This window comes from Maylandia zebra, linkage group LG15 (assembly GCF_041146795.1).
Source record: "Maylandia zebra isolate NMK-2024a linkage group LG15, Mzebra_GT3a, whole genome shotgun sequence".
Classification (NCBI taxonomy): Eukaryota; Metazoa; Chordata; class Actinopteri; order Cichliformes; family Cichlidae; genus Maylandia; species Maylandia zebra.
In genome coordinates this window covers 10664521-10908313 of record NC_135181.1, presented here as the reverse complement: position 1 = coordinate 10908313, position 243793 = coordinate 10664521, and the positions used below count along the sequence as shown (strand labels likewise).

Below are 243793 nucleotides of genomic sequence, written 5' to 3'. Positions count from 1 at the left end.
TGAGATGACCATGTTACTATGTTAAGGATATCTGCTCTCACTGATAGCAGCCGACAACATTAAAAACAGCCCGAAGCCAAGAATTCTCGGCACACAAGGATTACTTGCACATACACTCCTCATTATTTGAAACATTAGCCATGTTTAATACAGGCGTCCACTATATTAACAGTAAGTATATGAGAGAAGATAAGAGAAAAAGCCTAATATTTCACCCTTCAACACGAGAGCTTATCAAAGCAAAGCCTAATGCAGAGATGGTAGAGTTGTTAAATCTATACCAAAGCATCACGTTTTATTAGACAATGATGTTTTACATGCAAATTATTTCCAAAGCTCAAATGCACATCTGTGCCCAATTCAACTTCAAGTGGGCTGGGCAAAAACAAACACCCCCGTTTATTTATTTATTTATTTCAGTGTAAAAATGTAAAAGTATTCAAAAAACTGATTATTAAATAGATTATGAACAACCTGAGATATCTTAATTAAAAAATAAAGGTGATTTGAACAATTTGAAGCAGTGCGTCTAGATTCAGTCACTCTTCTGTCCAAAAATTGAGGCCTTCTTCTCACTCTGCTCCTCCTGCAGTTTTTCTCACTTTACAACACATCTACTTGGAGACTCAGCAGGGAGCCAGTTCTTGCACTCCTGACTTAATTAATGTTACAAATGCCATTTTTTTACACTTTCTTCTGAGATTTGATGACATTACAAATCAAACTGCATTGAATTACTGGATGGATTGATATATTAAACAAGTCCTGAATGATGCATAAAAGCATCCAAAGCATATTTCTTGTAAATTGCCATCCTTAAAAGCAGCTAATCATTACGGGTTGAGTCATCATGTCTGGAAAAGACTATGTCTTATTCCTGAAATCTACATCTGCATGGCTAAATAAATCCCCTCCATACTTATTTTCTCTGTTAGTCATCATTGCTGTGCTCATAGTGGTGACATATCACCTAATTAGTAATTAGTTCATGCTGAAAAAGAAGATGAGACCTGAGGCAGGTAAATATTAAAGTCAGGACGATGACGGGCGTAATCGTGTCGTGCTGGGGAGGTAGCGTGTGTCACAACAGTGTCTTTGAAGCGTTAAGCTGTAAGGCTGTGATGGTTACTCTGGGGTAGGAGGGTTCACTCGGTGTGAGGAAGAGGACATGAGCATCATACACGGTGAGTTGATGGGATGTAATGGGTCAGGATGAAAGGTGTGAGTAAATGAGAGCTGGATCCAAAGACAGAAGTGCCTGCAGTGTCACCACATCCAAAAACCACACAATCATCCGTAGAAGTGTGAGCTACCTCATTATTTGGCTTTATATCTTGAGGACAAGTTGACCTGCAGCGCATTAAAGACTTTCCCCCGCATTATACTTCCTCACCTTGCTTGAACCACTGTAATGAATTGTAAAATTACCTATTTATACCATACATATCCAGTTCAGAACATAGCTGAGCCCCTGGCATTTTTACATAATTGATCAAAATCACTGAGATAATGTTTCGGTCAATTTGATCTGGCTGCGGAAATGAAGCTTTAGTGGGAATTGAGTTATAGCCATAAGGTGTTTGATTTTTTATTAGTTGCTTCATGCACACAAACACACTCCCCTCCTTCTGTTTTTCCTCCTCAACAGTAAATTACAAACATATACAGCGCCTCAGCTTACACGATGATCTCCTCCAAGAAACTGGCACTGACCATGTGGAATTATTAACACTGCCATGTCTGTATTGTACAGTAGATCTTATACCACACGCGATCCAATCTGAATACTTCATCTTTTCTTTCGACTGCTTCCTTTAGACATCACCATAAAGTACCATCTTCCTGCATCTCACCCTATCCATAGCATGCCCCTCTCTCACCCCTTTGTCCTCCTCCACTAAATCTATGAACCTCCTCTGTGGTTTCCCTCTTCTCCCCCTGCCTGACAGCTCCATCTTCCTGCCGTCACAAGTTGGACAGCACTGGCTTGCTACCAGCAGTATCAGTGCCTGCAAGCACACAGAAATTGCTGCACAGCTGCAGTCACCGGATCATTAACTGCAACACTTCCTCTTGTTACTTTATTTTAAGGAACTATTTTAAGAATTTAAATGTTTTCTTAACTCCTTTCTACAGAAAAGCTAAAGAAAGGCTGATGGCTCAACTAATCAGTCTTCAGTGTTTTCAAATACTTCAAAGACATCTACTATAATTCTCCAAATACTCAAGCAGTAGCTTGTTATCAAGGTTATGGAGAACCAGCAAAATTATCCATCATGGAAAACCAGTAGAGCCTGAAAATGTTAATTATTCGATGGTTTATTATTTTTCTGTTACAGTAATCGAGTTAGATAATACGCTAAGAATGTTTCCGCATTTAATGGACACATTAAAAATGGCTGTTTTTTGCTGAAGTTAAGCAAAGATTGTTCATCCGTATGCAAAAGCGTTTCCTGGAATTGAAACCAAATTGATAACGCAGTGATTTGTTTACTGTGCGCTCTTGCAGCCGTGTAACGCATATCACTTTAGAGGCAGCACACTGATATACAGAGAAATCTGCACGTTGTTGTTTATGTGCTTCAGACAGCTGCTGTATATGCAGTAACAGTCAACTCTGCAAAAAGCTGTGATCAAACTTTAAAACCAATCACATGATCATACTTCAATCAGGCGAAAAACATTCGACTCTCTAAAATGGGATCTACTCTATCTATAAATATTGCAAGGATCATCTATTCATAGGGGACATTCGGTCCTTTTTATGTGTTTAACTTCTAGAGCAAACATTGTTAGGCGCCGCAGGTACAAAGCTTAAATGTCAAACAGTTGCTGAGTGTCCACAACACTTACTACTGAGCTCATTGTACCTTGAAAAATGTCCCTTAGTTACACTCAACACGTCACGTAGTGTTATTCTGAGAAGGAAGAGCTTTAGGGCTGGCGTCTCTTTCCTGAACGCACTCTCATCCATTTATAATCCTTCATCGAACACGCATGGACAATCTACAGCAGAGACTACAGACAGCATACATACTGCACATGTACAGTCGCCCACAGGCAATCTGGTAATTTAGCCATGACAATTGCGTTCACAAAAACACAAGTGGCGTGTACTTTATTTTAAAGAAAACTTTCATCTAGCTGGGATGGGATTGTCTTTGCTTACCCAGGTAACATGTTTGCACGTGCGTCTAACAATCACCATTATTGGATTATCACCAAGCTCACATTGGAGAATAAGATAACATGTTACTGACACTTTTTGCTGTCTGTCAACCATTCTTACAGCATCACTTTCATCTAAATATGAAAAGACAACCCTGAGAGAAGAAAGGTGGAAAAGTTTGCGTGATTACACAATCAATAGTACTAAAGCATTTTCCATCAAGCTAATGGCTAACTCAGTAACGGTGGTGTTTCTGTGGAGAGCATTTGCTACACTGCTGTAATTAATGTTATGGAATGGAATCATTCAACTGTGGACTTGTGCGCAGGTCTGCACGGATCAAGCATTACATAATTCAAGCACTTCTGCTATCCTGTATTGGGTCTAATGGATGTAATATTTAAGTGAAGGGCCGTGGGTGAATTTCAGTGCACTTTCACGGTGTTGTGCAGAAGTCTTGAGTCACAACTCATTTCTTTAGATTTTGCTTTTAAGGAGCCAATCAGGATTTGGTCCACGATACAATACCAACTGGAACATGTCTGATTGAGAAAGGTGGCCGACATCCAAAGTAGACCTCAAGGAATCTGGAGAAGTATTTCTGAATTTAAAGAAATTGCAAGGAAGCTTGCCAAAGAGAGTTCATGCTGTGTTGAAGAATAAAGGTGGTTATACCAAGTATTGATTGACTTTTAATTAATAAAAATATGGTTGTTTTTTTTCACACTGCATGATCTGCCCGTTGTAATGACAAGCACTACAGTTAGGTCCGTAAACACACCAACACAGTGTATTTTAAATCTAACAATTTTTATGTGATTGAAGTGCAGAAGTTAAATTCAGTACATTTTACAGCAACTTTGGGGGTAACAGACCTTTACGTCACCTATGTTCAGCAGATCAAAATCAATTGGAGAAATGACCGAGCAGCAGTTTCATGGCAGTGAGAGTTATCCATTTCTTCAATCATTCCAAATGAAGCAGACATAATATATGTAGTTAATTGTGTTGAATTTGTATGCTTTTTAATGTAATTTTAAACATGAAGCTCAAAGAGATGTCAGTGTAAGAGCAGGACGTCATCATTAGTCACATAAACCTATGAAAGACATCAAAAGCTTTAGAAGACAAAATCCATTGCATTTAAAAAAAACTGAACTTGACAGAAGACAAGTAAAGTGCACGATGACAGAATGATTTCTTTGGTTAAAATAAACACAAGAAAGTGAAATCCACCAGTTTATCCACAGGTTTGAAGGAGTGATCTGAATGTGCCGTGTTAAATGTGATTGATACCAGTAGGTTGTTGCAAGTGGAACATTAAAAATTACATTTAAGAAAATAACTTGATAAACACATATTCTTTGCACCATGACAGGAAGAATAAATCTATATAACAACTAATGCAAACTACCCGTCCAAAACACACTGGAATCACTTCACGGTTTTTACAAAAATGAACCCCCCCCCCAAAAAAAAGAAAGAAGAAAGAGAAGAAACAGTGGAGAAATCCGAATCTCTTTCCAAGAGATTTAATGTAGCCTGTGAGCTGGATCTTAGAAATGTAACATTTTAGAAATCGAAGGCCTAAAAAGTACATGAGCACTTTTAGACTGTTGCCACAGGTTTACTTTCTAAGCCCTGCGAACAAACAGGTGGTTGCCTGATTTGGTGAGTGACCGAAAGCAACATCTGTTAAGGCAGAAAAAAAAACAAGTTGAACAAACATCTCCTGCTCTCAAAGCGGCCAGTCTTCTTCATGCAGCGCATTAGCGGCCCTCAGCATCCTTCACCTTTACCCCACTTTGTGATCAGCCCTAAACTGACTGAAGGCTCCACTGCTTTCAGAGTGGTGACTGATAAAGTTGATAGCTTTTACGAGGAGCAAACACACTGACCTTTGTGGTGTTGTTGTGTAAGAGCTATTATTGGGACAAAGTAAGAGGCAGGAACAGTAGCACACATACAGTACTTGTGAATGCCAGCAGAAATGGCAAGCAAGTCTAAGTCTGTGTCGAAATTTAGCTTGCAAGAAAATACTCTGTAAAAGCAACTACTTGTTCCATGCAGAGCTGTTTTTTCTCTTAAACAAGTATAAAGAATAGGCTGCGTATGCACCAATCAGACTGCTATCAGCGAATCAAGAGCAGAAAAGATGGAGGGAAGGATAGAAACCTAAAAACAAGAAAAAACGAAGATGGATTTAGTTGGAATTTCCTCGGATACTATCGTGTCCTTTGGGAGAAATCCAAAGCTCATGATGATCACAGATCTCTCAGAAACTGTTAAGGTTGTCATCAACTGAAACTAAACTGATGAATAAAAGTGGGAGTGAAAAAAACACTTTTCACTTGGCTGAAATTAAAACTGGACGAGAAAAACAACTGTGTGCTATTTGCTTAAAAGAATTAATTAAAAATGAAAGAACAGTACAGAGAATGTTTCTACTCCCGACCTTTGCCAGTGTAGTCTAAAATATGCAACTAAATTCAAAGTTCACGCATAATTTGACGACTAAATTATGTATTATCTGGTGCAGACATTTAAAAACACAACAACGAGAACAAAAAAAAGTCAAACAAATTCTGTCTGGAAAAAAATTAACTGAATTAATGACTTCCTGTTGCAAAGGTGGGCAGTGGTTATCACTCTTTGCCTCACAACAAGTAGTTCCTGGGTTCAGATCCACCATCTGGAGTTTGCATGTTCTCCCTGTGCCTGTGTGGGTTCTCTCTGGGTAATCTGGCTTCCTCCCACAGTCCAAAGACATGCAGTTAAAGTGCCAATAGGTGTGAATAGTTGTTTGTATTAGCCCTGTGAGACAATAGTGACCTGTCCAGGGCGTACCCTGCCTCTCACCCTATTGCAGGCTCTGAGCTCGCAATATCCTCAACACATTTCTGTTTTTTCTGCAGTTTTCGAGTACCATGATGGTTTAAAACTAGCTGCACGAGCTGCAGAATGACTGGTTTTTAGTTTCAATGAGGTATGAGAAGCGCTTCCCAAAGTGTGACCTGAATAGGCCCACCTGCTCAGTGGCCTTCTCGGACATGCTGGTTACCACGACTACTGCAGAACCGAATAATTAAACTGAGCTGATGCTGCAACGATTTATCTGCAATGTGGGTGTTTAAGTGTTTCATCACGAAACAGAATTTAGCTGCGGTGGGAACAGTGACTTTATTTAGTGGGCTGTATGTGGACTTCTTGGAGAAGATCAGCAAAAGCAGTAAATGGCTTCTATGAATGCCTCTGCCAACAACAGGAGACTCTAAAGCACAGAGGCCAACATCCATGAAGATGAAAGATATACTATACATTACTCACAGGGAGTTGTGTATATAAAGTATATCTTAGGAAAAGGCACTACCATTAGATTCTGCAGTTTCCAGAGGAGCAGGCTTAAGGGGCACACAGAGAAATGTTCACTTGGGATGACATGTGTTGAGGACAAACCCCTACTAAGAAAGGCTCCGTGCAGATTGCACAGATTAGATTGCACCTCAGTGCCACTGATGTGATAAAGTTGTCCGAGGTCTCTCGACAGGAGAGGCTCAGCCTGACATGAAGCTTTTGAGATTTCAAGCATCTTCTGCAGGTACAAGTTAGTTGCAAAGATACAGCGCTTACAATTATCGAGTCAGTTCTAGAGCTTCCAATCATTTCATTTTACTGGCATGCTGGTCAGCATCAATTAGAGCTTGTATTTTTGAATTTATTAAAGATTTAACTGTGCATGTAGGTTTGTTCTCAGTAATTAAATAGTGTTTCAATGCTCAGTAATTTCATTTTAAAGTACTAATGATGCAGTCATCAAAGTAGCTTTCAGCTAGGTTAAAGCTGGGTATTGCAAGCTGTATATGCTGTATTTTCAATTAAGAAAAAGTAAGGAATGTGAAGTATTGTGTAAAAGCAGGATGTGGAAGAAGAAGTTATTGAAGGAGAGGAGAAAAGCTTAAGTTTCCTGGTCTACAACGTTATCTTCATTCCTGCGAGGCTCTGAAAACCACGGCAGATAAACGGCTGCATCAGTCGCTCCGCAGGCTGCCGGGTTTACTTTGTGTTTAACAGGTGACACGGACCCATTATGATCATTCTTCTCACTTTGTCACACACCCGTACACGTGCATTCAGCTGCTCTACTCTTGAATCATAACTAGAGATGTCGATGGGATGAAGCAAGATAAGGTCCAGACAACCTTTCTCATTTCCTGCGCTACCAAGACAGAGTGCATCATATATTTTCAATGCGAACGCATACCAAGGCCAGCAGTGGCTGCGAATGTTACGTAGGGGTTAGTAAATTACGTGAAAGAAATGCTGATTTGACTTCCGCAGCCTTATGTCTCACCTGCTAAAGCTGGAGGGGAGGCAATCACAGCTAAGTAGCCAAGATCACGTGGCTCATGTTTTTACACGTTTGTGGTACCTCTGGGTTTTTCTTAACCACTCACAAGCACACATATACAGGGAGTGCAGAATTATTAGGCAAATGAGTATTTTGTCCACATCATCCTCTTCATGCATGTTGTCTTACTCCAAGCTGTATAGGCTCGAAAGCCTACTACCAATTAAGCATATTAGGTGATGTGCATCTCTGTAATGAGAAGGGGTGTGGTCTAATGACATCAACACCCTATATCAGGTGTGCATAATTATTAGGCAACGTCCTTTCCTTTGGCAAAATGGGTCAAAAGAAGGACTTGACAGGCTCAGAAAAGTCAAAAATAGTGAGATATCTTGCAGAGGGATGCAGCAGTCTCAAAATTGCAAAGCTTCTGAAGCGTGATCATCGAACAATCAAGCGTTTCATTCAAAATAGTCAACAGGGTCGCAAGAAGCGTGTGGAAAAACCAAGGTGCAAAATAACTGCCCATGAACTGAGAAAAGTCAAGCGTGCAGCTGCCAAGATGCCACTTGCCACCAGTTTGGCCATATTTCAGAGCTGCAACATCACAGGAGTGCCCAAAAGCACAAGGTGTGCAATACTCAGAGACATGGCCAAGGTAAGAAAGGCTGAAAGACGACCACCACTGAACAAGACACACAAGCTGAAACGTCAAGACTGGGCCAAGAAATATCTCAAGACTGATTTTTCTAAGGTTTTATGGACTGATGAAATGAGAGTGAGTCTTGATGGGCCAGATGGATGGGCCCGTGGCTGGATTGGTAAAGGGCAGAGAGCTCCAGTCCGACTCAGACGCCAGCAAGGTGGAGGTGGAGTACTGGTTTGGGCTGGTATCATCAAAGATGAGCTTGTGGGGCCTTTTCGGGTTGAGGATGGAGTCAAGCTCAACTCCCAGTCCTACTGCCAGTTTCTGGAAGACACCTTCTTCAAGCAGTGGTACAGGAAGAAGTCTGCATCCTTCAAGAAAAACATGATTTTCATGCAGGACAATGCTCCATCACACGCATCCAAGTACTCCACAGCGTGGCTGGCAAGAAAGGGTATAAAAGAAGAAAAACTAATGACACGGCCACCTTGTTCACCTGATCTGAACCCCATTGAGAACCTGTGGTCCATCATCAAATGTGAGATTTACAAGGAGGGAAAACAGTACACCTCTCTGAACAGTGTCTGGGAGGCTGTGGTTGCTGCTGCACGCAATGTTGATGGTGAACAGATCAAAACACTGACAGAATCCATGGATGGCAGGCTTTTGAGTGTCCTTGCAAAGAAAGGTGGCTATATTGGTCGCTGATTTGTTTTTGTTTTGTTTTTGAATGTCAGAAATGTATATTTGTGAATGTGGAGATGTTATATTGGTTTCACTGGTAAAAATAAATAATTGAAATGGGTATATATTTGTTTTTTGTTAAGTTGCCTAATAATTATGCACAGTAATAGTCACCTGCACACACAGATATCCCCCTAAAATAGCTAAAACTAAAAACAAACTAAAAACTACTTCCAAAAACATTCAGCTTTGATATTAATGAGTTTTTTGGGTTCATTGAGAACATGGTTGTTGTTCAATAATAAAATTATTCCTCAAAAATACAAGTTGCCTAATAATTCTGCACTCCCTGTATGACACGCAAAAACTGAGCAAGCAATCATATGTGTCTAGGTTTGAACTAGAACAAGGTACTTGGATGGTACTAGGATGTAAAAAACTAAAAGAAAAGAAAACATTGTGTGTAATACACACACACACACACACACACACACACACACACACACACACACACACACACACACACACACACACACAGAAAGTGCAGCAATATGGATCACATACTTGAGCCACCACTTGATTTTATCCCTTTATTCCTCTTGTACAAAATGGACATCAAAGACAGTACAATACAAAATAGAAAAATGGCACAAGGTTACTCACAGGTTCAAATGCTTAAACACATTAAGGGCTATACAATACTGCTTTGGCATTTGAAAAAAAACATTGAATAAAGTGCAAGATTTCCATTCCTATTTTTTCCACTTAAGTACATTCACAGGTTTGCTTTGTCTTTTTTAAAAAACAAAACAAAACAAAAAACAAAAAAAAACAAGTTTCTTGTTCACAGCATTTCCAAACTCTCCCCCTAACTTGTGTTGAGACATAGGCTAATAAAGTGCAGACACAGTATGCATGAGAGACACATTCCGAACATCACGCCTGCTTTGTTTTTTGTTTTTTAAAGCATTCACTGTCAACTGTAAGCAGATTGTCGATGATTACTGGGTTTGTCTTTTTGCTCGGCCATTAACGCACACACATGCATGCTCTCTCTCTTTCTCTCTCTCTCTCTCTCTCTCTCTCTCTCTCACACACACACACACACACACACACACACGTAGCAAGCTGTAGCACCTTTTTTAGACCTCACTTGGTGACCTGGACCGATAAGCTCCCTTGGCTTGAAAGCAGCCACAGAGAAGCATGTAGATGGAGCGCTGGATCTCGGCGTTTCTGTAGGCGTAGATGATGGGGTTGATCATGGAGTTGTAGGTGGCCGGCAGCAGTGTAGCATAGGTGTACACTGACGGATACTCCCTCTCACCCACGAGACAGTAGATGGCAAAGGGAAGCCAGCTGGCACCAAAAGTCCCCAAGATGATGGCCAAAGTGGACACCCCTTTCTTGGTGGCGACATAATGCGAAGTGGCAAAAAAGTGCTGTTGGAGGGCGATCTGGTGGGCGTGGTGGCACACGATCTTGCAGATCTTGAAGTAAAGGGTCAGCATAAGCACAAAGATGGCAAAGAAGGAGGTGGCCAAGAGCATGACGTTGCTCCGGGTCAGAGGGCGGACAATGCTGCAGGAGGCCGGCTCGCCCAGGCAGTTCCAGCCGAGCACCGGCAGCAAGCCCAGGAACAGAGACACCCCCCAGGTGCCCACTAACATCAAGTGAACGTACTGCAGTGTCTTCTCTGAGAAGTATGTCAGGGCATTGTAGAGGGAGAAGTAGCGGTCTACCGTAATGGCTAAGAGGCTGCTGATGGATGCAGTGAAGGAGGCCACTAAAAAGCCTACAGTGATAAGGCTGATAGTCTCAGAGGAGATCACATACTGAAACACGAAGTTCAGAATTAATCCCATGCCGGCCAGCAGGTCGGCTGTGGCCAGGCTCCCGATCAGCACAAACATGGGAGTCCTCAGCGTGGGCGTGTAGAAGATGATTGCTACCACTATGGCGTTCTCACAGGCGATCACGGTGCCTGACATACAGAGCATGATGTCCCATGGGTTGATAGGGAAATCTAATGCGGCGGTGGAGAATTCCAGGCTGCCGTTCCGGTCCGAAGACTCAGCCTCTATCCACGGGAGAGCTTCTCCTGATGCAGGAGTCGCAGAAGAGTCGTTCACCACCAGCGACTCATTCATAGCTCCACGATGCCGTCTCTCTGTCCTGTTGGCAGCAGGAGAACAAGAAGATTGCTTTGTTAATTAAAAAGGGTCTTTTTCAAGGTGAATGTGCCTTTTAGCTTGAATTATATGAGGAGACCAAAGGACAAGTCTTATTATGAGACAGCAAGGTGGAGTAGTAAGTTTTCAAGTAACTTTGAAAAATAACTTACAAAAAATTACTTACAAAGCTTAAACCTTCTCTAAGGGAAACAAGAACAATTCTTGCTGTCTTCTAGCATACAATTTCTATTTGTTTTCACATATCAAATGCATAATATAGACATAAAAATTAATATATAGAATCAGTAATAACTTTGAATGATCCAATGTCCAGTATTCAGAGATCTGTTAAAATCAAGTAGTAGTATAATATTAATTTATAAATGAATAGAAAATAGCTGTGGGCAGATTTTCCTTTTGAAAGTTCCACTAAAGGTGCCCTGAGAGCTCTCCGTGGTCCTGAAATCACAGCAGCTCTTACCACATAAAACTCTAAAGAGACAAACGCCGTTTATAAAATCAGTCTTATCAAATAAACAGTCTATAAACCTGTTTTTCTTTCGATACTACGATTTTTTTTTTCTAAAAGGTTAAGAATACTTACCACCGTGATAAAAACCAGAGATTCTCGCTAATATCAGGAGCCGCTTCCTCCGAAAAACTCAGCAATGAAAACTGATGAAACGATTCCCGCTTTTCCGTCGATCTCTTCTTTTCACCCACTCAAGTGAAGCCCTCGTTTTTGCTGTGCTTCCCACGCATGGGATAGACACGCAGGGTAGGAGTGCCGTGAAGCATTGGCTGATGTTGAGCTCGGTGAGGAAGGTGAATGCGAGACGGAGGAGGAGGACCGGAGGGGACGATCGAGGGTGGCTTTAAAACGGAGTAACGTCACGGGCGGGAGGGAGAGAGAGAGAGAGAGAGACTTTGCACGTCTCCGTCTCTCTCTCATCGAGCCTCCTGCAGGTTCTTGCGCGCTCTCCTTACCTGAGCCTATAGAAAGCAAATTCTAAAAAGCTCGACGAAAGGCCAGTTCAGCATCCAGACTCTTCTTTTATGAAGCTACAGTGTCATGATAGACGTAGTATACAGTTTATTATTGCCTTGCCGAAGCATGCAAGGCCTCCTTTGTGAAAACAAAACAAAAACGTAATCTGTATAAAAAACCTGAATATACCTTTCAGCATTGATGGTGCCTTTCCAGATGCGCAAGCTGCCAAGTCCATAAGCACTAATGTACGATCAGAGAGTGCTGATAACAAGCTGGATGATCCCTTTCCACTTTAATCTGGGGACATGGTGTCCGTGTTTGCCAAAAAGAATTTGAGATTTTGATTCATCTGACCACAGAACAATTTTCCACTTTACTTCAGTTCATTTTAAATAACCTTTCATCCTGAGAAGAAGGGCATTATTCCTGGATCGTGTGCACACGACAGTCTGCATTTGTAGTCTGCCTTCACAAACAGTGATATCTAAAAGTTTTCCCATGCAGTCATTTCCATGGCAGACTCATGCCTGTTTTTAATGCAGTGCCACCTGACAACAAGAAGCATCCAGCATTGATTAATATTAATTCTCTGGATATTTTTGATGATATTATGTACTGCAGATTATTACATTATTTAGAAAATGTTCCAAAATTTGAAGAAAGAGGCTGCTTTTGTAGATCTGTGAACCTCTAGCCATCTTTACTTCTGAGAAGCTCTGCCTGTCTAAGATGCTCTTTTTATACCCAGTCAGGTTACTGATTAGTTCCTCCTGCAATTTTCTTTTCAGAGCCTTCTTTTCAGAACCGTACACTGACTTTTGCTAACATTTTGTTGCTCCTGTCCCAACTTTTTTATCAATCGTTTTCCTGAAATGTTTAATTTTATCACTTCAAACGTTTGATTTGTTTTCTATGTTCTGTTGTGAGTAAAATATACGTTTATGAGATTATGTTTTTATTTACATTCACACAGCATTCCTTTTTTTGTTTTTTATCAGTAACTGTAGCATTTATTTTGAGAAGGTACAGTTCTTGGCAGAAGTAATGGGATTTCAGTAAGCAACACTAAGACTAAAACCACGTGATCCATCCATCCAGCCATTAAAAGCAATTTCATTTAATTTTAGTTAGCATTTACATACAGTAAATCCAAACATTATATTTCTTGTAATGTTTGACTTGGAAGATTATCAGCTTAAGCACATGAAGGCAATCAACTGCCTTATTTTAGTAGTTCTGCTAGTTTCTTGGGGTTTGCAGTGTGGGGACTGTAGATTTACCATCTCATTTCAGCACCTTATATGTGTTTGTGTTTACAGCAGAAACAGATCCTTCTTCGTTTTTTGTGAGCATCTGTGCGCTCTGCTTAAAAGTCACACCATTTTCCACAGTTTTTCATGTAATACTGTACTGTTATAGGTACCGAGAGTGCTGCTCTTACTCCTTTAATCATTTGGTGCAACCATCACCGTCACTTTGAATTCAGTCATTATTTTTCATACTTACCTCTGGCCGTCGTTTTTGTTTGTTACATGCTTCAGCAACCTGTTGAAAGTACTTAGAAATAACATCATTTTTTTCTGTTTTGAAACAGCAAAAACTAAAGAAAGAGTGACCATCACTCTTTCTTTAGTTTTTGAATGAAAAACTAGTCATTTGAATGAAACGTTCAAATGCTGAGCGACAAGGAAAAGTAGGGGGAGATTCATGGCAGCACAGCATAGCAATATGGTAACCAGTTTTGGTTTCCAGGCAACAGCTGTTTGGCCACCTTTTGTCAGTGGACTGGGGGCTGGGTGGGGGTGTTCTCATTCATAAGCTAAGCAGTCACATGAAGTGCCTAGTGACTCATGTCAAAGACCTAGGCAGATACCCAACAACACATGAGACCAGCAACAACAACAAAAAAAATCTCAAAATAATTTTGGATTATTTTCTTTGCCTCCAGAAAATAATTGAAATACCAAAGATGGAGGCATCAAGCAGCTGAACCTTTGGTCTATTTTGGGATAATTACCAGGAATATGCTTCTCAAAAAAATATCATGCTTTTATTTCCCCCCTATGAGTGCTGAGAGGTTTCAGTGTAATGAGACACCTGCTATTAGGGACGTAACAACATGGGGAAAAAACAGGGCTTTACATAAAAAGCCTTCAAACCAGCTCATTTCAGGAAACAAATGTTAACCGTAGGCAGCCCCCCACCCACTCCTCCAGCTCGAGGAGGCAAACAGCCGTGCTCTCGTTTTAAAAAGCACGCTCCTGATCGCACATGCTCGTACGTACACAAACGCACAGGCACACGCAGTGACTCAGACCTCAATGTAAGGCCGTTGTAATGATATTCACTTACATCATGTGAGGTGAGCTGAGGAGAGAAAAGAAAGAAGATGAGAAAAGTTCATTAACATTCATTTGTGGTTGAAAAGGCTGATAAGACATTTGGCTGGAGGGAGATAAGTGGAAGTAGAAGGTGAGGCGCTGATAGAAAACAGGGATAAAACTGTGACAGATGAAGGGAGGCACTGCAGGGACGTAACACCTCAATTTACTCATAAACTTGAACTAGTTCTGACAAGAAAAACAGATGCAACCTTTACCCACAGGCTCTAACTCAAAGAAAAAAAAAAATCACCCACATATCAGATAAAGATGGCTGACCTGCCGTTCTGTACCTGTTTCTCTGGAGATGTCAACATGACCTTCATGTTACGGTAATTACGTGTTGCTAATGGTCCTAATCAGATGAACTGTAAACACAGCATTAAACCATAAATCAGAGTGTTCCTGCTTTTAAAAAAAGGAATGAGCAGATTTATCGGTTGTTTTCTTACTGTTTCAAATAAGCATTTGGTTAACGTTTAATATTAATTTTAATAAAAAACAAAATATTCCTGAAGCATTTGTTTCAATAACATTTCTACCTCCCTTTGACTTCTTGGTACATAGTTTCAAATTAGCGGTACAAATCCAATCCTGTGATTTGGACTGGACCCTTCGACAATGTTCTGGGCTCCACGACATTGGTGAGACCGCTTTTCGTCTTTACAGATAATTTTGCCCAGACTAAAGAGGAGAGAGATTTGATTTGGCTCGCTATCAGCTCTTACTTACAAATCCTACATCTCTAATAGTGTCGGGTTGCATTTATGCCTATGGAATTGTCAGCTTGCACATCTGGAAAGGCACCATCAATACTAAAAGGTATATAGAGGTATTAGTGCAACATATCCTCCCATCTAGATGACATCTTTTTCAGAGAAGGCCTTGCATGCTTCAGCAAGAAAATGTTAAACCACATACTGTATTTGTTAGAATAGCATGGCTATGTAGGAGTAGAGTCTGGGTGCTGAACACGGCTGCCCCAACCCAGATCAAACAAAAATGGGACAACTTTCCTGTCTCAAAATTCCAGCAGGTGTTCTCCTCAGTTCCCAGATGTTTACAGAGTGTTGTTTAAAAAGAGATGATGTTACACGGCAGTAAGTGCTGAAACATTGCTGTTGTGAAATTCAAATTGCCTATATTAATTTATTTTGTTACTCCTGCTCTGCCTGCGGCCCCTATTTTTTCTAACGAGGACTGTGAAAATTTTATGTCTTTTCTGCTTGCAAAAATTCGTAACGTGAGAATGAGTTTTACACACTCACCTGTTATCTCAATCTCTACCCCATCCCGGCCCATTATCTTGGATACTTTCTCTCTGGTTTCACTACCTGAGCTAGTGAAATTAGTGAATTCTGTGAAAGCATCCTCCTGTTCACTTGACATTATACCTGCATCATTATTCAAAAATGTCTTCCAGTCTATTGGCCCATGTGTGCTCACTTTCATCAACTCTTCACTGGCATCTGGTATAGTTCCGGTTTATTTTAAAAACGCTGCTATTCTCCCACTTTTAAAAAAACCTCAGCTTGACTCCTCTCTTTGGAGCAGCTACAGACCTATCTCTAAGTTACTGTTAATCGCTAAGCTTCTAGAAAAGGTTGTGGCTAGGCAGCTTATGGCAGCTCTGGACAAACATGGCATTTATGATAAGTTTCAGTCCGGTTTTCGTCAATTTCACTCCACGGAGACAGCTCTTCTTAGGGTCTCAAGTGATATCTTGATGAATAATGATGCAGGAAAATGCTCTGTTCTACTCATGTTGGACCTCACATCAGCTTTCGACACAGTTGACCATCACATCCTCATTGAAAGGCTGAAAAAATGGGTTGGTGTATCTGGAACTTGTTAAGAAATCAGTTTTACCCCAGTTCTTTTATTCGTCGAGGCATCCAGAGACGGCACCGGAACTCAGTAGTCATTTCACAAAACCATCTTTATTCATCTTCATTTAAGCATGCACTTCTAGAAGGGAAGACGAGGCCGGTGTGTCCCTCTGCAAATCTTCACTCCTTTGTCTGTGTAACACAGTTTTGTAGGGGCGACCCTATCATAAAACCCCCACGGTGTGCTGCAAACTCTGTGTCTGTGTCTATGTGCACGAGCACATGAATGCCTACATGTGCGCGTTCCCACGTGTCTATGTGAGTGCTCGTGTGTGACTGTGTACGCATACCTGTGTGTATGTGTGTGCACATGAGTGAGTGTGCGTGTGGATGTGTGTGCGTGACAGTTAAAACACTGTGGGTGTAGGTGACTCCCTAGGTCATAAAACCCATCTCCCTTCCAGACCACAGTTATCCAGTTACAAATGTTGAGACCCCCACCCAAACATTCTCTGGGGAATTTCCACTCAGCATTAACTCCTCTCTGTTTTACTTTCACAGTTGAAGTGGGGGAGGGGTCTCCTACAATCTACTCCTAAGTTCACAACACAGTGAGGCCTTTATTATATTGAGGGCAGGGTCAGTATCTCTACTATAGTTCTACATTCTATGATAACACATTTCTAAACTCTAAAATAAGCTAAACATTCCTACAAACTGCATTAGAGTGGTTCTCTTATCTCCATCACTGATACTTTTCTGTGGCAGTCTCCGATTTTAGGTCATCCTCTACCTCCCTTACTTATGGTGTCCCTCAAGGGTCAGTTTTGGGGCCTTTATTGTTTTATTTATCTTCTCCCCCTCCAGCATATAATGGGCTCTTTTGAGGACATTTCTTATCACTGTTATGCTGATGACATTCAGTTGTACGTTTCTTTTATGCCTGAGGATTTATCTAAGCTTCAGCGTCTGAATGATTGCTTAGATTTGATCAAACGTTGGATGGCTGCAAATTTCCTCCAACTCAACGAGGGGAAAACCGAAGTCCTCGTATGCGCCCCTGATAGGTTTCTATCGCAGATAGTGAAAGCCATTGGTCCTCTCTCACTTTATGTTAAATCCTCTATCAGGAATTTAGGTGTCACCTTTGACTCGAGTCTCACATTGGATGGGCATGTGAAATCTCTGGTTCGGTCTTGTTTTTATCATTTGAGAAATGTGGCTAGGCTAAGCCCGGTTTTATCTCGCTCTGAACTCGAGATTGCTATACATGCATTTATTTCGTCACGCTTGGATTATTGTAATTCGCTGTTTATGTGTCTAAGCAAAGGTTCTCTGGATCGTCTGCAGGTTGTGCAAAACGCTGCAGCTAGACTTTTGACAAAATCCTCCAAGTACTCACATCTGACACCGTTATTATCTCAGTTACACTGGCTTCCTGTTAAATTTAGAGTTGATTTTAAGATCCTGGTCTTGACCTACAGAGCTGTGCACGGACTGGCACCTGCCTACATCTTTGATCTGCTACAGCCTTATGTCCCTAGCAGGTCTTTGAGGTCATCTGATCAGGGCTTACTTGCTATAAAAAATACTAAGAGGAGGACTAAGGGGCATAGAGCTTTTGCCACTGTGGCCCCTAGACTGTGGAATTCTCTCCCTCAAGCATTAAGAACTGTGGACTCAGTAGCTGTTTTTAAAAAACAACTCAAAACTCACCTTTTTAAAACTGCTTTTGGTTAATTTTTTGCCTGTTTTATTTTCTCTTTTTAAATCTTTTTATGACTTGTAAACTTATGTGCAGCACTTTGTGACTCTGTCTTGAAAGGTGCTATATAAATAAAAATTTATTTATTTATTTATTTTTTGGTAAAACTGTTCATTTCCTAAGTTTATCTGATGCGTTTTATGTTCTACTCTTAAACTATTGCAATGCAATTTGCAAATTATTTTAACTTTTGATTGGACTATGATTACATCATTTTCAGAACTGGCATTGTATAACTCAACCCCATAGGCTGTATTCAGATTTAAAGTTGTGCGTAAATAAAGTGGTTAAAAAATTAGGTGCGTGCTATTCTTCTTGTTTAGACTTCAGTAGACTGAGTCAGCTCTTCGTGTTGTTTCATTCCTGTTATTTTCCTAGTGAATGTTGCTAATTGCTAATAAAGCTATTTAGTCAGCACTAGCCTTAGTCATAGACTGTAATTAAAACAGCCACCGTGATGTCAGCCCACTATATTTTTAAGCCTCATCAATAGGTATCAGACACCGCCATGTTGGTTCTTTGCAGCCAGAAGATATTAAATTTAGAAAAGAGAGCACAATGCCAGTCTGTTGCAGGGCTAACACAGAGAGACAGGCAGCCATTCACACTCCCTCTCACACCTGTGGGCAATTTGAAATCACCAATTAACCTAACCCTACCTATTGCACGTTTTTAGACTGTGGGAGGAAGCCAGAGGACCCAAACACAAACACAGGGAGAACGTGCAAAGTAATGAAAAAAAAAGAACAGTGATTGCCTCCACAGTCACCTCATCTCAATCCAGAAGAGCACCTTTGGGATGTGGTGGAACAGGAAATTGGCATCGTGGATGTGCTGCAGTTCTGAAGGCAAAAGGTAAACTATCCACAGAGACTAAGGCCTGGCTTTTTAATGCTGTTGTGCATTTTAATATGGGAGCCTACGAGGATCAACTTTACGATCAAGCCTGTAGCTGCCATTTTCAGGTCTGGAAGTTGCTACTTGGCAATGGCTAACAACTTCCCATAGCCCTTTTGTCTAGATATTTGGTCATGCCTAATCTCACAGGGACCTAGATGGATATGGCTATCAACATTTTTTTTTTTTTTAAATATTACAGTCTATAGTTCATTTCTATAGTTGTCTAAGGACAACTGTCTCTTAGACTTGTGCAGATTTTGAACAATCAACAAGGCAAGAGGCAAGAATTCTGTTTTAAAGGCAAAACGTATTCACATCAAAGCATTTTTTAAAACTAACATGCCTGCACGAGATCTGTGAGGATTCACTGGCACGCATATAAAGCCTTCACATATCTGTTGGCCTTGAATTAAAAGTTTGTAAAACTAAAAAGTTCAGTGAATGTAGAATCTTTATAAAGCACATAATACTCGGGACAAGAAATGTTGAGTGTATAAAAAAAAAAAAAAACGAACAAAGCATGAACACTTTTTATAATAAACTTTCCACAGCTGTTATTCTTAGCAAAACCCAGTGACACTGTAGCATTGAAGGTAAGGACAAAGCCTCCCTCATGTCCCTCTTGTGGTCTTGTGAAGGCAACAATGTGAAAAGACTCCAAGAGTCTCCTGCAAGGTGGGATGTGTCATTATCGGACTGTATCATGGATATTTATAGCACATATTTAACAATTTCCAGTGTACCCGTGGAAGGTGTGCAGATACTGAAGATACGTCCTTCCTCTCGTTCTCCTCCTCGTCGTTTATTTCTTAAAATATAGAAGAAAACATTTTTCGCCTTTATTTCCTCTGCTTTCTTTGTCACATCACATGCTGAGACAGCCGGCACCTCCTCCCCTATTCACAGACTCACGAGGCAGTGATGCTGAGACCAGTGGCCAGTCAGTACATTTACTGAATGTGTATGTGCATTGCTGGGAAGCCGTCCTTCATCACGTTTGCCTTTTTTTTTTTGACACCCGCAGTCAAAGGCCAAGCGCTAAAAGAGTGAGCAGAGAGTGAAAACAAGCGTGAGACAGAAAAAAGGGCAAAGGCGGTGCAAGATGGGGGGGAAGAACCAAGAAGAAGTCACTACAGGAGAGTGGGAACACTTATAAAAGGCCACGTGAAAGCAGCAAGCGTTACAGTACTGTGCAAAAGTGTTGAGCCACCCATCATTTCTTTATCATATGCTCCAACACCACTGACTGAAATGCAACCCCAAACTGTTACAGAGCCCCCACTATGTTTTACAGATGGCACTCATGTTATACCTCTCCTGACACACGACCCATGGTTTGAACCAAAAGTTTAAAATCTGGATCTCTTTGAAATTTTTCATCACTCCATAAGACCTGTTGTTACAGTCCAGTTCTTGTGTAATTTGGCATACCTATATGCAAAGTCTTCATATAATAGTTCTTTGGGAATTGAAACCCAAACTGTTATCTTTGGTATTTGAATTATTTGATTTGAATGATGATGGCTTTAATGATGAAAGCAGTCAGGTGCATAGACTGACCTGAAAATGAGGGAATATGTAACCAAGGTCAAAAAGAGGACTTTAAAAGACCTTCTCAAAAAACTACTGTTCAAAACAACTTGTGGTACTGTCGTTTCTACCTGTACAAAGAGTGAAGTAAGATTGCAATAAAAGCTCTGGCAGCCAATAGAAAAAGTGGAAAACTAAAAAAAAACAAAAAAAACCAACCCAAAACTCAAATAACATTCTGTCACACTGTTACTTTGTTACTAAATACAATTTTATTGTAGAACTAATGTACACAATGATTATCTGATCTGAGCATTTATGCAACATAAATTAGTGTGTGACTTTGTAAACTGGTGGCAAGGTTTGAAAAAACAAAAACAAATCAAATATCAAGCTATCACTGCTACGTTTTTCTGTACAGATCGTTAACAACACAAGAAGACACAGTTTATTTAAATTAACCAGTGCACTCTTCAATACAGGACAAAACCCCCCTATTTTTAAATAATGCAAAAAAAAAATCTCAAAAGGCACTTTAAAAATGGTAAAGCTTAAACTGTTTAACAAAAGGAATGCAACACATCTGAGGAGGAGAAATTTCCAGGTTGCTGAAGAAATAAAAAAAAAAAAAAAAAAAAAACCCTCAAAAGGAAAGACAAGGACATGAACGTGTCCTGACCTCACAGACTATAACGACTGGCTTGTAAGTGCCCGACTCTTTCAAACCCCTGAACTCCAGTCTGTGATGCAGTTTAATGTGTGCACAGTTTTGAATGATAAATCTAACATTCAAAGTATTTCAATTTTGAATGACGCTTGTGGATCGCAAAAAATAAAAAGACTTCTATAAAAAAAAACCCACCTTTCTTCAGTTCAAGTAGAGGCCAAGCGGAGTTCTCATGCACTGTTATCTTTGTTTTTTTACAGCCTTTACCATAGAAAACCCCCCACATCAATTTCAAATAGAACATTTTATTTTGCATTTGTTTGTAGTAGCAAACATGATTAATGACGACGAAACATCTTCAGCAGCTGATCGTGCTTCCCATTCACACTGGTAACAGAGATCCAGTCTGTATTATCCGTGTCTCACATATATCTGTTTTTGATGTATTCCCTGTACATCAACATGTCCTCTCTGCACAACGCCCTCACCTGGCCCTGACCGGTCATCACATGGCACTCAAATACCTCCTGGCTGTTTTTGCCCACCTGTGGAGGTAAAACTGCATAGATGCTGTCCTCTGGGAAGCAGGACACTGGCTCTCTAAGAGATAAGGAAAAGAAAAATGGGAGAGAAGCATGTGTGATTGGTGTATCACCATATACATTAACTTTAGGCAAATCACGTGGCTTAAGACAAGGCAAAAACAAGAGGTGGAAAGGAGTTTGTTTGAGCCAACAAAAGACTGTAAACTGCTGCTGAGAGGTGGAAACAACACGAGGAGGGTGAAGATGAGTGCTTTCACAGCAGTATTACTCATATTTTCCAAAAACTAGATTTTAAAGCATGTCTTACCATCTTCTGGGTGAATTATCAACTGCGTGCTTGTCAAGTCATCTATTCAGTTAGGCTTCCAACAACAGCTGAGGCCTGAGTGAGAGGCTGTTTAGACACATGGCTGCATTTCAAATGGCACCTGCCTCATGATGGGCTGTTTTCAAAGGCACAGCGGAGGCTCTCGGAAGCCTTGAGATAAATTATGAGCTGTGGAGGATGTTGTAGCCATAGAGTATATGGCTACAACCCCCCCCAAGGCTGCTGTGTAAGAATCCTTAATTACACAGACTAGTCAGTAGTGCTGAAGGTAAAAAAATATCTCTAGGCCAAGTTGAGAAAACAAATAGCATTTTTGTTTTGGGGCTTTTTATTGCAAAATGTGGAAAATGAAAACTACTGACTGATGCATTCAGTCATCATAAACTGAGAAACCGCAATCCGTTACAATTCACTGTTTATTGCCCGTAAAATAACAAATATGACCGTGACCTTTAGGCGCAATCTGGGCGAAAAGCCCCGTGATGATTACTGTGTGTAAGTTTGATTAAAATCTGCCCAATGCAGCAGGAGGAGTGATTCCTGTGGCACAGATTCATCAGAACTTTGAGTGGATTTTACACACACACACCTGAGACTTGCTGGAGAGATCTGACTCTAACAAGTCTCACTTGTTTCACAGCCTGCTACACAAAGAAACCGGTGCTGTTAGATGAGGTTAGAGGACAATATGTTTGAAAATGAACTTCACAGTTTGCAGTGTGACTTAATACGACTATAAAGAGGTGGTGCTGGTGTTCAAATAAAGTTCTTATGAGATATTGATGTTGGCAGTTTAAATATTTGCATTTAATAATGAAAAGTGAAGCAATATTGATTACTGGTATATTTTTCAGATATATTTTCCTTTTAAATTTGAGGTTGTTTTTTTTTTTTTTAAATAAATTTGCCTCTTTTATCCTCTTAAATTTGCTATTATTTCCTTGTAAAACTATCATCTTGAAAATATTATTTTAAACTTTCACTAGCCCTAATACATTGTCACATGAATAGTGCTGATATTAGTTAAACAAGCAAGAAATTTGATAAGTTGCGTGTACAGAGCTGGAAACATGGGTCACAATTTGGCTATTTTCAAACTTATTCAAACAGTATTGACAAGATTTGTGAATTTTTATTAGAAGCAGACCTTTTTTTACCCATAAAAATAATTTTTATTTCTTACTTTCTTGTTCACATAATATAAAGCAGAAGTATAATGTGTCTACAAACTCCTACAAACCATGTGAGCAACACTGAAAACATTTCAAGTAAATATGTTTGTGTTTTCAAATATTTCAAACTTCATCTTCTGGCCTGTTGAGCTTACTATTACTGTATAAACTGTTTAATGTCTGTAATTTGTACATTACATTTGCCTTATTATAAGACAACTTATTTTAGAGCATAGAAAAGCCTCAATTATACCTTCCACATGAGTCTGCTACAGTCCAAGTGATATAAATTTCATCATCAGCATGAAGGTCCATACAGATATCCACGTGCCAGCCTATTGTTTGTTTACACCACGTGGATTTGTCTGTGGAGGATTTACAGCGCACCAACGATGCATACACCTCAGGCGGCGAACTTGAAAGTAGTGTAAAAGGAATGATTACTCGGCCATTGAGCCCCCAGCTGTCCGTGTTCGAATTTGCAACGGAGTACAGTCAGGTCTTAAGGTCAAGACCTTCCAATACTGAAGACAGAAATCAAACAATCTTCCCATGAGCAACACTTGCCCCGGTGGTGCCGAAAAGTTCTTTTTAATGGGTAGAAACCTTAGAAACCAGATTCATGGTGGGCGGCCATCTGTCCTAACCAGCTGGGGTGAGAGGAGAGCAGAGGAAGAAAAGAGGGCCATTAATCTCTACACCTCACTGATGTTTCTCAACAGGAATGGGCTACAGTATTCATTTCTTTTCCATTTTTATCTCCGTCACTTGAGTCATCTTTGGCTGAGCCTGATGGATCAATAGAGGAACATAGAGGGAGGTGACACTCTAAAAGGCTTCTAACAGTGACAACACGTTTGGGGTGCTGTAACATCTTAGAATAGCACTGTTGCACAACAACAGACACACCTGTAGCACCCTGCGGGCCTGACACGAGGATGACAACAATGGCTGGATGGACTACTGAAAGGCCAGAGAGAAAGACAACGTAGATGAAAAGGTTTGATTCCCTGCTGATGGAGATTTCCTAAAAGAAAATATTGATACTTCTGCCACTTTTGTAAGATAAATTACAAATTTTCTCCTGTTCTGTAAGAAGGGATACATACAAGAAACTTTCACATTTAAAAACGGTTCACACACCAAAGACATACTAGAAACACATCAGAGGCATGTCTTTCATCATCCTTGAATTTTCCTCCTCCAAGTTGATTACATGTCCCCACTGTGTCTTTGTCAGCCTCTGTCAGTCTTCCTCTAAGTGACCATTTCTTGTCCATATCCTCTTCAGTTCCACATGACCATCAAACTTAGTCGATCCGAATGACAATCGATCTGGTTTTCTAGGAAATTACTGGCAATGATAACGAGTCGCATTCATGGTCTTCTTAGAAAACTGAAAGTGAATACCTTCCTCACCTCTCACCCATGCATTCAAACATAACAAGGGAAAGAAAACTAATTCATGAAATTTCTATCCACTTTTGCACTTTTTCATTCTGTAAAAAGGTATCATTTCTATAATGTCTGTTGAACAATACAACCGCTACCAATTCCCTCTGATGCAGTCTCTAAGCCATTTTCCCTTCAGGAACATTTGCTTAATAATCAACGTGTCTCAAAGTGTTTTTTTATTTTCCTGAAGCGAGGTTTTACTACCTTTTTTTTGCTGTTTTTTTACTACAACTGCAAGGAGCTCCCTCCACCTCCCTCCCTAATCTCACTGCAAACATCACAGTCGACAGTGACTCCTGCCTGACCTCATCTGCCAGGCTGTCCATGACCACTGCCAAGAGGGGTTCAGTGTCCTGCACCACAATTAAATATTTCATCACATGCTTCCTCATACAGTACCATAGCTCTTCTCTTGGTATCCTATAAAATCCTTTCACATGCTTTCCAAAATGACACATTACAGCTCTTTCTGATCATCTCTGTACTTCTTCATCAAAACTTCTAAATATGTAAAATTTGAAATCTCTAAACTAAACCGTGTCTTAGAGCCAACTGCGAGTTAGTATGGACTCTGCCTGCCAATCGTCACAAATTAACAAGTCATATCTCGTTTGTATAATCCATAAAAACATGATTAAAAACATCAATCTGTGATTTCTGCTTTGGGAGGCTTTGGATGCTGAACTAATGGAGATTTGTTATAGGTAAATTGTCTTACTATAAACAGAAAGACAATTTTTTAAAAGAGAAAACAGCGGCTGAAAGATGGGAATTTTCCATGTACAACATATATGAAATTGGGAAGGCGAGTGCGGGAGTTATTTATAGTTACTCTTGCCAGGACAAAAAAAATTTGTATTTACTTGATTCAAAATGAGTAAGTAATTTTAGGGGGTTGTAAAGTAATTTTAGGGGGGTTGTAAAGCTGTAGCTTTTCCACATGATTTGATTTCTTTACACACAGGAAAAAATCCAAGTGAACTGCAAGCGAACCAAAATGTATCATTACAGAATATTCAGTCTGCTTATTGGGCATATATGTCTAGGGTGCGAGCAGTAAATACAGTAAGAAGGTGCTGTGTTCTGATCTACTGCATAAAATGAAGAATTCCTGCTCATGTCACAGATGGTTGCTAATAGATACAGACCCCAGCACATCGATTGTGCTTTGTTGCATCCCAGAACACAAAGCACATGTAGCTACAGGAAGTTTTTTTTAGCTCAAACTTGCAATGTATACCTGGTAGTAGGTTTGGAAAGGGGTCAAATCAAGTTCACAGAATCACAGACTGCTCTGGAGTTCATTTGGGACCACACAGGGGCCCCCTCCTCCAAAGGGTCTTAGTGTGGTTGTTTTGGCTCGCACTTACATGCGATTACAGTGTTCAAATCAGCACAAATGGACTGCGCCAGAGTTCGATTTAAACAGACTAAAAACTGGAGGTGCGCAAGGACCATCAATAAGTTTAAATGTTCAAACAAGTTTTTTGCACTTTCACAAGAAGACAAAACCTAGCAGGTATGAATGTTGATATATAAGAAGCCATCATGTAAGAAAATCACAAGTGCATGTAGAGGAGGAATTTGTTTCTAAACTGATTTATGTGTTTGCACAGGTGTGTGTGCATGCATGCCTTACAGCTCAAAAGACAGCTCGACAAAAACATCTTGTGCGTTTCCATGGCTGCACATTGCCATCACACGTGTGGTTGAACTTTGAATCTGGCTGAGGGATAAAAAAAAAGGGGGAAAAAAAAACCAAACAAACACCATCTACGGTAAAGAGTGGACTGTCTGGGAAATAGCGTGTATGCAAAGAAGTGAAGAAACATATGACAATTAAACAGTGCGCAGCTAGAAGCCTCGACTGAGACCACTTAGTAGTGCAATCCTTCTCCCAAGGCTAGTGAAAATGTTGAGTGCTTTATAAAAGGGGTCATTTATAACTGCAAACCAAGAATACAATACCATATATTACACGTGAGCCAGGTTTATTGAGTTTGAGTACATGTGGCTTTTTTCCCCTTTTTTCTATTAATATGTTTTACTCACAGACAGATGATGTTTGCCGGGTTTATGTGTTCAGTTTTCTCCACTCTGTGCTGGCTCTCACCCAAGTGAGCAAACCTGCAGGAAAATACAAAACATAATACAGAGAATGAATGATATTTCTGCAAAATAAGCCAGTAGTGTAGGTGTGCATTGCTTACAAATGCTTCTGCCCTCTTCATCGTGAGCGGAACAATCCAAATAACCCTAATCTGTAATAGGGTCGTTATGGCTCTACCGAATGCTTTCAATTTAAGGCTTCATACTGTCTTCAGTGTTCAACTTGTCTTCTGAGATCTCTAATATTTAGATCTCACCATCATCAAATCACAAATTTCCCTGTAGGTCATTTTTCTCTCACAAAGACTCAATAATATGCAACTGCTGAGTCCCCCTCTGGCTGTTGCTTATGATTTTTAATATTAATGCATTGATTAGCAGAGCACTGGCTGCAGCCACCATCTTTGGAGCAGTTTCAACTTCAATAATGAATGCAATTTCATTCTCATTATGTGCCACTGTAGTAGGAGAATATGAACAGCATTCTTCACTGCAATTTGAATTGTGTGTGTTTTTTAAGGTTTACTCCCTTGCTTTAGTCACCCAGTATAAATGTGACTGCCATCGAAGTGCGATGAGACAGAATACAGACCTAAGTCAGTGAAGATGTTAAAATAAATAAATGTTTTGGTAACAACTAAATGTCAGGACCATTTTATTTATTGTTACGTTAACTACCTAACTTATTAGAAATTGCTCATACATTCTCGACCAATGCCACATTTCTATGTAATGCACATGCTGTATTTTAAATGTATGCATCAGTTTCAGTGTTTTGGTGTGTGTGAGACTGATTCATGATGTTTATGACATTCAAATGTTTGATTTTTCCATGTCATTCTGATCTATTCAAGCTTTTTTTGTTTTCATTTCTACATTGCATTTCTCTATCCGGTCGTTAAGTCTGACGTCACTAGCCGTGTCTGGGCCTAAACGCCGCTGCAGGTCCATATATCAAACGATCACTATGGCATTACTGAGAGTTGAAAAACTGTCTGAAGTCTTTCATCTTTAATAAAATCATCAGCGTTCTGCTGTACCAGGTGTAACAATTGAGTTTAACATCCAGGCATCCATGAAAACGGAATTTATGAAATTTAACGGAGTTAGGAGCTAGCAGGAGGTTAGCTCGCTAGCTTCTATCTAAATACAATATAGCATGTTCTGACTGCGGGGCTTTGGAAACAAATTAAAACGTACAGCTCTGTTATCACTTCCAACATAAATGAAGACAGAAAACTAAACAGCAGTGACGTTTGTAAGGTTACTGAAGTTTGGCTAGCTGGTATATAATGATGTGCTACATGACCGCTAACGACACAGCTATGTTAGCATAATATAAACAAGCTAACTTTTTTTCCACTCTATAAAAGTTAACGTGAGTGTTCTCGGTGGTCAGGAACAAATGTAATCGCATGGCAGGATGCTGTAAAAGGACCAAACTTCAGCTAGGAGAACAACTGAGATAATCCATCCACAATATGAGGTTAGTCATTCATTGCTGCATGGGCTGGGCTGTAGTTACATCCTAAGGTTTTAAAAACTGAGCTTAAATAAATGATTAGCGGTAATAAAAGCCGAGGGAGGTCAACAGTGATCACTGACTGTTTTAGGAGCTTTTTGAGATTAAATAGAAGAAAATACATAACATTAAACATGTTAACAACACAAAAGCCATATTAAACGCAGACTACTTTAGGCCCGGAAGTAGGATTCGTCACGTCATCACTTAACGACCGGATAGAAGTGCTGAAAATTAAGTTAATCTGATTGGCAGTCAAGTCAAGTAAATTGTTTTTTTTGTGCTGCAAGTAGTTTCATCTACTTGGTGACAGAGTAAAAATAGGATGCCATGGGTTGTAGCTCAGAGGTCATCTACTGATTGCAAGGTTGGTTGTTTGTGAATGTTCAATAGAAAGCATTGAAAAAAGTGCTTGTATGAATGGCTGAATGAGGCATACAGTGTAAAGTGCTATATAAAAATCATTTACCATTCAACCTCTTTGCAACTAGAAAAAAATCGGTGATTGCATTTCATTTTTTTGCTTTTGCGACTGATTGCAAGACCAACTTGCAACTTGACCAACAATCACTCAGAAACATTTTGAAAGGTTCATAAACAACTGCTGCCTGATTTATAAATGCAAACAGGTCGCCAAAATGTTGCAATTAGTCAGAGTCAGTGTGTAGGAATGAGGGCACCTCTTTGAATCAGCAGACTCAATGAGCTGCCAACTGTTGTATTTTGATTACACTGCAATATGAAAGTAAGGTTGCTGAACACTTATATCATTTCGCAATTAAACGTCCATCTTACTTTAACATTTGTATAAGAATTTCAGTTATTGGTCAAGTTTCTGTTCAATCTGAATTTCTATGTACACAAACTGTAACAGTTGCAAATTTTGCAAAGTTACCACACTGTTATATCAGAACAAGATTGTGTTTAATTCCAAACTTGACTCCATTCAATCTGATAGCAAACTGACCATCTAATTGCCAGATAAAAAGATAAAATAAAATAGTGAGGCGTGGCTAAAAACTATTGCACAGCACAGTACATGAGAGGATGAAAGCTCATGTTACATATCTTCTGATATAATAAACACATAGCATGTATGGCCCCCATTGCTTTAATGACAGCTTGGATGTGAGCTCACATAAACTCAAGAAGTTTGTCTTATCTTAAATTGAGGTTTTGCACAATGTTCCAAAAATCTTCCATTTTTTATCCAATGGGTTCCAGGTCAGGTGTCAGGTGCCCATTGGTATTTTATGGTCTTCAGCAGTTCTTGCAATGCCTTGAAGTGTGTTTGAGGTCTGCAGTCACATGGTCTTTTCCAAACTATAATGTGCACTTACTCTATAAACAGCAAAGATTCTCTTAAAAGAATAACTATCCACCATCTACAGTTCTACTTCAGTCATCCTCTTTGGATTTAGGACAGCAGTGTGAGGGGGAAAAAGCTATCAAAGCTTCATCCAATGATCATTCTGTATAAAACGTGCTGTAAGCTTCCAAAGAACAGACAGACAGTTGTGTTCAGATTCAAAGCCTGCTGATGGCTATTCACTGTGTCCTAAATCAGTGTTGGCAGCAAACAGGGAGAAAGTACAAAATGAAATAGAAAGGACTTGCAGAAAAGAGAAGGAAGGGAAAGGTGGAGAAAGAATAGTGAGGTCAGAGGCGTGATAAACCCGCCTGGTTGATGCTTGTTTTCAGGATGACCCATATCACCCTGAGGGGGTGGCTGCCTGTTCTGCCCCTGTGTCTTGAACACTGCGTTGTTCTGACTGATAATATTAAGTGCCTCATTCAGGATAAAGTAGACTTCATAGATTTTACTACTTTTATTGAGCAGCATCCGCAGGTGAAAATATCAGATTGTCCAATACTTTGACATTTGACCTGAATGTCTGTCGTTGACGCTAAAATAGTAAATTAGGAAGCTAAACCTTTTCACTTTAACATTCCAGCAGTGCCTAGTCATCTTATGACTAGAATAAAATTAGGACAGCAACCTTCTTGCAACCAGAGCTGTTGAATGGAAGACTCCGTTCACTTCAATTGACCATTTTTTCATTTTTATAGCAATGGCGGATCATGGTCATTCTGAAAGGTAGCAAGAATTGCTAGCCGTGGCATAGAGCTATAAAAGAACAGAAGTTTGAGATGCATTTCTAAAAGGTAGGAAGTTAAAAAAGAAAAACTATTTGAAGGCCATATGACCCATGTGACGACCCCAAACCCTTCAATCGGGCACTGATTGTAGTATCAGTAACTAAAGTTTGAGGGTTTGAATCATGATTTTATGATTAAACACGTCCCCTAATGGGACACAATCTGTCTCCAAACAATCACAGCCCAGCTTAACTGACTGCAGTCGCTCTCAGATTATCAAAGATTTGCAAATAATTGTTGTTTAATATATACACACAGATTATCACCATGGTACAACCCATCTGAGGTAGTATGTGCTGATGTTGACTACTAGTCTCTTTGCAATGTGGGAACTGACTCAACTGCTTATATTCCTAAATGAAAGCAGGGCTGCCGAGCACTTAAGTCTTTTTACAGTTAAATCGCCATCCTACAGCAACTACATCACTATTTGTTGAGGAATTCAGTAACTCGCAGACTGCAGATGCAAACATGACCCCTTTCACTTGCAAACTGATAGCAGAATGACAGAATAGTCTCTCTGTCTTATTGGCATTTTATTGCTGTCTTGATGCACCAAAACTTTGAAGAAAAAAAAACATTTCAGAGGCAAAGAGACTCCAAATAGCAATAATTGTATCTCCAACCACAGTTTTTCTTAGTGTGACTGAAGCATTAATGGACTAATGGAAACATTTTCATTTCAATACGCAGTCCAGATTTGCAGCTCAATCTTTTAATATAAACATTAGCCTCCTAAGACCTGAACTCTTTCACAGCATGCATTTTAAATTTTTCTTGGCCATTTGAGTTGATTGGGACCTGATGAATGTAAAAACAAAGAATTACCAGATTTTTTTTAACCTAATTTTTGTTTCTGAGACAAATGAGATCCACGTATGGTTTTAACAGTGGCAGTATAATGTCCTCGTAAGTGGATATCAGGCCCTTGTAGAGAAAAATTAACTATTTTCGTCTAGACATCCCAAAATGTGATGTCCACACATGTGGACGCCAGGTCCTGGGAGGTTAAATGAAATTAACAGGTGGGCAGTAAACATTAGTGCCACAAAAATCAATTCACCCCCTCCCAAAAAAAATCTGAAATGTGGTCACAATTTCTTTCTTGAGAAACTGCAAGACAATTAATTTTGGCTTACTAGCTATGTGCAAAAGTTTTATTATAAATATTATTTCTAATATTTATCTTATAAATATACAATTTCTTTGGAAGTCACATATTTTGACCACCAAAATTGAATCTGTTCCCCTCAACTCTAAGTGACAATGTAATGTAATTTTCTCCTTGTATTCCTGTCATGTCCAGTTTACAAGACTGGCACTTCACAATAATATTCCTGACGCAATCTTTCCAGTTCGACGACACCACTACACTACAGTCCAAAAGGACACACTTGTTCAGTGTGAAAAAGTGCATTCTCATCAGCTCCAAATACTCAGCGCCTTGATGCACCTGCAGTGGGAGTATTTGGATGTGTGCTGGTGCCTTTGTCTTATTTTCATTTGCGTTGTTTTTTTGTTTTCACTGTCATTACGAGGTTAGGTTCAGGCAATGAGGATGTAAAGTTTTTCACTGGGAGTGACGGGATGGACGAGATCAGATATGAGTACGTCAGAGAGACAGTTCAGGTTGAGCAGTTTGGTAACAAAATTAGAGAGAAAAGGCTGAGATGGTCAGACATGTGCAGAGGAGGGATAGCAGATATAGTGTACAAAGGATGTTGAAGATGGAGCTGCCAAGCGGTAGAAAAAGAGGAAAACCTCAGATGTTGCAAAAGAGGACACACAGAGGGTGTGACAGAGGAGGATGCTAGAGATGGGGTGAGGATAAAGGAAGATGATCCACTGTGGCAACCGCTAAAGGAAGCAGTCAAAAGAAGGAAGAGGTGATTAAGTTCAGGCAACGAAGCTATTTTGTATAGCAAAAGGTCTTTGAGTGGGAAAAATAAAGATTACCCAGTTTGCTTAAATGTTATGTCAACAGATTCTTTGATGGATGGATGGCCATCTTTAAATTTAAAGTAATATTGCTGAGATTGCGTGAGTGAAATTGTGGGCCAGTATCTGTGATATGATGACTACTGAATATATGTTATTACATATTGTTATAGTTTTCATCCCTTGTATGTAATTAGTAGCTCAGATTTACCTTTGGTAAACGAGTAGGTCATCTTCAGAGGGAAACTCAGCCAGATTGAGTCCATAAGGCTCCTTTGCCATGTGCTGCTGATAAACCTCCTGAAAATGTGAAGAGAGACACAAAAACATACTTACGCATGTGGACAAGATAGAAAAAATATTTAAAAAACAGTTTTCATAAATGTTTAATCATGGCTTTTAAATGACCGCAAAAAAAAAAAAAAAAAAAAAAGTAAGCTAGTCGACTTATAACTATAAAACCATACAGACAAGGTCATCAGGTTCAGCTGCTTCTCCCCAACAGATTCAGTAATTAGGATGGCGCAAGGAGGTTAATCTTAGCAACTTCAAAAGTAATTTAATTGTTGGTGTCTGGTAAGGTGCTTTCATGTTCTTTCGTGCTTAGGGACATGCCCTCCTGGGGATCTGTCACACAGTGTTCAGTGTCTGTTGGGATATAATAATCATAATAAACAGGAGATCATAATAAAAAGGTCAAACTGGTTCAAGCTGACTGATCGGAATAGAATTAAACTGTGAGGCAACGGGGCATTTCAAATGTGACACTTCATTAAAAAAAAACTCAACAGAAACTTTAATTTAGAGAGAACTGTAATCCTTAAAATACAATTATAAACACTCATCATTAATTTATTGTAGTCTGTAGTCTTTTCTTTACAATATAACACATATTAAGATTATCATTGCTATCAAGTGGGGCTGTGTAAATATAAAAACAATAAAATTGTAACAGAGTACCCTCCATTAACAGGCAATGCTCGAGCTAATTTATTTTATTGAAGAAATTGAAAATTGCCAAAGGAATCAAAAGGAAGGTGAAACAGCTGAAATGGTAGATGCTGCAGAATTGTGCAACACGTTTTAATCTTGATAAATAAATGATTAAAAAGTGGAAAACACAAAACATATCCTGTAAAACATCTTTGTTCTCAAAATTTGAGTTCCAATCCAACATCTGCTAGTTTTAGACCAGATTAACATGTCAATATTTTAACAAGATTTAGCAGATATATCTGTATAACCTTCCTGATTATTCAAAATGTCCTATAAAAAAGCATTTTCTAGGCAAAATATGATTTGTGGGGGTGTTTTGTTACATTTTACTCTGCCTATAGTCTCTACGGAAAAGGTAAAAGCCTGTTATGTAACAGCATATACAGGATTTGCATGAACGCAGTCCGTTCTCTCACTTTTCTGACATTGCAGTAATATGTGCAACATAAAGCTTTCAATTTTCCCAGTAACTGTATTGATCTGAGCTGCAGGGAGGGGAGAATTACGCAGGGTGTTACCAGAACCATGTCCAGGAAAACAGCAGCTGTGAACACACACAAGATCACAATAATACACAGAGCCCTGTTCAAAGACTACACGGGGATTCGCAAAACACTAACCGCACCATACACACCTACGTGCAGCACACAGGCGAGGGTGTTGTGCAGGCGCATATCTGCTTGTACAGCAACACACAGCAAATCTACCGAGCACATGCACGCTCAAATCGAGGTGGAATACCAAATGAGCATGTGTAATTACATGGTAAACGTAGTAATGATCCGATGTTTAAATATTTCAACAGTTGTGTGTTGTGCTGGCACCCTGGCAATCCATTCTCGGGGACAGGCTTGCAGGCAGCGACACGAGATGCACGAGAGTGACTGTGTGCGCCCAACACGTGAGCAAGCTGTCCGGCCCAAAATATTCATGACCAGCTCATTGCTCATGGCCACGAGAAGACAGGCAGGAAACCCAAGGAAAATACATCATAAATCAGGAGGAGAAATAGATGGATGGAGAAAGAGGGAGTGCCTCTGCTTTCAACTCTGAAGACCAAATGCCTTCAAGATATTTCTCCTTCTCGGTGCCACTGCCCAGATAAATCAAGCAAAGGTGCTTTTTCTTTTTGTTGTTAGAACAATGTTGTAGATTCAAAGCTTTGTGCTGCACAAATAGGACAATTACATGAAAAAATGTAATGAGACTACCGATGAGACCTCAAGGACAGCTGGGACTTTCTACAAGAGCAGTCTAAGGTGCCAAGACCTTTAGTGAATTATAAAACAGGAGTAAGCCCAGGCTGAGAATAATGTGAAGATTTCCTAAATCAATAACTAATCTAAATGGCACCTAAAAGGTGGTGGATTAGCCAATTGGTTATGAACGGATGTATTGTAATTGGCTGGACCAATTACAATACATCCGTATTGAGGGGAAAAGGAACGCGATTAGTCCCGTACTTCAGCTAGAATGAAAAAAAGACACAAAGCTGGAGTTATTCTGTCTTTACGCTGTCAGCTGCCTCTTCTCCCCTCATTCTCTCTCCCTCCCTCCCTCCCTCTCCTGTTGCTACTTCAATCATGAAACTGATCAATGATCAGCTGATCGTCTCTCTTGTTTGTTTATCTCCCACTTTGCGCCAGAAACAGGAAACCAGCGGATGTTGCGCTAAACAACAACAGCAGCACGTTCAAGCTTGATAAGCTGTTGTTATAATTTATTTTAAATTAATTTCTAGTATCAGCTGATGTTTGCTGGAGCCACAGCTGTAAAAGCTGCTGCTCATGATATCGGTTTGGAAACATGAAGGTGATACAAATCATACATATATATATACCAACAAGACAGTGTACATCACTGTCACAACAGCGTTTGTTTTAGTTTTGTCTTTTTTTCATGTCATGTCATGATGACTGTGAGCAGCTTCGGTAGCAAAGGCAATATAATAACTCTGAAACCAACAGTTTACACATCACTGGGGGCTCCTTCATGCATGACAAAGGTAATTTCTTAGAAACTGAGACATTTTAAGAGGATGTAGTTATCTGGTGCATCAGTCCTGTTGACACACTGACCTACTCTACCTGTGCTCATTAATGTGCTTCTTGGTCTCACTGTGCTTATAGGGAATCTGGGTCAAAACGTGCATCCAGTCCCCCCGGGACATGAAACAGATACCAATATAGACAGGACATGACAAAGGTTCGTTACTAATATCTACACACATACGCAGATTTTACTGCATTTGATGAACTATACAGTGATGTGTCTGTTTAGAAAGTAGCAAAAGCATTTATCAGAATCGCATATTGAGAATTTTTTTCAATGAAAATATTCCTTTTAGGCCTAAAAAGGTCTTACATGCAATCTACAGCTCTGCCTAATTTGGTATGCATGGATCTTGCCCAGTGTCAGCCAGGAGAGGCTGTAGCTGCCATCAGTCTTAGTTGGATACATGGTTAAGAAAATGAATGGATGAATGCATCTCTAAGAATATCCACTGCAAGCTCTACTCACTCTCAAATTCTCTTGCTACATGGTAGGACGACGCAGTACTTACAGTGGGGCAAAAAAGTATTTAGTCAGCCACCGATTGTGCAAGTTCCCCCACCTAAAATGATGACAGAGGTCAGTAATTTGCACCAGAGGTACACTTCAACTGTGAGAGACAGAATGTGAAAAAAAAAAAAAATCCATGAATTCACATGGTAGGATTTGTAAAGAATTTATTCGTAAATTAGGGTGGAATATAAGTATTTGGTCACCTCAAACAAGGAAAATCTCTGGCTCTCACAGACCTGTAACGTCTTCTGTAAGAAGCTTTTCTGTTCCCCACTCGTTACCTGTATGAATGGCACCTGTTTGAACTCATCATCTGTGTAAAAGACACCTGTCCACAGCCTCAAACAGTCAGACTCCAAACTCCGCCATGGCCAAGACCAAAGAGCTTTCGAAGGACACCAGGAAAAGTATTGTAGACCTGCACCAGACTGGGAAGAGTGAATCTACAATAGGCAAGCAGCTTGGTGTGAAAAAATCAACTGTGGGAGCAATCATCAGAAAATGGAAGACATACTGATAATCTCCCTCGATCTGGGGCTCCACGCAAGATCTCATCCCGTGGGGTCAAAATGATCATGAGAACGGTGAGCAAAGATCCCAGAACCACACGGGGGGACCTGGTGAATGACCTGCAGAGAGCTGGGACCAAAGTAACAAAGGTCACCATCAGTAACACACTACAACGGCAGGGAATCAAATCCCGCAGTGCCAGACGTGTTCCGCTGCTGAAGCCAGTGCATGTCCAGGCCCGTCTGAAGTTTGCCAGAGAGCACATGGATGATACAGCAGAGGATTGGGAGAATGTCATGTGGTCAGATGAAACCAAAGTAGAACTTTTTGGTATCAACTCAAATCGTCGTGTTTGGAGGAAGAAGAATACTGAGTTGCATCCCAAGAACACCATACCTACTGTGAAGCATGGGGGTGGAAACATCATGCTATGGGGCTGTTTTTCTGCCAAGGGGACAGGACGACTGATCCGTGTTAAGGACAGAATGAATGGGGCCATGTATTGTGAGATTTTGAGCCAAAACCTCCTTCCATCAGTGAGAACTTTGAAGATGAAACGAGGCTGGGTCTTCCAACATGACAATGATCCAAAACACACCGCCCGGGCAACAAAGGAGTGGCTCCGTAAGAAGCATTTGAAAGTCCTGGAGTGGTCTAGCCAGTCTCCAGACCTCAACCCCATAGAAAATCTGTGGCGGGAGTTGAAAGTCCGTGTTGCTCGGCGACAGCCCCAAAACATCACTGCTCTCGAGAAGATCTGCATGGAGGAATGGGCCAAAATACCAGCTACTGTGTGTGCAAACCTGGTAAAGACCTATAGTAAACGTTTGACCTCTGTTATTGCCAACAAAGGTTATGTTACAAAGTATTGGGTTGTATTTTTGTTATTGACCAAATACTTATTTTCCACCCTGATTTACGAATAAATTCTTTACAAATCCTACCATGTGGATTCATGGATTTTTTTTTCACATTCTGTCTCTCACAGTTGAAGTGTACCTCTGGTGCAAATTACTGACCTCTGTCATCATTTTAGGTGGGGGAACTTGCACAATCGGTGGCTGACTAAATACTTTTTTGCCCCACTGTATCTGCAAGTGATTAATGTCCTTAAATTCATCAATGCTGTGGTCACACTAAGGAACAGTGGTTAGAGACGTCAGCACGACCACAGCTATTGCGACTGTGTGCACTGAATTTGGAGTTTCATCGACTTTGAAATGTTTTTTTCACTGACGGGGACCAGTCACTGAAACAGCCACAACTACCGTCTTCTCATAGATTTGAAAAGAGAAGAGAAATGCCTCCACAAATAATAATGCAGTTGCTTGATATAGGAATAAAACTAGAACACAACCTGTTGGCAACCAGCCGAGTCGAGTTCCATATTGCAAAGAGATGCGTTGAGCAGACGAGTTGCAATTGTGTTGTCTTTGTGTTTACAAATTCAAATCATTTTCAAACTGTTACCAATTTGCCTGAGAGTGATTGCAGTAAAACGAGTACTGACTGTCATGATATTGATATGGTAACGGTAAAGAGAGTAATTGATGGTATTGTAAAACCACTACAATATATTTTTAATTTGTCTTTCCAGGAAGGGGTTTTTCCACAAAAAATGAAAGTTGCAAAAATTATTCCTATTTATAAATCAGGTGAAAAGCATTGTTTTACAAATTATAGACCAGTGTCAGTACTCTCCCAGTTTTCTAAGATACTGGAAAAACTATTTCTAAAAAGATTTGATAGCTTTGTGGCTAAACATGATTTGTTGGCAAATTGCCAGTATGGGTTTAGAAATAATAGATCAACAGTTTTGGCATTGATGGATTTAATGGAAGAAATAACAGCATGTATGGATAACAAGAAGTACGCACTTGGAGTCTTTCTAGATCTAAAAAAAAGCATTTGATACTGTTGACCACGAAATTCTAAAAATCAAACTGGAAAAATATGGGTTCAGGGGTGTGGTACTGGATTGGATAAACAGCTATGTGATGAATCGACAGCAATATGTACAAATAAATGAGTTTAAATCTAAATTGATGGATATTGAATGTGGAGTACCTCAAGGATCAGTATTAGGTCCGAAAATGTTTATTACGTATATAAATGATATTTGTAAAGTATCGAAGATACTAAAGTTTGTAATTTTTGCAGATGATACCAATATACTTTGTTCAGGTGCGGAATTTCAACAGGTTTTGGAGGTGATCACACAGGAGTTAAAGATATTAAAGAAGTGGTTTGATAGAAACAAATTGTCCTTAAATTTAAATAAAACAAAATTTATGTTATTCGGAAACTATAAGAAAAACATTAACATTGAAATTTGTGTCGATATAATATATATCTAGAAAGGGTTAATGCCATAAAATTTCTTGGTGTGATCATTGATCAAAAGGCCTGTTGGAAATCACACATCACTTATGTGAGGGGAAAGTTAGCACGGGGCATTGCTGTCTTGGGGAAAGTAAAAAAATTTCTGGATAGGAAAATATTGTATATGTTATATTGTGCTTTGCTATTACCATACATGAGTTATTGTGTAGAGGTTTGGGGAAATACATATAAAAGTAATATTCAGACTATAATCATAATGCAGAAAAGGGCCATTAGACTAATAAATCAGGAGGGGTATAGGGCTCACACAAATGCACTCTTTATTAGGACGCAAGCTATAAAATTCCAGGATCTGGTGAAGTTTAAAACAGTGCAAATAATATATAAGGTAAGGAAAGGGATGCTCCCAATCAAAATAAGTAAATGGTTCTTAGAAAGAGAAGGGAGGTATAATTTTAGAGGGAAGTGGAATTTAAAATTACAAAGAGTAAGAACAACATTGAAAAGGATGTCTATTTCAATAGCGGGAGTTAAATTCTGGAATGAGTTAAAAGAAGAAATAAAGGTCAGTAGTGATATAAACCAGTTTAAAATAAAACTCAAAAAAGAAATATTAAATAAGTATAAGAATGAAGAAAATGCAATTAACCCAAGACAGCAGTCAAACTCATGTTTATTTTCTTCTGCAAATTAGCAAATCTAAATATAGTTTTAGTTGAACATGTGAAAATATTTTTTTGAGATGTTATGTTCTAAGTTGAAGGTATTGTATACGTTTTTGTGGTTCAAATTTAGATGATGAGGATGTAAACCTGAGGGGGTAGGGCTAAATAAGTATATACTTCTGCCTACTCCTTTTCAAACAACTGTATGGAATGATTTTATGAAATGTTGGTGAATGTATATGTTTGAAATAAAAAAAGAACTGAACTGAAACTGAGTCAGACTGACTTTTTGGAGACAGGTAGCCTCCCACCAGGTGACCCATGAAATCCATTTACAATCAAAAGTGCAACATACTCAACCTCTTGTTACTAGCCGGTTGCCACAACTACTTGCAGGCAAAAGAATTCAGTGCAATCATTGGGTAAACAAATTCTTCCTCACTGCCTCTCGTATTTTATTTTTTTTAACTCTAGTGTGATTTTAGGCTTTTAATGTGAGTGTTAGGGAGTTTCAAAGCTGATTTGGACCATAAAATCTACCTTGGCAAGAAACCAAAAAAGAGAACCGAATCAGTCATCAAAAAATTAAGGCAAGCCGGAAACCCGCTGGTGACCTCTCATCACCTGATGTTCTAAAAGCAGCCAAAAATCCCGAAGCACATGCCCCACATTCTCACCCAAAGGGACCATCAAGGACATCAAAAAGGTTTACACGCTATCACAATACACGTGCACAGAACCAGAAAAACCAAAATAACAACAAATGGAATTATGCAGGATTGATTTGTTTCCTTTGACAAGCAGAGTAGTAGCAGCAGTAGATTTGTAAGCAATAATACAAGAGAGGAAACTGTGCAACTATCTCAATTCATTTCTTCAATGCGTTAGAAGAAACAAACACTATTTAGAGCCTCAGCTCTATCACTGACACCGATTAAGGTGACGTCTGCTCTTCCGTCTGACGTAAACCAAAACAAAGAACTAATTTCTTCTGGGAGACTTAAGGGAGGTGGGCGAGAGAGAACACAACCAGGGTGACATACTCATACTGGAACGCAACATTCATTTGAGGCCTAAAATATAAGCAGTTAGCAACCCAGCATAAACTGAGAAGTGCTGGGAGGTCTTTAGACAACATAACATATCCTTGAATTATTAGAGGATATTAACTTGTTAAACAATTACACTCAGAAGTGAAATTATTTTTAATTTATTTAATAAGATCCACAAATTCAAATCTGATAGCTTCCTTTAATATATTTGGGGATTTGAATCTGCCTTGTTAGGACAGTGTTTGTGTGTTCATACCTCCTGGGTGCGACTACTCTCTCCAGACTCCGTTAGCAGTTTGATCGGTGTGGATCGTTGAGATACAGTCCCCTCATCCTCACGGTCCTCCTCGGAGTCATCCTCTGATGTGCTAGATATGGCCTCCTCACTCGGGGGAGGAGGTGCGCTAGCTGCAGTCTTCCTCTGGAGAATCGTCTCCTCTTTACTGCTCTTGCTGTTGCCAAGATCCACACGCATGCACACAGATCAACGTATGTACAGTATAAACACATACAACTATCGTTCATGTATTGTACATTTTACAGTTTAGTCAAGCAGCAGAATCCCGATTATTTTTATCATGTCTAATGAGTCATCAGATCAGAAATGGCACCATGTTCTTCCACAACATCTCCCAGCAGAAATGTGACTAAACATGTAACTGAAACAGACTTCATGGTTCCCAAAGGCTGTACGAGTTTGAGCCCATGATCTCTGTATACAGAGGATTCTGCAAATGTTATCCCTGACCGCAATATTAGGAGGAGAACCTTGCAAAGCAAGCAAGAAAAAGCAGATATGAAGGATAAGAGTAATGAAACACAATTCTTATTCTCAGAAAAATGGCAACAGGTACACAGAGCAGCTTTTGGGGATGTAGATTAGCTTGTACAGGGAAAGCTATCTGAAGCACAGAACACAAATGGACTTCAATTGCATGCTTAAACATGTAGATTCTAATTTCTATTTCTACAGCAAATCAAAAATAAGCATTTCATATGTAAGGGTCTTGCTAATGTAGGGACAATGAAAAGCACATGAGGAATTGCATTATCCTATTTTTTTCCTGTGTGCATACATATTTATTTGGAAAATATATTAAAATATAAATGTTTTTTGAAACCAAAAAATAGGGGAAAAGTGTAACATTGCTTGTGGTTAAACAAAGCTGTGTGCATGAGGGCACAGTGACATCGGGCTGATTTATTTTTCATGTAATAAATAAAAAGCTACAACACAAAGGTTGATGTGTACATGGTAGTACTACACTCACCCCAGCACTGATTTTCCCGTTTCCTCTGGCTTGCGCACTGTGAACGGGTTTGGATCCGCTCCCACTGTTTTGGGCATAAATTCCCTTTATGATCAGAAAATAGCTATTAGTCGACATCCTGCATAACAACAACAGCTAATAAATTCAGAACACACTGTTTATCAGAGACATGTTTCACTACCAAAATCATTGCTTTTGTATGTGTATATCCACCTTGCAGAGTTGGTCATGGCAATGCAGAACGTGTCATCAAAGGAGGTAAGTTCATACGGTTTGAAGAATTCCGTGTAAATGTCAATACTCTCGTCCAACTGGTTCATTCTCTTCACTTTGACCTTATTCATATTTTCCTCACAGGGAACTGCATCCAAACAGGAACAGAAATAATATTAATATTTATAACAATTACAACCGCTACACCCACACACTTTCAACACAAAAATACACTATATCGCCAAAAGGATTTGCTCATTTGCCATCATACGCCTGTGAATTGAATAACATCCTATTCTTAATCCACAGGGTTTAATATGATATGACATCAGCCCACCCTTCTTCCACAAGGTTTTGGAGTGTGTTTATGGGAATTTTTTGCCATTCTTCCAGAAGCACATTAGTGGGGTCAAACACTAGTGTTGGATTAGAAGGCTTGGCTCGGATTCTCCACTCTAATTTATTCCAAAGGTGTTCTATTGGGTTTAGGCGAGACACCTCGAGTTCTTCAACACCTATCTTGCTAGTCAGTGTTTTAATCGACCTTGCTTTGTACTGTGATACACAGCTATCTTTGAACAGGAAGGGGTCATCCCCAAACTGTTCTCACAAAGTTGAGAGCATCAAATTTTCCAAAATGTCTTGGTTTGAAGCATTAAGAGTTTCCTTTCACTGGAACTAAGGGACTGAGCCCAATTCCTAAAAAACACAACCCCACATCATAATCCCCCCTCCATCAAAATTTTAACTTTGCACAAGGGAGTCACGCAGATCACGTTCTTGTGGCAACCACCAAACCCAGACTCCTCCATCAGATTAAAGAAGATTCATCACCCCAACGAACTTGGGACTTTCTGCACACATTATCATATTACCACTGGAATTCGACAAGCTCATGAGACCAACCCATTCTTTCACAAGCATTTGTAGAAGCAGAATGCATGCCTAGGTGCTTGATTTTTACACCTGTGGCTAGGGTTGTGCGATATGACCAAAATTTCATATCCTGATATAAGATATCTATCGTCCCGATAACGATATAAATCACAAAAATTTAACATTTTCTGTAAATTCTGTGAATCTCGGGCAGCTCGACTTGCGTGAAGCGTTTCCAGCTGGGCGTCGTGTACCTGGGTCGAGTGTTTTAACTGATGTGTGAAACAATATATTTTTAGACATAAGTTGTAACGGCCGCCGTTTTCCTTGTATTTATTACACAGCGTGCTGTGGGGAAAAGCCTGCTCTAACGTTTGAGTCTAAGGTTTATTTTTTAGCACCTGACGGCTCTTTTTTGCTTCTCATCCGTAAATACTCTGCATAGTGTGATTCAGTTTATTTTGAAAAGTCTCAACAGGATCTTGAGCTTTATTGTGAAAGGTTTATGTGGAAAACAAACAAGCGGACACGCAATGGTTTTATTGTTGCTAACGACAACGCATAAATACAGACACTTGTCCGTCTGTAGTGCGGTTATATAAAATATAAGAGAAAGAGAGAACTTTAAGAAATTAATATGGCGACTACAGTGACCATCAAAACGATGAAAAAAATATTGCAGTAAACAGTTTATTTTGCGACACCACGAAACAAAATGAAACGATAGACATTTTTATATCGTCATCCGATATATATCGTTGTATCGAACAGCCCTACCTGTGGCCATGAAAGTGTTTGGAAGACCTGATCTCAATGATTTGGCAATATAGTGTATATTTAAACAAGTCAGTTACAACATCAGTATAAGGTTTGTTGAATCCCTAGATTGGTCTGCAGAGTTATTTTGCATTTATTTTTTACCAACAATAATTGCAACCAAATACACAGTTCCTGCTAGGCTAAGGAATATGGTAAGCAATGACAGACAAAGCCATTGATGGTTGGTCGTTCAAATCAGTTTCATAAATAGTTCTGTTTCTTACAATTAAAACCATTAAATTCATTGACAATACCTTCATCATAGGGGACAGGAAGGTAGGACAGGACTCCCTCTGACCACCAGAGTGTATAGCTACAAACAAATAAAATACACAGCATTAAAATATTAAAACTTTTGAGAAGGTGAACACAACCTAAAGTCTGAATTAGTCTCTTCTGGGACTTAACCTACATTTGGAAAATTGGCCTGTCTGGACCACCTAGACTTTTATTCAATGTGAGCAATTTGAGCGAACGCTCTTATGATGATCTGGTTTAGCGTGCGATTTGCTTCTTACTCCTCTTTGAGAGGAAAAGCGCAAAGTGTGGAAGCTGAATTGAATTTAGCTGCAGCCATGCTAATTTCTTGGAATAATGACTGAGCTACTTTGGCCCATTGTGGCTACACAAATTCGTGGCCTGAAAAAGAAAATTGGGTCTGCTTTTACGTAAGCATGAAGACAGTATGAAGCAACCAAAGTGAATACACTCTCACACTTACGCGCATAAATAACAAGCACAAAATCACTCTGGGTCAAAACATGAAGTGAATTGCAGTCATTACTGGATCATGACTAGGACAGACCAATTGATAAACTGACATTGTGAAATTTGTAGGACATCAGCTTGAACAGACAACACCTGCATGAACAAACAACAGGTGATAGAGACATGTGTCATACGGACATGCTTATGTACTGCATGGTGGTTCTAAGAAGACACAAAACAAACAATCAACCACATAAACAGAAATACAAGGAAAAAAGATTATTGATATTTTCTTAGTATGTAGCCCTGTCTTATCATATATTCAATTATATTTAACAATATCTCACATAAAAGGATTTCAGATTTCACCGAAGCGATCGTAGACTCCCCAATAAAACGCATAACCTAACATTACCTCGAGACAAACTGACAGCAACGACTGTTATATTCTATCTTAAAGATCAGATTTGATCTTACAATAGAAATTATATCATATCCAGATACTACAGACATCAGTGCCAGTGTTAAATTACCACTAGGATAATTACAAGGAGAGTAATTACTGTGTTAAGACTGTTCTCCATGAGATCAGTGAGCATGGTCGTGGAGCAGCCAGATCCTCACATCTCAAAATATGCATTAAAAAATGGCAACGTATTTAAAATCTAATGGATATTTTTTACACACACACACACACACACACACACACACACACACACACACACACACACACACACACACACACACACACACACACACACACACACACACACACACACACACACACACACTTTCTTCAAGTCATTGATAGGATAAGCAATAAAACAGCTTTCAATGTCTTTCTCTGTGCTGTTAATGAGTATTTATATCAAACTGATCACCCTCTTAGGATTATCTTACAGCATATATACATTTTCCTCTTTGTAGGGGTTTTGGATTTCTGAATTTTGAGCATACCTCATTTAATGTTTGGGTTGCATCTCTTATAGGTTATTTCTCATAAGAAAGTACTGTGTAAGAGCTTCACAGGTGAAAGCTACAAAAATAAATAAATACAATTGGTCACTTTTTTGACAGTCAAAGTCTGAAGTCTGAAGCAACTACAATCTAATAGTAAAGTGTGTAGTTGCAAAACTGTGTTGTTTTTTCTCACTTTGCACTGATTTTTGCACATATGCTGTGGAAACATTAAAAATTTGTTCTTAATTTGCCTGTGTTTCCTCTGGATCTCCTTCCCTAAGTTTAGCATTCCTGTACTTTCAGAACCCACGCATAAGATACCAATTTGCACATAGACACAGGTATAAAAGCATAAAGCTCAACCCAGTAGGAAACATATAGCTGCATATAATTAAACTTTCAGGATCAAATTTTTGAAAATCTTGTCCAGCTCAAGAAAAAGCTGGACGTTTTGCACACTTGGATGTGCAAAAAGTGTGCAATCCCAATCCTATAAAAATCCACCAACATTTAAATGAACAACTTCAATATTGAAGACAGAGAAATAAAGTCTGTGTTCATGCAAAGCAAGCACAGTAATCTTTTGGTTGGTGTATTTAGGGTTATCTGTTACCTCCGTCTGTCTTGGGGGATGGCCATGGTGCTTGTATGATGCAGATAGAAGTCTGTGGGAAGCTCCCAAAGGTGTGGCTTAAACTCTGATGGCTGGTAAACTTGGAGGAACAAGTTGATTGCATCTTGTCTGTCAGCATCTGAAAGAGAGAGATGGAAACACGAATAGCTAAAAAAAACAAAAAAACCCAAAAACTGTAAAACAAACTGTAAAGGTTATGATGATATAACTGGTTCATCAAGAGACGTGATTATACACGATCTGAACTCTCTTAGGCAAACTTTCCTGTCATTTCTTTAAGTAGTCTTCAGAAATATTTATCCAGGGTTCTTGAAAGACATTCAAAGCTCCTCTCTTGCCAGAAGAGTTGCCAGTCATTTCCAATCCAGTTCTTGGGTAATTTGACATAGCTGAGCCTTTTCTTCCAATTTCTCTTACCTAGAAATAGCTTCTTGACAGCCAAACTTCCATAAAGACCGTTTCTGATGACATTTCAGTGAACAGTAGATAGACAGACTGAACTCATCCTCAACTGGTCTAGGTAGCCATTGGTTGCTTTTTCAAAATGACTGAAAAAGCAGCCAATGGCAAAAGATAAACCTTGAAAGTCTTCGAAGCCTGGAAAACTACTGATGTAGATGACTTAAAAAAATATACTGCTTGAAAAAAAAAGTCTTGAAGTTACTAATGCCCAGAGATGCTCAGGAAGAGGAAAGCCAAATAATGTGCATACTTTAAATTGAATCTTTTTAATCATGTACCATTTTATATATTTAAACTTTTGAGTTTTGTGTCAACAGTGCCTTGTTTAAAAAAAAAACAAAAGAACAAGAAAAAAATGTTAGTTTATAAATTACTGTGGTTCCTAATGCAGGAGAGTACAGTTCAAAAGTGAATGTGAAGCAAACTTAAGCCTCCTTTACCATGATGGCAAACTACACCAGCTCTTCACTGTGAGCAGCATTGAAAAGATTTAAGTTAATGAATCAACATCTAAGTAACGCTGACTTGTACATACATCATAGCAGTAAAAACTCTTGTAACAACTGCACTACAGCATTTTGGCTATGAGTGTGTGCTTAGATAATCTCTGTGAGTGTTTGTGTGCTCAGCATGTGGCACGTGCTTTGTACATTTGTCTGGTTTAGTGCCATTTAATTCACCCTCCCTAACTACAGCACGAAGCCACGTGCATGCTGCCCCAACAGTCACGTTAGGTAATTAGAAACTAAACTGGGTTTTATTACAGCCCACCACCAAGACTGTTCTCCAATTACGTTTTTTTCTCTGAGATTTATCTCGTGTATCACACATGATACGAGTTACTGGTGATCTTTGAAAATAATATACACGTGCAACCATTATCAATGAAAGGAAGGAGGAATATAATTTGACATCATGTCTGTTAATTGTCTTAATAAGCATATGAGGTCACACTGCATCTACCAATTAAAAGGCTGCACAGGATATGGAAGCTTACACTACATGGTTCTGTGTATAAAATTGATCTGTGATTCAAGGGGAAGCTGTTACAGTGCTTGACTATGATATAAAATTATATGTCATTTACCTCATAGGAAGTAGCATTTTATAATTTTATTCTACTGTATTTATTTTAATTCCCCATATACATAATAAAAATATATACAACATACATATGCACATATGAGTGCCATTAATAGGAGAACTTATTATGGAAGGATTATGGTTTTAACATTTACCGGGTGTTCTTTTTTTAGAAATTACTGAGCAACACAAGGGTGGAATTACCCTTTTCCAATTTTGCAGAAACTAGTCTAAAAGGGCATGGAAAACATGACCACGGAAAACATGACCACGGGAAAATCTGTGAAAATGGTTGTGCCCTTGTAAAGGGTCAAGCTGACAGAACAAACCAGCCAGTGCTCAGACTACAAAGCATTTAGGCTAATTTGTCCTTATATAGTCTTCTTAAGTGGCAACAAGTAGTTAATCATATTACCTGATTCAGGTCATGGGATTGTTCAATTTGCAGTTCATGAATCCCGTTCGAGTGTGATGGTCTCTGGCTGTCTGTGCTGCTGGATTATATGGGCTTCTTTTTAAAAATTCTTAATACACGCTACTCTCAGCAACAAACTACTGATTGAATTTCTCAAAACTAAATCAAGAGCAAAGCACCACAAACAAGGTCGATGTTGTAGGTCAAGTAGTGCAGTTCTGTTAATCAAGGTTTAAGACACAGTACACAGTCTTCTTCTTCACTCCTGGAACACTCGCTGGTGTACTGTGAAAACACCTTTGTAAACCCATTAAGATTTCTAGATACACTGATTGTAACCACGCACTAGGGTGTCATTTAAAATGATTAAAAATCTAAATTGCGGACATTGCAAAGCCACTTTTATCAGTAACTGCTGGGTAATTATGTCATGTCTACAAATTGGCTGCAATCAAAAAAATATCTGCAATTAACAATATTAAAAATCTCATCTGCAGTCATGCGCAGAAAAAAGGGGTTTAGCAAAGGTAAATGTGAAGTAACTGCCTTTTTTTTTCCTGAGGAATTTTGACCCACCTCTCTTTACCATGTTCCCACAGTTCATTGAGCTTTGCAGGCATTTATTTGTGTGCAGGTCTCTCAAGGTCTTGTCCCAGCATTTCAGCAGCGCTGATGTTCTGGACTGACACCTTGTTGCTGCAGTCTTTTAGCTACTGAATTGTATATTTGAAGCTGATCATTATCCTGTTGCATGTCCCAATTTTAGCCAAGCTTTAGCTGTCAGACAGATGTCCTCATATATGACTCTAGAATAGCTTAGTATGCAAAGGAGTTCATGTTTGGCTCAATGACTGTAAGGTGCCTCGGTCCTGCTGCTGCAAAACAGACCCAAATCTTCTCGCATCCACCATTGTGCTGACAGTTGGTATGAGGTGTTTGGGGCGACCGTGGCTCAGGGGGTTGGGAATTGCATCTGTAACCGGAGGGTCGCCGGTTCGATCCCTGGGCTCTCTGTCCTAGTCATTGTGTCCTTGGGCAAGACACTTTACCCTACTTGCCTACTGGTGTTGGCCAGAGGGGCCGATGGCGCGATATGGCAGCCTCGCTTCTGTCAGTCTGCCCCAGGGCAGCTGTGGCTACAAACGGTAGCTTGCTTCCACCAGTGTATGAATGTGAGAGTGAATGAATAGTGGTATTGTAAAGCGCTTTGGGTGCCTTGAAAAGCGCTATATAAATCCAATCCATTATTATTATTATTATTATTTAGATTTTGCCAAACATGGCATTATGGTCTCGTCTGTCCAAAACACATTGTTCCAAAAGTCTTGTGATTGGTGCAGATGCAACTTTGCAAACATAAGCCATTTTTGTTTTTTAGAGAAACAATACTTTTCCCCGACAACCCTTTCAAACAAGCCATGCCTGTTCATTTTCTTTTGAATTGAGATGTCATGAACTTTGATATTTAACATGCTAACATATGGCTTTACAGTCACCAATTCTTTGACTTGGTGCAGTTTCTCTGAGTCACACAGTCGCACAGTCTGGCTTAAAAGTGAATTTGTTAAGTTGTCTGTTGCTGGGAAGATTGGCAACTATCTTGAGTGATTTTCACTTGTGACCAAACTTTCTCACAAAACGTTTTGTGAGCCGATTCACATTTGTCCTATGTTCTGTTCAAGTAAAGGCAGAAATGTTTGCTTATATGTAATTATAGAGTGTCGTTTTCTTCATACTTCACATGAGTGTAAACTATACATGCATGCACAGGTTGAGCCCATTTCTATGGAAACCTGGAACATAACTAAGGGTAGATTCTGTTTAATATGGAGCATAGCTGAGGATAGAAGGAACTAGCGTAGAACACACCTGAGAAAGCATTGCTGTAGTACCGTGACAGCGTTTGCATGATATCTTTGGAGTGCTGTGTCCAGGGTGCAATCTTGCGGTAAGTCTTGACCCTGTGCACGAGCTGAGAGCCCCCGTACTGCAGTGACAGAGTGTCTCCATGGTCTTCATACAACTCCTCAAACAACCTGAACAGCACAAAAGAAAAAATGTCATCAATTCGCAAGGGCAAATAAAACTGTGATTCATTTATTATTTTGGTGATGTGGACTTTTGGAGGATTATTTTTTGGGAAAAAAAAGGTGTTAAAAAAAAAAAGTAATTAAAAATACCTCAACTGATTGGGTCTGTATTTTGTGCTTGTTTCTTTGTATGTGTGCAACAGTGATTAACTACTAGAGAGTTATGAGTCATATTAAGTGGTGTTAATGTGCTGTTCTAACAGCTTTCACGTTGCTTGTAAGAACGCTTCAGTTCAAGCATGTGACAGATTCTTGTTCTCCTTGATGCACTGACTGTAGCTCATGCTGTGTTCAGATGGAAAAAACTGAGCTTTAAGTGGCAGTTTCAAGTAAAAGTAGACAGAGACACACACTACTGACTAATGTTTGCGAATACTGAATTTAGAGCAGCAAACTTTGGAATAAAAGGTTGGAATAACTGCGTCTGCCAAAAGGATTCCAAATAAATGAAAAAGATAAAGTTTAGCATGGATTAGATTTTCAGGCAATTATATGAACTTTACCTCACGCAGTCAGTATCAAACTGGAGCTTGGGCTTGTCAATCATTCCCAGTGCGTAAAGCTGATAAGCCAGAGCGCACTTGCCCACCATGAACTGGGCAGTATTGGTCCGGTCAAGACAATCCACACAGTTGGTCCGCAACACACCAGTCTACACATCAAGCAACAAGAGGAAAACAGCTGACTTTATAAACTACAGCCTATTAACTCAGTAGTAGTAATCATTATGATGATGACAAACAGGCAAGCCTTTTTAAAAAAGACTAAATTTTTACAATTGTGTGCAAAAAGCTGCAAAAGACCTACCTGCAGTCGCCCAGTGGATGTTATTTGTCCACCTACATCTCCCCACCTGTAAAAATGTTACTTAATTTACTGAAGTCAATAAGCAAACGGAAACAAACCGAACACATACATCACAATACTATTCTTCTGCAAGAACATTTTCTAATTTATTCCGGCTTCAGTATGATGAAACTGCGATGATAACTGTCATCACAGTGACTGTCACCATTACGAGAATGAACATAATGGAATGGGTGCAGACACAGCAAAGGCACCCTGACACAATGCACCCCCATCAGGAGTGCAAGTACAGAAGAAAATGTTCAGCAGACAAATTCTAATACCCAGAGATGAAAAGTGGAACTCATGTTCACATTTACACTGCTGTAGTACTTTCTGTGCAAAACCAAGCAAAGTTATACTGACCCCTAGAAAAAAAAAGTTACAGTATGTTTAAAATTTAGAAAAAAAGAGATTAATTCTTGGTTATTTTGTTAACGTGAAGTCAGAAAGAGGCAAACAACCAGAGTGCTAGTTGCTAATAGTTTTTTTTTTGTTACATGAATGTTAATAAACAGGACACCAATTTACTGATTAGTGAACTTGTTAGTAGGTACATATTGTGTTACTTGGGGCCAAGCTGAACCATCCAGTAGCTGGCCGTTGCTTTACACTTCACTGTGTAGACCTTGCTAGTACCAGTTTAGACCCTCTTTTGCTTTCAGAACTGCCTTAATTCTTCATGGTTTCATAGATTCAACAGGGTCATGGAAACATTCCTCAGAGATTTTGGTCAATATTGACACGATAGCATCACATTGCTGCAGATCTGTCTGGGGCATATCCATGATGCAAATCTCCCACCACCAGTGTTGGGAAGGTTACTTTTAAAATGTATTCCACTACAGATTACAGAATACAAGCCCCAAAATGTAACGTATGAGAGTAACGTATTCTGAATACAATGGATTACTTTATATATTATCAAGCTTTTTACAACTACATGAATGTACTATTGCTGTGTGATTTATTACTATTACTGAAGGCTACACGCCATACCAGTACCAACTAGATTTTTAAATCTTAATATAAAATGAGTAACCGTAGGGTGGACATTAGGTAAGGCTGCACTTTTTGCAGCGAAAACTATTCGGCGTGTATATAAAGCAGGTCTGTGTCTCCGAACCGTAGTAAATGGACCTCTGGCTAATACGTCAGGTTCCGCGTCAGGCTCGTAACCGATAACTAGTTTTACTTTGTTGTCTGGGTCAACTCTGCTAACGAGAGACAGAGAGAGGCGTTGAAAGGCTGCTCCAACAGAACGTCTTGTTTTGGAGGAAAACACGAACACAGTGTACAGTCGAGTCTTAATAGCTTACTTACAACTGGGCTACACTGCCCATGAGGCTACATTCTTTAGGGTTATGCCTGTAGCACTCTGCCTATTGCCTTCATATTAAATAATTTTTGAACAATAATTAAAAAAACATATTTTGTCACGTCATTATGTGGGCTGCAAGTAGAGGTGACATGGGCCGCGAGATTGAGACACAGGCATTAGAGCCTCTTAATGCGTTTTGTTTGGGTTTCCAGTGTTGTGCCAAAAAGTGATTTCCAATGTTTCCGTCTGTTTTTTATGTGTAATACCATTACGTATGTTGCTAAATAGACTTCGGTGAACAGGTATTGCAAAGGGGTTAAATACACAATTTAAAAAAAATTACCTGTTTCTCAATTATCTTTGTAGCTGTGTTATTGTACTTAATTATAATCAATCAGCTTCCTTTTGTCCACTTAAAATATGTTTTCAGAACTATTTTTGCATTTGTTGCAATTTCAGCTGTCCTCTTGGCCAGAATACTCTTAAAAGAGACATTTTTTAAAGCAAACAAGAATTTTTTTTAACTCCATAAATAAAGGACACATAAAAGTCACTGCCAAAAAGTGATTGCGGCTTCTACCTTCTTACAGGAATGTTGTTTGTTGGTCAAGATGACTGGATATAATTCATGAGGGATATATTTGACATATGTTTCACATATCGTAGATCAACAAGTTATTTATAGCAGTTTAAATACAACCAATCAGTTTTTGGCAAATGCCAGAAATCAGTTTTTGGCAGACAATCACTTTTTGGTACAAAACCGGCCATGCGTGGAATTACCAAAAATAGAGAGGGGACAGCCTAACATATGAAACAGGAAAAGACTGCCGTGTAATCCCTTTATTTTAACAAAGTAACTGTATTTTCCTTATTCCATTTAAATTCTCTACCACTCTCATTCAACACTTTCTTTTTAAAAGGGAAAAACAGCAAATAAAGAAAATCACCCTTTGACGAAAGGCAGACTAAATTGTACAAAAGCAAGCAGAAATCAATCAATGCAAAGAAACCCCAGTAATTCTGAATTTCTCCTTGTGAGCTGTGGATATTTAAGAGGAAGTTTTAAAACACATTTTATCATCTCTGAATAAACTCCGTGACCCACTTTAAAATCAATCAGCAGGTGTAGCTAAAGTATGCATCAAAGTACAAAGTCTGAATGCAGCGAGATGGAAACTTCAGACAAACGTGTAAATGATCAGAACAAGGCAGCGTTATCAAGACTTTGTAAATATCTTCATTATCCATGACCCAATTCCTGCATGTGATGAATGCTACAGGTGTCATACCTGATTGCACAAACAAACAAAACACCTACCAGTGTATGTGTGTGCGTGCATGTGTGTAGTTGGGAGCATGTGGCTGAGCGTATGAGTCCTTAAAGCAAAGAAAGTGTGATAGCTTACGTAATGCAAAAGAAAGGGTAATAAATATGTGCTCTGGCATGGTCGTTGTGTTATGTAACAGAATGCTAATGCTGAGTAAAAGCGATTAAATCATCCAGACAGTAGAAGAGCCAGGCACTATGTACATGGATGGCAATCTACTCAGCTCATTAGCAGAAATTTCAATGTAATACAACTGCCATCAGGCATAATTTCCATTAAGAATTCATATGTGGAAAGTTTCAAAATCAAGCAAGTGTCGATAAGTGTGATCATGAATATGGAAAATGACAAAACCTTAAATTTACAAAATTTGTGGAAAACATCCGATATATAAATCTAAAAAAAGACACTATTGCGGTTTAGTTTTCTGTAACCCGGTCATATTCAGATTCATTAAGCAGCTTCCATTTTACTTATTAGTTTGCTTCAAATAAAACTGAAACAGTAACAGATGTGTTTGTTTTGCACATGGGGCTGACTGAAAGTTTTAATTCTTGTCCAGCAGTGTGTGTTTCGGCCTTCTCTGTTTTAAAGGGGCAGAAAAAGAAGCAATCGAATGGGATTTAAAAAAAAAAAAAAAGAAAAAGTCTCACCTTTCATCTGGTCTGAGAGTGTGACAGTAGAAGTCAGAGCGATTAATGAAGAAACCCGTTCGCTTGACCACGTTCTCTGCTATCATACTCAGACGGTCGAGAACATTGCACAACTTGCTGGGACAGAAAGAGAAAGATTGGAAATGTCATTTTAACTCGCTGAAGAATAAATCATTTTAAAAAATGGATGTGCCTGTAGAAGCTCATTCATCAAATTTTATATCCAAGTCCCTAGACTTTAACATCTCTATTCTTTGCTCCCAAAAGGGCTCAGGTTAAAATGTCAAGATCTCATATGAGTGTATCAGAAACAATGAGAAGGTCTGGAAATGAATAATGTCAGTATTTTAATCCAGAGAAGTTTCAGAGTATCCCAGATAGCTGCTTTGAGCTCTCTTTAACACGTCTGTCCGGACCTTCCCAAAATTCCTCTACAACAATGTGAGAGGAATTTCAAGCAGTTCTAAGAGAATTATAAAGTCACATAGAAAATGTTTACTTCAAGTTATTGCTGCTAAATATTGGTTATACAAGCTACTAAAGCCCAGGATGTACTTAGTTTTTCACAGTGACTCTGATTTTCCTGATATACCACTTTCACAGGAATGAGGTGGACATGGGGGTCACAGTGATTTTGTTATTTGAGTGCTTACAGGCATACAAACTTGTCCAAAGGTTCAATTTTCTCTTTATGTAATGTGCTTACGTCACACCATGATATTTTTCCCCTCTTTCAAAGTGAGCTTCTTATTTTGATGGTAAAAACACAATAAACCTGCACCTTAAAGATATTCTGTGCACTAGTATTTGTCAATACCTCTTGGTGTATCGGGCCATGTCCCAAGCGATATAGTCTATGCAATGGGAGGGAGGGAGGAACTGATTCAAGTTGACCACAGCACGGAACAGCTCCTCACTCAGAATCTTCTCGTGTTTCCTTTTTTCACGCTTCTGTAGCACAACAAAGAGATGTACACATGTATGTGTGATTCTATCAAACGTCAACTTAAGTGTTACATTATGGGGAGCTTGATGTACAGTCACAACAGTATCTGAGTTCTTTGAAAGGTTTCCATTAGGGCTGTAGTCAGACATGTAACAGATTCTGTGTTTTCCTTTGAAGTATTAATCAACATCCGTTCATGTCTTTTACACAGTGACCTCAGAGAACACAAAGCTGCAAGATGCAATTTACAGGTATCGAGCAGAGTAGAATATATGTAATAGAAACCACATGATGCAGGCCAAGGACATCCCAGCCTACTAAAATCAACCTAAAAATGAAAATTAAATGTGAAAAAACATTTTAATTAAACAAAAACAAAAACACGACTTTCACAAGGAAAATAAATAATCAGAAAAAAAGGGGGGTTATGTTTTGTGTGTAAAATATTAAAACGAGCGGTCCACACACGCACACGGGTACTTAAATATAAATATAGGATATACCTCTGGCACTAATTGGTATCAATTTGAAAGTCCTAAATTGCTTTGTTCACGAATGATCCCATTCACAAACTTGGGTGTCCACGTCGCCTGACCTCTCACCTGCCTGGCGGGGTGATGATACCCCATGAGCCTTTTATGGCTGAGGGGCAAAAAAAAAAAAACAGTAAAACATTTAGAAATTTTGTCCAAAGTAATATTTAAAACATCTTTCTCCTGCCTTTTACTTCAGTTATGCCTGCACAAACTTACAAAACTTTGTGGCCTTAAGAACTGTTGGTCAACATCTAGCAACCAACCAGATTGGTTTCCAAGCTCACTAAGAAAAAAAATGATGGGCAACAACATCAAACTGCAAAATACAGCAAATTTGATGGTGTAAAATTTAAAAGTACCTTTGGCGAGCAAACATGGTGCAACAATATTACAGTGATTATAAATCTTGCCTCTAATTTTGTCGTAATCAGTAAGTGAAAAAAAAAAAAAAAAAACAGAAAAAAAAAATCGAAGGAATTATTCTTTGTCAACTAAAATGCATGAACTCATAATCCTTCTGTGTGATCTGCAGTCACACTATCCATTAAGCTATTTCCACATGAACTCCACTGTAGCTTTATGACTGATCACCCAGGGTGATAATCAGCTTGGACGCATCATTTAGCAGCTCACATCGCCATTCAAACATCCAGCAGTGGCACCACAGCAACCAGTCAAATTACCAGCACATTTCCTCGACCATTCAGCAGAGCGTGTCATACAGGCAGACACGTATACACGCTCGGTCACACTTTCTGAGCACAGATGAGATGCTACAAGTACAGTACACGTGAACAAACACTCAGAACAGCAGACTTGTATTGTTCACAGGTATAAACAAGCTTTAATAAAAGGCCACAATAATGTTGAGGTGCAAAAGTGCAGTCGCAGATCACGAATGATAACATAAAACAGTCACACATGCACACTGACGTATGGGAGTGGGCTTTTCAGTGACGTATTAGTGACGTTAATGAAAACTGTAATAATATGGGTGTATATTTTACCACAATGGTTTAATGGGTTTCATGTTTTTCTGTAAGGTTACAATCCAAATTATATATCTAAGGGTACAGCGTACAAGGTATCCTGAACAAGTCATTCACATGCTTTACCATGTGTGCCTTTACGCCTCCTTTCTTACATGCTGGGATGCATGCATTAGCCCTTGCCAAAATGATGCACATATAAAAGAGTTTGAAGGGCCAGCATGGCCCATGCCACCTCCATTAAGGGATAGATGGCAGTGGGTTTTATGGTTAAATGCCATTTCCTTCCTCTTTCTGTCTCTCTTGGATAATCTGGAGGGGGGTATTTTGTTAGCAGGGGATCCCCTGCTTTGCTCCCCGCAGTCTGCAAATTTCACATGGCTGTGGCTTGTGCACACCTCTGAGCTCTGTGATTCGTTCCTCATCTCACAGTTCCCCTTGTGAGTGACAACGTGAGCTGGAGACCCAATCTACGGAGTATATGGCCATGTGCCCAACATAAAGTAACTGTGATGCACACAAGGATACATCTGCAGCATGAAGCAAGATAAAGCATTTTATAATCTTCATAATTTATAATAAAACATAATAATCTTGCTTTTTTTTCTTTTTTTTTAAAACTGACAGCAGTTTAAATGAATTATGTTAATTTTTCAGCAGAATAATATGGAAGGCATAATGTGGTGAAAGCTAGGTGTGTCTTATCAAATGTGCTTGTGCGTGTTGGTATGCTTGTGTTTCCAGAACAATGCAGAAGCAGATCAATATTCAAGGCAGCTTTTCAACTGCTTGTAATCAGCAAGCACTCAGAAAGTCTCCTGTGACTAAACGGCTCCACAGCAACACCTAACGCACCAATATCAACAGAATGCTTGACAAATTACAGTCGTGCCCTGCACTATAATTTTAAATAGCTACCTCTTGAGTGATCACACAAGAAAGTTATATTTGATCTAAAGATATGCCTGATGCATATATAATCCTTAGCCATTTTTAACTCTTTCAGTTTTAATAAAAGTGCTGTACCGAGAGTATTGGCAGGGACTAGAAAGAGAGGCCACATTTCTCCCACGTTAGCTTCTCTTCATTGGCTTATCTAATTTAAAATCCTTCTCCTCACTTACAAGGTCTTCAATAACCAGGTGGCATTTTATCTTAAAGGCCTCCTAGTACCATATCACCACAATAGAGCACTTTGCTGTCAGACTGTGGGCTTGCTCATGGGGAGGGATTGTTAAGGTTTTCTCTGTATTATTTTAAGCTGTTTACCGTACAATATAACGTGCCTTGAATTGACTGTTTTTGTGAATTGGGCTTATGTAAATAAAACAGATTTTACTGACTTTATTGAACTGAAATTTGATATACAGAAAATAAAATGTAGATAAATTAGCAGAAGACAACATGAGCTGTGTATTTACGTATTTCCCTTTATTGCATTGTTTCTCTGAAAGCATTGTGTTGCAGATGTGCCCTAAAGTGCTAATTAACTGTAGCACTGGAAAAATTTAACCGTGAACTCTCTAGCCCTAGAATGGATTCACAGGTACATTCAAATCTGCTATTAATTTAATCACTAAGACGTTCGAAGTCTGCATACTTGCATAACTGTGTGGAGATGTGATTTTATTTATATCACAAGAATTTATGTAAATAGTAAATAGCTTGTAAGTGATTTTATTACTTAATGACTGTATTTTTGTGTCATTAAACACATTTTGGAATACTTATTTCAGCACCTCCCTACCTTGACCAAGTTGAGGATGATGATGGGTGAGCCAAACCGCTGTAGCATCTGGTCAAAATGGAGGCCAGCTACATAGGCGTATGGGTCAGCTTGGTCCACTGCAAAATTAGACAGAAAAAATATTTTAATGGTTAAATATTTAAGGGTCCTCACAAGAATATAACACAACTTTATTGACCTCAATATAAATTATTTTTCAAAACAATATTGCATATTGTCACAGCTGAGGTAAAAGTAGCAACAACACTGAGAGACCTACATCACCACCACCACCAAAGATCACTACAGTGGAACACTTGGTCTAGCTGCTATGAAAAAGAAGTTATCTGAGTCACTTGACTAAATGCTTAAATTCTTATCCATCACACATCACTATGATAGAGCCATCCGCTGTGTTGTGCCTGCATGACTGAGCATGCGTCAAGGCATGACATGACAAAGAGATCTGATAATAGAGATCTGATTAGGGCTGTGCGATATGAACAAAACACTCGACTTGCGTGAAGTGTTTCCAGCTGCGCGTCATGTACCTGGAGTCGAGTGTTTTAACAGATGCATGAAACTATACATTTTTAGACATAAGTTTTTAGCACCTGGCGGCTCTTTTTTACTTCTCATCCGTAAATAATCTGCTCTTTCACGTGACTCAGTTTATTTTGAAAAGTCTCAACAGGATCTTGAGCTTTATTGTGAAAGGTTTATGTGGAACATAAACAAGCGGACACGCGATGGTGTTACCATCGTTGTTGCTAACCACAACGCATAAAAACAGGCGCTTGTCCGTCTGTAGTGTGGTTATATTAAATATAAGAAAAAGAGAGAACTTTAAGAAATTAATATAGCCACTACAGTGACCATCAAAACGATGAAAAAATATTACCGTAAACAGTTTATTTTGCAACACCGCGAAACAAACGATAGCGTAAAATGAAACAATGGACGTTTTTATATCGTCATCCGATGTATATCGTTATATTGAGCAGCCCTAGATCTGATGATAACTTTAAAATAATTTTACTAAGACGTATTCCTGATATAGAGAGCAATACCTCTATCGAACCCTGGCATTACATCATGGAGTAAATCCAGGATTTACAAGAAGGGATACAAACAATTTAGACCAAGCCCAATTCATGTGTTTTTAAAAATATTTCTGCTACATAAAGGGCTTAAGAAATGTATTAGATCAGCACCCAATGTTTGTTTTATGTCACAACCATAAATTAACAGTACTGGTAGTTACCAAAATCATCTTTAATGTTTGTAACTGTTAATACACCTTTGTGTGAAAGCTCTTTAATTGAAATTATACTTTTCATGTCAAAATTTAAATATTGTTGTTATCCATTAATTTCCAAATTAACTGGTTTACAATTAAAAAACAGAAAACAATAAAGCACATAATTATTTTTTTGATTAAAATGTAAAAGTACTTGATTGGATTTCACTCCAATGTTTATGTAGTCTTATTTGTAATAAAACAAGTATTCTTAACATTTTTTGTATCTATACTTTTCTTTTTGAGTTTAAAACTTTTCCACGTGACTATTTTAACAGACGACCTTTAACACCGCACTGAACCTTTGCATTTTCATTTTTCTATTAAATGTTCCTTTTAAAAAGCACATTTACAGCTTCTACTTGCCACTAATGCTCAACCCCACACCTGCACACGTTGCCAAATTGGACTAGTGCGGCTGCCAGAAAGGAGACTTAAGAAAATAGGTCAGATCGTGCTGCAGTTCATCCCACAGAGCTGCTTGTGTGTCAGAACTGATAAATTAAATGTCACCTTTTTCAGCTTCTCCCCAAAACCATTTAATCGTCATGTTTTCCACTGCTCACACCTCAAAGGATGATAGTTTATGTAAAGCGCTTGTGCACCTTGGGAGGGGAGTTTGGATAATGACATTGGTGACTTTCCTTCAGCGGTCAACTAAGGTCATCTCCTAAAGGATTCAATTATGCAATAATGAGTCTTGACATATCAGAGATGGGGCAAGGAGAGATGCATTGTGTAATATAGACGCTCTCTACTCTGCATGCACTCAGTCCAGTATGTCTCTTAGCTACGTTGTTGACCTAGATTCAGCTACGACAATGGGCTTGGATATTTGTGATCCCTTTAAAATTTCAGCAGAAAAACAGAAAAAAATATCAACTGATTTCCACATAGGTCCTAAAAGTAAGTAAAAAGAACCCAACTAAACATATGTGACAAAAATGTCACATGTTGGTCATTTATTTATTAAGGAGATTGAGCCAATACCCAAAAGTGCATTTTAAGCTCTTCAGACCACTTCAAGTATTCCAAGATTTGTTCTGTTTTTGATTAGAGCCAAGTCAATTTGATGCCCTAGGTAAAATTTAGATTATGGTCCAATCAATAAATGTGTGTATCAGCCTACCACAGAGAACATATTTGTTTTGACCAACATAAGTGACCTGGAGACGGACAGTTATTTAATATGAAAGGTTCCACAATAATAATAACCTATATTATTAAATAGAAACAAATAAAACTGATTTTTGAGTTTCATTTGTTGTACCATCAATGAAAGCAAGCTATACTGGCACACCAATAATTTATTTAAATATAATTTTTCTATAAACATTTATGCACCAGTGAAGATGTCTTTCTCTCCAGTCAACAACAAAGCAACATTTTCCTCGTATTAAACATGGGCTAATGTGAGCAGGACAGCTTTTTAGTTTCACCTAACTCAAAATTAGGAAGGCTCAGGAAGCACAAAGATGTGAAATGTACAAAAATAAAGTCCAGCTGGAACGAATAATGAATAATTTAGTGATTTTAATTTTAAAATTGATCTTAAAGTGTTTTTAATTATTAAAAATGAAATCCCCAGTAATAGTAGACCTATTGGGAACAGGATTAAAGACTCAACAAACTAAACTACTAGTTTGCGTCAACCACTTAATTAGATGGCATATTACTTCTCCTCAGTGGAGGCAAAAATATGATGGAGGGGAAAAAGTATGCCATGCACTGAGAAAACTGTTAACACACGTAAACAGGTCAAATGTTAAACTGATGGTGGAAGGGTTGGGGAAACATTTAGGAAATGTCAGATAAGGACCGTTTTGAAGGATCAAAGTGGAAGCAGGACGATGAGGGAAGATGACACACGGAGAGATCTTAGGAACATGCTCAGTGTCTATCTTTCACAGGTAAATGTCACCTGAGGATGAATTAAAGGGCAAACCAAACGAAAAAAAGATTACAATCTAATACAGGCATTGTACACATGCAAACACCAGTCTATTCCTGTGTGTACACCCCCACACACAGTCTCGGTACCTAATCACCTCCCTCTGGCCACGGCTTTGTGTTTTTATCCTGCTTATAATGAAATAGGACGGATACAAAGCTGAAGCCAAAAGGGGCCATCCTGCCTTCACAGTCTTATTTTTTTTTTAATCTTTTGCCAATAGTTGAAAGGAATGGCCTCAGTATACTCTACATATATTCTCTTATTTTAATGTAGCTTTTCTTCGATGACTTATTTCTTCTGAAGTATCAAAAGACAAAAATAATACATATACAGTTCACCACATGTTACATATTTCAGCCTACAACAAAAGCTGCTGATGCTGAAGTGTAAAGAAGAAGTCTTACATCGAATTGGAGGTTTTGGCATCATGGTGGAAATGTCCTGGGACCAGTAGAGTGGGACGGAGCCTCGCACCTGGACATATGAGGAGTAACTCCCTGCTGTGAAAGACATAACTGAGGCATCATGGACGACCTGTTCAGTCTCTACCTCATTAGCCACATCCCCCTGAAAAAAAACAAAATAAAACAAAAAATGAGAAAAGCAAAAAAGAAATGATAAACTTTGGCATGATTGGGAAACCCAAGAACATGTCTTTAGAGAACATAAAACAATTATTATAATACAATTATATAAATCTAAATTCTTTATGTAGTCTACAGGAGTGGTTCTTCAGGCTTGTTGAAGAACATTCAGAGCTATTCTTTGGGTGTTCGCTGTTTTTTGCTCTGTAAGGATGATCTCACATTACTTCAGTAACGTTAAGGTCCGGGCACTGGGACTATCCGGGATGTTTTTCTGCCCAGGTATGTTTTCACTGCATTAGCAGTGTGTTTGGGATCATTGTCATGCTAGAAAAATGAAGCCGTTGCCAATCAGATACTTTCCAGATGGTATTGCATGATGGATCCAAATAACATAGCACTTTTCTGTGTTCATAATTCCATCAATTTTGACATGATGACTATAATGCAGCACTAAAACCACCTCTCCTGTGTTTTATAGATGGCTGTAGACAGTCACTGCTATACTGAAGAATGGACAGAAAAACTTTGCATGAACTTCAGAAAGCTTGAAGAGCTTTTGCTCAAGATAAATGTAAAAATTACGATGCCATCGCCTTGTGAACCAATGAGGGGAGGCTCAAAGCTTTACACAGTGCTGTAGTTTATCATAAGATATCAAAGTGTTTCTTCACCTTTCACATGGCAAACATTTCAAAACTGAACGTACAACTTACGTGTATATATTATATAAACACTCCCACTGCACTTTATGTATGTATATGTACATATGAAAAAAATAATTTGAGTTTATTTCCTGTGTATAACAACCATTTTACCAGTAACAGAAATTACTGGTGTACAGTTTTTTGGGCTTTTTAAAAAATAAAATTATTTTTCATTTCTATTGCTATTTTTTTTATAATATAGCTCTAATTCACTTCCTTTTTCACTGACTCTTGTGCTGCTGTATCCCCACTGAATTTCCTCACTGTGGGATTAATAAAGTCTATGTCTATGTTCTTCATCTAACATTCTAATATAAGACTTCTAACATTCGGTCTGCAATTACCTTCCTCATTCTCAGTTTTCCTACTACAGTCATGTGAACAGTAAATACTAGAAATTGTTGGGGGATTTTTTGTTACATATTTTGTTACATATCTGGGCAAGAAAACTCTTCATCTTCTTTACCTACAGAAAAAAAGGATATAACTGAACAACATCCCATCTCAAAGACACTCACTCCCATTCCAAAAAGAGAAAGTGTGTCCAATTAACCCCCTGTGATTAACCAGAGTCATCTCAATCTGTTTTGTGGCCCTGATGCCACCCTCTACTATCTGTTCCTCCGAGTTACCCTGGTAACTTCTGTACCTCACAGTTGGCTCCCCTTTTGAGGAAACGGGTGCCAGCAAATTTGCTGGAGCGCCTGGCAATCAGGGTGATGTGAACCGGTCGGCCGTAGATCAGAAGTTCTGTAGGTGGTCGGTAAAGGAAAAATAATAATAATACCAATATAGACCTAACAGCCTAACAATGACCTGTGGAAACAAACACATATTATTAGTAAAATGTAAAGAAAAATCCTTTTTAAAATTGTATTTCATTCATAGCAGTCATGCTTTGACATTAGCTCTTAATGATGACAGTTTCACTTGTAGTTAGAATATGAACCTGGGAAATATATTTATTTCCGATTCATCCCACCTCTACCAATATTAAGAAACCAATAAGAAACCTTACTTATAGCTCGTGATTGAACCATTCCACATCTTTTTTAGTGCATTTCTGTGTCTTCCCATCTGCTAAAAGGTTTTGCATATTTCCTATCTGGTGAGTCTCTTCTTGTTGCACCCAGTGGCCCTTTCATCCACTCAGAAAAGAGGACTGAATGCCAAACAATTTCCAGGAATTTGATAAACTCAAAACACCCACACACTGCCACAGCGGCAGCAGGCTGCCTAAAGAGGGAGACAACAACAACAGGCCTGATTGCATATTAAGTTATTGCACTTCTGTGTTTATCTGCAGAAGACTCACAGAACGTGGCTAAAGACAAAAAACAAGATAAATCTGGTTTGAAAGTATTTGTATATTGAACATCCATTAACGTTATTAATATTGGCTGAACAAAAATAAGGAAAGATTGCTTAACGAGACACAATGGTGAATGACTAAAACTTGAAAACTGAACCTGAGGCTGACTTTTACTCCCATAAATCAGAGGTAATCAAGTGCAAAGTCCCTCTGCGGCAGTTACCCATGCATCAATAACACAAAAAATAAATGAATAAAAAGAAATCCAGGAGAATTTATTCATGGAGAGAAAATTTGCTGGTGTGTACTCAAAACTTAAAAGAAAATGATACTAAAGGACTGAAGCTCATAAACAAACCAAAAAAAAGAAAAGTATTCATAATTCATACAAAACACAGGCACGTCTCCAGAAAGAAGCACGTGTAACTCATCTGTTTAATATGCACAGTGTTGTTTCTCCCTGCAGATAACAGCCCGAGCACTTCTGAAAGTGCCCGTGTATATACGCTCTGATATTTGCTTTGTTAAATCCCTAAAAACCAAATAATTGCTTGTGCAGTTCTGTGATGAATCACACAGTGTGATCCACGTGATCTGGTGGGGGCTGAGCACAGTTCAACAAGTGGTGCTGCGAATGAGAGATGAGAAGTATCGACAAAGGATAACAATGTGAGAGTCTTCTGTGGTGTTGGGTGTAGTTTCACACATGGAGTAATCAGTTATTCACTTAATTTTCAAATAAGCAATCCTTTACCGTTAAAAATAAATAAAAATAACAGCAGTTCCCTGTTCTTTTTGCTGTGACAAAAAGGGAAAAAAAGAAAATCAAAGACACAGACTCCCTGGCATGCAGCTGCATCTATGTGGTTGGTTAAAATGATCAGTGCTGACAGATGCATCCCAACAAAGTCTCAACATGGCACCAACTTTATTACTTAAAAGAATGCACTAGAGCTGCAGTCCCCAACCTTTTTTGCACCACGGACCAGTTCAATGTCAGACAATATTTTCACGGACCGACCTTTAAAGTGTCACGGATAAATACAACAAAATAAAATGATACGACCAAGACAAAAACGGTGGTATTTTGTAAATACAATAATAAGCACAAATTTACGGTGTAATTGTGTAACTTTATTAGCAGCGTCCTCTTGAAATGTGCCAACAACATTGAGTAACATCCTCCTCTCTGCCCCTTAATGCTCTCTGGTTACTATGGTAATGGTAATATAACGCAAAAATATTCCTTTCAAAATAAGACACACAACTACAACACGGGAAAAAACCCAGGGAAACCTAGTTAACAATAAAAGCCCTGAAAACCATAAATTTCACACCCGAGCCTCAACTGTCACGGCCCGGTACCAAATGACTCACGGACCGGTACGGGTCTATGGCCCGGGGGTTGGGGACCGCTGCACTAAAGGTACTAACCTTGAGGATATTCTTTTATGGTTTCCATAAAAAGCATAGCAAGTGTGTCATGGCAATTAAAAAGGAAACACTAAATAATTCTATAAACAGCTGATGCTCAAAGGATACTGGACTGGCCACAAAATCCATGGATTATATACATAAGCCAGTCATGATGCACTATGTCCTTGACTCGCTCCAGGAGCTTCCCGTTCCACACATATTTGTAGTAAGGCTCGTTGTAAAGGCCATAAACCACTGTAGAGAGAAAAAAAAAAAGAAGACTGAAGCATTTTTCTGGACTGGTATCAGTCACGCTCATCAGACCATAAAGATCATATTTAGTGATAGTTATATAACTGATTAATTTTATCTACTGGTATACTACAAAATATGTCATAAATGGCACGAATCCTGTGTCAAAGAATATAAAAGTATTTCCCAAATAGAGTATCTGTGACTTTAATGGTATGTTAGGTTTTAATGTAGCCACCTTAAGTTGCTGTGTCTCACTGCATTTGGACTTGTATTCAATAACTGGAAAGTATATTCTCTTGGGTTAAGATCAGCTGACTGATTTGTCCATTGAAGAATATCCTATTTCTTTGGCTTGAGAAACTCTCAGCAATATACTTTTTTGATCATTAACCATTTGCAGTCTGATCAGTTTTGCAGCATGTGTCTGAATCTGAGCAGAGAGTAAAACCCTGTACAATTCACAATTTATTCTCCCACTTCTATCAGCAGTCACACACTACCAATAAATAATAGTAATGCTGTTTCACTAGCAATCATATATGCAAATTCCATATATTTTGTGGTTTTACCTCTGTACACTACCACAGCATTTTTTGAATAAATAAATAACAAATTATGGACCCAACTGTATATACTTCAGGTACAACATGTATTCCCTCTCCAGATTGAAATCATAGTTTTGTGTCTCCCAATGAGCTCCTCCCCAGCCAATACAATGAAGAAAATAAATGAAAGGAATATAGATAAACTCCTCTCACCTTTTGTAGGCAAACCCTCATCTTCAAAGATGTCAAAGCTGTCCTGCTTGCTCTGTGTGTGTACCTCTTCCTCAGTAGAGGAAGCTGCTGAAGACCATTGTTCATAAGGTCTCTGCAGCAAAGTCAGGTTGTACTGCAGTGAGTGGCTCAGGTCATAGCTGTAACTAAAGAGCATAAAAGCAAAGTCATATGAATCAAGTACAACCTGTGCTGCACACCATTATTACACCAAGCAATACTTTATACACTCACAGAAATTCTTTTTTCCCCACATATTAGTAAAACCATAATGCAATGCAAATTTATAACATAAACACAATGTTTTACATATCTTTCAGCAGTTATGTTGGTGTTTTAAAATACTATATAATCAGATGAGTGATTAGCAAATCACTCATTTCAAACCTCTGAGATAATTTTCCTCACTGGAAAGGGTTTTTTTCCCCTCTTATCATCTTTAATACTGCAAAAACTGTTAGAAAATGATTCATATTATCAAATTAAATCTCCAGGCCATAGCCAGAGTTCCTTTCCCAACCAAGGCCACAAGGTCAAGAAATGCTTTTTAGTTGTTCCTAGCCTTCAAGCTGAGCAGGGCATCGGTACACGTGTTTAGTCTGGTGTGATGCGATATTGTAAAATTCAAAGGGCACTTGTACTAAATAAGCCTAGAGGGAGTGTGCTGAAAGCCCCCTTGATAACAGCATTTATAATCTGACGTAATTTGTGCATATACAAGTTACTGTATCCTTCTAATAGTGAGAGTTTGGAATAACAAACTGTCTTACCTGAAGTAGAAGTTGCTGGAAAGGTCCACATTCTGAAAGATCCTGAGATACCTGTCAGAAGAAATCTATTTTTAAAAACATTTTTAATTTGCACATCCAGTGTAACAGCTATCATTTCATCTACTGCATTCAGGTACTCCTGAACCGAAATGCACAGCAATAGCAAAAACAGTGGTTAACTTGGACAGAGCCTCAAAATAACAACCAAATAAATGTTTGGGTGTATTTCAAGATGGCTACTAAGCAACAAGACTTGCATTGCTGCACTAGAAAGTTAAACTAATGAATCAAAGCGAACAAATAGTTACAACTTGGCAAGTGGTGACCATACTAGCATATGATATATATAGTATATATAATAATGGGAATGCTATTATTATACTATATAACAATGCACTCATCAATATTTCTTCAGCTTTGAGAGATTCTTCCTCTTTTGTCAGACTTTCCACTGTTTTATACAATTTGGGGATTTTGGGTGGTTTAAAAATACCTGATACACCTTTTCCTCAGTCAAGTGGTCAAATAACGTTTTCACACTAAAATTGTGTACATGTGTGAAATCATGGGGTTTTTTTTTCAAGCCACTATTAGAAAAGCTTCAGTCCTTGTCCACTGGTAGTGGATGAGTCAGCCTTTGTGTTTTGTTTTGTGGGGTTTTTTGTTGTTTTTTTCCTATTTTGGCACATTCTGTATGACAACACTATTTTTGGCCAGACTACAATTGTGGGTGTGAGCAGAAGAGAGTAAGCGTTTTGTTGTTGTTGTTGTTGTTTTTTGCTACAAATGCATTTCAAGATATTTTATTATTTCTGAAAATTTCCATACTCAAAATTAATAAAATCATACAGTAATGTACTTAAATAGAGTGGCCTCAAGGTAATAAATGGGAGACAGAGTAACACAATACCTTGCTTCATCGGGGTGTGTAACTCTGACTGAGTCATTGGGAATGTAGATCATAGTGGTGTCTTCAATTTTGTAGATGGAGTGGCCCCCAATATCAGCCATCTTTCTGCGCTTCGTGATCAACACGATGTAGTACCCCTCTAGGAAACGCACAAATCCTGGCAAAAAGAAGACAAGTTTTAAATCTTTTACAACAATCTCATCAAATGGAATTTCCTTTCCAGCAACATGTAGTGTGGCTCAAAACAAGTTGATTTGTAGGTCAACTTGATTGTTGCCAGCAAATCTGCTACAGTTTTGACAGGACAAACAAGTGAATAGCTCCACTTGCGGAGGTGGATAGTGAATGTATGTGTGTCATATTTGACAATATTAACCATGTAATTTGCTCCATTTACGCTTTGAAATTTTGACCCAGAAAACATCATGCAAACACAGTCAATGATTTGCTTTCAGCATCATACAAGCTATTTTTCCATCTGTGACATTTAGAAAATAATGCAGACAATGTCTGTATGTTTTTAATAATATCTTACTTAGATAAACACAGTTTATGTAAGTGTGTCTGCTAGAAATATACCTCCCCTTCATTATAAAACTATTACTAGAACTAATTTGTTAATGGATGAATTGAGGATCACAATACAGACACACGGCCAAGAGTGCTACTCAGCCCTCAAGAACAGTTGTATAATGTCTCCTGCGGTTTCAGAAGGATTTTTCAAAAACAAGAGACACCATCTTCCACCTAACCTGGAGCTTTAAAGATACATTTTTAATATTTTTAGTAGCTTTATGTAGCTAGAACAGTGGCGAGAAGACAGGAAAGCTAAAAAATATTTTCAGGTATAAACAACACCGGCTGCTGCCCTGCTAAAATCGAACATCTTATACAAATTCCTACTCTTATTCCACATATTTACAAAGAGTAAAACTGATAAAGGAAAATATGGCACAATAGCACTGATAGCAGTCAAAGATATATATTTATTTGTATATGACATTGTGATGCATAAAGTCATAATTTCACTATGTAAATATTTTGATTAATTAGTGTTATTTAACTTAATTGGATATCAATTCATTTTTTTCAGTTTATACAGTTCTTACAGTGGCTTGCTAAAGTATTCGGGCCCCTTGAACTTTTCCACATTTTGTCACATTACAGCCACAAACATGAATCAATTTTATTGGAATTCCACGTGAAAGACCAACACAAAGTGGTGTACAGGTGAGAAGTGGAAAGAAAATCATACATGATTCCAAACATTTTTTTTTTTACAAATAAATAACTGAAATGTGGGGTGTGCGTAATTATTCAGCCCCCTGAGTCAATACTTTGTAGAACCACCTTTTGCTGCAATTACAGCTGCCAGTCTTTTAGGGTGTGTCTCTACCAGCTTTGCACATCTAGAGACTGAAATCCTTGCCCATTCTTCTTTGCAAAACAGCTCCAGCTCAGTCAGATTAGATGGACAGCGTTTGTGAACAGCAGTTTTCAGATCTTGCCACAGATTCTCGATTAGATTTAGACACCAGACAGGTCAGGGATAAAGTTATTGAGAAATTTAAAGCAGGCTTAGGCTACAAAAAGATTTCCCAAGCCTTGAACATCCCACGGAGCACTGTTCAAGCAATCATTCAGAAATGGAAGGAGTATGGCACAACTGTAAACCTACCAAGACAAGGTGGAATTCCAATAAAAGTGATTCATGTTTGTGGCTGTAATGTGACAAAATGTGGAAAAGTTCAAGGGGGCAAGCCACTGTATATTGAGAATCCCACTGAACAGTTTCCCACTTCACTTGTAGTGTAACAGATTTCTTCTCACTTGAAGACAAACACAACCTGAGCTAAAATCTAAAATAACTGATCAATGACAAATGATAACCAACAATGGCAAATGATGCTGCCTAAGTAGTGGTATGTAATTAGTTATATGATTAGTTAGTGAATTTGTCACAAGTTAATCAACATTAGCTAACTTTAATAATTTGTTACTTCAAACTAGAAAGTGGCCTGACATCCAAGTTGGGTGAAAAAAAAAATGTGTTGAATTGGTAAGTGCAACATACATACTACACATATACACACACACACACTAAGGACTCTTAAAGTTATACTTTGAAGTGGCTTGTACTTAATCTGCAAAACGCTGCAGTTGAAGTTAACCAAAAATATTCCGTTTCATAAACTAATCAGGTAAAACCTTTGAAATAAGAAGTTCTGTTTCACTCATGAACATTCACGTGACAAATTCAAAGTAATGGTGTGCTAGTGTGTCTACATTATCAAAGGTTTTTGTATTTTTTTCTGCATGATGACCGAGAAGCAATAACCCTGTGTAAGATTAAATAACACTTATGAGTTCCTGTATGAGTATACCGGTACTGTCCTTCTTCCTGGAGGAGATGGGTCAGACTGACAAAACCTGCGAATAAAAATATACTTACGCTAATCATATTCATTTTGTACTGTAATAAGAAAGCTACCGGGCAAAAGGCCTCTTAGAATACACCTTGTACCCTACATGGCTACATCACACTTTTATTACATAATAGCAAAATGATGGCTTGCGAACAAAGATGTCATTGGGGTTGGGGGTTGGCGGAGTATCTATATTATTCAAGCAGAGGACAAACATCTGTCTGTGTCAGGGTGACCGACTAACCTGCTGTGGAAATGTCCACAGAACTACTTTGTTGAAGTTGGCAGCAATTATACCCTCAAGTCTTTTTGAATATGATGCTACAAGTTTAGCACACTTATGTTTGGGTTGTTTCTCCCATTCTTCTTTGCAGAACCTCTCACGGTCCAGGTTGAGCATCAATGCACAGTCATTTTCAGATCTCTCGTTCATCTTTCCCTCCACCCTGACTGCAGCAAAACACCCCCACAGCACCACCATGGCTAACTGTAGGGATGGTATTGGGCAGGTGATGAGTGGTGCCTGGTTTCCTCCAGACATGACGCTCAATCTTTGTTTCATTGGACTACATAATTTTGTTTCTCACAGTCTGAGAGTTCTTCAAGTGCCTTTTGGCAAAATCCAGGTGGGCTGTCATGTGTCTTTCACTGAAGAGTGGCTTCTGTCTAGCCACTCAACCACACAGATCTGACTGGTCTGACTGTCTTTCTGGAAGGTTCTCCTCTCTCCACAGAGAAATGCAGGAGCTCTGTCAGAGTGACCACCAGGTTATTGATGACCTCTTTGAGTAAGGCCCTTTTACCCTGATCACTCAGACTGGCCGGGCAGTAAGCTCTAGGAAGAGTCCTCCAAACCTCTTCCATATATAATGATGGAGGGCACGGTGCTCACTGGGACCTTCAATGCTGCAGCAATGTTTCTGTACACTTCCCCAGGTCTGTGCCTCGATAAACTCTTGACTCAGATGTCAGACAATTTCTTGGACCTTGTGGCTTGTTTTGTGCTCTGACATTGTCAGCCATTTGGACCTTATATAGACAGGTGTGTGACTTTCTAAATAATGTCCAGTTAATTGAATTTAAGTGGACTCCAATCAAAATGTAGAAACATCTGACAGATGATCAGGGAAAACATGATGATTGTGATGGCAAAGAGTGAATATTTATATGCATTCTATATTTTTGCTTTTTGTTTTATTTTTATTTTTTTCCCCAATTGCAAGAGTTTCAAACAAACTTATTTTACTTTGTCATTATGGGTACAATGATATAATGGTATTTGAGGTGAAAAATGATAGCTCTAGTGAGCTAGCTATCATTTTTATTTGGAACAAAAATTAAAAATAAAAAACTGCTTATAAGGGGGAAAAAAAGTCAGTTTAGGATTGTAATCAGGTCTTTAGGGCAACGTACAAAACACAGATGTGCTTTTACTGTCTTAGATAGCTGAAGTAAAATATCCATCCAACCATCCATCCATTCGCTTCCGCTTATCCTTTCCAGGGTTGCGGGGGGTGCTGGAGCCTATCCCAGCTGTCATAGGGCGAGAGGCGGGGTACACCCTGGACAGGTCGCCAGTCTGTCGCAGGGCTAACACACAGGGACACAGACAACCATTCGCACTCACAGATTCACACCTATGGGCAATTTAGATTGACCAATTAACCTATCCCCACTACTGCATGTTTTTGCACTGTGGGAGGAAGCCAGAGTACCCGGGGAGAACCCACGCAAACACGGGGAGAACCCACGCAAACACGGGGAGAACATGCAAACTCCACACAGAAAGACCACGGCCTGATGGTGGAATTAAGCTCAGGACCTTCTTTCTGTGGTTTTTCATTTTTGTACCCAATTAAACATTCATAAAGGTGTTAAAGAGTTAGTAGTGGTCGGTAACACAATCAAGTGTTGCATAATTCTATTTTATCTTTTTAAACATAGCCACTATTGAAAAAATTGCAAATTAATAACATTTGGGGGCCGGATCTTTTTGTACAACGTGTTACACATGTTAAAAAACATAATGGCAGAAAACACATGAAAAAGCTGTGAACTATTACAGTGGTTTGCAAAAGACTCCCAGGTGTTCTTTTATTTTGCAGTAATAATGGAAAAACTAGGCCAACACACCCAACTGTAGACTTTGGAGATGAGGTAGATTCTCACATTATTCTGAACTGCAATGACTGTTGCTTTGTCATTGAGTGGAGGAAATGTACTCACCCACAATGCCAAAAGCTGAGACAGTCCTGGACAGGCCAGAGGAACCCTTCTGACTAATCTTAGTCCGGTTGCCCAGGTCCAGGCGGCCCAGCAACTCCCTTACCTCTTGCTGGTTATACACATGCTGGAAACACACACATGCACGCATGTACGGTATTAAATACACATTAGATGAAGTGTTTATAAAGTTTAGTTTATTAATTAGCCACATAATCCTATCTGATTTCCATCTAAAAATCAACACTAAAATATATAAAGCTGTGTTCTGACAAAAGTGACTTAAATGTGCTGCTTGCGGGTGACTAATGGCTTCAGTCAGAACTATTAAGACTTCTTTATTTTCTGTGCAATAGCAGGTAAATGAATAACAGTCCCTGTTTAATCAATGCCCAAAATTTCTACAAAAGGGATTAGATTGACTGCCATTGAGGCAATTAGTCTGAAAATAGATCGGCTGCTTTCTGCATTGGTTCTGAAATGTTAAATGACTAAAGAGTAGCTTTGCGTGCATTTCATCTACAAAAAAACCCCCATCTCATTTACATAATAAGCTTTACAATTGGCACAGACCCCAAAGAGAAACGTAGTAATGTACTGTGTGCTGTATGCTACTGCATTTGTTTTAAGTGCATGATTCTATAGATTGCAATAATTCTCATTCTGTTATCTTGTGGGGAAAAAATTAATTTAGGACTTCTATCAAAGTCTTTTATTCCACTGTCTTCACTTCTTATGTAAAAACTAAAAGACGAGGGAGTATTTCTAGCTTTAAAACCTCCCTAGCAACTCATTAAATTATCCATGCATCCAAGTACAATGCTACACAATGCCAATAAAATTGAAAACACACAGTTTTCTGATGTCATTTTAATATCTTTTGGAATGAGACTGTTGGGTGATGAATATTTATTAATGGATGCTTCATAATAATTGCATCAGAAGGATAATTACCCACAACACAAACAAACAAATCAAAAACCAGCTCATAGATCCTGGTAATAAGAAAAGGGTGTGAACGCAGCCAAACTCTCATCAGCAGCACACTTCACATCAGCTGAGTGATTGCACAATTTCCCCCTTAGGCATGTTTCTTGTGTATTACATAAGAATATACATTAAAATTTAACTCGTGGAAAGTCGTCACTTACCTTATCGTCAATTATAACGAGGTCCTTGGGTTCTGTGCGGTCAATCTTTAGGACTCGATGTTTGGTCTGTGCATGATTGCTCCCAACCAAAAAATACCTCTGAAAATAAAATGACAAGTCAAGTGAGTGCTGCAATGCATTTGGAGCCTATTATCAGAAGAGTCTTTGCAACCTTAACCTTTCACAGCTGCATGTGGTGATAAATGCATAGAGGGAATCTTGCATACAGTCTTCTAACTTTGTGGACTGCAGCTTTGTCCTGGATGATGTTGACTTGGGACCAATTCAGACTTCAACCAAGAGCAGATATGTATTTAATAGACATAGAATCAATCCAATGACAAGTCACATTCCTGCATTGCAGCACCACTGTTGAAGTCAAACTTGAATTTCTTTTTTTCCCTATAATAAAACATTTTATTTCCACAGTCCGAGTAAGAATCAGTGTGTCTGAAATTTGTGAAATTACACTCAAGTATGTATTCAACTAAAGGCGATATCTTAAAAACACAGATTGAAATAAGAGTGCATACAGTGCAGAGCACATGCAGGCACAGCACATATTTCATCACAAGATACATTTTTACAATGTTCTTTTTGTCAAGATGTGTGTCTTCCTTGCATCTTTCTTTCTTTCTTTTAGGTCATTACTCTTCTCATTCAGGGTTGCAAAATGGCCCAAAATTTTCAGTCCACTAAAGAGTGTTAAATTGGAACATCCTGTATCAGCACACTCAGCAACCATTAGAGCATTTTTTTTCCCTGTTCCACCTTTTCCAGTATCTAATTTAACCCTCTTTGTCTGTAACAGAAAGCCTGCACGTGCACTGTTCAGCAGAGGTTCAATAAGAAATTATAAATCAAATAAGACAAATGTTTACTTGCCTTAGTGTCTAAATATTTGTAGCAAATGGGAACAGCAAACCGAAACCCAGCTTAAGCACACATTTAAACCAAGCATGACCACAGCTGGTGAAATGCAGCGACAATTGAAAACATGATACTATTAGAATACGCAGCAAAGAAAGTAGCATAGACACTCTACCTCTCAAGGACATACATCTAATATTTAAAAAAAAAAAAAAAAAAAAAAAAAAAAAAGCTAAAGAAAACTCATTTTAACTGCCAAAATCTAATTCACCAATTAAATGTCCAGATAATTATCACACACATGCTCTTTACTGACCTCATGGATGTCAGGTCCTGAGGTTTCATATAGTCACCTGCAGCTTTTGCTGCCATCTAGTGTACATGTAGCGTGTACACTAGTGTCCCAAACATTTTCCCAGATCAACTATAGAACTCTTGAACCAAAGACTAGAGAGCACTTTAAAAAAAAAAAAAAAAAAAATAGGTAATAGGTTTTAGCTGTCTTAAATGAACAGTTGTGCCACAGTGTCGTTATCATGGTACTTCAAAGACAGTGATTGTCCTGAATATATATCAAGTTTGTGACATTTATGTATTAGGCACAAAAATTGAGCAATATCATTTTATGAACCTTTGAGCATTTCCCCATTAAGCACATATGTCTTAAGTATGGTCTTGTCTGAAAGCCTTCAGCCACCCCTTATTTGTTTTCCTTCTAAGCAGATGAAAACATGTAATTTTTAAAAATCTTCTTGAGCAATAGTTCTCCAGGTTTTAATGTACAAATTAAAGTTCTTCTCTAGACATCAGCTGCTTTTTCACTCATTTTCAGTCTATTTTCTGGAGATTTTTTTTGTCTGTTAAGCCACTTGACCTATGAATCATTCAAGCATAGAAAAAGCACCTAACTCAAGGAATGAATTATTTACATATAACAGACAACTTAGTAAAGAGCCCATTTTAAATTTTATCTTTAGGCACATCAATACTGTTGCATTCTGTCACAAAACACACAATTTATTTCAATTTCTTTAACCAAACCTTGAAAAAATGCAAAATATAAGATAGCTTGAATGGAATAAAATACTATTTTTGCACAAACAACATGATTGCTAAAGAGCTGTGCAGTGTGGCTTAAAATAATTGAGGAAACTGAACAAAAGAAGAACTGACAGACCTAAAAAAAAATATCTACAGCAGAAGACTATATCTGAAAGTCGCGTCCTTAAGAAACAGGGGGAAAAAAAATCCCACAAACACTCACTTGACCCTAGATAGAAAACACACACAACTGAACACCATCAGTCATAAATTGGCCTCGTCAAAAACACCGGACCTCAACACTACTGAAGCGGCGTGCACAGCACGACACAACAAAAGACAACCACCATCTAAAGAGTTTTGAATGTACTATTCCTGAAAACTCCTTAAGGAAGCTTAGCAAAATGGAGAAACAGCGCAGTTTAAAGAACTGTCATCGCGTGTAGTTGTAAACTGCCCAGGTGAATTGGACTTTATGGAGAAATGGTGACATTAAGGGCTCATGTAAAGACTTACTGCTCTGGTCTCGTACAGAACCAGTCGCTGGATCCCACCGATGATAGCTGCTGATTGAGGCATTTTCTATTCTTGAATTGTTCAACAGTCAGTCTGGAAGAGGCTACAGAGGAGCTACAAAGCGAAAGTGAAAAGAAATGAATGTTGTTACATTCATTTCTTCACATTATAAGACACAAAATGACGAGCCAGCATATTTAACAAATGTGTTCATGTATATAGCTTACTTTTTCCCTCAGTACTTCCTAGCTAGCATCACTCACCATTCATCCACTTAGCTTGTATGATTAACCACAAATGGTCTTCATTGATGACAATATACATCTCCCCATGCAGTCGCAACAAATACTGTAAACGCTTCACTTAACAACAGTTAAAATGCATCTGTACTCTGCCCAGTGTATCCCGTTAGCATGTTGGAGTTGAATTTGTTTTAGTCAGGTGACTGTCATGAATGACTTCGCTTGTCGGGTCGTACGGTGCCTCGCAAAGTCAAAAAGCTCGAAGGACTGAAAATGCGATTGATACATGGGTTTACTATCTTTGCATTTGAATTTGCAGCGGCTTTAAACGTTTATAACTGCTCTTGAGTATGATAAATAAATAATTCAATTAATTAATTTATAAACGCTATTTCAACCCTCAAACTCTAAAGGTAGCATTAACTAGGTATTAAGAAACCTTCAGCCAGCCCTTTAGTTTGCAAGTTGTCATGGTAACCGCATATGGATAGCTAGGTTATTGTAACGCTAGTGAACAACTGCGCTAAAAAGGGTATTAGCAGATAAAAGAAAATACAGACACTCGCAAAGGTAACTGTAAGTAACATTGAAGTAAAATATGATAATAATAATATTTTACATATTTGTCAGATTATGTAAACTACACATTCAAGCTATAAAACTGATTGCTTGAATGATTATTTGACTTTTATAATTTCTGTGTTCACAAAGTTTGAATGGCTACTTTAGTAGACAACTTAATTGAAGATGAAGCCGAAAGAGAGAGACTTCTTGCTAAGCCCACCTGCTTTATCATCGTTGGAAGACCGGTAATCTACACACACACACACACATATATATATATATATATATATATATATATATATATATATATATATATATATATATATATATATATATATATATATAAGTGAATATAAAGTGAAATTTAGCTAGGTTACGTATATACCTTTGTAGTTGTGTTTAAGTCCAAAAGACAGTATGCACAGTGAATCAGATATATATATATATGTATATATATATATATATATATATATATATATATATATATATATATATATATATATATATATATAAACAAAGAGGAAAGACCATGAATGCCATGCAGTTATAAAACACATTATGACGTTTAGTAGATCATCAAGTGTAAAATGTTTAGGCTATACTTAAAATTCCTGGACACAACTACTATAGAATTTTCCATGTCTTAAGCTGCACTCCACAATCACAAACATCATGCAGAGAGTCCCCACCAAAGCTCAACAAGTGCATACCCAAACACTAGCAAATATTTTTTTCTAATGCTTCAATTCCTCTATATTCCACTTCTTGGCAGGGTGTTGGCAAATCCACCTTGGCCAAAAAAATTGCAGAGTCCTGGAGGTGTATCCTTATTGATGGTGAGTACCCTTTTATGCCTTTATAAAAAAAAACTTTTTCATAAAAAAATTCTTTTTACCAATTCGAGATGTGTATGTAGATGAGTTTTCACATCTTTCAGATACCAGTCTTCTCAACACACACATAAAAAATGAAACAAAAGAGGGCCTGGAGGTAAGTAAAATTTTCTGTATCATTTGAAAGGAAGCCCTTTGTTCCTGTGATGTGTTTTCTTTATGCTTTTATAGTCATTAGAAACTCTGAGTTGCATTCTGTTGAATATAGCTTTTGGACATCTTATCTGAGGGAAGAAGTGTACCAGAGAATGTGGTGCTGAAGCTGATTCTTGCCAGGCTTAACTCGCCAGATGTGGAGCACTATGGTAATAAATAAGACGTCATTTAATTATGGCTATGCATGCAAAACAAACTTTTCAGTCACCAAATGTTCTTTGCAGATGAAAATAAGATGACTGATAGGTTAGACGATAAGCAATATGATAAGCTCTGCACTGTTTTGTAATTCACATGTTTTTGATACAGGTTATGTACTGAGCTGCCTGCCGTTCATGTCAGAAGAGCATCTGAAGATTAATGAGCAGATTGAACTGATCAAAAACCTCAAGCTAACGCCTGATATTATCATTAACATCAAGGTTACTGTCATTCTCTATTTGGAGTTGTCCATTGCATTTGATTTTTTTTCTTTTGCATAGTTTAATGTCGTAATTTTTTAATCTAATATCTCTTTAAGTTCATTTATGAAAAAGATCTGTCAGGATTTTACTGAATTGATTATAAATTAAATACTTTTACTTTTCACCAGTGTCCAGACAAGGACCTTGTCCAGAGGCTATCTGGTCTGAAGCAGGACCCAGAGACAGGGCAGTTTTACAACAGGGATCAGTGGCAGCGTGAAGAGGTGTATAACAAGGAGAAGAAGAGCAAGGAACAGGATGCAGAGGATGCAGAGGATGTGGAGGATGTGGAAGAGCAGGTATTACTTAAGGGAAAATAAGTGTTGTCACTTGATCATGTAATATGCATAATCATAGCTCTTTTAGTTCTCCCCCCTCGTTTTGTTTTGATGCTTGTAACAAATATAATCCAATGACTGCTGTTTTGCTGCTTTTCCTCTTATTTCATTGTATCAACCAAAACAAACTGACAGAAATCACTGCCTTTAAAATCCTCTGCCTCCCCAATCCCAGCTGGTCAGATTTGAATGACAGAGCCACTGCATTTCTTGAGTAAATAAGAGAAAATGACGTCAGTCTGCAGGTATAGGACTTGCTATCCTTGCTGTCATGATAGCGCTGAGCAAACTAGCCTAAAGTACCAGAAGCAATACCCAGAAGCAGTTGTACTCATGTCTTGGTGTAGGAGCATAAATATTATAAGCTTTGCCATGTTTACCTATGTATTTATTGCCTAGTGAAATAAAGCTATTGATCTAGTTTCAGTCTTAACTGTAAGATTTAAGGGTGTTGAATGCTAATCAGAATTTTATCCAGCAATTCTTAGACGATTAATATTTTTAGCACCTTCCTAGTTCCGTACATGTTTGGATTTCAGTTTTGCATTTTTAGGGGGCTGTTTTTATTTTAGCTAACCTTTTATTCCCCAGGTGATCAGTTGTTATCATAGCAAAGAAAAAACTGCCAAGCTTTGAGTTCCATACTAGTATTTTTTTTTCCTTAGGAAGAGGAACTCTCAAAGGATACCAATGACAGAATGGTGTGGACACCAGAGTATTTGGCTAAAAATGCTTTTGTTCGAATTAACATGTACAAGGATAACATGCTTAGACCACTGGAGGTGAGTTGCCCAGACCTAGACCTGTCATCAAAGTCACCCACTACTGACACACCAAAAATGTAGTTTGTTGTGTTATTTAAAAAAATCTTGAATAAAAATTCATAATTCCTTTAAACCTTGTATTTGAATTTACTTGGGAGATGCTGTTTTTGCTTAACCAGTATGTTTATATCATAAGGCAGTGAACATCCCAGATTTTTTTGACTCAAAAGGCAGTACTTAAGGGCTTTTGAAATTTAACTACAGACAAACTATATACTGTATTAATATTTATTGTTATTAAAAGAATAAATTACAAAAGAAAAACACAGAATGAAAAGTATATTAATTGATATTTTTTCAGGACTACATGGCAAACCACAACCCTCTCTACCTTTTGGAGTTGGATGGAAATAATTCAACAGAAGAGTGGCACTTGGTAAAGACTAAAAAAAACTTCAACAAATAGTATTGGTGTTTTCCAGAAGTGTTGTCTCTGTAAGGTGTGTTTTTTGACATTTTGTACTTCTAGTCTGTTATGTCGCGTCTCGAAACTTTGGCTATAAATCGCGTCCCCGTTCCAGTCCTCCTCCACCAGACTGAGGATGAGGAAATGCCAGAGGACGTTAGCACGGTCTGGAAGTCTTCACATTTTATTTCAAAACACAATCAGTGAATGGGAACATGTACAAAATACTTGTATTTTGAATAACATGTGTACTACAACCATCCCAATAATCCTGATCCTAAGAATTAAGACTGGACTTGCTTTAATATTGAAACCATATCTTTTTCAGGAGGACCTACTGAGAATTATGTCCTCTTACAGGATTATGGTCCCTGGCTTTAGGTGGAGAAGGAGCCGCTGGGGCAGAACTTGCCCTGTTGCTTTGAAAGAGGGCAAGGTCATTCCTGGCAAGCCACAATTTAGTGTGGGGTGAGCAGTCTTTTAAAAACTGTTTCCAGATGAGGATTCTATTGAGTAGCAATATGAAAATGTTAAACAACTCTCATTCATTGTACAGATTCCAGGACAAACTGTACATCCTTTCGTCAGCGGAGGCACACCATAAATTTGTCACAAACCCTCGCCCTTACCTGTTACCTCCAATGCCGAGGTTACCCTGCAAAGTTTCAATCATTGGGCCTTCCCTTGCAGGGAAGACCACCTTATGTAAACTTCTAGCTCAGCACTATAACACAGCGGTAATTGACATGGAGGAACTGTTGCAGCCAGTTTTGGTCAAGGCTAAAGAGGAGAGGATTAATAAAATTAAAGAGGAGACAACACAGGCTGCTATAGACAAAATCAAAATGAAGATGAAGGAAGATGGACAAAATTCAGGTAAGCTGAACTTTGTTGGTATTTTTTTTTCTATAATCACATGTAGAATTACATTTGATAAACTGTGACTGACAATAATATGTTTTTGCAATAACAGTAATGCCATGTACCATGGCATAATAACTTGTCTGAGCACTATATACTATTAAGAGTGTAGCTTCTATATATATGTATGTAATAGTCCTCCAACAAACTGTATGATATAAAGCAATATTTGTACCTATTGCTGAACAAGTGACTGATAATGTCATACACAGAATTAATGTGAAGGTAAGATGTGAAAATACTTTCTTATAAACCATATGTATCATAGATATGTGAAAAGGAAAGTGCACCCTCTTTCAGTTTCATGGTTTAACATATCAGGACATAATTAAACAATATTCTGGTTGTTGTTGTGTTATGTTGTTCTAACATTTTGAAGCATACTGAACAACAGTATATTTGTATGAAAGAGGATCTTATTTGTTCTGTTGTTTTTAAGTGACAGAGGATCATCCACTGGTGCAAGCCATGGTACTCAGTGCTGTGCAGCAAGCAAAGCAATCGAGTACTACTTATTTTGGCTTGTATGCTGAGATACTAGAGAAGCGTATAAAAGAGGTACGTTAAAGATTTAAACCCAGGTGGGAGATTTACACCGACTTCCCAGTCTTAAGCAGTTAGCATGCATACACGTTCATATATTTGAATGATTAATGACACACAACAGGATTTTTCTGCAACTTTGTTTGGCATTGTTAGATTTTTTTTATTTGTATAAAATCATTGACTTACATCGCACAACACCCAACACTAAATCACGCATACAGGGACACGACACTTAGACAGTCACATGCATAAAGTAAATTTAACTTACGTGATAAAAAGTTTGATGTTATAGATTGAAGAGGTGGAGGGCAAGACTGGGTGGGTGCTTGACAACTTTCCCAAGAACCTTTCCCAGATGGATGCCTTACAGCAAGCTGGACTTCTGCCAGAGGTCTTCTTCTGTCTCACAGACAGCGATGGACACCAGGGTATGAGGCACAAATAGAAAAGATTAAACATATAAATTTGCATTTATAATTTGCAACAATTTGGTTTGAAATGCCCTTCAGTGTTTACGCATACACTTTGGTGCTTTTTACATTTCCATTAATACATTTTTTCATTGAGCAGTTTTGAGAAGACTTTATGAGATGAATAAAGAAAGTGTAAAGAACACTGTAAAGAAGTTAGAGGATGAACAGTCTCAGGCGATAGAGCTCTCGTAAGTGCACATGAAATGATGTTGTGAATTTTTTTTCTTTGTATGTTTCTGAGTTAGATTTTTGTTGCAACTTTTGTTTTTGTGCCTTAATTCTCTCCATTTTAGAAACCAAGAGGAGCAAGAATCAGAGGGGCAATCAAATATGAAGACAGTTATGGGAGAAGCTCATGGTGCTGGTTTTGGGGTTTTTTTATATACTACACTTGAACATATACCATTCAATCAGTATAATTTTTATTGCATTCTTTTTTATTTTCAGAAGATCCTAAGGAATTGAACACCACCAGCTCTGCAAATCCAAATGCAGTACAAAAAGAAGGTAAAGTTACAACAAGAACATGCTGTTTTGTTTTGTTTGGTTTGTTTTTCTCAGATCAAAAATGCAAATTGACTAAAGAGAGAAACTAGTATAAGGTGCATATTCAGGTCAGTCAGTCATTGTCAGGATTTCCTGGGGTTTGACTCTCATGACTCTCTGAATTTGGACGTGCGCTGAAATGGCTATGCTGCCCAATAAAAACTCAAATTTTCAATCAAAATCACAGATACATTTTTGAATGTGCTAACTAATTTATATGTTGTATTTGTACTGTTTGTGAGCACCACTGAAGTATCATTAGCATTCTTTCTCTAACTCTCTCTCGTTCACACTCTCTTTGTGTGGTCCAAGCAGCAGTGGTAGTACATGATGATTCAGAGTTGGGCTATGCAGATAGCCCCGAGATGAACGAGTATAAACTGCAGTTACGACAGTTTGTGGGTGAATGGGAGAAAATGCAGTCTGGTTTAACGGTAACCCACTGTACCCTGGAGATTGGCAGGAAAAGCCCAGAGAACCTGCTTCAAGAGATGATCCAGCAGATGGACAGTGAGTGTAAAGCTATGCAGACCAAATCACTGTTGTCTTAGAAACAAATTTGCGCCAGACACACACAAAAAAATACTGAGACAAATATTATGTTATTTTACTGGTAATGGATTGGAATAAATAAATGGTGAACTAACGAGTGATATATCATGTGATATTCTGCTAAAAAGTTCCAATCTAATCTTTAGCTCTCATGTGTGATCTTCAGAACCCTTTCAGTATGTGTCCTGGGAGTTATCAGAGGAGGACATGGAAAAAGACGCAGAAGATATAGAGGCCTTAGCTCAGCTGGAGAGAACAGAGGAAGGCAGTGATGATGATTATTCCCTAGGGGAAAGAGATGAAGTCAGTAAACTAAGGAGTCTTTCAGCTTTAATATCCATATGTTTACAGCGCTATTTAAAATTGTAGAAAGAGAACAAAGAACTTACTGCTTTCTTGACAAATATTAGTAAGGCAAGCAATCCATTGAAGTATGTCTATCTTATCTTCTTAATGAATGCAGGGAGACACCACGACCAACAGATTCTTAGGTGACACCCAGCATTTCTGCCCTGTTGTCTTAAAAGACCATAATGTCCTGCGACCCTGTACCGATGAAATTGCAGCTAAGTATCGTGAGAAGACCTACTACTTCTCCAGCTTAGAAGCCAGGGAATCATTTCTTCAAAATCCTGATCAATTTGTTGCACACACTGAGCCTCTCAAGGTATAACCTTAACATGAAAAGAGAAAGTCATATGCTGTAGTTCTGAACAAAAGTGTCCTCACTGGCTCTTTGTCATGTTTTTCCATCCAAGCCTCCTGCTCTGCGGATCTTTTTGCTCGGCAGCGGAGGCTCAGGCAAGACGACTAATGGGAAGTGGCTTGCACAGCAGCTTGGACTCTTCCATATCCAGTTCAGAGAGCAGCTCCAAATGCTCATAATGGCCAAGACAAAGATGCGGATACCTGATGCTGATGAGTTAGTGCTCTTACAAGATGATTCTGAAGACTTGGATGCCAAAATAATGGAAGCCAGGGCGGAGGACAAGAAGGAGTCAGAGGATCCCTATGATAACATGAATGAGACGGAGGTCAGCTTCAACACAGTTTCATTCTAGCACAGTTTGTTATGATATTTCATTTCAGGTTTTGAATTTCTGTGTATGTGCTTTTCTGTAACTTTAGCAAGAAGAACTGACTGAGGATGAAATGGCCATCAAAGCCTACCTATCTGATGGAGATCCTCTCAATCCAAAGATTCTGGACATGACTATTGCACCATACTGGAAACATGAACCATACAAGTAGCTATTACAAAACTGGATGTTTCCTGCCTCTTCTTGTTTTCTGCCTATTTGCTGTCTTTTTCAGAGCAAATCGCGTTTAAAAAAAAAAAAAGCTAGCTTAGGGTAAACATCTAGTTTTTAGCTTTTTCTAAATGTAAATTTGCTGGAGTAGCTTTATACATAATGAAGTTTAGATTGGTAACTTCCCATCAAGGTCTCTTTGAGAGTTTTGGTCACCTTACAAGAGATATTGTTCTTTAACTTAAGATCATCTATGTTCTAGGTCTACAGGTTTTATTTTGGAGGGCTTTCCTATTGATCTGAATGAGGTGCAGTACATGTTTGAGCAAAAGTTTTTCCCTGACGTTGTGGTAATGATGGAAGTGGATGTTGAGGATGTCCAGAGTCGTCTGTTGCCACAGTACCTGGAGATTTGGCGTGAGCGTCGAAACAAACGTGAAGCACAGCTGAAACTCCTTCATGACCTGCGTAAAAAAAAACGGGTAAAAAAATAAGTGATACTTAGGTCCCAGTTTTAGTAACTGTTATTTTTCTGCCAGGAAACATTAGTCTTGCTGTCTGTCTTGACAAATTAGGATAAATTCATTTCTTGGATCTGAAACATTCATGGTAATTTTGTAATTCAGGAGGAGGATATTTCCAAGAGAAAAGCTGAACTCATGGCAGAGCAAGATTTAAAGGCAACTAAAAAAGAGGTAAGCAAAAGAGGTAACCCGAATGATCACATCTGCATTTGATTCAAACGTCTTCTTTCTTTCTGTATTTGCAAACAAAACAGCTCAGTTTTCAAGATGGCACAAAAGATGATGAAGAGCATGAAACTGCAGACATAGAGGAGATGATTGAGGCCCTGCTGGAGGAGGAATTTCCTGCAGAAGAGGATGAGGAAGACATCGAGAATGAGGAGACTGAGGAACTAGCTACCAACAGGCTGGAGATAGGAATAAAAGAGCGTTTTGTGACACAAGAGACCAACCTTAGTTCTGTGATGGTACATATACACAAAACAAAAATGAGCCCTGATCAATTCTACTTGTATTTCATATTCACAACAAGACTTTACTTTAAAATATTTGTATTTTACAATAAAACTAGTTGGATCTTATATATGGTGCTATATGTTGTTCTATTGTTAGGAACTCCTAGGTGAACACAATATACCCAGAATGGTCATCAATGCGTCTCGCAAACTACGCATTGTTCAGTGTCAGCTGCTCAAGAAAATCAAACCCTTGTTGACCAACAGGGAGTCACTCTTCCAAAAATGCCACCCCATCCCCTACAGCCTGGCATGCAAACTGCTGCTCTCCTCTTTTAAGTTCTTCAGTGCCTTTGGCTTCCTGGACCCCATCAAGGTAGGCAGGGTTTAGGAACGTCAGCTGTGCTTCCAATAGTTCCAAGAAATATTTTAATATAATTACTCCTTTGTTTTAAGCTGAAATGTTGACAGAAAAAACAAATATGTAAAATGTCCTTCATAAAGTATACTTTAACATTTTTTTCATCCATTTCCAACCTGTAGCTACACAAAGAAAGAGACCTGATCCAGCCTCTGAAGTGGCCTTTCAACACAACATACCTCCTGCTGTTCCATCAGTATATCTACTTCTTTGCATCTAAGGAGAACTGTAACACATTTATGCTCAACCCCTTAAAGTACCTGCGGCAGCCCAAGCCCACCACGTCACTTCCTATTAAAATAGCAGTGACTGGACCTCCAAAATCTGGAAAGACCACCGGTAAGATACAAGATAGTTAAAAATGAACTTTATTACATTTTTTACTATGTTCATTTCTTTTATTTTACTTTTTGTATTTCTGCTTCCTCAGTGGCACAAATTTTTTCTCAGAAATATGGCTTGGCTCAGCTGTCCATTGGTAGCGTTATGCGTATGGTGCTTGACACTCAGGGGAACACCGATCTGGCTATTCAGATGAAAGAGTATCTCTTACAGGGCCTTGTTGTGCCTGATGAACTGGCCATTCAGTGTCTGGAGGTGGCACTGATGAACTCAGTCTGTAGCATGCAAGGGTAAGACAAAGGGTTTATCACATGTATGTGTTAATACTTAGCAAAACTCAATGCTAGGTGCGATCCGAACTTAATCTTTGGCATGGATTTTGTTTTTTTTAAGTCAAGACTGTATAATTTACTCTATTTTTGTTGGTTTAGTGTGTATCTAATATACTATGATATTTCTGGTATTTCAGATATGTGCTTGATGGGTTTCCAATGACCCTTAAGCAGGCAGAACTGATGGGGTCTCAGAGCATCATCCCCATGATAGTAGTTGAGCTAGAGCTGGACATAGTGGAGGTGCTGAAGAGAGGTCTTGCAGACAAGATGAAGCCCAACAAGTCAGAGAACACAGAACTTATAAATATAATGACAGATTTTAGGTCTGACAGCTGATTATAATTGCAAAAATTATAATCTTCTTGTGTTTCCTTTGTTCTTACACTTTAGGCCTCACTTGACGCACGATAGCTCTGAGATCCTACACATTCGTAATTCCTGCTACAAGAAGGAGGTGGTGCATGTGAGGCATCACTTCCAACAACAATATCAAAACTGCTTGCTTCTCAATGGCCTCAAGAGCAAATGGTGGATCTGGGACAGAATGATAAAAGAGGTCAGCACCAGCATGAAATATATTCAAACTTACCTGGACAGGATACAGAAGGGTAAGTTCAAGAAGAGTTTAAGCTGGTTTATTTCACCAGAAATCCCCTCAAGATGCTGTCAAACTCATGGGCTAAATGTTTTACATGCGCCTAAATGTTGAACCTCTTAACTCCACGCATGATGATTTAACCAGGGCAAGCAGCCTGCATCAACAAGCTGTGCATCACACCCAAGGAGTTTGACTGCCGACTTGGAGAGTTTGGCCAGTACTGCCCTGTCTGCATGGCCCTACATTACCACCTGGTGGACATCTCAGAAACTGCAGCATTGACTCATGCGGCTGAGTACAGGGGACATTATTTCAAGATGTGTGATGAAAACCATTTAGAGGTCAGTTTCTTGGAAGTTCCCCCATAAATTAATTGCAAGATTCATAGGTAAATGCCCAAATGAGTATGGGAAGGCATTCAAACCTAAAAACTGGAACTGGAACTTGTTATCTTGCTCTCTCAATCACAGATGTTCCTGTCTACTCCTGATCAATTTGTCACACCTGGCTGCCCGCACACCCTCCCAAAACCCCACCTCCTGCCAAGGAAGCTGACTGAGATACACGTGAAGAACAGGTTTCCACAGCAAGTTGAGATGAAGGGCTACTGTCCTGTTACTTACCTGGATGGAAAGCAGAGGTACATTATCCACTGTGTCACTGAGAAATATGCTTCAAATTGCTAAAAAAAAAAAAAAAAGAAAAGAAAGAAAGAAAGAAAGAAAGTTGGCAAACATATTTCTTTGTGATTCTGACTTTGTGGTGTCAGATAGACATACATAAGATCCTAAGGATCTTCTCTTTTTTGTAGCATTTAAAATCTAAATACTTTATTCCATCACAGTATGTCAGAAATATTGAATATGTCTTCTGTGACATTTTTTTCACATGGAAGTCTTATTTGTTCTTAGGTACGAAGCTCTGGTTCGAGGAAAGATGGAATATGCTGTGGAGTACAGAGAACGAATTTATATTTTTGAGACCAAGGAGAAACGGGACAAGTTCATGAGGTGTTATTTCTTTGTATATTTGAAAAACGTGTGCCTTTTTTTAATGTTTTCTTTTTTCACTTCACTTTTTTACAAACTACTTTGAGCTACACTTATAAAGAAAGTGGGTGGTGTGTAAACCTTTGGTCTATTCATTGAAATGTGAAATTATTTATTTAAGGACTCCTGAAACCTACTGGGCCCAAAAGCTGCCCATTAAAGTTCCTCCCCTTTCTGAACCTGTACATCTCACCTCCCTTCCAACGCTGGGCTACCTGGAGCAGGTCAGAAACTCTGTATCACATGGAAAATATTGCAGTATCGTCCTGTCTGCTGAGATTTTTAAAAGTACATCCATCAACCACATTGTATTTTTTAGGGTGTGGCAGAAGCAGTGATCAAGGCAATGACAGCTGCCGGGTGTCTCAAACCAAAGCATCCTTATCTCAGTTTAAAGAGATCAGCTCTCAGTTATGTGGCCTTGTATTTGAAAGGTAGGAATGTTATATTTAAACCTTTATTTAATATATTATGAGAAATATTAGGATGATTAAAATGGTAAATGGTCTGTATTTGTATAGCGCTTTACTGGTCTCTAAGGACCCCAAAGTGCTTTACACATCCAGTCATCCACCCATTCACACACACATTCACATACTGGTGATGGCCAGGGACACAACGACCGAGACTGTCGGAGCTGGGGCTCGAACCGGCAACCTTCCGATTACAAGGCGAACTCTCAACTCTTGAGCCACGATCGCTCTTTACTTTAAGTTTAAAGTAAAGATTTTATGTGCTGCTTTACCTCATTCTGAAATGTTTTCCTATCAAAGTTTACTATGTACAATGTATCTCATTCACCTTTTAAGACTTGTTATATGCTTCCAGCACTGAACTTGTTCATGTGTTTTTTCCTACTTAAGTAATAATTCCAATTTTACATTGTTATAGCTTTCAACCACAGGAGTACAGACTCCATTCGCCAGATGTACAAAAAGAAGCTGGCCTCATTTGAAGAGAACTGCATGCTCATCCCCTACCTGAGCACTGTAATGAAGGGGAACTACAGGCCTCCCAGTGAACGCCCGATTGACTTTGAGTTCAAGCTGAACAGGTTTTTGGCCTTAAGCAACTTGCCCGGAGCTAATGGCGTACAGCTTGATTAGTACTTTTGACTACAGCATTGTCATTGTACTTAACGTGATGTGGTAATCTGAGTCTGCAATACAATTACATTAAAAAAAATTACATTGACTTCTTTCGTTTATGTTTCTAAAGACTGTATCTTTAATTATAAAAGCTCTTTTGTCTGTATCATTATTTACCAGTAACTTTCACCATACACATTTCATTCATTTCATAAGCATTTAATTTTCTTTTTCCTGGATTGAAATAAATTTAACATTCAACAACGATCGTGTATACTTTATTAAGGTTTTTTTCTTATCCAGTTTTAGTCAGAAATGGGTTTGACACACATATGAATATCTGTTTCACAGTCTTTAGTAATATTACACAGGGTGTTCCGAGTGGTGGTAGTGCACCTTGTCATGAGACAGAGTTCAGTACTTTGATACTTCCAGAATGCAACAGAGTGAACAGATGGTGGCTTGGATGAGAAGAGGCCTTGATGGTTTTGTAGACCTGAAGGTAGTGAAGGTAGCAGGGTGTTGGCGGTCTTCTGTGCTGATTAAATGAAAATGAAAATTGTGTGGCCGTGAATTGGATGATGGGTGGATAAATGCTGCACATGACTGCAGGTTCCTACCCCAAATAACAGCCTAAAGAGTGTTGTGATATTAACGTCTACAATGAGTGGAACCAGGCAAATACAAAGAACTGAAGAGACAAAAAAAGAGCTATATGCGAGTTCATTTGACAATAATATTTAATTAGAAAATGCTCGTTGCATTCAATTCTAGTAAATGTGTGTTTAAATACAGACATTTCCACCGGAGAATCATCCGAGTACAGTAAAATAATCATCTGACACACACACAAACAGCAGGAGCTTTCCGCGTGCTACGACTGCGAAAGGAAAGGGTACAACTAAAGCATTAGTACAATTAAAGCACAACTACAGCACTAATTCGTTGTTACTTAAAGAATTAATCTGGCAACTGTTTGTTTGTTTCATTTAATTTATTCTTACACGTTGCTTCTCTTTAACTCTCTTCTTCATTGTTAAAGTCTATAATATTTCATTTTCTTTATTTTTTACTTTTTTTTAAATAGCTGTTCAGATTTCTCGATCTCGCGTATTCCCGCGAGATTTCAAAGCGGATAGCGGGCGCGAATTCGATAGCCGGTCTGGTGGTCGTTCCCATCAGTTGCGTCGGAGAGTGTGAGGGTACCGCAAGGTAGGTCAGTTGTCACTCCGCAAAATACCATACCTGCGCTTCCAGTTACTTAAGGCGGCACAAAACTAACCCGCAGCAAACTCGACTCACGTTTGGATAGACAGTCGTTGACTTTCTTTTTAGCATGTAGCCTTAGTTAGCCAGCTAAGCTAGTCCTGTAACGTGTGTAACTTTTCCTAAACGTAATTAAGCTACTAATGTCGCGGTTTAAACTGCAGGCAATGCTTTAAAACTCATATCCGTTAACTAGCAGCCGACGTGACGGCAGAATTTAGATGGAGAGCTGATTCGACAGTTTAAATAGATGTCTGACTGTGCTAGTAGTTTTATATGTGTATCAGGTTTCTTTCACTCTGTCGCTTTCTATTATTATTACTTCTTCTTCTTCTTCTTTTCACCGTTAAAAGCAACACGGGGTGTCTACGATGTCTAAAAGGAAGGGCACCTCCGTCAATGAAAATCCCAACAAGAGATCCAGATCTGTGAATGAAAGTGAAAATGCTGCTGACAGTGACCAGGAAGATCCCATTCTGAGTAATGTACGTCTGCCGTGCAGTGAAGCACGCTAGTTTTGTTTGATTTCCAGTTTTTGTTTAATTTCACCCTCGTGTATTTACTTATTTCTTAAATAATTCTCTGAGAATGCAAAGGATAGAGGCTCACAGTGTGGATACTTGTTACTTTGTGTGCAGTTGCAGTGTGGTGCGGAGGTGGTGAGTGATGCTGGGATTGTAGAAAGTATCACTCTGAAGAATTTTATGTGCCACTCGCTCCTTGGCCCGTTTACCTTTGGTTCCAATGTCAACTTTGTTGTTGGCAACAACGGAAGTAAGTGCACTATCTTATCTGGCAGATCGGAGATGTAACGAGGCTTCTGAATCCCCCTCGTTTCATGCCAATGCAGGCTGCAACCCTATATTTACATTTTGGCCAAAATGTCTCTATTGTGTGCTGTAATTATCATGTAAAGGCTTCTATCATTGCTGAAAATAGTTGAAAAATTATTAACTAATAATTACTAGTTAATCACTTTGGTTTAGTGAGATCTTGTTGCTTTCTCAGTGCTGGTGCTTTCTGTTGCACATGTCTGCAAATGTCATTATTTATATGGTGTTATTAGTGGTTTGAAGTTGTTTCGGTGCATTTATAAAATGTGAAGTGGAAACTCAGTGGCTGTTATTATCGTCCATAAATCTTTGTTTATTACAGTGTCCTGTCTGTTCAATTTTTGTGTGCCAATTGTTTTGTGACAGGTGGAAAGAGCGCCGTTTTGACAGCTCTCATAGTTGCCTTAGGCGGGAATGCCCAGGCTACAAATAGAGGATCATCCCTCAGGGGTTTTGTGAAGGAAGGAGAAAGGTGATTTCACAATAATTTTTTTATCCGTCACGCACTATCTGTTATCTTATTTTGTGATGAGAGAGCACATCATAAATGTGAAAAGTAATTACAAATAACAAACGCAAGTATCTGACCCTTGATGTGCATTTCTGTCTCCTCAGTTCAGCTGATGTTTCCATCACATTGCGTAATAAAGGAAGGGATGCTTACAAACCAGAGGTGTATGGGTCGGCTATTATTCTAGATCTAAGGATAACTCGGGACGGACTGAGAACATATAAGCTGAGAAGTAAATCAGGTAAAAATGCGAAGGAGTTTGTAAATTTAGATATTGCAGCAAACTATTTGCAGTAAATTCTCCATAAGTATATTTATAATTGTCCATTGATTTAAAATAAGAACAGAAAGAACAAAGATGAGTCATTTAATGGAGTCTGGAAAATCGTCAGTGAGAGTAAAGTGAATGTTCACAATGTTTTTCTTTTTGTTTTTTCTCTCTCTTACAGGTCAGCTAATCTCAACCAAAAAGGAAGAACTTGTCTCTATTCTGGATAATTTCAATATTCAGGTATGAGAGATGCAGGTCTTCTTTCATGTAACTCAGAGATGCTCTACCGCCAACTTTCAGCCAACTCTGTTTTTGTCCTTCACACATTGATGTTCTGGTTAAACTGCACTTTTGACTATGCTGTGATTTTAGCTGTATTTATCTGTACAATTTCAACATTTGAGCTGAAACTTAAGCAACAAATTGTGGGGCCATGTCAGTTGTTAAAGGGTGTCACGTGAACCTGTGTTACTGTCATGCTTATTAATGTGTTTTCTCTCCCAAAGGTCAACAATCCTGTATCAGTTCTCACTCAGGAAATGAGCAAGTACTTCCTACATTCTAAAGGAGAGGGGGACAAGTACAAGGTTAGTTCAGAGTACTTGCATGTTTAAGCCACACAGCAGCATTGGGTGGACAGTTTGCTACACCGTGAAACGTGTTTCTTTATGGTACCTATGAAAATGATTGTCAGTCAAGGCAATTAAGTTTGTGCCTATTTGTAGTGCTTCTGGTGTGGCCAGTACATATAAAACCAACCGGCAGGCCAACACTCTGTTTCATCTGCCAGTCATTGTTTCCAAATGCAAATATTTGTTTGGAAATTGCGGGGGCGGGGGTGTGGACAAAATAGCTTTTCTATTTCACCTCTCTTATTCTCCACACAGACTCTTTACCTGCATGTAACAAAAGACTGCCCAAATGTGTTTGGTTAGTAGCTTCTAGCAACAAAAACCCTCTTCTTTGATTCGAATCTAATGCCAATAAGAGTTTAGATTTAGCATGGAAGAGATTTGGTATAGATGTTGTTCTGGTACATTTGGAATTTCTGATCACATATATACATATCTAATGATGCTGTCACCAGCCTCATCTGCAGTTTTGTTTTGATTGGTAAAATGGCAAACCATATACAAACTTCAGTTGCTTATGTATACAGGACCTTATATATTCCCCTTGCTATAAGAGCTGTGTAACACCCACATTTCTTATCCGTAGGATAATAAAGGTTTATTCTATTCTATACCAGCTTGATCATCTTGTTAGCCTGCTCCCTAACTTGCAGCACAATCTCCTTGTTTGAATTTGTTAACTGTTAACTATAAATAAGCCCCGGTTGTTTTTAATCTATTTTTCTCTCTGCAGTTTTTTATGAAAGCCACCCAGTTGGAGCAGATGAGAGAGGACTTTATCTACATCAAAACCACTAAGCATCTCACAGAGGATAAAGTTGAGCAACACAGTGAAGTATGTATTTGTGTCGCTGAAATGGGCAGTAGTGATATTATTACATTTCTTGAATTTAAACCCTTTTATTTGGATTGCACAGCTAAGTTTTGTTTTAAAGCATCTTTTAATATTCATTTGTGGTCATTCCTAGTGCTTGAAAGACCTAAAACGGAAGTACCTGGAGAAGGAGGACCGTTACAGGAGCCTGGCTTCACTTGATGAAATGAACACCAAACTGGAGGAGTTGCAGAAGCAGATGGCTTGGGCTTTGGTGAGATCATTTTCCTCCAACTTCCCGCAATTTTCCAGTATTTCCCTTTCCCTATTTAGTTAAGATCACTTGTTTAAATTTTAATTCCTGTACAAATATGTTAAATGTTGCAGGTGACTGAGATGGAGAAGGACTTAGAGCCAATGAAGGAGAAGCTGCAGGCAGACAGACGATCCACAGAGAAATATGACGACAAGGTGAACGAATGGAAGGTATGAAACTTCTTCGGTAGTAACCCTGAAATCAACATATAACACATCTCAAATGTTAATAATTCTTTTAGAATTAACACAAATTACTACTAATTAAGTAATTGCTACTTCAGTTTTATGGCTCAGACTTTTGGACTGTTCATTCTGTAACCTTTTAACCCTAAACCTTTTTGATCATGCAGAATAAGGTCGATGAAGCAGAGAAAAAGTACAAACAGGTCCAGGAACAGCTAGAGAGGATCACACAGCAAGTCCAGGAGCTTCAACCTAAATGTGCTGAGCTCAAGACTGAGTCGCAGAAACGCAACAACCTTTTAAAATCCAGCGAGGTGAGAGTTGAGTGCACTAACCGCAGCATATGGTGGATTTCTGACAGTCGGCTCGTTCACTTTTTACAAGTACTTAATGATTTTATGTAGCAAGTCTGAGGCTTAGTTTATAGTGCTGAGCAGTGTCTAAGTGCATTTGTGTTCCTCAGCAGATGCAGTGGCTTTCCATCATCTGATGTGTTTTTTTGTTTGTTTGTTTGTCGTCATCAGTATAGGAGCGCTGCATCACCATTCTGTCATATAATTAATTCAAAATTAGTTTTAAAAAATGACTGTTATCTTTGTGATGCTTGTACGTCAACTTGTGAATATTTAACTCTTCATTTACGTGTGCACATCAGGTCACAGTCCACAGATGCAAAGCCAACCTGAGAGACTTGGAAAAGGACAAAACTCAGCTGATGTCGAGGATAAAAGATCTCAAGCTGAGGTTTTGTGTCATCTTATTTAGTTGTCTTCTGCATTAAATTGAGGTTGAAAAGTTATTTATTCTGTTTTGGCTCGCCTGTGCTTTATTTCATCACACCCCTTTTCTTACCTCTAGCATCAGTCAGAAAACGGGAGCAGAGAGCAAAGCCAGAGCAGAAAGGATCGAGCAGATCCAGACTGAGCTGGAAAACCTGAAGCATCAGATCTCTACACTGGGCCAACAGATTGACCAGTATCAGCATGCCATCAGTCGCGCCAAAGAAGAACAAGGAAAAATGAGGTAAAACAATGCACCAAAGGAAAATCATTGTACATGCAATAACCAATAATTGCTGATTCTAGGGTAGCTTAAAGGAATGTATTTGCAGTTTCTAATTGAAGCTATTCTCTAGAAATGACTGTATTTTGCCCCCCTGTTTGTTTTCAGGAGAGAGCAGGAGGTTCTCCAGAGGTCCATTGAAGCCAACAGGAGGAATCTGCAGACAATGGAGAGCAGTCGGTCCAATCGGCTGCGGCGTTTTGGAGAGCAGATGCCTGCGCTGCTAAACGCCATTCAGGAATCTCACAGAAGAGGCCATTTCAAGCACAGACCTCGAGGACCGTTGGGTAAGACCTGGTTATGCACAGAAAGTGTAGCATGTGCCCCCCCCCCCCAAGTGCGCAACCACAGTGCAAAATGTGTGGCAACAAAAAAACACTTCTAACTTTCCTTCTCTTTTACAGGTTACCTAATTAGTCTGAAGGACCCAGAGCTCGCACTGGCCGTAGAAGTATGTCTTAAAGGCCAGCTGCTGGCCTTCACATGTGATAACTATGAAGATGAGAAGGTTCTGCAGGGCCTCATGGCCAAAATGTTTCAAGGAGGTCGCAGACCTGCTATCATAACTAGCAATTTCATCTCACAAGTTCATGATACAAGAAGAAAGTGAGTATAGAGGTTTAATTATATATATATAAAATAGTTGTGCAAAGTACAATTAATACAACAAGTATTCAGTTAGAAGGTATCCTTCTTCAGAGTGAGTGTTAGTGCATCTCAAATGTTGTAACTTTTTTCTTTTGGAAAATATTATGTAATGTAATGTAATGTGCATGTGTTAGTCCCCATAGGGAAATAGTTCCTCTGCATTTAACCCATTCACCCAGTGAAGCAGTGGGCAGCCACCAATGCAGCGCCCGGGGAGCAGTGTGTAGGGACGGTACCTCGCTCAGGGGTACCTCAGGGTAGCCGTTCAGTGGAGTCGAACCCCCGACCTTCCGATCATGGGGCCACCACTCTACCTACTGAGCTATCCCTGCCCAATTTATCATACATACATATATTATGTATGATAAAGATTTTCTTTATGTAGCTTATTACTTAATTATTACAAAATATCTGAAAAAATGAATCGAAATTAGTTTTGATGTGTTTTGTGTCAGGGCTGTCAGTCATCCGAACTACCCCTCCGTGCTTCAGGCTCTAGAAATTGAGGACCCAGTTGTGGCCAACTGTCTGATCGATCAGAAGGGCATAGAGAGCATTCTGCTCATTAAGGTAAAGCATAACTTTTTTTCAACACAAGATGCTTGATGGTAGCCATAGTTGCACATTGAGTGGTTAGACATGTCTTTTTTTTATATGATGCAATGTGTAAAGTAAGCCATATATTAGATAAAGTATACTGTAAATGAACTGAAGGGCCTTAAGCATGTGAACAAACCATAATGAATCAGCTGTTTAGGTCTATTAAGCTTATCCCTGATCTGATCTTCTCTACAACCTGAATGGCTATTACATCAAAGTTTTATACCTGCCAAAGTCAGCTTATTGTGTACACAGCTACCTGTACATTTGCCGAACAGTGCCTGAAAGTTTATTTGTTTATTTGCCTGACCGAGTCTCCTGAATGTTGCCTGAATTTTTGCTTTAATGAAAATGATCCAAGTCAAGGAATCTAATTCAATTCAATTCAATTTTATTTATATAGCACCAAATCACAACAAAAGTCGCCTCAAGGCGCTTCATAGGTACAGGAATAGGAATCTGACCTTTTGCACAGTGGAGTCAGTGTGGTTATGGTCACAAATCTGCCTAAACCTCAGCTGCTGGGTCAGAAATATGGCAGAGACCTATAATGTTTTTGAAAGCTTCTTAATATTTACTATATCTATTTTTTATTCAAATTTGTATAAGAATATTTGACAGATTCTTTATGTGGAGTCAGACTTTGGATACCATAGAAGAGATGTCTGCTCCTTACCTTCTGAACTCTGTGTTCAGACTTCATGTCATATTTACATGTTTTCCTTGTTGATAGAATCGAACAGAAGCTCGGAGAGTGATGCAGAGCAAAAATCCTCCTGCGAACTGCATCCATGCTTTCTCTAAGGATGGAGATCAGATCTTTACTAACCGGAGTTATGCTGCTGAGCAGACTAGAGCCAACTATCTCTCAGGAGATGTTGAGGAGGAGATCAGGTATATGTCTGACTTGTACACATGAAAACTCGTATTTTATTCTCTGTCTTTAGACTTTAAACTTGTGCTTTAAATGTTCTGTCCACGTCTCTCCATTTTCGCCTCTCCTTGTCTCTTTGATTCCTCTCAGACACTTACAGAGGGAGTTGGAAAACCAGAAAGGTCAAGCATCACGCTTCCAGCAGCAGATGAGAAAGTTGGATGACGACGTCAAGGAAAATGAAGGCCTACTAAGAAGAGCCCATCAAGAGCAAAAGACCATTAAAGTTAGTGGTATTTTCTGAAGGGCAGATAAGAATACTAATAGAATTTGTATTTTCAGTTTTAATATTTTAATATAATCATATTTGGGGTTTAAAGCATATTAGTCATTCATTTCACTTACTTTGATATACTTTATCCATTAGAAAGAGAACAAAGTGTTCTGATATCATATGAAATGAATTTGCTAACAAAGTCTGTGTGTTTGTTTTAGGACAAGGCCACAAAGTTGCAGCTAGAGCTCACAGATCTACAAAATGTTGAAGAGCCTCAGTCAGAGGACCTCAGGCCCCTGGTCTGTAAAGAACACCATGTATTTTTCCATCTGTATAAAAAGATGCACACTTGTACTGGACTTAGAGCTGGCTATATCCCACAAATTGGGATGCTGTGTAAAATTTAAAAGCAGAATGCAGTGGTTTGAAAATCCCATTAACCCATATTTTGTTCACAATAGAACATAGAAAATAAATTGTCCAGCTTTAATTCTGAGAACAAAATCATAGAAACCGAATTAATTTTATGTTTATCCATCTGTTTTGTAGTACCGCTTACTTTTCCAGCCATTTTTCCCCCATCCCAACTTGTTTTAAGACCTGTGTCTGCTTTCAAATTGAAAATGAGCTAATGTTTTTCCTGAAAAGTAGAATGTCTCTTTAAACATTCGATCTGTTTTCTGTGATTTTTATGAGATTTACAAATAGAAGAATTCTCTTTTTATTTACACTATAAGCATTGTCCCAGCTTATTTTGGTTTAGAGTTTTTAAATATTGTACATAATGTCAACCAGATCTACTCTTATGATACACCATTATCTCTAATTTTCAACAGGAGGAGGATCTTCATGAGATTGTTACCAAGATCAAGTCCAAGCGAGTGGAGTTAGATGAGGGACTGGCCCAAATGGCCGACCTCAAGGGTTCTTATGAAAAGGCAGAGCAGGAATACAAGCAGCACAAAGAGTGCATTAACACTATCGCAGAGGAGGCTGACTCAGTCAAGGTAATATTGAAAGAAAGACCCAGTGTGAGAACCTTTGTTTTTCAGTTGCTAAATTCTTGACTTATAAGGTATCAGGTCAATCAAATGAAGTAACTTTCAGTAGATATATGGGGGGGACAACTTTTTAATGTTGCAATCTTGTAGTGACACTATGTGCTATTCTTTTATTTGAGACAGTTGGCAGTAAAGTAGGGCTGAACGATTATGGAAAATAATCTAATTGCGATTTTTTGCCCCAATATTGCGATTGCGATGCGATATGCGATTATTTTTTAAGGTCTTTGTCTTCTGTATTATTAAACAAAGACAAGCAATACATCATATAGTATGGCCAATACTATATTACATTAATTTTAAACTGTTCTTTCCTGGAAGACAGACCTCTGTTATGATGACATGAGGTGATGCATGAATTGATGACTGACATTTTTATTTAACTTCTTCAATCACAACAGTATATTTGAACATACACAATAGTTTATTTTTAGCTTACAAACATCTGAGCATAAAGTGCTGACAAGGAACCCTGGTGTAAATATTAAAATGAAAGTCAGTACAATGTGCAGATTGCAGAAATATACATAAACAAAATCAGTGGCTTTACCACACTCAGTTTTTCGACATCTGTGAACTACTAGACAGTCATTCAATTAAAAAATAATATTAAATAAATAAAACTAATAAATAAAAAATACACACATCTTACTGATCTCTGCAGTCAGTAACATTACACATAAAGTGCAAACATAATAGCAATTGTATAAACACACACACAAACACGCCTTTAAAATTTAAAGGCGTGAAATTGGACGGTCTAGTTCTGATTAGCGTCACCGCTGTCTCGGTGGAGTTTAATAAACTCGGCCGTCTGCTTCTTGCTATCTAAAATATAACCAGACACTGGTGTAAATTCTCGACTGTCTCATACTTCTGTTTAATAAGTTTTCTGTTTGACGTTTAGTCAGCTGTGTGAAAACCAAGGAGGAACCCACCCGGGGGATTAATAGTTTTATTTTATCTAATCTAATAACTTTAATCTCAGCCAAACCGATTTACTCACGAACAAACAAAACACTGAAAAAAGCCCAACAATAACATTTTTAGGTTGTCTAAGTGACTTATATATTACGTTTAACCCGAGCAGCGAAACTCCGCGGTGATCTGAAAATGATGTGCCGGGAGTTGTGCCGTTCTCGGCCGCATCAGTAACCCTCGAGCTCCCGGCTAGCTGTCGAGCTGGTGGGTAGCAGACGCCTCTGAAAACGTCGAAGCACTTTTGCAAATATGGGATATCTTGATGAACCGAGCAGATATTTGATGTTTACACAACTACTTTCTCGCCTGAAAATATGTTAAAAGTTTATTTTGTGACCCAGAAAGATTAGTATGAGTAATTTTAAAACTTAGTAGCGGCCGCCATTGCTGGAAACTGGAGTTTGGCTGGGCCGCGCTATGAATTCTGGGATATGGTAGTAATTTGGACAGCCTTCGGCGCGTCGCTGTGACGTAATCGGTCTACAAAAGGAGGATGCAGCCCATGAATTTGGACATGTCCAGAGTATAATCGCAGCCTTTGCGGTTAGAAAATTGCACTTGATCATGTCGCGATATTATCGCAAATGCGATATATCGTTCAGCCCTACAGTAAAGTCAAGAAATAAGGTGAAAACAGGATATCAAATGTGATCTAAATGATTTTTTTCCTGTGTACGTACTGCTAAATGTGACTTGTAGTCTACAGTGCATTCAGTGATCAGTAAGATTGGTAAGGACATTGTGTCAATGCAACTACCTAACATTATATCAACCCTGATAATTTGTTGTGATTCTAACTCTTTGTGTGTTGGCCATGCCAGCCCACCGTGCTCTGTCTCCGAGTTGGTGTTTGTCTGTTTTTACCGAATTCTTTATTTGCTTTCTCTTAATACAGGAGGATCTCAGTAAAACTGACCAGGAGGTGATAAAATGCAAACATCACAAGAAACACTATGATGAGAAACGCAGTGCCCATCTCCACAACATTCAAACTCTTGAAGGCAACCTTAAAAGCAAAGAGAAGGAGTACGAGGTATGAGTATCAGAAAAGCACTTTGTATACAATGTATCTGCTTTAGTTTTAGGAGTTAAATAGCACTGTCTCTTGAAGTTTTGCCTGTATTTAGCAGCTAAAATATTGGTTTGTTTTGCTCTGTGACTCAGATGTCAGTGGCCAAAGCCAAAGAGATTTGTCTGGAACGTGTGGAGAGCCGTCGGTCAGCCAGGAGCCTGGACAGCGAGATCAGTCGTCTCAAGCTTAAGATCACTTCACAGAAGGAACAACAGGGAGACCGTGAGGAGATTGTGAGGTATTGGATCCTCACGGTGTATTACTGACATGATTTCAGTGATGTTTCTGTGAGGTGTTGAATGTACACGCATTTTAAACTGATGTCCTTCCTTGACGCCAAATGTGAATTGATTTCCTTTTCCACTTACAGGCAGTACCACGAGGCTCTGGAGAGCTACAAGAACATGACACAGCAAATGAAGAACCTCAACAGCTTCATCAAAAGCCTCGACAGTGTTATGAACCACAGACTTCAGGCTTATGCCGAGCTCAGGAGGTAAGTGGTGAATTCATAGTTTGCTGTTTGTATTTTGCAGTGATGTACTTACCTGTGCAATAAAGTAAAAGAGAGTAAATAGTTACATCTGTAATCCAGGTAATAATTATTAAATTATTAAGACTGTGGCTTCTGAATCGGAACTTTTTTTGTCTAGTTATAGACCGAGTGACTAGTCAGATTTTTAAAACAAATGTTAGCTTAACAGTCCAGACAGCACATGTGCAAATCTGTTCAAATGAAGGTATTTTGGCCTGATGCTTTTTTAAACCTCACTTTAAATTACATGAATATATAAACATAAAACACTGAATCTTTGAAATCAAATTCAAAGCATTGCCCACATATGTGTACTTAAAAGGAGCTCATGCTAATGACCCTCCAGTTAGCCCCTGCACTACAAAATGATAGAACAAGATATTAAAACAAAACAACAGCCTAGAGGTTTTTGGGGTCTTTTTCTGTGTAAAATATCTCACCCGTCTCATGCCCACCATGTAAGTTTTTCACTAATAAGCACAGATTTAAATATCAGTTCAACAGTCACAAACATCTTGCTGTTTCCTATCATTTGATGATGGGTCAGTATAGTTGCTCCACACAAACACTTGGATTTGGATGAGTGGAAGAAAAGAAATGGATGAATCCCGCACTAATGGACAACATTAATTTTAATGCATCAAAAAAGTCGCCTTGATTGGCGAGCTATCGCTATTGACTGTGACCATGACATCGTTGTTCATTGGCAGATAAGAACTCATCACACATATCACAAACTTTCCCCAAAAGGGTGCGCTGCTTCACACACAGGTTTAGCTAGTCACGAGCATTAGTTACTTTCAGGTTTCATCTTCTCTCCTAGCTTAATCACAGACACTGCATGTTTATTTGGATCGATCAAATTGAATTTTTAATTCTTCAAAACCTGGACTTGTAGTTCTAGTAGCTTTAGTACCATATTTGACAACAATTTGTTAAATACTCCTACAGGTCCCTCTGAAGTCTATACGTAAAGTTCTATTTTCTATATTTATATTTTTAAGATTGCGGTTATATGATTACTTTTCTCTCTCTCTCTCTTGGTATCATAGGTTCCTGTCAGCCCGCTGTAAATACTACTTTGATAGCATGTTAGCCCAGAGAGGCTACAGTGGAAGTATGATCTTTGATCACAAGAACGAAACCCTCTCCATTTCCGTAAGCCTTTTTTTCATTCATCAGTAAGAGGCCACTACAGCCTCAGATTTATATTAAAGTGCCTAAAGGTTTTTGATTATTATTATTTAAACAGAGACTCATTATTCTTATGATAACTTTGTAGGTGCAGCCAGGCCAAGGAAACAAGGCTGACTTGAGTGACATGCGCTTGCTGTCCGGAGGGGAGCGCTCTTTCTCCACTGTTTGTTTTGTCCTCTCTCTTTGGGCGATCACAGAGGCGCCTTTCCGCTGTCTTGATGAGTTTGATGTTTACATGGTAATACAATAGTTTTCGTTCGCATTATATTTATGTTTAGATTGCGGGTGCATGCATATTGCAAACTGAGATAATCATCAGTAAAAACAACAAACGATAAGGAGACAGAGAATATGCAACACTTCGTTACAGTTGCAAAACTGTCCCACTGGGTTTGGCCCCATTTAAAGATAACATTGGCTTTGGGTGTTCTCTTTAAATAGGACATGGTGAACAGAAGGATATCCATGGACATGATGCTGAAGGTGGCTGCCAGTCAGCGCTACAGACAGTTCATTTTCTTAACCCCACAGAACATGAGGTAACCACTGACACAACCTCTGTGTGTTTATATACAGCATTTGTGTGCTACAGCAGCTAGACCACCCAGATGTGATTTATTGACTTGGTCGTTGTAGACTAAGCCACTGTAGGGTAAAGGTCGTGTGACTTCAATGCGCTGCTTGGTTTCAGTATTCACATCATAATTTTTTATTTATTTTTATTTTATGTTAAGTTCCCTTCCAGAAAGCAAAATCATCCGCATCCTCCGCCTCAAAGATCCAGACCGGGGCCAGAGAAATACGCAGAGAAGTGAAGACGAGGACCAGTAATATTGCTAGCTCTGTTTAACATGATAAAACCTTAAAGTGCCTCTGAAACACTGATGCCAGCTTTTCGGAAATGTTTGTAATATTGAAGGCCTTCAGCCGCAAGTTAGTTACTTCTCAGCTAAACTTCGGTTTTGAGAAGCCTCAGCTTTGTTCATGTAAACAAAAATAACTGTTCAGTGTGCTGTTTGTCAAAGATTTTGTTCTCTAATACTGGATTCAGACAGTAATAAAAATGTTGTATGTTCAGATAAGTACAGTTACAGGGAAGGAGTGTTTTTATACCCACAAGAAAAAATAACCGTTAACGGACTTGAAAACGGGCACATTGGAGGAGTAAATGGGGTCATCGTAAGCGCGGGTTGAGTTTCTTTAAATTCAGTTCAAAATTGGTTTATTTTGTTTTAAGTGTAGCCTCATGGAGTCTTTTTCCACCTCAGGTTTGTCTAATGCAAGTAAGTGTATTAAGGTGCTGCTGAAGAAACCTAAAACACAGTTGTGACACCAAAATTTTGAGCATATTTTTGTTTTTTTTAAGTATAGTCTTTATAAAGGTTTCTTTGACTGTCTTACGTTATACTATCTCATTTACTGTGCTAGTGCTGTCCTGAAGGTTACAGGGGTTGTGTGGTAGTTTGGCTGTGGCACAAAGCAAGGGGTGATATAGGGCACCCGTTGGTTATTGTAATTGGCCTATGTTATGTATATTGTTATATTTATTAACTGATATGTTTCCCAGTACTTATTAAAATAATTTAAGGGTAATCCCTCATCCCCACTGACATTTCAACCTGTTGCTCACTGATAATTATAATTAAAGATAATTTTATAAATCTGTTTCAGAAAACGGCTTTTTTTTTTTTTTTTGTTCTTCATGATCATCTCATGAATGCAATATTTAGGGACACCTTGAATTTTGGGCAGAGGTAGTTGTCAGCAAAGGTTTAAGGTCACTGCAGTGGATCATCTGCCTTCACACCACGTGTCAGCATGTCCTCCGTGCCAAATTCCCGTCTCCGAACACATCTTCCTCTTCTATTCGTCCTTTGACTTCAGGCAGCTTACAGTTTAAAAAATAAATTATGGGTGAAGAAACATTAGTTGGTTATTGTGTGCAAAGTTCAATGAATCTTTCCCTCTGGGAGGATTGTTGTCATGGAGCAACAGACATCTTCCTGTTGTATTAACTCATTGGTCCTTCATGCCGGATGAGCTAAAACTTTTTCACATTATTCTGATTTTGGGTGGGGGGATGCAATGGTATTATGAGCATAGACGTTATAAAAGATGGATCTACATGGGTGAAATCATTGAGCTGAATGCTGTTGCTTTCTTCATCAGTTCATTCGCAAAAAAACTGATAATTACAATTCAGTCGATCCAAAATTGACTCTGTTAAATTGAGCGTTTCTGCAGGATATTGCTCCCTTATCCTGTGCCTATTAAAAATAATTCTGGTTTAAGTCACTTCTGCTGTGGCTTCACTTCTCATTCCATCTTTATGAGTGTGGACATAAATGCACGATGATGGCACATTTATGTTAGCTGGTTGTCCAGCAAAGGAGTAAAACTGAGAGGCAGTAACTAGTTTTTCCTTACTCTACCACAGTGCTATTTAAAACAGGGATCTGAACAGACATATCAGAAAGATTTTGAAACACATTTCTCTAACTTCTTGCTAAAAAATTTTTTCATGTTTATATTGACAGTTTAAGTTTGTAAAACTATACAGGCTCATCACCTTGTACATTTTGAACATACAGTATGAGGTCAAATTGCTTGTATTTATAAAAACATCCAACCATTTTCTATCGTTTCTCTAGTTCAGGGTTGAAGGAGCTTTTCCCGGCTACCATGAGGAAAAAGCCAGGATACAGCCTGAACAGATAACTATTGATGCTCACTTTCACACACACTTTCACAGTGTAAAACTGCCACTTAACCTAACCCATGCATGCAAACTACACGTCTGTGTTGGTTCTCTCTAGGTACTCCGGCTTCCTACCACAGACATGCATTTAGTGGGGTTAAGCTATTTTGATGAATCTAATGTGTCCATAGGTCTAAATTGTCTTATTGTCCATAGGTGTGAATTTGATTGCAAATGGTTGTCTGTCTGTTTTAGCCCTGCGTTAGATTGATGACCTGTTCAGGGTGTAGCCTGCCTCTTGCCTCTTATGTTAGCTGGGATAGGCTCCAGCGCCCCTGCAACCCTGACAAGGATAAGCAGAAGAGTATGAATGAATGGATGTTGCGCACATATAAACAGTACTGAGAGAAAACAGAAAAAAATGACTCTCTTTAAAATGCTATAAGCTATTTTTAAGACAGTCTAAAGAAACAGCTTAGAGATGCAATGCTCCAAGCTGGACTAGAGTGGGAAACCCTGTTACCCTTAGCTCTGAACTAAACCTAAACTAAGAAAAGTGCAGATAAAAGGTAGTTTATTGATTTGCACTTTGCTCTGCGGTAAACTATTCAGTGTACTTCATTAAAATATTCCAACTGAAACCTTGTGACCTATTGAGGTCAGCCTAATGAGGAGGAAGGATTTGCACCTTTAAGGGCTCTGAGCCAGATCCCAGCACACAAGGCGGTCCAGTGGAATGCACTTCCACTCATGCACATAACGTCTGCTGACAACAAACCTGACCTCCTGAGGAATCTGGTGCCTTTCTTCCCCCCTCCTTACATCTCAGAGAACTGCAACAATCGGGTAAACATGAAGCCCAAGTCTCTTCCATCCAGGCTGTTTCAGAGAGATTCACCTGCAACCGCATCAGGCAAGAGTCCCAGCAGAAGTGCAGCAAAGTATGAGCGGCATGTGGACTGCGTTGATCACCCAGAGCTGCTGGATCCATCTTTGTCCAACGACGGGCAGCAAACAGCTGACAGCAACAGGCAACACGACAAGTGCCACAGAGAAACACTTTTCGCCTTCCTGCCAGAGAGGTACGAGCCACTGGTGGATGATGAGGCGAAAGCCAAGGCAAAAGAAGAGAAGAAGAAAAAGAAGAAGGAAAACTACAAAAAAGTCAAGAAGGTTTGTGTATTTTTATTTTTACACATTTTTTTTCTAACAGTGCAATTTTCCAAATCCAAGTTTAAAGTTGCAAATTCATTGTGTGTATCCAGCCTAATGACAGTTTTTCTCCAAATTTTTTTTCTTCTTCATAGAGTCAGTGTGGGTAAGTTGAAATGCTTTCAGTATGAAATCAATCAGCTGCAATCAAATTATTTTAATTTATTTGATCAAGGTTTAAACAACTCTTAATAAAACAGTTCTCAGCATTACTGTGTAAAGTATCTTGAGATTAAGATGCTCCAACGTAAATAATCACAACAAGCTTTTTATCATAGGTAAGATTAAAGGCTGATATGATGACGCACATATTTTAGAGGCCTTTCCTTTGGCAAATAGGACTAACTTCTGGGTTATCAGAGATTATTCTCTCTAGAGATCTTTTATAGCTTCATATGTGTCAGCCGTGTGGCGAAACGTGCACCGAGGTGGACAACAGTTCAGGCTAACACAATAGAGCTCAGGACATGCTGTTCAAAGGAGTTTCCCACTTCCTGTATGAAGGCAGCCTGCACTCAAACTTCTCAGCGTTCGCATTCTCAGTTCAAGTGCATGTCTGTATTTAACCCTGTGCACATCTACAGTCAGTTTACTAAGCAGAGAGGTTTATAACCATACCACGTGAGTGATAGGAAAGCAACAATTTTACAACAACCTTATCTCATGACCTGAACATAACATGTGCACACGCACAAACAAACAAACTCAAAACATAAGAGTCCATGAATCAACTTCCAAAGAGCAAATTCCCAAATTCTTTATTAATGGGGAGTCATTTCTTCTTTTAAGTAACATTAAAATATAATGATGTGGTGAACTCAAGAGAAAACTTACACTGTTCAAACTTTTGTCTTTTCTTGTAGTTCTGGTTTGGGTAAGTTGAAAATAATCTCTGCCTCCATCTTTTTTTCACTTAAAAAAATATGTGATCAATGAGCCTTAAACTAATGATTCAGTCTGTCAGGGCTCTGTGCACGGGCAGGTGGAAATGTGGATCCAAATGCAGGACTCCGAGACGAAATGTAACTAAAACCACAGCTTTTATTGCTGGCATGAAACAAAAACCAAACCATGAAACCAAGCAGGAACACACAGGCAGGGTCTGAGGGTACGACGCGACACCGAGCATGGGAAAACACAGGGCTTAAATACACAGGGTAGTAATGGGGGAATGGGCCACAGAAGGGAGACACAGCTGGGGGAGATCAGGGCTAACGAGACGGGGGAAACAAAGCTGCACACACACTAACATAAGACAGACTTTCACAATAAAACAGGAAACATGAATCACAACTCAGAGACACGGACTCAACACAGAGAGACAGAAAAGGACACATGGAACTGAACTATACATGAAACCACAATTCCTAAAACATGGATAACAGAAACATGAAACTCTAATAATAATAATAATCATCACAACCACAAGAGAACAAGAAAACAATCCATGATGCAAAATTACACCAAAACATAATAAACTCAAATTACTGGGTCCAACGGACCCAGAACCGTGACACAGACATTCTGCTGTTTATTGAACAAAGGGCTAATAAATCTTTTGCAAGCTGGTGAAAAGATCGCTTCTATAAATTGTCCTGAAATTATTAAGTCTCTCATCCTCACAGCATGCGCCCCACTTTCTTCATTTGTTTTTTAATGTTTATCATTACTTTCTACAATTATTGAATTGTTTATCATAATCATTATCATAATTATTTCCCATAAAGATACTTCTGGCTACTTCCTTATTCACAAGGGGTCGCCACAGTGGGTAGATCCCCATGTTTGATTTGGAAGAGTTGTACACCGGATGTCCTTCCTCTATGGAAGCTTTTTTCACTACTGAAAAAATTGCCATCCATAAGTCAAATATTCGGGTTTATTATCTCAAAATTTCAATTTACTCAGAATTCTGTGTCAACAAGTTGAAATTTCAAGATGATAACTTGAATTTCTTCTTAGCTCTGCATGGCAAAAGGCCTAAAGAGATTTGTGTCTCCTCCCAGGAACAAACTGGGGACCTTTTGTTTGTTAGGCAAATGTATAAACCACTAGACCATGAGACAAAACAAACCCCAGCTGGAAATCTAGAGGCAGGAAACACAGCAAAGGCTTGTGGCTCCTTTTGGAAAGAACAAGTTGCTTTTTAACCAGTGCTCACGTGTGATTTATAAGGAAATGGAACGTGAGCTCTGTCTTTCTTGTAAACATTAATGTAGGCCAGGTAAATAAATCATAAATAAAAGGGTGCTCAGATTTTAGTGTGTTGTGGTTTTGTTACTGATTAATTTAAATTGCAGACTGTTGCATTCCCCAGTAAAACTTCTGACTTCCTGCATCCTCTGCAGCCAGTTATCTCTTTCCTGTCCAGAGAGTACAGAAGAGGATTGTGCTCACAGTGTGCCACTCTTCCTGCTGCGCCATTGTTCTAAAGCACGCACACTTAAATTATGTCCTAACTTCGATTTTCTGTTATTTTCACCTGCGTTTTGAAGAATCTCTGAGAACTGATGCAGCGTCTGAATACTGCGAAAGTAAAAATGATTATGACCTGTGTGGAAACAATCACATTTGTTACCGCTGCTTGTTTCTTTTCTTTCTTGCCTTCTCTGAATGAGTGGATTAGTCGATTTATAGATCATAAAAATGTGGTCAATGATAGGTGGATTTATTAAGTCATTTTTCCAATTTATCTTTCAGAATGTCGGCAAGGCGCTGCGTTCCACATGGAAATGTTTGATGCTTGGTCTCTACAGCTTTGCTCTCGGATACTCCACTCCCATCACGGTGGCTGCTACTTTTGTCCCTGACTTTCACCCGAGCAGGAACAGGACCTGATTCGAGCTCTGTCGATCTCCTCCACTTTGTTTTCATACTATATATACCAGTAACTCGCAGACTCTTACCAAAGACTTTAAAAATGTGAATAATGATTGTGCAATTCAGATTACATTTTCAAATTCCCTGCTTTTGCAGATCTTACAAGATCTACTGCATGGTCATATTTGCAGAAATATGCAAGATCATAAAATCTTATTAAGTATTAGGTTAAATACTGAAAACACTTGTTTTTAAATCAAGTGTCTGCATGTGTTCAAAGGGATTATGTGGGCATGTGGAAACTATAGCAGGGCAGCAATAACAGAAATATTCACCGTAGCTGCAGGTGAGGTGAGTCAAGCCAGAGACCTCTTTAAGGGATTTGCAAGCAGGAAAGACTCAACAAGGAGGTGATTATCAGTAATACTGGAAGAGCAAGTAAACAGAAAGGAACCGGCCCAGTCCTTTTCTGGGTGGCACAACTTAGGTGCTTTTTGGTGTACAAATTCTGCTGTGAAACTAAACTTAACAAACACAAAATGAAATAAGACTGAAACCAAAAATGAAAACTAACAAAATAAAAAAATTTTTTACTTTCAAAACTAGTAGTAATAGTTTTAATAGTTAAAATCTTTTTTGCAAATTTGAGAACACAAGTATGAGGAGGTTTTTCATTTTGGGTGTTTTGGTGGGTGGTGGGCGGCTACATGACTTTTACGGTCAAAAGCCTTTACAAAAACAGAAAGCTAACTAAATAAGATACAATTTTAAAAAAACAACAACAAATTAAATAAACTAATATAAATTAAAAAACAAAAATAGAACTTTGCTGTAAATACTGTAATGTGACGCCCAAGATTTGAAGAATTCTCTGCTTGGAACAAAATATTCTGACTTTTAAGATATTTTTAAAGATGTGTGTAGATTTGATCATTTGTAAATTATTAATTATTCATGATGTTTGTACTTTTGATTAAAATAAAGCATTACTAGGAATGCATCTGAAGAGAAATTGACGTTTTTATTATTATTACTACTATTATTAGAGTGAACTCATTTTAACAAACATAACACATTCACGTGTTGATTTAATAATTCATGAATAACAACTTTGGCAGTTTGGGAGTTCGCCTTGTAATCGGAAGTTTGCTGGTTCGAGCCCCGGCTTGGACAGTCTCGGTCGTTGTGTCCTTGGGCAAGACACTTCACCCGTTGCCTACTGGTGGTGGTCAGAGGGCCCGGTGGCGCCAGTGTCCGGCAGCCTCGCCTCTGTCAGTGCTCCCCAGGGTGGCTGTGGCTACTATGTAGCTTGCCATCACCAGTGTGTGAATGTGTGTGTGAATGGGTGGATGACTGGATGTGTAAAGCGCTTTGGGGTCCTTAGGGACTAGTAAAGCGCTATACAAATACAGGCCATTTACCATTTTACTAAAAAACAACTAGAATTAATTAATTATTAGAACATTTTCATAACAACTGTATGTTCTATTTTTAAAAAGACAAATTCTTAGAGACTTTACAGAAGAATCCACCATCAGCCCAGATACCGTTTTCTTCTCCACAAGTCTCATGGACTCAGGCGCTGCATTTCCCACAGCTACTCCACTCCTCAGTGGCCTCTGGGTCACTTTTGTCTCAATAGACTGCGTTACATGCTTTGAAGGACATGTCATTCTTCTTTGTGCCTTTGCTTCTTCTGGTCTTTTCTTTCTTTTTAGATTTCAGTGCCTTGGTGGAAATGTAGTCTACATGATGGAGGCTTAGCTCTCTTCCTGACAGTCCTGTCATTTTGGCAGGGAACACAGATCACTGAATGTAACACAAGTTGAGGTATGAACAGGTTAAAGACCATCTCTTCCTCAGGAACACATTCAAAGTTGACTGTTATTTCTTCAGATCCTACCGCCTCGGCATCCAAGAATGTAAAGATTAGGGGCACCTCGGATACCACTGCAGGGTGATGAATGGGGCTGATGGATTCTAGGGTCGGCTGGGCAGTGGCTAGTGTTGTCTGAGTTTTGCCTGGTGGTGCTTGTGATGTCTGGGGGTTTGCTGAAAGGGGAAGGGGAAGTAAGTGGAAGGGGTCTCTCGGTTGTTTTACTGGGAGCAAGAGCACTTTCTTGGAGGATGTGTTTGTTTAAGGGGAACATTCCTGTCCCTCTGAACCCTGCCTGTGCATTTTCAACAGTGGCAGCCTTTCTGCATGCTGGGCAGAAAACTGAGAAAAACTCAGACTTTAATAGCTTTTGTGCTGCCTGTCAGATTAGTAGCAAGATGGGTCTGGCGTCATCCTGAGGTAATGACTGAACAAACAACTGACCCCATTCCAAGAAGAGATCAGCATTTATCCTGCTATTAACTAAGACCTGAACAGTAACATTCTCGGGGCAATGTTGGAGCCACTCACATCGTAGTCGTTTCCCTTTGAAGATAATCATGTTTTAACTGAAAACACCTTCCGCGTTGAAGGCTGTTAAGAAAGCAAGTGGTAGTTTCACCTTTCTCACCTGCACAGACCTCCACACATGGTTGCCCAACCACTCCAAGCACCTTGGTTGAGGAGAACTGGTCATGGCTAGTTCATCTTTTCCTGTGTGTGTGTGTGTGCATCTAAGTGTGCATTGCTCACAATGCATACTACATCAAGGCTAAAGCACCCACAAACTTTAGATCTGCACAATTAGAAAGGAGATGTTAAAATGTATCTAGTATATGATTTGACATGTATTGATATATTTACTGTTTTTTTGATAAAAGGAACCATCAAATTTCAATGCAGAAGGAGGCTCATTTAAGCTGAAAAGGGTGACTCAATGTACCACAATTCATTAAGGTAAATTGAGCTGCCCATAAAAAATGTATTTTTATTTAAAAAAAGATAGCTAAAGAAAGAAGATGCTTGCTATCTGGTGGAAACGATCACAAAATGAAGTATTAGCCCGTTTTTTTAATCAATGTATATTTTCTTTCCTTTTTTTAAATCAACCGTATCATTTTCAAGAAAGATTTGTCAACCAGAACACTCACCCCTCAGTTCTTTTCACCAAGCTGGATGTGAAGCATTTCCCCACCCACAACAGCAACTATAGAGCAATCAAATCAATTGTTTTGTTTTGTTAAAGTACAGTTCTGCCAGCAATTTGAAAATTCTTTACGGCCATTGCCTGTAAAAAATTAAAGAGCTAGGAGACTTAAACCTTAAACGGCTCATTTTACCTGATGCCCCAATTTACCTGATGACACCCTATTTGTGCTGAGTACGCAGAACGAAAAAGTGTAACAAAGACAATCAATCAATAAAATTAAAATGAATGAAAAACAATCTTAGACCGAAAAAATATGCGATTTTGAGTATTTTAATGTTTCACATGTCATTATGTACCCATGGATTCTTTTCCCAACCTTTCTTCCTTTGGTAATACAACATTTCAGGTTGTAGCTCGAAATGTCGAATTCGGTAACTAAAAATCATGACGTTTCAACTTATTTTTCCCAGTCTTATTTTTTTTTGCCTAGCAATCTTATTCTAATTCAGTTTTTATTATATTTTACTACGACGACTGTTTTCTACAGTCATTGGTAGAAACTAATCGTCCTGTGACGTCAAACGGCTGCGACTTAACGTGTCACTTCCGCAGTGTGCTGGTGTTTACACACAGGAGAATTAATATTTTTAGAAGATGACGGTCAATAAAGCAGACAATATTAGCAGTATCCCCATCGACGGATTCAGCAATTTAAGAATAACGTCGTTATGGACTTTCTTCATGTCGGTAAGCTCAATTTTGTTTCCCCGATTCCAGCGGAGACTAGCAAACTACGCTTCAGCTATTACAGCTAACAGGAGTCTCTTTCAGTTTAATTCAAGTTTGGCAGCTCCATTAACGGTTGTGTATGTGTGTCTCTGTCTTGGTATGCAGGTGCAGTGGTCCGAGCCCTGGCTTATCGGTCTGCTGGTGTTTCATGCTGTGTGCTTGTTCCTGACTTTGCTCACCTGCAAGTATTACAGAGCTCAGATCTGCCACTTCCTGCTCGTAGGTACGTGTCACAAAACAAACTACACTGTTCAAAAAGAAGAAGGAAACTTGATAATCACGTTAAAAGTCTGTACTGGTATACGCTCTGTAATTTATTAAAAACAACTTTAGACAAGCGTCCATTATGCCATTATTGGTCCATCTTTATCGGTTTTTTTTTTACCCAGATCTATATGTACCCAGCTGTCTTATTATTTTAAATCCCAAACAAGCTTACTGCCTATTGTTAGCTGTAGCATCAGTCTCTCAATTAACATTAACAATGGGAAAATAGAGAATATTTGTATGACATTCATTCCCGTTTAGGCTTTCTTAGGCAAGTAAAATGTGCCTTTGATTTTATTATAATTTGGCGTCAGTAACATATGAGCTGCTTGGCCGAGAAATGTATGGTGTAAGATCAGATAAGTGGATCTCATGTTGTGTAGAAAGATGTCTCAGAATGTTGCTGGTGTTTCCACTCCCTACTTGAAATAATCATGTTAATCATGCAATAATCGATGCAGACATTAAAGCTAGCTGTTACTGTCAAATTAAGCAAGTCTTTGGACCGCTTCTCACCTCCCAAATCTCTCCCATGGCTCCCTTTTTATGGCAACACCAAATGTGCTTGTATGATGTTACTGATTTGCAGTCAGTTTGCATTTCCAGCACCTGCAAGCAATGATAAAGGAGTTGATAAACTCAGTGTTGTATGATTCTGATGAATTGGAAAAATTGGAACCAGCTCTCAAGTTCTCCGTTTCTCAATTTTTATTCCTAGTAAGTGGGAACTAAAACAATCCACTATTTGAGAGCGGAATTCTAAATCACACCAAATATGAAAGTTAAAAATTGAAATCAAAGGTTGATGCAACTTCCTTCATAATGTGCCTGAGTGGTGCTTCTGTGCATCCCTGACCATGCCTGGGCATGCTCCTGATGAGATTGGGAACTGTGCCTTTGGCTCCTGGACAATCTGTAGCATTATCTTACAGTAAATACAACAATTTGTAACATCCAGAGGTTCTCAGTTGTATTGTCTGGGAAACATGAAGGCCATTGAAAGGCATCGTCAAACAGGACAGCAATGACCCCATCCTATATGTGGTACGGCTCATATCATCGGCTGATATTTACATTGATTTTTATACATGTGTTTTCTGTTAATTGTTACTATTGACCTGCCATTAACTCATAAACCTAACTACCTGAATTACTGCTCAATTATTGATGTCATCAAGCACGATTTAAAACCACACATTTACACGGTCGCTAAAAGAGGGAAGGGTATGACTTTCAACATTTTGCTACAGGTCAGACACTTTAACCCGCACATTATTATCAATAATGGGAGCTTTTAATTCTAAGCATTGAAAATAAGATGTAAATGACTTAAAAGGCCTGGTTCTTTGTATCTACCATACAAATGTGTGGATAAAATAGAATAAAGTAGGATGAAAGTAACAGATAAACAGTGAAATTACAATAAGTTCCTGTTTTTTTAAACTATCTCAATTCAATTCAAATCTACGGAGCCCCTCTGATGACATGGCCCAAAAAAAAAAAAAAAATTGTGGCCACAAAATACTACTTCGTGCCCTCGAAATACTTATTTGTGGCCACGAAATACTATTTCAAGGGCACGAAATAGGTATAACGTGCGCACGAAATGCTAATTTGTGGGCACGAATTGGGTATAACGTGGCAACGAATTACGCATTTGTGGCAACAAAATAGATAACATGTGCACATCATATTGATACAATTCCTGGACAGCTGCGTAGAGACATAAGCATAGGAGTAGGCTAAACCTATACACCATGGACAGAGACAGTATGATTGAGTTTTATTTTAGGCTGCGAATGAGCTACAAATGCAAAGCCTGGCAATGCAACGAACCATTATTACGGAGAGACATTTAAACAGGATATTGAGAGCCCAGTTGATTTACGGACGTAAGTACGACCTGGACGCCGGGATAGATTTTATTGTCAACCAACTGCAAGGGCCTGGGAAGGATCACGGTTATCGGTCAAGTGTTTCGTGCCCACAAATTAGCATTTTGTGCGCACGTTATACCTATTTCATGCCCTCGAAACAGTATTTTGTGGTCACAATTTATTTATTTTTTGCACCATGTCATCAGAGGGACTCCGTACAAATCTGCTGATCTGCTTTATAATCACATCACAGTCAGCACAATGAGCTAACAGAACTCTTTCTGTTATTTTACACATTTATTTATTACAGTTTAAGCCCAAAACAGCATTTCTTTCTCAAGTAGAAAAAGTGAAATGCCTTACTAAAATTGCACTTCTCTTTTATATTAAATTATCTCCAAATGTCTTTACACTGACAGAAATAGGAGTTTCACTGGTCTGCCCCACTTACAACCAAAATGGGGTGTATTTGGCCCACAATTCGAAATGAATTTGACATCCCTGATGTATGTGGCATGATGATGATGATAGTATTAGAAACTGTTAACTGCTCTTTATATAGACTGACCTGGATTCATTACAAAATGCACTCATTAGCAGTAGTGCTAACATGTTAAGTAAAGCTTTAAGCACACAAAAAACCTACCAGTGTGTTGCTGAAACACTCTGAGAAGCGTAATTTTTTTCCATGTCAACCTAAAACACGTGAAAGCACCAAAGTCAGAAGAAGACCTCACAGTAGGGAAAATGGGACCATTTGATGCAGAGTAAGAATCCCTGCTGCGCACAAAACCAGCCAAGCAATGATGCAATCAGGAACCAGACTTTCCAACATTTCCAGTGTTTGTTATCTTAACTATCACCGTCTACAAATGCCTCTCAAAACTATGTCTGAAAAATGACATTTTTTGAACACTTTCTCATGGATAAACTGCAGAAACAAACCCCAACCCCTCATTTTTGACCTTGAAATCTCAGAAAACATATTTACTGGCTCATAGTGATGATGTAAAATAGTTACAGTTAAAAAGCGTAATGCTTCTTAACTTTAAGCCTAATTAATACTGATAAATCTCAAAGCTACCAGTTAACGTCATCATTATTAGTAAATCTGCTATACCTTTTACACGTTTTTTTCAGCTGTTTTTAAATGTAAATGACTTGATGTTTACATGTAGTACATGTAGTACCCGGCTTGGACAGTCTCGGTCGTTGTGTCCTTGGGCAAGACACTTCACCCGTTGCCTACTGGTGGTGGTCAGAGGGCCCGGTGGCGCCAGTGTCCGGCAGCCTCGCCTCTGTCAGTGCGCCCCAGGGTGGCTGTGGCTACAATGTAGCTTACCATCACCAGTGTGTGAATGGGTGGATGACTGGATATGTAAAGCGCTTTGGGGTCCTTAGGGACTAGTAAAAGTGCTATATAAATACAGGCCATTTACCATTTATTTACCATTTACATGTGTAACCTGTGACTGATATCCCCTCTCTTTACAGTTGGCCTGGTTTATAGTGCTGAATATCTAAATGAGCTGGCTGCCAGAAACTGGAGGTAACACCATTGATCACCCATATTTTCTTTTACTACTGTTGCGCTAAATATTACAGGCGATATGTCAAAGCCAAGAAAATGTTCTTAAGCTTCACTGTTTCTTGCAGGTCCTTTTCAAACTTCCAGTACTTTGATTCCAAGGGCATGTTCATATCTTTGGTTTTCTCGATTCCTCTTCTTCTTAATGCTGTCATCATCGTGGTATGTTTGGCACTTGTTCTCGGCATATATGATTTTTTTTTTTTTAAAGAAAAAAAAAAATCAAACTCTCCCTCTACAATATACTTTGACAGATGGTGTGGGTGTACAGGACCTTTTCCACTATGACTGAGCTGAAGACCCTTCAGCTGAAGAGAAAGGCCCGCAGAGAGAAGAGAGAGAAGAATGACTGATCCGTCTCTGCATGTCCATAAATGGGCTTCATTTGGAGGAATTTGGACACTCGGATTTGCTAATCCCGAATTTTGGAAATGGAAAGTCAGTTCCATCGTATGACTTAAAAAGGATTTTTTCATTGATGTCGGTTAATTTGAGGAATGGGTGTCTTTTTTGTTTTTTGGCTGTGACTGTTAAAAACCTGTGTACACTATGACATTTCTGAAGACCAAGGACACTTAGTGTTTTGTATTTAACGTGTGAAAGCATGTTAAAATGCACCCCCTCCCCTCAAAAAGACTATCGTTTTAATTGTCCAGGTGTCTGTTACCCTAAATGTTCATTTTGCTCATTTTTTGATTATCAATATATCAGTCATTTGCATCACTAGTTGCATGAAACTTGGCCAGGGTGTGTTTTTTAGGATTATTTTTAAAATTTAATGATCCCCTCTATAGTGTGGTGTGTAGCAGTGGTTCTCAAACTTTTCACAATGAGTACCACCTCATAAAATAAATGGCTCTTGAAGTACCACCCTTATGACCAACATTAAAGTACAGTAGTATAGGCCACATACAGTTTACACAGACAATTTTATTTCTTATATAAATGCTATTTATTTTAACTGTCATAAACAGGATGTGACAAGTGATAATAATAATAACAACTGTACTACATTAAAACATTCACAGCAGGTGGGATATCAAATCTTTAACTAATGACCTGATTGAAACCTGCTTCCGGGTCCAAACTACTCTGCATTTATTAAAGCTGTTGTGTTTTTAACATGTTGTAACACTTTGTATCTTGTTCTATTTAATCTGAACAAGCCCCTAAATAATTCAATGATCACTGTTGGCCTCTCACGGTTTTTATCATCACTATTCATTTTAAAGCTCAGTTTTTAAAACCTTACGATGTAACTACAACCCAGCCCATGCAGCAGTATATTAATGACTAACCTTATATTGCAGTTCTTCTCCTGACTGAAGTTCTGTCTGTTTAGCATGCGATTACATGGAAAATACACCGCTCTCAAGGCGCTGCTGCTGCGGTGCTACTCCCTTTACGGCCTGGGTGATGGTACCGCTCTCGAGCTCATGGAGAGCACACTCCTTGTTAGGAACAGATGAGAGCGGATTTCTCACGTCTTTCTCCGACAGCAGCAGGGAGCTGGTCTCACCAACTCCCTGCTGCTGGCCGCAAAGGGTTACCACTCACCCGCAGAAAAAGCAGATTGAATTCTCCTGACTACCAGGAGCTTCAGCATTCAGACAATAGTTCCCGACTCACCAGCAGCATCTCCCACGCCCCCACTGATTCTCCCAGGGGCCTCATCGATGGAGGCTAGGATCAGGGCACCGTGGAAAAGGGCTGTGTTTTTATCATCAGTGTGACTCGTGTCGCCTTTGCATACCTCCACAATGGTATATCATTTAATCTTAAGAAAGAAATTGGAGTATTAATGCCTTTCCCACCAGAAGAGCCCAAGCACCACAAGTGGTACGTGTACCACAGTTTGAGAAAGACTGGTGTATAGAAAAGGATATTGGCATATATGCCAACACTGTTTGCTCTCGTACCTTTTTTGTTCCCATTGAGTTCTATTATAATCATATATTTCAAATATACTGTGATCCTGACATGTTATAATGCTTTTCCCTTGAATACCTAATGGCATGAAAAATAGGTTTAGGATGAAATGAGCACTCTCATCACCGGATGTAGGCAAAACTCCAATGTGCAATAATTAATTAATTAATTACATGTGTCGTAAATATTTATGTAATTAATTATTTCCGATTTTAACTAATCATTGCCACATTTAATTAATTATTTAATGATGTATTTAATTAATTCATTATGGCAGTCCTGGCGTTTCATAGGAGTCAACTGTGCCAAAATGAATTAATTATATAATTATTTAAATGTGGCAATAATTAATTAAAATGTGGAATAAATAAATAAATAATGTGTCAATAATTAATTAAATATGTCAATGATTAATTAATTACATGTGTCGTAAATATTTATGTAATTGATTATTTCCGATTTTAATTAATTATTGCCACATTTAATTAATTATTTAATGGTGTATTTAATTAATTCATTATGGCAGTCCACAGGTCTAACCCTTTCACTCCTTTGATTTTTTTCCTCATACTTTTTTTTTTGCCTTTTTGTCAAGTCTGTCTTTGTCTTTGCCGTGTTCTCCTTCGTTTTGTACATAACTGTTTTGGGGGCAAATAAAATGCAAGTAGGGATTAAAACTTCAACTTTTGTTGCTACTCGTACCCACAATGCAATGCGCGAAAGTCACGTGGTCTGTCGATCTCCATTGTTCTTGTAAATGCAGTTGGAGAGAGAAAAAAGGACACCGATAGCGATTTTCCTTACTGAGGATTTTGCAACACTGGTCATTTCTGCACGATGAAGCCCACATCGAATTCAGACGAGGATGTTGCTGCAGTCTTGCAGTCTTCCGAAAGCAAAAAAGATAGCACTAGCAATGAAGAAGGGGAGGAATTTCTGCCAGGTAATGAGGAGCCTTGCAGCTCGTCTGAGGAGGAGAAGGAAGATCGAAAAAGTCAGTGGAGATCGAAAAATGGGGAAATCCTGTGGTGTCCCACACACGAGGAGACCCTGCCATATTTTCCTTCTTCCATTTTAACCCCAGGACCAACCCCTTACGCAATTGCTAGGATCAGCAGCCCCGTGAGTGCTTTTGATCTTTTATTTGCGGAGGACCTTATGCAGCTAATCCAGCATTTTACCAACCTGCAGGGGAAGAGGTCGATAAAAGATTGGAAGGACGTAGAAGAGGAGGAGCTGCGGGCTTACATGGGCCTGCTGATCCTGGCTGGTCTGTACAGGTCTCAACATGAATCTACAATAAGCCTGTGGGATGGGGTGACAGGACGTGTTTTTTTTTCTGCTACAATGGCACAAAAAAGATTCCAGCAAATTAATCAGGCCCTAAGATTTGACGATCGTCTTTCCCGTTCAGGTGGCAGGGAGAATAAATTGGGTCCTATAAAGGATTTATGGAGCAAGTGGAGTAGCCGCCTGCCCAAATTTTTTAATCCAGGGAGGGACATATGTGTGGATGAGCAGCTGGTCCCTTTTAGGGGCCGCTGTTCATTCAAACAATATATGCGCCTCAAACCTGCAAAATATGGGCTAAAGATCTGGGCCCTATGCGATGTGAAGACCGCCTATGCCTGGAGGCTGCAGTTGTACACTGGGAGGTCTGAATCAGCAAAGAGGCAGGTTAGTCAAGGAATGCAGGTGGTGCTTGATTTGACAGACGGACTGAAGGGCCACACAGTAACAATGGACAATTTTTTTACATCATTTCCTCTTGCAGAGGAATTGAGGAAAAGGAAGATGGCCCTGGTGGGCACTCTGAGGATTAACAAACCTGAGCTGCCCCCACAGCTGCTGAACATTCAACACAGAGAGTTAATGTCCTCTGTCTTTGCTTTTAGTCACAACGCTGCTTTGGTATCCTACGTGCCAAAGAAATCAAGAAATGTTCTCCTGTTGAGCACAAAGCACCGTGAGCCACAAGTCGAAAGCTCTGGCAAGAAAAAGCCCCAGATCATCCTGGACTATAACAAGTGCAAAGGGGCTGTGGATCATCTAGATCAGGTAAGCACAATTATACATCAATTATTTGCCAAATTATTTACTGTTACTCGTTGTTATAACTCTGAGAGTCCCATCAGTTATCTGATAACATAAATGTGATGATGATAGTTTGGATAGTTACAGTGGAGGTTGTATAAATCTATTCATGTCATCTGATCATTTCTCTTTATTTTGCAGGTTTGTGGCAACTACTCCTGCCGTCGGAGGACACGTAGGTGGCCCATGTGTCTGCTGTATCACATGCTTGATGTAAGCTGCTACAACGCTTTTGTCCTCTTCACTGCTGTGGACACAGAGTGGAACAGAGGAAAGGGACATGTCCGGCGTCTGTACATAGACCAGGTTGGCAGAGCCCTTATCACCCCGACCATGATGAAGAGAAACTACCTGCCTAGAACACCGTTCGCACTCAGCCTGGTCTTACAAGCCCAAGGCAAAGAGCAGCAGAAGCAGGTGAAAGAGGAAGAGCAGCAGGAAGAGGAGGAAGAGCAGCAGGAGGAGGAGTGGGAGTCGCCTTCCAAAAAGCGGATGCAGTGCGCATCGTGCAAACAGCGCAAAAGGGTCATAAACAACTGCAGCAGATGTGGTGCCCCTGTCTGCAAAATCCATTTGAAAACACTTTGTGCTTTATGTTATAAAAAGTAAATTACATCTTTGTTCAGTTTGTTGTTGAGTTTGTTCAGCTCAGTTCAGTTTGTTTTTGCAAAAAAGTGTCATTGATCCAAAAATAATAATGCATCTAAATCAATGTTGTTATCAATTACTGACCTATTACTGTAATAACCTCATCCCAAATATTTTGTTTTGCAACCAATTTTTGGAAAATATTGCAGATTATGTTTTTTTCCAATAAAAAAACAGGGGCCTATATGACAATAATGGTATAGAAATATACAAATATTAATAAAAAAGAATAAAAAACATTATACCTATGGTTAGGTCTAAGGTTGCTGAAAAGATTTGATGTTAATAAAGTGGGGGGGGAAATTTATATATGACATTGTTATAACACATTTGTGAACGGGATCATGTGGGGTCCCGAGGGCAAAAGTTATCTTTTTTTTTTTTAAACTCTCATTGCTCCAAAAATAATAATGCATCCAAATCAATGTTGTCAATTATTGACCTATTCAAGACTGCAATTACCTCATGCCAAATATTCTATTTTGCAACTAATTTTTTGAAAAATATTGCAGATTATAGGTTTTTCCAGTTAAAAAACAGGGGTCTTTATGACAATAAGGGCATAGAAATATACAAATATTAATTAAAAAAAAAAACTAATGAAAAACTGTATACCTATGGTTAGGTCTGAAGTTGTTGAAAAGATTTGATGTGAAAAAATTAATTCATTTATGATATTGCTATATCACCTGTTGCCTTGGGACCTTTCGGGGTCCCGAGGTTAAACTGTCTTTTAAAATTTTAAAGGTACTACAAGGGTTAAATTTAAGTCTTAATAAATTCCGTGTTCTTGCAGCTTTGTATCCCCAGATTGGTTCAACTTATCTGACATGTCAGTAGCTGTGGGAGGTTGGAGGGTCTCTGAAGTTCTATGAATTGTCAGTAGGGCCTCAGAGGGTGGAAACTGTGCAGGACACACTGTGTAATCAGATGTGCCAGTCCCCCAGTGCACAACAGGTTTCTTGCAAGCTTCAACTCTCCACACCTCTCGATCGTGCCAGGACTCTGCAGGACTTCAAAAAGCTCTGAGCACTGGCTCTTTTTCCTCAAGGGATGGGAAAGGCATAAATAGATGTGAATAATATTCACATTGTAGTTTCCTCTCTTTGCAAACAAAGTAACTGTACAAAGTTTTATTGTTTATTATTCCCACCTAGGAGCAAATGTAGCCCCCATTGCCACGAAGGAAGCTCAGGTTGAATCCTCAGCATTCGATGTGCCTGTATTGATGGATAAAGGTCAAATAGATTTAACATGTTTGCTGTTTTGTAGCATGAAAAATACAAAATTGTAAAAAAGGCAGAAACAACTAAAAAGTTTATGTGCAGGTTGGTGGTTTCAGTAAGTCTCTGGGAACGATGGTGCACCACTAGAAGGCAGTATTAGCTAAAATGACATGAGATGTGCAGCTGTCCATACTCGAGAGAATCATTCCTCTGTCCACACTACATTTTTATTCTTTTTTTTTTATCTCTGCAAAGATTTGACAGGGTGTTTATCTTGGCTACAATGTTGTTTTAAATTTTATTTATATCACTCATTTGTTTTTCCGGGCGGATGAATCTTAATATATAGATTGGCGTGCTTTGCCTACATTCATCTGTCAGCATCTATTAAGTTTTGGCAGTGAGCAGTTGGATCCATGGAAGTTATCTAAAAAGATGGGAAGGAAGAGGAACGGTGGTGTTGCACTGATAAAAGGTGGTGTTGTGAGTGTATGGGTGTGCACACGTGAATCGAGATTGATCAAGACTCCGTCCCTTGTGCTGAAGGCTCCTCCAGAACAGCTGGTGAAACATTACAAGTTTCTCTGTGAAAGCAGGTGTTAAACTCACGTATGTATCGCCTGTGAGACTGCTTATCACAAGACTGTGTTACTACATTTTGAGGTACACCACAACTGATGCAACCATCTCATCTTATCCAGACACATGAGTCACATACAACTGATTAAACATTAAGTACCCTCCCTAGTTTCAGAAGGCCTTTTTCTTCTGCAGCAGAAGGCTAGAGTGAATGCTTTCCCTTGTTTAAATCTGGCTTCAGTTGGTGCGAATTTTGATGCCAAATTCACCAGTTAATGAATCTCACATATGGCTGCTTTCTTTTTGTCGTGTAGAACCGTATATTGCACAACATCCAGTCAGCTGCAGTCCTGCGAGTAAAAACACTTTGGATAAAAGAAGAAACATGCATTAGAAGGAGATCTGAGGAGATTGTGCAGTGCACTGTAGGTCATGCAAGTTATTGGACATCGATGCTGATGAACTGCATGGTTAATATCAGTTTTGATGAATGACTTGTATTCTCCGCGGGTAATTAATCATGAAAATCTATGATTAAAGACAGGGAATACACACAAAAATCCCTGATTTCTATTGCAGATGAACATCGTGCCTTTGTCAAAGGTGCCCGCTAGCCAAAGACACATTGACCCTTGATAACCTTTTTATTGAATATTGTAGAATGTTCTGTACATTGTACACTGATGGATGTAAATTAAGACAAACAACTGGTACAATGTCTACCAAATGTAATGAGCCGTTTATAAGGAAAATGTTGAATATAGTGAGTTAAAAACAGTATAGACACTTTAATAAACAGTTTGGGATTACTGCCGGGAAAATGACATATCAAAGATGAATCATGTATATGGATTATGGCATTAGGGCTGATGCTGAAGCTCGCGCAGGATTTGAGGAATCAAAACTTTATGGCGAGAGCGTTGAAACATGAGTTATTCTAAATAGACTGATCAGCCACAACAGTAAAACTGCTGACAGGTGATGTGAATGTCACTGATCCCCTTGTTACTATGCAAAGTTCTGCTAGGAAAACTTGAGTCCTGCATTTATGTGAATGTACTGTGCTGTGCAAAAATCTTAAGCAATCCCTCTTTTCATTATTTTTGCCTGGAAAATGGCAAATAAATGCAACAACTTATTGTTGCAACTTATAAGTGAACAACTTATAAGTGAATAAACAGCATATATGGCGAAAATAAAGCCTGAAGATACTAATGAGGTTGCAATTTATTGACCACCTTTATTTTGAAATGTTCTTAGTCTTCAGAAATGGTTCTCCGGGCTATTTGAAGGACTTTCTAAGGTCTTCTTTGGATGTTTGCCACCTTATATGTTGTTCTCAGTCAAGATGATCAGTCAGGTTGCCAGTCAGACATCTTTCATATGATGCTTTATGTGGGATCAAACTCTGATGGTACCTTTCTGAATTTATAATTCCATCCATTTTGACAAGATCTCTAACACAACTGCCTGAAGTGCAGCCACAAACAATAACAGAGTCTGTGCTGTGTTTTACAGATGGCTGATGGCTCTTACTTTTGTACCTCTCTTCTGACATTCTCCATACATTGAATGATGATTTGAATTAAAAAAAATTTGGATTTATCTGTTCAGTACATTTCTTGTGTAACTTTTCATTCTTTTACTTCCTTAAGTTTGGTTTCTTGACAGCCACCGTTCCACCAAGACCCTTTATGATGAGGCTTCAGTAAACAGTAGATGATCAACTGAAGGGCCAGATGCATTTTGAGTTTTGCCGAATTCCTTCCTGTTTCTTAAGGATGTATCTTTTAGATTTAGATTGTTTTGTATTTTGTTTTGGGGTTTTCTCAGTAGTCATACTTTCTTTGTCTTCTGCTTGTCCAGGTACCTCAAATCTGAAGGACACAGTGCACATTGTGGTGAAATATGCCAATTATCCCGCTAATAGCTCTTTGGGATTCACCTTGTTTGTACACATATACTATTTTTTCCTGGCATCATTATCTTTAACATCATTTTTTGTAGATTTAACTAAAGAAATGGGAACAAATTATGTGTTTTTATGACAGGCTGCAAGTATCTGGAGTATACAGGTATAAAGATTTAAAGTTGGTTCTTTGCTAATTTGTCTTCTGGACACAACACTGGTGTCCCTTGAGTTGATGCTCAAGTGATTGATATGTCACTGTTAAATGAATTAACAAATAAAACATTCATCTGAAAATGGTCAAGTACAACAATGGACTGAAAATGAGTGAAAAACCAGCCAATGTCCAAAGCAAACCTTTGAAAGACCTTCAGAACACCTGGAGAACTATTGCTCAGGACCAATGGAAAAGTTACAACAAATTCTGGCTCCTCAGAGGCAAAATATAATGAACTGAGGGGTGACGCAAGACCTTTTCCACAATAATGTACTCTGTTGTTTACTATCCAACTAAACAATGTTGCAGAAGAAGCTTGTCACACATAGAAACAGCATTCCCTGATGGCAGTGGACTTAGGCAGGAACTTGGGCCTTCTACATTGCAGCAACTCTTCAAACATAATGATCAGTGAAAAGTGTTCAACCCTACTACAAGTTTTCCAGATCCCAATCCACTGCACAGAAGCCATTGTCTCAGCGTCGCACTGTTGACAGAACAATTCAGTGCAACAATGCCTCCATAACCTCCTATTCAAAATAAATGAATGGGCGGTCCTGGCACTTCTCAGCAGCTTCTTTTGTCATGGATAACATGACGGCATGTTTTGAGAGACTGAATACTGCTTCAAAAATAACTCAACAATATGTGCTCGAGACATGTGAGAGTCAAGGGTTAATTTACATTTTTGGGGAGAGGTTCCCGAGGCAGAAAGTTGCAATCGATGCCTCTGAACTAAATTTTAAAGTCCCTCTAAAAGCAAAGAGAATACACTGCACAGCTTGGCACATCGAGAATGAATACAAGTGTGGAAATGATCGGCTTTACTGTCACCATCATTCTTACGTCTACAGAATGAGGTTACATTGCAAGGGTGTGTCTGTGAAGGTTCTCAGTCATCCAGGTCATCGTAGTCAAAGGAGCTTGCAAAGAAAAGCGTCTGGACTTCTTTAAGTTACTTGAAGACGTTTCACCTCTCATCCGAGAAGCTTCTTCAGTTCTAAGGTCAAATAGTGGAGAGTCCCAGATATAGGGCTTTGGAGCGTGATGTCACGGGGGGTGGGCGTGGAAAGGATTTTGGCCCGATCTGCCATTTTGGGGGTCTAGCGCAAGTGAAAAGGGAGCGAAGTCACACACACCAGCCATGGTTCGTATTTGCTGTGTGGTCGGCTGCAATGTTCGATCACACGACCGGCAAGAGAATAAGGTTGAAAATGGTTTATCTTTTCATTCAGCAGCTCGTGTATTGATGTTACCAAACGAAGGCGTCTAGCCTGGATAGCAGCTGTGAGACGAGCTGACGTGCAGTTCTCTTCCATCTCCAAATATCTGTTGGTGCTCCAGACATTTTCATTCCGGTAAGTTCTAAATATGTTCATATCACTCTTTATAGCCTATTAGTTTTATTTTCTATGCGCTCTGAGGTCATAGCAAATTAGAACAAACATCCTACTGAGTGATTTTGCAGAACTACCTTCTATCTATAGAGATGCTAATTATTTGGCATTATTGCAGCAAACCAGCCTATGAAATGGATGAAACATTGTGACTGGGTTCCAGCGCTACACAAGGGACCTGCTGCAAACATACCACCATGCCAATCAGATTACTTCTTCCATGTGAGGGTGAAGAGGGGACCCTTCTGGATAAGATGGTGAAGGTTTGCTGCGTTTTGGTGAACAGTGTGATAATAAAACCAGGGAAGAATGAAACCTGCTCCTGTTAAATATTCTTAAGTCTTGTGCTGTTAAAATTGCTGTATTTTTTCAAAAGATACAGTAAATAATGTTAGTAGTGGGTGATGTCATGTAAACACTCATGATTTTGTGTAAACATTTTGTCATTTGTAAACTATAAATGACATGGATTCTACATTGTAACTGATGTGATGTTCTATAAGGTGGTTTCAATAAAAAAAAAAAAAGAGGCAAAAATTAGTTTGTTTCTTTATTCAACTTTTGAACAGTGGTACTCAGTCAGTATATATTCAGTAAATGCAAATTATTTACACGGCAGTGCACTACAGGCATAAATCTAGACCCCTAGATAAAACATTATGGGTCATTCCCACAACCCACAGCTTTACTGTGTTCCAGCAAAGTATCCAATAGCAGTGACAACTCCTCCAAAGTAGCAGGTGGGATTTTTCTGTTTTGAGGACAGCTCCTTTTACCTGTCACTACAGATGGTCTGTTTAGGTTTTGATCAAGAGCCTTTTTTTGGGCAGCTGAAGAGGAGAAGTCTATCTTATGGCCAACCTCTGGCTGTATCTTGGTCATATTACCCAGCAAAACCCAGTATGCAGGTTCATCTGTAACAGTCCTTGTGCCACGGATCAACACTGTTGCTTCTACATTAAACAGAAGAGCAGCGACATGGCTGCAGGTCTCTGCGACTCCGGCCTTACAGGTGCAGTGGGCGGCTTCAACCTTCCCTGTGATGCTCACAGTGACCCATGGCTGCAATGCTGGTTCATTCAGTCTTTGAGAGTGCAGCACCTGAAACACACACAGACAAAGTTCATTTAAAGACAAGAACTATGAGCCAAGGCCGACGTAAATGTTCAAATTCAAATTTTATTTGTCACGTACACAGTCATACACAGTACGATATGTAGTGAAATGCTTGGTGAAATGTGTCTACTTTATCATAAATGTAACAAAGTGTTTAGAAAGTTAGCACATACATGTAATTTTTCATTTCTTTATGTGTCCATCTATAGAACGCTGCATGTTATAGTGTAAATCTGCCTGCAGAAAATGAACCTAAAGTATGTACCGGTAATGCAAGGATGTCATCACTTTAGAGATGGAGAAAGCATAAAGTGACAATTATGAATCCCTTAATATGATAAGGAGATTCTGCAGGTCATTGATCAATATATAAAATTAAAATAAATTGTATTTTTAGTGACACAAGATACAAACATGGAAGCAAGATGTTTAATTAGGATTATTTATAATAAATATGAATAAATTAGTGCAATTTCTTTAACCATAAAGAATAACAATCCTTCAGGAGAATGTCACATCAATGCACTGAACTCGCTATGTTATCCACCTAACAGCCTCCACATGTTCTCACTGTAATTTCCCCTCATGAATGAATTTATGCTGCACTAATCTGAATGTTTGCAAGGAAATCAAACGCATTTCACTCGCAGTACTCGAGCTGACTTACCTTTGCTTGAATGACGACTTGTACGCGCTGATTCCACAGATAAGGTACGAAAATATGTCAGGCTACGTCAGTAGCGGTTGGTCTTCAGGGTTTCTACTCCACGGCCGTATTTCATACGGGTCCACATTTCCAATGCACGCTATTTTCTGCAAGTACCGCTGCTTCGCCTCTGAATGAAATTGGTCTCTATACAGTTCATTCTCTTTTGAGCTGCTTTTAAGCATCTTTCTTGTAGTCGTCGTTCCAACACAGTGTGTTTGGTTTGATTCGTAGACCCCGAAAATGGCGCTGCGCTCCCATAATGCATTGCGGCGTGACGTCAACTCCAAAGCCCTATAGGGCCTAGTGGGAGTATCCCCCCACAGGGGGACAAGAGGACCCCCTGATGATCCTCTAATCGCCTGAGCCAAGGTGTGAAACTGGGTGTGGGTCCCAATCAGCCAGTCAGACTCAGCAGTCCATCTGCATCTTAAGGATAAAGGACACTCTTTCGAGGATGCCAATGTTCACATTTTGGACAGAGAGGACAGATGGTTTGAAAGAGGAGTGAAAGAAGCCATCTATGTCCACTGTGAGCGACCATCTTTGAACAGAGGCGGTGGTTTACGACACCAACTGTCTGCCATCTATAATCCAGTTTTGAGATCCCTTCCCAGATGCCTTAACGCCCACTCACATCCTGGGCCATCTGATCTCAGGAATTCGCATGATAAGGTGGGACCAGGTTTCACAATGAACTCACCCGGAACTCTGGCTGATTGGGACCCACACCCAGTTTCACACCTTGGCTCAGGCGATTAGAGGATCATCAGGGGGTCCTTTTGTCCCTCTGTGGGGGGATACTCCCACTAGGTTTATATCTGGGACTCTCCACCATTTCACCTTAGAACTGAAGAAGCTTCTCGGATGAGAGGTGAAACGTCTTCAAGTAGCTGAAAGAAGTCCAGACGCTTTTCTTTGCAAGCTCCTTTGATTGCAAGGGTGTGTTGGACAGATTAGTCAAAAAATTTGAATGTATGTGTTTTTGTGTGGGTTGGTTTTTTTTTTTACTCTTTTTCTTGATGCTAAATTTTCAGCAGTGTCACATTCTCATGTTAAAAGGTGAAGAATTCATGTGTCTTATCTGTATGTGGTGTGATTGTTTTTTATTCCTACAGCAGTACATAAATCATACTGAGTTGAATGCCTTTAAAACTAAGTATACACAATTATACATTTTCTTTCCTTTTTTTCCTTTTTATTTCTTTGTTTATATTTTGCAGTATGCAAAGTTTTCCTTGGTAAACACTCTTTGGGTTTTTTGTAAAATGCGTGGCATGATAGGGAGTCAAATCCCCGACCTGTATTGTTATTTCAGTCTTTCACCACCACGGATAAGATCCACCTATTTGTAAGAGAAGTCTCTGAGTGAAGCTTCCCTGTCAGGATTGATTTTAAACCTGTAAAGAAAACTTCAGACTCAAAGACGTGACCTACAGTAGGTTTCATTTATTTTATGTTTTTGATTACGGAGCCAGCTGGCAGCAGACACAGAGAGACTTTTTTTATTATTTCATAAAAAATGGCAATAAACAGATGTTCTGTAGCACAAAATGGTTGCTTAAAGTTTATATCTGGAGAACAGAAAGGAAATGATCTCAAATGATGCCAGAGCTTTCTGTCGTCTGTCACAGTGTTCTCTCTCGTTCTTTCTATACAGTTTATGTTGGCCCCAGCTGCACTTCTCAACATCTGCAGTTGACTGGGTAAGATGTTTGGCACCTACTACGTTGTTACTACAGTGTTTTGCTCATTAGGGACAGTTCCAACCACTTTTACGTAAACCTTGCAAGTTCATCAATGTACATTCCTCAACTGCAGCTGAACATAAATATAGATTAAGCGAGACATCAAATAATTTAGTGTACAACCCCCCCGCCCCAACACAAACACACACGCGCACACACTTGTTTCTGCACAAGAGGATTTATGTCAGTTTCGACGACAAACCAGCAGTTTAGTCATAGCTCATAACATCATGAAATGATGTATACAATATGTTATTCAAAATGTCTTTAATAGATATGAACCAGTGTTTTATTGATCCTATGTGGCTTTACAGTTAATAAATAAAGACTGCATGAACATACTCAGGGGCTGGGGGATGTAACAGTTATTTTTTGCTGAAAACGTAGGTTGTATAAATGTCTTCAGAGTGTAGGGGAAGGTTTTTGATGACCAAATGGTATGTCTCCCTAGACCAGACCTTCCCAAAGTGCCCCCCCTAGGGGGGCGCAGAGCCTTGGCAGGGGGGCACAGGATGAAAAGGGGGGGAAAAAACAAAACGCTTGGACACTGCTAGCACGGGCGCCTACAGAAACGCAAAGCAGGAGATGAAGCATAGCTGAATATGTTTCCAAACCAACTTCATTCTAAGCCAAAGACTAGAAAATATGGTGAAGCATATCTTCCCTTTGGTTTCACCTGCACAAGTGCCGAGGTAGGTCTCCCCTGCAGAATTGGTTTTCCCTTCATCGGGAGCAGCGCTGGGCTGTTTAAATCACGGACAAACAGCATCCCACATTCGTGATTTTTAGTTCACAAACACTTCTTGTAATGACTAACTACTCCTGACATTTTGGAGATATACGAATATCAGGCTGATCCTGCCACGATTTGTTCCCCGGTTCAAATCACGGACAAACAGTATCCCACAGCTGTTTATGTGTTTAAATCCATTTTGCACAGAGAGGTATTTTTTTGAAAAATGTATTGACAGCAATGTTGAATATTATTACACAGGAAAAAAACAACTACACGTAAAATAATCACACCGTGAAGCCTCTGCCTTTGTAAATGGAGGGACATTAACTGCGTGTGTATGTAAGCGTGTAAAAACTGAAAAACTTTATATATTCTCTTAAAATGATCCAAAATACATAATATTGATTTTATACAGTTGGACAGATGCTGCAACATTTTGTCGATTGAGGCTATTCCAGGTCAAATTTGGCAAGGTGGATTTTAGATCAGAAAAAATTCCAATTCTGTGTCTATTGATGGGAGAGTGGATAGAGAGTTCACTGCCACTGCCACGAGAACTGTCTGCGTGTTCCTGCAGAGACAAGAACCTGCTGTTCTTTGAAGGTTTGTAGGGGAATTTTGTAATGATGAAATAGTAAAACAGCACAGGACTGGTCATATATGGTGCATGTAAGTAAGGAACAGAGGTCAAGCAGAGGTAAGAAGGTGCCTTGATGCTGATATGAGATCTGAACCTGCTCATAATTTAGACAAGATTCAGTATAGAGGTGCACTTTTTTCCCTTCTCATCTTTTCGGACAGTTTTTTCCACTAATGAGACTATACTCGGAGCCTATAGAGGTTCCACAGAAAGTCCAGGTTCTCCACATCAATATCTGCCATTGCCAGAAGGTTAGCTGTGTCTCCCAGCACAGTCTCAAGAGCATGGAGGAAATTCCAGGAGAGGCAGTTACTCTAGGGGAGCTGGGCAGGGCAGGTATCTGCTTCTTTGTGCAAGGAGGAATGGGATGAGCACTGCCACTGCCTGACCTCCAGCAGTCTACCGGTTATGAATGACTAGTTGCACCCTGCGCTTTACACAGATGAGGGCAGGTTCACCCTGAGTACAGTATAGATACTTTGCATGATTCATCCATCCATCCATTCATCTTCCGCTTATCCATTTCAGGGTCATTTTACATGATGTTTATTTTATTTTTTATTTTTTTGAGAGTGAGATCTCTTTTGAGCAGTGTATGATGCTGCATGGTTTGAATTACTCACTATGAAAAAGTCCCGATCCAAAACTTAATGTCCACACCGAATTTTGACTCAGCCCAAGAGGCACTCTTTTCTGAAATAGTCATATATGTGGTGTCTGGGACACTGTGAGCCCATGGGATGTAGTTGAAATGCATGAAATATGAAAGGTATGTAAAGGTTAAAGACACACAAGACAGTAAAGTCAGAATGCTTAACAGTGTACACGTGTTATGTAAAGTGACCATAATGAGCCACAGTTTGTTTTTACCCTGTTAAAATGAGCTATTTAATCTTTAAACATTTGAGTTATTCAGTTATTATTGCAAAATGAATAGCAGCTGTTCAGTAACATACAGTGAACCCCCTCTTACACAACTCAATAACTGTTTATAAGGTGGTTCAGATTTGGTCGTGTGATTTTATAAACAGACATACTAAGCATTATATTGATCCTATATGTAAGGAGAAGCTGACAAACACATTAATGAACTATTATGTTGAAATATGTTAAACACATATCTCAGTAGTAGTACTATAAACTGAAAATTAGGTTTGGGCCTTTAGCAACGAGTACTGGGAGCAGCGTACTCTGACCTGATGGTGGTGTCCTGTAACAGCAACATCTCTGCTGGTTGAGTCACGCTGTGACTGGGCATGCTCTGTAATGCAATAACGAGAGGAGAGAGTGTGATAGATGACTCACTCCGGGTGTTCTTATGAATATCTCAGTGTGATATACATGATTATATAGACATATTCTATTAAACCTTTCCAAGGTATGGGTGATGTCTAAAGCCTGCCACTCTATAATAGAAATTTAAATAAAATACCCAGTTATTACTGGAGGACATACTTTTATTTTGACAGAATTTAAAAATCAATATGACATTTACAGCATTTCGATTACATTAATCCTGTCTCCAGGATTAATACTAAAAGCCACCAGGGGCTTGAAATTAGTGACTCACTCTCTGGATTCAGTGAGTCATCAAACCGCCTGCACTTACTGCAATTTATGGCCCGCATAGAGGATGATCACCTTCTTTCATTATGGTTTGATTTTAGCGTAGCTAGTAAAAACAAAGTCATGATTAGCAATGTAATCTGCATAGCAGAAAAGATTGTACATTTTGATTGTCTTACCCTCACAGCCCTCAGATCTGAGTGACTTTTAAATACTCTAATCAATAAAATCGGTAGCATCTGGACTGTAAACACAGTAATAGCCACAATCAGATAAGCACAAAGACACACTGTTGCATTGGTTTGATATTGCATTGAGAGAGATATGGAAAAATAAATCATATGAGCATGCCAAATGCAGGAAGCTTTCTAAAAGTTCTAGTCTGTGTTTGTGAGAAAGTTTAAAATATATCAAGATAAGATAAGATAAGATAAGATAAGATAGAACTTTATTAATCCCTCGGGTGGGTTCCTCTGGGAAATTCGACTTCCAAAAAAAGCACAGCAACGACCAAAGTTACAGTTACAGAACTGTTATATATATATATATATATACACACACACACACACACACACACACATATATAAATACAGAGACAAATATAAATAAAATATACAAAGGGGATAAATAGAATAAATAGGAATAAAAAAATAAAAATACAAGTGAATTGCACATTTCAAGTATTGAGTCTATTGCACTGTTGACTATTTACAAAAAGTATTGCACAAGGTATTGTACAGTGAGGTGCAGAGGCACTACAGCTTAGTTGTTCCCCCCTCCTTTGTCCTCCTGTTTCCCCTCCCTCTCCCCTCCAGAGAGGAGTTAAACAGTCTGATGGCGTGTGGGACAAAGGAGTTTTTAAGTCTGTTAGTTCTTGTCTTGGGGAGAAGCAACCTGTCACTGAACAGACTCTTCTGGTTGTTTATGGCCGTGTGCAGAGGATGCCCAGCATTGTCCATAATGTCCATCAGTTTCTTTAATGTCCTTTTCTCTGCCACTGTCACCAGAGTGTCCAGCTTCATGCCGACCACAGAGCTAGCCCTCCTGATCAGTTTCTCCAGCCTGGATGAGTCCCTCTTTGCTGTGCTGCTCCCCCAGCACACCACAGCATAGAAAAGTACTCCAGCAACCACAAGATCACTTAATAAAATTCAAGAAATCTTGCACTGCCACTTTATACATCAAATGTTTCTCAAAACAGATGTGAGCACTTGGAAACAAAATCCAGATCACCAGATACTGTTTGACTTATGTTTAAGGTGAGATCTGCAAATATTTCTCAAAACAGATGTATGCACTTGGATGAAATATCCACATAACACATATGGTTGGATTTATGTTTCAGGTGAAATCTTTACCGACATCATCGTTCTCCGTACGGTCCCACCTCGCGTTATTCATGGTGAACAGTTTTCATACCCCTAGCATTTTTTCATACCTCTGAAACTGGCTCCTCTCGGTTACAGATATCCGATTGCATTGTGGGAAGCCACAGATGATATTGGGGTTCTTGTCAAAACTCTTAGGTCATTAAGACGGTAAGCACACACAGAAACACTGAGATGCTAAGGAGCAATGTCGTCATGCAGTAAGCCAAACTCCAGTTATTGGCATTAGTGTTTCAGACAAGTACACTCACTGGCCACTTCATTAGTTACACCTGTTTAACTGCTTGTTAATCCACATATCTAATCAATCACATGGCAGCATGTCCATTTAGGCATGTACACATGATCAAGGAGACCTGCTGAAATCAGAATGGGAAAGAAAGGGTGTTGGTACCACATGGACAAACTGCTGATCTACTGGGATTTTCCAGACAAACATCTCTAGAGTTAACAAAGCACATTCCCAAAAAGAAAAAAGATCCAGTGAACAGCAGCTGTGTGGACACAAATGCCTTGTTGATGTCAGATTCAGAGGTGAATGGCCAGACTGTTTTGAGCTGATAGGAAGGTATAAGGAACTCAAATAACCAACACATCGAATCTTGAAGAAGATGGGCTACAGCAGCAGAAGGCTACACTGGATTCCACTCTTGGCACACTGGTACCAGTTGAGCATTGCCTACCTGAGAGCTTCTTGCTGACCATGTCCATCTCTTCATGGCTGCTTACAGCAGGTAAAAACACCTCAAGAAAGCTCAGATCATCTCAAACTGGTTTCCCGATCATAACATTAAGTTCACTGTATTCAGATGCTCCCTACAGTCACCAGATCACTACTGACAAATCTGCAACCATGTGATGCTATCATGTCAATTTGGAAGAAAATTGACATGACAGGAATGTTTCCAGCACCCTATTGAATCTGTGCCATGAATAACTGAGGCAATTCTGAAGATAAAAGGGGGTCCAACCCAATACTACCAAGGTTTGCCTAATAAAGTGTCCGCTGTCCATACTGTATCATCAGTGAGAAAAATTTGTCAAGAAGGCTTATCAAGTCAGTGTTCTTGGTTATGTAACAAGGTGTTAGAACCACATTAAGCAAAAGTTATATAATGTATAAATAAGAAGACTGTATTCTATTTCCCTACAACTGCTCTGATTACAATTTTTGCATGAACATTTTTCTTTTGCTGTTGTACAATAAATGCATCAGCCAAAGATTCCTGTTTTTGACTTGCAATAGTCTGTTTGAAAAAGGATTTGGATCCCACAGACTGACCCAGAACTCTAAGCGCAAACCACTCATGCCAAAACACTGACCGCAGCAAAACATTTGGGGGGAGTAATTCAGGCCAGGCCGAAAAATAAACTGAGGTGATTGTGATGGGTTGACAAACTGGAAGATATGTTGAAATTCAAAAGACCACAGGTTTGTTTGTTTTTTAAATTCGACAGCTGGGGTCATGCGTGATCTGAAGCGTTTAAGAATTATTTAAAATGTTATATGTCAAGTCGAGAGAGAAAGACACTGAAGTCTTCCGCCTCCTAGTTCATCAAACAGGCGGTTTTCTGTTTTTTTCCAAAATCATAAATCTACGGGACGATTCACACAAACAGCCCCTCCATAAACAGACACAAATATCTGAGAGTGTTTGGTATTTATCAAAGGAAAACTGGAGAGAGTCAACTTTACACTCAATCCTGCAGTCCTGAAGGGAAATAATATCTGAATACATAAAAATAGAGCTGCGGATGGAGGATCTGCTGAATGAAATAAGCTCGTTAATGCCCATTCTCACACATATCCGTCTGTCTGGACAACGTGTTCACTCTAGGGACAGTGTCTCCATTGTCACTTATGCCAATTTGGTGCTCCTATCTGAAATGCATGAATCATAGCCCATTATTGTGCTGAATTATAGAACTTTGTCTCTTGGAGCGAGATGCCACATTTCTAATGTGCGTGCGTAGTTAGTCCCATCAGCGAGAAAGAAAATCCAACAGCTTAGTTTTTAGTCCATCTATGTTTAAAGAATCCTTAAAACTGAAGCATAAAAAACTCTCTGCTACACCATCACCAGCAGCCTGACCTGTAGATAGAAGACAGCATGAGTCCAGACACCATGTGACTCGCAGGTCATTGTAGAGACAGGCAGTAGGTTGGCAGTGTTATTCAATCACTGTTTGTTATTTAAACCCTTTACAACAGGGCAACATATAGATGGAGATATCACTGCAGACTACTCAGTAGAAAGGTTCACTGGCTCTGTGTGGCCACGTAGGACACTAACATGGTGTTCGTGTACGTGTGCTAACTGAATAAAGTGACTCCTCGTTTTCCTAGAATCATTTTTATTAGAAAATTGCATAATCTCATAACTTGAACTGATATTTTATTGTTGTTAATTTACATTCTGATGTGTTCCCATGTTTCATGTCAGCCTCTCCACTGTGAGTATCATGTCTACAAGGATTTACAATAATCAGATTTCCTGGGTCTCAGTACCAGGACACTGGTGACAAATCTGTTTTTTGGATTTTTTTTGTTTGGATTGTTAGTCCTGGGTTCTCAACATATAGAGACTGAACATTACACATCTCCTAAATCCAAGTGAAAATCTAGACTATGGGATAAAGCCAGATTACCTGCAGAGAACCCATCCAGGCGCAGGGCAAACATGCAAACTACACATAAAAAGGCCCCACATGGCTTTAGGTTCAAATCCTGAACTTAACCACTGATCTATCTACTGTTTCTTTGAAGAAGACCTAAGGCTTACATGTTAAGAATAGATTCATAACTCTCATGGTCGTCATTTAGTTTAATTTAGTACTATATAATGTTACAAAGAAGAAGTAGAGGGAAAAATATTATCGCTGATGTTTGAACTTTTTAAGCCTGGACACACGTGAATATGCCAAGAAGAAACCTCAATGCTTTGAACCCTCTCGCAAATAAAAAAATGACTCAATATAAATGTATTTGCTCTGATAAGGTCATTGTAAGTGCTCCAAGTTATGCTGCAATGTAATAAAATGACATACACAATATTTTACATCTCTATGTACAAGGAGAGGAGTGTGTAGCGCTCGCTACATTTTTAAAGAACCATTAACCTCCTAGGACCTGGCGTCCACATATGTGGACATCACATTTTGGGTTATTTAGACCAAAATACTCAATTTTGCTCTACAAGGGCCTGATATCCACTTACAAGGACATTATACTGCTGCTGTTCTATCAAAATTTTAAACAAATATTCTCATATGTGGCTCTTATTTTTCTTAAAAACAAAAATAAGGTAAAAAAAAAAAATCTGGCAATTCTTTGTTTTTACATTCATCGGGCCCCAATCAGCCCAAATATCAAAGAGAAATTAAAAATGCATGCCGTGGAAGAGTTCGGGTCTTAGGAGGTTAAGATGCATTTATCCAAAGCACAAACCAAAAAACGCCCAGTCCTTACTAATATTTTTTCAAAAATGTGAAGATAAAAATAAATAGTTTAAAGCCAACTGATAAAGAAAAAGGAGAAAGACAGGTGCAGAAAATGATGGGTAGATTGGAGCTTGGTGAGTGGAGGTGTGGGTGTGGACCAAAATGCATCTGTCTTTCCCCTCAAAAAGTATCATTTTATTCTTTACATTCGTCAATGTGAGATGCCTTCCGTATGTGTCGTGACCAGTGACTCATCATATTCATCTCTGCCACATATCCAGGATCCACATGTGTCACATTAGAGACTCCAAACAGCGAATTCTCACATCTCACAGCTCGGTGAATCAGTGCCGGTGTTCATCTTTGGTGAGATTTTTATATGACCTTTCCTCCCCTTTGTGTCATGTTGGGCATAGATGTTAATATTTGTGCTTCTTTCTTGTAACCACAAAGACTTTCCTATTTCTGCTCTTTTTTGTCTTGTACTTAAATCTAATTGTGACCACGAAGCAGACGGGATGCAGATAAAGGGTTTGGGGCTGGTTGTAGCCATCATCCAAGTCGCCAGATGCATGGCTGCTGTTCATTAAGTCACAATAATTTCATTTATCTAGCACCAAATCATAAGTTATGGTGGGAATGTATGTAACGTCAAGATCCTTTAATATTATTATAAAGAAAAAAACAGCAATTACCCTTTGAGCAAGTACATGGTGACAATAAAAACTTCAGATGGAATCAGACCCGGAGGTCGCTGCCTGCGTCAACCAAACAAGGTGAAGTAAACTCAGCAGTGAGAAGCGATAAACACTAGGCAGGCCAGTAACCACATGCGGCTTCAAACCCACTGCTAAACTATATTGCCAAAAGTGTTCGGTCACTCATCCAAATCATTGAATTCAGCGGTTCCAATCACTTTCATGGTGACAGCTGTTGAAATTCAGCACCTCGGCAGGCACACTGCTTCCACGAACATTTGTAAAAGAATGAGTCGCTCTCCGGAGCTCACTCACTTCCAGTGTGGTACTGTGAGAGGATCCCACCTGTGCAACAAGTCCTTTTGTGAAATTTCCTTGCTACTAAATATTCCACAGTCAACTGTTAGTGGTATTTTAACAAAGTGGAAGTAATTGGGAATGACAGCAACTAAGCTACAAAGTGGTAGGCCATGTAAAATCACAGACTTTCTGCAGAGTCACGAGTGACAGACCTCCAAACTTCATGTGGCCTTCAGATTAGCTCAAGAACAGTGTGTAGAGAGCTTGATGGAATAGGTTTCCATAGCTGAGCACCTGCATCCAAGCTTTATATGCAAGCTTTTGCAAAGCACTGGTGTAAAGAACAGCGGCACCGGACTCTGGAGGTATTCTCTGGAGTAATAAACCATGCTTCTCAATCTGGCAAACTGATAGATGCGTCTGGGTTTGATGGTTGCCAGGAGAACTGCACTTGCCGGACTGAGACTTATGATGTGAGGTTGTTTTTTAGTTGGGCTCAGCTAACTCAGTTCCAGTAAAAGGAACTCTTAATGGGTCTTTCTGTGTGGCTGGGTCTTTCTGTGTGGAGTTTGCATGTTCTCCCCGTGTTTGCGTGGGTTCTCTCCGGGTACTCCGGCTTCCTCCCACTGTCCAAAGATATGCAGTTTGTGGGGATAGGTTAATTGGATAATCCAAATTGCCACTAGGTGTGAATGTGCGAGTGAATGTGAGTGCGAATGGTTGTCTGTCCCTGTCCCTGCGACAGACTGGCGACCTTTCCAGGGTGTACCCCGCCTCTCGCCCTATGACAGCTGGGATAGGCTCCAGCGCCCCCCACGACCCTGAAAAGGATAAGCGGAAGCGAATGGATGGATGGATGGATGGATGGAACTCTTAATGCTTCAGCATACCAAGACATTTTGGATGATTTCATGCTCCCAACTTTGTGGTAACAGTTTGGGAAAGGGCCCTCTTTGTCATGGCCTGGGTCTAGGGACCCAGGGCTCATGTATTTTAGTGTATGTTTATATTTTCCGTGTGGTGTTTTGGTTTTCTCTCCTTTTTTTTCCTCCTGGTTTCTCCGTGTGAGCTTCCGGATGTTTTGGTTCGCTGAGGAGACTGCGAACCCAGAAGTGTTTCTGCACTAGAGACAGCCACACCTGCCGCTCGTCCTCCTCTGTAGTCGCAAAGGGTGGGCTGATATCATACTGGATTCCACTGGTATGGCTTGGAATGGGATGCCACTTAAGCATAACTGTGTGAAGGCAGACGAGCAAATACTTTTGGCAATATAGTGATAATGTGCCTGCAGAAAATTGCATGGAGGCAGTAGAAAGAAAAAGCAGAGTGGACAACAGTAAGAAGACAAACGTAATGACTTAAATGTAAATGTATGATGAGTTACAGAGTGAGGAGTAATTATCCAACACCCACAGACTGATAAATATTTAAAATGTGAATTTATAAAACAGGACCATTGTTCAGTTATGCTTTTCCAGACTTTTTTAAATCTTATTTTGTATCAAAACTCAAATAAAGAAAAAAAAAACCCCATAGAGACTCGTCGTGACATTACGTAACCTGCCATCTTTGAGCCACATCTATTGAGGTTGTGGTTGGATGCAGGAGATCAGCTTGACAAAGTGAAATGGCATGTCAAAGAAAGGTTAATGCGTTTAAGGATTTCAGGACTGAGAAATGAGCATTCTGTTCATCTGAGCAAACTGAGTATTTTACAGTGAAACAGAAGCCTTTGTGAAGAGCAGTATCAAAAACGCAGAAGGTTGGGAGCTCTACAAGATCATCACATCAGACTACGGTCTGTGAAATCAGTGAACTCTCCAAAGAAGAGACAAAATTAGATCACACTCAGCTGCTTCCATAAGTGTTTGAATGTAATAAATGTGGAAATGTGTGACACACTTCTTCTGCGGAGACCAAATACAACTTTCTCTTTCTCTCCATCTCGTTTTCTCTTCTGCCTTTATTTTCTGCTAAGAAATCATGACTGTGTTGTAAAAGGACCACTTGTCAAAAACACTTTATGTACACCGTCTTCACATGGCTGCGTGTATATAATAAAGGTTTTGTAAAGTTTTGAGCGCTAACATACAATATGATTGTGGAGAAACAAAAAAAAAATGCACACATTGGCACTTCGGCTGTGAAAATCCATGCTGTGGGAGGTCGAAGGGAGAATAAGGAGGTAAATGTTAGTAGAACATTGTACTGTTGCACCCAATGTGACCCCGTGTCCTATATAGTAAGATTCACAGCCAGCTAAACTCTCTCTTGTATCACTTCCTCCAATGAACAGGCACGTGTTGTATTTGGACAGGATTTAATGCAAAAAAGTGTGAAACTGAAATGATGCAAACTACAGAAATGTCACATTAACATGAGTTTGGATTGGATTTCCTTCTATTGACATATAAAACACAGCAAACATTTCCAAATAACTTCAATAATATCATATAAACTGTCTGATAATTGAATACAAGTAAGAAACGTACTAATATTGCCACTCAAAGAGATTTAACAGAGTGGATGGATTTAGATTGGAAGGAACACACCCAGTCTTGCGTAACTCATGAGGAAACAACTTCTTATCACACTTCTTCTAATAACTAATTGGCTCAACATAGCAAACTGTGCAAACCTGTGCCCCCTATAGGGATAGAGAGATAACATAAAAACAGTTCCAGTACAGACATCAAAATGAAATGCTCCTAATTCAAATCCATGTACAGTTACGTATAAACTTCAGTGTCAAAAAAAAGAATACTTCAGTAAAAGTAATTGTCTAAAGCTAGAAACAGAGGTGATATTCAGTATACTGGAAACACATTTGCATTAACTGCATCCAAATCATTTAAAATTGCCTTAAAGTCATTATATGAGACTAGTTCCTTAAGTTTTAGTTGATTCTGCACTGATTTCAGGAGGAAGGAGCTACAAATAACCTTTATTTTTCAGCTGAATAATTTCCCCATACTGCCATTGCAGTAAAAGCATGCTTGGATGGCAAAAGAAACACATAAAAGAGTCCTGACCTCAACAGTACTACAGTGTGGGATCTTGGCTGAGAACAGAATAAAAGACAGCCAACAGCCACAGAAGAACTTTGTCCTAATATCCTTTAAGAGATAGAGAGCCATTCTGGAAGTCTACCTAAAGAAATTACAAGAACTGAGTTGAAGATTAAAGGTAAAGGTACCAAAATATTGATTTTACAATTGCAAGCAAACTTAGATCTAATATAAAACATCACAAGTTATAATTTCAGCACATATTTGCTTCTGAATTTGATTTGTAGAAGCTGTATACACTGTGCTTGATTAGATCTTAAAGACAGGGGTCAGGCATCAAGTCTTGGCTCGAGAGGCTGCAAACTGCATAATGAGGCTATGCCTTGGATGAGTGCTTGCAATCATGCTTGAACTGCATTATCTTGGTATCTGTGTGCAGAGAGCCAAAGAAAAATCAAAAAGAAAAGAGGAGAAAAGTAGATTTTCTTCCATTTTTAAACAATGTTCAAGCCACTTTGGAGCAGCACATCTGTAAAAGCTCAAAATTTTAAAAAACAGACACAAAGTTCATTTAATTAGAGTCTAGTGGCTTAGACACTGACTTTACAGTAACTTTATATAAGTAGTACGATTAGAAAATATATATGACGTACTCATTCTACGCACATGCTGTTGCTTCCAGCTCTGTCCTGGTCATTGTTCTAACAGTCTGTCTGCTTTTTTGTGTTTACAGTAAATGCTCACATTAAACTTTTATCGTGAATGTTTAATTTGAGAAAACAACATTATAGCAGGATGCTCCCTGTCAGCACGGCTCCTTTGTCACAATGCAGGCAGGAGCTGCTGGATGCATGGTCTTTCACTAAAAGAGCAATGCACTGTGTTTTTTTCCTCACTTCTGTTTCAGTGTTATCCTGAGTCGGTTGAATTACAGCTGAATACTCCCCACTGATTCCTGAGAACAGCTAGCAGGAATTTGCCAGGATGTTTGATCTTTGCACAGAGATTAGGATGAGCTAATCAGAGCTGTTAAATACGACATTAATAGTATGGTGTGAAGTATTATGAGACATGACCTTGCATATGTGCAAAACCTAACTTAGCATGCTTCTAAAGACGTTTTAGTGTTGTGTCAGTTCACAGAGAATAACCTGAACCAGAAGTAAATTTTGTAAATGTGACTTGTGTGTGTGTGTGGTTTGGGGGGAAGGGCTGAATTAAATTGCTAAATATAAAAATATATACATTTATAAAAAAAAAAATTTAAGATTTAATATTTCCATTCTAGGATTTTTGTGTTTAACCTTAAATATTTGTAACAGAAAAATCCAAAGATATATCAAACTACCAGCAGAGGCGGCAAAAGTACAGACTTTCTTTTCTTGAGTATAACTGCAGGTGAAAAAGTACAGGCTCTGAAATGTACTCAAAGAAAGTAAAAAGTAGCTCCTTGAAGAACAAATCTACTAACCTTTTTTGTACAAAGTAACTGAACCTTTTGCTATATTAATGTAATAATAAAATAATATTAGCACACGAGAAAACAAAAATGATTCCAATCTAAATTCTAAATCTCATGAAAGCTTCAATCTGTTATGTACGACACATACAGTGGACGCAAAAGAATCACAACTCGCAGTCATTTCTAATATGAGCTTCAGTAGATTTTCTTAGTTCATGTGCTGCGGTCAGCTGACCTGCTGCTATTTGTGGATTTACACAACTGGATCTAACAGTATGTAAGCATTTTCACAAGCTAACTTTAATGATGTACATCCCCTACTGTTTATAATATCTTTATACTTGACAGGATAAAGTTGCAATTCAGTTAATTGATCTAACCATCATCAGCTTAAATGCAAATTCACCTCTGCTACATTTGATATAACCTAGCTCTGACCGTGAGCACACAGCCACTGTGCATCTGTCCAACACAGAACTTTAATGCAAACTAACCTGTTTATCCTGCAAAAAACTGCCCAGTATTTTCATGCAACATGCCACTGAGCAGTCCTTATCTTTCAATCTAACCTGTTTTCTTCCTTTCCTGTCTGTCTTCCTTCATCTTTCTCCATCTCTGAGTGAAGTTAGCTCTCTTTCTTTTTTCTCTGTGTGAATTACGGCAGCTGGACCTTTAGGTAGCAACACACTGTGCGATAAAATGCACACAAACAGTTTGTGTGTTTGCTGATGTTTGCTGAGCTGATACAAACACCAAATATGAAATTAATGTCACTCCCTTCAAGCTTACATCTCTTCTGAAGAGCTAGCTAGTTGCTGAAGTACAGCGAACACAACCTACTTTAAACCCCCCCCCCCCCCGAGTATCCTTCGAGCAGACTAACACTTGCTGGCTCCAGCTGTGAGGTTCACGAAACATCTTTTGCTTTTGCTAGCTTTTCTTTCTGTTTCCTGTTTTATTCTGGTGTATTCACGTCTCTTAGAGCCCCCACTTCCTTAGCTCCTTAGCATTTCATGGAGGTTTGATTGCCTGCCTCAAACATGTCACTAATTGCTTCTCTTCTCTTTGTTTAGCCTGTATCTCCTGGTCTTTTTTGAGCCAGACTGTCTTCATACATTGTTATGTTATGGCCACACTCATCTTTAAGTCTCCAAGTGTTTTTGGATCCCATCTTGTTTGCTTGGTTTCTGTCTCTTGTGTTCTCTTGTGTATTTGGTTGCCTGTTCTGACTGCACCTTGTCTACTGAAGAAATTTGGCCAGAAAACCTTTTTTTTGGAACTGTAACCTCATGAATCATACTTGTAAATTTGGGTTATGTGTCTGTTTGTACTGATTTCAACTTCTTACAAGAAAACTGTTCTAAAACTACATTCATGGTAAAAAAGAAAGCACATCCTCTTGCAATTCTCACATTTTACATACCAGGCCAACAAAATAATTATCCAGTCCTTACCAGGTTTTAAAGGTTTTTAAATACAACCTCAGATGAACAACAGCACAAGACATATTACACTGTCATTATTTGTTTACCCAACACTAAGCCAATCTGTAGAAGCAACCCCTGATTCATTAGCTTGTATAATCACCTTTAGCAGCAATAACTTGAAGTAATCATTTTCTGTTTGACTTTATCAGTCTCGCACATGGTTGTGGAGGAATTTTGTCCTAACCTTCATTACAATAATGTTTAATTTCATCGAGGTTTCACTGAGGCATTTGTTTGAGTCCCACCATAACATTTCAATTAGGTTGAATTCTGGACTTTGACTGAGCCATTGGAAGACATTGATTCGTTTCTTTTTCAAGAGATTTGTCTTGTTCTTTTTGTCCTTGGATCAGTTTCCTGTAACATGGGCCAATTTGGGCAAACCTTTAGCTGTCAGACAGATGACCTCTCATTTGGTATACACAGATGCTCATGGTCGACTCAAAGACTGCACTGTGTCCGGGTCCTGTGGGTGTAAAACAAGCAAAATCTTTACTCCACTGCCGTGGTTGACAGTTGGTATTAGGAGATTGTGCTGACATGGTGTGCTTGTTTTTTGCCAAATGTGGTGCTGTACATTTTGGTAGTACATCTCCACTTTGATCTTGTCTGTCCAAAGGACATTGTTCCAGAGTAATGTGGCTTGTCCAGTTCCAGCTTTGCAAACAAAAGCTGTACTGGCATGTTATTTTTTAAAAGGAGAGGCCTTCTTTTGGCAACCCTCAACAACAAGCAATACTTGTTCAGTCTTTTTCTAATTGTACTCTCATGAACTTGAATATTTAACATACTAACTGAGCCTGTAGAGTCTGAGATATAGCTCTTGGGTTTTTGGCATGGCCTGTATTTGTATAGCGCTTTACTGGTCCCTAAGGACCCCAAAGTGCTTTACACATCCAGTCATCCACCCATTCACATACACATTCACACACTGGTAATGGCAAGCTACATTGTAGCCACAGCCGCCCGGGGCGCACTGACAGAGGCAAGGCTGCCGGACACTGGCACCACCGGGCCCTCTGACCACCTACCAGTAGGCAACGGGTGAAGTGTCTTGCTCAAGGACACAACGACCGAGACTGTCCAAGCCGGGACTCGAAAAGGCAACCTTCCGATTACAAGACAAACTGCCAACTCTTGAGCCACGATTTTGTGATTTCTCTGACCATTCCCCATTTAACTTTGGGGTGGATTTGCTGGGACGTCCACTCCTGGGAAGATCTGCAAGTGACTTTAATGTTTTCCACTTGTGAATAATGACTCTCACTTGAGAATGATGGATTTCAAAAAGTTTGGAAATGACCTTATAACCCTTCACAGATTGATGGGTAGCAAAATTGTGTCTGTAAAAAGCAAGCAGCAGCAACCAAAACCTCTGCTTTGATGGAGGTGCTCACACTCACCGATGTTCAGTTAAGTAATACATACTGTTTCTTATTTTGGCTTATTATTTGTTAACTAAATAATGACACAGTGTAATATATTGTGTTTTGTTGTTCATCTGAGTTTGTATTTTTCTAATCTTAAGACCTGCTAAGAACCAGGTTAGTTTTATGTCCATATATGTGAAACCCTTACATTTAAAGAGGGTGTACTTTCTTTGAATAATGAATGTATTCCCAAACTATAGCTTTATGTTGTTTTAATTTCTTCTTTAAGCACTTCAAAGTGAAACTAAACTCTAAACTAAATAAATAGTCATGCTAAACATACATTTTTGGATCAGATTATTTTTTAAGTCAATACTATGCAATGTCAGTCTCTCCTAGTTGTTCACTTTGCTTCTTATCTGTCACAATCTCATTAATCTTGATTAAACATTAATCTCAGTTAGAGCAACCATCTTTAAGAACACTTTGCCACTCCATCAGCAGGAAAGAGACACATAGCTCACACACCCACATGTCTGTGGTATGTCTGGAGACAGGGAGAGCCATTGTTAAGAGATTAAACTGAGGCCACCCAGGGAGAGGGGGTTCTGGTACTAAAATAAAAAATATATAATCAAATTTTCAAGTAATGATAAAAAAAGATGAAACAATTGTATCAGCAATATTACATATTAGGAAGAGGCAGGGATCTGTAAAGGAAATTAACATCAAAGCACGAAAGACGTGATTCTTTCAAAGTTTGGTCTGAAAATAAGAGCAATGTCCTGTCTTCCCCTCTTGCGTCACTAGCCATGTTTGCCGAGGTTTCCGTCTGGGATGAGGAGACTTTCTCTTCCTGATGTCTCCCCTACAAAGACATTTCTGTCACCAGGTTAATTTCCCACTACAAGACGGACGGCAAACACCCATAACCTACAACACCTCCTATAAGCGGAAAAGGGTGTGCACCCTCTGGAGTAGGAGATGAAAAGAAAGATGAGAAAGGGATGCTGGGACCTCAAAGGTCAAACACAAAATACCAGATCCATTTTTCTTTTAAGGAGGACTTTATTCAATAATGAGTAAAGATGAGATGCTGTCTCCCTCCTCAAAAGATAAATTTAGCCATTTATAAGCCACACACATACACAGAATAGATCAGTGGTAATGTCAGCCCTTTCCTGGGGCTTGTATGTTGCACCTGATGTTCTTTGTCATCTAGTCAAAGAAAAATATTGGTTGTGTGCTTTACCCACTCTGCTACTATAATAGAATTTCAAAGATAATAGCATTTGTGGGAAAACAGAGACCTTAACTTTCTTTCCAAACTCAAATGAATGAACACAGCAGGAATGATGTCATTGCTAATATGATAAGCCGAAGCAGTTGTATGAATACTGTGAAACTTGTGACGTCATACGGTGACTCAGACACACAAAAGCTACAAGAGGTTATGATCACGGAGGAAGAAGCTCAATGACTAACACATGCATTATCCATATATTAAATATATATTGCAAATGCACTAATAATTAGCATATAAGTTATGCATGAAAAGGCCGATCTGCTTAATCTATCTGCCTGTCTGTCTGGCAAGTTACCATAGCATAGCTGCACTCTGGAATACTGCAAACAAATGGTCTGCACTGTTAAAGTTATTGGTGTGTAAGATGCCAATACAGCATTCTTCTTAACTATGTTAAGTCCATAAAAACTAATACTAGACAAAGCAGAAGAGATAAGAAGAGACATAATTACAGAAAAAGTAAAAATGATCAAATGTATTTAAGCTAATGTATACATTAGAATCAGGGTTCAGTAGGCAGAGAGTTCTGTGGTGTGAAATTTTTTGATAGGAAATGTAAAATCACTTTAACTAACTGTGGTCTGAGAATAACCAGGGCTTCACCTATAGATCTTAATGGTCCACGGGGCACATACCACGTCAATAAATCAGAGATCTGTCCAGGACCGAGGCTGTCCTGGCTTTGAAAAATTTGCTTTTTCTTTAAAAAAAAAAATTGTACAGACTGCAGATTGTAGCTATTTAGATAATTTGGCACTGCATAACCAAACTGGCAAAAGATCATTTTAGAGATTATCTTTGGCTGGAGTAAATGATAACAAACATAACATTTTTGACTTGATTATCAAGGCAAAGTCAAATATTATCCAAGTATTCCGAGGGGTCTCTTTACTCTGATGCTAATGGTATCTGGGGGACCAAACATTGTGCATTTTAAAAAGTCTTGGGACATCTCAGGTTTATTTTTTATTAAGGATCCAAGTTTTAAGATTTTCTAGTCTGTTAGGAGAGAGCTGTAGAAGAATAGAGTCACTCACAGAGGCATAAAAAGCTGTTGGAGAAGTATGAGAGTACAAAGTTTAGGGATCACTGAGTCGTTATTAAAAGACATTGGATCCAAATGAGGTTTCTTTGGCAATGAATAAATAATGGAATATTTAAAACAGTCTGATTAATAACCAGAACCAAACGTATTAAAAATGGAACTGGGGAAAATACGATCTTAAGCCAGTGAAAGACAATAATCTCCAGGATGTAGGAGAAGAGCAAACACTCTTATTTCTGCTCAATATAAGCTTTAGCCATAGGTTAGCATCAAAAATGGCAACAGATGAAAACAGATAGCAAATTTGGCACCCAGCACCCAGAAATCTTTTTTATTTTATCTGTAAAATAAATAAAGTTACTGAGGAAATTCTTCACATTTATCATCAAAGAGCTCATGCCCCATCAGCCCTGAAATAATACAGCCCTTAATAAAATATGGAGACAACACTGAGCAAAATTGATAACTGTCTAAATAAGACTTATATATATTTTACTTTCAGCCAATGACATTTTTTTTTACCCCTTTTTGTTGTTTGATTGCGTTATTTAGCTTCTCATAATAGTTTACCTTCTTAACTAACTTCCTGAAATGTTCCTTAATTTTTGAGTTGTCATCAATTCATCAATGAATAATTAGATAATTAGTGACATGACATGACATGACAGTGGAGCCAAAAACACATCACTCCTGACTGTTCATGTGAACAGCTAAAAAAAGATTTTATGTGAAATCATACCTGAACATTCAATGTGTACATAATAAGATCTGCACTTAAAGTATATTGTAAATGTAATAACAATCGTTCCACTTTTTTGACAGAAGACATAAAACCAAAAAGCCCAAAATTGAGAGGGATGAATGCTTTTGCCAGGAGCATTAGTTGTGCAAAATTACCATAGTTTCCCACAGAACTATGGCATTAGCATATACACTATGCTACACTACAAACTCTTAATACTAGCTGCGATGACAGGTTTGAAAGATCTGAATTCAGACTGAGCAATGTTCCTGCGTTACATTCATAACATGGCTGTCTCAAATTACCCAGCAGCACACAGTAGACAGCCAAGTTTATAAGCACAGTGCAAACAACTGTCATTTACAATTTTCTCAGAGTGTTAAAAACAAGTTTGAGTGTAACTCCCAGATTGCATTTCAGGACAGCAGAAACTTATGCCAGAACCAAGCATTGCAGTAACTGTTATTATAACATGCGAGCACACGATTTAAATATTGTAATTCTTATAGGATATGAGTAAGGATGCTGCTGTTTCAGAAGATAATTTCATATCACTTCCTTTGCAACCAAAGTATATAAACACAAAGATTCCTATTACTCCTTAAAATTCCTGCATGTCATTGGATATCTTCGGTGAACTCCCTTGTATCATCATTTTGTCTTAAATGTGTCTCAATTCAGTCTTTCAAGTGCAAAGTGAAACAACAAAATCTCAGTGATGTCTTTTTAAATTAATCAGCCTAAGAAGGGCTGCGAGACAGCAAAAATTTACGACATGACTTGTAACTCATGAATCTTCTTGAAAGAGAGGGAGAAGCCTCCCACTCTCTACACTCCGTGCACCTCTACATGCCTCTCTGAGAGACAACATTTATAACTACTAAGGATGGGCGTGCATGTGTGTGCTCTAGCTTTTGAATGAAGTGAAAGAGGATAGGTCAGAGAAGGCTGTGTATATCAATGCCAGATATCGACTCACTGCTTGCTTTACTTTACTCCTCTACTTGGAAGTCACCTGCAGGGCCTATGGTCTTTGGTGTATCGCAATTTAATGTAGGATACAAATGACCAGTGTTGGTCAAGTTACTTGAAAAAAGTAATCAGTAACTAATTACTGATTACTTCCCCCAAAAGGTAATCCTGTTACTTTACTGATTACTTATTTTCAAAAGTAATTAATTACTTAGTTACTTTTTAAAAACACGATTTACAACCTGAATAGGTGATAAAGTGATAGATCTTTCAGCCTAATTCTACTTTTTCTACATAATCCATCATACAAAATGTAATCAAATGGAAAAGTCCCTTTTTAAAACTAGTTTTATTAGTTTTAATCTTTTAACTTTACGCATCAGGCAAAACTTTAATTATATGCAACATTCTCTGACTGGAAGAAATTTGTTTAATATTTAAACCTATTTTCTACACATTCCAGCACATAAAATAATTTTTTTGTGTGTGTTTACACTCACTCTTTCAAATAGATGCAAGTAAAACACAGCAGAAAATAAATAAAGTCAAAGACTCAGCGGTCCTGTTGCTCTATTTTCACCTGTAAAGCAGGACTGCAGTAGGCGGAGGTTTACCCTGGTGCAGGTGTGCCGCAGTGGTCAGTGGAAGAATCCGTGAGTTTCTCTGTGAATTTCCCATTACGTTGTAGCGCACTCGGTGCTTGCTTGGAAGTTTAGGGGGTTTTTTCGCTGTAAAAAGAAGTTTTCTTCCCACGCACAACGGACACTAATGTTTTTGTCACTTTTTATGGAATCAAACTTAAAGTAAGGTCAGTACTTCCACGCTTTAAACGCTGCATGCTCATACTCTCTCCCACAATCGATATGTGATCCATTGTTGATCTGCACACAGCTGTTGTCACGAACGTTGCACTTGCTTATGTCACTGTCATGAGACATTCTCGCAAAAAAATCACGGTTTTAGTAACGCAGTAATGCAGCGTTCCCACGGGAAAGTAATGGTAATCTAATTACCGTTTTTGCAATAGTAATCCCTTACTTTACTCGTTACTTAAAAAAAGTAATCGGATTACAATAATGCGTACTGCCCATCTCTGCAAATGACTCACACAAAGTATATACATTTATAATATGTTGTTTAGCATTGACATGCAGTGTGCAGCCAGAAGTTAAAGTGATCTGGAACAATCTGGAATGATGTTCTGGCATCTTGAGTCAATGAGTAATTAAATGTGATAGAGAGGTTAATGCATTTTTTTCTTTGATGCAGCTTGGCTTTGCTTTCCATTACGGCCTGGAGATAGTTGCTGGGTAATAAAATGATGACATCCCATGGCCTGCTTGCACCTTCAACACCCATTTTCCCTTTTTATTCCTCTGATACGTTCATGGTGCAGCTCAATATCACCAAACACACAAAAGGTTTCTGCCTATTATCTGTGAGTGTAAATGTACAGTTTCCCGGGCAGAGAAAAAACATGAAGAAACTATATTCAAAGCTAAGGACTGCTCAGCAAGTGAAATTTACAAGGAATTTAATTCCTGCATGTGTTTCATTTTAGAGTTTTTACTCCTCAGCTGTAAAAAGCTGATGCGGTATTGTGGTCACCCCACCAGGCAGCTGGTGTGGACACCAAAGTTTGTGAATGGGATAACTCGAGTATGAGCCAACATAGGATTTTCAAATTGATACCATAAATGCCTCTACTGAAAATAACAGCTATGTTTGAATCTCAGTGACCCCAAGGCTGAGGTCAGAGGTCAAGTTTTTTAAAAATCTTGCTGACGCAATAACTTGAGAACAAGATAATGTAGGATTTTCAAATTGATACCATACGGCCATCTACGCGGAGGCTGAGGGGAAGCACTAACAACCGCTAGTATTTTTAAATCAGATATTGGACCTATATATAATGTGTTGCTAAGTTATGTTTTGTGAGGCCTTGAAGCTTCTTCAGTTCTGACCTGAACTGAAGAAGCTTCTCGGATGAGAGGTGAAACGTCTTCAAGCAACTTAAAGAAGTCCAGACGCTTTTCTTTCCAAGCTCCTTAGATTGCCCCCTTTCTGGTTTCATATTTTTTTGCATATTGACAAAACCAAAGTTTAACTTTTTGTGTAAAACTAATGCAGCATTTCATGCAAAGAACATTATACCAACAGTTAAATATAGTTCTAGTGCAATTGTCTGGTGGTGCTTGTGTGTGTGTGTGTGTGTGTGTGTGTGTGTGTGTGTGTGTGTGTGTGTGTGTATATATATATATATATATATATATATATATAATTTGTATTTATTTATTTTTTTCCTGAATATATTTGGTCAAATCGTAAAATAGAAATGAATATCCTCGTAGCAGCACGGATCAGCTGATTAATAAATAGATTACATCACAACCTACCAAGAGACTGGGTTCTATGGCTGCAATCAACATATTTCAAAATTTTACTTGGAAGGCAAACATTCTACATTTATGTTTTTTCACAGTTTCAGTAATGCTTGGCAAATCGTTTGCAAATGTTTGCTTAAAGTCAGTGTCTTCCATGCAAACTAATTGTCACTGTGGCCTCCTCCAGGTAGGACATGCTCAGAAAACCTGATCCAGAAGGCGCCGAGGAGGTATCCTAGTCAGATGGCTGAACCAATTCAACTGGCTCCTTGCGATGTGGAGGAGTAGCACCTCTACTCTGAGCCTCCCTCGGATGGCTGAACTCTTCACCCTACTTCTAAGAGAGAGCCGAGCCACCCTCGGACAAAGCTCATTTCCACCGGTTCTGTGTCAGCGATCTCGTTCTTTCAATCACTACCCAAAGTTTTTGACCATAGGTAAGAATATGAAATGTGTGTAACTCCAACAAGTATGTAAATTGTTGGCCAGAGTGTAGAGATTATGTCAGATCTTAGACATTTTAAGTAGGAGCAAATAAGAATGAATCATCTGACACCTCATAGGTTTTTTCCTGTTTGCCATTAGAAGATCAATCTCAAAACCTCTGGTGTGCATGTTATATAAAGTGATATAATGGTGAAGTGTGAGGTATTTGCAAATAAAATATAATACCAAAGTATCTAATATTTTATGAGTGAGGATAGGGACCTAGATCAGCCATTAAATCAACAGCCTTCACTTTCACTTTATCAGCTCGCTCTTCACCACGATAGACCAGTACAGTGTCTGGATCACTGCAGCTGTAGGCCCAATCCATCTGTCAATCTCCTGTTCGCCTCCTTTCCTCACTCATGATCCCGAGATACTTGAATCCTTTGATAAAGTATTACCTTTAGGTAAAATGGTTGGCACAAAATACATAATGTGTATTTAAAAAAAATCATTTGGGGGAAAAGTAAATCTTTTGATAACTCCAAAAGAGAGTTATCAGTCCTGCAAATGTGTGCATTGTCCAAGAATTTAAAGGACTGAATATGGAAGACTGTCTAACAGAAAGCCCATGGGAATGTCATAATACAGCTTTTAAAAGGCAATAAGATCTGAAAATCTATGTGAAAAGAAAATCCATCCAAACTTGTTCTCTTAAGGTCAGTGACATTTCCTGAACAATTCATTATGATGAATATCATAAACGGTCCACATATAGTTCTCAGGGGTAATAAAATCCAAATACAGAGATCCAGCTCTCAAAAGTCATTTGTTACAATGCAAACGCTTGTTTTAGTACTGTAGTGGGCTGGAGGCTGCAACACAACATCTGTACGCGGTAACTAAATATATTCAAAGTAAAAAGAAAATTAAATATATTTGCTTTTTAATTTTTATTACTTTATTTAATTTTTTCCAGCTTAATGTAATTTTTTAATATGTAAGTTCTAAGTTTAAATATCTCCAGGAACAAAAGGCAGTACACAGCTGTTTCACACCTTAAGGTTCACACTCCCTTGCTGCCTCCCAGAGTCCTCAAAGAGACAAAAGACTCTTCCTGTGGAGTTTTCTGCTTCCCCCAACTTCCTTACTACACCCCCACCATTTGTCTTACTGTATGAGTGTGAGACATGTTAAAATCCAGTGGCACCAAGGTATCATACAATAAAATAATGTGATTAATACATAAGTAAAAGAAATTCCTATACATGCCCCTTCCTGATTTCTTATGTTTTAACATGTTTGTTACACTTACATGTTTCCAATTTCAAATGTTAACACAGATGTTCAGAGTAAATACAGATTGTAGTTTTTTAAATGATGATTTCATTTAGTTTGGGGAAACAGCTCCAACTTTACCTCATGTAGAAAAAGTCATTTCCTTCTAAACCTAATAAGTGGTTTTGTCATCTAGCAAGAACTGCAATCAAGCATTTGCAATAACTAATAAAAAAAGCACTTGGGACAATTGTGTTGGTGACAGCTTTTGTTATAATATCAATAATATTTCTATGAATATGGGATACTGTTACATGTTTGCACAGACTTTTGTGGAATATGGAGACACTCCTGGCATTATATGAGCAAAGTGAGACTCATTTTTTAGGGTTGGTGGAGATGAGTGTGAAGATCCAAACAATCCCTGTCAGTGATGGAGAAGCTTTGATGGAAATATTTGGTAAAAAGTTCACCAGCATGAAGGAAATGAAGTTTCAAACTTTGCTTAGGAGGAGCCCAGCACGCCTGCTTAAAGAAAAGTGAGTGTGGCGATGTGGATGCTTGCAGCGACTGCTGTATAGAGGCCATCCTGCTACACATGAAACACATCAGAGTCATAATTGTTATTTTAGTCACGTGTTTGTTTATTATCCTTATTGTTTTATCTGGGACTGTTTGCAGACATCTCAGAGAGAGGAGACACCAGCATCTGAACAGAGACTCAAACCAGCAACCTGCAGCTCCCTGCTTGGCTGCTCCAGTTTTCTCCTCACTCATGTTGCCCACCAGTGATTTCTAGCTGCCCACCCACACAGCAGGCTAGAATATGCGCTGAGCCTCAGCACCCAATACTTGGACATATTTTCTTTATTAAATAATGAACCAGACCCCAAAAGTAAACAGCTGTTATTGCTAGGCAACGGGAGCAGCATTTGGTGATGCAGCACCTGACATTCCTGACCATGTGGGCGGAGCATGCATGAAATGGAATGTTCAGTAGAACTGTGCAACACAAGCACTTAGTTCCAGCATGTTTCATTGTATCCAGACACAGCTAGAGACACATCTACAGCAGCATCTCTGTGCAGGACAAACGACAGTTGACGAAGAAACATCGAAAACTTCACTTCACTCCTCTACAAAACGTTGGCTCCTTTGTTTAAAAGGCCAAAATGAATCGAGGGAGAACGAGAAGAGGATCGGCGAGTGCTTCACCTCACAATACAGTACAGCTGATTAACCTGCAAGAAGAACTTCAAATGATACAGGCTGAAAATATCAAATTAAAAGAAGAGGCAGAAAAATCAAGAGGAGAAGCTAAAGATTCAAAGTTTGAAACTGATGTAGTATTGCAGGAATTACTGCATGTGGGTCTCAAACTTAAAGGAGAGAAAATGGGAAAACAACAGGCAGAAAAGGAGAATGAAAAGATGAAGAAAGAACTGTTGGAAGCTCAAAAAGCATTGGAGGAAGAGAAAAGCACAGCACAAGAAGCTAACAATAAATATCAAACTGCAAAGAAGGAGGCAGGAAATGTGATGCAGGAATTACAGGAGGTGCAGGAAGCTTTTGGAGAGGGAAAAAGGAAAATGCAGTTGGCAACTCAAGAAGCTGCAAATGTAACAGCTGAAGCTGAAACACTAAGGAAGGAATTACTGCATGTAAAGCAACAACTTGAAGAGGAGAAAAAACGTAAACATGAGGCAGAAAATGAGATTGAAAATTTGAAGAAAGAATTGTTGGAAGCTCAAAAAGTGTTGGAGGAAGAGAAAATTAAAATACAGGAAGCAAAGAAAGAAATGGAAGATACAAAGAGTCACACTGAAAACATGAAGAAGGAACTGATGAAAGTGCAAGAAGAACTTGCAGAAGAGAAAATTGAGGTGAAGGTATTCAAGAAAGAAATGACGGTGACCAAGAAAGACTGCAAAGATGCACTGAAAGAAATGCGAAAGCACAAAAAGGAAGCTAAAGAGCTCCTCAAACACAAAGGGAAACTGGCCAAACAGCAGCTGAAAGAAAAATTTAAAGATGCCGAGGAGCAGCTCAACAAGACCTTAAACGAACTGAAGGCAAAAGAAAAAGAAAAGCAAGCTGAGGACAGGAGGGGATTCTGGAGCAGACTGCTGAGAAAGAACTGACCCAGCAGCATCAATAGTTTCTTCCCCCTCTCTCCACCTTTCTTTCAGCCCATCCTTCTTCTTGGGACGTTTGCTTGTTTTTTAAAAACTGAAATGCACAAATAAAATTGCCATAACTTGACCTCATGTTGCCTGCTTCTTTTCTTGTGTGTCTGTGGATGTAAAACAGTAACACACTTTCTGCTCTGTGTCTTTAATTGTAAATAAATGCAATATGTTTTCATTTTAAAATGCAGTGCAAAAAACTTCTGCTCTAAATCTTTTTTTTAGCAAAAGGCTTTTTTTTGCCTATTGTGGAAGTTTTCCATTTAAATAAAGCCTGCAGACGAGCGGTGAGCGGTAGCTAACATTCTTTGATCAAACACACAAAGAACAGACAACCAAGCTTGATGAAGTCCCTGCATGACCGCGGGACAGACGGTCAGCAGAGTCTCCCTGAGCCCAGCATGGCTCTCAGTTAAATATCTCCAGGAACAAAAGGCAGTACACAGCTGTTTCACACCTTAAGGTTCACACTCCCTTGCTGCCTCCCAGAGTCCTCAAAGAGACAAAAGACTCTTCCTGTGGAGTTGTCTGCTTCCCCCAACTTCCTTACTAGACCCCCACCATTTGTCTTACTGTATGAGTGTGAGACATGTTAAAATCCAGTGGCACCAAGGTATCATACAATAAAATAATGTGATTAATACATAAGTAAAAGAAATTCCTATACATGCCCCTTCCTGATTTCTTACACTTACATGTTTCCAATTTCAAATGTTAACACAGATGTTCAGAGTAAATACAGATTGTAGTTTTTTAAATGATGATTTCATTTAGTTTGGGGAAACAGCTCCAACTTTACCTCATGTAGAAAAAGTCATTTCCTTCTAAACCTAATAAGTGGTTTTGTCATCTAGCAAGAACTGCAATCAAGCATTTGCAATAACTAATAAAAAAAGCACTTGGGACAATTGTGTTGGTGACAGCTTTTGTTATAATATCAATAATATTCATATGAATATGGGATACTGTTACATGTTTGCACAGACTTTTGTGGAATATGGAGACACTCCTGGCATTATATGAGCAAAGTGAGACTCATTTTTTAGGGTTGGTGGAGATGAGTGTGAAGATCCAAACAATCCCTGTCAGTGATGGAGAAGCTTTGATGGAAATATTTGGTAAAAAGTTCACCAGCATGAAGGAAATGAAGTTTCAAACTTTGCTTAGGAGGAGCCCAGCACGCCTGCTTAAAGAAAAGTGAGTGTGGCGATGTGGATGCTTGCAGCGACTGCTGTATAGAGGCCATCCTGCTACACATGAAACACATCAGAGTCATAATTGTTATTTTAGTCACGTGTTTGTTTATTATCCTTATTGTTTTATCTGGGACTGTTTGCAGACATCTCAGAGAGAGGAGACACCAGCATCTGAACAGAGACTCAAACCAGCAACCTGCAGCTCCCTGCTTGGCTGCTCCAGTTTTCTCCTCACTCATGTTGCCCACCAGTGATTTCTAGCTGCCCACCCACACAGCAGGCTAGAATATGCGCTGAGCCTCAGCACCCAATACTTGGACATATTTTCTTTATTAAATAATGAACCAGACCCCAAAAGTAAACAGCTGTTATTGCTAGGCAACGGGAGCAGCATTTGGTGATGCAGCACCTGACATTCCTGACCATGTGGGCGGAGCATGCATGAAATGGAATGTTCAGTAGAACTGTGCAACACAAGCACTTAGTTCCAGCATGTTTCATTGTATCCAGACACAGCTAGAGACACATCTACAGCAGCATCTCTGTGCAGGACAAACGACAGTTGACGAAGAAACATCGAAAACTTCACTTCACTCCTCTACAAAACGTTGGCTCCTTTGTTTAAAAGGCCAAAATGAATCGAGGGAGAACGAGAAGAGGATCGGCGAGTGCTTCACCTCACAATTCAGTACAGCTGATTAACCTGCAAGAAGAACTTCAAATGATACAGGCTGAAAATATCAAATTAAAAGAAGAAGCAGAAAAATCAAGAGGAGAAGCTAAAGATTCAAAGTTTGAAACTGATGTAGTATTGCAGGAATTACTGCATGTGGGTCTCAAACTTAAAGGAGAGAAAATGGGAAAACAACAGGCAGAAAAGGAGAATGAAAAGATGAAGAAAGAACTGTTGGAAGCTCAAAAAGCATTGGAGGAAGAGAAAAGCACAGCACAAGAAGCCAAAAATAAATATCAAACTGCAAAGAAGGAGGCAGGAAATGTGATGCAGGAATTACAGGAGGTGCAGGAAGCTTTTGGAGAGGGAAAAAGGAAAATGCAGTTGGCAACTCAAGAAGCTGCAAATGTAACGGCTGAAGCTGAAACACTAAGGAAGGAATTAGTGCATGTAAAGCAACAACTTGAAGAGGAGAAAAGACGTAAACATGAGGCAGAAAATGAGATTGAAAATTTGAAGAAAGAATTGTTGGAAGCTCAAAAAGTGTTGGAGGAAGAGAAAATTAAAATACAGGAAGCAAAGAAAGAAATGGAAGATACAAAGAGTCACACTGAAAACATGAAGAAGGAACTGATGAAAGTGCAAGAAGAACTTGCAGAAGAGAAAATTGAGGTGAAGGTATTCAAGAAAGAAATGACGGTGACCAAGAAAGACTGCAAAGATGCACTGAAAGAAATGCGAAAGCACAAAAAGGAAGCTAAAGAGCTCCTCAAACACAAAGGGAAACTGGCCAAACAGCAGCTGAAAGAAAAATTTAAAGATGCCGAGGAGCAGCTCAACAAGACCTTAAACGAACTGAAGGCAAAAGAAAAAGAAAAGCAAGCCGAGGACAGGAGGGGATTCTGGAGCAGACTGCTGAGAAAGAACTGACCCAGCAGCATCAATAGTTTCTTCCCCCTCTCTCCACCTTTCTTTCACCCCATCCTTCTTCTTGGGACGTTTGTTTGTTTTTTAAAAACTGAAATGCACAAATAAAATTGCCATAACTTGACCTCATGTTGCCTGCTTCTTTTCTTGTGTGTCTGTGGATGTAAAACAGTAACACACTTTCTGCTCTGTGTCTTTAATTGTAAATAAATGCAATATGTTTTCATTTTAAAATACAGTGCAAAAAACTTCTGCTCTAAATCTTTTTTTTAGCAAAAGGCTTTTTTTTGCCTATTGTGGAAGTTTTCCATTTAAATAAAGCCTGCAGACGAGCGGTGAGCGGTAGCTAACATTCTTTGATCAAACACACAAAGAACAGACAACCAAGCTTGATGAAGTCCCTGCATGACCGCGGGACAGACGGTCAGCAGAGTCTCCCTGAGCCCAGCATGGCTCTCAGTTAAATATCTCCAGGAACAAAAGGCAGTACACAGCTGTTTCACACCTTAAGGTTCACACTCCCTTGCTGCCTCCCAGAGTCCTCAAAGAGACAAAAGACTCTTCCTGTGGAGTTGTCTGCTTCCCCCAACTTCCTTACTAGACCCCCACCATTTGTCTTACTGTATGAGTGTGAGACATGTTAAAATCCAGTGGCACCAAGGTATCATACAATAAAATAATGTGATTAATACATAAGTAAAAGAAATTCCTATACATGCCCCTTCCTGATTTCTTATGTTTTAACATGTTTGTTACACTTACATGTTTCCAATTTCAAATGTTAACACAGATGTTCAGAGTAAATACAGATTGTAGTTTTTTAAATGATGATTTCATTTAGTTTGGGGAAACAGCTCCAACTTTACCTCATGTAGAAAAAGTCATTTCCTTCTAAACCTAATAAGTGGTTTTGTCATCTAGCAAGAACTGCAATCAAGCATTTGCAATAACTAATAAAAAAAGCACTTGGGACAATTGTGTTGGTGACAGCTTTTGTTATAATATCAATAATATTCATATGAATATGGGATACTGTTACATGTTTGCACAGACTTTTGTGGAATATGGAGACACTCCTGGCATTATATGAGCAAAGTGAGACTCATTTTTTAGGGTTGGTGGAGATGAGTGTGAAGATCCAAACAATCCCTGTCAGTGATGGAGAAGCTTTGATGGAAATATTTGGTAAAAAGTTCACCAGCATGAAGGAAATGAAGTTTCAAACTTTGCTTAGGAGGAGCCCAGCACGCCTGCTTAAAGAAAAGTGAGTGTGGCGATGTGGATGCTTGCAGCGACTGCTGTATAGAGGCCATCCTGCTACACATGAAACACATCAGAGTCATAATTGTTATTTTAGTCACGTGTTTGTTTATTATCCTTATTGTTTTATCTGGGACTGTTTGCAGACATCTCAGAGAGAGGAGACACCAGCATCTGAACAGAGACTCAAACCAGCAACCTGCAGCTCCCTGCTTGGCTGCTCCAGTTTTCTCCTCACTCATGTTGCCCACCAGTGATTTCTAGCTGCCCACCCACACAGCAGGCTAGAATATGCGCTGAGCCTCAGCACCCAATACTTGGACATATTTTCTTTATTAAATAATGAACCAGACCCCAAAAGTAAACAGCTGTTATTGCTAGGCAACGGGAGCAGCATTTGGTGATGCAGCACCTGACATTCCTGACCATGTGGGCGGAGCATGCATGAAATGGAATGTTCAGTAGAACTGTGCAACACAAGCACTTAGTTCCAGCATGTTTCATTGTATCCAGACACAGCTAGAGACACATCTACAGCAGCATCTCTGTGCAGGACAAACGACAGTTGACGAAGAAACATCGAAAACTTCACTTCACTCCTCTACAAAACGTTGGCTCCTTTGTTTAAAAGGCCAAAATGAATCAGGGGAGAACGAGAAGAGGATCGGCGAGTGCTTCACCTCACAATTCAGTACAGCTGATTAACCTGCAAGAAGAACTTCAAATGATACAGGCTGAAAATATCAAATTAAAAGAAGAAGCAGAAAAATCAAGAGGAGAAGCTAAAGATTCAAAGTTTGAAACTGATGTAGTATTGCAGGAATTACTGCATGTGGGTCTCAAACTTAAAGGAGAGAAAATGGGAAAACAACAGGCAGAAAAGGAGAATGAAAAGATGAAGAAAGAACTGTTGGAAGCTCAAAAAGCATTGGAGGAAGAGAAAAGCACAGCACAAGAAGCCAAAAATAAATATCAAACTGCAAAGAAGGAGGCAGGAAATGTGATGCAGGAATTACAGGAGGTGCAGGAAGCTTTTGGAGAGGGAAAAAGGAAAATGCAGTTGGCAACTCAAGAAGCTGCAAATGTAACGGCTGAAGCTGAAACACTAAGGAAGGAATTAGTGCATGTAAAGCAACAACTTGAAGAGGAGAAAAGACGTAAACATGAGGCAGAAAATGAGATTGAAAATTTGAAGAAAGAATTGTTGGAAGCTCAAAAAGTGTTGGAGGAAGAGAAAATTAAAATACAGGAAGCAAAGAAAGAAATGGAAGATACAAAGAGTCACACTGAAAACATGAAGAAGGAACTGATGAAAGTGCAAGAAGAACTTGCAGAAGAGAAAATTGAGGTGAAGGTATTCAAGAAAGAAATGACGGTGACCAAGAAAGACTGCAAAGATGCACTGAAAGAAATGCGAAAGCACAAAAAGGAAGCTAAAGAGCTCCTCAAACACAAAGGGAAACTGGCCAAACAGCAGCTGAAAGAAAAATTTAAAGATGCCGAGGAGCAGCTCAACAAGACCTTAAACGAACTGAAGGCAAAAGAAAAAGAAAAGCAAGCTGAGGACAGGAGGGGATTCTGGAGCAGACTGCTGAGAAAGAACTGACCCAGCAGCATCAATAGTTTCTTCCTCCTTCCCCCTCTCTCCACCTTTCTTTCACCCCATCCTTCTTCTTGGGACGTTTGCTTGTTTTTTAAAAACTGAAATGCACAAATAAAATTGCCATAACTTGACCTCATGTTGCCTGCTTCTTTTCTTGTGTGTCTGTGGATGTAAAACAGTAACACACTTTCTGCTCTGTGTCTTTAATTGTAAATAAATGCAATATGTTTTCATTTTAAAATGCAGTGCAAAAAACTTCTGCTCTAAATCTTTTTTTTAGCAAAAGGCTTTTTTTTGCCTATTGTGGAAGTTTTCCATTTAAATAAAGCCTGCAGACGAGCGGTGAGCGGTAGCTAACATTCTTTGATCAAACACACAAAGAACAGACAACCAAGCTTGATGAAGTCCCTGCATGACCGCGGGACAGACGGTCAGCAGAGTCTCCCTGAGCCCAGCATGGCTCTCAGTTAAATATCTCCAGGAACAAAAGGCAGTACACAGCTGTTTCACACCTTAAGGTTCACACTCCCTTGCTGCCTCCCAGAGTCCTCAAAGAGACAAAAGACTCTTCCTGTGGAGTTTTCTGCTTCCCCCAACTTCCTTACTAGACCCCCACCATTTGTCTTACTGTATGAGTGTGAGACATGTTAAAATCCAGTGGCACCAAGGTATCATACAATAAAATAATGTGATTAATACATAAGTAAAAGAAATTCCTATACATGCCCCTTCCTGATTTCTTATGTTTTAACATGTTTGTTACACTTACATGTTTCCAATTTCAAATGTTAACACAGATGTTCAGAGTAAATACAGATTGTAGTTTTTTAAATGATGATTTCATTTAGTTTGGGGAAACAGCTCCAACTTTACCTCATGTAGAAAAAGTCATTTCCTTCTAAACCTAATAAGTGGTTTTGTCATCTAGCAAGAACTGCAATCAAGCATTTGCAATAACTAATAAAAAAAGCACTTGGGACAATTGTGTTGGTGACAGCTTTTGTTATAATATCAATAATATTCATATGAATATGGGATACTGTTACATGTTTGCACAGACTTTTGTGGAATATGGAGACACTCCTGGCATTATATGAGCAAAGTGAGACTCATTTTTTAGGGTTGGTGGAGATGAGTGTGAAGATCCAAACAATCCCTGTCAGTGATGGAGAAGCTTTGATGGAAATATTTGGTAAAAAGTTCACCAGCATGAAGGAAATGAAGTTTCAAACTTTGCTTAGGAGGAGCCCAGCACGCCTGCTTAAAGAAAAGTGAGTGTGGCGATGTGGATGCTTGCAGCGACTGCTGTATAGAGGCCATCCTGCTACACATGAAACACATCAGAGTCATAATTGTTATTTTAGTCACGTGTTTGTTTATTATCCTTATTGTTTTATCTGGGACTGTTTGCAGACATCTCAGAGAGAGGAGACACCAGCATCTGAACAGAGACTCAAACCAGCAACCTGCAGCTCCCTGCTTGGCTGCTCCAGTTTTCTCCTCACTCATGTTGCCCACCAGTGATTTCTAGCTGCCCACCCACACAGCAGGCTAGAATATGCGCTGAGCCTCAGCACCCAATACTTGGACATATTTTCTTTATTAAATAATGAACCAGACCCCAAAAGTAAACAGCTGTTATTGCTAGGCAACGGGAGCAGCATTTGGTGATGCAGCACCTGACATTCCTGACCATGTGGGCGGAGCATGCATGAAATGGAATGTTTAGTAGAACTGTGCAACACAAGCACTTAGTTCCAGCATGTTTCATTGTATCCAGACACAGCTAGAGACACATCTACAGCAGCATCTCTGTGCAGGACAAACGACAGTTGACGAAGAAACATCGAAAACTTCACTTCACTCCTCTACAAAACGTTGGCTCCTTTGTTTAAAAGGCCAAAATGAATCGAGGGAGAACGAGAAGAGGATCGGCGAGTGCTTCACCTCACAATTCAGTACAGCTGATTAACCTGCAAGAAGAACTTCAAATGATACAGGCTGAAAATATCAAATTAAAAGAAGAGGCAGAAAAATCAAGAGGAGAAGCTAAAGATTCAAAGTTTGAAACTGATGTAGTATTGCAGGAATTACTGCATGTGGGTCTCAAACTTAAAGGAGAGAAAATGGGAAAACAACAGGCCGAAAAGGAGAATGAAAAGATGAAGAAAGAACTGTTGGAAGCTCAAAAAGCATTGGAGGAAGAGAAAAGCACAGCACAAGAAGCTAACAATAAATATCAAACTGCAAAGAAGGAGGCAGGAAATGTGATGCAGGAATTACAGGAGGTGCAGGAAGCTTTTGGAGAGGGAAAAAGGAAAATGCAGTTGGCAACTCAAGAAGCTGCAAATGTAACAGCTGAAGCTGAAACACTAAGGAAGGAATTACTGCATGTAAAGCAACAACTTGAAGAGGAGAAAAAACGTAAACATGAGGCAGAAAATGAGATTGAAAATTTGAAGAAAGAATTGTTGGAAGCTCAAAAAGTGTTGGAGGAAGAGAAAATTAAAATACAGGAAGCAAAGAAAGAAATGGAAGATACAAAGAGTCACACTGAAAACATGAAGAAGGAACTGATGAAAGTGCAAGAAGAACTTGCAGAAGAGAAAATTGAGGTGAAGGTATTCAAGAAAGAAATGACGGTGACCAAGAAAGACTGCAAAGACGCACTGAAAGAAATGCGAAAGCACAAAAAGGAAGCTAAAGAGCTCCTCAAACACAAAGGGAAACTGGCCAAACAGCAGCTGAAAGAAAAATTTAAAGATGCCGAGGAGCAGCTCAACAAGACCTTAAACGAACTGAAGGCAAAAGAAAAAGAAAAGCAAGCCGAGGACAGGAGGGGATTCTGGAGCAGACTGCTGAGAAAGAACTGACCCAGCAGCATCAATAGTTTCTTCCCCCTCTCTCCACCTTTCTTTCACCCCATCCTTCTTCTTGGGACGTTTGCTTGTTTTTTAAAAACTGAAATGCACAAATAAAATTGCCATAACTTGACCTCATGTTGCCTGCTTCTTTTCTTGTGTGTCTGTGGATGTAAAACAGTAACACACTTTCTGCTCTGTGTCTTTAATTGTAAATAAATGCAATATGTTTTCATTTTAAAATGCAGTGCAAAAAACTTCTGCTCTAAATCTTTTTTTTAGCAAAAGGCTTTTTTTTGCCTATTGTGGAAGTTTTCCATTTAAATAAAGCCTGCAGACGAGCGGTGAGCGGTAGCTAACATTCTTTGATCAAACACACAAAGAACAGACAACCAAGCTTGATGAAGTCCCTGCATGACCGCGGGACAGACGGTCAGCAGAGTCTCCCTGAGCCCAGCATGGCTCTCAGTTAAATATCTCCAGGAACAAAAGGCAGTACACAGCTGTTTCACACCTTAAGGTTCACACTCCCTTGCTGCCTCCCAGAGTCCTCAAAGAGACAAAAGACTCTTCCTGTGGAGTTTTCTGCTTCCCCCAACTTCCTTACTAGACCCCCAGCATTTGTCTTACTGTATGAGTGTGAGACATGTTAAAATCCAGTGGCACCAAGGTATCATACAATAAAATAATGTGATTAATACATAAGTAAAAGAAATTCCTATACATGCCCCTTCCTGATTTCTTATGTTTTAACATGTTTGTTACACTTACGTTTCCAATTTCAAATGTTAACACAGATGTTCAGAGTAAATACAGATTGTAGTTTTTTAAATGATGATTTCATTTAGTTTGGGGAAACAGCTCCAACTTTACCTCATGTAGAAAAAGTCATTTCCTTCTAAACCTAATAAGTGGTTTTGTCATCTAGCAAGAACTGCAATCAAGCATTTGCAATAACTAATAAAAAAAGCACTTGGGACAATTGTGTTGGTGACAGCTTTTGTTATAATATCAATAATATTCATATGAATATGGGATACTGTTACATGTTTGCACAGACTTTTGTGGAATATGGAGACACTCCTGGCATTATATGAGCAAAGTGAGACTCATTTTTTAGGGTTGGTGGAGATGAGTGTGAAGATCCAAACAATCCCTGTCAGTGATGGAGAAGCTTTGATGGAAATATTTGGTAAAAAGTTCACCAGCATGAAGGAAATGAAGTTTCAAACTTTGCTTAGGAGGAGCCCAGCACGCCTGCTTAAAGAAAAGTGAGTGTGGCGATGTGGATGCTTGCAGCGACTGCTGTATAGAGGCCATCCTGCTACACATGAAACACATCAGAGTCATAATTGTTATTTTAGTCACGTGTTTGTTTATTATCCTTATTGTTTTATCTGGGACTGTTTGCAGACATCTCAGAGAGAGGAGACACCAGCATCTGAACAGAGACTCAAACCAGCAACCTGCAGCTCCCTGCTTGGCTGCTCCAGTTTTCTCCTCACTCATGTTGCCCACCAGTGATTTCTAGCTGCCCACCCACACAGCAGGCTAGAATATGCGCTGAGCCTCAGCACCCAATACTTGGACATATTTTCTTTATTAAATAATGAACCAGACCCCAAAAGTAAACAGCTGTTATTGCTAGGCAACGGGAGCAGCATTTGGTGATGCAGCACCTGACATTCCTGACCATGTGGGCGGAGCATGCATGAAATGGAATGTTCAGTAGAACTGTGCAACACAAGCACTTAGTTCCAGCATGTTTCATTGTATCCAGACACAGCTAGAGACACATCTACAGCAGCATCTCTGTGCAGGACAAACGACAGTTGACGAAGAAACATCGAAAACTTCACTTCACTCCTCTACAAAACGTTGGCTCCTTTGTTTAAAAGGCCAAAATGAATCGAGGGAGAACGAGAAGAGGATCGGCGAGTGCTTCACCTCACAATTCAGTACAGCTGATTAACCTGCAAGAAGAACTTCAAATGATACAGGCTGAAAATATCAAATTAAAAGAAGAGGCAGAAAAATCAAGAGGAGAAGCTAAAGATTCAAAGTTTGAAACTGATGTAGTATTGCAGGAATTACTGCATGTGGGTCTCAAACTTAAAGGAGAGAAAATGGGAAAACAACAGGCCGAAAAGGAGAATGAAAAGATGAAGAAAGAACTGTTGGAAGCTCAAAAAGCATTGGAGGAAGAGAAAAGCACAGCACAAGAAGCTAACAATAAATATCAAACTGCAAAGAAGGAGGCAGGAAATGTGATGCAGGAATTACAGGAGGTGCAGGAAGCTTTTGGAGAGGGAAAAAGGAAAATGCAGTTGGCAACTCAAGAAGCTGCAAATGTAACAGCTGAAGCTGAAACACTAAGGAAGGAATTACTGCATGTAAAGCAACAACTTGAAGAGGAGAAAAAACGTAAACATGAGGCAGAAAATGAGATTGAAAATTTGAAGAAAGAATTGTTGGAAGCTCAAAAAGTGTTGGAGGAAGAGAAAATTAAAATACAGGAAGCAAAGAAAGAAATGGAAGATACAAAGAGTCACACTGAAAACATGAAGAAGGAACTGATGAAAGTGCAAGAAGAACTTGCAGAAGAGAAAATTGAGGTGAAGGTATTCAAGAAAGAAATGACGGTGACCAAGAAAGACTGCAAAGACGCACTGAAAGAAATGCGAAAGCACAAAAAGGAAGCTAAAGAGCTCCTCAAACACAAAGGGAAACTGGCCAAACAGCAGCTGAAAGAAAAATTTAAAGATGCCGAGGAGCAGCTCAACAAGACCTTAAACGAACTGAAGGCAAAAGAAAAAGAAAAGCAAGCCGAGGACAGGAGGGGATTCTGGAGCAGACTGCTGAGAAAGAACTGACCCAGCAGCATCAATAGTTTCTTCCCCCTCTCTCCACCTTTCTTTCAGCCCATCCTTCTTCTTGGGACGTTTGCTTGTTTTTTAAAAACTGAAATGCACAAATAAAATTGCCATAACTTGACCTCATGTTGCCTGCTTCTTTTCTTGTGTGTCTGTGGATGTAAAACAGTAACACACTTTCTGCTCTGTGTCTTTAATTGTAAATAAATGCAATATGTTTTCATTTTAAAATGCAGTGCAAAAAACTTCTGCTCTGAATCTTTTTTTTAGCAAAAAGCTTTTTTTTGCCTATTGTGGAAGTTTTCCATTTAAATAAAGCCTGCAGACGAGCGGTGAGCGGTAGCTAACATTCTTTGATCAAACACACAAAGAACAGACAACCAAGCTTGATGAAGTCCCTGCATGACCGCGGGACAGACGGTCAGCAGAGTCTCCCTGAGCCCAGCATGGCTCTCAGTTAAAAAGTAGTTTTCAAAGCCTTTGCACAAGAAAGGTTTTTTAAAGTATTACAGCTTAATATCAAAAATGTAATGCTTTATTACATGTTGTAGTATGGTGGGGATATGAGGTCAGCTATAAACTAAAGGAGAGGCTGTCAGTACCTCACCAGGAGATGCAAGTTTTAATAAGAATTTTTCTTATCATTTTCTTCTTGTCAAAGGACAAAGTGTTGTACATTTATGTATTTAAAAGTGGTTTAACTTCAAAACTAAATGTCTTACAGATCGTGTCAAGCTGTCTGGATCCTTTTTGACTCCCTCTTTTTATCTGTTTTCACAGATATTCATATCTTACCCTGTAGCATTATATTAGGTTATACTTAACAAATGCACTTTTCTCTTTGGTCATTGCTCACATACATGCATAAAGAAACTACAACAAATCACTCTTTGGACGTGGAAACCAGGTTCTTGGACCCGCACTTGACCCCTGAGACTTCTGCCCATGGTTTCTCTTGATTTTCAAGTCCGAGCATTGAAATATTCTCTACAAATGGCAGATCTCACTAGATTGAGAACCCTATATATCACCTACACCACCATCATTCTGGTAACATTCTTAAAAGTCTCGTCAGGACCTGCCTGTAGCTTCCTAAGCAGCATGATTAAAGGTGTCAGATCGCTTTTTTTGTTTGTTTTTCTGGCCCCTCAGCTTTAACAGTTTTAGTCCATGTTCGTTAAACTCCATTGTGACGATGGCTAGATTCTTAGAAGCCACAGACAAAACCCATGTCGTGTTATATATCACACCTACAGGATATAAATTAACATCATGTGTGTAACTCCAACAAGTGTGTAAATTGTTGGCCAGAATGTAGAGATTATGTCAGATCTTACACATTTTAAGTAGGAGCAAATAAGAATGAATCATCTGGCACCTCATAGGTTTTTTCCTGTTTACCATTAGAAGATCAATCTCAAAACCTCCGGTGTGCATGTGATATATAAAGTGATATAATGGTGAAGTGTCACCTCACCTCTGTGGACTCATTCCGCTTCCTGGGTACCACCATCACCCAGGACCTGAAGTGGGAGCCCACCATCACCTCCGTCATTAAGAAAGCCCAGCAGAGGATGTACTTCCTGAGGCAGCTGAAGAAATTCAACCTGCCAACACGGACGATGATGCAATTCTACACTGCAATCATCGAGTCATCCTCACCTCCTCCATCACCGTGTGGTACGCTGGAGCCACTATCAGGGACAAACAGAGACTGCAGCGTGTTGTGCGCTCTGCTGAGAAGGTGATTGGCTGCAGACTCCCATCTCTGCAGGACCTGTACACCTCCAGGACACTAGGGCGTGCAGCTCGGATCACAGCTGACCCTTCTCACCCTGGACACAGTCTGTTTGACCTGCTCCCGTCAGGCAGGAGGCTCCGGTCCATTCGCACCAGAACCTCTCGCCATAAGAACAGTTTCTTCCCTCATGAACAGTAACCATATGACTGTTCCCACCACTAACACATGACCCTACGCTGTGTTCACTGCATCATTCCATGTTTGTCACTGATCACCACACGCACTCATGTATATATCTATGTACTTAGCACTTTTAATTCTTATTTTTATGTCTATTTAAGCGTTATATGACAGTATGTTTGCACTAAGTACCGCAGCAATTTCCTAATGTTGTAAACCTGCTCAACATTTGGCAATAAAACCCTTTCTGATTCTGATTCTGATTGTTTTTCAGGATACCCTCTTGATGCCTCTCAGGTGTGGTGTTCCAAAGAGACCCTGAGACAGACTTAGTACATGCTAAAGTCAGCTTGGGGATACTTCATTGTCGCCTTCACAGAACTGGAGGAGGAGGGTGGAGACCAGGAGGTCTGTGGATCTCTATTAAGACAGGTAAAAAAGCCAGATAAGTAGCAGAAAATGGATGGGTGGATAGATGGATGAAAAGCTTGACAGTCATAATATTATCAAGGAGTTGCCTTTAAATTGTTAAATGTTTAATATTGTCATGTCTGATGACATCAGTGGACCAAATTATACAGAAACTGCAACTCAATCAGAAACACTAATCAGATTAACTGTCCATCATTTTTTCTGTCTCAAAGTTTTTTTTCTTCCATCAGATGTTGTCATTGGGGACATATTCAGACATATTTAACTGGCTTCTGTAATCACACAGAAATTGGACACAGTAATGCCTTTAACCATCCGCCCTCATTCTTCTCATCCCCCGATCTTGTTTTCTATCAATTTTTTTTTTTTTTTTTGCATTCTCTCCCAACATTTTTCCTTCTCCCGTTTGTTTTCTTATGATGTTTCTCAGATTTTAGTTTTGTTTCTTTTTCCCTGGAACATTACAGAAGTCAATTTTGATTTACTTGACTCAGCAGCTCAGCAGAATGTTATGGTCTTTAAATGCTTCTAAAAAAGAAAATAACCATGATGTTGCGTTTAAGTGCAGAGTAAAGAGTCTATGTTTTTAATATTTAGGTGGTCGTGTCACTTCAGCGAGTACGCACACTGTGCCGCAGACAATATCATCTTTCATGTTTTAGCTAAAATATCCTGCTGTCATCAAGCTGTAGATAGGACTTCATGCAGCAAGTCAAATTTTAGGTGGCATTTATGTGTATTTTCATAACATATGAAATAGATTATATATTAATGCTATTGTATTATATATATATATATATATATATATACATATATATATATATACATATATATATATATACATATATATATATACATATACATATATATACATACATATATATACATATATATATATATATAGATATATACATATATATATATACATATATATATATATATATACATATATATATATACATATATATATATATACATACATATATACATATATATATATACATATATATATACATATATATATATACATATATGGTAGAGGACCCGAGCTTGAAGGATTAACCGAGTACCAGTGTGCGTACTCGCTGAAGTGACACGACCACCTAAATATTAAAAACATAGACTCTTTACTCTGCACTTAAACGCAACATCATGGTTATTTTCTTTTTTAATTTCCCCGCTCGCCCCTGTGGGCGGTTAATCCTTCAAGCTCGGGTCCTCTACCAGAGGCCTGGGAGCTTGAGGGTCCTGCGCAGTATCTTAGCTGTTCCTAGGACTGCGCTCTTCTGGACAGAGATCTCCGATGTTGTTCCTGGGATCTGCTGGAGCCACTTGCCTAGCTTGAGAGTCACTGCACCTAGTGCTCCAATTAACACGGGGACCACTGTCACCTTCACCCTCCACTTCCTCTCGAGCTCTTCTCTGAGCCCTCGGTATTTCTCCAGCTTCTCGTGTTCCTTCTTCCTGATGTTGCTGTCATTCGGAACCGCTACATCGATCACTACGGCCGTCTTCTTCTGTTTGTCTACCACCACTATGTCCTTCCGCTTAGCGTACAGCGTCAGGATGCTGGACTTGGGGCGAAACCCTCCATGCATGGTAAGGAGCTTTCTTATCTTTATGTCAGTGGCTTCTATCTCCTCCTTTGGCCAGCCTATTACCCCAGCAGGGTACCTGATCACGGGCATGGCGTAGGTGTTGATGGCCTGGATCTTGTTCTTACCGTTCAGCTGACTCCTCAGGACTTGCCTGACCCTCTGCAGGTACTTGGTGGTTGCAGCTTTCCTAGCGGCCTCTTCATGGTTCCCATTTGCCTGCGGGATCCCCAAGTACTTGTAATTGTCCTCTATGTCTGCAATGTTGCCTTCTGGTAGTTTGATCCCCTCTGTTCTGACTACCTTCCCTCTCTTTGTTACCATCTGACTACACTTCTCCAGTCCGAACGACATTCCGATGTCATTGCTGTATATTCTGGTGGTGTGGATCAATTAATTGGGCTTGGAGTTGGCCTCTAGTGTTGTACACCACATACCCATTGAGTTCCTGATGAAGGCTCTCAGGGTCCTGTTGATCTTGTACAATTCTAGGCATTGCAGGATCCAGGTGTGGGGCATTGAGTCATAGGCCTTCTTGTAATCAATCCAGGCAGCGCACATGTTGGTCAGTCTGGTCTTGCAATCTCTGCTGACTGCTTGGTCTATCAGTAGCTGGTGTTTTGCGCCTCTAGTATTCTTGCCCATACCTTTCTGTGCCCCGCTCATATATTGACCCATCTTAGGCGCTATGATGCCTGACAGGAGCTTCCACGTGGTGCTGAGGCAGGTTATTGGTCGGTAGTTGGAGAGGACCGGTCCCTTCTAGGGGTCCTTGAGGGTCAGGACTGTCCGGCCTGATCCTTCGTCAACTAGCAGCAGGAGAATAAACAGCCGGTTAATTCTCCTGCCTTCTATCTCTCTGGTGTACTTCCTCAAGCGGCTGGCCAAGGCTGTGAGTCGTTGCTTGGCAGTTTCCAAGGCCTCAGATATGGACAGCTTCCTGTACTTCTTAGGCACCTTCTTCATTGTGCCTTTCTCCAACTCCGATAGTTGGCTGACCTCCTACCTTGATTTTAGCCTCTAGCCTCCTTCTCCATGGAGGGTACTGCCCCTTGTGGCTGTTCAACTTGTAGCCAAGAATCTCACTGATCACTGCCGTATTGTAGATCAGCTTGTTAGTGTCGGTAATCGTGGCTGTAGGTATCGTCCGTAGTGCTGCATTAACATCATCTAGCAGACCTTCCGAGGGTACTTCACGTAATCTTGGTAACCGGCTACGGGGGGTCCAGGTTTCAAGCTTGGCCATGATCCTACCTTTCAGGAGTAGTCTAACCACTACGCTATCCAAATGCTATATATATCGAAATATATATATATATATATATATCGAAATATATATATATATATATATATATCGAAATATATATATATATATATATATATATATATATATATATATATATATATATATATATATATATATATATATCTCGAAATATATATATATATATCTCGAAATATATATATATATATATATCTCGAAATATATATATATATATATATCTCGAAATATATATATATATATATATCTCGAAATATATATATATATATATACTTGCACAGCCACCGATTGTGCAAGTTCCTCCACTTAAAATGATGACAGAGGGCAGTAATTTGCACCAGAGGTACACTTCAACTGTGAGAGACAGAATGCGAAAAAAAAAATCCATGAATTCACATGGTAGGATTTGTGAAGAATTTATTCGTAAATTAGGGTGGAAAATAAGTATTTGGTCACCTCAAACAAGGAAAATCTCTGGCTCTCACAGACCTGTAACGTCTTCTGTAAGAAGCTTTTCTGTCCCCCACTCGTTACCTGTATGAATGGCACCTGTTTGAACTCATCATCTGTATAAAAGACACCTGTCCACAGCCTCAAACAGTCAGACTCCAAACTCCGCCATGGCCAAGACCAAAGAGCTTTCGAAGGACACCAGGAAAAGTATTGTAGACCTGCACCAGACTGGGAAGAGTGAATCTACAATAGGCAAGCAGCTTGGTGTGAAAAAATCAACTGTGGGAGCAATCATCAGAAAATGGAAGACATACAAGACCACTGATAATCTCCCTCGATCTGGGGCTCCACGCAAGATCTCATCCCGTGGGGTCAAAATGATCATGAGAACGGTGAGCAAAGATCCCAGAACCACACGGGGGGACCTGGTGAATGACCTGCAGAGAGCTGGGACCAAAGTAACAAAGGTCACCATCAGTAACACACTACAACGGCAGGGAATCAAATCCCGCAGTGCCAGACGTGTTCCGCTGCTGAAGCCAGTGCATGTCCAGGCCCGTCTGAAGTTTGCCAGAGAGCACATGGATGATACAGCAGAGGATTGGGAGAATGTCATGTGGTCAGATGAAACCAAAGTAGAACTTTTTGGTATCAACTCAACTCGTCGTGTTTGGAGGAAGAAGAATACTGAGTTGCATCCCAAGAACACCATACCTACTGTGAAGCATGGGGGTGGAAACATCATGCTATGGGGCTGTTTTTCTGCCAAGGGGACAGGACGACTGATCCGTGTTAAGGACAGAATGAATGGGGCCATGTATCGTGAGATTTTGAGCCAAAACCTCCTTCCATCAGTGAGAACTTTGAAGATGAAACGAGGCTGGGTCTTCCAACATGACAATGATCCAAAACACACCGCCCAGGCAACAAAGGAGTGGCTCCGTAAGAAGCATTTGAAAGTCCTGGAGTGGCCTAGCCAGTCTCCAGACCTCAACCCCATAGAAAATCTGTGGCGGGAGTTGAAAGTCCGTGTTGCTCGGCGACAGCCCCAAAACATCACTGCTCTCGAGAAGATCTGCATGGAGGAATGGGCCAAAATACCAGCTACTGTGTGTGCAAACCTGGTAAAGACCTATAGTAAAAGTTTGACCTCTGTTATTGCCAACAAAGGTTATGTTACAAAGTATTGAGTTGTATTTTTGTTATTGACCAAATACTTATTTTCCACCCTGATTTACGAATAAATTCTTTACAAATCCTACCATGTGGATTCATGGATTTTTTTTTCACATTCTGTCTCTCACAGTTGAAGTGTACCTCTGGTGCAAATTACTGACCTCTGTCATCATTTTAGGTGGGGGAACTTGCACAATCGGTGGCTGACTAAATACTTTTTTGCCCCACTGTACCTCCTCAAATAAACTCCAATCAAATAAAGAAAAGGATCAGTAACTTTCTGGAATGAGGGCTAAGTGTAAGGTCACATTTTCCAAGAGACATATTAGACAAACTTATAAAAGTAAATAAAAATAAAGAAAACTTTTAAAAGCCTCTCATATTTTTCCTTACAGTCTTGTTGAGGTCATTTGGAATTAAACTGGACCTATAATTTCTGCCTGTGTTAAATATTAAATATTTTAAGCAATGTTCATAGTTTAATAATATAAAAACTGGATTTGATGTGCACATTAGGTATATTCAGCCTGTTTGCTTCCAACTAACTTCCAACTGGATTAGACTGAAATCATTTTAAACCTGTCTAATTCCTCATGTGGTTGCCCTTTGCACTGTATTGTATAAAGGAGATTAACTGCGAGCCTGCAATCTCAATAAAGCATTGTAACCAGTCATCGACTTAACTAAGAATCTTAATTTGGACCAACCTACCGATACACTGCAGAGCTGCTGATTCAGAATATTCAGTGAATATTCTGTTTACTGTGGTTTATTGTTTATTGCCGTTTTGATCAAGAATGACCACAACAGCAGTTTTCCAGAATGGAGAGGTAGTCTGAGAAAAGCTGAAGCTGAAGGTAAGTGGCGAGGATGGTCCAGGTGAACTATGGCACAGGAAAACAAGGTAAGCAGAAAAAAACAAAAGCATGAAAACTTGGAGCCAACACCAACGTGAGGTCATTGACAAACTGGCGGCAAAGAAGAGTCCCCATGGAGCTTAAGACCTCATCCTGATTACCCAGAATCAGCTTCAGGTGTGCAGGACTGCAGGAGACATCCGCCCAGGGGCGGAGACCAAAGGAACTCAGGTGCCTGATGGAATTTCCCATCATATCTCCGGATCATGACATCATGGAACCATATATGCAACAATAACTGTCCACACTGATCATGGCCTACTTGTTATCCAGCATACAAGGCTGAAAACCAAGGGAGACAGAGCTTTTGCCACTGTGGCCGCCAGACTGTGGAACTCTCTTCCTCAGAACTTAAGATCTGCGGACTCAGTGATCACTTTTAAAAAACAACTAAAAACACATCTTTTTAGAATTGCATTTGTTAACTTTTGACTGTTTTTGTTTTATACCTTGTGAAGCACTTTGTGATCTTTTATCTAGAAATGTGCTATAGAAATAAAATTTTACTTACTTACTTGGGTTATTGAAAATAAACCCAATAAAATGCAGATAGTCAGGATTTATTTATTGATACAGTGACCCAAGAACAAAACATCTGTAATACAAAGCAATTATGTGCAAACATGCAAGCATAACTCTGGATCTTCAGCTAACGTCATTCCCACATGTTTTCACAGGACTAGGAATACAAAGTGTGTTTGAGCCCTCAGCATTCCCACTTTGGGCTATGGTGTTGAGCAACTAGTCATACTCAGTTAATATTAAAATTTTATGCCAGACATAAAAGCACCACCTAGGATAAAAAACTGTCACGGTTTTCCGAGTCCTGCATTTGGATCCTCATCTCTGCCTGCCCGCACACAGAGCCCTGACAAAAACATGTCTAGACTTTGGAGTCATTACACCCTGTCTGTGTCTAGCACATGTTAGTCACCAGTAATGGATGAGTTTGGCGATGTTTTAAAGGTGTAGGACTGCTTCCCGTTTACATCGACCCTAGTGCAGTGCCTGTGTTTTATTTTCTTTGCTTTGCGTGATCACCTGCAAGAGGAAGTACAGAACATGCAGAGACAAAAGATTATGACAAAAGTCACTGAGTCAATTCAATGGCAGGCAAATTAAGAGTATTTGTTGACTCTAAAGACTTGAACAAGGTAATCAAATGACCACACTACCCCTTACCAACCCTTGATGATGTCACATATAGGCTAGCTGGAGCCTGCTACTTTAGTATCATGGATGCTAGTTCAGGTTACTGGGCCCTGACAACATTCAACATAGCATTTGGGCTACAAATTCCTTTGCCTACCATTTAGACTGAAATCTTCCCAAAGATGAGTTGATATATTACAATGTATCATATATAATATATGATAATGGTGTAATATAAAAACAAAAATTAAGATGCTGAAAAAGTGCGTTTTTAAAAACTACTGTTTTATAGGAATCAAGAGTAAGTAGCAGCCAGCTACTACTGATGAAATACACTTGAGTAATTGATCATCAGCAAGTGCAAACACCTCTACAAAAGCAAATTTTTTGGTAGTTTGCTGGAGTATTCACTATGTCAAGGGGGAAAGACAAGAGAAGCAATTGTTTCTACCAATTAGTCTACAAAGGGTCAAAAGCCTGTTTCCATGGCCATCATTCTAAAGGGAGAGAAATTAGTCACAAGTAGGAACTATTCAAGAGAACTGCAGATGTTACCAGGAGTGCACATCCCAACAAATTTATCCAAAGGGCAGACCATGCAATCCTGCAAAGTGGAGATGCTTGTGCATAATGCACAGAGCCATCTATGAAGAAATCCAGACACGGCATATCAGTACAAACATGTCTTACCAACTGTCAAGCATGGTGGTGGATGAGGTGATGATTTGGGCTTGATTTGCAGCCATAGGACCTGAGCACCTTGGAGCCATTAACTCCTTCATTTCAAAGTATTCTAGAGTCAAATGTGAACTGTCCAAAAGCTAAAGCTTGGCTGAAGTTAGGTCAAATGAACCTAGGAATACCAGAAAATCTACAACAGAATGGCTGAAAACAAAACAAAGTTGTTGCAATACCCAGACCTGATGAAAATGCTTTGGCAAGAGAGCTGTGCATAAATAAATCCCTGCAAACCTCAATGTACTGAAGCAGCTAAAGAATGGTGGGCCAAAATTCCTCCACAACAATATGAGACACTGATGACTCCATACACAAAGCAATTACTACGAGCTATTGCTGCTAAAGTTTTTTTCTACAAGCTACTGAATCAAACAGTACACTTAGTTTTTGCCCACTGCTTCTGCATTTACCTATTGATGTTCAGAAGAATTGCCAAATGAATTCTTGCAATGTCCTGACACATAAAACTTCCTTTCCAAAACACAAATTTAAAAGGTGAGCTTGGTGTAAAGACTACCCGTTACTGTGGCAGCAGTGATGAGACCAGAGAGATGGAAAAATTTAAAAACAGATGTCCGAAGATTGTCTCAGATCTTTTTAATTCAGGGTGATGGTGCATGTGAAGTAATTCTTTCCTTGGGCATAGTACAGACCGAAATAAAACAAAAACCTGGTAAGAATTGCCGAACCGTAGCTGTGTTAGGAATGCTTAGAAATCATTACAATTTTGTGTCCATGAACTTAAAAAAAGAATCAAAAAACACAGTTTTATATGTCTCTCCAAGTGACAGCACTGCAAGCTCCAGAATGTTTCAGTTTTTTGTTTTAACTTGACTGGAAACTGCTGTGCTCAGTCATTTTTATATTTGCAACTTTAAAAAGATTTATGGCTAGAATTGGATTAGGGGCAGAGTGCTGCATGTTGTGAAATGCACAAAAGATATTATAGACCAATTCTCATGAAAACAGTCTACAAAGAGTAAAGAGGTCAAATGTAAATTGGCTAAATAAGAATTTTCTGCTTCAGCAAAAACCCTTACTGGAAGTAACTGGCAAAGTTGCTTCTGTTGTAATCCATCAGGATGACATGGAGCCTTCTAGGATGACAGAGGGTTATTACATCACGCTGATCCGGTAAGTAAAGTCTGGAATTTTTGATTGATTTGTAGTTCTTCAGTATTTAATCTGCGATAAAGATAAAGACATAAAACTGTCTTGGCGTTCTGAGAGTGCAGAATTGAAGACTTTATATTTTCGTTTGATTTTTTAAAAAACAACAACAACAACAATATGCAAGTTTGGATTACAAAAAGCAAACAAAAAAAGAAAACGTCATCAAGGAATCGTGCAGACAGAGATAATGGTATAAGCACTACAGTTCTTCCGAGGAACTGGCTCCCAATCAACGTCTTCAGCTACAGTAACTGATCCATGCCTGAGTGCATTTTCCGTACAGTGATGGTAAGGCCTTTTCTTGGGAATACACTGTTGTCCAGCAAGAGTCTTCTTGGAATTAATTATTATCTCTTTTCTAATAACAAATATAATTTAAATGCATTCCTCTGGGGGTATTTATGCTTTTCTTCTATTTAGAAACTTTCCTGTTCTCCTTATGCTTGATTTTCCCAGTCCGTGGACATGCTGCATCAATGCATGCTAGGAAAAAAAAGCACATTTTTTAATGTAATTCAATACAAAACCATACCATTTATTCTCCCAGGAGAAATTCCATTTACAAGGCTCTCACTCTCTCGAACATTTACAAACACTGAGCTGATGCAACCTTGTCTCTCTCTGGCTCTCTTCCCCTTCTCGTGTCATCCTTTTCTCTCAAGCTTTTAGATCCCATGTCAGCAATGTTGAGTAGTTGGGGGGCCCTCCAGGAAAAGTGTGTTAGTATCAATTGCTCCCATGGGGAACGTCATCTGAGAAGAGCTCTTTTGCCTTCAAATATACAGCGTGAGTTCAGCAGCTGAATCACAAGACAGAAATGCAGTATAGCTTTTCAGGCATGCTTTGGCAGAATATAAAAGTCCAGTTTGTCATCTTGACCTTCAGAATGTGTTGGATCAGATGATGAGGCATGACTAATTGTGTGTGGATACCAAAGAAGACAGGGATACTGAGTGAGCAGAGCGCTGAGGTCAGGGGCTACTGTCAGGATGCTCTCAAGGGTATGAGATTCATTTCACTTCTGAAGCGCTGGGTAATACATCTGCTTACTCGTGTCTTGTTGTCCTTACCTATCGCTGCCTTTCAGCGCTGTGAAATGAGCAAAAAGGGTAATTCTGCAGTCCTGGAAATGGAAAATTGGGATACAGTGAAGCATCCTGCCTGAATAAACAAACTCCACACTGTCATCTCATTTGTTTTCTGAGATTTCAGTACTAAACCAACAAACAAAATCCTCCACAGCTTTCATTCATCCCTCCCTTACTGACTTTGCTTTTCATGCAGATGTGGGAGGCATCCCAGAGTTTGCAGAATAAGGGACAGAATACTGAAATTAAGCCACAGTGTTACTAGCGTGCTGTTAACATATGCTCTTTCTCAGAGTCGGCCAAAGACAGTGATGTCTGGAGGCTCAAGGAGAGCCCCGGAGCCTGGTGTCAGACCCAGGCATGGTTCCCAGAACTCGTACACAGGCACTCAGCGGGATAATAATCTGATAATAGCAAACACACATTCGGAGTTATTACGCACAGACAAAAGTAAAAGAGCAAAAAAAGATCAAAAGAAAAGGGCAGCCAACCGAGTGGAGAAATAGAAGGGAACTGGCTCAAGCAGAGATTATTTCCTTCTTTAAAATGTTGCTGAAGGCAACATCGAGAATAGTATGAGAAGCATATATGCAACACAAAAACAAATGTTCATATCAGTACCTTCAAGCTTTCCTCTCATCCTAAGTCAAGACTTCCTTTTCTGCACATTTTCCTCTTTACATTTTTTAAAGTTACAACATTTATTGATGTCTTGTCATTCCCGCTTTGTGATTTTTTCCAACACTATTATAACCGTGCAGTTTCTCAGCTCATGCCTGAAAGCAGCTGACCTGAACTAGAAAACAGTGGTCTGGCTTTTTTCAACTTGTGCTTGAGGTTGGTCCACAACACGTTGACAGATGTCAGATAGGAGTGTGGTCTTACTCTATTATTGTGTTGCCTTTGGAAGGATAAACCACACAATGGTCACAAATATGTTACAAATGGCTTTGGTGATTCACACAATACTGTGGCTAAGAAATATGCTATGCACGCTGTTGGGCTCAGATGCTTTTCAGCATCTGTTTCAGACAGACTGGACCAGATAAACCGATTAGAGTTTTTATGGTTTATGTTCACACAATATCTTTCATGTTTTTTTTGTCCGAGGATCTCTATTTGAGCCAGGCTGTTAAGAACCACAATATTATTTGTAGTGAATAATCTCACACACATGGTGAATGGACTCAAAATAATGGTTATATATCAAGGAGAGAGACATAAATTTGTTTTTCAGGCATAGAACTTGTATAAGTTTAGTCTGTTCCAGTAATGTAATTTCAATTTTGCTTAATTTAAACAACACACAGAGAAAGAGAGAGTAAAAAGGGAAACTTGATGGGTTTTTTTCTTTTTTGGAAGCTGGCTGCATGTTACATTTTTGCAGCTTCCTGTTCTTGTTATTCCCTGAAACAATTTGCCACAATTCCCTTTGACACTGGTGCGAATTTATTGCTTAAATCATTCAGTTAAATAAAGCTGAACAGTAGCCATGTGAGCTGTGTTCAAACTTTGGCAACGGTAAAATTAGATTGTTTTCCAAAAGCAAAAATGAAACTCTTAAACTTCTTAAAGCAAATAAACTGATGTGTTAAACTCTAAAGTCCCAACAACAAAGCCTAATGACTCTGGCCATGTCTCGCTAACAAGGCTTTGGACAACTTGAAAGGTTTGCAAATTCAAGTTCCTTTGGAGTGGACTGTATTAACTTTGTTTATCCCTTTTCTTATCTACTCCTGTAATAAGGCCAACAATTTGTTCAGTACATAATGTTAGCCAGCCTCCACCCTCAGCTGTACTTCACTGCTAAATACCCTTGAAGCACACTGACCTAATATAAATGATGAAAGAGGAATAAAATCTAGAAAAGGAACAGATTCCTGTAAACGGAAGTTTTGAGAAGTGATTCACAGCTAGGAACTGAGCTTACTAAGATAATATTAAGTTGCACGCTGTCTTCAGAACTACAATAATTCCTTGTGGTAGCAAGGTCCTGGAAACATTCCTAAGAGACTTTGGTCCATATTAATGTGAGAGCATCACACAGTTGCTGCAGAGTTGCTGTCTGTATGACTATTGTGCAAATCTCCTGTTACAGCACATCCCAAAGGTAATATATGGGACTGAGATTTGGTGACTGTGGAGGCTGTATGAGTAGAGTGACATGACATGTTATCCTGCTGGAAGCAACCTTCAGAAAATTGGAACACTGTGGTCACAAAGGGATGAACATGGTCAGTAGTAATACTCAAAAAAAAAAAGGCTCAGTTGGTACTAAGGAGCCCAAAGTGTACCAAGACAAGAAAATATCCCCCACTCCATTGCACCACCACCATTTATTTCTGTGTGCCCTTAGTGGGTAGCCACTCTTGATTTTTGCCTGTTTACTTGAATGTTATCCAGCAATGACCTGCCTTACTCCCCTTCTGTTTCTCCATGCCTCAGTTCTTCTCTCTATTATTGTAAGGTCTTTACGTTACAATTTAAAGCACCTTGTGATGATTGTTGTTTTGATGTGGTGCCATATGTATTGAAATGAATTGAACTGAATTTCAGTTTGTTGGATTTTCTGGACTTATCTACCAAAGTCTCTTTGTTGTTGTTGGTAAATCTGATGCTGCCATTTTGGATCCATATATGGACTCTGCAACAGGAAAATTTTGTAATAAGGCAGGGTGTGGGAACAAATAGTAAAGTTCTGCTCAGGTTTTAAAGGTTAAGGTTTTGAAAGAGAAATGATAAGACACTCTCTTTGAACTTGTTAAAAGTCTAGAAGTGGGAGATGGCCTTTTGGCTGGGCCAGGAACATGAGGAATTTTGATAACACGGATCTGACGAAATTAGAGCACGAACAGCTCTTTCAAAGTTGGCTACAGATAAAAACAATGAAATCAATAAAGTTTCACAATACTACTAAGTTGAATAAAAAATCACGACTAGACTGCCCTGGTGAGCTGTATGTCAAAGCAAAGTTCGGAGTAATGATACTGCAGCCAGGATGTCTGACGTTGAAGGACAGGTTTCCAAGATTCTTTAAGTCACGGGTCAGCTCTGGAAGGACAAATGAAAAGACGTCAGATCTGGGCTTGTTAAACAGAAGTTTGGGAACATCCGTCAGTCAGCAGAACATATAGCTATGTGCCATCTGTGCAACAGTGGAAAATAATATTTCTTCTATGAGTTACATGATCCAAGGAAACAATATGAATAGAGAATAAACTGGGATCTATTATTGAATCTTGTGAGAACACTGCATGAAGAATAAGGGGGAAAAAATCCCCTACTAAGACGAGAAATGATGAGTCAGATAGGTAGGAGTAACACCATACAAGAGAACTATCCTTGATTCCAGTGCAGAGTTCAATGAGATTTAAAGTATATCATACATATCAAATGTAGAAGGTAGGAGAATTAAAACTGAGAAATGACTGGAGTCAGCAGTGAGCAGTAAATTATTTGTAAGTTGAGTAAGAGCTGTTTTTGTGTTAGGTACAATACCAGCTGGGTATTTCATTATTGGTGTCATTCAGAGATGAAGACACAACAACCTTTTGAATAGTTTAGGTAGCTGATGGGAAGATCAGGTAGCTGGAAAAAATTGAAATGGGAATAATCATGTCTAATGTTTGCACTGAGATCTGTCTGACATTATTTAAAGAATAACAGCCTCACCATACCATGTCCGTCTGTCTGTCTCTTTCTTTCGCCGCCAACTCCTCCTACTCAATCAGGATTTGAGCAACCAAACTTGGCACACAGGTACAAACCAGCCAGAATTCTGGCTCCTGCAGATTGGCTGAGTTCCCATGTGGTATATAAATCAAACTCAATAAATCCATCAGTCAATTACAGGTACTCCTGACCTCAGTTCGTTATAAGTACAAAACACCCCTGTCCACAGAATAAAAAGATGACGATAACAACTGTTGGTGTGATGATTCAGAAATATAAACTGACCATCAATCTGCCCCGGTCTGGAACTCCACATAAGATCTTGCATCATTGGGGTGAGGATGATCATGAGAAACGTGGTGGATCAGCCCAAAGCTACACGGAAGGAGCTTGTTGATGATCAGAAGACAGTTGGGACCACAGTCACCACGAACACCACTGATAACACACAACACCATAATCAATTAAAATCTTGCAGCCCAGCGAGGTCCCCCTGCTCACAAGGAACATGTAAAGGCCTGTCTTAAACTTTCCAGTGAACATCTAAATGAGTCAAAGAAGGCTTGAGAGAAAGTGCTGATGAAACCAAAATCAAGATCTTTGGCATCAGCTTGACCTGCAGTGTTTGGAGGAAGAGAAATTCTGTATATGAACCAAAGAACACCGTCCCCAAAGTTTCGCACGGAGGTGGAAACGTTATGCTTTGGGGTTGTTTTTCTGCTAAGGGTACAGGACGAGGTCCAATGGACAATATCCTTGATTTATACATCTTATAAAGTGTATATATTATTATATATATTATTATATTATGTTATTTCTTGAATGTCGTGGCAGTTTTGCACTTTTAATGATTTGTTTGAACTGTTGTGTTGGGGTGGATTGTACTGCGTACAACTTTAACAACTCTAAAAACAAGAATTGATTGCACAAGATTGGATTTTTTTGTCCACACTGGTTCAAAATTATACATAGAGTCTCAAATATACAAATACATCTCCACTAATAATTGTCAAGTCACGCCTACAACAGCTGCTTTGGGTAGCCATCACAAAGCCTGTGGCTTCTATCTATCTATCTATCTATCTATCTATCTATCTATCTATCTATCTATCTATCTATCTATCTATCTATCTATCTATCTATCTATCTATCTATCTATCTATCTATCTATCTATCTATCTAAACAGCTGCTTTGGGTAGCCATCACAAAGCCTGTGGCTTCTATCTATCTATCTATCTATCTATCTATCTATCTATCTATCTATCTATCTATCTATCTATCTATCTATCTATCTATCTATCTATCTATCTATCTATCTATCTATCTAAACAGCTGCTTTGGGTAGCCATCACAAAGCCTGTGGCTTCTATCTATCTATCTATCTATCTATCTATCTATCTAGATAGATAGATAGATAGATAGATAGATAGATAGATAGATAGATAGATAGATAGATAGATAGATAGATAGATAGATAGATAGATAGATAGATAGATAGATAGATAGATAGATAGATAGATAGATAGAGTCCATGCCTTGTTGGGTTACAACTGTTTTAGCAGCAAAAGGGTGACACAATTATCTAATAACATTAGACAGGTGGTCATAACATTATATTGGATTTTTGCATGTTTTCCCATAAAGACTTGCCAGGGGTCACCATCCATTGTTTAGGTCCACTTTTGTGAAATTGGATTTCATTTATGTAAGCACAACAGGTTCTTTTTCTATTCAAGAAAAAAATTTGAAATAACAGGAAAATGCCAGATACGTTGCAAATACGTATTGCATGACAACGGGGGTCATGTTTACATACTTTAAGGGGCAGCTATGCACGCAAGATCCTTGTTTCCACTACTTTCAAACCTTTCATCTCTTTATTTAATAGAAGTTCACCAGTGGCAGGGATTACTTGTAATGAGCTACACATGGGAATGAAACTCTTGTTAATATTCACACCTGAGCTCTTATTCTCAAGTCTGCTGGCACACACCATTTCCAAACTCGCTTGAACAAATCTTTTTGAAAAGTGTTTGTTCTGTTATTTATTAAAATGTTTATTATTATTATTATTATTATTATTATTATTATTATTATTATTATTATTATTATTATTATTATTATTTTATTTTATTTTATTTTATTTTTTGTGAATTGGGTGAAAATTTGAAACCTGTTTTTCCAGTAATACTTATTCCTGTATAAGAATGCATTGCTGTGAAAGATGATGATAAAACTGCATCTTTATGCCTTTTCAGCACAAGTCTGTCACATGGTTGACTAAGCAATACTGACCTGCAACTTCCACCCCTTTTCAACAACCAATAAATCTGTCAGATCAGTCAGAAAGGGTGGTCTCCAGCAGCTAGTGGTAACTGTTTGCCAGAGGTCTCTGCAAACATTGCACAAATCCTAATTACATGAACACCTTAGGTCCCATTCCAGAGAGGTGAGCTAGTCTGGATTGAGGCTTGAATAATAGTTCCCATGTTGCAAGCAAAAATCATCATTCATGCTCACTCCTTGTCACTGTGCAGATTGAACCATTTGATTTACACGTCTCAAGTCACTGAAAGAGCTGCTCTAAAGACTTTGATATTGGTAGGGCTTCACCTGATTTGTCCTTCCATTAACTCAGAGCGTGCATTTTTCTGTTTGTGGAATATAAGGAGAGTAAAGAGCTTGCATTCGGATGAAATTATTTTGGAGGCAGCTTTGCTAATTTATGTCACCATAAACCCTTAGCTATAAAAGTATGATCTCACCCAAACTTCATCTTCCTTGACTCCGGCATCTAATAGCAAACATGTGTATCTGTATCATACATGAAGGATAACTTATTTTGTTCCAGTCAAAAGGGAAGAAATGGAGTGTGTGGCTTTGAATCCCTATTAGACTGAAAATAAAATTGGGAGATCTTGCATTTCAAAAGGGCTTAAATAGTTTTTTTATTTGACTTTACAAATCCCTGAGTGACACATTTATTTTTCATGATGAGCAATCACCACAAGTTTTATCTTGTAGCGTACAAAACAGCAGCTGCATGAATTATTGTAATAACAGTGCATAATGATTTCAAAACATGGCATAATAACCGGTGTAATTGTGGCCTGCAGTAGGAGGAGCAGCAGCAGCAACTCTCGACATTTAAAAACTACTTCCACAGCACCCAAAACATGCTCAGCATCTCCTCACACACTAAATGTCTGGCACCAAATTGCAGACAGATGCAGTAAAAAAGATGGTTTGGATTATCTGACAGCTAAAGTACCTGAAATTTTCCTTAGGGATTACTAAACACGTTAAAATAAGCACAATGAATAATACATTTACATTATTTGGACATCTACACACATGACCATTTAGAAAACAAAAAAAACAAAAAAAATGTCCATGTTCTAGTGTTTTGTTATGTTTAGCTCACCCAGGTTAGGTTATGGTTTGGTTTTGCCTTTTATTTTATTCTGTTTCACCGACATTGAATAAACGGCTCGTTTTGTTTCGCTCAACAGCTATTTTGCGTGTTTGCACTTGGGTCCACCTCCTCACTCGACACAGTCAGCTTCGCAGCCAGACTGTGACAGCACATGTTCATGCCATACCATTACCTCCTGTTTGATAGATGTAGTATGCTTTAGATCCTGGACTTTACCTTTACATTTCAAGAGTGTTCTTGACCTGTTTAAATGCTGTTAAGTTGTTTATCCTAACTATTGAAATAATTCTGCACTTTAGTTGTTTTCTGTAGTCTTTCAGACCTGTCGGGGTTGCTGAGCTGGACAGTGCATTCCTTCATTTGAAGAATGTTGATTTTGCCACTCCTAAAGTTTTCGCTATCACTCTGATAGGTTATTTTTATTTCTTTCAACCCAATGATGGCCTCCCCCACACACACTGACATCTTTTTGGACGCCATTTAAAATTATCATGAAAATACAAATGCAGGTCTTTTAAATCAACTTCAGGTATGTGTGCTTCATTTGCCATGAAATAACAAGGGAACAGACCTCACCTGGCCATGTAGCGGCTTGTCAATCAATTGTCCAATTAAGCCTCTTTAAATGGGGGGTTGTGTATAATCATTGGTGTGATTCATAAAAAGTTTATGCAAAAGTTTTGTTAAACCCCTTGAAGTGAACCTGAACATCTGCACTTCAGTAACATATTGGTTGTTTGATTTAAAATTCACTGTGGTGGTGTACAATGACAAAATTACAAAAAATGTCTATCTGTCCCGCAACTTATGGACTTGACAGAGATAGTATAAAATAGATGAGCATCAATCACAGTAGAATCAAACACTTAATCTGTACTGTGTATTAATAAAACTTTTCTTAATGAAAACCAAGTGCAGAGATTTCTGCCTTCCATATCAAATTATTCATTTATATATTTTTTTCTTTTCTTTAATCCTTTCAGACATGTTGAATATTTGCACAAGCACAAATCCCATCCACATTTCAGACTGCATGGATTTAGAAAAAGAAAAAGAATACTCCTAAACTTTACAGATCCAGAAAGAGCTGCTTCTCCGTGCAGTTTTTCCTGTTTCTAGCATCACCCTCATTTTGGTGTAGAGTGTTTACACTCTATTCTTCTGTGTGAGGAACATATTTCTTATTTGTTTAGTTGTCTACATCTGCAACCCCCCAGCAAAAAATGTAAATAATAACAACTTTTATATCCTGCAATGAGGATACAGCGGTCATTTTTCATTTTGAGAAGGAAACAAAGTTACCATTTAAAGTTTGTTAAATCTGAAAACCCTTTTGCACAAACTGCAATTTAATGTTCCATACTGGAGGAGTGAATTTGTGCAAATCAGGGCAAAATAAATAAATGACAAAGCGAATTTTTTTATAAAGCATTGCTTTCCATTGCATGATAAGTGCATTCACAACATCTGGGAGTAAAATATTGCATGATGGTATTGTCAGTTTCATTTTGCCGACTTAAAGTTGGCCAATTACATAACCATTACTGGAACCCCAACTTACATCCTCTACATCTTTATAGAAGGTGTCAGTCAAGCGTGGTCTGTACATACCTGCACGGTCATCTCATCCGCCAGAGTAATTGAAAACACTGCTGTGGAAGTATGAGGACTTTAATAACGCCTTGCTCCACTGAAAATTACAATTCTTTCAAATCGTCAGATGAAAACACACATTTGGAAGGTTAAAGATAGTTTTACACATTTTCTCATTTCCAGTACAGCTGACCTTTGACCATATGCTTAATTGATATCTAAACTGGATATGCAACACGATTGAATAAACACTGGAAACCATCAGCAATCAGCAGATGAAGCGGTCTGTTGACACGAGATTAAAACAATTCACAGGGTTGACTGGAAAACAGCTTGTTATGATTGATTGGTTGGAAGAAGGTTACGAATTCAAGGCCAAAGCTTTCCCTCTGCTCTGTACTGATATCCAAGGTATTACTTATCATATGATGACAACTAATACTTACACAGACAAAAAGACAAAAAAAAATAACTATAACGTGTAGCTAAATAAAACTATATATAGTAAACATCATGGGCTGTTAAATCCAATAAAAGCTGCTGAGCCAGCACACAGTGTCCAAGAGCATCAGTAGCTGTCCAGGACCACACCCAACACATACACTTTGGGTGTGAGAAGATTAGGGTGGATGAATAGGATGTTAAAAGTTAATATTTAAAAAAAAAAAGTTAATAAAATTTTAACACTGTTCATTTCTGATTTCCAACCAGCAGTTAGAAATGTTGTTTCTTTCCATAGCCATTAAACTGGCAGTCTCCCTTTAAACTGCCTCTTTACCGCTAGCCTTTGCCTCTTCGGACAAAAGGCCTCTTTTTCTTTGGCTGTGCACCTTTTACTCAGCTACCTGGGGAAAGCTGCCAATGGCAATGCACAGAAAAACAAAAGTAATTTTGGGTAGTCAAGGACAGCAGGTGGTGGTAGACAGAGCTACAAAGTGAAAGTCATGCTAAAAGGGAACCAAACTTGCCAATAATAGGTTCAATAGGCATTTATTTTATAATGAAATGTTACCCAAAAAGCCTTATTATTTTAGTAAACTCAATAAAGTCTGTAAACATATTTCCCTAACTTAACTATGTCATGTTTGTGCTCACCATAACCAGACACTAACCTCTATGCCTTCTCTTACATAATAACTGTTTTTAAACTGTGATTCCTAACATCCACATTTAAGTGGCTGCGTAATATCAGAATACACTTCTCTGTTAATGTGTTTTTCTTGACCTTGAGTAAAGATTTTCAGTTAAACTTTCATTTCCATGGTCAAAAATGAACTTTCATGCTCAACTGCCTCCATATTGTTTGACACCGCAGATGTACAAAATGAAACAGAAGATGACTCACTGTCTCTAAATATGGAAAGCCATTCATTCTAGTGAAAGCACGTATACCACGAAAATGTTACAATCAGCCCCTTCTTCAGTGCTCATAATGTATGGTTAGTGTCTTTCTCTAGTCAAGCAGGCACAGAAATCAATTAATAGTCACATGTCTCCTGTCCCATCCAATCATTTATGTTCGTGATCCGTCTCGTTTATGTGGGCTCATTCATCTCTGTCTCATTCATTCTGCTTCCTTCAACGCTGTTGATCCTCGGTGTTTCTGCTCTGCCTTCGCCTTGCAATTTACCACCCTCCACTTCCCCCGGCCTCATCTAGCATTAGGTGTGGTTTCGTGAAATTTTTGTGTGTGTTCACTTTGATTAAAGAGGAACTCGACTGATTTCACAAAGTCTTTTGAAGACTTTCATGGTCTTGGGAAAGGCTTGTACAGATGTGAAAAAAAAAGTTGGACTGCATACAGCTTAATTTTCATTAGGGGCTCCATGAAAAACTGGGAATGTTGTGGAGACCTCTAAACCAGTAAACAGAAATCAACTATTACTGCTAAGAGTAAATGTTACAGTTACTCAGCTAACTAAAATTAATTGTTCGCCCCTGGTAAACTGTTTTGTTGCTCCAAAGAAATACAAAACATCTCGAGTTGCAAAGTCAGAAAGATTTATCCAACATCTTCGAGCTTGGCGTACCGACATATCACACATCAGTTTGCTTTCAAACTGTCCACAGCTACATTTTGACAATAATCTGGAAGAGCTGATCACAGGCATCAACTTCCTATTCAGTGACTGATGCTCATTGCTATTTCTTCATCAAGACTTGTAAAATCAATACATAATTTCCCCGACTAGGGTGGTCTGCGAAGATGTCCTATTACCCCAATCAGCCACAATTTTAAACCCCATAGTAACTGCCAAAACAGCTCTGACTCTTCTGCACATGGGGCCTCTGGGCGGCGTCCTATAGCGTCTGGCTCCATGTTGCTGGCAGCAAATTCTCTGGGATCTGTGAGTTGCAGTGGGTGGAGCCTCCGTGGATTGCTCTTTTTTTCAGTGCATGCCAAAAATGCTCAGTCAGATATGTACAGTGTGGAAGCTGGGTCACTGCTAAGAGATCTTTTCCTGCTTTCTCCAGGCGCTGCTATTACTGCAATTAGTTCAGTGTCCTCTGTTATCCTGCTGGAGGAGTCATCGGAGGGTGTTGTTCCCATTTGGGAGGTTGTGCTCGCTCTGCAACAGTGTTTAAGTGTGTAATACATGAAGCAATGCGAACAGGATCCAAGTTTCACAAAAGATAAACATTGCTAATCCCAATTTGTTTTTGCTCATCTGTGTGATTTACTTTTTTCTACATGTGCCAGGTGATGCAGTGGTGCCTCACGGCACCTGATGCTTGACTCCAGCCTTCGTAGAGTTTGCTTGGGTGCGCCACCTTCCTCCCGCGGCCTGTGGTAGATTAACTAGTGATTCTAAGGTGTAAATGTTTCACCTAAGAGTGAGTGGCTGCACATGTCAGTGTGTTATCCCTTTAAGGAGCTGGATGTATGGCAGCACGCTGCCAAGCTACACACATCATGTCCACTACCCCACAGCAGTTTCCGGCTCTAAATTTTGTGGTTATGGTTGAATCTTTTAATACATGCACTCAATGAAATGATACAACAATTTGCATGCATTCACGTCACGTTAAAGCAAAGTAAATTCCAACAATCTGTTGAAAGACAAAGGTGGAGGGGGAGAGATAAGGATGATGAAATAAAGAGAACAAGAATCTGTAGTATTCGGGCTCATGAAGGATCTATTTTATCTATTAGGAGGATTTTCTCTAACCAAAAACACATGGATGGAAGAGAAGGAAGAGAACCAGTTTCTAAGCTGGGCCTTTAACTGCAAATGTTAATCGTAGTCAATTTTTTATGAGACACCAAAAAATGGAAGTGAATCTCACCAAAATGGAATTACACATTTTCTATTTTCACACCATTCAAAAATATGTTGTTTCTAGCTCAGGATTCAGTTCAAGTAACCGGCTTCAGTTCATCTGACCTTCATAAATAAAAAGATTTTCAACATCCATCATGATGGCAGGGGGTTCTTTTGTGGTGGTGGTCAGAATCAGAGGAGATCTCTCTCTCTCACAAGGCTGAGACAATGCCCTCGAGTAACACCTTGAGAAAGTTACATTTTCAACTTGGATCAGACATCAGGAAGAATGAGGCACATTTGCGAGAAGACAACCATATCCTCCCCTGATTAATTAATCAGATCGCCTTCCAGAAGAGAAGTGTCACAAAGAATTTAGAAGGAAAAGGAGAACAAACCTAATAATCAGTATGTTGAAACCAACGACCGCCACACTGCACATGAGGCTTACGGCATGCCATTTACTTGAAATCACATGAACTTGACTCAACGACTTACACACACACACCGGACAACAAAGTTTCACATGTGACCGTACCAGAGGTTAGAAAGGTCATACAACTGAGAATAGAAAGTGGGTTAAATGAGGTTATGCGTCTATCTAAACAGCCATTCAAACAAAGAAAGTTGTGATTTCTGCTGTCGCCGGAATTGTGACACAAGACACGCTGACAGGAACTTTAAGCAGAAATGATTTCAAAACATTTCTAGCAGCAGTCCAAAGAATTAAAAATAACGGACTAAAATGAGCATCAAAGTGCCAAACAGTTATGCTTTTCTTCTGTGTGTGCTTATCTTCTTGCCAGACCATTAACAGGAATACTGATCTATTATAAAACATCAACCTTCCTTTGTACTTACCAGTCATTTAAACTCAGTTGTTTCAGTTTCTTTTATTTACTTTCAGTCCAAACTGAAGAGACATTTATATCCCAACCAAGACCAAAAGCTTTAACATTTTTCATATTGGACTTATTTTCACCTAGTCTTTGCGGTACAGTGAGCTTGATGTAATTTGACTGATGGCGATAATCTGCTCAGCAGACATGGGTTTTGTGGTTTTGAGCATGTTGCGTTCCGTGGTGGTACTTTGTTTTCCATTTGCGTGGAAAGACTTCAAGTGTCAAACCCAGCCAAGGAGCTGGCTGAGGGTTTGTTGTTCTGAACAAGAGTACAAATGTGAGCAACTTAACACTGATTTTATTTGTGCAGAATGATGCCCCCTGCTGAAGCGTTTCTTCACATTTCACTCACAAAATACTTATTTTTTTAATGCATTCTAATATTTGCTCTGATGATTGTTATATGAGTGACATTTGCACACACACACACACACACACACACACACACACACACACACACACATATATATATATATATACATACATATATAGTCTTATATGGGCAAAAATAGTTTTAGTTTATTTTGCATTTCATTAAATGTTATTATCACTGTTGGGCTCACTTGATATTGTTCCCCAAATTTATTGCTTAATGTGGCAAAACAGTTTAGTTTTCGTGAGATCAAAAGCTGGACACTGCTCCAGATGTGCAGAGGTTTCTCTCTCAAGCGCACTTCATTAGAGTGGATGGTCGTGTCATAAATTAAACACCTTTCCCCCCATTTCTTTTGATTATCGAACTTACTTCTTTCCTAAACGGATCAATCAGTTTGGCTTTAGAGCAGCAGAATCGGTGATCACATCCTCCTTCGAATATAAAGACACACAGAGTTGTTTTTCCCAAGCCAAACAGCTGTGCAGCGTCATTGGATTTGTCACTGCCTTTGAAGCACATCCATCCTCTTTCGTTTGCAGATACAATGGGATACCTCATAATGAAAGGGAAATCAGTGTCCACTTTTGTCATAATTTTACTATAAATCAGTATATAGTTCGTTCAAAGGAAATCTTTCTGCCGTTAAACAGGAAGGCATTACCGCTAACGAGCAAAGGACTGCCTGCTGGCGGAGGAGTTTCGGAGCTCGGTAACAGCGCGCACTGTCCTTTCAGCACCAAGGTTTCACTTTACGCACGACCACAGCTTCACCCAGCCATGCAGTGACAGCACCGAGTGGTCACTATAAATACCCTGCAACAATTGAACTGTGAAAGACAGAAGATTATGTGGAAAATCTAAGAGTATTTTTCTGAAGACTCCAAGATGAAAAGTTAGGTTTTTGATTACACACACACACACACACACACACACACACACACACACACACACACACACACACACACACACACACACACACACACACACACACATTTATTTATAGTGTTTTATTCTCAGGGGTATGAAACATAACGCTTCACCCCTATCGTGTCTTGACAATATTGTGGGGGAAACGGGGGGACTGGGAGGGGGCGAATGGGAGCCACTTGCACGCCCATACCCATACTTTTCTCTCCCCCCCCCTTTAAAAAAAAAGCTGTTCAAACTACGGCAGGGTAGTACAGACTAATCCCCAAAGAGGAGAAACCTGCAAACCTCAGTAATCCTATTTACCGAATTGTTCTGACCAGAAACTATAGGGCAATAAGTATTAAAACCCGTTTGTAATTAATTTTCAAAATGATCCTTAAACTGTCCATAGCATAATTGCGTTTCAATTTCCATGATGGATGTAAAACGCGCAATGGCTCTAATGAGGTTATGAGCCTCAGAAGAAGGATATGGGAGCATTTCCACTAAGATGTCGGTATCTGCGCTGTATTCTGGGCTGAGTGGAAATTTCAGTGGAAGTAGCCTATTAGTAGGAAAAAGGCTTCCTGTAACCGCGTATCGTACATATAAATGGAGTAAGGCAAAGGAGGGGGGCGCAGAAAACTTGACACAGCATTCAAGTGATGGTCACTCAACCCATGCACACTCACAGACATTGCGGAGTAACCTACAGCGGACAGGTCACCACGTCGGCGAGACAGAATAAAAAGTGAGCCTCACTTCTTGGCGACTAATCTGCTACTTCAGCCAGGACGCGCACGGGATCTGGGAGCACCGGACCACTTGAGCTTTTCTGTGCGCTCTCTCCCTGCAGTCTGCCGGTCTTCAAAGGATGACCACAGGGGCTCGGTGAAGATCCCTGACTTCACGAGCTTTGTTTTTGCATTAATAAAAGCAGCTTTTAAGAGGACATATTTTGGGGCGGACAAACTCCGAAGTTGCGCACAGTTTGCATTTCTTACTGCTGTGTGCCTGAAGACTTTATAAAGGTAAAAATAGCTTTAAATTGTTACTTTTAGAATCTAGATTTCTTTACTGTTATGTTTTTATTCTTAGTTCCTCTCTTACTGATGCATTGTTGCCTTTTGTCTGAGGGTGACTTAAATGTGTCGTGTAACTTCTCGGTAACAGAAGCCTGGATCAACATAAATAAAACTTTTTAAGCTACAAGACTACAGCCACATTTAGACAATGAAGACACTCAAGTTATTAAAAACATAAAAACAGAGTAACTGTTTGAAAACAAGCACGTGGTAAGCAGTTTTGCATAATATTTTGGAAAGCGTATTTGAAGATAAAGTTAAATAGCGCATGGGTAAGATTACTTAACAGTCCATCAAGCTTCGGTCAATCAATTATGATCCGAACTTGGTGGACTATTAGGTGCGTGCAGTACTGTGATTTTCGCTTTGTGGCCCATTAAGAAACTCTTGTGTTATTGTTTTGCGGCGTTGGGAGGATTTTAACCAGCATTTACAGTCGCTCTTGGCGGGGTGTAGCCTAATGGGATTCTGGGACTTGTGAAATTAGGAAATGAAAGGCTTTTAACATTCATACTCAATCTCTCCTGCAGGTGCCCAGAAAAGAAAATACGACCTCACTGTTTCCCCCTCACTCCCCGGGAGCTATGAGCGAACTACGCAGGCATTTCATTATAGGACTGGTGTTACTGATGTGCACGCTCACCGACCACTGCGGCGAGAGCGCGCCCTCCACGGTCCCAACAGGGGACGCATCGGCCGGCATGGACGAGCAGCAGGACTTGAGGCGGATGGTGGAGATCGTGAAGCAGGTGGAGGGGAGTCGGGGACGCCACAGTGCCAAAACAGAAGCGCCGGCAATTTCACGGGAGACGAGCTCTCCGATGGAGCAGAAGGATTTTCGGGACCTCAAAGCATTCAGAGGGAATCAGGCTGTCGGTGAGTTTTCTTCCAGGAAGGAATCTTAAGTTGGATGTACAGTCAGGGATGTAGCATACTGCGATATGGAAGTTTCATAGAGAAGAACAATTTCCTCTCTATTTTCTCGTTAAGGCTACCAAGTGCATGCAATATAACCAAAACTATTTGGTTATAAAACCACTATACTTACTGATAGTACTGACGGTTATTTGAGGGTCATTTGGGCCAACTGGCCCTTTAAAGCTCTCTTACTATATTTTGCTTGATAAAAACATCCTTGTTCTATGTGTTGTGATGGATAACTCCAGAGCTAATATTTTAAGGCCTCCTGATAAAAATATGCCATCCATCCATTTTCTTCTGTCTATATGATACAGACTAAAACTTGACACCCTTTCCTTATCTCCTCTCTTTAAACAGTCATATTTCCCAGAGATCTAAGAAAGAAGGAGAAGTTCATAAAATACTTAACAGGTAAGACATTACTGCAAAATCAATGTCTTTTAAAGTGTTTGCTAAAAAGATTCCTACAAAAACAGGCCAGGGAAGTCAGCTATAGCACACAAAAGTGAATTACAGCTTCAGACAATGACTACAAAACAGATGTTATTGAAGGTTGCTGCGGCAACGTTCTTAAAGCCTCCTCTCTGTTCTTGTTTCAGGTCCGCTCTCCTTCAGCCCCAAGTGCAGGAAGTCGGTGTATAAACTCTACCACCACACGAGAGACTGCACGATACCTGCATGTAAGCTGCCATTACACTGGCCCTCTTGACACCCTGAGTAAAGATCTTGTCCGTTCAATGTCAACACACTAAACCACTCACTATCTGTCCATCCTATTTTCTTTCCTCAGACTTCAAAAGATGTGCACGGCTTCTGACACGGCTAGCAGGCAGCCCACAGTGCACGGAGGGGTAGCACACACCAGGTACGGTACCATGTTCCTCTGATTCAAACATGAATTTTTTATGGCGAACAGCTTGTTAATGTGTCTCGTTGAACGTAGACAACAGAGTTCAGAGCACATTATAGACCGTGTGTGGGTGTAACACAGTCATTAATGTTGAATGGGATGTGATAAGGAGGAAGTATGAGGTAGTCTTCAAGGTCATTTACTTGAGCAAAATTAACAAGGCCATGTGGTAAAACTGCAGCCACAAGTAAAAGTCTTCAGCGTGGACTCATGTGCTCTGAGCTGATTTGTTGTTACTAGAGTAGCATTGCTAATGCATGCATGTTTTTTGGTATCAGCTTGCTTTTATAGTTCTATAACTGTCACTACGTTATATACAGGATTGTAGTTATAATCTGTACAAACGCATTACAGCTTGTTTTGTTTGTTTGTTTTTTTCATTAACGTAAATTTGATTGGTAACATAACTACCGTATAAAGCAGAAAGAAAGAAAGGTATAGTTCTAGTGCCATTTCTCTCTTAAAAGTTGGCTAGAAGTACAAAATACTTCTTAATTTGACTGAACTTACAGTCATTAAACATACTGTGTTACTTTCTACTTCTGTGGCACAGATAACTAAACTTCCACTCAAATATTGTACTTTATGATGCATTCAAACGTTAAATGAATGTCCATTTTATGAATCTGTATTTCGAGCCAAGCTCTATAATATATTAATACACTAATCTATAACAGTATTTATATTTAAAGCTATTTTTACTATTTCCTATAAGCACTTAACTGTGTTTTCTTCTAGCTCGGCAGCAGAGTTCAATTATTACATTGAGCACTTAAAGCATAAAATTACTGCTTACATAGAATTAATTGAGAATAATGATGTAATCAAGCACTTAAATTCTAACTACACTAAATCATTAGTAGTACTAAGAATAATTTTGCTTAAGTAAAAGACTAGATTCAGGATATTACCTTTTTTTTTTTTTAACTTTTGTGTGATTCGTATTTAAGTAAGAATAATAAGAATAAATAAAATGTTTGCACTGCATGAATTATCAGTGTCATTCAGAGTCAAAAACCTCTCCGGTTATGGTTATAGTGTAATGGTTATGTTGTTCTGAGGCACTACTCAGACGTTTGTTCTCCGTGGTGATATGCTTGCTGTGTCCACACACACACACGCCCTAACAGTGGCACAGCGAGAGCAAAGTATCAAATTTCTTATTATTTGTGATTCTTTCTGAAGAGGGGAGAATTTTTCAGGTGTTTTCAAGTTGGTCCTGAATATCACGTCTTCTTTGTTACAGGTCAAAGTCACACACGAGTCCTTCAGAAGAAAAAAAAAACTTGGGAAAAAAGTGCCTTGGACAGTAAGGAAGCCTAAATCTGACCAGCCCCGACGGACACTAGGCACAGTATTGTCATTCACTGAGGTCTCCTTCTGCTAAGGCGTGGATGGGTGCCACCCACCACTCAGGCTGGGCCTTGATGGTTAGCTGTCACCGCATGGGGGAGCAACCCAGGCAACAAAACCCAGACCAGGATAAAGACAGTGAAACTGAAGAGTGGAGAAGATAAAGAAACAAGCGGTTGAGACACACCAACCTGGGGCCTCTTCATGCTGGGATCCAAAAAAGATGTTGCTAAAACAAAACAAAAACATATTTTTCTTCATTTATTTTGCTCAAGAAAAGAGCGAAATCCAAATATGCTCAACCCTGCCTGTACTACCTTCTACACAGACAAGTTTTCACAGACCTCCAGCTGGCAGTCAGTGCATAGTTTCAGCCACTTGTGCTCATACTGAGAAAGAACTGTGATTAAATTATTAATTGCATGAATTTTCCTCTGCATCTTTGTGAAAAAGATAAAAAATAATAATAATAAAACAAAAGAAGTGGTTGTTGGATTTTGGTAGAGTGCAGTACAGAGTATATTTATGTATTTGAGTCATCCAAAGGTAACATTGTACATAATGTAGGCCATCTTTAAAAGCAGGAGCAATATCTTCACGCTGTAAAGCGAAACATAAAAAGAAGCCACCGATGTACCATAAATTAACATGACTGGCATTTCCCAAAGGGGTGTCCAATATATATATATATATAAATATATATATACCATAGCTATATTTAAAAATGAAATATACTTAAATAAATTATGAGATTGGTACAAATATGGATTGCCTTTCTTTTCTTGTGCGATATTTTGCTTTGCATTCCCATCTTGAATGAGGAATGATCCTCGAATAACCCTGTGACTGGACTGAGTCCTGGAACATCTGATCCTGTGAACTTCCCACTGCTATTTCAGACAGACTGTTAAAAAAGATCAACTGGCAAAGCTCAAAGTGTTCGAATACATGTTATTGCAACATGATTTTTTTTTTATGTGATCACTTTCCAGATGTGGCGGTCAGCAGATTTCACTTGCTTTGCAGCAGTCACATTGAGAAAGGAGTTCCTCTTAAAAGGCTGAGTCACTCAGGTTTTCCTGTATATTTCTACTGGTATCTATTCATCAAAACCTTTTATTGTTATTTGAGCAGGTTTTGAGAAGTTTCCTGCAAATGCACTTAAGCAAAGGTGAATGTACAGTGCTTAACAAATTTATTATATCTAATGTAGGGCCTAAATTAAGAATACTGGTTATTACCAAAAAGGATGAGTTACTAATATGCTCAAAATTACATTTATTTACTGCTATCCCTGTAAATACAACAGAAAAAATAGTTTTAGTGGTTGAATGTTATGTTTCATTCATTTATGACTTCTCTAGCTCAAATTTGGGTATAGAAACTTATTTAATTTTGTCACTTACTTTTGTAAGTAATGCAATTCGGTTTATTACTTACCTAATAAATAACAATATATTATTAATTTTAAACAACCTCCTATGTTTTCTTCATTTTTATGGCAAATCGAATAAATTTATTAAGCACTGCAATATGTTTTTTGTTTGTTGTTGGTTTTTTTAAAGCATTTTAAAGGAGGAATGGGACCCACGAAAAGCAACACCATTGTTACTGTGGATGTGCTACAGACCACAACAACTGACAGGCTTCACTGAAACCAAATTGTGATAAAGAAATTGAATGCACACTAATATCAATTAGCAATTATGCTGATTAAGGGGAGGAGATAAATAACAACAAGACAGAATTAATTAAAAAGTATACAATTCTATTGACAGTTATATTATCTGTAAATCCACAACTGGTGCAAAAATAGTCCCTACAAAGACAAAGATCAAGTTTACTGCCACTATATGCAGATTACATGGACGACTGATTATCTAAAATAATGGCACTCAAACATGGCAAAATACTTGAGTACTTTTCGGGTTCTTTTGGGTGAACTGGCCCTTTAAATAAGTGCATCAAGATAAAGTTCTCTTAAGCCTTTTGCATGAAATTTGAACCCTGTACAGATGCAACTGCTGCAGACTGAATATTTTTGCAAGAAATTACTTTCGAGGGAAGCTTAATTTGTTTGGGTTTGATCCTAACCAAGACAAGAAAACACTCACACTGCTTGGAGGACCTTGAGTTGAACTTCATAAAGAGATTAAAGTTGGCTCTGCTCTATTCAAGTATCCCAGTGAGACAGAGGCAGTTAGCCAGTATGCATTTATAGCAGAAGCTAAAGCACCTTCATGGAATTAAGTCGTTTATTTCAAGGTACTCTGTGAAAACAGACCACCGTGTATGTTTTTAAAAATTAGACTACTAAAATATCTATATATTTTCTTGATCTTTTTTTTCCAATTCAGGGTTACAGTGGGGCTCCAGCCTATCCCTGCTGTCACACAGCAAGAGTTAAATAGATCACCAGTCTGTATCAGGACTTACACAGAGACAGATAACAATTTACACCTATGGCCAATTTAGAATCATTAATTAACCGAACATGCATGTCTTTTAGAAGACAGCAGGACGTCAGTGTACCCAGAGAGTACACGCAAACCCCACAGAGAGGCCCCAGCAGCTGGAAGATTCAAGCCAAGGACCTCCTTTCTCCCCAAAGGGGAGCAACTTAAAGACTAAGAAGAGCTCTTGTACAATAATATAATCACTTTTTATGTAAAGTAAGGTAAGGCTGATACCATTTCTGTTTTTACACTAAATAAGAGGCTTGAGCTGGTTAACTTAACATAAATGGTGGTAAATGGACTGATTCTTACATACCGCTTTTCTACTCTCCTGCAGTACTCAAAGCGCTCTATACAACATGCCTCATTCACCCAATCACACCCATTCATACAAGCGCTTTCCTCTATACTTTAGTGCTGTTTAGCTAACATTCACACACATTCATACTCCAATGGATGTATGGGAGAGCAACTGGGGGTTACTATCTTGCCCCCAGTTGGGGGACAAGATAGTAAGATATTTGGCATGCAGACTAGGTGGAGCCAGGGATCAAACCACCAACCTTCAAATCAGTAGCTGACCTGCTCTACCACCTGAGCTACAGCCCATGGTGAAAAGATCCAAATTTTAAAAAAACAACAACAAAAAAACTATTTCATCATCAACCTTTAAAGCTTACTATTTAGAATACGAGTTTTTAAATTGTACAAAAAATGTTTACTAAGGCATAAAAAAATTAGTTGCAATTGAATTGAATTGAATTGATTGAATTGAATTGATATACCTTTATTAGTCCCACAAGGGGAAATTTCATAAGGCTGCCGACCTATTGCACGCAATGGCGGTGCCATCTTACCCTCCGACCATACATACATTACACAAAACATCACATGGGGAAGACAGGTCAGAGAGGTATAACAATGGAAAATGCACCACATGAGGAAAGATAAGGAAAAAAAAAACTCCCCCCAGACTGAGCTCCAACAGGGAGATCAGTTTGAGAACAGAAAAAAACACCTCTGCACATAGCACATAAAAAAACTCTTAATACACATGACAAGCAACAGGGGTGGGTAAAGGGTGAAAGGCAGCCGAATTAGACAGTACATCCGGGCCTGCGTGCGCTGGTCTCCTTGATCCCCGTCAGCATCGGAAGGGAATAAGCGTCAAAGGCGTTTGGAAAAGGAGGGGGGATGATTGTGTGCATATATGCATGACCTCAATAGAAGCTCAAATACTTTTTTTTTCTTCTTTTTTTGGACACAGGCAAGACCAGTCTGTTTTATTTAGCACTGAAATAAAGTATGCTGGGGAAAGTAAGCCAGGGAATTAATTTGCATACTAAATAACTTGTACTGATTTTCTGGCATAGCTTAAAGAGTAGTTTGACATTGTTTTGAAATCATATTTAATAGCTGTCTTACCTAGACGTAAATGGGGAGATTTCCGACATGCTCTCGTCTAAATGCCAGATACAAAGTAACATTCAAAAACTAGTTCACTAGCCCAGCTGAGAGTCAATATAGGGAAGGAGCTGGTTTGTCTAAAGCTAACTTAAGGTTATGTATATAACCCCGGTTCTCTGAGTAGCATGAGTGAGCGTCTCACTATCCGATTGTTCAGTCTGACGTCACTAGTCGTGTCTGGGTCTAAACTCCGCTCCAGGTCCATATATCAAACAATCACTATGGCATTACTGAGAGTTGAAAAACTGTTTAAAGTCTTTCATCTTTAATAAAATGATCAGCGTTCTGCCCTACCAGGTGTAACAATTGAGTTTAACATCCAGGCATCCATGAAAATGGAATTTATGACATTTAACGGAGTTAGAAGTTAGCAGGAAGTTAGCTCGCTAGCTTCTATCTAAATACAATATAGCATGTCCTGACTGCGGGGTTTTGGAAACAAATTCAAACGTACAGCTCTGTTATCACTTCCAGCATAAATGAAGACAGAAAACTAAACAGCAGTGACGTTTGTAAGGTTACTGAAGTTGGGCTAGCTGGTATATAATGATGTGCTACGTGACCGCTAGCGACACAGCTATGTTAGCATAATATAAACAAGCTAACTTTTTTTCCACTCGATAAAAGTTAACGTGAGTGTTCTCGGTGGTCAGGAACAAATGTAATTGCATGGCAGGATGCTGTAAAAGGACCAAACTTCAGCCAGGAGAACAACTGAGATAATCCATCCACAATACGAGGTTAGTCATTCATATACTGCTGCATGGGCTGGGCTGTAGTTACATCCTAAGGTTTTAAAAACTGAGCTTAAATAAATGATTAGTGGTAATAAAAGCTGAGGGAGGTCAACCGGGATCACTGACTGTTTTAGGAGCTTTTTGAGATCAAATAGAAGAAAATACATAACATTAAACATGTTAACAACACAAAAGCCATATTAAACGCAGACTACTTTAGACCCGGAAGTAGGATTCGTCGCGTCATCACTGAACAACCGGATTGGAACACCTCCTGCGTGACCTTAGCCAGCCCTTACAGGCTGGGTAAGGGCAGCCTGTAAGGGCGCCCATGTCAGGAGGGGCTAGTGCCTCCCTATATAATAGGCTGACATAGCGTCAGATGCCATTCAAAAACCTCTTCTTGCTTCTCACAGAAACCTGTAGACAACTGTGCTATTGGGTGCTAAGCTAAACTGTCCACAGATTCGAGTGAACAACTCGGTCGCCGGGCGCTTTGTTCCCAGCTTTTCAGTTGTCCACTAGCATACAAGCAGTAACAATACTGTTCTGTAGCTAGTGCTGGTGTCAAGTAGCAATACTTTCACCCAGGGAAGTAGCAGTATTTTCCAAAAGCGAAGTAGCAACACTTTGCTAATAAAGGTACCACTAGCTTCACCATCAGGTAGCAATACCCTTCGATGCTAGCGGTTTTACACATTAGGTAGCAATAGCTGTAGAAAAGTAGCACTACTTTTCACCCCACGTTAGCTGAGGAATAGCAATATTCTCCACACTCAGTGTCAGTCTCGCTAACGTGCGCAACCCTCTAGCTAACCATAGCTACGACTGTCAACGAAGTTGCACAACTCTGTCCTAGCGGCAAGAAGATTTCTTCCTGGGATACACACCCTGTGTGTGCGGCATGCCTGGGTTTATCTCACACTCGGGCTGCCTTGACACCCGCACACGACTGTATCCACTGCGCGGCTTTCCCACGCAAACTACTCCGCCGCAGGCTATCTCGCCAGGCTAACCTGTCGGGTGGCGACCCTTTGCTGTGTGAGGCTGCTGCAGCGCAAGGAGAAACTGAGATGCCCGATGATTTGGCCGCAACTGGATCTCGACATGCAGGACATGTGCAAGCGCGCAGCTGCTAGGCTCAACATCCTGTGGCCCGCGATACAAACAGAGATTGTAAAGTCTCGTTTTGACAGAAAGAAATTGCCAAAGGCGAAAAAGACGGGGAAGCATGTGTTGCCTGTTTTCTCGGAGCTTCTTGATGAGATAGCGGTGACGTGGAAAGCAAAACCTTACAGCGAGAAACACCCCATCGTGGGGAGCTCCCTGCTGGATTGTGAGGGGATGGAGTCTATCGGCCTCCGCCAGATGCCACAAGTGGAGCCGTTGGTAGCAAGCCATCTTCACCCGAGACGTCTCTGTCCTCATCGGCCCCATCTCTCCCCTCCAAAACAGACCGCTTCCAGTCTAGCCTTACAGATAAGTGCTACAAGGCAGCGGCTCTGTCATTAAGCTGAGCTAGAAGAGGACATGCACGGGGCGACCATGGCTCAGGGATTGGGAATCGCATCTGTAACCGGAAGGTCGCCGGTTCGATCCCTGGGCTCTCTGTCCTGGTCGTTGTGTCCTTGGGCAAGACACTTTACCCTACTTGCCTACTGGTGTTGGCCAGAGGGGCCGATGGCGCGATATGGCAGCCTCGCTTCTGTCAGTCTGCCCCAGGGCAGCTGTGGCTACAACTGTAGTTTGCCTCTACCAGTGTGTGAGAGTGAATGAATAGTGGTATTGTAAAGCGCTTTGGGTGCCTTGAAAAGCGCTATATAAATCCAATCCATTATTATTATTATTATTATTATTATGACAGCTAAACCAGATACCACAGTGTGGGAAGAGATCTCTCATTTCCACGGCTGTGATAATGCAGATGAGCCCGTCACCTCGCTCACCTGTGACAGAGGTGACGGAACACCGAAATGGCGTATGTTTCGCGCTGCAACCAAAAGGGGGTGCCAAAACGCCATCTTCGGTTGAGTGGCCAGTGAGCCCTCTGTCTCTCCACATAAAGAGCTGGGCTACCTGCACTCAGTCAAGATGGGTGCTGAGGTCATTGGAAAAGGGCTACAGGCTGCAATTCAATGTCACTCCACCACATTGCAAAGAAATCGTTTACTCTCGTGCTCTGGGCGAATCTGCCACTTTTCTCCTGGAGGAAATTTCCACCTTGAGAGACAAAGGAGCTATAAGAGTTGTCCCTCCCGAGGAAATGCACAGCGGATTTTATTCAAGGTATTTCCTTGTGCCAAAGAAAGGGGGGAGGGGCATGAGAGCCTTCCTGGATCTCCGTGCCCTGAACCGGCATTTAAGGACATACAAGTTCAGGATGTTGATGCAGGCGACTGGTTCACATCAATCGACCTGAGGGATGCTTATTTCCACATCCCCATATATCCCCCACACCGAAAGTATCTAAGATTTGCTTTCCAGGGGATAGCGTACGAGTTTATAGTCCTGCCTTATGGTCTCTTACTGAGCCCAAGGGTGTTTGTGAAATGCACCGAGGCAGCAGTGGCCCCGCTCAGGGAAAAGGGCATTCGAGTCGCCACATACATCGACGACTGGCTGGTGGCAGCCCCAACCCGCCAGGAAGTGGCTTGTCACACAAATGCTCTCATACACCATCTGGAGAGTTTGGGTTTCCAGATAAACGTGGAAAAGAGCACATTGAAGCCAACTCAATGCATTACTACTTTCATAGGGCTCAGCCTAGACTCCCTCCGGGTGAGAGCTTTTCTGTCCCCAGAGAGAACAGCGGCCATACGGTCATCCCTAGCACTGTTTCGCAAAGTCAACACAGTGACCCTCAAACAGTGCCAGAGGCTCCTCGGTCTGATGGCTTCTTCTCTAGTGGCGATAACACTGGGACACCTGCACATGAGAGGCTTTCAGCGCTGGGTGGGCTCGCGGGGACTGGACCCTCACCGAAACGGCCACTGTTGCGTGAGAGTCTCTGCAGACTGTTCACTCGCTGTCCGCGAGTAGAAGAAGCCAGGTTTCTTGTCTCAGGGCATTGCCATGGGGGCAGTTTCAACCAGGAAGGTGATTTTCACAGATGCCTCTCTTTCAGGCTGGGGGGCCACCCACGAGGGCAGAACAGTGAATGGGGAGTGGGGCCCTCACATGCGCTCCACCCACATAAACTGTCTGGAACTGCTGGCAGTTCACCTGTCGCTAAAACACTTTCTCCCTTGGCTGAGAGGTCATCATGTTTTAGTGAGGTTGGACAATTCCACTGTTGTGGCCTACATCAACAGACAAGGGGTCTGGGGTCCCCCAAGTTACACACACTAGCACACAGACTGATAGTCTGGAGCAGTGTCCACCTGCTGTCACTGAGAGCAACTCACGTGCCGGGAATCTTGAACTTTGGAGCAGATCTTCTCTCCAGGAGCAATCTGCTGTATGGCGAATGGAAGCTTCACCCAGAGGTGGTGAAGCAGATCTGGCTGCGATTCGGTCAGGCGACCGTGGACATTTATGCATCCAGGGAGAATGCTCAGTGTCCCCTGTTTTACTCGCTGCACGATCAGAAAGCTCCACTCGGGGTGGATGCTCTAGCTCACGAGTGGCCGAGAACCCTCCTCTATGCTTTTCCCCCAGTGGCCCTCATTTCTCCAACTCTGGCCAGAGTGAGGGAGAGAAGTCACTATATCATAGGTGTCAAACTCTGGCCCGCAGCCTAATTACATTTGGCCCGCGAAGCCATACCAAATTACTATTAGAGCTGGCCTACTGGTATTATACAGCTAATATATATATATTGTTTAGTATTAAGCTTTGCTTGTTCCATATTCAGTTTTTCAGCAAAACGTGTTTGAGTCCATAAGAAAAGATTCATTCTTATATTTGGAGGAATAAATATATTTCAATAAATATTAACGTTAGCCCGCGACTTTGTTCTAGTTTTGAATTTTGGCCCACTGTGTATTTGAGTTTGACACCCCTGCACTATATGATCCTGATAGCCCCACACTGGCCAGGGAAGCACTGGCTGGCGGAGATTTTTCAGCAGCTGTGCGGCCGTTACCACTACGCAGAGATCTCCTGTCTCAGGCACGGGGGGAAATATTCCACCCCCATCCAGAGAGGCTAGCTCTATGGGATTGGCCCGTGAGTGGTTTAACCTGAACACGGTGGGGCTCCCTCATAGTGTTATCGACACTATTCAGTGTTCTAGAGCATCGTCTACTAGGATGCTATATGAGCACAAGTGGCGTGTGTTTGAAAGCTGGTGCTTAGAATCACAGGCCATCCCTTTTCAGTGCTCTGTGGCTGTGATTCTGTCATTTCTTCAGGCCCTGATTGATAAGGGTAAAGCCTTCTCCACCTTCAAGGTGTATTTGGCAGCAATTTCAGCCTGCCATATTGGTTTTGAGGGGAAGACTGTTGGCCAGCATCCCTTAATATGCCGTTTCATGAAGGGTGCACGGCGTAAATTGCCTACATCTAGAATACAATACAATATAATTTTATTTATATAGCACATTTAAAAACCCGAAGGCACACGAAAGTGCTTCACAGTAATATGGAGAGTCAACATAAGTGTCTAGGCCGTTGGCTCCATCGTGGGACCTTCCCATAGTATTAGCTGCGCTCTCCTGTTGCCCATTTGAACCCCTGGAACAGGTTGAGTTAAAATTTCTGTCCTTGAAGACGGCTCTATTGATTGCTTTAGCTTCAGCTAAGCGTGTAGGAGAGACCCACGCTCTCTCAGTGCATCAGTCATGCATTCAGTTCTCCTCGGATAATACGAGGCTCAACCCTGCCTTTATCCCAAAGGCCGGCTTTTTACCCACCACCTTTCTCCTCAGAGGAGCAACAGCAGCTGCATACCTTGTGCCCAGTCCGTGCTCTGCACACACCCAGAGTGTCAGACAAAGTGACCAGCTGTTCGTGTCCTGGGCTAAACCACATATGGGAAAGCTTGTGTCTAAACAGCGCCTCTCCCATTGGATAGTAGGAACAATTTCCCTGGCCTATACTTCGGCCTCCTGCTGGCTTGCGTGCGCATTCCACTAGAGGTTTGGCAACCTCATGGGCTCTCTTTAGGGGAGTTTCTATTCCTTCTCCCCTGTGAAGTGCTGTTGGGGACAGTTGTCTTCTTAACAGGCATGTCTGGCAATCTGGGAGTCAGTATTTCTCCCATAGTGAGACACGAAACGAATGCTATGAAAGAGAACTTAAGGTTATGTATATAACCCCGGTTCTCTGAGTAGCATGAGTGAGTGTCTCATCGGACCGCCCTCCTTGCTATGGAAGCGAGGAAGAGGTGGGCTTGTTTTGAATGACATCTGACGCTATGTCAGCCTATTATATAGGGAGGCACTAGCCCCTCCTGACATGGGCGTCACTTAGCAGGAGGCGTTCCCATAGTGAGACGCTCGCTCATGCTACTCAGAGAACCGGGGTTATATACATAACCTTAAGTTAGCTTTAGACAAACCAGCTCCTTCCCTATATTGACTCTCAGCTGGGCTAGTGAACTAATTTTTGAATGTTACTTTGTATCTGGCATTTAGACGAGAGCATGTCGGAAATCTCCCCATTTACGTCTAGGTAAGACAGCTATTAAATATGATTTCAAAACAATGTCAAACTACTCTTTAAGCTATGCCAGAAAATCAGTACAAGTTATTTAGTATGCAAATTAATTCCCTGGCTTACTTTCCCCAACATACTTTATTTCAGTGCTAAATAAAACAGACTGGTCTTGCCTGTGTCCAGAAAAAGAAGAAAAAAAATCATTAAGTCAGGAAAAAAAAAGTTGTGTTCTCATATTTAAAAGTTAAAAGCTCCTAAGGTTTACAGATACACAGCTATATCTACGCTAAAACTAGAGTCATCACCAACTGGAAGCCCTCCAGCCACCAGTTGATTCATCTAGTCTTTCTACTCCACTCTTGTGTAATGATTTGCAGCCGTTTTTCCTTGCATCTATCTCTATCTGTGGTGAAATTAGTCTACCATTGTGAAGTGCACTGAGTGGTCATTTGTGTGGGTGATTTAGAGACCAAATTTATTATAACACTGTCGCCACTTCTGACTTAAGTGATTGCTGTACTGAGAAGATTAAGTTTTGCATCTATTAAAAAAATAAATTTTTTTCACTGCTGTTTTTTAAAACAAAACAAATACATGCCATGTTCTTTATACAAACCGAACATCTCCCAGTATATAAAAATAATATGTCAAGAGAATATCCTAGCCATCAAGCACTAATGGTAGCATTCCCTTTGATCCCAGTGTCAGCATTTAACCCATACACCTCTATTACTACTATAGCAATAGCCCTAATCAATGCAAATAGCTGACCTGATTGACTACCTCCCTGGACTTTTTTTGGGGGGGAGGTAACAACGGTAAAAACAATAACAATAATAATATTTATAACAAGGTGCAATAATATTTAATGTGCAATATGTATGACTGTGCAATGACAACAAAGAGTTATCTTATATTATCTTATCAATTTTGTAGAATTTTCAGGAAACAAAAATTGACAATGTGTAAAAAATAATAATAATAACAAAAGGAACTTTAAACTGTCACACTCACTTTATTTGTTTTATTAATCAATTGAATGTACAGTCTGTTAACTTGCCCACACAATACTGTTCTAAATGTACATTATGCGTACACCAAAACAGGTAATCTGGTGGTATTTAGTATTTACTCACAACAGAGTTATACATATATTTGTGTAAGTATATTTAATTGAGAACCCATATTTATTCATACATCTAAGACATGTCAATGTAGATGTTAGGAGTTCTTCTCCAGGAAAGCTTTGCAGCATCGTACACACTGCTCATAGACCTTTTCAAAGTCTTCATCACTTCCCTAAAAGACAAAATTAGGGAGGGGGAGATTAAAATGATTTAGCCAACTATTCATAGCTCGCAATCACTGGAATTTGTTGTCTATTGCACACAGTGAAAATATACAGTTATATGAATGGAACAGAAGTACGGCCTGCCCTCTGATGCAGGCTGGATACACCCAAATTATAAAAAATGACAGTTTGTTACTCAACTGAGAAATGTTCTTATTCCGAGAACCAAATTGTCAAGACTGAAGCCAAAAGGGTTTTGAAATTCTATTCATAACTATTCAAAGTGGTATTTCTCGCTGAGATTTACGTTTTTAAAAAAAGAATTTGTAAACACATAACTACATTGAATTTTGTGATTCCCTAATAATTTATTTATTATTTTGTTAAAATAATTTATTATTTTTTATATATTTTATAAAAATAAAAATATAAAACATATTTTATATTTGTTTTTTCCCCCCATTATCTGATAGAATTTTCTGTGTTAGGGCAAACAAGTCCTTCTCCCACATTGCATCCCTAACTTATGGGGTTCCACAAGGTTTGATCCTGGGCCCACAATTATTTTCCTTCTACATTCCATTTAGCTGGCATCATTAAATCCTTTTCTGACATTTTGTATCACTCTATTCTGATGACATTCAGCTGTATCTGTGACCGTGGATGTGGACCTAAGCAGCTGCAGAGGCCACTGTTTTCCTGTCTAGGCTAAAATGTTTTCAGTGGCACCATTAAGTGCTTATAAAATAAGTAACTGTGAAATTCATAGGCTACTTGGTAATCTTCCTAACATGTCAGGTTATGCCTTGTCAAAAAAAATATTTGAAATGATTTGTTATCACATCAAAATGTTTAAGTACGTAGAGTACAATGATTGTTGTGATGCTGAATTGGGTTTTTAAGCATCGTGTAATTCTATTGTGTACTAACTACTAAATTGCTGGTATCATGACATCCCTATACCAATGATCCAGCACTGTATGAGTAGCAGCAGCAGCATTTCTTGTGTATTATGTGCAGAAAGATGAATGATGAACACCTTCACATTGATAAAATAAAAGAATCAGAAAGTTTGACATTGAGTTAATTTAACCCATTATAAGTAATCCAAATTGTTCTATAATTAAGTTCTTATTGTTTAATTACGAATTAACAAACAAGAAATAAAAAAAATGAAAAGTCGATACCTACATTTTAAAATATTCCATTAACAATCGCTCAATGCAACTGATTGAAAATAATAATAGAGCTAAGAAACATTTAATAGAGAAACGTTGTTATCTGTATTTTAAATTTTTAAAGTTTACAATGGCCGTTTAACACGTCTCTTTCCTCCTCTTCAGTTCACATCATCATGAACTCATGTTTGTAGTCTTGTCACAAAACTTCATCTTGGTTTAAATTCAACTGTTATTCTCAACTGATTGAGTGAGTAACTACACACCTGTGACACATGCCACATACTCCAAATTACTAAAATATAAATATTTTAATAATTCCATTTGTAAAGGTACGTCTGACACGCACACTCTCCTATTATGTGCAACATCTGCAAAAGGGCAATTACGGACAATCCAGAATTCATGTGTAAAAACAACATAATTCTTTATTTATCCTGACACACGGACAGCGATTGTTCTCCCCTTTTTTGCTCGCTTGGCTGTCATGCTATGTGGTTGCTGGCGAGGTACCAATCCAAGTACTTACATGCCTCCAAAACCACATTGACTATAATGAGATTTGGTAAAATTACACAAAGAAATACAGCGTCCAAAGCCAAAATCACACAATCCAATACACTCAATACAATCACATAAACTGTGGTCACTCTTTCTTCTTCCAGCTGCATCACTAATAATTCATGACTGTTTTATTTAAAGTCCAAGTTCTTATGGGAAAATCAAAGACATAGGAACTATACAATATAATTCATCTAAAATAGCTCTAGCCACACACATTTTTCATAAAGACCACATATGAAAATTATTACTTATTATAAGATCCCTTGCCATTTATTTAAATAAACCAACCATAAAAATATATTAAAGTTTAAATGGCCACAGGAGGTTAAGATTTTTTTTTTTTTTTTTTTTTTAAATGTCTATTGTCAACACTCAAACTTTCAAAGCCTTCCAAAGGTCTCTGCCTGCACTTTTCCAATTCTTGCCTTTTTCACTCATAATACTCAAGACAATAAAAACCAGCCAAGAATCCATGTCCAAATCATCTGGCAGGACTCAAAACATTTAGGGAACAAAAAGAACTACCGAGCCACGGACTGTGAAAAGCTTACCAATGTGAAACCAGAAAACATCTGTTATGGTTCCGTAAAACTAATATATTATGGTGAGTGTTGGTCTGGAAAGGCTGAATACCACTTTTTTGTGAGAAACACAGCTATTTTACTAGCAACCGTTCATTTTGTTTTGGCGCTCTTTACTGCATCAATTGTGTCTGGATTTCTCCCTGCAGACAACTTAACTCTTCCACTTGCACCTGAAGACTGATCCGGTCCATCCAAAACCATAAATATACTTCAAATGACTGCTCTGTGTGACATTTCCTGCCCTTTATCTTTTCCATAGAATTTTTCCCACGTGATCCTTTGAAGAGAAACACAAATGTTACAGAATGGGCTGAATGTAGCTTTTTTGTATCTACTACAATTACTGAAAGAGTTTGACGTTTTACTTTGAAATACTTTTTTGGGCTTTTAATCAGGATTCTTATTATGAAAAAAAAGTTCTTCCCGCTTTATTGTCTCTTGTATATATTAGATTTCATTTTTTTTGTATGTTTGGCTTAAAGTTCCCCCTTTTCACATTTAGTGCACAACAGAGTTCATTTAGACACCTTATCACTAGTAGAAATACTAGATTGGGTTTTTGCCTGGGTAGAGAGTCTAAAGGGCAGGTCAGATGATCCCCACTCACACATTAGACTAGGGATATAACAATTCATCGAGTCACTCAAATAACTCAATTATAGGAAAAAAAACCCTCAATACAAATTGTTTTAATTCAATGCTTCATTTAATCCACAGCTCGGTAGCGCTCAGTTGTCACCATGTAAACGTGATAATTTTACCAGCATTTGAGACTAAAAATAGATGTGCAATAGTAATGTATCTAGGGCCACGCATGTGAATAAAAAAGTATTACAACATTAAGCTCATGCAGCCCCCAGTTTTTAAATAAAAACTGATAACTGATAGCACAAACACAGCAGACAAGATGACGTCATAGTTTAATGTGGAGCCGGAGTTTGTCTGCACACACGGAGAAGAGCAAAAAGGCTGAGCCATTACTGAATGGTGAGCTCAGGTTAAGTGAAAGAAAATGTTTTTTCAAAACAGCAGTCCATGTAACTGTAATCGCCATAAAAACCTATATTAGGAAAAATATGGAAGGACCTTTTAATCAAATCATCTGTTCAACAGAAGAAAAGCGAACTTGATGTATACAGTTAGGTCCATAAATATTTGGACAGAGACAACTTTTTTTCTAATTTTGGTTCTGTACATTACCAGAATGAATTTTAATTGAATCACCTGACTTGGCTATTCAAGAATATTTGACTTCTTTGCTTTAATAAACTCCTGGGTCCTGCTTTGGCTGTATGTTTTGGGTCTTTGCCCATCTTTATTATGAAATGCCGCCAAATCAGTTTGACTGCCTTTAGCTGGATTTGAGCAGTATATCTCTGAACACCTCAGAATTGATTTGGCTGCGCCTGTCCCATTTCACATCATAAATAAACACTAGTGTCCCAGTGCCACTGGCAGCTATGCATGCCCAAGCCATCACCCTGCCTCTGCTGTGTTTTACACATGATGCGGTATGCTTTGGATCATGAGCTGTTCCACGCCTTCTCTCCATACTTTTTTCATGCAGTCATTCTGGTAGAGTTTGATCTTGGTTTCATCTGTCCAAAGAATGTTTCTGACAGAACTGTGCTGGCTTTTTTTTTTGTTTCATGCAGTCTTCTCTTTATGGTAGAGTTGGATATTGATACAGCTACCTCCTGGAGAGTGACGTTCACTTGGTTGGCTGTTGCGAAGGGGTTTCTCTCCACCATGGAAATGATTCTGTGATCATCCACCACTGTTGTCTTCTGTGGACGTCCAGGTCATTTTGCGTTGCTGAGTTCAACAGTGCTTTCTTTCTTTCTTTCTTTCTCAGAATGTACCAAACCGCAGATTTTGCCAGTCCTAAAATTGCTGCAATTTCTTGGATATTTTTTTTTGTCTGTTTTTGCAGCTTAAGGATGGGGGATTTCACCTGCATGGAGAGCTGCTTTGACCCCATGTTGTCTGTTCACAGGAAAATCTCCCAAATGCAAGTACCACACCTCAAATAATTTCCAGGCCTTTTATCTGCTTAATTGATAATGATATAACGAAGTAACTGCCCACACCACCCCATGAACTAGCCTTTGAGTCAGTTGTCCAATTACTTTTGGTCCCTTCAAAAAAAAAAAAAAAAGGAGCACGTGTTAAGGAGCTAAAAATCCTAAAACCATTATCCAATTTGAATGTGGATAGAGATAGTCAGGAATATGCACTTTTCCCTAGCAAGCTGAGGTTGCCGTCACTGAGTAACTAACAGGTCTTTACGCCTGCATGAATTGGGCTTTAGCAATCAATTTCACAGCAAGTGCCAGCTGCCACTCACCAACCTTTCAGAGAATGCACATTTCCCCTTGGAACCATTGGTTGCCAGAGAGGTCTCTAGGCCTTTGTGGTTGAGACCTTAGCATGGCACTTAATTTAACATGCCAAATGGTATAGATATTTAAAATGAGTTCTTGTGTCTCCCTTAAATGTAAGTAAAGGCCTCTAAATGTTGCATCTTGTAGTTTTACTGGCTTTGGCTTCTTTGCTGGACCATCTCGCTACAACATTAAATTAAACATATCCTCTAAATTTGAGCAATAAAGTTGAACATAGGGATGTGTTTGAATACTTACATAATAAGGGTCTTGGATGATCAGCTGCTTCTGGGGGTCATAAGAACCAAGAAGCTCAATTTTTGCTGTGTAGTCTTTCACGGACTTTGACTTCCGTTTCAAGTCACTGCAAAGGTGAGAGAAAACAAGTAACTCCAAAAGAACAGAGCACGAAACAAGGGAGGTTTGAGCACCTCTGGATTAAAGAGGTCACATGCTTCTAAATATTCGAGATAATGTTGTTGTATAGTGTTTATTGTCTGCTTCTTATTCTAGCATTCCTCTAATAATAATTACATTCATGTCATTAACTTTAAATCAGTGATAAATAATAAAACGGTGTAGTCTGGAAACATACAGAGTACATAAATGAAAAGTAACACCTTAACATGTTTAAGTCAATCCCAGACAAAAGCAGTAGGTCAAAGAATTAATGAATTCTCAGTCTGGCCAACTTAAAATTTGTAGGAAACAAAGTGTGCAGGGGGAAAAGAAAAGACTGCCCCAAAGAGCAAAGACGAGGCATCCAAAGAACTCAGTAAGCTGCTTACAGATCAGATCTGCCGTGGGCATGTGATCTCAAAATGATCCTTAAACGTTCAAAGTAGCAAAAAATATCCCTCCCCCTGACCTCTGCAAAGAGCTTAAGAAAGGATATTGGTCATTAAAGGGAGGCATTCTCCTACAAGGCATTTATAGCTCAATGTCCCCACCATTTTTATGTATGCATGTGAAAGAACAGCACAGATAAACGTCATGACAGCAGGACACACTAGTTTGGACCGTTACAAGACAAATGTTTTTTGACACTTAACACATGACACCAGCGCTTTCAGTGTCTAAGTATCCAACCGTGATTGACACTCTTAGAAAAAAAATAAACACTGCTGCTGTGGGCTGAAATAACTCTACCTCAGATTGCTCTCGTCCATGCACAGAATGTGCTCAAAGCTCATGAAATCTTCCTTGGTCACCTGCAAGAACAACAAAACAAATATTACTTTTGGCTCTGTGTGGAAATTCAGTATGACCAGCAGAGACTCCCTCTGGTCCTTCAAAGAGGGCTGAATGGGTTATGCAGCTAAAAGAAAATAAAAAAGCAGCTTTTTCACTGACACATTAAACCTCTAAAGACAAGAAAAATAAGACAACTCAGATCTTATTAAATCATTCATTTATCATCTGCCTTTTTAGTAATAGCTTTTGGATGTAGTTATATTATGTCAATATTTTTAATTACGTTTCATTGTTCGTAATGGAGGCCAGCATCCATGTGCTGGATTCCAGCTGCTGTTACATGCACAAAGAATTTTTAAAACATAAATAAACTAATGTTGCATTTTCAACAAGTCACACAAGCCTTATTTTCCCATCTATTCCTCCTCCCTCCTTCTCCTGCTCAATGGCTAACTCATTTTAACGTGAAAAAAACAAGGTCGCGTTTATAACAACTTGAATTCTTGATTCTTGACCTAGAGGAAAACCAAGTTAGGGAAAGGAGCACGTCTGTATGCCTGTGGAGGGGTTTATACAGTTTTCACTGCATTCTGTGATGATTTAATGGCACAAGCAGCAATAAAAACAAAAAGAAAAAAAATAAGAAAAACAGGCAACACCCCGAATACTTTTAAAGTATTTTGACAGTGGATTTATAGGAATGCCAAGGAGAAGCTAAGGGCAGAGAGAAACAAATGAGAGCACAGAGGCATGAATAAAACTCCCGCATAGCTCCAGATGTTGACATATGGACACAATAACAGTGACAGCTTGTAACAGCAGACGGGTAAAAAGATGTTCATTACAAATGTTTTCAATTATATTCACGCAGCGAAACGCTCCAGCCACTGCAGTCTGATCACTGTATTTCACCCATTCTCACACTTTCACATCCTCTCTCTCACACACAATGATAATCTGTGTTGATCATAATCTCAGTGCCTGCTTCTTTCAAGGTGTAAATGAAGCAGTGGTAATCCTCTATCAAAAAGTCTTGTGCAAGACCTCCTCACAAAGTTGACAGAGAGCTTAGTTTGGTATCTGAAATCTTTGGCTAAGAATGAGCAAGGAGGTTTTTATGGAAAGCAAAGAAAGAGTCGGGAGACACTCATAGAAAAGTGATTGGAAATCTAAAAGTTAATGGTTCTTTTTAACAAAAAAGAAGAATTTGACATGTCACCGTGCATGTTGGTTTACCGTCATACTTTAACAAAAGAGGTACTTGTTGATATGTGATTCAGGAAAGCTGTAAATTTATTTTGCCCTATATCTTCATTCAACAAGGTTCTTCTATGTGAGGGAACAAAAACCTTGCACGCCTGGCCAGTCAGCCACTGAAATTTGCCTCCTTGGTGACACTTCAGACATTTGCGTCTTTAGCCTGTGGTGATAACAAACATGTCCTCTTGTTGTAGTTAAATTTCAACATATGCTGAACTTGTTAAGTTTATAAAAGGAGCAAAAAACAGACACTCTGTAATGTAGTTGTTAGTAGATTTAAGTGTTTAGTAACGCTCTCGTGGTTATATGGAGTACAGTCTGAAGACACTTAATATATTTATACACTTTATATAAGGTTATGGGTGATGGGGAAAATTATAAAATATTGTAACATTTCATTTATTAATATTTATCCAATTTCATAAAGGTTTTTTCGCAAGTGGTTGCCACTGCAAAGAGCTCTGTATATCCAGTATGGCACCGATTTTTATGCCCTTATGCCTGTCCTTTCCGATGCAACCGTCCCAGGGATTTGTGTGTTCTTGCCTCAAACTAAGGATCTTTTACAGGTTAGGTAAATGTGATAACTACTACACTGTAAAGCCACCACTGATCCTATTTGTGGAATGAATTAACTAAGAATAAATGGGGGAAAAAAGCAAGTAAAGATGGAAGTAGTTAAGAGGCATAAAAGGAAAAAAAACAATCAACATGCATAGAATGAAACTTTAAAATGATACATATAAATGAATAATGAAAACGACACATAATAAAGCCCTAAAAATCATATGGATCTGTGTGATATATAGTATACATAACTCAATTTCTTATAAAGAAATAGTAGCGGAGTGATTTTAAGTTCTGTTTTACTACTCTGTGGGGAAACAGTCTTAGAAAACACAAAAAAACAAAACACTAAAACACTGCTGTAAGCAGGCACTAGGGCTGTGCGATAGGACCAAAATCTCATATCCCAATATAAGAATTCTATCATCTCGATAACGATATAAATCACAAAAATGTAACATTTTCTGTAAATTCTGTGAATCTCGGGCAGCTCGACTTGCGGGAAGTGTTTCCAGCTGCGCGTCATGTAGCTGGAGTCGAGTGTTTTAACAGATGCATGAAACGATACATTTTTAGACACAAGTTGTAACAGCCGCAGTTTTCTTTGTGAGTATTTATTACACAGGGTGCTGCGGGGAAAAGCCTGTTCTAATGTTTGAGTCTAAGGTTTATTTTTTAGCACCTGGCGGCTCTTTTTTACTTCTCATCCGTAAATAATCTGCTCTTTCACGTGATTCAGTTTATTTTGAAAAGTCTCAACAGGATCTTGAGCTTTATTGTGAAAGGTTTATGTGGAACATAAACAAGCAGACACACGATGGTGTTACCGTCGTTGTTGCTAACCACAACGCATAAAAACAGGCGCAGGTCCGTAGTGTGGTTATATTAAATATAAGAGAAAGAGAGAACTTGAAGAAATTAATATAGCCACTACAGTGACCATCAAAACGATGAAAAAATATTGCCGTAAACAGTTTATTTTGCGACACCACGAAACAAACAATAGCTAAAATGAAACGATAAACGTTTTTATATCGTCATCCGATCTATATCGTTATATCGAACAGCCCTAGCAGTAGGGCTGCACGTAGGGCTGCTCAATTAATCGAATTTTAATCACGATTACGATCTGGGCTTTCAACGATCATTAAAAATGACTGAGCCGATTATTAGCCCCTCCCTCATTTATCCGCAACACCTTAAAGGCCGGTCCGTGAAAATATTGTCGGGCATAAACCGTCCGTGGCGCAAAAAAGGGTGGAGACCGCTGATTAAGAGGACCCGAGGGAAGCTCAGAAAGCTAAGCAGAAGTTATTTGGAGAGGAGAGTGACTGCTGTTGGTTGAAAAGACAGGTAAAAAAAAAAAAAACTTCAGTGGTGTTGCACACTATTTTACATTATTTTTTTAAAGTCATTGTTAACCCTTTAAAGCCGGTCAGAGCAGCACGCTCCGTGTTGTGTAACTATTTTTAAATCCCTGTAGAACCTGAACCGCGTAAGCTAGCGCAATAATTTGTTTTGCATATAAAACCAGAGGAGTTGTACTTACATCTGATGCCATCAGCTTGTCCTCGGTCACGGTTTCCTTCCACATAAAGCTTTGCAAAAATTGCATAAAAAGCGCTTGCAGGAACAAAAACATAATATTCCAGAAACACGCTTTGCCGATCCGATCAGCTGTTCGTAACACTTCCCACATTGAAACAGTCGTCAGCACGAACTACCGCATATCCGCCATTTCCTGGCCGAAACCGGAAGTGACGTCATTTTCGTGGAAATTGTAGTTTTTTACTCGTAGGCCTTAAAAGCCTATACTGGTCATGTTTGACCTTTCTGAATAGTTTCTGTGATGCTTAGAACTCGAATTGCACTGCTGGAAATAGTTTATTTTGATGCACCTGCTGTTTTCTTTGCAAATTTGCATCATAGGATTGTTTTTTCATTTTTCCTGCAGTATATAAAAATTGCTGTATCTCCAAAATAAAACTATGAAGACACTCAAAATAAATTTCCTGTTGTTGTAAACTATTTTTTGCAACTTTTTTGTATTTAAAGTTTTGAGGGATAAACCCTTAAATTTCTCCAAGTAGAAATATATGTAAAAAAAAACAAAAACGATTTTCAATTTTTTTGTAGTTTATTGCACTTTTTTGCAATTAATGTAGTTACTATGGACTTAATGAATACATATTATTTAAAATATGGGCTATAACAGTTGTATAGCAACTTGAAATGCTCCCACAAATGGCACTACAACATGTAAAAATATAATATAAGCTCTGGCGGACTTGGTTCTATAGTAGGTCTTAAAGGGTTAAATAAATATCGTCAAATAATCGAGATCTCAATTTCAGTGAAAATAATCGTGATTATCATTTTTGCCATAATCGAGCAGCCCTAGCTGCACGATTAATCGTTAGAAAATCGCGATCTCGATTCATACTTATGTGCGATCTCATTTCCAAATGACAACAATTTAAAAAATAAAAAATAAAAAAGACGACGACGATTGTACCGCATTTTGATCCGGGACGTAATCTGCATGAAAACAAGCGCTCACTCTTCCTGCTCAACGAATGACAAGGGCGGAGCCTTATACCACGTGATACAGAAGCTGTGCCGTGTGATGCTAAAATTAGCAGGGAAAAAACAACAGAGAACACGTCAGAGATGACGAGAAAGTGACAGGACAAAATCCGTCCCGGTCAACCACCCAAACATCAATAACGGGAACCTTATACAGCGCTTCCCTATACCCGTCGAACTCCCGCAGGCACAAAGAAATTACGGAGGCTATTACTTATCACCTGACCAAAGATATGGCTCCCATCAACACTGTGCAAAACCAGGGATTTAGGAAAATGATAAACACCCTAGACAAACGCTACACAGTGCCGTCCAGCAACTATTTTTCTATTGTTGCACTACCTGCTCTATACACGCAGTGTCGAGCAACGGTGGAGACGGAATTTCAAGCAGTGCAACATTTTGCGGCAACAACAAAACGTGAGACATCTGTTGTTTTTATGTTTATTTATTGTTTTTATGTTCAGTCTCAACTGTTACGAAGTTGATGTGCAGTTAATAAGTGCAATAAATATTTATACTGGAAAAGAAAATCGTGAGAGAATCGTGATCTCAATTCTAAGCAAAAAAATCGTGATTCTCATTTTATGCAAAATCGTGCAGCCCTACCTAGCAGGCACATCTACATTTGAAGTTAATTATCTGTTTGCACACCAGCTTTCACTTGTGTTGTCGATTATAGTTCTAGCCAGTAATAAAATATAATATCTACATAATATCTACTTACAGCTATCATTAATGTGTGTTGAAGAAGCATTCCTTAGGAATTATCCAAAAAATAACCATTAACAGATAAGCTAAGATCTTTTCTTCATTAATTATGTTTGCACTTTTGAGTAATGGTGGGAAAAGGACGAGAATTCAGCTTGTAAAACTTATCTGCACAGCATCAATGCTGAACTGGTGACAGGTGAAATTAATGTGATTACTACAGGATGATGGTATTTTGGCAAAAAGTGTTCATTCCTCAAGTGTTGGTTTTACGATAATCAAATTGCAACTCTCTTAAATCTGATGTCTGGATGTCAAATTTTTGATTACCCTAAGTTACTTGTTATGGATCACTTTGAAAAATATGTGTTTATAAAATAAACACACTTTTGTTTATTTGGGGATACACAGGTCTTTAAACGAGCTCCCAGCTGGCCAGTTTGCTTGGACACTGGCCACGCCAGGCCTTCAGCAAAGTTGGAGGGTGGGTTATTAAAAAAGAAAACGTGGCAGAAAAGAGTGCTAAAGAAAAAGAGGAAAAAACAAAGACTTGTCAAAGCTTATTGTGTGGATTTGGTTGGGTTTAAGCCAAGGGTTGAGCCTTCCCATCCCTGCTTTGAGGAGATTAGATGAGGGTCTGACAGAACTGGTTTGCAGTAAGCCAAAACAAGGAGATGGGAGATCTCAAGTCTAGGGTGAAACACCGGAGATCTCTCAGTGTTTAAGGGCACTGGGGAGTAGAAGTTACTGTAAGGAGAAGCCAGCGCAGCATAAAGCCTGAAGCCATACATGGACAAACATCTTGGTGTAATTTCAGGCCTCTTTAAGGATTAGAAACATCTGTGCAGTGATGCTTGCTACACTGGCTTCATCAATATTTCACAAACGTCACAGGTGCCATCAACTTGAACATTAGTCTAGACCAGGGACTGGCTATCAGCTTCTTTATTACACTCAAAAATACTACCCCAACTCCTAAAAATGTTATACAGTTTGTGATATGTAAATAAAAACAGAATATTTTCTGAAATCCTTAAGCTGAGAAAATGAGCCATTTTAAGCCATTTTGCATTGATGGTGCAACCCATCTCAAAACTCGCGACAAGTTCGTGTTTACCACCGTGAAACAGCTCCTCTTCCTTTAACAACAGTCCATAAAAAACTGCAAAATGAGGAGACCGGCTGCTGATCTTTGGGTAAATTATTTTCTTTCCTTCTTGTCTGGTATAAGATTCTAGTTGCTCCACAGTCCTGGGTGTTCTTTGTCATATTTTTGGTTTCATGATGAGCCAAATGTTTTCAGTCTGTGAAAGGTCTGGACTGCAGGAGAAGAAGAAGAAGAGCCCAACTGTCCTAGGACAGTTGGGCTCTTCTTCTATGAAGCCATGCTCTTGCAATAGCTGCAGTATGCAGTTTGGAATGGTCTTGTTGAAATATGCAAGGCATTCCTAGAAAAAGACATCATCTGAATGGGAGTATATTAGGGCTGCCACAAACGATTATTTTGATAGTCGACTAGTCACCGATTATTTATGCAATTAGTCGACTAATCAGATCATCATCCACTGGACGTAAAACTACAGCTTATTGCACCAGCAGCATCTGCTCTTATATAACTATCATTAGCTTACAGCTTTAAGCTTTTAAGGTGCTAACTAAAAATAAAGACAAGATGATAGTTTATTCAATTTTAATGAAATTTGCAGATTGTTTCGGTGAAGTTTAATAAACTCCTTGCTATCTAAAATATAACAGGACACCGGAGTATATTCTCCAGCATCTCACACTTCTGATAATCAGCTGTCTGCTTGACGTTTATTCATCTGTGTAAAAACTATAACTTTAATCTCAGCCAAACCGATTTACTCAGGAACAAATAAAATACTAAAAAAAAAAGCCAAACAACAACATTTTTAATTTATCTAAGTGACTCATATATTTAACCTGAGTAGCGAAAGACGGCGGTGGGTTTGAAAACAATTTGCCGGGAGTCCGGTGTTCTCACCGCGCTAGTGACCTAGCCCCCGGCTAGCTATCGAGCTAGTGGGTAACAGACGTCTCCGAAAACGTCGGAGCGCTTTTGAAAATATGTGGTGTCCTGATAAACTGAGCCGATATTTGAGGTTTACACAGCTACATTCTCGCCTGAAAATATGTTAAACGTTTATTTTGTGACCCAGAAAGAATAATAAGAGTAACATTAAAACTAACTAGCTGCCGCCATTGTTGGAAACTGAGCTGGGCCGCGCTATGAATTCTGGGACACAGCTGCTTCTTCTTCTTCTTCTTCGGGGTTTAACGGCAGCTGGCATCCTTGTACATGCAGTGCTGCCATCTTCTGTTTCAGTCCGTTATTACACTCTTAAATCCTGCTACTTATTCCTGCGTCTTTTGGGATCTTATAAAGCTTCAAACGACGCGTCGACTATTAAATCAGTCGTCGACGATTTTGATAGTCGACGTAATCGTGACTAGTCGACAAATCGTGGCAGCCCTAGAGTATATGTTATTCTAAAACCTGTAAAATAGCTTTCAGCATTGCTAGTGCCTTTCCAGATGTGCAAAATATCAATTCCAAAGGCATTAATACACTGCTATACCATCAGAGCTGTAGGCTTTTCAACAGAATACGTATAACCAGCTGGATCGTCCCTCTCCTCTTTACTCTGAGGGACGCAGCATTTTTAAGAAGAATTTTACATTTTAATTTCTCTGACCACAGAGCAGTTTTCCGCTTTGCTTTGGCCCAGAGAAGACTGTAGTGTTCTGGATTGTGCTCACGATTGGCTACTTCTTTGCATGACTCAGCTTTAACCTGCATTTGTGGATGGCATGACGAACTATGTTTACTGATCTATGCCTATTTTTCATGCAGTGCAACCCGAGGGGCCAAAGATCACAGGCATCAAATACTGATTTTTAACTTTGTCCCTTGCGCACAGAGTTTTTTCCAGATTCTCTGAATCTATTATGATTATATCTTGTACTGCAGATAATGAGATATTAAAAGTCTTTAATGTTGAGGAACATTATTCTCGGCCCTGGCCCAACATTTTTTTGAGACATGGTGCTGCCATTAATTTCTTAATGAACTTATATTTACATTAAAATGGTTAATTTTCCCAAGTTTTTATGTTCTATTATGAATTACATTTTGGCTTAGCAAATATGGCAATTAGTGTATTGGGTTTATACAAACAAACTTTTTTTCTTTTTTTAAAAGGATTAGATAGCCAGTGCCTCAAAATGTTTTTTTAAAAATGTAGGCCCTTTTCCAAACAGGTTTAAAATTTACTTCAGACAGTTCTGTGGAAGATCCTGTTCTAGCGCATCTCGTTAACTCATGAGCAGGTTAGCTGACAGTCTCCTTTTCAAAAGAAAACCAGTTAAGCAGCTATCCCCAAGCAGTACAAACACGTGTTTCACTTCCTTCATGCTGCTGTTTGGGCACAATGTCTTGCAGTCTTAGCAACAGTCACCCTTCTCTACTAATTGAAAGATCCAAAGAGAAGAACAAACAGCACAAACCAAAACTTCTAGCAGGTGGAAAGTTGGTTCTTGTGATTAGAAAGCTGACTACACAGACCTGGAGAATAGGTTTCTAGGATGACAGACTCCCTGGTAGGCAGCTGACTGACATCAAAAACAACCACAATAGCTATTTAACAGTTCTTCTGTAGACAGAAGAAAGCATGATGGAGCAGACTAACAGATCAAGACCTTCAGAATAAAATCCAAGTGAAACATAGAGTGTAGACCAGTAACACTCAGCTGGTCTGTGAGCAACATCCATGCTACCACAAGAGGCCAAGATGCCTGAAAATCATCCTGTAATTAAGAGAGAAGACTGCTACCTACTCTTCTTACTCACTGTTTTAAGTATGTGACAATTTATTTTTAAAAATGTGATTGAGCAGCATTACATTCTCACATACACACGCACGCACACACACACACTTTCCACTGCAGTGACAGCAGCTGTGGGACGTCTGGTTGTACCTGTCGCGCCCTGTGGTCCGTGTCAATGCCATGCTTCCTGAGGCAGGCTAGACCGCGGGCATCCGGTAAGCTGCCTAGATTCCAGTCTGATGTGGCACCACTGTCTATGATCCACTGCAACAGAGAACAAAAAGGGGGCGCTAGCTACGTCTTGAGAGAGGTGGTGGGTGATCATACCTGCCTGGCCACATGCCTCATGGGCACGCCATGCCTCTTCATGCAGGCTTGACCACGGTGGTCTGGAGGGTTTCCTATCTCATAGGTGGAGGTGGCAGCACTGTCTATCCTCCACTAGGCAGAACAAAGCACGGGAATCAGAAACTCAACAAAACCGAATTACAGTCTCATAAAGAAAGAAGTTTCTGTACAGAATAAAGGGCAACTCCACATTTAAACTGAAGGTAAATGTTCCTAATCATCTTTAGAGACTGTAAGCAGGTCGCTATTATCCAAATTGAATTCAGTGAGGAATTTTGAACTTTCATTTTTTCCATTTTAAATCAATGTACTGCAGTTAGTAGCAAAAGTTAATTTCATATAGAATTTCTCTCCAGAGACCAGGACTTTAAAACTGCGAAGTTAATACTGCCAAATTAAAAATATATATTATCAACCAACCAGTATGAAGAAATAATTTTCCTCACTAATGCCAGAGGAAATATTTTTGAGACTAGTTCTTGATATGTTATTCATATTGTAGTGTTATACGTAATATGTAAAGGGCTCTTCAAACATGCAACACTGAACAGAACATTTAAGGTGAGTGGCTGACACTTCTGTTGTCATTTCCATAGTTGTATCAAATGGCAGGAGTTATAAACAGAAAAAATGTGTACAGCAGATCTGTAGTACGAAATGAAAACATATGTCAACAATGACTTTACCTGATCAACGATGCCACCATCAGTTGCCATCTTCCTGAAGACTGCTTCAGCAATGGGGGATCGGCAGATATTCCCTGTTCAACACCACAAACAACATCACCATATTAAAGGGATAAGGATATATTTAGAAAACTGCAATATCCCAGTGGTAATACACATAACTTCAGTATATCATAAAGATATATGTATGATATTTTAAAATACAAACTTTTCTGTATACGGTAAATGGATTTCGACTGCTAAAACAAAAAAGAAATGTATTGTGAAACTGACTTTACTTTCGGACTGTGTCAACAACTAAAATGACTTAAAATCTTGAGTCGAGGCCAGATATTGATTAAGCTTTTTTCTTTCTTATTCTGTGCACTGTGATTGCTCCCTGGGACAGCATCTGAGGCATAACAGACGAAAAGGGGCAAAACCTTTACAATATTTTAAAACCTGAAAAAATATTTCTAAAACTTAAGCTCATATTTTAACATGTAGACCCATGCAGAAGTCCAGCATATTACTGGCAACATCCAAAGACAATGGATTTACTGTGCTTATATAAAACTCCTATTTGAAATACAGTCGCAACTTTGTGAACAGTGACTTTTTTTTTCTTTTAAATGTCCTAAACAAAATCTAGAATCTCATAAAAGATCTAATTGAAGAGCAGACTTTTGGCTTAAATTTAATGCAATTAACATAAAACAAATTAATTAAAAATATTTTCAGGGGCTTAATTAGTCAAATTGAATAAACCATAAATAAAATGTTCACAGCTTTTGTCTAACCCGCCTAATTATCTGTGCTGTTTTACAGAAGGCCAGTACTACTTGAACCCTTCCTCCAATTAGGATGTCGACAGCACCAGAGGTAAAAGTATGCAAAAAAAAAAAAAAAAAAAAAAACCTAAACGGGATGCTTTAGTAAATGGCTAAAATAACAACTAATCTGTTAATGTCCAAAATATATAACATAAAATCTATGTGTGTCTTAACATGTAATGTTTAAGTTACTGTTTTGGTAGTTGCATCAAGCAGTTTCTAAAATGTTTGATCACGTTTAGTATTTTTTCAGGAAACAGTCCATTGGTAAAGTAAAATCCTCTGTAGAAGCTTTAATGAAATGTGAAACGAATTATAATGAAAAATCTACCACTCAAATTAATAATAGAGCCAACCTACACTCTGCTACATCTTGAAAACTATTTCAGAATTGGACGCATGTGCTTCAAATTATCTGCAGTGACGTTTCCGTGCTGAGGTGAGTTCCTGACAGCTTTCACTTTGGATTCTTTGAGCTTAGACACGTATCTCTCCAGTTAAACACGGACACCTTGCTTGACGTTTACACATAAGGCTACAGCTGATTAGATACCAAACATACACACATGGAAGTTAAAAGTTTAAGAGCCTTAAGTGGAAAGTGTGTTTGGCAGCTTCGCGTTCATTGTAAGGCAGCTAGTACATAGTTAGCACTCTGAGGTACATCTAACGAAGCTCATTTCATTTATTAAAATGCGATGAGTTGACCTGCTGACAGAATGACATGTTTGCTTTTAAGCAGTAACACGTGTAAGTTTTAACTGAGGTTTTGTGGGTTTAAAAGACGTCTCTTACCCAAACAAACGAACAAAACCGACTTTGTACCCGTCGCCGCCATGTTGAAAGGTCCTGTACGACTACGACACCGGCTAACGTGGCGGCCAAGTACTGCCTGAACAAAAGTATAGCACGCTGACAGTGCTGAAGGGTTCAAGTATGAACCACATGCGCCTTAAATTTAAAGAGTATTACTCTCATTTACATTTACATTGGAAATTATAAGTGATACCAGATATCTGTGAATATATATTTTGTTTGTTTGTGTTTTGTTTTGTTTTTAGTTGACATACAACCCAATGTAGTCCTACTGTTAGTCCTAAGCCCATATAATTGGGGACAGTAGTATCAGGAAGTCCATCTGGTGTAAATCTGCCAATTTGACGTGATGATATGTTGAGGGATGGAAATTGAACATCTGCTGAAATATTCACAGAACAAAATATTGCACAAAAAAATTTAAACATAATCAATAGCAAATAGCAGCAACAGCTGCTATTTGTCTGCTCACACTCTTAATTTGCATTTATGGTACTGACAGCCCACGGGTAGAAGCTGTTCTATAAATGTACTAACGAAGAAGAATGAAGAGAGTATGACTGAAAGATAGGAGTGCGTTGAGAAGCTGATGAATCAGAATCAGAGAAACTTTATTAATCCCAGACGGAAACTGAGTTGTCATAGCAGCAAATATACAACAAACACAAGCACGCACATAAGATTAGTGTAGAAACAGAGTTATAATAGATAAATATTAAAATAAATAGATAAATATATGGATATAGGTATACATATAAATATAAAAGGACGAGTATGTGTGGAAATATTTTGCAGTGTACAAAAGTGACAAGGTGCGTTGAGGTGTGATTAATTCTGTTCCACATGTGTGGACCTGACCCAAGTGGATGAATTAAAGAGTCTGATAGCAGCAGGAAGGAACGACCACCTGTAACGTTCTCTCAGACAGCGAGGGCGAAGGAACCTGTTGCTGAAACTGCTCTTCAGATTGTCCAGTGTGTTATGGAGGGGGTGGGAGTCATTGTCCATGATTCCCAGCAGTCTGCCAGCATTCTGTCACTGATGACCAACTCCAGGGTGGCGAGCTTCATGTCAACAACAGACTCTGCCTTCCTGATGAGTTTGTTCAGTCTGTTTGCGTCCTTTGCTTTGATGCCTGCACCCCAGCACGCCACAGCAAAGAAGATGGTGCTCGCAACAACAGACTGATAAAACATGTAGAGCAGCCTGCTGCATAATTTGAAGGATCTGAACCTTCATAGAAAGTAAAGCCGGCTCGAACCCTTTTTGTAGGCAGCATCCGTGTTGGCAGACCACACCAGCTTGTGATCCAGTTGAACTCCCAGATACTTGTAGGATGTGACTATTTTGACATCAGTCCCACGAATGCAGACAAGGGGAGGGTCGGGATCTGTTTCTGCCAAAGTCCACCACCAGCTCCTTTGTTTTGGCCACATTCAGCTGCAAGTGGTTCTCCTCACACAACCTCATGAACCATCAATCATTCCTCTGTACTCCTCTTCCCTTCCCATCTCCACGCTTCCAATAATGGCCGTGTCATCAGAGAATTTCTGGAGGAGGCACATTTCTGTGATGTACTTGAAGTAGGCTGTATAGATGATGAAGAGGAAAGGGGACAGAACAGTTCACTGAGGTGCTCCTATGTTGCTCTTCAGACTCTGACACACAGCTCTGCAGTCTCACAAACTGCGATCTGCCTGTCAGGTAGTCAAATGGAGAAAATGAGAGACAGGAGCACTGATGGAGTAACTGATGGACCTGCTCTACCACCTGCTCTACAGCCACATGACTCGTTGAAGCTAGTTCAAGAAGAGAATCAGCAATATGATTTCATGCTGAGAAAGAACACTACAGATGCAGTGTTAGCAAAGATTAACACTGTGGTACTGCGTGAGGAAGTTAGGCGTGGCAGAGAAGTATGTGAGGGTGGTAAAGGACATGTATGAGCACAGTGAGACAATGGTGAGGTGTGCAGTAGGAGGGATGGATGGGTTCAGGGAGGTGGAAGTTGGGATTATATCGGTATACACTGGCTTTGAGCCCATTCTTGTTTGCAGTGGTGATGGACAGGCTGACAGATAAGGTCAGACAGGAGTCTCCATGGACTATGATGTTTACGAGCATTTGGAAGAGAGCCTGGAGAAGTGGAGATGTGCTCTTTAGAGAAGTGGAAAGAAACTTAGTAGAAGTAAAACAGCATATGTATGTGGATGACAGTGAGACAAGTGGAAAGTTCAAACAGCAAGAAGCAGAGGTCAAATGTCTAGTTCTGCTGGTTCATTATGAGTCAGTAAAGGACTAGATGTTACAATCCCAGACAATGCATTGCTTTTAATGGAGAAAATCTTGAGGGATGGTTGTTATGAGGAAAAGCAGCCCAGAAACTTTACCACATCGTTGTGTGGCACAACTTTAGTTCTTTTACCCAAACTAACCTGCCATTTTCCGCAGTTAGGTTTAGGGATTAGAGATCTGATCTAAATTGTTAAAATTTGGGACACATCGTCAGTAGTGGACCTTGGATTCATCGGGTGTTTCGGCCATTATCGCTAGACACCCTCATCCAAGGAGGCCCTGCCAGGGTTGATCAGGCCCTGGAGCATGTCAATAGTTTATGTTAAAATAAACAATTAAAGGTGGAGTGGAGAATTCAGAGTTATAGAAGTCCAAGCAAAAGACAAACCTCAAAATTAAAAACTAGACATTGCAGGAAAAATTGAAGCAAGAAATGTAATGATAAATTTGAGGCAAAGACTTGCAAAAGACTATTTAATTCTGGTCCCAAGTCGTCAGCTTCAGACTGACTAAAAGGGAATAATCAGAAGAGCAGGAACCAAAGTGAAAAAGCATGTAACATGGCAAGAATCTAAGTGTTATGTACTGAGATCTGAAAATTTGCTGTGCCATGCTTTTTAATCTCTTTTTCTGCTTCTTACCCTCACCTTAGCCAGTGATGACGTCTATTGCTAATTGAAGGGGACACACTAGTTCTAAGAAGAAGCTCAAAATGACATGGGTAAATATACTGTAGAATGACAGATCAAAATATTACCTCGAAAAACATTTTAAAGAGCAACCTGCCAGGAAATTGTCAAAAAAAAAAGTTAGTTTTAGTTGGTTTTCTTAAATATGTTGCTATTTAAGATAATCTTCAGTGTTTCATTAAGTGAAGCAAGTTTAGGCCTGTGATTCACCTTTGAGGAATGTCTTTTTTTAATGATGTCTTTAAGTGGAAAACCTAGCAATTAGATGCAGGTGGTATTATCTATATCCACCACTGGCCCCAAGCCTAATCCCCCCTTCAATGCCAACTCGAATATGATAATGAAGGATCAAAGCTGTGTAAGTTCAAGCAGGTAAACAAATGTATCTGGATAACAAATTTTTGTATGCTTGAATTATTTATAGGTCAGTGTTAAGTGACTTAAACAAACAGACAAAAGACATTCCTCTGAAAATGATCAGGTACAATGACTGGACTGAAAATTATTTAAAATTCAGCCAGTATCCAAAGAAAATAGGCCCATGAAGTATGTTTCAAGAAGGATAACAGTCATGCTTTCTGTGTACTAGTTTCAAATAATTATAGCATTTAAGTGATTCTCGAGTCATTGCATTTTTATGATATTTACATTTTAAAACAGTTCCTTCCTTGTGGAAATAGATGTTGTTTGCTCATTTCCTCTGGTTTGCCGCTGTATTAAATATGCTTCATTACTAAATTTAAAACACTGTACTTAAGAAATATTATTCCTAAAACCATGTTAAAGGCTGTAATACAAAACAGTCTTTTTTTTGGCACAAATGTCAAAACACAATAAAACTACATTAAATTTAAAAAAAATGGAATAGCAAGCACTCTGCAAGTTCAGACAGTATTTATTATAAATATTTCAAAAGAAATGAACATTAGTACAAAACAAGGCTGTTTGGGGAAGAATGGTTTCAATGCATTTTAATGGCTGGCTTAACTGTTCTGAGAGCATGAATGAATTCCTGGAAAAAATGCTCCTAATTGACTGAAAAACAGCAGCTTTTCATTATTGGTCATAGCATGCGCTCATTACCATGATCGCCTTCTTTTTCTTTTTTTCCCAAGCTTTATTTTCATTTTTAAATTAGAAAACAAACACAAACAAACAAAGCAACAACAACAACAACAAAAAACCCCCAGAAAACTCACAACTATGGGACAGAGCAAGTATCAACAAATAACCACAACATGGCAGGCCATTGTGACCACAGAAGCACTCCCAGGTACACACTCTTGTATCTATGCCTTTCAAGGATAACCTCAGACATCTGAAAACCAAACACAGAAAATACAAGCATAATAATAATAATGATGACAATAATAATAATAATAACATAACAACATTGATAATTACAGAATTTTTTTTAAAAACAAACAAACAAAAGAAACAAAGAACTCAAAAAAAGTGAGCAAAACACAAAACACATCATGTAAACCCCCTCCCACCATCCCCCCACCCCTTTACCCCTGTATGGCTCTCAACCTCATCACATTCGTGTATCCAGACAGTTTCTATAGAAACTCTCATGCACAGGAATCAACATCCCCCACGATAAAACTGCAGCATTCAGGAAATCGAGTCAGGAGGGCCTAACCGGGGATCAAATCAAGGCAGACCCAGGGGGATTTGCGTCATCTCTATGATCTATTAGGTCCAAAGACGGTAGTACTGCCAGGAAGGGGCCCCAAATTTCTTCAAAGGTTCCATATTTCCCTTTTACACTATGCGATATCTTCTCAGGTGTGCAGTAGGACGCTAGCTCATTAATCCAGTGTCTCAATGTTGGAGAATTTTCAGATTTCGAATATAGCAGAATACATTTTTTTCACTGCAGTACTCGCAAGTAAAATAAAATATCTCTTATGGTAATTCACATTAATAGAACCTGTGTCACCTAGAATTATAGTTTTGGGTCCAGTTCAATTTGGATCCCCATTACCCTTGAGATTATTTCAATGGCCCGTCTCCAGAACTCTTCTATCACTGGGCAATGACACAGCATGTGCAGGAGATCATAATCTGTCACCTTACATCTCAAACATTTGGGGGAATAATTATTATCAATTTTATAAGATAAGATAACCTTTATTAGTCCCACACGTGGGAAATTTGTTTTGTCACAGCAGGAAGTGGACAGTGCAAAAGTTATGAGGCAAAAATTAGAATACAATAAGAATGTATGTAACCTATAAGGGGTGTAATATATCCTATGAAATATATTAAATTGCATTTGCCTGTGTTTTGTAGAAATTAACATGGTCTGTGCCTGTTCCAGTAAATGGTGCCATTCTACCTCTTCATAGACATGGCCCAGGTCTGTCTCCCATTTTCTTTTTATACACGCTTTGTTATGGTCAGGTAACTTTTCATTCATAATAGCATATATAGAAGATGCTATTCCTTTTATTGACTTCCATGGTTTGGTGCAAAGATGCATTTCTCTTGGTGAAATATTTACAGCAAAGTACTGAATTTTACAGTCAGATATAGAACATAACTGTATAAGGGACAAATAAATGGTTGATCAAAATGTAATCACACTCATCCAGTAGGGGGTTGATATCATGATCATAAATGCACACAAAATCTGTACTTTTATGAATTCGTACACATTATTTTAACTGACTAACGAGCAATTATTTCTATTAGTTATCAAATACCGGATTACCATACGTCGTATCTCCAATTCGTCTGAAAAGTAGAGGATGGAGAGTTTCTATGTCAATGCTTGATGTTATAGTCTTTTCTTCCTTCATTTTGCCCCCACCCCCAAAGTTAACAGTGGAGGCCTTCTCATCTGAGAGTATAAGAGCGAATTGCTTTGTTGAAATCACATTAGATCACTTTAGTCTAATCACTCGGAAGATCTTTCAGGTAACGTTGCGCTTCGGCAGGAGTGGGGAAAATTTTGATAGATCCCTGGTGCCTGATGCGAAGTTGCGCTGGGTACATCAGAGCATATTCAATCTCCTTCTCTCGCAGCCTCTGTTCCACGTCACGGAACTCGTCTCTTCTGCATTGCAGGTCTGCGCTGTAATCCGGGAAAAAAGATATTTTCTTATTCTCATACGTCATCTCTCCCCTACTTCTAGCCAGTCAGAGGACTTTCTCTTTGTCTCTGAAGTTCAGAAACTTAGCAATGAGGGGCTGTGGTCTGTCAGACTTCTTCCCAACGCGGTGTACTCTTTCAAGGGTAATGTGTGAGGTGAAGTTATCATTCCCCAGGATTTGTGGTATAAATTTCTCCAAAAATCCAACAGCGTCGCAGCCTTCTGCTTGCTCAGGGATGTTCAGTATCCTAAGGTTGGACCTTCTACTGCGGTTCTCCAAGTTGTCAATTTTGTCTTTTGAGTTGCGTTGTCAATTTCTCCATTTTATCGACACGGTTGTGTGCATCTTTAATGTCGTCTTTGTTTGCGCTCACTCACGCCTCCATCTCCTCAACCTGCTCTGAAAGCGCATTGTGAGAGGATTCAATTTTCGTCAGGGTTGTTTGTATGTCAGCCGTTTTTTTGGGGGGTTTTTTTGTTTGTTTTGTTTTTGGTTCGTGAGGTCCTCTTTAGTGTCCTTGATAGCATTGAGTAATTTGCTAATTGGCAAATCCTCCTTCCCATCCGCCATATTTCTTGTTGCTAATATGTGCAGGTGTCCTGAAGTTTTAGCCGTTTTCTTTCGTTTTGAGTGTCGCAAATTATAACTTGCCATACAGAAGTTTCCTTAGTAACCTTGCCTCTTGCTATGGTCCAGAATTATATGAGGGCAAGTCAGGATAAAGATAGATTCCTGGGCCTACCGCCGAGAGCTCACGAATACACGTCTACTCTCTTCCGCACTCAGCCATCTTTTTCATGATCACCTTCTTAAAGACTTTAATCAAGATGGCAATTGTTTTTTGTGGGCTAAACTGTGATTTTGGCGTAGAAAATATTGCAATGGTGCTTTTAATTAAAAGAGATTCCACACATGAATACTGAAACTTAAACTGGCGAATGATTTATGGTGGAAGGAAAGATGTGGCCAGGTTGTAGTCACAGGCTGATTTATTTAATATAGAAAAACTACTTTTGTCATTGTGAAGCTCACAGAGCAGTTCAAGCGCAGCTGTGACATATTGTACTCATGAAGAAAAAAGTTGGCAAGCAAAACAGCTGATGGCCTTAGTTGTTACTAATTTGAATGCACACTTAATTATTATTTTTGCTCACATTAGCCAGCAGAATATGTTCTTAATACTACTAGCTCACTTTAAAATTAACATCTGGATTTACTGAACATGATACTAAAGTGGGTTTATGGTTGGTAATAGTGTTTTAAAGCTTACACCCAAATCCTTGTTTAACTATTGAACTCTTAACCCACCAGAAACTCTTGGGATTTTACACCAGAAATAAAACAGGTTCACAGCCTGGTAAAAAGTATTAGTTTCTATAGCTAATTTCTGTCATTGTGACAACAGGTGAACAGGTTATTATAATAGTTATTATTATCATATAGTTATTTTTAGTTGAAAGTTTAAAGCTGATTAGTGTGTAATCACTTCTTCCAATAAATTGATGAACTCTGATAAACTTAGAAATAATCCATTTAACATACAAAAGAGCAGATTTGTGGAAGCTGTCATGTTTTGCCCCACAATCTTGAATACAGTGGATAAGATCTACATCACTACAACGCTGCCTAATTACATTTTATGTATGTGGCTATAGACTGGCCACATACATGCTTCAAAGAATGTTTCAGTAAAGCTGCCTTACAGCAGCTAATGGCAGCTAACAGGGCCTAACAACATCTAAAACAGTGGCTAACAGCAGCTAAGAGGAACAAAAACAGTGCTCACTAACAGCAAAATTCAGCAAATCCTCAACAGCTCACCTCACTGTCACCAAACAGAAGTGAGCTTTTCTGACCTATTGACTCGCATTAGACTCCTTTCACAAAGTTTTACAGACTCCTCCAGAGTAAATTGATATGGACACATGTAGAGCTGGGCGATAGAAGGATAACGATATGTATCGCGATATAACTTTTACTCGATAGAGAAATTAAGCTATCGCGATAGACCTCGCCGCTCTTGTCCTCTTTAAAAAAAAAAAAAAAAAAAGGTCAGCCAATCCAAATTAAGTAGCGCAGAGCCGAACCAATCACAGCCGCAGCGTCACGTCGCGTGACTTGTTACGTACAGCACAAGTGCCAAGCCGCACGTGTGTTTGTTTGGGAAGCAGCCAGCGGGTAATGGAGCCAGCGCGTAATGGAGGAAATGAGTGTGCCGACTAGAAAAATCAACCGAGCGTGACCGAAGAGAAAACAGATGATGGTTCCAATGCCGGAGAGATTGTCGAACGGAAGAGCCATAGAAGTTCCGTAGTGTGAAGGTATTTCGGCTATTTCAAGTCTGACAAAAAACAGAGTAGCGTGCACTGTAAATTGTGCCGAAAGCAAGTCTGGAAATACAATAAACTGGTGCATGCGTCACACTGTGCGCCACGTTATTGTTTCGGTGAAATGAATTTCTACAATACTGTTACTGTTAATTCTACTCTCTGCAGTGTTTAAATGCTTACATATACACAGTTACTGTCCGTCCACACATACGACTCTGTTCTGCTTCTATGCCCCAGCTTTGTTTACTTTTTCCCACCGAGGCTTCTAGACTTCTGATTGGCCAACATTTCTGCACGGTTAGGAATCTAGCTCCACCTGCTGCTTTGGCATGTTCATAGCAGCGTTTTCCTTCATTTTTCCCTTTATGTGTGGACGGGATTATTTTTTAAAACGAAAACGGAAAATCTCCGTTTTCAAAAATACCCGTGTACGTGTAGACGTAGCCTCAGTCTCTGAATGGAAGCGCTAATTCGTCATTCGGCTTTTGTCAGACTAAAGTAACTGTTAAAACTGTTTGAAAAGCTAAGCTATACAACAAGGAGAGATTGAGAATTTCCTTTTAGTTCTCAGTTTATTTGATATTGACAAAAGTTAGTCAGTTTTGTCTGTTCTTCTGTAAAACAAACTAAGATTTATTTTTAGAATTAATATTTTGTTTCTAAGTGGAATTGACAATTTAGTCTGTTTCGTTTGTTCTATTTTGAAACTTAAACGCTTTAGCGGCTGCCGTTTGTGTAGTTTGCAATATTTGCCTTTATTTATCTGAAAAAGTCTCATGTTCCTTAAGTACATCTACCCTGTTGAACTTATTATGGGAAATAAATATTTAAATAAAAACAAGCTGCTGATTATTTCACATTTTACTTGTGAGCAACGGCACATTTAAATCTTACAAATATAGTTATTTGGCTTATATCGTGATAGATATCGTTATCGCCTGAAATGAAAAAAACATATCGTGATATGAAAAAATCTCATATCGCCCAGCTCTAGACACATGCTAATTGCTCAGATAAACATTGGACTAACAACCTACACTCACTACAAATGAACAACAGTAAGGTTTCCTTGCCCTATGGTGGCCATCATAGTTTAGATTATACACTTGAAATGGGAGCGGTAAGAGAAAAGTATTCAGTTGATTGTAATGTACAGGGAGTGCAGAATTATTAGGCAAATTAGTATTTTGTCCACATCATCCTCTTCATGCATGTTGTCTTACTCCAAGCTGTATAGGCTCAAAAGCCTACTACCAATTAAGCATATTAGGTGATGTGCATCTCTGTAATGAGAAGGGGTGTGGTCTAATGACATCAACACCCTATATCAGGTGTGCATAATTATTAGGCAACGTCCTTTCCTTTGCCAAAATGGGTCAAAAGAAGGACTTGACAGGCTCAGAAAAGTCAAAAATAGTGAGATATCTTGCAGAGGGATGCAGCAGTCTCAAAATTGCAAAGCTTCTGAAGCGTGATCATCGAACAATCAAGCGTTTCATTCAAAATAGTCAACAGGGTCGCAAGAAGCGTGTGGAAAAACCAAGGCGCAAAATAACTGCCCATGAACTGAGAAAAGTCAAGCGTGCAGCTGCCAAGATGCCACTTGCCACCAGTTTGGCCATATTTCAGAGCTGCAACATCACTGGAGTGCCCAAAAGCACAAGGTGTGCAATACTCAGAGACATGGCCAAGGTAAGAAAGGCTGAAAGACGACCACCACTGAATAAGACACACAAGCTGAAACGTCAAGACTGGGCCAAGAAATATCTCAAGACTGGTTTTTCTAAGGTTTTATGGACTGATGAAATGCGAGTGAGTCTTGATGGGCCAGATGGATGGGCCCGTGGCTGGATTGGTAAAGGGCAGAGAGCTCCAGTCCGACTCAGACGGCAGCAAGGTGGAGGTGGAGTACTGGTTTGGGCTGGTATCATCAAAGATGAGCTTGTGGGGCCTTTTCGGGTTGAGGATGGAGTCAAGCTCAACTCCCAGTCCTACTGCCAGTTTCTGGAAGACACCTTCTTCAAGCAGTGGTACAGGAAGAAGTCTGCATCCTTCAAGAAAAACATGATTTTCATGCAGGACAATGCTCCATCACACGCGTCCAAGTACTCCACAGCGTGGCTGGCAAGAAAGGGTATAAAAGAAGAAAAACTAATGACATGGCCACCTTGTTCACCTGATCTGAACCCCATTGAGAACCTGTGGTCCATCATCAAATGTGAGATTTACAAGGAGGGAAAACAGTACACCTCTCTGAACAGTGTCTGGGAGGCTGTGGTTGCTGCTGCACGCAATGTTGATGGTGAACAGATCAAAACACTGACAGAATCCATGGATGGCAGGCTTTTGAGTGTCCTTGCAAAGAAAGGTGGCTATATTGGTCGCTGATTTGTTTTTGTTTTGTTTTTGAATGTCAGAAATGTATATTTATGAATGTGGAGATGTTATATTGGTTTCACTGGTAAAAATAAATAATTGAAATGGGTATATATTTGTTTTTTGTTAAGTTGCCTAATAATTATGCACAGTAATAGTCACCTGCACACACAGATATCCCCCTAAAATAGCTAAAACTAAAACCAAACTAAAAACTACTTACAAAAACATTCAGCTTTGATATTAATGAGTTTTTTGGGTTCATTGAGAACATGGTTGTTGTTCAATAATAAAACTATTCCTCAAAAATACAACTTGCCTAATAATTCTGCACTCCCTATATTGACATCTATAGAGATTTATGAGATTTTATACACTGCACACTGTAATTTTAATGTTGTGCTAGACCAAAGTGAGCAAATTTGAGTCCCTGAACTAGACCTCACAGACACCTTTGAGGTGTTGGTGCTTTTTGAGCATTTTAAAGCAGCGATCTGACAAATAGTAAGTTCGGCTCTGTGGTTGATATGTAAAAAGGCTGCGCTTTAATTTTGGTGAGTATTTTATTTCTACATTAGTTAACAGTAATTATCAGGTCTGTGTCTGAGTGATTTACCCAAACAGTTTAGGGATACGCCTTGCTAATAATAATGGCTGATGAAAATTTAGTACACCATCCTCTCATCCAAATTTGATGACTTGTTCTTCTCACAAAATGGTCACAGCCATAATTAAGGTTACCTTTTAGAGGTCAAATGCACTCTTAGTTAAGAATACACCAGCAAATTTAAAAACAAAACAAAACAACAACTGCAAAATCACACAAAATATGACAGAAGCTGAATAAAACACAAACAAATTACAAAAAAAATCTCAAAAACCATAGCAGTAGTGTTTTCGGGCAGATGCTAACATGACGAAGCAGCTGCAGATCCTACAGAAACCAAAACTTGTGAAGATTTGCACGGAGACAGAGTTTTAATCGCATGACTTGCATGTAATGCTGTTAATATAATATTAATGTTTGCTATTAACTGTTTACTGTTATCTTGTCACTTTTGCATCTGTTTCGTCACCTTATTGTCTCCCCAAAACACTTTTTGAGTGCTTTTGCAGTGTTTATCCTATTAGCTTTTTTTTTTCTTTTTTCTTTTTTTTTTTTTCTTTTTTTCCCCCCCATGTTGCAGTATTTGTTCTGTCAGGGCCAGCGTACATGCTGCTAAAACTGAGGCTTTGAAATGGTCCTGTGGAACATCACATTGTGCATCTTCTACATACAGTCTATGTGATGCATAGGGTAGGGAGGGGGGAAAAGGAAAAAAAGATTTGTAAGAAAACATTTTCATGTTTTCTTACAAATACTGATACAAAGAATATACAAATACTCTTAAATACTGATTTGATTTACAATCTTATGAAATACATTTAAATAAACGAGTATCTAAAATTAAGTTCAAAACACACTAGTGTGATAACAACAGATTGAGATCCTGAATAAAGATAATTTGAAAAATAGTTAAGAAAAAGTACGATGTTTTAAGGATTTATACTGCTGAGCTGAAAGTTATAGTTATTCAGATTATTTGAGTTACATATTAATAAAAACATTTCTTTTATGGAGTTCTAAAGAAGCACTTCAGTAAGATAAATCCAAGTTTGTTGTGTAGTGAGATTTATGGTGGACTCATGAGGAGATATCTCCAGAGAAGGTGAGTAGTTCAACATGCCATGAAGAATCCGATAATGAGCATATGTATGAGTTCAAGCGTGTTTGAAAAGCATGTGTCTAAAGGTGATGGAGACGATAAGGTATTCACTTAATGTAATTTATGGTGGTGAAAGTGAACTGTGGTCTATTCATGCACATGATAAAACCTCAAAAAACTTAATGTCATCCTTCTTTTTTGGTTTCTAAAATTAAAATAATAGTCCATCCTGCTGATCATGCAAAGTCACTTCATCAGTGTATGAGATAATTAATCTATAATTAATCTTCAGTTTCCCACTTTTATAGTTTTAGCAATTCAGGTCAAAGGTCAGGTCAGATAAAAGGTCAGTTTTAGCCCGTTCTTGTGGATTACTGGCTTCTGCATAACTGCTGTATGTCTCAAGAGAAAGCCACTGTTGTTCAGAATCTCTAATAAACTGTAAACATTGAGCCTTTACTCACCTTATATCCTTAAATTCCTGTAATCCTTCTATCTGCATATCTAAAAACTATAGCAACAACCTCACCAGAACTTCAGATTGGCCTTAAACCTGGCCCTTATTGTGTTGATCCCCATCCATGATGATTTACAGCATCAATAAGCTAAAGCAGAAGAAGCCATTTGGGAGTTCTCACCTGGCAGAAAGAAAAGGAAACACTACTCCCATAACAGAAGTAACACCCACCTCAGGGGCCAGCTTTCATGGACCTAGATACGGCCATCTCGTTAGCCTTGTCCAACATCCAGTCTGTCATGTCAATTGCAGACTCCAAAGCCTAAAGTCCGGTTTATTCACCAACCGGTCTTCCTCCTCGTTAGCGAGGCCTGGCCCCTTCTTCGATGTTGTCGATAGCAACAGAGCCCTGCTGAGATGACTGAAAAGTGTAGTCCCAGCCTCCACTTTATTTCCTCCCACTGCTGTAGTGTTTTTTTTTTTTCTCCAATTCATGAAACCAAATCCTAGCGGGGACTCTCCTTTCTTTTAATGGATTATTAGCTTCTAAGTAGTATACAGACGAGGCCTCCAGGGGTTTTTACGTGGGTTTTTTCAATAATCAGTGCTCTGCTGACCTACAGCCAAAGAACTGTCATCCTTGCAAATTCATGCTTTCTCCAATGCTGGCTCATATGTACATGTTATGATATAACCTCTTGAGTTATGTTTATAAACTCTCTCGTTGTGTTACCTCAAAGCCGCAAATTTGTGAACCTTCAGTTGGTCTTACTACATGTCATACAAGTCTGTTTTCCTTTCCCACGATTGCTGCATGTGCGCTCTCTACCTTGGGTTTTCTACATGTGCACACCAGCAGGCATGGAGGTTTGCCCAGAGTAGTTGGTTTGGGGGGGGGGGGGATTTATGGCTATACTACCTGCTTCAGGCTTTCACTGTATTCACACTGAAGGGGAAAAAGTTGCACTCTGCTTGGCCTAAAACGGAGTTATACTGCCTTATATAAAATGCTGCAGATAGAAAGGATTTCCTTTGACAGTCAGACAGTCGTGACTGCTTCAAAGTGCTAGTCTAGGCAGGCCATAAAGTAAAACTCAGCCCACATTCCCAGTGCATCAGCTGATTTTCTTTCCGGCCCACATCAGCTGATGGCTCAGCTGATGCCCTTCTAAGCATGCAGTTGGCAAATCTAATATATCCTATTAAAGCTGCTTTAGCCTGCCAATCCAAGCTGCAAGCTGCTTCCTCTACAAACTGCTTTGCAACCCACCTCCACCCCTGCTCATCCTCTTCAAGCTATGCCTGACTTAATCAGCTGTCACTGAAGCCAGCACTGTTCTGTGCCCTATGGAGTTTAGGTTGCTGCTCTCCCTGCCTTATCCTTTCTATGTATACACACTGAAGAGCAGGGAGAAGGGCAGGGCCATACAGCCAAATATAAATGACTGCAGATGGAAATAATTTTCCTTGACTAAAATGATTCTGACTGAAATACTATGATTTGGTTTGCAGCATCTGGCAGGCCTGCTGGATCATGATATATAGTATACATCATATACTATGTTGAAAGAAGACTTTTTTTTCTTGCTTTTTCAACAACACAAAACATTGTGCAATATCCGTGTGCACACTGAAATTCAATATTTGTTCACAGTGAAAACAATGTGGCCTTCTGACATTTTAACTTGTCATCCAACATATTGCTTTTCATCTGCTCCACACTGGGGATTTAAAGGATGCACATCATTGTATTGTTATTACAGGTTTATCAGCGTATTCGGTCATTAGCTACAGGAGAATGTGTTATATAACATATTTACATGTGAATGGAGGTGTATTAGCAATGTAATTATTGCTTTTCTTTAAAGCAATCATTAAAACTTGAATATGTTAGAAATTGTATGAATCCATTTCGCAGTTATGAGATCTAAAGAGCTAGGATCCAAGAGATATGTTACCAATTACAGTTTAATTTCTTGTTAACTACATGATTTAAGATGTTAAATTTTATTGGTGTTCGTAATAAAGACATTATGAAAATCAAATTTTCATTTTAAAACAAAACAAAAACCATCTATGGCACTATTTACTTTCAAAGTTATGTAACGAGCTTATATCCCTTGTGTGCTGCAATTTCGTGTCACAGTTGATGCTCATAATCACTTCAGTATGAATGTGGCAGAAAGAAATGCACTGACATTTTTTCAAAGAGAAGTCCACATGTGCAAAAGTAAAAAAGAAGGATTTACAATGTTTGGGGGCTTGAATTGACTAGAAAATTATTAGCTAGTGTTGACTAAACCAGACTGTATGACTACATTCAAATAAATGTCATTTGTTTTGTCTTCATAAGGGTTTTTTGCCTTTTGATTTGTTTATTTTTACAGTTTCATGCTAAGCTGCGGCGTCTGAAAGCACAACGCAGGTATGAGTACTCCAAGGTTTGCCAGCAAACTGTGACATCACCGATTCTTACAGGTGCAACAAAGCGAGCCGCCCATCCATCCTTTGTGTAAATTACATGTTCGTGTCAGATGATTCTAGAAATTTAAAAAAAGCTGCTGTTATGTGCATAATACAAACCAAAAGGAAATGATTTTTCCCAGAAATTAAATTCCTTTTCCCAATTCAGACACTGTGAGGGCCAGTTTGCCCACTGTCTACAAGCCTTTTATTTCATCTCATCTTTTGTTAGTATAACAGCATCATTTTCAACTTTACTACAGTTTTTCTCCATTGGTTTGGCTCATTTCTTGAAACAGAAATTACATTCTCAAAACTCTAAGATCATTTGGCAAAACACTCTTACAGTTTAGCACAACACTATAGCTCACCTGCAAAAGCTCATATCTCTTCCAAAACTGATCACTCAGGCGTCAATCTAAATCCCTTTCGCATTTAAACAGTCAGTGTCTCCAAAATGGCAAAGATCCTTCTCAATAGCTTTGGCTCATTTCTCGGCACAGATCGGACATTCTCATCATTCTTGGTGCTTTTGTCAAAATAAACCAAGATGGTTGATCACAACAACATGGTCCACCTGCAAAAGCTCATATCTCTCCTAAAACA

General features: G+C 39.2%; 8 protein-coding genes across 14 annotated transcripts; 5 read left to right on the top strand and 3 right to left on the bottom strand.

The window, feature by feature from the left end:
• Positions 1-9445: 9445 nt before the first annotated feature.
• On the bottom strand, positions 9446-11882 carry gpr6 (G protein-coupled receptor 6). Its single transcript, XM_004541764.5, has 2 exons — positions 11626-11882; positions 9446-11022 (listed from the first exon to the last, which is right to left on the bottom strand). Exon 2 carries the CDS (start codon positions 10995-10997, stop codon positions 9990-9992), a length of 1008 nt encoding a protein of 335 aa, XP_004541821.1. The 5' UTR covers positions 10998-11022; positions 11626-11882; the 3' UTR covers positions 9446-9989.
• Positions 11883-20670: 8788 nt separating this feature from the next.
• Positions 20671-77008, bottom strand: fig4a (FIG4 phosphoinositide 5-phosphatase a). 2 transcript variants are annotated; one of them, XM_004541765.4, is made up of 24 exons: positions 76798-77007; positions 76535-76648; positions 74108-74206; positions 72960-73083; positions 68308-68464; positions 67398-67448; positions 66610-66773; positions 65723-65851; positions 63518-63618; positions 61982-62144; positions 58345-58442; positions 54944-55077; positions 54127-54243; positions 50783-50828; positions 50479-50627; positions 49755-49921; positions 45905-46043; positions 43878-43936; positions 41929-42076; positions 41716-41799; positions 40701-40896; positions 32525-32613; positions 26637-26711; positions 20671-21684 (listed from the first exon to the last, which is right to left on the bottom strand). In XM_004541765.4, the coding sequence occupies exons 2-24, from the start codon at positions 76595-76597 to the stop codon at positions 21507-21509; spliced, it is 2730 nt and encodes a 909-aa protein (XP_004541822.2). In that variant the 5' UTR covers positions 76598-76648; positions 76798-77007; the 3' UTR covers positions 20671-21506. The 2 variants fall into 2 exon arrangements, with proteins under 2 accessions (XP_004541822.2, XP_004541823.2); XM_004541766.5 differs by lacking the exon at positions 20671-21684 and adding an exon at positions 21691-23779 and having other exon boundaries at positions 76798-77008.
• A 120-nt stretch (positions 77009-77128) lies between these two features.
• ak9 (adenylate kinase 9) lies at positions 77129-89778 on the top strand. 3 transcript variants are annotated; one of them, XM_014411892.3, is made up of 36 exons: positions 77129-77346; positions 77488-77585; positions 78113-78176; positions 78278-78330; positions 78442-78538; positions 78699-78811; positions 78982-79152; positions 79857-79973; positions 80317-80391; positions 80485-80586; positions 80750-80889; positions 80978-81297; positions 81782-81900; positions 82181-82316; positions 82459-82549; positions 82655-82719; positions 82809-82868; positions 83223-83417; positions 83626-83762; positions 83923-84126; positions 84218-84493; positions 84588-84706; positions 84972-85191; positions 85336-85404; positions 85488-85700; positions 85846-86064; positions 86232-86448; positions 86540-86741; positions 86921-87067; positions 87177-87394; positions 87529-87725; positions 87855-88024; positions 88296-88394; positions 88555-88657; positions 88753-88867; positions 89325-89778. In XM_014411892.3, exons 2-36 carry the CDS (start codon positions 77493-77495, stop codon positions 89537-89539), a joined length of 5151 nt encoding a protein of 1716 aa, XP_014267378.2. In that variant the 5' UTR covers positions 77129-77346; positions 77488-77492; the 3' UTR covers positions 89540-89778. The 3 variants fall into 3 exon arrangements, with proteins under 3 accessions (XP_014267378.2, XP_014267373.2, XP_014267380.2); XM_014411887.3 differs by having other exon boundaries at positions 77129-77352; XM_014411894.3 differs by lacking the exons at positions 77129-77346; positions 77488-77585; positions 78113-78176; ... (3 more) ...; positions 78982-79152; positions 79857-79973 and having other exon boundaries at positions 80318-80391; positions 80782-80889.
• Positions 89779-90645: 867 nt separating this feature from the next.
• Positions 90646-104321, top strand: si:dkey-119f1.1 (Structural maintenance of chromosomes protein 6-like). 2 transcript variants are annotated; one of them, XM_004541767.3, is made up of 27 exons: positions 90646-90733; positions 91141-91272; positions 91426-91561; positions 91987-92092; positions 92236-92372; positions 92581-92642; positions 92909-92989; positions 93768-93869; positions 94003-94122; positions 94236-94334; positions 94517-94663; positions 95005-95093; positions 95208-95372; positions 95520-95698; positions 95816-96017; positions 96515-96629; positions 97393-97553; positions 97684-97819; positions 98029-98109; positions 98647-98817; positions 100748-100885; positions 101017-101162; positions 101295-101420; positions 102512-102617; positions 102742-102894; positions 103098-103195; positions 103391-104321. In XM_004541767.3, exons 2-27 carry the CDS (start codon positions 91159-91161, stop codon positions 103485-103487), a joined length of 3267 nt encoding a protein of 1088 aa, XP_004541824.2. In that variant the 5' UTR covers positions 90646-90733; positions 91141-91158; the 3' UTR covers positions 103488-104321. The 2 variants fall into 2 exon arrangements, with proteins under 2 accessions (XP_004541824.2, XP_076729979.1); XM_076873864.1 differs by having other exon boundaries at positions 90659-90737.
• A 1778-nt stretch (positions 104322-106099) lies between these two features.
• On the top strand, positions 106100-109769 carry LOC101466768 (required for drug-induced death protein 1). Its single transcript, XM_004541768.3, has 2 exons — positions 106100-106527; positions 109267-109769. The coding sequence occupies exons 1-2, from the start codon at positions 106105-106107 to the stop codon at positions 109402-109404; spliced, it is 561 nt and encodes a 186-aa protein (XP_004541825.2). The 5' UTR covers positions 106100-106104; the 3' UTR covers positions 109405-109769.
• Positions 109770-112984: 3215 nt separating this feature from the next.
• tmem18 (transmembrane protein 18) lies at positions 112985-122399 on the top strand. Of its 2 annotated transcripts, XM_004541769.3 has the most exons (6): positions 112985-113159; positions 113307-113424; positions 116840-116894; positions 117002-117095; positions 117188-120920; positions 121098-122025. In XM_004541769.3, the coding sequence occupies exons 1-5, from the start codon at positions 113067-113069 to the stop codon at positions 117284-117286; spliced, it is 459 nt and encodes a 152-aa protein (XP_004541826.1). In that variant the 5' UTR covers positions 112985-113066; the 3' UTR covers positions 117287-120920; positions 121098-122025. The 2 variants fall into 2 exon arrangements, with proteins under 2 accessions (XP_004541826.1, XP_076729978.1); XM_076873863.1 differs by lacking the exons at positions 112985-113159; positions 113307-113424; positions 116840-116894; positions 117002-117095 and having other exon boundaries at positions 117283-120920; positions 121098-122399.
• A 72296-nt stretch (positions 122400-194695) lies between these two features.
• alkal2a (ALK and LTK ligand 2a) lies at positions 194696-200204 on the top strand. Its single transcript, XM_004541771.2, has 6 exons — positions 194696-195443; positions 196028-196373; positions 196776-196829; positions 197018-197098; positions 197209-197283; positions 198575-200204. Exons 2-5 carry the CDS (start codon positions 196082-196084, stop codon positions 197271-197273), a joined length of 492 nt encoding a protein of 163 aa, XP_004541828.1. The 5' UTR covers positions 194696-195443; positions 196028-196081; the 3' UTR covers positions 197274-197283; positions 198575-200204.
• Positions 200205-209934: 9730 nt separating this feature from the next.
• Positions 209935-227870, bottom strand: acp1 (acid phosphatase 1). 2 transcript variants are annotated; one of them, XM_004541772.5, is made up of 6 exons: positions 227749-227870; positions 226142-226215; positions 225435-225548; positions 216090-216151; positions 215199-215304; positions 209935-210238 (listed from the first exon to the last, which is right to left on the bottom strand). In XM_004541772.5, exons 1-6 carry the CDS (start codon positions 227789-227791, stop codon positions 210161-210163), a joined length of 477 nt encoding a protein of 158 aa, XP_004541829.1. In that variant the 5' UTR covers positions 227792-227870; the 3' UTR covers positions 209935-210160. The 2 variants fall into 2 exon arrangements, with proteins under 2 accessions (XP_004541829.1, XP_004541830.1); XM_004541773.6 differs by lacking the exon at positions 225435-225548 and adding an exon at positions 225258-225371.
• Positions 227871-243793: the final 15923 nt, after the last annotated feature.

Excerpts from the sequence above, each read along its gene's own strand:
- alkal2a (XM_004541771.2), top strand. The coding sequence starts at position 196,082 with ATGAGCGAACTACGCAGGCATTTCATTATAGGACTGGTGTTACTGATG. Across the intron at positions 196,374-196,775 it reads CAGAGGGAATCAGGCTGTCG|TCATATTTCCCAGAGATCTA; the intron begins GTGAGTTTTCTT and ends CTCTTTAAACAG. Across the intron at positions 196,830-197,017 it reads GTTCATAAAATACTTAACAG|GTCCGCTCTCCTTCAGCCCC; the intron begins GTAAGACATTAC and ends TTCTTGTTTCAG.
- ak9 (XM_014411892.3), top strand. The coding sequence starts at position 77,493 with ATGGCTACTTTAGTAGACAACTTAATTGAAGATGAAGCCGAAAGAGAG. Across the intron at positions 78,177-78,277 it reads GAGGTGTATCCTTATTGATG|ATACCAGTCTTCTCAACACA; the intron begins GTGAGTACCCTT and ends CACATCTTTCAG. Across the intron at positions 82,869-83,222 it reads AAATGCAGTACAAAAAGAAG|CAGTGGTAGTACATGATGAT; the intron begins GTAAAGTTACAA and ends TGGTCCAAGCAG.
- si:dkey-119f1.1 (XM_004541767.3), top strand. The coding sequence starts at position 91,159 with ATGTCTAAAAGGAAGGGCACCTCCGTCAATGAAAATCCCAACAAGAGA. Across the intron at positions 93,870-94,002 it reads AAGTTGAGCAACACAGTGAA|TGCTTGAAAGACCTAAAACG; the intron begins GTATGTATTTGT and ends GGTCATTCCTAG. Across the intron at positions 100,886-101,016 it reads GCAAAGAGAAGGAGTACGAG|ATGTCAGTGGCCAAAGCCAA; the intron begins GTATGAGTATCA and ends TCTGTGACTCAG.
- LOC101466768 (XM_004541768.3), top strand. The coding sequence starts at position 106,105 with ATGCACATAACGTCTGCTGACAACAAACCTGACCTCCTGAGGAATCTG. Across the intron at positions 106,528-109,266 it reads ACTACAAAAAAGTCAAGAAG|AATGTCGGCAAGGCGCTGCG; the intron begins GTTTGTGTATTT and ends TTTATCTTTCAG.
- gpr6 (XM_004541764.5), bottom strand. The coding sequence starts at position 10,997 with ATGAATGAGTCGCTGGTGGTGAACGACTCTTCTGCGACTCCTGCATCA.
- fig4a (XM_004541765.4), bottom strand. The coding sequence starts at position 76,597 with ATGCCTCAATCAGCAGCTATCATCGGTGGGATCCAGCGACTGGTTCTG. Across the intron at positions 65,852-66,609 it reads TGAGGGTTTGCCTACAAAAG|TGGTTTATGGCCTTTACAAC; the intron begins GTGAGAGGAGTT and ends TTCTCTCTACAG. Across the intron at positions 55,078-58,344 it reads TCATCCTCAACTTGGTCAAG|AAGCGTGAAAAAAGGAAACA; the intron begins GTAGGGAGGTGC and ends GTTGTGCTACAG.
- tmem18 (XM_076873863.1), top strand. The coding sequence starts at position 119,700 with ATGAAGCCCACATCGAATTCAGACGAGGATGTTGCTGCAGTCTTGCAG. Across the intron at positions 120,921-121,097 it reads CTGTGGATCATCTAGATCAG|GTTTGTGGCAACTACTCCTG; the intron begins GTAAGCACAATT and ends TTTATTTTGCAG.
- acp1 (XM_004541772.5), bottom strand. The coding sequence starts at position 227,791 with ATGGCGGCGACGGGTACAAAGTCGGTTTTGTTCGTTTGTTTGG. Across the intron at positions 226,216-227,748 it reads GGTTTTGTTCGTTTGTTTGG|GGAATATCTGCCGATCCCCC; the intron begins GTAAGAGACGTC and ends GGTGTTGAACAG. Across the intron at positions 210,239-215,198 it reads TCATCCAAGACCCTTATTAT|GGAAGTGATGAAGACTTTGA; the intron begins GTAAGTATTCAA and ends TTTGTCTTTTAG.